The 270,663-nt window shown below is 49.4% G+C and overlaps 2 protein-coding genes across 14 annotated transcripts; both read right to left on the reverse strand.

The window, feature by feature from the left end:
* Positions 1 to 94,969: 94,969 nt before the first annotated feature.
* Positions 94,970 to 112,961, reverse strand: AAR2 (AAR2 splicing factor). 4 transcript variants are annotated; one of them, XM_058562772.1, is made up of 4 exons: positions 112,919 to 112,961; positions 109,436 to 110,244; positions 106,212 to 106,441; positions 94,970 to 96,507 (listed from the first exon to the last, which is right to left on the reverse strand). In XM_058562772.1, exons 2-4 carry the CDS (start codon positions 110,190 to 110,192, stop codon positions 96,340 to 96,342), a joined length of 1,155 nt encoding a protein of 384 aa, XP_058418755.1. In that variant the 5' UTR covers positions 110,193 to 110,244; positions 112,919 to 112,961; the 3' UTR covers positions 94,970 to 96,339. The 4 variants fall into 4 exon arrangements, with proteins under 4 accessions (XP_058418755.1, XP_058418754.1, XP_058418756.1 ...); XM_058562771.1 differs by lacking the exon at positions 112,919 to 112,961 and adding an exon at positions 112,691 to 112,912; XM_058562773.1 differs by lacking the exon at positions 112,919 to 112,961 and adding an exon at positions 112,600 to 112,678.
* Positions 112,962 to 118,632: 5,671 nt separating this feature from the next.
* On the reverse strand, positions 118,633 to 219,630 carry EPB41L1 (erythrocyte membrane protein band 4.1 like 1). Of its 10 annotated transcripts, none has more exons than XM_058562777.1 (21): positions 219,581 to 219,630; positions 170,071 to 170,261; positions 168,941 to 169,105; positions 166,829 to 166,933; positions 166,181 to 166,223; positions 162,552 to 162,627; positions 159,580 to 159,798; positions 156,903 to 156,990; positions 156,132 to 156,284; positions 154,766 to 154,863; positions 154,312 to 154,487; positions 151,452 to 151,600; positions 147,929 to 148,111; positions 136,756 to 137,166; positions 134,792 to 134,896; positions 133,059 to 133,142; positions 128,447 to 128,533; positions 127,542 to 127,625; positions 125,458 to 125,538; positions 125,008 to 125,124; positions 118,633 to 119,629 (listed from the first exon to the last, which is right to left on the reverse strand). In XM_058562777.1, exons 2-21 carry the CDS (start codon positions 170,245 to 170,247, stop codon positions 119,621 to 119,623), a joined length of 2,610 nt encoding a protein of 869 aa, XP_058418760.1. In that variant the 5' UTR covers positions 170,248 to 170,261; positions 219,581 to 219,630; the 3' UTR covers positions 118,633 to 119,620. The 10 variants fall into 10 exon arrangements, with proteins under 10 accessions (XP_058418760.1, XP_058418764.1, XP_058418763.1 ...); XM_058562781.1 differs by lacking the exon at positions 219,581 to 219,630 and adding an exon at positions 185,155 to 185,341 and having other exon boundaries at positions 133,059 to 133,139; positions 151,452 to 151,597; XM_058562780.1 differs by lacking the exon at positions 219,581 to 219,630 and adding an exon at positions 185,155 to 185,341 and having other exon boundaries at positions 151,452 to 151,597.
* Positions 219,631 to 270,663: the final 51,033 nt, after the last annotated feature.

Consider the following 270,663-nt stretch of genomic DNA (forward strand, 5'->3'; position numbering starts at 1 on the left):
TTCCCTGGATGGCAGCAGCTGGGAAAGGGGCTGGAATCCACAGTCCTGAGTTCAAATCCCAACTCAGCCCCTCACTCACTAAGAGGCACTGGGCAGACAGCTGCCCCATTCTCAGCCTCAGTTTCCCCACTTGTCAAATGAGAATGAGTGCCTCCTCCGAGAGCTACTGTGAGCCAGGTGGCTCTCTCTACCCACCTCTCCCGAACAGGTGCCACGGTTCCTGCTTGGATCTTTACATCAGCAGGAACCAGGCCCTCCTGGGAGAAGAAAAAGCCCCTCCATTCCACCCCCCCCCAGGAGCCTCTTGTTGCCTTGGAGGCCTCGGTGGAAACCCCTGCTTTCTGCCCTCTCATTCTACAGGTAGAGAAACTAAGACACAGGAAACCGAGCTGACCTGGGGGCCCAGAATCCAAGTGGCTGGGCTGGGATCTGAGCTCAGCGTTTCCACCTCTCAGGCCTGGGAGGGGAGGTACAGGGTCAATTCAAAGCAGGAATATGGAGAACGGGGCAGTCTACGGTGGGGAGGTTCCCCTTTCTCTCCTGGTCACCCTGGAAAGCCCTCACAACCTCTGAGCTCCCAGGATCCGCACCTACCCCTTGCCAGGCCCGCAACAGGCATGCCCTCATTTCCTCCTCAACACAGCCCTATGATGCTGTTGCTATTTTTCAAAGGGAGAAACCAAGGCTCAGAGAGCTTCAGTAATTACCCACGGGTGCACACCGAGCAGGAGGCAGGGCATTCGACTCTGAGACCCAGCACTTAACCCCAATGCCACCCTGTCTCCCCCAGTGGGAAAATCACCAACTGAGAAAAACAGGCATAACCATCTGGACGAAAAGTATTTAAGTAGCAAGAAAAGAAAATACCAAACTCCAAAAAATTCTGAATTAGTGGACACAAATTCTTAAAGATGCATAAAAGATTTCAAGATGCACCATGGGGTGTGCAAATTGCCAGTGCATGAAAATCCAGTGCTTGAGAGGATGCGTTTCCGACCACATTGTCACTTTTAACCAAAATCAGCCAGAGCCCAAAGCTGAAGGAAAAGAGGCGACAGCAGAGGGAGGCGTCCTGTGCAGGGCAGTGGGGCAGGGGCCCTGATCTGAGGGTCCCATGACCCACCTTGGAGCCCCTCCACTTCCTTGCTGAGGAACCAGAGGAAGTCTCCTCCCCGAGTCCCCCCTTTACAACAGGTGGGAGAAGCACACAGGACAGTCTCTCAGGTCCCTGCCAGCTCTGATCGTGTTTAAGATTCTGGGATTTCCAACGTGGATGAACCTCGAGAACATCATGTTAAGTGAAAAGGCCAGTCACAAAAGATCACAGAGCGTATGATTTCACTTATACGAAATGTCCAGAACAGGTAACTGTGCAGGGACAGAAAGCAGATTAGCAGTTGCCATTGGGGGATTGGGCAGGGGTGACAGCTAAGGGATTCGTGGTTTCTTTTTGGGATAATGAAAATGTTCTAAAATGGGCCATGGTGATGGATGCACAACTCTGTGAATATACTAAAAACCACTGAATTGTACACTTTAAATGGGTGAATTGTATGGTATGTGAATTCTATCTCAATAAAGCTGTTCCAACAATCAACAATCGCACACTAAAAAAAGAGATTCTGCAATTTCCAAATGGGCAGCCGTCCTCTGGGAGCCTGTGATCCCCTCGGGGTTCCTCCACTATGGCCGGGAAACCAGGGAGTTTTTTCCCAAGAAGCCCCCCATGCTCCCACAGATCTTCTATCCCAGAGGTCTTTGCACTTCACATTCACCTCCTCCAGGAAGCCCTCCCTGACCTCCCAGCTAGGTCAGGTCCTGGTTACTGGCTCCTAGGGCTCCTTTTGTTTTCCCCTCTACCACTTATCATGCTGATGTGAGGAAATCATTTCATTGATCATCAGTTGACACTGCCTCCTCCAACAGACTGAGAGCTCCACGAGGGCAGGGCCATTGTCAGTGGTCATCATTTTCAACACTTAGCACACCACCTGGCACATAGCAGGTGCTCCAGAAGTGTTTGCTGATTGAATGAATGAATCAAAACTCCAAACCCTATGATGCACACTTGGCTTCTGGTCCTGGCTCTGCCACGTTCCGGCCTCATGATCCTGGGCAGGTCACAAAACCTCCGAGAGCCTCAGCGCCTACCTCAGAGAGTAGCCAGGGGGTTAAGAGATAATGGACGTGGAAAGTACTTTATGAAGTGGTTCCTCCCACAGCTGCCCCATCTTGGTGGACAGAACCCTCTCCCTGCAGCTGCGCAGGCCCAAGCCCTGGAGTCATCCTTGACGCCTCTCTCTCCCTCACGCTCCACATCCAAGCCAACGCAGCTCCTCCAGGACCCACCTTCACACACATCCAGAAGCCGGTGCTGCACCTGCACTGCCACCACCACTGTGGAATGAGCCATCGTCATCTCTTGTCTGGATTATTCATGTCCTCTCTTGTCGCCCAGATGTCCGTGAGCCTTACCCCTTCACCTCCTTCAGATCTTTGCTGAGACCTGACCTTGGCAATGACAGGCAGTTCAGCATTCTGGTTAATTAAGACTCTTAACTGAAGAGCGTGGGCTCGAGCTAAAAATCCAGGCTCTGCCATTTACATAGCTGAGTGACCTTGGGCCAGTTTCTTAACTTCTCTGTGACTCAGTTGCTCATTGCTAAAATGGGAGTAATTACAGCACCTTCCTCATCAGGCTTGTGTGAGGCTTAAATGAATTCAGTGAGCACAACCTCCATGTCTGCTGATATCATTACTCCCCACACTCTACCTCGCATTCCCGGTGCCTCTCTCTCCCTGTTTCATTGTTCTCGCTGGCACGTATCACTATATAATAGGATACGTAAATGAGTAATTTATCCTGATTATCGCCTGTCCCTCCCACAAACACGTCGGCCCCACGAGGCAGAGTTTTGTCCATTCAGTTTATTGCCAGATCCCCAGTGCCCAGCATCGCACCTGGCACGTGGAGGTGCTCAGAGAATACTCTACTCGACAAATATTTTCAATGCTAAATACACAGTTATTGACTAATTGTCACAAGCTCTGGCTTTCCCCTCCTTCCCTGACACAGACATTCCTCTCTCCAGCCCAGCCTGTCCCTCGGAGATCCCAGTCCCCATAGCCAAATTCCTGCCCGCAGCTCTGCCCTGTGGACCCTCACACTCTGCGTGTCCAGGGCCCAGTGCGTGACCTTCCCCGGAGGCCTTGTGCTCCTGCAGCTCTATCTAACCTCGTACCTGGAACCAGCTCACCCTCTCCGGCAACCAAGAAGCCAGGAGGATCCTATGCCCTGTCCTCCTTCTCCCTCGCCCCCTCGTACATAAAACCCAAGACCATGTCCCACTTTGTCAAACCTCCTAAACATCTCTCAAATCCCCTTCTCTTTATCCCCAGAGTCATCCCCCTGTCCGGGCGCTTTCTCGATTCTCGATTTCTCGTTCAGACTGCTGCACCAGGCTGCGCCCTGGGCGCCCTGCAGCCTCCCTCGGTCCATCTTTTGTGTAGCAGATGGGAGGGTCTTTTCAAAACACACGTGGAGCAAACGAAGGCCTCATTCGGCAAGCCTGAAAAGTCAAAATCCTCGTTGATTCAAAAAACAAACCAACCAGGGCTGTTCAGAAGAATTCGACTCAAGGCTCCTCAAACAATGAACAACCTCCCCAACCTGGCCACCCCAGGCCCAGGTAAAATGGTATTATTTGTTGTACGAAAATATAATTTCCAAAATGGATTTACACAGAATCTTTTAGTTCAATAAATATTTGTGGAGTTGAACTGAAATGGAAAAATAGTTTTAGAAAATAGCATTTACGGAGTTCCCTCCTGCACTGGGGGCTTTTCATACTCCCACATCTCGTTTACTCCTCTCAGCAAGCCAGGCAGGTGGCAATGACTCCAGTTTTCAGATGAGGCGACTGAGGCCCAGAGAGGGGAGGTGACTTGTCCAAAGTAACACAGCTCCCAGATTCTCCCAGAGTCCTCCCAGGCCCTGAAAGCTGTGGCCACAGGGTGCCAGCTGGGGCAGAGAGGCTGGCGTGCTGGCTGGGGCAGGGAAAAGGAGTTGCCCCTCCTGTTCTCCAGCTGACTGCTGCAGGTTCCGGAGCCCTCAGAGCACATGCACATTGCTCACTCATTTCCTGCTCCCCACCTCTGCCTGTGCGGTTTCCTTGCTCAGGGTAACCGCTCCCTGAGCTGGCCAAAACCCTGCCGTCCTTCACAGCCCACCCCCAGCACTGTGTCTCCCGCCTACTCCCCCTTGACACTGGCTGCCCCAAACAGACACCCCACCTGCAGCGAGTGATGGACGTGCCCGAGGTGGCAGTGCCTGCCCGCCTTGTGCTGGGGCCCTCCTGGCTCTTCTACCTCAGGGACCGTGACTCCTCCACCTCCTCTGACGGCTGGGCCTCCAGCCCTCTGCCCTGAGGCCACACTGACTTCCCAATTCTCTTGGTGCAGCCCAGCCTCACCCCTGAACCCAACGGAGGCTCATCTCCCCAGCTGCCTCCCAGACTTTCCCTTCTTAGGCCCCTCCCGCCCCCACATCCAAAATGGACCCCATCACCTTCTCCTCCAAACCTCTTCTTCCCTCCTAACACGGTGATCCTCCCAAGTCCCCAAGCTAGAAACTTGGGCATCACTCTGGACCCCTCCCTGCCCCTCAGCCCTCCCGAAGCCCTGCTGATTCTACCCTGAAATGTCTCTCAGACCAGGGCTTCTCTCCATGCCCACCACCCTGTGCTCAGTTCAGGCCCCCACCCCTTCAGGGCATTTGGGCACAAGCCACCCATCCACCCACACACCCATCCACATCACCCACACACCATCCACCCCATCCAGTTTCCCAACCATTCACCAACCATCTACTTGCCCCTTGACTCATCATCCCTCCATCTACTCACTCATCCACCCACCAATCCACCACCCACAATTTACCGAGGCCTCCAATGCTCCAAGCCACGGGCTGGACGTTATGACACCAAAACGACTTAGGCCCAGCCCTTGGTCTCAAGATGCTCATGCCAGAACTGGGTCTTGAAGAGTGAAGAGGAATCTGTGGAGGGTGGAGGGTGGTGGGGAGGGCATCTAGGTCGAGGGATAAACAAGGGCACAGACATAGGAAGGAGACACCTGGGGTGTCTGAGGAACTTGACCAGACAGGTAGGGAGCAACAGAGGTGAAGGTGGAAGGGTGACTGAGGCCGGCTCCACAGGGGCCTTCAGGACCAGGTAAGGAGTTTGGACTTTATCCAAAGCACAGACTCTGGAGTTGGACAGCCGGGGTCAGACCCCAGCTCCACCACCTCACGGCTGTGTGACCTTGAACAAATGAACTCAGTATTCCCCGTCTGTAAAGTGGGAATAATAATATATCTATTACAAAGGGCTGTGTGAGGACTAAATGAACTAATGCATACACATATTATGTCTTAGCACAGTGCCTGGTTTATAGAAAATGCTCAGTAAATACAGCTGCTATTAGTGCTCATATTATTACTAGTTAATATCCTCCTGTCAGCTGGTGGACAGCAGCGAGTTTTACATAGAGGAAGTGCATGCTAACCTGGCCTGCAAAGCTGCCTCTTCCGCAGCTAAGGGCTCTGGAGTGAGCTTCAATGCCCCTGCCCGGAATTTCCCAGGCCCTGGCCAGCCCCAGCCCCACCAGCTCCAGCCTTGCCCTCTCCTACCATCTGGCCCCAGGCAGTCACACCCACAGGTCACTGCCCCAGACCAGCCCCAGTGCCCGGATGAGCTCCAGCATGCCCTGCCCCTAGTTCTGAGGAGCGTGGCCAGCTGAGCTCCATGAGCTTTCTGGCACATGCAGCCTGTTCACCCTCTCTACAGCTCTAGGGCCACCGCTCTGTTAACAACAGCAGCTCTTGCACAGAGCACTGAGAAGCCCTTTACCCAGCTTTCTCCTCTGACCCTCACAGCCCTGCACAGGTGCACCGTCGCCTACTCTGCACATGAGGAGATGGACGTTCCTGTGCCTCAGGCTGCACAGCAAGTAAACGGCTAAGCAGGCATGTGAACTCTGGCTGGTGAGACTCCAGAGCTCCTGCTCTCTCCCCTTAATCTCGGAAGCCCTCCAAGTTATCAGGGCCCAAGATAACACATGGACATGAATTTTCAAGGTACTGAAGAATGCTGTCCAGTAGAACTCGCTGCAACGCTGGAAATGCTCTGATCTGCACCGTCCAATAGCAGCCACGAGCCACGGCTACTGGGCACCCGAAATGTGATGAGTGCAACTAGAGAAAGGAATTTTTAATTTAACTGAATTTAAATAGCCACATGTGCCTCGTGGCTGCCCTGTTATGTAGCACAAGACCAGACAGCTCTTCGCATTCTCAACCCCGAGACTGGCCGCTCACACTTCTTGAGCCACAAGGCACAAACATTTTGTCATTTCGTTAAAAAGATTCCTACCGTGTACCACCTGGTCCCGGCTTCTATAAACTGAGGCCACCCAGCACCCCCAAGTTAACTGCTTCTCTACAACTCAAGGTCATTCAAGAACCTAGCTGCCAAACTCCTGCTCCGGGCCAGGCACTGAGCCAGATGTGGAAGACTGACGCTTGTCCCTGCACCCAAGGGGCTCAGTCTGGTGGGGGGACATGTACATTAGGGTCCGTGACAGAGTGGATGGGTGCAAGAACGAGGTTTATACACAGTCTGGGGAGCCATGAGGACAGGGTGACTAACTCAGCCGGGGGAGTCAGAGGGCTGCATAGAGAAGGGAACATTGACATGGTGGGACCGCACTTAACAGTTTGCAAGGCACGTTCATGTCCATTGTCTCATTTGCGCCTCACATTAGCCCTGTGAGGGAGCTTGGGCCTGGCTTGGATTCTGGTTTTCTGCGCCCTGGATTCACATCAGCACGCACTTCTGGAACAAGCACCGAGTGTGGCCACAGCTCTAAGCCCTGGAATGTAGAAGCCATGACCCCCATGGTGGGTGAGGGCAGAGCTGGCTTGGACTCTCAGGCCAGCGCTCCCCTGGTCCTGCACAGCTGCTTCTCAGGAAGGTTCACCCAGGACCCAGCCAGCTGGTGCACAAATTTGTTTTTAGCCCAGCACTTGGAAATCAGATGTTCCCGAAATCCTCCAAAGGGCCAGTCTTGTAAATCCCTAAACCTTCTGGGAGCTCTGACAGGATCCAGTGGCCCCCTCACTGGCCATCTGGCCCCCTCTTGGCCCGCTCACTTCTGGAGGCCATGAAAGATCTTCATTTTAATGACATTTCCCCATAATCCCTTCCTTTTTATTCTGTGCTCTCAGAGCCACCTGCTCTCACCTGCCTCACGTTTCCTTCCTCTGAGTCTGTCTCCCAGCTCAGGGTTGGTTCATTTTGTCCTTCTTGGGAGGCGTTTCTCTGCACCTCCTGAAGGCACTCCAGCCCGGAGGCCCAGGCAGCTCCAGTCCTTCCACCCACCTTGCTAACTCTGAGTCCGGATGGTCCCTCATTCAAAGCCTGGTCTGGCCAGAGCCCCTCAAATCCCTCCCGGTGGCTTTGGAGCAGAAGGCAGGGAACACTGTGCCCCACAAACAAACACGTCTTGAGCCCCTACTCTGTGCACGGCCCCAAGCCGAGGGCAAGGAGGTGCATGAGTCAGTCGGGATGGCAAACATGTAAACAGATACGGCGGTCCAAGATGACGCGAGCTGCCCCGGAAGGAGGCCCAGGGGCCCATGGGAGCCCTGCCCAGCCTGGGGAATTAGAGAAATATTAAAAAGGAGGTGAGCCTCTGGCCGGGCCCTGGAGGATGCACCGGAGTCCACGGGGTGGACACAGTGGGGAAGGGTGTTGGAGGCAGGAAGAGGAGGACAAAGCTGCCATGTTTGTGGAACATCGAGGAATTCGGCACAGGTGGGGAGCTGGTCTGTGCGCTCTGGGGAAGATGGGGAGGAGGGGAGACAGGGCTGGAAACGCAGGTGGGGGCTCGATCATGGGGGTCCAGCAATGCCAGTCCAGGGACTGTGGCCTTTGCCCGGGATCAATGGGGAGCCCAAGGGCTTAGTCAAGTTTGGGGGAGAAAGATCCCCCAGCAGCTCCGTGGGGCAGCCCAGAGGTAGTGGGGTGATCCAGGCAAGAGCTGACATGGTCTACTCGGGGCAGGGGCTCTGGGGGGGGATGGCAGGCTGATTCAGGAGATATTTAGACTATAAAAATCAGTCAGACTTGGGGCTGATCAGATGAGGAGGATGAGGCAGAGGAGGAGTCAGGGATGACTCCCAGGTTTCTGCCCTGACTGGGGGATACACTGAACACTAACCTTTTGGCTATAAGAGGGCTTGGCAAACTTTTTCTTAAAGGGGCGATGGTAAATATTTTAGGCTTGTGGGCCATTCAGTGCTCCAAAGCAGCCACAGACGATACGTAAATAAATGGGCATGGCTGTGTTCCAACAAGATATTTTTTACAAAAACAGGCTGGCTATGGCCATAGTTTGCTGACCCCTCAGCTATAAACAACAATAACAACAACAACAACAAAAGCCATCTCAAGCTGGCTTTAACAATAAAGTGAATTGATTAACCCATACAATTGAAAAAATCCAAAATTTTGTGGACTTCAGGCACAGTTCAATCAGGGTTTTAACTCTGTTTCGCTGACGTTTTCCCAACTCAATCCTTCACCATGTGTCAGCTCCATCCTAAGGCTGGCTTCCCTCATGCACACAAAATGGCTGCAGCTGTTCCAGACAATTCACACCATCAGGGGCATGAGGAAGGACTACTCTTCCAGTCAAAGCCTTAAGAGTCACTGTGATTGGACTGGCTTATGTCACATGCTCATCAATCATTGTGCCTGGGGGATGGAACACACTGATTGGCTTAGCCTGGGTCACGTGCTTTATCCCTGAGTGGGGGAGGTAGAGTCAGCTTCCCTGGAAGCACATGGCTCCCCAATGAAAATCAGGGTCTGGTGGGATGGTGGGAAAAAGAGAGGAATGCAAGAAAAACAAAAGCATATGTCCCCATAAAGACTTGTATGTGAATGTTCACAGCAGCATTAGTCATAAAAGCCAATAATCCAAATGCCCATCAACCAGTGAACAGATAAACAAAATGTCATATATCCATAAAACGGAATATTACTCAGCACTAAAAAGGAATGAAGGACTGATACATGCAACAACCAAGATGAACATCAACAACAGTACGCTGAGCAGAAGAAGCTAGATACAAAAATTACATACTATATGTTTCCATTTACGTGAACTTTCTAAAAAAGGCAACACTGTAGAGACAGAAAGCGGATCAATGGTTGCCTGGAGTCTGGGACGGGAGTGGGTACTGACTGCAAATGCGCACAAGGAAACCTTTGGATTGTGGCGATGGCTGCACACTCTGCAAATTTATTAAAACTCACTGAAATGAACACTTAAAATAAGAGAAATTTATGGTCTGCAAACCATACCTCAATAAAGCTCTTTAAGGCTGATGGAGGGCAAAGGGGATGCTGGGGCACAGCCACCAGGGTCCACGCAGAAGACGATGGTGCCCCCCCCAGTCAGGGGACAGAGTGGCAGGAGCAGCCCTGAGGCAAAGGCGGAGGTCACTTTGGACATGCCGAGCGGGAGGTGCTTCGGGACATCGGGAGTGCCGTCCAGGAGAGCTCCGGGGAAGGCCAGCGATGGAGCTGGGGGTCTGGGGATTGTGGGTGTTCAGAGGGACACTGAAGCGCTGGCAGTTAATGAGTCCGTGGAGAGGGCATGGCCTAAGAACAGAAGGCAGCAGGGACAGAGCCCTGAGAAACAGAAACATTTAGGGGACAGCCAGGAAGAGAAGCTGGCAAAGGTCCGAGACGGAGCAGCCGCAGAGGCGGGGGGCTGTCAGGGGTCCAGCGTGCTGTGGAGGGGGCAGTCAGGGGTCTGCGCCGCTGCCCAGAGCCTGGGGGAGGTGAGGACGGAGACGTGGTCACCAGGTGAATCACAGGGGGTCCTGGTGGTCTTGGTGAGAACAACGACCATGGAGGGATGGACGTGATCTGGCCACAGGGGGTGAGGAATAAATGGAGTCGAGGAGCATAATCAACACCAGGGGAAGCTCAGCTGGGAGGGGAGGAGGGAGCCGGGTAACTGGGGGCAGTGCAGAAACACACAGCAAAGCAACAGGTTCAGGAGCACACAGACGCAGTGGGTACGGTCTACACTCTTGACAGGTGTAGCTGGGAAGAGGAGGAGACACAGCCGTGTAGGGGCGGACGCAGCACTCCAAGCTCCATCACACTCCTGGAATCCGGCGGGACACCGTGCCACACCCCAGGGAGCCGCTATGCACACTGGGGAGAGACCCTCCTGCTGGGGCTGGCTCCCCACCCGCCTGGGCCAGTGTCCACTGACCAGGATGGGGGCTGCATCTCAAGGTCCTAGCACCCAGGCCAGGCTGGGAACGGAGGAGGTGGCAGTGAATAGAGCAGAGGATGGCTCTGTCTCCCAGGCATTGGCGTTCTGGCCTTTTCTCCAGACCCTCTGAGATAAAGAAATTCTATGTGTGCTTTGTGTGATTTCTTTGTGTGAAATATCAGGTAGGAATGCTCTCAGTAATACCTTCACTTAAGCTCTGGGCATCTCCCCCTCCCTCTGGATAACCCTGATGCCCGTCAGCCCCAGGCATGAGACTGGCACCTGTCAAGGGCCTCCTATTGGTCCAATTCTACAGACAGAGTCCAGTTTGTTCCTCCCCACAGCCCTGACAGGTTGTCATCATTACATCCATCTGGCTGACAAACAGACTGAGACTCAGAGAGGTTAAGTGGCTCACCCAAGTTCACACAGCAAGTGAGTGGCAGAAGTGGGTTTGGCACCCAGCTCAGCTTGCCTCAAGAGCTTGCTCCCTTTTCTCCACTAACACTTGACAAAGGGAGTAGAACACCAAAAAGGAAGGCAGGTGGGTGGGAATGGGGAGGACAGAGTTCTGAATGGCAAAGTGGTGGACCCAGGTTTGAGCCCCAGCTCCCGTGACCAGGGCAAGTCACTCCCCCACAAAAGGCCTCAGTTTCCCCAGGTGCACAATGAGCTCTCAGGCCCCTGTGGCTTCCACACGCTGAGTTCTGTGACCAGGTGCCTACTAGAGATGCTTCTGCCCTCTCTGGTGGAGACAAAAACCGTCCCTGGAAAGGTCAGCAGCAGAGAACGGCCATGGTGTGGGGGAGAAGGCAGAGGGGCCTCCTCTATCGCGCTGGCCCTGGAGGAGCTGCACCCGGGAAACACAGCAAACCAGCCCAGATGCTGGCTCAGCCACTTTGCTGGGACGAAGGCCCAGCCTGAGGTCACTGTGCCTGCCGCAGGAGCCGCCCCCTTCTCAGTCATCCCCGCAGGACCTGTCATGGGGCGGGGAGGGGGAGGGTGGCCTCTGCACAAGTCCCTCCTCTTTCTTAGCATGGCTGCCGAGTCTGCAAAGCCCTCCAGGAAAGCAGCTTTTTGGCCAGCTTTCTCCTCACCCCCAGCTCTGAGCTCACCACGACCCTGCCTACCACTCCTTCCCATCTTCCACAACTGCAGGCCCCCTGGAGCCTCACGGTTACCCCAGCACCTCCATGGGAGACACCAAAGGACAGCCCATCCGAGTTAGAGTCAAGATCTTACAAAAGGAATTGAAGGCCCAGAGAGGATAGGAGCCAGAGCAAAGCCGCATGGCGGACACGGGGAGCCAGCACGGAACCTCGGCTTTCTGACTACCCAGCTCATTTCTGTGGCCCCTTCCAATAGTTTTTATGACAGAAAAGGCTTTATTCTTCTTTATGTCTTTGTGTTATGTTTAGAACTGAGACCCACATCCTGATTTTCAGTTCACCAGACAGACACATTTCCAGTCACCCAAACATTGTTCCCTAAAGTGACCATGAGGGACTCTGCCAACGCAGGTGACCTCTTCCAGCCTCATGGCTTTTAACACCAACTCCTCTCTCCTTGTCTTTCTCTCTCCCCTCCTCCTCTCTCCCTCCTTCCCAGTCTCTCTCTCCCCACAGTCAATCCATCAGGAAATCTTGTCCCTGCCTTCACAACACCTCCAGAATCCCACCAGCCCTCGCTACCTCCACCTCTGCCACCAGGTCCCAGCCACCACCATCTCTCCCCTGGACTTGAGCAATAGCCTCTTCATGGCCTCCCTGCCTCCACTCTTGACCCCTTCAGCCTGGTCTCCACACAGCAGCCAGAGGGTCCTGTTAAGATATAAGTCTCAGCTCAAAGCCCTCGGTGGCTCTCACGTCTCAGAGTGAGAGCCGAAGCCCTTGCCTCAGCTTACAGGGCCCTACATGTCTGGCCTCCAGGTGCCCTTCTGACCTCGCCTCCCCCCACTCTCCCCATCAAGCCCTCTGTTCCCGCCACAAAGGGTTCCCAGCTGTTCTTCCGTCACAACCCACTCCTGCCCCAGGCCCTCTGCACTTGCTGTTTCCGCAACCAGGGGACTCTTCCCTGGATATCCACATGGCTCCTGCACCCCTCATTTCCTTGTGGTCTCTGTCAAATGTCACCTCCTCAGAGAGGCCATCCTGGACCTGGACCCAGGCCCCCCGTCTAACCCTGCCCTCACTCTCTATCCCTTTGTCCTGCTTTATAGCCTGTACGGCCACCTGACCGTGCAGTACTTCATCCCTACTGGCTGGCGTAGATGACCTATCCATAAAGTAAGCCTGGGAGGGAAGACGCTGTCTCTTTTCCCTACTCCTGTATCCACAGCCCCCAGCCCATCGCCTGAGACATAGTCGGTGCTCAATATCTGTTGCGCAAACGAAAGAATGAGACCCAGCACCTGCCCTGCTGTCTGGTAGGGCGTCTGCCATCTACAGCGGAATTACAACGACACGCCAGGTCCTGCCGACCGCGGAGTGGGCACAAAGAGAGGAGCAATCCCAGAGGCAGCAGCAAGTGCTGCTTGCTCCTCTGTGCCAGGCAATCGGGTCCCGCGGCTCTGAGAACTCTCTTCTCTCATCTCCACTTCACAGAGGGGAAACAGAAAGCTCCGAGGGGTGAAGTGACTCACCTGAGGTCACACAGCCAGCGCGTGTTAGCCCCCTCCCCAAATCTAGCTTCCCTGGCTTGGCATCTGACCCCTTAGGCCTTCAGGGCTCCTGAGTTAGGGGCTCATGGTGCTGCCAGGTGACAGGCAGGCTAGGGTCACCCTGGTGGCAGGGACAGTGCCCCCCACTCAAAACCAGCCTGTGGGGGCAGCAAAGGCCTCATGCCCAAAGAGGGACGAGTCAGGCAGTGAGTGACTGTAGCCCCCTCTGGCCTCTGCAAAGGGGAGACAGAGCCCCCCACCACATTGCCAGCTGCTGCCAGGAAGCACTCAGTGATCACCTACTGTGTGCAGAGGCCTGTGCTGATGTCCCCACTCCCTCCACATCTGCTGGCACAGTGGGGAGCCCCTTGTCAGCCATCGTGGCATCTGACTCTCCCCACTGAAATAACAGGTGAGTGATATCAGGCCCATTTTACAGACCAGGAAAGTGAGGCATATGTTTTTATCAAGCACCTGTAAATCCAGCTATCTGAGGAAGCTGAATCCTGAGTCTCGGGAGGGTCAGGATGGGGCAGGTGCTGGGCATGGGGAGAGAATGTCCCCAGGGCCAGGAGGATGGATGAGATTGCAGGAGGCCACCCCGCTGCCCCGCCCAGGAGGGCCAGCCCTCACCACGACCCAGGCATTGCTCCCACCTCCCACAGCCCCCTGAGGTACTCATACTACCTCGTTTGTGCCCCCACATCCAGGAGCGGACTGTCTTTCCAGCACACGAGAAACTGGTGCCAAGAGTGGGTTGGGGCCAGCCAGGTCCAAGGTCAAGCTGAGTGAGGAGGTCGAACCAGGCTTGGCACATGCCAGCTTCCTGCCTCCCTGTGCAGATTGTGTTCCTGTCCCCAGGCACCTCCTCCAGAGACAAGTCTGGGGAAATCAAGCGGACACCCGGGACCCACAGGCTGAAAATGTGGCAACTGTAAGATGCCGGTGCACTCGCTCGCTTGGGAGCCCGTGGGGATGAGGGGCTGACGTGAGCACCGCTGTGCCCAATGGGGCTGCTCCTCCAGGGGCAGGAAAGTGGGGTTGGGGTGAGGAAGACATTGGTGCAGGGAAGGCAGCCCAGCTCCTGGGGATGCTGGGGATACTGCTTTCCCAGAATTACCCCTGGAGAATTTAACTTTCCAAGAAATAGCTATTATTTATTGATGCGATGACCATATACTTTATCGTCCAAACCAAGATACTTATAAGGTTGAAAGGTAAGCTGTTAATAATTACTTCAGAACTGACCTGGGAAAATTGTGACATGGGCACATTTTTTATGGAACGCCCACTGTGTGCCAGGATGAACGCTGGACACTTCACACCATCATCACTTTTTATCCTCACAATGACCCACGAAAAGGTGCTGCAGCTGTCCTGGCCTCCTCCCTGGCCCTCCATCAAGCTTGAGTTTCCACCGCTGGAGTCCCTGCCTTGGGCTAAGGTACAGAAAACTCTTGTTACAAGACACAGACCCCCATCCCCAGGACCTCATCCCCACCATAATCAATCCATTTTGGCCACTGTGACTTCACGTGGACTCATTTCGTGGGAACAGATCTTAAGGTCAGGGGATGGATGAGCTTAAAGAGAAGAGAGGTGGGTGGAAAGAACTGGGGCTGGGGAGGGGGTAAGTGGGGTCAGGGGTGGAACAGATGGATCCTAAGACCTTCGAGTGATGGAAGGAAAACAGAAGAAGGAAGTAAAGGGGGTTGTACGTAGCATTCGAGGACCTTGACAATCCAGAGAAACCCCACCTCCTTCTCCGAATATATCATCTACTAGCTCATTCCCACACCGCACAACAGGCACAACCTGTTTTTCCTGCCTCCACCACTTTGTGCGTGCTGCTCCCCCATCCGTGATGCCATCTGCCAATTTCAGCTGGGCAACATCCTCCCCACTATTCAAGGCCTGGTTGAAACACCACCGCCTCCAGGAGGCCTTCTCTGATGCTTCTTCTCTGGGGTTTACCCTTCCCTCCCTTGGGCCCAGCACCTTGCTCAGGCTTCCAGTGCCTGTGGAGCGAGGCCTGAGGTCCTGCTGAGGGTGAACAGGGCTGCCTCATCAGCCCGCCAGCCCCATGGCTGCAGGACAGTTCATCACTGAACCCCTCGAGGCAGCCACGACGGCCTCCCACGACAAGCACGGGGTGCCCATAATGATGCAGACCCTGGACTCTGCCCACAGAGGTTTGGATCCCAGGGGTCTTGAGGGGGCCAGGAATCTGCATTGTCAAGTCTCTCCAAGGGATTCCAATGCCTGCTAAATTTAAGGCCCTCTGACAAGGCAGGTGAGGAATAAATATCCGCTGGAATGAAGAAAATGTATAGAATTGGGAGGTGGCTCCCCTGAAGTCCCGAGGAAAACCCTTATGGTGGGGCTGGCGGGTGGATTCTGCTCATTCATTCACCATTTATCTAGCGCCCACTAACCAGTAACAAAGACAACAGCTGACACTGGTTGCCACTCATCACATGCAAGGCTCAGTGCTCATACCATCTGAGTAAATCTTCAAAACAACTCTATGAAGCGGGTGCCATCATTCTCCCCATCTCATAGATGAAGAAACTGAGGCTCAGAGAGAAGTGACCTGCCTGAGGTCTCATAGCCAGTAAGTGGCAGAGCTGGGATTTGAACCCAGGCCAGCTGGCCCCAGAGTCCACACTTCAACCACTGTGGTGTGTACCAGACCTGGGATATGGGCATGAACAAACGGCCCTGGCCCTAGTTTGTGTGCCAGCAGGGAAGAGACACCACACACACAAACAACACGTACGTACTTTCAAATTATGGCACACGTGAGAAAGGAAAGAAGCAATTCCTCCAGAAGACAACTGCAGGGGGGACCTATTGCAGATCTCCCTGAGGATGGTCCCTTTGCCTCAGCTTTCTCATCTATACTGTATCATGGAGCAGTGGGGCCAGCTGATCCCTGGGACCTTTCCAGCTGGCACATCCCAGGAATCCAGCCTTCCTTTCTTTGGGCCTTGATCTCCCATCTGTACAGAGGGCTGGAGCGAGAAGAGCCAGTGGTGACCCAAGGACCCTTCAAACTCAGCCCCTGGGGTTCCCCAGGCCAAGCCAGCCTGGGGTTCCTGAAGCCAAGGGAGTGCATTCGCCACCCGTTGCCATGGTGACACCAGAGCCTAGAATGGGGGTGTGGTGATGCTGGGACCTGGAAGTAGCGCCGTGGCTCCTCCCCTCCCAGGAGGAAGGGCCTCTGCATCCAGTGGACTCACTGAGCGAGGGGAAGGCGTGGATCCTTGGCTTCGCTGGCTCATTCAGAGCCCTGCTGTCTCCACATGGCGAGAATGAGCTGAAGGGTCCCACCACCCAGGCACAGCTGAGACGCAGTTCCCTCCTCCCCTCAGCCGGGCAGCCACTGAGCGCTGTCCGCGGTGCTGAAACCCCAGCCGGGCTCCGAAGACTGGGTCCCCCCTGGCAAACACTTCCAGGCGCCGGCTGTGCTGGGGGTTGGGAATTCAGGAAGAAGGATCAGTACTGGGAACAGGCAGGGAGCCATGGCCAGTCGGGCTCCACAATTCCCAGCAGTGTGATCTCAGGCCGGCCCTTTGTCTTTCTATGCCTCAGTTCCCTCAACGTAAAATGGGGACAGAACCATATTGACCTCGTGGGTCTGTAATAAGAGTGAATGCCGATGCCGTATGTGGAGCGTGGAGGGGCCCAATGAATTCTAGCTATTACTGTTAAATTGTATACTTGTTATTATTTTGGTAGGCTAACTTGGACTGGGTGCCTGCTGTGTGCCTGGTCTTCCAAGAATTTTACCTGCTTCTACTAACAGAAGGCCTGTAAAGTAAGTACTAAAGTAGGAATAAGAATACAGACAAATATTCTGAGGCTCAGAGAGGTGAAGTTAGTTGCCCAAGATCACCCAGTTAGTGAAGTGGGGAGCAGAGATTCAGACCAGTGAACCTCTGAAATCACTGAATCTATTCCACTCTACTCCCACTGTCCAGATGGGGAAACTACGGATGAGGACCAGAGAGGGACCTGACTTACTACAAGTCTCCAGGAAACCCAGGGTCCCACCTCCCCATGCAGACCTCTTCCCACTGCTCCAAGCCAGGCTCTCCCCCTGCCCTCCCAGCAAGGTGAATAGGACTCTCCACATCCACAGCAGCTGGAACTGCAGGCAGGCGGCTCCCTCTATGGTGATCCCTCTGCTCTGCTGGAGGGTCCTCTGTCAAAGGCAGAAACGTGAAGTGGCCCAGACACAATGTGTGTCAGCTGCAGCCATGGGACAGGGGCCACTCAGTGCCCTCCAGTGCCCTTGCCAGCAGGCATCTGAGTGCCAGGGAGGGGGTGGGGTGCTGGCAGCGCTGCTGGGGCCCCTCCAGCTCTGGCCTGGTTTCCCAGCAGAGGAAGCCCAGACATGCACCCAAGCTGCTCCCGTCCCAAATTTCCTGCTGAGTGGAGTGTGCACACGCATGCATGCACACACACATATAGTTCAAATCCACCCAATGGGGGGCTGCTAGCAGCCTCAAAACCCCAATTTTTCCCCTCGAGAAGGTGCAGCCTTGATCTCTGGCAGGGAATAAGGGGCAAGTGAGGCACTAAATAGTGGTAGAACCCAGAAACCTGGCTTCCTACCCCAGCTCTGCTCCTTCCAAGCTGGGTGACCTTGAGCAAGTCATGAAGTTGGTCTGATGTGGTCTTGCCTCTACGGAATGGGGTTCCTGGGCCCTGGTGTGGGGCATGAAGAGGACCATGGATTGGGACAGGTTTTGAGACATTAGATTTGGTCACTGCCCACAGGGGAGTGAGAGGCTTAAAGCAGAATCCCAGGGACAAATCCTAGCTCCAAGGTTGGGTCCTCCTTGGCTACCTTTACCCCGAAGTCTGCAGCAGCCACCTTCCCAGGCTCCCCATTTTCCCACATGCCCCTCTAATTCTCTTTCACATAGAAGCAGGAGAGGTCTTTGGAAAATGTAAAGCAGAGCTGCTCGTGCACTGGGAAGGGTCAAACCCCTGGCTAGGGCCCACAAGACCCCTGAGGGTCTGATGAGCCATTGCTCCCTTCACCAGCATCACCTCCCCCCCACCTCCCCCTCAGCCCCAGCAGCCATCTGCCTTCCTCACTCTTCCCTGAACGCACCAGCCTCTGTCCCACCTCTGAGCTTATGCCTCTGCTGGTCCCCCCACCTGACTTGCTCTCCTCCAGCATTCACACAACTGGCTCCCTCCATCCTTCAGGGCTTAGCACACGTGTCACCTCCTCTGAGAGGCCTTGTCTAGCCACCCTGAAGTCGAAAGTACCTCCCAGTACTACACACTGGCTCTGGCTTTTGGTTTCTGTTGCCAGTCAGAGGAAGATGCCTCTCTGCTGGCAAATGACAGGGGTACAAATGTGTGTGTCAGGCAGCTTGGGTGTGCCTCTCAGGCTGCAAGTGGCAGAGTAACAAGTCCTGACATTGAGGAATCCCTCTGCTGAGTGGCCCTGGGCATGTCCCCTGCCCTCCGTGGGCCTCAGTATCCCCACCAGGACCATGGGGCAGAGGAGCTAGTCTCTGAGTCCCTTTCAGTTGGCCATGGTTGCCTCCTTCCAGGCCCCGCCCTGCATTGACCCATTTTTCTGAGGCTTCTCCAAGCTCAGACAGTTGCTCCCTGAGGGCCCCAATCCCATAAATCACAGCTGATTCCACTGAGTGGGGCGGCTGCTGGCGCCCAGGCATTTTGTGGCCATTAATCAACATCGGCAGTACCAAGGCTGTCACAAGGCGGCTCTGGCAGGAGCTGGGCCTGGCCTTCAAGGCTGGGGAACCTGCCAGGCTGAGGCCCCCACCCAGCCACCCCCAACTACTCCACCTATCCCCCCACCATTCAGTCAACAAATGCTCCCATTACTCCCCCTGGAGGAACCCCCTCAGTTTCCCAGGTCCTCATAGTATACGAAGAGACAGGAGCCATTCTGCACCCTACTTTATCAAAGAGGAGTCTGAGGCACAGAGAGGGGCAATGGCTTGCCTGAGGTCACAAAGCAAGTGTGTAGAGGCCCCTGGCTCTAAAGCTTCTAGTCTTGGCCCCTCTCACTGGGGAGAGCCCAGCCCAAGGAGAGGATATGGGGGAGCTGAGCCACCACCAAGCTCCATCCAACCCCAGGAAGACCCCAGCTGGCTGCTGCTCTTGTGTTCACAGCCCTCTCCCGACCTCCAGGGTCTGCTCCAGCCTCTAGGGGCTCCTGGGAAATTAAACTTCTCATCCTTGACGCCCCAGGTCCAACAGGCTGCCTCTGTTCCCCTCTTCAATCTGCTCAAAGAAATGAGGAGAAAATCGAATGAGGTGTCCCCGGGGAGCTGAGCCTGTACTGCCAGCCAGCAGGAAGGCGGGAGGCTGTGCCTCCTGCGTGCTGAGGACAATGCCCCAGCAGCATCCGAAAACGCCAGAAGACGGAAGTGGGAGTGGCAGGCCAGCTCTTCCCTCCAATTCTGGGTGGCTATGGGGGAAGCCTGGCCTCCCATCTGTTCACCCAACAATATTTACCAAGCACCTACTGTGTGCACCCATGTGCGTTAGAGTAGCGGGAGTGAAGGGGAGAGCCCAGTGGCCTACGTGAGTGTGCAGGCTCCTGGCAGATCCCCATCAAATCCCGCCCCCTCCCTGCAGGAGCCTCCTGTTTCCTCTTCTCTAAAATGGGAATGACGGAAACTGTGCATCTCGAAGGGTTACCGCAGGATCGAAGGCCTAGGAAGGTGGCTGCATTGTGTCTGGCACACAGGACATGCTCACTAAGTGCCAGGTATGTTTACTGTCTTTGTTGTTCTATGCCAGGTGCTGGGTCAGAGCACTGAACAAGATGGGGGTGGACTCAGCTCACTGAGCTCACCTCCCAGGAGGGTGAGAGATGAAATTGGTAAAACAATTATAAATTGTGTTAAGTGTCCCAAGGGCCTGGGAGAGAAAACCAGGGGACCAAGGCAGGGTCACAGCAGGCCCCTCTGGAAAGGACAGCAAGCTGAGAACCTCGATGGATAAGAACTGGGGAAGTGTTCTGGGCAGAGCGGCCAGCCGAGCAAGCGCCCTGAGGGAGGGAGCAGCTTGGGACAGTGATCAAGGACCTGAAAAGAGCTATAGAGGCAGGGGGACTGAGCAGGGGGTAGTGTGTACCCTCTCTGGGCCTCAGTTTCCCTCTCTATGCCAGGAGGGTGATGGAAGTGTCTCCAGGCTCTCCTCAGAGCCACCAAAGGAGCAGCCGTTTGCTCCAGGAGCCTAGGGGAGCAGTGGGAGGCACTCAGGGAGGCTGGGCCCAAATGACCTTGGCCGTGTCCCCTTCCCCTTCACACCCTAGGGCTGACTCAAAGCTCCAAGTGGTGCCTGACTCACTACTCCGGTGACAGCTAATTATGCCACCCCCTCCGCCTGCTGGGTCTCAGCACCTGCATCTGAGCACTTGCGTCCTGACCCCCGTCCCCCCGCCCCCATCCAGCTCCTGACGGTCCCCTGAGGGGTCAGGCCTAGCAGGGAGGATCCCCTGGGGTCTCATGGGAGGCTGGAGGGAGACCCTGTCTGGGAAGCAGCTTCTTCCCCCTCTTCTCACATTTCTCAGCCCTGCCCCGGCCCCCTCCCCAGGACTCACAGCCAGGGGGCTGGATGGGGGGGCATAACCAACACCTCTGCTCTGGTGTGGCCAAATTTTTGACTACAGGCACCAAAGTGCCCTGAGACCACTGGAGACCCCTGTGTCCAGCGACTCTGGGCATTGGGCTTCCTCCCTGAGCCCCTTACCCCACCATGTGCCCCTGGGAGGGTGAGTCACTGGAGTCCTGCTCAGATGCCTCTGCTCCAGTGAAGCCAGCCACGTGCAGGTGAAGCACAAGATGGGGCCCAGCCCTCAGTGTGTGTGTAAGTGTCCCAGGGACACCCCTCTTCTGTACCATCCCCACTTCCGGAACAGCCGGAATTTCGCAAGAGAGGGAGGGACTGGCAGACAGCCAGAAGGGAGGAGGTGACGTTGGGGATGTGGGGGACCCCTGCCCCACTCCTACTTGGGGCTTCATTCCCAGAAGGAGATGGTGTTGAGAACTTAGGTCTCCTTCTGCCACAGAGGGAAGACACCATCCCCATCATCCCCATCCTTCCCTCCCTTGGTTGATTAGCATATTCATGAGGGCTGTCATGATCATGAATATGCTAATCAGACACCAAGGGCTACTCCAGGTTCCTCTGCCTTCCCTGCTCTAGCCTCCAGCTCTGCCGCTGCCACAGGCTCCCCCACTCAGCCTCATCCCTCCCACTCCCACTCCCCTGGCTCACCGTGGGCCAGCCTCCCAGCCTTTTCCCAGGCCTTCAGACTTGCCCTGCTCCCTCCAGGCTCAGTGCCTTTGCCATACTGTTCTCCTGCCCAGAATGCCCTTCCCTCCCTCGTCACGTGGGTAGCTGTCACTCATGCTTCAGAGCTTAGCTCAAGTGACACTTCCCCAGGGATGACCACCCACCTCCCCCCCGACCTTCCCCCACTAGGTTGGGACCCTCCACTTTATTGCACGGTTGCATTTATTTATTTTTGTGGTCATTTGATGACTGTGTTCCCCTCTGGACTGGCTCCCTGAGAGCAGAGGACAGTCTACACAGGGCCTTGCACACAGGTGGTGCTCAATAAATGTTTACTAAATGAATGATTGGTGGTTTTTACTATTGTTCCAGCAGACTCCCCCCTGCACTCGTGGCTGATTCTCTGCCAGCACCCGGCTCTGAGCAGACAACGCTTCCCACTCATGCCCGGCATGTCACAGGGTTTAAGAAGCTTCCCCCTCGCTCCTCTGACCTTCCTGCTGCCTGGACAGCCGAGGCCCATGAGGCTCAGGGGCATAAGCTGCTGGCCTACACCGTGCGGGCCACGAACAGGGCAGGAACGCAGGCCTGCAGACTCCCAAGTCCCTCCCTCTCGGGGCCTCAGCTTCTTCATTCTCAAACAGGCCAATCTCCATTCCCTGCCGGCCCAGTGATGAGGCTGACGGGAGCCTGGGCAGGGTCAGGGCCTCCGGTGCCCTACAGGGTCACGGGCTCCCCTCACTACCCAGCCCAGGTGACAGGCAACAACCAGCCTGGGCCTTCTTCCACTGGGAGAGGCAGAAAGCGCACAGCGGGGAGACAAGTGGGCCTGACCTGGGGGCCCTCAGAGGGACACAGGGGGGAGGTAAGTCCAAGCTTAAAACATCCTGGGCGTGGAAGCCCCTCCTTCACAGGGGAGGTGTTATCATTACAACTCCTTCCACTGATGCGGCAATCAACCGTTAGGATCGATCCTAGAACCAGGAAATGCCAGCGGAGCCCTGTCCCTACCTCCTGTTGAGGCCCGAACCGCACCCTCCAGCCCCCTGTAGCTGCTGATCCACCCTCCCCATAGGCGTCTCTGTTCTGGGCTGCCTGGCTTAAGCCTCCCTGTTCCTTGGACTTCCCTTCTCTGCTGCCTCAGCTGCTGACGGATGCTTGCTCACTCTTCAAGCCCCAGATCCGGACTGCCTTCTCGGAGCCCACCCCCAGCAGTCTCAGCCCCCTCCACGGCCCATACAGCTGCCCTCCTGTCCCCACACACAGCACGGCGCTGGACATTCAAGTAATGTCACTTGAATGAATTCTTGGGCAAGTGGGCAGTAACCCCTAAAATACTCGGTAGGTTCTAGCTTTGCCCTCAGGGCTGGAACAGGTCTGACCTCCCCTGGGTGTATGCATAATGCTGGGGCTGAATCTGGGCTTTGTCCCTCGGGCAAGTAACAGAATCTTTCTGAGCTTCAGTTTCTAATTTACAAAATGGGTTTAGGTGTCCCTATCCAGAACGGGGAAATGCCGCCGCTGCTGCGCCTCATCCACCTTCTCTCCCCGTTTCCCCAGCTCCCCAGCTCCCTTCCTTTTGTTCCCCCAAGTCCAAAGGCTTCCAGTGGATTAGCCTGGAGGCAGCAGGGGGTGTGGGAACAGCAGGAAGAGGGCAGAGACAGAGACTGGGTGCTGGTGGGGGGCCCGTGTGGGGTCTGCTGGGCTCCAGCAGCCCAGGAAGGGGAAGGGGGTGTTTCGGCAGCAGGCAGAAGCCAAGTGGGACTGATGCCCTGGTGGGACTTGGCCACAGTCAGGTCAGGGCACATCGAGGGAGGAAAAGAAACCCGAGGAGAGGGGAGAGGCTGACGGCAGGGCCTCCCTCGGGGCAGAGCAGGGTCCTCCGGTCACCCTGCTCCGGGGATTGCTGGACCCCAATGTCTCCTCCCCTCAGTCCCACCCACATGCCACATGTGAGGAGAGTCGGCAAGCCAGGAGAGTCACTCAGCCACAACGCCTATTGGTGTAGTGTACCAGCCACCATTCTAGGGACTGGAGAGAGGAGGTGAATAAAACAAATGTGGTTGCTGACTGTGAAGTCGAGTAAGAGGGACAGAAATTCAACAAACAAATGTATAATATGTCAGGGTGTGACCCTTGTCATGACGCAAAATAAAGTAGGATAAGAGGTGGGATGGGGGCTCTTTGAGGAGGTGACATTGGAACTTAGGCCTGAATAAAGTGAGGGAGAAAGCTCTGTAGGTATCTGGGGGCAGAAGTTTCAGGCAGAAGGAACAGCAAGTGCAAAGGCCCTGTGGCAGAAATGTGATATTGATGGAGCTGCCAACATTGGCCAAGGGAGTGAGCATAGTACGAGGTGTCAACAGTTGTCAACTGGGTGACCTTGGGGATGAGAAACTTCAGCTCTGTAGCCTTTGTCTCCTTATCAGTCAAATGGGCACAGAAAGATGTCATAGGCGGTTATGAAGATGAGAATGGAGGAAGTCAGTGGAGGAAATGCCCTATAACACAAGGCAACACACAACAGGTGTTCAATAAATGTGGGCTGGATTGGCATACCCTCCAACGGGAACTGGCGGGGCTGGTGGGGGTGGGGGGGAGCCTGGCCACAGGATGGGAGCAGCTCTTAGAAAAGGCAGTCTTACAAAAGGGCCGCAGTCCTTCCCTCCACAGTATTCATCTCTGTCCTGATCTGCTGGGTCCTGAGGCACCTGAGTTTGCAACCCCTGGGAGTAAATCAGCAATTAAAGGCAGGAGACAGGCCCCCAGGAAGGAAACCTCAGGCAGCTCTGAGAACCCAGGGCCCAGGGAGGAGGTGGGGAAGGCTTCCCAAGGGAGGCGCCTCCACACTTGGGTCTGGAAGGATGTCCAGATGGCAAAGGGGAAGGGAGGCACCACAGACGGGGAGACAGCCTATGCAAAGGTAAAGAGGGGGTCAAGTCTCCTGCATGTTCCTGGACAAGAGGAGGGGGGAGGGAAGGAGAGGGCAGGGAGGTAACAAGGGCAGCGAATGTTCACGAAGCACCCGCCATGGGATCGCACTTGATCCTCACATCCTGGACAGCCACAACAACGGAACCCCCATGTATAGAGTGTTCAGGATGAGCCAGAGCTTGGATCTTCTCTTTATTCCTCTTAACAGCCCTAGGACGCAAGACCTCAGCAGTCCCATTTTACAGATGAGTAAACCGAGACAGTGGAACGTTAAGCAACTTGCCCAAGACCCTGCAGCCAGCGCAAAGACAAGACTCAAACCCAGATGTGTCCCACAGGCTCCCACCACCAGGCCCGCAGCCTCCTGCAGAAGAGGGCACTGGGGAACCACAGAAGGTTTTGAACAGGAAACTAATGTCATGCAACCCGTTCTGGGAAAATCTCCTGGTTGCACCACAAGAGGAGGGCTGAGGCCCCACAGTGGCTGCTGCCATGGTCTCAATGGCAGGACCTCCTCCCTAGTCTCCCTGTGGAAGGGCCACAGACCCCAGAGCAGAACCCCCAGCTCTGAAAGGGGCGGAGTGAGTACTCAGCAAGGCCTCCTCCTACCCACCCCAGGGGCCCAGGCGCCAGCTCCAACTTGCAGCTTTAATTAAAAGGCCTTTTCAAACCATTAGCAGCAATAATAATAAAACCCCAAATAGGAACAATAAAACAGTACGACTGTTGGAGAATTAAAATGGGCACCTGGCATTCCGCCACCCCCAGGGGGCAATTTGGGGCTCAGGCAGGAGGCAGGATTTTCACCTCCAATAGACACGCCAGTCCCAGACACTGGCTGGGCGGGGCAGGCTTCGGGGAAAGGGACCACCCTGCGTCAGGGACCCAGCCACCTCCAGGCCACTTTGGGGATCCTTACAAGGATGGCTTTGGCTGCGTGTCCCAGCCGTTGTCCCCCGTCTCCAGGGCTCAGCCAGATCTCCCTTCTCTCCCTTCACTCCAGCCCAGCACAAAAGCCAGTGGGCTCTGCCTCTAAAATCTAATTGGCCCCTCGCCTCCACGACCCCAGCCCCTGTCCTGACTGGGTCCACTTTCCTCTCCCCTGAAAACCGCAGCAGCCTCCTACATGGGGGTCTCCATGTTCATCTAGGCCCCTGCAAACTGCTCTCAAACCAAATCCCGCCTCCACTGCCACCCCTCTCAGATCCCACCAATGGCTCCCCACCTCATCTGGCACGCTCCCCTCCCCCTGGCCCTCGGGTGACACCTCCCTCTCATTTGTTCCCTGAGTGAGCCCAGACTTTTCTCCACCTCAGGGCCTTTGCACAGCCTGCCTGGGAGACCCTGCAGCCCACACCTCCCTGATCGGCTCTCCTTCACCGGGTAGGGAGGGATAACACCTTCCAAAAATCCTCCAATACTTGCTCCCCAGGACCCTTCCATCACTCTTCTTCACATTGTAGCTTTTTTGTCAATTTCTTGTCTGTCCACTCTCTGCCTCTCATATGACAGCCCTGTGAGGGCAGGGACCGAGTCTGGCTTGTTCACGGCTGTGCCCCTAGCACTGTGCCTGGCATACAGTAAGTGCTCAGTCAATACTTGCTGAACGATCCAGCAACCATGACCTCCCTGCAGTCCAAGGAGCCACTGCTCCCCAAATATCTGGTCATCCCTGTGGGTAGATGGGGCGGTGGGACGGTGACTTTCAGTCTCTCTGGGTTTCCAGCTCCCAAGGCCGCTACAGGCAGGTCCCATGAGACCTCCAAGCCTTTGCCCTCACTCCATAATGGCAAGGACCTGGGAAAATAGTCTCTAAGATTTCAGATCTAGGTTTTCACCCACTTGGCAAATGCCTGTCGGTGCTTCCTTGGTGCCAGTCCTGAGCTGGGTACACAGGATCCGCGGCTTGGGACCCATTCTTGGGCGGCTTCCAGCCCAGCAGGGGAGATCCGGCCAGGGAGACCTGTGCTACAAAGCGCCGTGTGATGGGCAGGCAGAGGCGGAAGCCATCTGGGGGATAAACCACATGGCCACACACTCATTCGAATCCTCACCCCACTGCTCACCTTGGGCAAGTGACCTCATCCCTCTGAGCCTCAGTTTCCTCAGGAACATGTGGGATAATCCTGCCTCATGGGACCACAAGGAATCAAAGCCATAACCTGGGTAAACAGAGCAGAGCGCCCAAAGCATTGTTTGTGCACTGGTGGGGGGCTTTTGGTGAGGGAAGATGGACAAGGGCTCTGAGAGAGAGAGGCAGGTGTGACTGCCTGGAGGAATCAGGGAAGGCTTCTGAGAGGAGGTGACACTGGAACTAAGCCTTGAATAATGAACAGAGTCCAGGAGGCATGAGGGGAAAGCACGTGCAGAGGGTGGAGGGGGAGCTGGGGGAGCAGAGAGCAGACACTCCCTGCGGCCACAGCACTAGAGAAGCTTGACTATGAGGGTCTGGGATGCCACGCCCAGGAGGGGGTGGCGCTCACCTGGAAAGACACCAGCCTGCAGAGTGTTTTTTTAAAACCCCTTTATTAACTCCTTATTATGAAAAATTTCAAACACACAAAGGCAAGGAGAAGAGCTGCCTTTACACGGAGCATTTTAAATAGGGTGAGTAGGCTGCCTGACGCCGGTGCCCTCTCTGAACTCCGTGCCCTGCTCTCTGTGACTCTAAAGTGACACCAGATGGCCTGGGAGGTCGCTGAAAGGCCAGCAGCTCTGAAGCCCCCCCACCTTCTCCAAGCAACCGGGCAGAGTCGGAACCAACCCTGTTCAGTCGTCAGAGCTAGAGGTTGCCACTTTCTTTTACTAACTAGTAAAAAAAAGAAAAAGAAATCAAGTCTTTCTCCAGCCAGACTACATTTCCTGCATCTGAGAGGGTGAGAATTTGCTCTTGGAAGGAAAGAAAGAGTCTCCTGTCTGGAGCTTCCTCTTTGAAGCTCCATGAATATACATGGTGGCTGGCAGAGAGGGTTCTTTGAGATGCTAACAAGCTGCCTTACCTTGGGGAATTGAGGTCATCGGCTTTGAGGGGGCCGTGACTGGTGGGGGCCTGGGGTGCGACAGGAGGTGCTAGAGAGACAGGGGCCCCGGGAGGCCCAGTTCTGACCTTGGGCAATCCCTTTCCCCTCTGAGCCTCCCTTTTCTCACCTGTGAAGTGGGGACACTCCCTCCTGGGGCTGCCAGGGACAGAAGATCATGCAAAGTGATGCACCCAACATGGCACCTGGTACACAGCAGGCACCCAATACTTGCTGGTGCTTATTTCACAGAACCCCAGGACTGGGAGGGACTGTAGTGGAGAAAGATGGGTTTGGCAAACCATAGGACCTGGGTTCAAATCCTTGCTCTGCTTGCCACCAGCTCTGTACCCTTGGGCAAGAAACATCACATCTTCGTGCCTCAGTTTCCTCATTGTAAAATGGGAAGACTTCTGTTTACCTGTCATGGTGCTGTGAGGATGAAATGAGCTAAGAAATACGCAGACCTCTCATCAAAACTAATACACAAAGGAACTCTTAGTCTTTGAAGTTCCTGATCACGTCAGCTTTGGCCCCTCCCTGTAGCCGAGGCCTGGGTGGGTGGAGGCCTGGGTGGAAAGGAGGTGGTGGGGGAGGCACAGTCAGAGCAGGGGAAAGGCTGCAGGCTGTCAAGAGACAGGCCTTGAACATCAGCCTGTTTCTCAGAGAAGATGAGGCTCAAAGGCTGGAAGGAGATGAGCCCTTTGCCCTGCGCAGCCCGTGGTCTGTGCCTCAGCCCCAAGCCTCTCAGGCCAGTCTCCGCCTCACAGCACCCCTTCTCCAGATGAAAAGTCTCATGAAATGCAAATCTGATCACATCACCTCCTCACTCCAAGTTCTCCAACGACTCTGGCTTGACTCAGGGAAAAGCCCAAGTCCTTCCTACATCTCCCACTACTCGCCCCCAGCTCTTTTCCAGCCACAGCTAAACACAGCAGGCATGGTCTCTTCGGCACAGAGTAGGTGGTCGTTAAACATCGGTGAGTGACCGTGAGTAAATAAGTAAACAGAAGCCAAGGGACTCTGCTGCCAGAGAAAGCCCCTTCTCCAACCCCTCTGCCCAGGACAGAGCGAGCGCCCGGCAGAGGCTGGGCAGGCAGGGGCCCAGCAGGCTGGGTGACCTCTGCCCCGCTCCTAATGCTGCCCAGACTGCAGGTCTAATTGCTACAAAGCTGGAGCAAAGTGAGTTAACGAGGCGGATTAATGTTCCCATGTTGTTCCTGTTCCCTCAGCAGCCGCAGAGGAGCTGGAGGAGGGGCAGCTGGGGCTTCGGGGGACAAGCCTTTGGGTGGCTGGGGCATCTGACCCCACACCAGCCTGGCCACATGGCTTCTCCCACTCTCTTTGCTCCCTGACACCCTGGGTCATCCACAAAGGGAAGAGAACAAACACTAGGTGCCTTTGGTGTGTGGGCGTTGGACATGGGGATCCATTTATTCTTCACAAGAATAATTGTGCCCCCACAATTATTGGGGCAATTATGGGGGAAATTACTGCCGCCACTGGTGAGAGGGGGTATCTGAGGCCCAGAGAGCCAGGGTGGCTGCCCAAGGGCCCCCAGCTGAGCTGAGCTGAGCTGTCTCTCTCACGTCATGCCCCAGCTTGTGAGGGAGATGGAGTGCCGCTCCAGTCCCCTCTCCTTACCACCTGCATTGGAGGCAATGATGGATGACTATAATAATAATAATAGAATAATAATCACAGTGACAATAGCTAACATTGACTGTCCACTGGGCACCGTGCTAAAAACTAAAAAGTCACTGAAGCCTCAACAACCCTATGAAGTAGATTCTATTACATGCCCATTTTACAGATGAGGAAACTGAGGTGAGGAAACAGATGAGGCAGAGAGAGGTGAAGGGGCTTGGCTGAAGTCACACGGTGAGTAAGTGGGTCTGGCCCTAGAATCTATATTCTCCACCACCTCCCTCCTCGGCCTCAGGGGTGGGGGACTGGCCCTTCTCCAACCCTGTGGCCCCCACCTCTGGCCCTGCCCATCGGGTTCCTCATAGTCTTCAAAGGTTGGCTCTGGAAGAATGACACACATTGTGTTTTAATTGTCATCAGTTTTTTCTTATTACAAAAGCAACATATATTCACTGTAGAAAACTGGAAGAAATAAAAAGGCATTTGGAAAATAAAATTATTCCTCTCTCAGAGACGACTACTTCCGATATTCTGGTGCATGTCCTTCTAGGCTTTATTTTCCAGATATAGTCATTATCAAAACATCCCCCAAAAGCACAGGACTTGCTCTGTGCTTGGCCCTGTGCTGAGGATCTCCCACACATTATCTCATTTCACCCTCACTACAACCAGACAATAATATAGAGATTAAAATTCCTATTGTACAGATAAGCAAACAGAGGTTCAGAGAGGTAAAGTAACTTGTTCAAGGCCACACAGCTGGTCACTGGTACAGCCAGGTTCAAACTCACATCTTCTGGCTTCCATAATCTGCACTGTTTTCTTATGATAACTTCCTGGAGCTGGAATTGCCAGGTCAAGCATATGCAAAACTCTAAGCTTTATGATAATTCTGTACCAACTTGCCCTCAAGAAGGGGGGTCCCAATTTACACCCTTGCCAATAGAGTCTAGGAAGGCCTATTTCCCCATATTCTTGTCCATGCTGAACTTTATTTTTTAAAAACTTGCCAATTTGATATACAAACAAGACATACCACTACTGTTTCTGATTTCTTTAATTTCACCGTGTGTCTTTAGCCTCTGTGTGGATCTGGGGTCTGACTGGCCAGGGCCTGCTGCCCCATGCCTCAGTACAGAAGGTACCTAGTAGCTGAATCATCAAGTTAAGAGTCATACTCAGCCACCTGACACCCCGGCCACCCTGTCACTGTGTACTTTGACCTCAGAAGCAAGTCTCACCTGGGAAACAGAATGTCCTGGAATGCAGGTATCCCTCAGCCGAACTGACAGATAAAAAACTGAGTCAGGAGTGGCCTCCACCAAGCCTCTGGCCCTGATACTTCCTCCCTGTCCCTGAGTCTTACTCTGCTGTGTGAAAAATTATAAACTTTCAGATTCAAGAAATTCAATGAATCCCAGGACAAGAAACATAAAGAAAACTACAACAAGGTAAATCATAACCAAATTATTCAAAACCAGTGACAAAGAGAAAATCTTAAAAGCAGTCAGCTATAAAAGAAAAAAAAGACGTTCTATACTGAGAACAAAGATAAGAATGACAGCAGATTTCTTGTCAACAACAATGCTAGCCAGAAGAAAACAACACCTTTAAAGTACTGAAAGAAAAAAAATCTGTCAACTTTGAATTCTATGTCCAGCAAAAATAACTTTCAAAAATGAAGGTTAAAATAAAGACTTATTCAGACATAGAAAAGTTGAAAGAATTCATCACCAGCAGATCCACACTACATGAAATGTTAAAGTCTTCCAGGCTAAAAGAAAATGACATCAGAGAGAAATACAGATCTACAAAATGGAATGAAGATCACTTGAAATGGTAACAACATGAGTAAATATATAGGATTATTTTTCTCATCATTTAAATCTTTTTAAAAGATAACTGACTACTTTGACAAAAATAATAACAATGTAGTATTGTGTTTATAACATATATAAAGAGTAAAATGCATAATAATAATAGCACAAAAAAATATTTTTATACTATACACGAAGTGATACAATATCACTTGAAAGTAGACTGTGATAAGTTAAAGATGTATACTATAAACTACACAGCAATCACTAAAATAACAAAACAGATATAGCTAATAATCAACAAGGGAGAAACAGAATCATAAAAACATTTCATTAATCCTAAAGAAGGCAGAAAAAGAGGAAAAAGGGAACAAAAAACATACAGGATGAATAGAAAACAAATAGCAAGATAAAAGATTTAAACCTAACCATATTAACAATCACATTAAATGTAAATGGTCTACATACCCCAACTAAAAGACAAATACAATATATTTCTTATTCAAATCTTCTGTATTTATATTTATTTTCTACTGATTTGTTGTATCAATTAGTGAGGGAGTGGTATAGAAATCTCTAACTATAATGGGGGATTTGTCTACGACTCCTTGCATTTCCACCACTTTTTGCTTCACGTATTTTGAAGCTTTGTTATTAAAAGCATAAGTATTTAGGATTATTATTCCTCTTGAGGAATTGACCTCTTTATCATTATGAAATGTCTTTCTTTACCCCCTGAAACATAATTTTTCTTTTTCTTTTTTTTAATACTTTTATTTTATTCATTTATTTTTTCCCCCAAAGCCCCAGTAGATAGTTGTATGTCATAGTTGCACATCCTTCTAGTTGCTGTATGTGGGACGCGGCCTCAGCATGGCCGGAGAAGCGGTGCGTCGGTGCGCGCCCGGGATCCGAACGTGGGCTGCCAGCAGTGGAGCGCGAGCACCTAACCTCTAAGCCACGGGGCCGGCCCTATAATTTTTCTGATGTTAATATAGCCCTCCAGTTTTCTTTTGATTACTGTTACAACGGTCCATATTTTTCTATCCTTTTACTTTTAACCATTTGTGTTTTATATTTGAAGTGCATTTCTTACAGGCAGCAATGTTCATAGCAGCATTATTTATAATAGTAAAAAAGTGGATATAACACAAATGTCCATAAATTGATAAGCAGATAAAATGTGGTATATCCATACAATGGAATACCATTCGGCAATAAAAGGGAATGAAGTACTGTTACAGGCTACAACTTGTATGAATCTTGAAAACATTATGCTAAGTGAAAAAAGCCAGTCACAAAAGGCCATATATTATATGATTCCACTTATATGAAATGTCCAGAATATGCAAATCTATGAGACAGAAAGTAGATTAGTGGTTGCTAGGGCTGAGGGTAGGGGAATGGGTAGGGGGAAAAGGGGAGTGGCTGCTAATAAGTATGGAATTTCTTTTGGGGGTGATGAAAATGTTCTAAAATTGATGTGGCGATGGTTGTATACTTCTGTGTACAATGGTATTAAAAACCACTGATTTGCACACTTTAAATAGGTGAATTGTATGGTATGTAAATTATATCTCAATAAAGCTGTGATTTTTTTTTTAAAGGGATAACAAAGGAGTATTATGAACAACTTTATGCCAATAAATTTGAGAACTTAGATGAAATGGGCAAATTCCTTGAAGATACAAATTATCAAAGCTCATGCAAGAAGATAAAGATAACCTGAATAGTCCTATATTTATTAAAGAAATTGAATTTGTAGATAAAACTTTCCCACAAAGAAAACTCATGGCTCAGACGGCTTCACTGGTGATTCTACCAAACATTTGGAAGAAATACTACTAATTCTACACAAACTTTTGTAAAATATTGAAGAGAAGGAAATACTTCCCACTTCATTTTATGAGGCCTTGATACCAAAACCAGACAAATTCAATGCATAAATGAAAACTACAGATCCCTCATCAACAGAGATGTCAAAGTCCTAAACAAAATTTTAGCGAATCTAATTTGGCAATATATTAAAAGGCCAAATGGGGCTCATCCTAGGAATGCAGGGTGAGTTTAACATTTGAAAATCCATCAATGTAATTAACCACATGAACAGACAAAGAGAGTAAAACCATGTGATCCTCTCAAAAGACACAGAAAAAGCGTCTGACAAAATCCAACATCCATTCCAATTTTAAAAATTCTCAGCAAACTAAGACTAGAAGGGAACGTCCTCAACTAGATAATGGCATCTACAAAGACCCCACAGCTAACATCATACTCAACGGTGAAAGACTGAAAGCTTTCCCTCTAAGATCAGGAGCAAGACAAGGATGCCCACTCGGGACACTTCCATTCAACATTACGTCAGAGGTTCCAGCCAGCACAATTAGGCAAGAAAATGAAACGAGAGGCATCCAGGTTGGAAAGAAAGAAATAAAACTATCTTTATTTGCAGATGACATGCTTACCTATAGAGAAAATCCAATAGACTCCACACACAAAAAAAGCTATTATAACTAATAAGTAAGTTGACTACAGTGCAGGATACAAGATCAATGCACGAAAATCAATTTTCTTTCTATATACTAACCACAAATAATCAGAAACTAAAATTTTAAAATACCATTTATAATAGCATCAAAAATATGAAATACTTATGAAAAAATATGACAAAAGATGTGAAAGACCTAGATATGTAAAACTAAATTACTGCTGAGATAAGTTTTTAAAAAGTACCTAAATAAATTGAGATACCTTGCTCATGGGTCAGAAGACTCAATGTTATTAAGACGTTCATTCTCCCCAAATTGATCTATATATTCAAATCAATCTCAACCAAAATCTCAACAGACATTTTTGTAGAAATTGATAAGCTGATTCTAAAATTCACGTGGAAATGCAAAGGACCTACAAGAGCCAAAATGACTTTGAAAAAGAAGAGCAAAGTTGGAGGGCCTGATCTCAAAATAGTGTGATACTGGTATAAAGACAGACAAACAGATTAATGGAACAGAAGAGAGAGTCCAGAAATAGACCCACACACATATATGAACCACTGATTTTTGACAAAGGAACAGACAATGCAGTAGAGCCAGGAGAGTTTTTTCCACAAATGGTGCTGGGATGAACAGATATTTATAAGCAAAAAGTGAAATTTAACCCACACCTCACAATACAAAAATTAACTCAAATGGATCATAGTTCTGAACGTGAAACCTAAAACTATAAAACTTCAAGAAGAAAACATAGATTTAACCTTTATGATCTTGGGTTAGGTCAAGATTTCTTAGATATGACCTCACCAAACACAATCCATAAAAGAACAAATTGATAAATTGGACTTCATCAAAATTAAAAATGCCTGTGCTTTGAAAGACACTCTTGAGGAAAGGAAAAGACAATCCACAGACTGAAGAAAAATATTTTCTTCATATATTCTTTATAGGACTTGTATCCAGAATACAAGGTCAGGAAACCACACCACCTGTCTGTTGGTTGTCATGCTGTGGCGGCTGCATGTGGCTGTGACGCTGAAAGCTATGCCACCGGTATTTCAAATACCAGCAGAGTCGCCCATAGTGGACAGGTTTCAGCGGAGCTTCCAGACTAAGACAGACTAGGAAGAAGGACCACTACTTCCAAAAAAATTGGCCATGAAAACCCTATGAATAGCAGCTGAGCATTGTCTGATACAGCGCCGGAAGGTGAGAGGATGGTGCAAAAACCAGGCAGGGTTCCACTCTGCTGTACACAGGGTCACTAGAAGTTGGAATTGACTTGATGGCACTTAACAACAAATACAGAATACAAAAAGAGCCCTCAAAACTCGTTAATAAGAATACAAACGACCCAATTTTAAAATGGGCAAAAGATCTGAACAGATACTTGACCAGAAAAGATAGACAGATGGCGAATAAGCATATGAAAAGATGCTCAACATCACTGGTCATTAAGGAATTGCAAATTAGGAACACAATGAGATGTCACACCTATTAACATGCTTAAAATTAGAAAGACTGACTATGCCAAGTGTAGGTGAGGATGTGCAGGAACTGGAACCTTCATACGCTGCTGGTGGGAATTTAAAATGGTACATCCACGGGGCTGGCCCGGTGGAGGAGTGGTCGGGTTCAGTGCGCTCCACTTCAGCAGCCCAGGTTTGCGGTTTTGAATCCTGGGCGCAGACCTACACTTGTCAGCCATGCTGTGGCAGCAACCCACATATAAAGTGGAGGAAGACTGACACAGATGTTAGCTCAGGGCTAATCTTCCTCAGCAAAAAAAGAAAAAAAAATTGGTATGTCCACTTTGGAAAACACTTTGGCAGTTTCTTAAAAAGTTAAACATACACCTATCATATTGTCCAGTCATTCCTCCCCTAGGTATTTACCAAAGAGAAGTGAAAGCACGTGTTCATACAAAGACTTGTACACACACATTCATAGAAGCTTTATTTGTAATAGTTCCAAACAGGAAACAAACCCAAATGTCCATCAATAAGTAAATGAATAAATAAATTGTGGCATAGCCATACAATGAAATACTAGTCAGCAATAAAAAAGAATGAACTACTGGTTACATGCTACAACATCGATGAATTTCCAAATAATTATGCTGAATGAAAGAAGCCAAACAAAACGAGTACGTATGATTCCATTTATATAGAATTCTAGGAAATACAAATGAATGCTTGTATTCAGTCCAAACCCAAATCCAAAGGCATGCTGGGGATGGGGGGGCAAGGGCAGAGTGGGAGGGTGGGAAGGGGTGGAAGATGAGCAAAAAGAACAAGAAGGGGGATTACCAAGGACCACGACGAAACTCTTGTGAGTGATGGATATGTTCACTATCTTGATTGTGGTGATGGTTTCACAGGTGCATACAATTGTCAAAACTTATCAATTTGAACACTTTAAATATGTGTGATTTACTGTATTTCAATTATACCTCAGTGGAAGTTGTCTTTTAAAAAAGGAAAATAAACCAAAGTTATATCGGAAAAGAAAAAACGATTAAACTAGAATACCTTGACTGGTTCTTTCAACTTAGAGGTTCTAAAATTCTTTGAGTCTTGAAATGTAAAGTCTCATCTGTCCAAAGATCCATAATCGTTTATTTCCAGAATGTAAACACACCTCATTCTGTCACTTGAAGATAACTGTACTGAGATTCTGAGATGCATTGGTACCAAGATGCTATAATTCTAAATCATTTCTCCTAAAATGTCATGCCCATAATCTGAGATCCCATGATTCCATCACTTTATCAATTTCGTTTTGTTTTTTTTTTTCTCCAAACACAATGCCTCCTATTCCATCATCAAAATTTAAATCGCCTTCCACTTTAGGGGCCACTATAAATTAAGAGAAGTTTTAATATGGGGATATGCTTCCACTGTAAGTGTGAGCAGGAAGGGAGGGAAAAGAATTGAAACATAAAAGTGTTCCTGGAGTGTCATCCCCACCATGGAAAAGAAAAACATCCCCAGAGAAAACACCAGTAAGAAAGCTCTCCAACCCTGCAGCAGACACCTCTAGAGATTTTTGTTTTTGTCTTTTTCCTTTTTAATTTTTTTATATTTTAATTTTATTTTTATTTATTTTCAAATTCATAAACTTTCTTTTCAGAGCAATTTTAGGTTTACAGAAAACTTGAGCAGAAAACAGAGTTCCCATATATCCCTTCTCCTGCCCTCTCACAGTGTCCCCCATTATTAACCTCTTACATGAGTGTGGTACACTTGTTACAACTGATGAACCAATACTGATACGTTATTATTAAGTCAAGTCCATAGTTCACACTAGGCTTCACTCTTTGTGTGATACAGTTCTACGGGTTTTTAACAAATGCGTAATGTCATGGAGCCACCATTTCAGCATCATACAGAAGTCGCACTGCCCTAAAATCCTCTGTGCTCCACCTACTCATCCTTGCCGTCCCCTTCCCCCCCCGGATCCCTGGCAACCACTGATCTTTTTATTGTCTCTATAGTTTTATCTTTTCCAGAATGTCATACAGTTGGAATCAGACAGTATGTAATCTTTTCAGACTGGCTTCTTTCACTTAGTAATTGTGTTTAAAGCTCCTCCATGTCTTTTTGCAGCTGGGTAGCTCATTTCTTTTTATCGTTGAATAATATTGAATTAAATGGATGTACCTCAATTGGTTATCCATTCATCTGTTGAAGGACATCTTGGTTGCTTCAGTTATTTTATTTTTAAATGTTTGTTTTATTGCTTTATCTTTGCTTTTTGTTTGTTTGTTTGTTTGTTTTTGTGAGGAAGATCAGCCCTGAGCTAACGTCCATGCCAATCCTCCTCTTTTTGCTGAGGAAGACCGCCCTAAGCTAACATCTATTGCCAATCCTCCCCCTTTTTTCCGCTTTTTCTCCCCAAGGCCCCAGCAGATAGTTGTATGTCACAGCTGCACATCCTTCTAGTTGCTGGATGTGGGACGTGGCCTAGCATGACCAGACAAGTGGTGCGTCGGTGCCCGCCCAGGATCCGAACCCGGGCCACCAGCAGCAGAGCGTGTGCACTTAACCACTAAGCTACGGGGCCAGGCCCTATCTTTGTTTTTTAATTTTTTTAAAAATCATGTAAATGTTGGCAATAACCTAAATGTCCATCATTTGAGAGTCAGTTCGAGGTGGTCTGACTGCAGAGCAGAGTTCCCTGCAGCCACTAGAAATGATCTGTAGCCAGCGTGATGGTGAGGATTTGGAGCAACTGGAACGCTCAGACTCTGCTGGTGGGAACCTAAATTGGTACAACCACTTTGCAAGACTGTTTGGCAGTATCTACTAAAGCTGAACATGTTCATCTTCTGTGACCCAGAAACTCCACTCCTGGGTATATACCCAACAGAAATAACTTTATAAGTTCCCCAAAAGACATGTATGAGAAAGTCCACAGCAGCACTATCCATATAGTCAAAACCTGAAAATAATCTAAACATCTATCAACAATGGGATGCATAAAGTATGAAATACTCATTCAGTGGGATACCACGCAGTGGTGTTAAAGAATGAATGACCAAACCACACAATGACATGGATGAATCTCACAGATGAAATGATGAGCAAAAGAAGTCAGATACAAAAAAAACATCCTGCATGATCCCATTTACATGAAGGTCTAGAACAGGCAAAACAAAGCTATGATTTTAGAAGTCAGAATATTGGTTACCTCTAGGGGTGAGGGATGGGGATACTGCGAAGGGCATGACAGAGAGCCTCTGAGGGAGCTGGAAATATCCTATATCTTGATCTGAGTGGTGGTTACAGGTATGATATATATATATGACATATGAGATATGTATACATATCCATATATACACACAAATCAAGCTATACTATACACTTAAGATTAGTGCACTCTACAACACATATGTTACACCTCAATACAAACATTTTAAATATAATAACCAAGGGGTATAGACAAAGAGGAATAATATGACCCTATTTATGCAAAATCATCTACACATATGCACTTTATCTAGAGACGCCTTCAAAATTATACAAGCTATGATTTACGAGCACTTTCTGTATGCCAAGTGCTGTCCTAAGCACTTTGTTACATCATTTCATCCTCACAACAGTCTAATGAGGTAGAGACCATTACTGGCCCCTCTATACAGATGAGAAGCCTGAGGCAGAGAGGTTAGGTAACCTGTTTGAAGTCAACCAGCTAAGTGGCGTAGTTAGATCTGAACCCAGGCCTTGTGGCATTAGAGCCCATGCTGTTATGTAAATCCCCAAACCCTGCCCACAGCCCATGAGGCCCCACATGGTCTGGTCCTTGCCACCCGCCTCACGCTTCACTTCATCCTCCCTCCTCACCCCAACACTCCAGCCTCCCCATCTTCCTTTCTCTTCCCTGAGAACACCACAGCCTTCACATCACAGGGTTTGTTGTTCCCTCCACCAGAAATGATTTTCCCCAGCTCCTCTTTGCTAGGGCAACATCTCCTCACCCGTTAGGTCTCAGCCAAAGTGTCACCTCCTCCAGGCAGCCTTCTGGACCCTCAGCCTGGGCTGAGACCTCTCCTTTGCACCTATGGTTCCCACGACCCTCCCCTGTGGGCCTCATCACTATTTTTACCTGCTTTTTGAGTCCCTAAGAGCGAGAGAGTGTCTGCTTCACTCAGAGCCCCTCTGCCCACCACAGGGCCTGGCAGGAGTGAGCACTCAACAAATATTTGATGAATGAATGAATGGATGGATGAGTGAATGAAGGGCAGGTCAACTTGGAGTGACATCCAGAAGGCGGACATCAAAATGTTAATGATGGTCACCACAGGAAGGCAGATTCCAGGGAATTTTTACACTCATTTTTGTACTTTGGGGTTTATCTGGCTGGACAGTGTTCCGGTGGGCAGGGATCATTTCAGAACCCCTCAGCATTTCCCTCTCCTGGGGGACCCGTCTGCCCCGTCCCTGCCCCCTGCACACATTCTTCCCGCTCTGCCTGCAGCCCCAGTGGGCAGTGTATTAATAAACGGAGAGAGAAGGTCACCCAGCTCATGAGCACTGAGCCGTCCTTGACTCGGGTGCAGATGAAATGCGCTGAGGCGGGGGGAGCCGCTTCACCAAGCGCTGAGCACGTGTGAGCTATTTCTGATTCCCACCCGGCTGGGCACAGCGCATCTGCCCTACGAGCTGAGCCAGCCTGGCAGGCAGTGGGTGGAACCACGGACCAGCCGCCCTGCCATGCTCACACCAGGCCCGGCCACTGCCCTGCTGAAAACTCTCCCACAGCTCTCCAGTGTCAGGGATGGGGGCGGGCAGGGGACAAGACCCTCAGGCTGGTGCTCAAGGCTCAGTGAGATCCTGTCCCTGCCCACCTTCCTGCTCTGCACTCTCCCAGGGGCAGCCAGGTCCTCACTCAACTCCTGGCCTTTGCACATGCTGTTCCCTCTGCCAGGAATGCCTGCTGGGCCTCCAGCTGCCGGCTGACGCCCACTTAGGCTGCAGGTCTCAGCTCAGACTCCCTCCTCCAAGAATCCTCCCTGATCATGGCCCCAGCTGGGTGTCCCTTGTCCTAGGGCTTTCTGCCATCACAGCAGGTATCTTGAGGTTGTCTTAGTGGCCTGTGAGTCCTCTCTTGGCCACCGTGAGGGCTCTCATTGGTCATCTCCGTGTCCCCAGCATCCAGCAAGGGCCTGGCCCACAGCAGACACGAGTCTGTGTTTGCTGACTGACTACACAAGGGGGAAAGTGCTCTGAGTGCTGAGAGGGCAGAGGAGGACTGAGAGTCTCAGAGGGAGTCGGGGGCAGGTGAGCTGGAGGGGAGCAAATGATTTGAGTTTGGCTGTGACTTGGAGGCCAAGGGTCAGAGAGAGGTGGCCACAGGGGACCGGGAGGTGGAGAGGAAGACCTGTCCACAGTCAGCAGAAGCCGGGCCCCCTGTCTGACAGGCGTGCCCTCATCCGGCCAGTAGCCCCCGGAGCTCCAAGGCAGCCCAGACTCCAGGTTCCAGGTGTGGCTGTTCACAGGCCCTGCCGCCCCCGGCCCCGAGGGTGCAGCGGATGTGGAATCTGTACAGAACGGCGCATTCTGTCTAAATATATCTGTCCCCAGCGCAGGACACGCAGGGAGGCAGTGGGGGGCGTGAGGCAGGCCTGCGGTGCTGGGGGAACCTTTCCAGGAGTACTCGCCAACAGGCCCACAGCCTCCTCCCTGGCAGAGGGAATCCATCCTGGGGCCCAGGGGCAGGGGTGGGCCTGGGTGGGCCCCTTCAAGCAGGGTTCCCACTGCCTGACCTCACACTGAAAAGGTGCCGCCTTGAATGTGGGCCACCCACAAACCAGGCCAGCAGCGGAGGGAAGGGACACAGAGGCAGGCCTGGGAGAGGGGGACACAGAGGTGAGGACTGGAGGAGGGGGACATAGAGGCGGGGAATGGGGGAGGGCGATGCAGAGGCGGGGACTGGGGGAGGGAGACACAGAGGTGAGGACTAGAGGAGGGGGACACAGAGGCAGGGACTGGTGGAGGGGGACACAGAGGCAAGGACTGGGGGAGGGGGACACAGAGGTAGGGACTGGGGGAGGGGGACACAGAGGTGAAGACTGGGGGAGGGGGACACAGAGTGGGCCTGGGGAGCGGGGACTCCTCCTGGGGGAGTGAGAGTCCAGGCTCTCCTCACTACTTTGCAACAAAGACACAGAGAGGGAGGCAACTCCAACAGGGTCACACAGGAGCGTGGAGGTAGTGAGAGGTGGAGGACCCAAGCATCCCGGCTCCTAGGCCTCCTGGGCACCCTGAGGCCTAGAATTCCTAGAATTCTCTTCAGCTTCTTGAGGCTCTTCCAAGGATCCTTCAAAGTGGGACAGCAGAAAGAGCACTAGATTCAGAGTCCAGAGGCCTGTGATTCAGTCTCATCTCCACGACAGAGGTCCTCAGGCAAGTCATCTCTGGGCCTCAGTTCCCCCATCCATAAAATGGGGATAACACGTCTCCCTCTGTGTGCAAGCGCTCTGCATACAGGGGTGCTTACTCCTTGACCCTTTCCCCCAGGCTGGTCTCACTGGGAGGCCCAGGCTGACCCGTGAGTTGGTCTGGACTGGAGTGTGGGGAGGGAGCGCTAGAGGGCTCCAGTGTGTGTAGGGGGTCACAAAAGAACACAACATCATTGGCTGCTTTTTCTTGAGCACCTACTATGTGCCGGGCCCTGTCCTAGGTACCTGAACACACAGACCTTACTTCACCCTCACACCAAGCCTCCAAGGCAGGCAGTGACACTGTTATCCCACAGGGGACAGATGGGGAAACTGAGGCTCAGAGAGATTTTCCTGCTCAAGGTCACACAGCTGGTGAGCAGAGCCGGGACATAAACTCGGGCCAACTCTCGGTGGGCTCACTTCCTCACGTGGGTGGACAAGCTTGCTGGTCGCTACCCCAGGGAGGCCCAGCCTGCAGCTCCAAAAAGCCTTCCTAGGGTCCTCGGGACTAAGGCAGTCACCACCTTCCCACTCAGTTTTGCTCTTCCAATTAAAAACAAAACCAGGAAGAAACCTGTTCATTAAAACAGCTGGACATAAATACTCGCTGCTATTAACGGCTCATTTTTAAACAGGCACTAAGGCCCCGCACAGCGGGAGCCGCCCTCCCCGCCCTTGCCCGCTCCCCCCCAGGCAGGACGGTGCAGCGGCTAAGGGCCTGGGCCCTGAGGATGGCCAGTCTGGGGTCAAATCCCAGCTCCACCAGCTGCCAGCTGGGTCACCTTCTGAGTGTCACCCTCCCTCTCCGTGCCTTGTTTCCCTACCTGCGAGGGGACAGCGACCCCTCCTACCCAGAGTCACGGGCGTACTGGAGAGACGGCTGCTGTCAAGTTCTGGCCCAGGCCCCACCACAAACAGCCAGCGACACTCCTGCTAAACCTACTGATGACGAGTCTATACCGGATTCCCTCAAAGCAGCTCCTGGAGAGAGACTGCGTGAGTGAGAGAGACAATAAGTGTTTATTACTGTTTTCAGCCACTAAGTTTTGGGGTAATTTGTTACACAGTGACAAAATTACACAGTGACAGATAACTAACGCAGAAGTGAGCCTCGAGATAGGGCAGAAGAGGCAAGAGAGCAGCCAGGAGCTGGTTCCAGAGGGCGCGATTTCCTGAGCTCCCGGGCTGGGCAGGCCGGGGGCTCCTTCCTCTCACGGCCCACCATCTGTCCAGAGGTGCCTCCCTCGCCACCTCAGCCTTCCCTGTGGGCTGCTCCTTATAACTGTTCACAGACAGAAGAATGGATCTGAAATAACTCATCTAACCCCAGAGCCTACTACACGCCAGCACAAAGCTAAAGTCTTTGACATTCACTTGTCGTTAAATTCTCACGGCGGCCCTTTGGAGGTGAATATTATTATCCCCAGTGCCTAGAAAAACGTCTGCATGTAGTAGATATTCGTATAGTTAGTGTAGACTAGGCTGCAGCAAGAAACAGACCCCAAAATTTCAGGGTTTAAAGAACAAGAAATATATTCCTTTCAAACAGGTGGGCTTCTCCCCAGGTTGGCAAAAGTAGCCCTGGTGGGCACAAGCTAAAACAGGGCAACCAACCAGCCAACTGCCCCTTGCTCAGCCTCTGGGCACCCCCACAGCACCCCAGATGGGCCCATGCAGCCATCTCACCCACTCCCGGGGCTGGGGGAGGTCGAGGAGTGAGGGGCCACAACGGGACACACAGGCTGGGCTCTTGTCTGAGGCACCTGCCATGTGACCCGGCCCCTCTGTGGAAGAGGAGGCTGGGGCACAGGCTGTACTCCAGCCACCCAGCTCAACAGTGCTCAGCTGACATTCATAAGCTGTGCACCCACTATGTGCCCCAGGCTAGGCACTACTGGTGGCACCAAGAGGCATCAGCCTGGCACCTGCCTGATGGGGGAGGCAGGCACATAAGTGATCTCACAGTGCACAGGCCTCTGGAGTGCGGACAGGATTGACCCACATGGGACAGGAGGGTAGGTCTCTCGGAAAGGCAAGGCCTGAGCTGAGGGGTAAATAACAAATAAGAGTTACTAAGCAAAGACTTGGGGGAAGGGTTTTCTGGGCAGAGGGAACAGTAAATGCAGAGACTGGGGGCCAAAGGATGCGGTGTGCTCTGGGAGTCCCAAGTTATTCTGCGGAGCTGCAGGGGACAGCGTGATGGGGACAGGAGGGGGCTGCCAGAGTACACAGAGGCAGGTGACAGAGGCACTGACTGCTGAGGGCTCTGGGCCATGACGGGCGTAAGGGGCTGGCTGTGGTTCTGGATCAATCATTTTGCCTGCATGCAGAGGGTACACGGGCAGTGGACCCAGGAGGGGCCTGGGACAGTCATCTCGGCCACAGGCCATGAAGGCTGGAGCCAAAAGATGCTTGAGAAGGGGACATGGGGTGGGGAAGGAGCCCAACTTCTGCTTTGAGCTGAACCCCCAGACCCACCCCAAGGACTCCAGGCATGAGGCTGCCTCCCTGCCGGCCTCCAGGAACGGCCTTGCCATTTATCAAACCCAGCCTGGCAAATGGTTCCTGGAGGCCTCAGGGCTGCTGGCCGTTGCCCCCCCTGCCCACCACTGCCCCGCTCCAGGCTGCCCACTGCCTTTGCCCCTTCCCTGTCCAGCATCAGCAGAGAGTGGCGACACACTGGGTCAGCAGTGGCGACCATTGGCTCTGGCCTCGGCCTCAGCAGGAGGGCTGGTGGCCAACACTCCGTGCCAGTGCCGGGAAGACCTGGGGCGTGGCCGGCCAGGAGAGCACTGTGGGTCTGCCCTGTGCTAGAACCTTCTGTGGCTCCCCAGTTTCTTTCAGCAGGAATCACTCATGCGGGGGGAGGCTGAGAAGCTGGGAAGAGGAGGCCCAGCTCCACGCTGACCTGCTGCAGGACCTCAGGCAAGTTGCTCAAATGTCCTGAGTTAGACTCAGTGATGGTCAAGGGCTCTGCTAGCAACACAAGGGCAGACCCTCCAGGAACCCCTCAGCGACTCAATCCACATCCAGCCAAGTTTCCAGCCCTGCCTGAGCAGGCTGCTTCACCTCTCTGAGCCTCAGTTTCCTCATATGTCAGCAGTCTACCCTGGGGCCCACCAGGCCCTGATTCCTCCTCACACCAAGCTCTTCCTTACTCTCTCCAGGCTTTAGACCTTCACGCTCCCCATGCTGCCCCACCACAGGGCCTTTGCACCAGCTGTTCCACCCAGTTACGTCCTTCTCATTCTCAGGTCTCACCTGACCCCTTGGGCTAGATCAGCTCTCCCTCTACTTCTCTGTGGAGCAACACCTGTCCCTGATGTGAGCTTACATTCATCTGGGAGGTTGTGTCACGACTGCTGGCTTCCTAAGAGGACTATGGGCTCCACAGGGCAGGAACCAGGAGCTTGGTTCACTGATATACGCCCAGCACCTGCTCTGGGCACAGAGCACGTACTTATCACATGTTTGTTGAATGAATACTTAGAAGAAGAAAGATGTAGGGAAAGTTAGTCCAGAGGGATGATAATATCTACCTCCCAGAGTTGAGAGGATCTGACAATATAGAAAAAGCCTGGCCTGAGTGGAGGCAATGTCACACACAGATACACACACATACCACACACACCACATACACAAACCAAACACACCACATACACATACCACACACACATACACCACACACATTACATACACATACCACACACACCACGTACACAAACCACACACATACACACACACATACCACACAAAATGTACACACTCCCCTACACACACATGGACAGGGGTAGGAAAGGGCCCCAGGGCGGCCTGACCTCCCTGTCCACGCCTGCACTCTCCCAGAGGCCCTGGTGAACCAGAAATACGAGGGTCAGATGCAGAGACAGGCAGAGGGCCTGGCCTCATGGTGAGCCAAGACCCCCAGGCTGCCCAGAGCCACCCAGCCTCTGCCCTGCCCCCGCTGGTCCTGGAAGGCCTCGCACACGCCCAGGCCTCCAGGAATCTCTCACACTCCAAAGGTGGCAGGTCCCCTGCAGGAGAGGCATGAGATGCTGACACCTCCCTGCCTGCTGTCACACCTCCACTTCAAGGACAGGAGCAGCGAGGAGGCTCAGAAAATTCCCAGCAGGGACAAGTGGAGGCCCAGAGATGGGCCGGGGCAGCCCCAACTCCCTCACCCCACACCTGCTGCACAAACGGGGCAACTGAGACCCAGAGAGGGCATGGGGAAGCTCACAGTCACCCTATTGGCCTCGTGCCTGGGGCCTGCCTTCTCACTTGGATGCGTGAGTCACACGGACCTGGGTTCAAATCCTCACTCTCCCACCCACCAGCTGTACAGCCTCAGTTTCCTTGGAGGTAAGATGGGGATGATCACAGCACCTTGCCCCCTCCACTGTGGGGCACACACACGGAGAACACCCCCTCCACTGTGGGCACACACACGGAGAACACCCCCTCCACTGTGGGGCACACACACGGAGAACGCCCCCTCCACTGTGGGGCACACACACGGAGAACGCACCCTCCACTGTGGGGCACACACACGGGAGAACACCCCCTCCACTGTGGGGCACACACACGGAGAACGCCCCCTCCACTGTGGGGCACACACACGGAGAACGCACCCTCCACTGTGGGGCGCACACACGGAGAACGCCCCCTCCACTATGGGCACACACATGGAGAACGCCCCCTCCACTGTGGGGCACACACATGGAGAACACAGGTGGCAGAGGACCCTTGAGCTATCTCTAATGCAGTGTCTTTGGACTACAGCCCTATTCCCTACAAACAGCAGGCCCAATCCAGCCAGGAGCTCCTCTTGAGTCATAGGTGACCCCCTAAGAACCATCACTGCAAAGCTGTTCAGTCAGCCTCAGAATCCCCAAGCCTACCCCTCACAGTACACACTGCCCAGAAAAGGCAGGCAACCATGCCAGGGACACACAGCAAGGCCCTGGCATACTGAGACTCCTGAGCCTCCCACCCCCCCAAGTGGATCTGGCAGAGCCGAGGAGGTGCCAGGGCTTGGCGGCAGCCGGGGGAGGGAGGGAGGCAGGCAGGCAGCTGGGGGTGGTGGGAAGAACCTTTTTTTCCCCTGTCTTTAGCAAACCCGGATCCCCGTTTCCAAGCTGCGCTCCAGAGCCCTCGGTTGCTGCGTCACCGCACGCAGTCAGCTCACAGTGGGCGGAAGGAAAGGCTCCCTCCTTCTGGCAGGGGCTGGGGACAGGGAGAGGTGGCAAGCCAGGCAGAGGGTCAGGGGTGAGGACAGCGAGGGCTCCCGGAGACCTCCCAGAGGGAAGCCCAGCTCATTTCAGCCTGGAGTCACAGAGAGCTGAGCTGGGAGAGCCTCAGGGACCTACCTCAGCACCCCAACAAACAGATGGAGACCACGAGGCCCAGAGAGGTGCTAGGACTCAGTCAGGGACACACAGCAGCAAACCAGCTCACCACTCCTACCCCAACCCTCATCTTCTGGCAGCTGCAAAGCCATAGCCTCCTGAACGCACATCTGTCACCTCAGGCTCATCTGTCACCGCAGAAAGAAAAATACCTGAATCCAGAGGTCCCCCAGCCTCGGCACCTGGGGGCACAGAGACCACCACACACACAATCACAAGCACCTCCTCGGGGCATGATTCTGAGCCCCTGTCGTGGGCACAGTGCTAGGTACACAGCAGGCGCTCAATAAGCAGTCCTGTGCTTCATTTACACGCCCGGATGCCTGCTCCATTTCTATATTATCAAAGAAAGAACTCGCCCATGTCATGTATTTTCTAGGATGACCCCCTCACGCATCAGATGTCACTTTAGCCATTTTTGCAGCAAACTCCTAGAGAAACATCACCTGCGCAGGACTTCTCCCATGAAAGGACACACATGCCACATTTGCTCTGCTGCCTTCTCAGGAGCGTCTGTGCCCCTGCAACTGGACCCTGGGGGCTACATGTATGGGTGTGGGGGGGTCTGCCCCTTCACTGGACGGTTGCAGGAACCACACATTTTGTCTTCCCTCTGTTCTGCAGTCACGGTCACTTCTCAGCACCCATGTCACCTCCCAGACACCCCTAGAAGCCTGAGAGATGGGCCGCCCACCAAAACCGTGATAGTGAAGAGGAGAGGAGCTGGGAGAGGCCACGTCTCTCTGCTGACTAAAGGCCGCGTGGTCCACCTGGGAGGCAAGGCGCTGCCAAGTGGCCACTGCCACCCTGGGCACTCCTGAGGTCACTCTCTCAGACCAGGCTGACCTCCGCCTCCAGCGTGTGTCCAGGTTCCCCCAGCCAGGACTGGGGCCACCACATTTGATTCCCACTGCCTAATGCCCACCCTCCACCCTCACCCACCACTTCTGTGGAACAAACAGGAACTTCAGAATCTCCAGGACACGGGGCCGAGACCAGACTGCAAACTCTAACGACTTGGATTCATAGCCTGGCACTACCACTTCATCAGCTGCGAGCGCTTGAACAACTTACTATGGCTCTCTGTGCCTCAGTTTCCTCATCTGTAAAACGAGGATAATAATAATAGGCTGTGATGGGACTAAAGGAGAGGCCAGATTTAAGGTGCTCAGAGCTGGTGCTTACTAGATAGAGAAGCCAGCACTGTGCCTGGCTCCTGGGAGAAGTCAGTGACGCTTTGTAGAAGGAATGGATGTTAGCCAATGATACTGTTGTTATTATTATTATCATCAACATCAGCAGGGATCCCCAAGCCTGGTTTTGCAACCAGCCCTGGTAAAGGGTGTAGCAAAATTCTCCAAACAAAATTTGCTTCCATTCATTTTGGGTTTTTGAAAAGGCCACGTCAGACAGCTCGGCGGGGAGGAGGCGGCGTTGCGAAACCCAGTACGGAGGGATCCAGGGCCCCACTCCTCGGCTCAGGAAATGATGCGCGATCAGTGAGCAAGAGGGCTGCCGCGCAGGCACCCCCAGGGCCCAGGAGCAGGAGGCTCCTGGCTGTGGGTTCACCCCTACCTTCTGAGTGACCTTGGGCAGCCACCCAACCGCCTGGAGCCTCAGTTTCCTCATCTGTCAAATGGAGACAATATCCCTTTTCATTCCTTCCCCTGGGTAGCTGGAAGATGTGGGGATTAAATGTGTTCTGCAGAGGCAGATTGTTGCACACACCCTAAGGACCTCAGTCCTGGCCTGGAGCAACCACCAGGAGACACGGGGCGGGCGGGGGGGGGGCAGGGGTAGGAGCAGAATAGGCCCCCCGAACAGTAGGTCACAACAAAAGAAAGTCCAGTCATATGAGTCTTAAATGGCACCCCCACAAGAATCAGACAAAGTGGGGAGTGGGCTTGTCTTTGGTCCAACACAGAAAGCCTCTCCTCAGCGACAGCCTTTCCCAAAGAGGGTGCAGTGAGAGTCTGCATAACGGGGCACTTCGCCCCATCCGAGCCAGCCCCTGCACTCCCTTAACCAACAGCGTTGTCTGTTAGAAGAAACTGCTGAGCCCCATCAGCCCCCTGTGGACCCCTAGCTCAGCGCTAACACACGCTGCCCTCTAAAGCCTGTAGAGTAAACCAAGCCCCATCCTGTGACAGCCCCCCACAGGCCCAAAGAAGAGGCAGCGGCCTCAACGACTCCCTTCCTGGGCTGCCAGGATCACAGACTCCAGACTGTGGGAAGCTGGAAGGTCCCTCTGAAATCACCAGGTCCAAGTTTATCGAGGGAGCCCAGACAGGGGACATGCCTCATCCAAGGGCACACAGCAAGGCAGCAACAGGGCTCCTGGCACAGATTGGGCACCCACCATGATGGCACACTGCCCACCCCATGACCAGCCTCCTTGGAGCCCATTCAGGAGGCCACCTCTTCCTATAAGGACACGGACCCACACCATCCCCAAGCCCGCCCAGCACTTGGCTGCCTCCCTGCCCTTATCCATGAGGTTCTCTCAGCCAGCAGAGCCCTTCTCTGCCATTCTCCATCTACCCAAATCCCTCTAATCCTCCAAAATCCACTCCAGATCTAGTGCATGTCCTCCAGGAAGCACATCTCACAGGTCCAAACTAGAGGCCCCTTCCCAGCACTCAGACAGCACCAGCCCCATCACTAGAGCGGCCTGGCAGGATGATCGCAGTTTACAGAGCAGGGCCCCAAGGGTCTGGCTCTGTGTCCCCACACCTGGCACAGGGCTGGGCACTGAGCAGGCCTCGGGAAGCACAGGTGGCCCAAAGAAGGAATGGAGGACTAGGAAATGGCAGGCGAACAAGCTGGTGACCTAGTGAATCAGAGAAGGGACGAACAAGTAAACAGGGGATGATGTGAGCAAATGAACTCATGCAGGAATAAATGCCCAACCAGATGGGCACAGACACCTCCTGAAGATGCAGGGGCCTGCCCACAGGTGGCCCTTCACCCTCTTGCAGAGCCTCTGGGGTCCCACAGATACACTGGGATTTTAGAGGCCACAGGCCTATAACTCCCACCAAGTCCAGCCAGATGGGTCTGGGTTTGCAGACCAGCTGGAGGCCAGGAACCCATAGGGACGGTCATTTTAGCAACTGGGCCTGGCCAAGGGGCCCACCCCGCCCTACCACCCAGCCCTTGACTCAGAATGGCCCAGACCATGCTCATCCATTCATTCAGCCAAAAGAAACGGACTGAGGGCCCAGGACAAGCCAAGACCTGTCTTCAGCACTAGGGAAGGGCATGAAGAGGGCAGGCGTGACCCTGCCGCTCCCCACACCAACCACACCAAGAGGCATCTACTAATAATGAAGATGACAGAGGCAGCGAATGTCGAGGCCCACGGGGCTGTGAAGGTGGTGACAGGGACACAACCTGGCCTGGGCATCAGGGAAGGCTTTTTTCTGGAAGTGATGCCTAAGTTGAGACCTGGACGATGAGTAGTAGTTAAGTAGGCAAATGCAGGGAGAGGCAGGCAGGATGTTCAGGCAGAGGAACCAGCAGGTGCAAAGACCCTGAGACTGGAGGGAACGTGGCCTGTTCCAGAAACTGAAAGCAGGCCAGGGGAACTGCAGCCAAAGAGGGAGGGGAAGGAGTACAAGATGTGACTAGAGAGGTAGCTAGTTGGGGGAGGAGGCTGGGCTTCATTCTGGGAACTGTGGGGATTCACTGAGTACCTACCGTGTGCTTTAAAAAAAAAAATCTGCACTAAAGATTTTATTAATTCTCATTTCAGAATGTTTAAATGGAAGTGTTTAAATGCACTGCAGTCAGATAAAGCTATTTTTAATGAATTTTTCAATGAATAAATCTATCAGTCAATCACAGATACATGGGAGGGTAGAGACCACCTGCTCCCTGTCACAAAGAATGCCCAACACAATTCCTCAGAGGCCCCCAGTCATGTAGAAACGCTAGCATTTATGAAGCCAGTGGCCCATAAACTGCACAAGAACCTAACGAGATGCCAGTGGGTGCCCCTGGTACATCCAATACGTCACTGAGTCTTCCGAAAGCTCTGAAGTACACAATCCATCCTCAGTTCCCAAGTGCTGCACAGTCTCTCTTCAAAAACACCAACTCGGCTGCCAGCAGCCTCCTGCCCAGGGCACAGCCCTCAGACCTGCGGCTCCATCTCAAGGCTGGCACCAGCCAGATGCTGCCCTGGGTCCCACGTAACTCAGCCATCAGGCTTGCCCTACCCTACACTTTCTCTCCAGTCTGGGCCCTGTGCCCCGTCCCCAGTGCCCAGCATAGACTGTCCCCCCCACACAACAGGGGCTTCTCGAGGATGAGGACCACATCAGGCCATCACATGTCCCCAGCACCCAGCAAAGGCCTAGCCAGGCCTCTGATGGATGAACGAGGGGAGGTGCCATGGACACCACATACAGGCACACTCGCAGAAGTTGAGAGGCTGTCTCTCCGCTCCAGGAGAACCCAGACGCCCTGGTGCACCCCAGCCACAGTGCAGGCACACGCACACACGCCTGTCCCACGTGCACAGCCAGTGTCTCCAGGAGCTGCTGGGAACACACTCGGCATCTGCCACTGACTGGCCGCCAAGAGCCGGCTCCCGGGCCTGGTGGTGGCTCCCAACACTCCAGCCACCAATTGGCCACCCAGCTCTGCAGCCCCACCCAGCCCTGCTGCCCACAGGAGTCTGGCTCAGGCCTCTCAGGCCACCTTGGGACCAGGCAGCCCACAGTCCCCTCTGTGGGACAGAAACTGGCCTCCTCCAACAGCCACTCTCTGAGATGGTCCTGTACAACCTCATTCCACCACCTCCAGCCTGGCAGAAAACACAGCCCCCTCCCACAAGTGAAGGCACAGAGGCAGGGAGATCCAGGACCCCCAGGGGGGAACTGGGCTGGGAGGGGAGGTGCAATGGGGGTAGAGGCAGGTCAGCCCCGCCTCCCCTGGGGCTGGGGACTGCAGCTCCCTCCCCCTCCATCATTTCCACTTCCAGGCAGGTGGGGGTGCAGGAATCTTCCCCCCATTAGCGCTCCCCTCCAAGCTTGAGGCTTCCCATCCTCAGGGCATCTCCTCCACTCCCTTACCCCTACTCCCACAACTGGCCTTTGCCAACCCATAACCCCTTCCCCCATTTCATTTTTTCCCCACAACATCAACAGTCTTTGGCAGCCCCTCTGCAACACAGGCAGCGCGGAGGAAGAAGGGGAGAGGGAGAGGGATGAAGGCACAGAGGAATGGAAGGATGGAGGGGGATCAGAGGCGGTAGGTTCGATCAAAACAGGCCAGGGGCCATCACATGTCCAGGTAGCACATGCCCCCTCCCAGCAGGCCCAGCACATCTGGACCCAGATGGTCTCTCCGGCCACCTGGTCCACATGCCACCCGCTCTGAACGCGAACCCCTTTCACCGTGGGGCGCCGCACGTGGGGGCCTCCCGTAGCCATGTGAGCGCCCCCCCAGCCCAGGTGCCCGGGTCAGTCGGGCCCCTCCCGGTATGCAAACAGAGAGGCGGGCGCTATGCAGCGCGGGGCGGGGGGGGGGGGGGGGGGTTGCCCCCGCCCCCTCCCCAGATGCCAGATCTGGGGAAAGAGCTCGGGAACGGGGGAGCCGGCTGGGCAGGCTCCCGGGGCTACTGAGCGGGATGGAGGCAGCGGGGTTGAAAGCCGGAATGCCCCGGCCGGCTGGCAGAGCCCTCTCTCTCCTTAGCTCCAAAGCCGGTGGGCAAGGGAAGGGTCTACCTGACCCCCTGGCTGCCCTGCGGATTGAGGGCCAGAGGAGGGGCTTCCCAGCTTTGACAGCCCCTTGACATGGGGGAGTCCGCGGGGAAAGAGCCGGAATGGGGGGTCCGGCCCATAACAGAGGGTTCCGGGCCCCAGCGCCGCCGCCCCCCAGGTTGAGGGTCCGGGAAGACCCAGATTGGAGGATCCCACCCAGAGAAGGGGGCTTCCCAGCCACAGAGCCGCCCCCTCGGACTGGGGGCTCCGAAAAGAGAACTGGCAGGGGGAGGGGGCTTTTCTGCGCCAGCGCCGCCCCTCGTTTCGGGGAGGTCTGTCCCGGAGAGGACCCGGATTGGGGGGGTCTTCCCGAGGGACGGGGCGCACCGGCCCGGGAAGGGGGGCCGGGGCCACCGCGCGCCACCCCCGCGCCCTCACCTGCGCCCGGCGCCTCGGCCGCCTCCGGCCCGCTCGGCCGCTGCGCTGCGCCGCCGCCGCCGCTCGGGTCCGCACGCAGGTCCGCCCGCCTAGGCCCCGGCCCCGGCCCCGGCCCGCGGGCGCCCCATGCCTCTCCTCCGGCCGGCGCGGCGCCCCAGATGCGGCTGCGGGAGGAGGAGCCGCGCGGCCCCGGCTCCCAGAGAGCGGCGAGGAGGGGGCGGGGGGCGGGGAGATGCGCGCGGGGGAGGGGGCCGCGCGGCTGCGCCCAAAACCAGGCGCGGATCCGGCCGCCGGCCTGGGGCTGGGGGGGTTGAGGGGCGCGCCGTTTCCAGCGCCCACCCCCACCCACGCCCCCGCAACCCGCGGGGTTGGGGAGGGTCTCCGCGGCCAGCGACGCTCGGTCGTGAGCCGGAAGGGCGCTTAGAGATCCGCGGTCGGCCGCCCAGAGAGAGCAGGCTACTGGCACAAAGTCACACAGCGCGGGCTGCGGTAGCGCGGGAACCTGGAACCTGAGGGTACAGAGCGGGTCAGCAGGAACCTATGTTGACAAGCGCCGGCCCCGTGGAGGAGGGAAACTGAGGCCCACATAGGACGAAACTGGCCCGGGTCACACTGTGCGAGTCAGAAGGCCCCTGAGATTCGAACTTGGGGCTCTTGCCTCTGAGACCGTGTGCCCCCTCCTGGTGACCTGTTTCCTGCTGAACCCTCTCCCAGATGCCTTCTTGCCTATGGCAGCACAGGGGTTAAAAACAATCCCTGGAGTCGATGGACCTGGGCTGAAGTACCCATCCTACTTCTCCTGGGGCTCTGTGATCATAGACAAGAGACTGCCCCTTCGGAGCCCCTGGTGCCACCTGTAAAATGGGCACAACATAGTATAGTATCTGCAACTCTGGTTGAGGAACCAAAGAGATAATGGATGTAAGCTCCTTGCTGATGCCTGGCATTCAGTAGGTGTCAAATGAATGTGCTCACCCTCCCTGGCTCCCATATCTCCCCAAAATGCCAGTTGAATGCAAATAGAGTCAGAACAGTGTTAAAGGGCGGCACTCAAGATTCCTCACAGCCTTTTTCCAGCCTTATCCACCACCTGCCCACCGTACCCACACACCCATCCCCATGTCAGAAACGTCTGTTCCAGTGCTTCTCTGCCTTTCCCTGTGCCTGCCATGCCTTCCCACCATCTCTACTCAACAAACCCCTGTTCCTCCATCAAGGCCCAGAGCAATCAGTTGCATACCCCATAATTTAAAATTCAGGAGATTCTGCATTTAAAAAATTCTGAATTGCTGATTTCGCTTGAAAAAAGTGAGATGTCACCCCACTGGGCCTCCTCTCCTACATGGCAACAGTCAGCTGGGCTGAGTGGGGGCTGCCCCTGTCAGGACGTATCTTAAAAAAGAGAGAGAGAAACTCATAGAGTTGGAGAGACAGAGAGAAATGGGAAGGGGTGAGGACAAGCATGCTCCCTTTGGGAAAGGGTGGTCCAACACAAGCACAGCCTGGAGTGAGCAGGGCTCTGAAGGGAGCAGAAGTTGGGGGACTATGGGATGTTTACCTGACCTAGCCCAGGAGGGAACCGATGTTGTGGGGAAAAGTCTGTGGCACCTTGGGTGTCAGATTTTCTCCCAACTGCTGCCATCAGCCCACGGGGCTCAGATGGTGGGGGGTGGGGAGGTGGTGGGTGGGGGAGTGCAGAGCTGTGGGCCTCAGGAAGGACACTGGAAGAGGACAGAATGACTGAAATCAGAAAATTTCCTAGTGGAGAGAGTCCACTGGCAGCAGGTAAACTCCAGCCCTGGGTAATGACCAGTTCTGGTCATGACTAGGTCTGAGTAGTGACTACATCTAGCTAATAATGAGAATTGGCTTGTGTCCAACCAGGCAATGTCCAGATCTGTCAAGACCAGATCTGGGGATGCCTGGCCCAGCACCATTCTCCAGGTCAGTCAGGCATCTAGTCAGCCTGGGCCAGCCCCTCAGGCAAATGGAGAGGGGGGAACCTCCCAGGGCCGCTGCAGCCAGGGAGGGTTGGCCTCCCTCTCCTCACCCCACCCCACTCGCCGAACTTTCTCTCTCCTCAACAGCCCTTCCGTCTGACCCCTCCTCCCCATCGCTCTGCCTCTGCATCTCCAACTGGACCACTGCTCCAGCCTCCTCCCAGGGCTCCTGCTCCAGTCTCTCCTTTTCCAATCCATCCTCCACATCAGTCCCAGAGAGATCTTTCTATAACACAGACCTGTGTCCCTCCTCTGCTCAGAGCCCTGCATTGGCTCCCTAGCACTTGCGGAGAAAGTTTGAACTGCTTAGCCTGGTATTCAAAGCCCTTGCACCCTCTCCTAATTCAACTCTAGTCAAATCCCGGGACTTGAGTACAGGCTCTGCCGTTTCTCTTGAAGACAAGCTGTTTCACACCTCAGCCTGTGCGGGCTCTTCTATCCAGAATGCCTCTTTCTCCATTGAGTACTCACCTTTCAACTCAAATGTCACCTTCCCTGACTTCTACGTCCCACTCCCCATTCCCAGTTTGTTACCTCCAAATACTTAATTTTTTTTCCCCTTGGTATTATCAAGCATTTAGCTATTTGTTTTTTCTTCAGCTTTATTGAGGTATAATCGACAAATGAGAAATGATCACCACAATCGAGTTCATTAACATATCCATCACCTCACATAGTTACCTTTTTTTTTTGTGGTGAGAACACTTAAGATTTACCCTCTTAGCAAATTTCAAGTATACAGTACAGTGTTGTAAACTATAGACTCCCCAAGTGCTTTATGATGACAAAGACACTCTACGTCTCAAACACCTTATAGCAGATGCTTTCGGCGCCCACCTTGGATTCCAGCCGCTGCTGTTGGACAGCTCCCAGACACTGGCTCCCTGCAGGCACCCACCAGGTCTCTCCACTTTTCTGCCTGACAGCGCTGTTTTCAGAAGTCACAAGAGCTTGCTCTGCTGAGCACAGGACACCTTGGAAGTGCAGGGGAGTTAACGCCCTCAGGAGCAAACTTCTTCCTTTAGGGAGACGTTCTGAGGCATGTTCTCCTGGGTTCCGCAGAAGGTCCCCAGCAGGATGGAGTCCCAGTGGCCGCTCGCTCGTGCACATTTTGCTGACTTTCTCTCCTCCCCTGTCTCAGTCTCCACACTGTCTCCCTCCTGCTTCCCAGCATCACCTCCCAAATAAATTAGCTGCACTCAGGTCCTGTCTCAGGGACTGCTTTTGGGGGAACCCAAACTAAGACACACCTGTTGGCTTCCATCTCTCCCATAAGACTGGAGATAGCTCCTTGAGGCCCAGGGCCACAGTCATTCACCTTGAGTTGTGGTGTCTGGCAGTCTGGGTCCGCGTCCTGACTGTGCTGTGTGCATCTGTGTGACGTTGGCCAGGTCACCTCCTTGTACCCATAGGCTCAGCCAAAATAAGTAGGGGGTTCCCAGACTGTTAATGAAATATATCCTGGGGCGAAGGAGGGAGCTATGTAGGACTCTTCCCTTTCCTTCTCCTTTCCTGTATTTTCCAAAGTGTCCAAGTGTTCATATATTCCTTTGCTTTGTTTTCACAGTGTGGAAGGAATGTGGGCTCTGGAGTGAGCAGGCCTGGGTTTAATATGCACCCTGTCACAAACTGGCTGTGACTGGGCAAGTCACCCAACCTCACCGGCCTCAGTTTCCACATCTGGAAAATGGACACAAGCGTGAATACCTACTTCACAGGGTGGTTGTGACTTTTACAAACTCTTTGTAAGCCACGAAGTGAATTGTAAGCCTGAGTTGTTGTCATCCCCGGGGCTGGCATCAGGCCTGGCATGGAGGAGGTGCCTGGGAAATATTTGGAGAACAAAAATGAATGAAGCTAGTAGTGGAAACCCCAGTGTGTTCCTTATCTCATTCATTCACGCATTGTTCACTGACACCCACTTGGGCCAAGCCCTGTGCTGGGCACTAGGGATGCAGAGTTGCAGGATGAACATCTCTGGCCTCAGGAGGCTTGCTGTCTTTGGGGAAGACCCAAGAAAACCCACCATTCCCCAGGGGCCCGAAATGAGTGTCAGGGGAAGTATAGGAAGGCTTCTGGGAAGAGGTGACACGCGAGCTGTACAACACTTAGCCTGATGAGCAAGGGAGAGCAGAGAGGACATTCCAGCATGAAAAGGTCAGTGTGCACAAAGACCTGGAGGCCAGATTGGGCCCATGCAAGCCACTACGGCAGCTCGTTGGGGCTCAAGCCTCAAGAGTTCAAAGGTGAAGCCAGAAAGGTCAGCAGGAGCTGGATCATGATGACCTTGAGGTCCTCCGAGGAGTCAGGATTTTCAACTGAAGGCGATGGGGATCTATGGAAAATGAGGACAAGACTGGGAAAGAACCTTTGACTTTCTCTGTGAACCAGGGCAACTCATTTTGCCTCTTAGAACCTCGGTTTGGTTTCCTCGTCTGTACAAGGGTGGCAACAGTATCACAACAGGGTGTTCTGAGGAGGACTTCAGAGGAGGTGTGCTCGCTGCCTGGCAGAGGAAGGCGCTCAGTGGACATGAACTGAATGAATGAGCGAGCGAGCAAGTGGGTGAATGAACTTCTGCAAGCTCAGGAGCACCCTGGTACCTTGGCTCACGCTCATCTAAGCCTGGAACTCAGCCCCTCCCCTAATCCTACCTTCTCCTTGCCCCGCCCCTTGCAATAGGGCCTCCTACCCACCTACAAGTCAACAGGCTGGAGGACGGGGACTTTTCTAGGGTCATTGAGTCAAAAGTACAGCTAGGTCCAGCGCTCTGTCCCTGCTCTGTGAGGCCAGAAATGTTTTTTCTCTTGCTCTCAATATAGATTTTCCTCCAGGCCCCATCCTAGTGCTTTCTGGGATGGGGAGGCACTTGGGTTCCATTGCCTCCTTAAAGGACCAGAGCTGCCTGCCTCTGCCTCCCAGATGCCCGAGCCACCATCTGCTCCCACCGGAGCCTTCAGCTCTTTTCTTAAAATAATTCCTCCGTTTCCTTGGAGACATCTCTCACATAGGAGAAAGGAAGGGAGGAAGGGAGGGAGGGAGGAGGACAGGTTGGGTCTCATTTCCTGACTACCTACTGTGTGTCAGGCTTGACCCCCATAACACCCCTTTGGCCTGTGGATCCCCCCTGCCCCTATTTAGATGAGGAACTGAGGCTTGGAGACCTGCGGTCATGTGCCCCATATCTCAGAGTAAGTAAGAGCAGAGTCAGGATTTGAACCCAGGTCTGTAGGACTCAAAAGCTAAAGCCTGTGTGACATGAGGGGGAGGTGCATTTGGGGCACTGCCCATCCCCTAAGTTGCTCTCCCTTACTTGATCAATTCAGAAAACACTTATGGGCACCTGTTGTATGTCGGCCCTGGGCCAGGCACGGGGTAGGGGGAGTGTCTCACGCAGGAATAGGACAAAGTCTTCTCCCTTGAAGTCGAGTGTGGGGGGAGTGGGAGGGGCAGAGGGACAGATAAAAAGCAGCCACTGGCCCATCTGTTTCCTGCGCATACACCAGAGTCTTCAGAGGGGCCATCAGCTGATCCTCCTAATACCCCAGCTGGTAGGATTTAGGAGTCCTATTTTTCAGAGAGGAAACTGAGGCCCAAAGAATTAAATTCACTTACCCAAGGATACACAGGGAGCAAGTGGTAGAACCAGGATAAAGTCTCAGATTATGCTAAAATCACAGAAAACGACTTGCTGGAATCGCCCCAGAGACCTACATAAAGTGCTGCTGTGGGGTGTGAGAGGGAGGGGTGCCTGGGAGCCCAAGGACCCTCCGGGGGGCGGGGTGAGAAATGAAAGGATGTGGACAGATGGGTCCATCCCCTTCCTGGCCTCAGCCCTCTCGAGCCAGCTCTGAGGTTGACATCACCAGGGTATCTGACACCACCACCCCAAGCAGAGAGACAATCGAATCCCACCTGCCTTAGCATCTAGTGAATCCCACTCAAAGCATCTCATAGACATGCCTCACCCAGAGGACGTCTGCTCAACCCTAAGCCTTGTGTCCTCTGGTTGACCCTACTCAAGCAGCCCATCGAGTTGACCGCACAAGTCCAAATCTTGGGTTTAGAGGCAACTCTCACCTCTAATGGCTAAGCCTAGGAGAGGAGAGCCTATTTCCAAAGATTTCTGGCAGAAGTGGGATCACCATCATATCAAAATGCCTGTGTGCTGTGCATGCATAGATTACGCCCTGCCTTTTATTCTCCCACTCTGCAGTGTGGGTCTTACCACAGGGGCTGTGGCAACCCCACAGAAGGCAGGGAAAGAGGGGAGGGAATGCTAGGTAGAGGGACTGGCATGAACAAAAGGAAGGAAACACAGGGGATTCAGGTAGAAACAAACAGCCGAGTGTAGGTGCGTGAGGAGAGCTGAGGCTAGAGCAGAGGTTTGATCACCTTGAGTGCCAGGCGAACAGCTCAGCCTCTATCTGGGAGGCAAAGGGGCGCTATCGTGGAGTTGAGAGCACAGGGAGACACGATCCCACATTGTTTAATGGTGGCCACTGTGGAGGGTGGCTGTCAAGAGAGTATGAGACGCGAAGCAGGGAGGCCAGTGAGGAGGCCGCTGTGGCTGTCCAGGGGAGAGATGGTGGGCCTGGACTAGGGTGGAGCTGTGGAAAGGGAGATGAAGGGAAGAGTTGGGAGAGAAGTCAAAGAGGCAGAACCAAGAGCTGTTGCTGATGGATCCTGATGTGGAGCGAGGGAAGAGGAAGAGGCTGGTGGGGCTGCCCTTGAGATGACAGGTCTGGACAAAGGGCAAAGGGGAGGGAGGCCCACCTGGGGACTGGAATCATCTGAGGTATCTATGGGACACATGGTGCCGCTCCTCCTGTGGGCTTCCTGTTTTACAATTTACAAAGAGTTGTCAATCCACAGACTCCCTGGAACCTCCCAACAACACTGCGAGGTCAACACCATTTTTCTCAGGGAGAAAACTCAAGGCTCAGAGAGTGGCGGTGACTGATCCAAGCGTTCACTGAGTGGGTGATGGAGGTGGGTATTCTGCCCTCAGGACCAAGGCTTTTCTCCTGCACCCAAGGAGCCTCCCCGTCATCCCAAGACTTGTAAGAAGATGTCCAGGAATATGGGCAGTTAGGGGAGAGGCTGGGGCTGGAGACAGAGGGATTGAAGGCACAGAGTGGACAAAGTCATTCACAGAGAGAGCATCAAGAGAGACAAGAAAGTCACTTGGGCAGAATCTCGAGAATCAGCAACCTTCAAGAATTGATTAGAAGAAGCTGAAAGGATGTGAGCAAAGAAGCAGAAGGAAAACCAAGAGAGTTCTGTGCGACAGAGCTGGGGAAGACCATGCTTCCAGAAGGAGAAAGTGGCCAACAGTGTTATAAAATGAAGACTATTTTTCCTGCTCTGCCCACACCTGGGGACTGGGGCAGTGCTCCAAGGAGACAATGAGTGTGCTTCAAAACTGTAGAGTGCTGGACTCAGGCCAAGCTGGTCCTCGCTCTGCCACTACCTTTCCAGGTGACCTTGGACAAATCTCTTTCCCTCTCTAGACCCCTGTTTCTCCCTCTGTCCAACAAGAGGGCTCTAGCTTCTGGAAGCATTCCTTTATTCATTCAATTAATTCAAGAAATATTTACTGAGAACCTGCTATGTGCCAGACACTGTCCTAGGAATTTGCGAGCCTTCAGTAAACAAAACAGATAAAGATCTGGCCCTCCTAGAGCTTACGTCTACCAAAGGAAACTGGTCAATAAGAAAAAAAACATAATTAATAAGTAAATGATACAGTTTATTACGTGGTTATAAGTTCTATGAAAAAAAGAAGAAAAAAGTAGATCAGGGTAAGAGGAGGAGAGAGTGCAAGAGTTGGTGCAGATTATTAATTTTAAATAGGGTAATCAGGTAGTACTCACTGAGATGGTAATATTTGAGGAAAAGAGTGGAGACATGACTTCCCTGCAGATATCTGGGGGAAAAGCATTCCAGATGGAGGGAACAACCAGTGCAAAGGCCCTAAGGTGAGAGATACTAAAGTATTCCCACTACAAAACATCTAAAAATGCTAGATTTAAAAAAATTATATGGAAATGGATAAGTCTTAAAGAAAGTAGAGAAATCCTCTCATGCCAGAAACAAAGAAGGAACACGAGACCAAGGAGATAAACCTACACTGAAGCTGGGGATGCCATGCAGACATCCACAGCTCAGGTAACAAAAATCTTATGGCCCATGTAGTGCAGATAGCCAAATGAGTTAGAGATCATCCTGCATAAATTATGGGCTCAGGAAGGGCAACACCACTGAAGAGAGAGTGAATTAAAAAAAAATCCTGCCTCACAGAGGCAGGTAGCAGAGAAAATTGTCTGTCTCCACCTGGGGTCTGGTGAGATTAAAGAAAAATCTCCCCTGAGAAGGTGTGGACATTGACGGGCCCTCATAAAGGTTTTAGGCCTGAATTTTAAGTATTGGAATTTTAAGTGGACTCCAAAGTTAACAGAGCCAAAAGTTGGTTCTTTGAAAAGAGATCAAGAGAAAGGGAGAGAGAGAGAGGTAACACAAATTAGATTACACAAGTTACCAATATCAGGAATGAAGAAAGGACATCACTACAGATGCTGCAGACATTTAAAAGGTAAAAAGATGGGCCGGCCCCGTGGCTTAGCGGTTAAGTGCGCGCGCTCCGCTACTGGCAGCCCGGGTTTGGATCCCGGGATCGCACTGATACACCGCTTCTCCGTCCATGCTGAGGCCACGTCCCACATACAGCAACTAGAAGGATGTGCAGCTATGACAGACGGCTATCTACTGGGGCTTTGGGGGAAAAATAAATAAACAAAATCTTAAAAAGTAAATAAATAAAATAAAAGGTAAAAAGAGAATATTATAAACACGTTTATGCCAAAAATCGGATAATTTCATTGAAATGGACAAATACCTTAGAAAATGTTACTTATCAAAACACACACAAGAAGAAATAAAAGTTTTGATTAGTCCTATATCTATTAAAGAAATTGAATCTGTAGGCTGGCTGGGTGGCTTAGTGGTTACGTTCACCTGCTCTGCTTCAGTGGCCCGAGGTTCGTGCGTTCGGATCCTGCGTGCGGACCTACACACTGCTTATCAAGCCGTGTTGTGGCAGGCATCCGACATACAAAATAGAGGAAGATTGGCATGGATGTTAGCTCAGGGCTAGTTTTCCTCACCAAAAGGAAAAAAAAGAAAGAAATTGAATCTGTAATTTAAAACCTTCCCTCAAAGAAAACTCTAAGCCCAGACGATCTCCCTGGTGAATTCTTCCAAACATTTAGAGAATAAAAAACATAAATCTTACAATTCTACAAATTCTTCTAGAGAATAGAAAAAAGAGGGAATATTTCTTGACTTGGTTTATGATTTCAGCCTAAATTTGTTACCAAATTCTGAGAAGGACATTGCAAGAAAGGAAAATTATAAGCCAATATATCCATGAATGTAGATGCAAAAATACTAAACAAAATATTGACATAACAAATCTAGTGGTATACAAAAAGCATTACACATCATGACCAAATGTGATTTATTCCACAAATGCAAAGTTGGTTTGACATTCAAAAATCTATCAATATAATTCACCACTTTAACGGATTTTTTTTTAAATTTTATTTATTTTTTTCCCCCAAAGCCCCAGTAGATAGTTGTATGTCATAGTTGCACATCCTTCTCGTTGCTGTATGTGGGACGCAGCCTCAGCACGGCCGGAGAAGTGGTGCGTCGGTGCGCGCCCGGGATCCGAACCTGGGCTGCCAGCAGCGGAGCGCACGCACTTAACCGCTAAGCCACGGGGCCGGCCCTAATGGATTTTTTTTTAATGATCATCTCAAAAGATGTGGAAAATATATTTGATAAAATTCAACACCCATTCATAATAAAAACTCTTGGCAAACTAGGAATAGAAGGCATCTTCATTAATCCTTTACACCTACAAAACTCTACAGCTAACATCACTTACTGGTGAAAATTTGAAGGCTTTTCATTTTAGATTAACTGTCCATTATCACCATTGTTATTCAACATCACAGGCTAGCCAGTGCAATAAGGCAGGAAAAAAATGTACAATTTTGGAAGAGAAGAAACAAAAAATATCATTATTCACAGGTGACATATTGTGCATGTGGAAAATCCAAAAGAATCCTCAAACTATTAGAATTAATAAGTGAATTTAGCAAGGTATCTGTATACAAAGTCAATATTCAAAAATTAATTATATTTACATATATGAACAGCAAACAATTAAAAGCAAAATTTGAATAAACAATACCATTTACAATAGCACCCAAATCTATCAAATACCAAGGAATAACTCTAATGAAAGATGTGTGCAAGATTTCTACAATGAAAATAACAAAACTTTGCAGAGAGAAATTAAGACCTTAACAAATGGAGAGGTATACTATGGTTCATGGATTGGAAGACTCACTGTTGGAGGGATGTTACTTCTCCCCACATGGATCTATAGATCTCAATCCCAATCAAAATCCTCTCAAGGTTTTTATAAGCTCATTCTAAAATTTATATAAAAATTCAAAAGCATTTCAATTGTAGAAACTATATTGAAGAAGAATAAACCTATGGGACTAACATTACTAGATTTCAGGGTATATTGAAAACTATAGTTTGGAGGACTAGTATCTAGAATATATAAAGAACTCTCAAACTCAACAGTAAAAAAAATCCAACTAGAAAATGGACAGAAGACACAATTAGATGTTTTACCAAAGAAGACATGTAGATGGCAAATAAGCACATGAGAAGATGTTCAACATTATTTGCCATTAAAGAAATGCAAATTAAAACCACAATGAGGTATGACTACGCACTTATCCAGAATGGCTAAAGTAAAAAGTAGTGACAACACCAAATGCTGGCAAGGATGCAGAGAAACTGGAGGACTCATACATTGCTGATGGAAATGTAAAATGGTATGGCTTCTCTGGAAAACAGTTTGACAATATTTTATAAAACTAAACAGGAACTCCTGGAACTAATAAGAGATTATAGCAAAATTGCAAGATACGAGGTTAGTATACAAAAGGCAATTGCTTTCCTATACATCAGCAATGAGCAAGCGGAATTTGAAATTAAAAAACACAGTATTATTTACATTAGTATCCCCAAAAATGAAATACTTAGGTATAAATCTAAAAAATATGTATAAGATCTATATGAGGAAAACTATAAAACTCTGACGAAATGAAATCAAAGAACTAAATAAATGGAGCGATATTCCATGTTCATGGATAGGAAGACTCAATATTATCAAGCTGTCAGTTCTTCCCAATCTGATCTATAGATTTAACACCATCAAAATCAAAATCCCAGCAAGTTATTTTGTGGATATTGACAAACTAATTCTAAAGTTTACATGGAGAGGCAAAAGACCCAGCATAGCCAATTCAATATTGAAGAAAAAGAACGAAGTCAGAAGACTGACACTACCCAACTTCAAGACTTACTACAAAGCTACAGTAATCAAGACAATGTGGTATTGGCAAAAGAATAGACAAATAGATCCATGGAACAGAATTGAGAAATGGACCCACATAAATATAGTCAACCAATCTTTGACAATGGAGCAAAAACAGTCTTTTCAACAAATGGTGCTGGAACAGCTGGACATCCACATAGAAAAAAAAATGAATCTAGACACAGACTTTACACCCTTCACAAAAATTAATTCATGGGGCCGGCCCCGTGGCTTAGCGGTTAAGTGCACACGCTCCCCTACTGGTGGCCCGGGTTCAGATCCCGGGCACGCACCAATGCACTGCTTGTCCCGCCATGCTGAGGCAGCGTCCCACATACAGCAACTAGAAAGATGTGCAACTATGACATACAACTATCTACTGGGGCTTTGGGGAGAAAAAGGGGAAAAAAGGAGGAGGATTGGCAATAGATGTTAGCTCGGGGCCGGTCTTCCTCAGCAAAAAGAGGAGGATTGGCATGGATGTTAGCTCAGGGCTGACCTTCCTCACCAAAAAAAAAAAAAAAAATTTAATTCAAAGTGGATCATAGACGTAAATGTAAAATGAAAAACTATAAAACTCCTAAAAGACAACATAGGAGAAAACCTGTATGACCTTGGGTGTGGTGACGACTTCTTAAATACAACACCAAAGGCACGATCTATGAAAGAAATAATTGATAAGCTAGATTTCATTAACATAAAAAGCTTTTGCTCTGTGAAAGACAATGTCAAGAGAATGAAAAGACAAGACACAGATTGGGAGAAAATATTTGCAAAAGACATATCTGACAAATATACATATCCAAAATATACAAAGATCTCTTAAAACTAGACAATAAGAAAACTAACAATCCAATTAAAAAATGGGCCCACCAGCTGGGAGAAAATATTTGCAAAACATACATCTGACAAGGGGTTGATCTCCATAATATATAAAGAACACACACAACTGAACAACAAAAAAACAAACAACCCAACCAAAAAATGGGCAGAGGAAATGAACAGACACTTCTCCAAAGAAGATATACAGATGGCCAATAGGCACATGAAAAGATGTTCAACATCACTAATCATCAAGGAAATGCAAATCAAAACAACACTAAGATATCACCTCACGCCCGTTAGAATGGCTATAATCACCAAGACAAAAAACAACAAATGTTGGAGAGGATGTGGAGAAACAGGAACTCGCATACACAGCTGGTGGGAATGCAAACTGGTGCAGCCTCTATGGAAAACGGTATGGAGATTCCTCAAAGAATTAAAAATAGAGATGCCCTATGATCCATCTATCCCACTTCTGGGAATCTATCCAACAAACATGAAATCAACAATCCAAAGAGGCTTATGCACCCCTATGTTCATTGCAGCATTATTCACCATAGCCAAGACGTGGAAGCAACCTAAGTGTCCCTCGACTGACGATTGGATCAAGAAAATACAATGGAATACCACTCAGCCATAAAAAAAGACAAAATTGTCCCATTTGCAACAACATGGATGGGCCTGGAGGGTATTATGTTAAGTGAAGTAAGCCAGAAAAAGAAAGACAAACACTGTACAACCCAAAATTTCACAATGTTAAAAACTATTGAAACATCAATAATAAAAAAAAAATGGGCAAAAGATCTGAACAGACACCTCACCAAAGATGATAAACAGATGGCAAGTAAGCATATGAAAAGATGTTCAACATCATATGTCATTAGGAAGTTGCTAATTAAAACAACAAGATACCACTACACACCTATTAGAACGGCCAAAATCCAAGACATTGAAAACACCAAATGCTGGCGAAGATGTGGAGCAACAGGAACTCTCGTTCACTGCTGGTGGGGATGCAAAATGGCACAGCCAGTTTGGAAGACAGTTTCTTACTAAACTAAACATACTCTCACCATATAATCTAGCAATTGTGCTTCTTGGTAGTTACCCAAATGAGTTGAAAACTTAGGTCAACACAAAAACCTGCACACTAACGTCTATAGCTGCTTTATTCATAACTGCCAAAACTTGGAAGCAACCAAAATGTCCTTCAGTAGGTAAATGGATAGATAAACTGTGGTACACCCAGACAATGGAATATTATTCTGTGCAAAAAACAAATAAGTTATCAAGCCATGAAAAGATATGGAGGAAACTTAAATGCATAAGTGAAAGAAGCCAATCTGAAAAGGCTTCATACTGTGTAGTTCCAACTATGTGACATTCTGAAAAAGGCAAAACTATGGAGACAGCAAAAGGATCAGTGGTTGCCAGAGGCTAGGGGGGAGGGAGGGATGAATAGGCAAAGCACAGAGGATTTTTACAACAGTGAAACTACTCTATATGACACTATAACGGTGGATGCATATCATTATACATTTATCCAAACCATTAGAATGTACAACACCAAGAGCAAATCCTAGCGTAAACTATGGACTTTAGGTGATAATGATGTGTTAATGTAGATTCACAGATTATAACAAATGTACCACTCTGGTGGGGGATTTTGATAGTGGGGGAATCTGTGCAAATGTGGGGGCAGGGGGTATATGGGAATGCTCTGTACTTTCTACTCAGTTTTGCTGTGAATCTAAAACTGCTGTAAAAAATACAGTCTCTATATAAAAAAACCTAAACACGCTATTACCATACAACCCAGAAATTGCACTCTTGGGCATTGATCCAAGAGAAATAGAAACTTAACGTTCACACAAAAACCTATGTGTGAATTTTTCATAGCAATTTTATTAATAATAGCTGGAAACTGGAAACAACTCAGATATCCTTCACTGGGTGAATGGTTAAACAAACTGGTGCATCCATACCATGGAATACTATTCTGTAATAAAAAGGAAGAAACTATTGATGCTGTAACATCTTGGGTGAATCTCAAGGGAATTTATGCTGAGAAGAAAGAAGCCAATCCTAAAAGGTTACATACTATTGGATTTCATTCATATAACATCTTTGAAATGACAAAATTATAGAAATGGAGAACAGATTAGTGATTGCTAGGGGTTAGGGATGAGTGGTGTGGTGAGGAGAGAATGTGGGAGGGAGGTGGGTATGGCTGAAAAAGGGAAACACAGGAGATTCTTGTGGTTCTGTATCTTGACTGTGGTGGTGGACACGTGAACCTACCCATGTGATAAAATTGTATAGAACTGAGTACACACACACACAAATGAGTACAAGTAAAACTGGGGAATTCTGAATAAGATCTGTAGATTGTATCCATATCAATATCCTCATTGAGATATTGTACTATAGTTTTGCAAGATGTTATCACAGGGAGAAACTGAGTAAAGAACACACAGGATCTTTCTGTATTATTTCTTAGAACTGTATGGGAATCCACAATTATCTTAAAAGTTTAATTATTTCACAATATATACAAATATCGAATCATTGTTGTACACCTGAAACTAATATAATTTTATGTGTTAATTACATCTCAATTTTAAAAAGTGAATAAAAAAATAAGCTATAGTAATAAGACAGTGTGGCATCAGTGCACAGACAGACAAATAGGTTAGGAGTACAGAATAGAGTCCAAAAACAGATCACACATATATGATCACCTGGCTAACAAGGTGCCCCTGCAATGCAGTGGGCGAAAGGACATATATTTTTCAATAAAAACATATTTACGAAAAAGAATATTTATTTTGTATTTTTCTATTTTCAATAAGTAGTTCTGTCAAAACTGGATATCCATATGAAAAAGAAAAAAGAATTTTGACTCTTACCTCACACCATATACAAAAATTAATTCAACGTGGAGGGTTACAAATCTAGATGTGGAAACTAAAACAATAAAAGTTCCAGAAGAAAATATGGATAAATATCTTCATTTCTCAAAGATTTCTTAAAAGATATAAGAAACACCAATGATTTTTTTTAAATGATAAATTAGACTTCATTAAAATTGAACTCTTCATTTAGGAGAGGTCAAAGACAAGCCTCAGACTGGGAGAAGGTATGTTTTTAATACATGTATTCAACTACAGGCTCATATCCAGAACATACAAAGATTCTATGAATCTATAAGAAAAAGACAGACAGGGGCTGGCCCCGTGGCTTAGCGATTAAGTGTGTGCACTCTGCTACTGGCGGCCCGGGTTCATGCACCGACACACCACTTGTCTGGCCATGCTGAGGCCGCGTCCCACATACAGCAACTAGAAGGATGTGCAGTTATGACATACAACTGTCTACTGGGGCTTTGGGGAGAAAAAGGGAAAAAAAGGGAGGAGAATTGGCAATAGATGTTAGCTCAGAGCCGGTCTTCCTCAGCAAAAAGAGGAGGATTAGCATGGATGTTAGCTCAGGGCTGATCTTCCTCACACACACACACAAAAAAAGACAGACAATCCAATTTAAAAAATATGCATCAGAACAGTGTAATGATGAGGGCCTGATAAGAGGCGCCACTGGCCTGCTCATGCCTCAAAGGCTCAGCCGCCATCCCCACCCCACCACCTCCTGGACAGGAGGGCTCCCCTTGGACTGGGCAGCACAGGACGTGAGCTCCGTCACAGTTTCCACCACCTTTCAGAGAGAAGAGATGGATCTAAATCAGGGTGCCCAGAGGCTCCAGAGGAAGACCAAGACTGAAGAAACCGGGTCTGAGAGAGCACATAATGGTGGATTTCAAACTTTTGTCAGAATTGCGGGAGGCCTGCGATGGGGTGTTTCTCAGGTAGGCATAGGATTTCCTGAGGAGGGGATTGGCCTTGGGTTTCAGCGCCATTGACCAAGCATCTATCCTAACCTGCCACTGCAGGCACACACTATCAAGGTGGAAAGATGGGGAAACACCCCGGGCACCAAGTGTGGGCAATGTTAAGTCCTCTTGTTGCCACTACAAACTGTCCTGCCAACACTCACCAACGCTGACTGATTCGAGATACTCGATGCAGTCTGGAGTCCCAGGTATGAGGAAGCCCCCAGCAGGCAGCTTGGAGATGGTCCCCGGGAATTCCACTTTTTGTAACCTCAGTTTTCATGATCAGATGAGGAAACTGAGGCACAGAGGGATTTAACGTGACTTGCCCAAAATCAAAGAAAAAGTAAGTCGTGGAGCCAAGATTCTAACCTAAGCAGCCTGACTCCAGAACCTTCTGTGGGAAGAGCTATGTGATCTCTGGGTTCACTAGCTCCAGCAGTCATGTTTTGAAAGACTATTCCACAGCAGTGCTAAAATAGAAATAAAGTAAAGGCGACAATTAGAGGAATATTCCTTGAATTTTTAGCTGTAGACTTCTAGAACTAGAAGGGACCTTGGAGGTCAGCTCAAAATCATTGTTTGCTGCTGTGCACACAAGTTCAAGAGGATTTACTGACGTGCCCCAACAGCATCAGCAGACCTGTGAACAGTGGACTAGAAGTAGATACAGATCCACGATCCTTTACATGCAATGTGAAAATCCAAAGAGCTCTGTAAACTGAAAGTTCTTCTTTTACAGTTAATTGGTGGTTGACTCATTTGCAGGCAAAATTCTGACCTCAACTGATATGAGCCTGTTTTAAACCAATTAGTGTGAATGTTTACGTATTTTGCTGCAGAAATATCAATTAGTTTCGTTAGAGGGGCACCCCAGACTCAGTGGTGTCCCAGAGCTGATCCATGCTGGCTCACAGGGTCTGTTTGTTAAATATTCAGGAATTTGTGAGCCATTCAGTTGGTAGCTCGAAACTGGCCATGGTTGGAGTATTTACACCACAGAAATCAGAAAATGCTACAAATCAGGCTTTTTTTTAATTTCAAAGAGCCGGTTTACCAACACACCACTGCCCGACACTCTGCTGGAGGTGTTAGGTTCATGTGGAATATGCACCATTTTACTTTTCCAGTGAATTCCAATTAATTCTAAGCTCAAAAAAAGGGGGCAACAGATTTGTACATGTATCAAATAGGGTATCAATATAGCCAATAAACATAAAAGGTGTTCTACATTATTAATCATCAGGAAAATACAAATTAAATCCACAATGAAATACCACTACATCCCCACCAGAATGGCAAAAATTAAAAATACAAAATGCCAAGTGCTGGTGAGGATGCAGAGCACTTAGAACTCTCATATGTGGCTTGTGGGAGAGTAAATTGGCACAACCATTTTGGAAAACTGTTTGGCAGTACCAACTAAAGCCAAACATCCATATATTCCATCACCCAATAATTTTGCTCCTGGGTATTTATCCAATAAAAACAAGTGCTTATGTTTACCAAAAGTAATATATAAGAATGTTCATAGCAGCTTCATTCATAATAGCACCAAACTGGAAACAACCCAAATGTCCATAAACAGGAGAATGGATAAATAAACTGTGGTATACTCAAAGAACAGAATACTACACAAATTATTGCCACAGACAATAACATGAATGAATCACATAAATACTACATCAAGATAAGGAATCCTGCATTATTCCATTTGTATAAAGTTTCACAACTAATCAGTGATAATACGAATTAGAATAGTGTTTCCCTCTAAAGTCTTGTGGACATTACTTTTTATAGGAAATAGATCAATTTTTGAGCTATTTTTGTGCACTCCCAAGTGCTCAATAGAAGCAAAATCAAATCCTCCATGAAAGAAAACCCCCTCCTCCGAGCCTTCAGTGATCCCACAGACACAGTCCACCCAACAATTAAAAAAATTAAAAGCATTCAAGAAACATGCCACCCCTAGCAAGACAGAAGAAATGGCAAACAACAAAATCAGATCCTCAAAGATTTCAGATATTTGTCTTATAGGATTGAAAATATAAAATAAATATGCTTAATGTGTTTAGAGAAAGAAAAGAGGAAGTTGAAAACATGAATAAGGAGCAAGAGACTCTCCAAAAAGAACAAACAGATTTGAAAGAGAACAAAGTCAAACTTCCAGAAGTGAACAATATAACTGGAATTTTAAAACCCCTAGAAAAGTTAAACAGCAGATTAGCCTCAGATGAAGAAAAAAATATGACCTGGAATCTGAATAAATTATCCAGAGCACAGCAGAGAGAGAAGAGGGAGACGGAGAGGGAAGAAGGAAAATATGAGATTGAGACGGTATAACAAATGTCTACTTAGAGGTCCAAGAAAAGAAAATAGAGAGAAGGAGGGAGAGGGAGATTTGAAGAATTTTCCAGACCTGATGAAAGACATGAGTCCTCAGATTCATGAGTCACAATAAACCCAGGATAAATGTAAACAAACAAACAAACAAACAAACAGCCTAGATGGACCATAGTCAAACTGCAGACCACCAAAGACAAGGAGAAGATCTTAACAACTATGTGGCCAATGAGGAGCCCTTTCCAGCACCAGGGTGGCTTCATAGGACCCAGAACCTAAACCCTCCAGCTGACCCCTGAGGGGAGTCATTTGTCACTTTGACTTAGAACACTTGTAAGGCAGTATATTGGAGCTCTCAAACCCAAAGTGGGAAATGTGCCCAATAACTGGGCCCTCACCTGACAGGAAAAGGGATTCACTCAGTTCACTCTCTAGGGCTGTTTATTACGAAACCTTTCCTGTGGCAGCCACACCTTCTGAAACTCACTGGAAACTGGGTGGGGCTCAGCCTCCCCCCCGGTCTCCCTGCTTCCAGACTCTTCCTCTCCTGTCCATTCTTTTTTTTTTTAATTTTTTGTTTATTGCAGTAACATTGGTTTACAACATTGTAAAAATTTCAGGTGTACATCACTACACCTCCACTTCTGCACAGATTACATCATGTTCACCACCAAAACACCAACTACAACCCATCACCACACACATGTTCCTGTCCATTCTTCATGCAGGAGCCAGAGTGATCTATTCAAAACAAAACTCTGACCCTTATACTCCTCTGCCTACCCTCTTCCATGCCCCCCATCCCACCTGCAGAATAAAGTCCAAGCTCCCTCAGCTGGTACTCAAGGCACTTGGGATTCAGCCCCCAATGACTTCTCCAGAGTCATCTCCCTCCGTTCCTGTCTATCCACCCTAAACATAGAGTAGGTGGGTAGGTACATGGATGGATGAAGGGATGATTGGATGAATGGATAAAGGATAGATGGATGGATGGATGGATGGATGGATGGATGGATGGATGGATGGATTGATGAATGGATGGATGAATGGATGTGTGGATGGATGGGTGGATGGATGGATGGACGGATGGATGGATGGGAGGGTGGCTGGACTGACGGAGGGGTGGTAAATAAACAAATAAAATAATGTCTATTTCTCTGTGTCAGCTCAATCTCTGCATTACTACTTCCAGCCTTGTTGTCTGGACCTCAGAAGTCAACATTAATCCAAGCTGTTAGTTCTCTGGCCCACTCAGACTATCCCCCATTCTAGCATTCACAATGCTAGCTCTACCTCCACTCAGGGCAGCTGCTCATCCAACTGGTCTAATAGTTTTGACAGCCAACACTCACCTACCGCCTTCAGTAGCAAATTATGTTCATAGCAAATTATGTTTGCAGCAAATTCTGTGGCAAAGATGGCCACAACAAGGTCTCCAATTCCACATGCTGTCCCACTGAGAGGTGATGTCCGTGTTCCCTCTCCCTGAATTTGGGTGGGCTTATGATTATTGCAGAAGTGGTGCAAGTCTATGTGACTTCCAAGGTTTGGTCATAAAAGGCGATACAACTTCCATTTGGCCCTCTTGGGATGCTTGCTCTTAGAACCCAGCTGCCATGCTGCGAGGAAGCCCAATCTAGTCCAGGGAGAGACGGCATAGAAAGGCCACATGTGGTTGTTCTGGTTGACAGCCCACTGAGGTCCCAGCTGACAGCCAGTATCAACTGCCAGATGTGTGAGTGAAGATACTCCAGATAGATTCCAGCCTCCAGCTGCTGAGTCACCCCTAGCTATCGAGTCTTCCCAGAGGAGGCCCCAGACATCATGAAGCACACGTCCCCGCTGTGTCCTGTCTAAATTCTTGACCTACAGAGTCTGTGAGGATAATAAAATGGTTAGTTTGTGCCACTAGGCTTTAGGGTGGTTTGTTTTGCAGTAATAGTAACTGGAACATCCTCTCCCCACCAGCCAGATCCTGCCTTGGCTATCCTTGGGGAGATGAGGGGGAGGGTCTGAGCCCTGGGCTGCACTGAATCCTGTGTCAGTTGCATCTGAGACCCAGTGGGCACAGAAGCGGGCCTCTACTAAGCTCTCCTTCCCTGACTTTTCAGGGTGGAATGAGGTCAGCGTCCAGGTGTCCCGGATTCCCCACAGACGGGGGTCAAGACCAGGCTGGGGCCCCTGCTGATGAGGCAGGGCCTCGGAGCAGGAGCTGGACCCCAGCAAAAGCTTGTTCTGGCTCCATCTGAGACTGGCCTGGTTTGCTTCCAGGTTTTGTTCTTTTTAAAACTGGTTCACTCAGTGGGTATTTAAGACAAAAACCACAGACCTTGGTCTGATTTGAGGGGAAAAAATAGTATTGGGGGCTGGGAATCAGACAGATCTAGGCTGAATCCCAGCTCTGCTATTTACCAGCCATGTGGTCTTGTAAGTTACATCGCCTCTCTGGGCCTCTTCTGTGTAGTGGGGATAACAATAGCTGCCATCTTGTGGGTTTGTTGTGAGAAGATGTGGCATGAACTATGGAAAGCACCCTATTCAGTGCCTGGCACACAGTAGAAGCTCAATAACTGTCAGTTACCTTTCCTCATTTCTGAGTGGTGTATGGCTGTAACCCATCTCCCTTCCATCCACAGGGCCTAACACAGTGCCTTGTATACCCTAAGTGCTCAATAAATGTATCTTAAAAGAATGGATGAATTTCTTGAAGTCCTCTCAGCTCATCTCTAACCCTATCCACATGTTGACACATCTCTCTTCCCCAATAGACACTGACCTCCCCAGGGGCAAGGACGCTCGCTCTTATTCACCTTTTTTATCCTTTTGTATCCTTAGCATACAGTAGGTGCTTAATCGGTGACTACTAAGACAAATCAAGTGTCTCCCTGGTTCAGTACAGAGTCCTCAGTCCAGGATCTTCGTCGGGCTCCTGATGAGGGTTTGAGGCGAAGCTGCCACGATGCAGAGCTCTCTGCTGCCTGGCTTTCCGTTCACCATCAGCTTCTATTTACCAGAACCATCTGCTTCCCCACCTAGAGCCACGGCCCCCACCTATTGGTCATCACAGCCCACACGATGGGATGTAGTGCACTCCCAAGGGGATCCACAGGCCTTTGACACCTCTCAAAAACGTTCGTAGATCAGGAAAGCACACACAATTTAGGCTGGGTTCCCCCAAATGCAGATCCTGGACCGGGATCGGGGTGCAATAGTTTAGTTGGGGTGAGAGGAATGATCCAGGAAAGGGAAGAAAGCCAAGAACAGTGCTAACACTCGAGTTACCACTGTGGATGACTCCCACTGGGGGCGAGGAAGTCTTTCTCCAGCACCCACCTTGGTTGAGGGTGGCTCCTGGGGCGTGAAGCCCCGCCACAGTGCGGTATTCACACGAGCATTTGTGTCGCGGGTGAGTGACCGTTAACAGACATCAGTTACTCATGGCTTGAGGTACAGGTGAGAGGCTCAGATTCTGGGAGCTCCAGGTAACTCTGTTCCTTTATCTTCCACTCAAGAATGCAGTGAGGGGGTGACACCATTACGGGGTAACTTTCAGTCCGCTCAGATTGATCATATGTAAAGTAAATCATCTGGAGAATCTAGGACTTTAAATTATTTGTGTAACAAACCTCAGATCCCAACGGAGAGGGTGGAAACCACTGCCCCACAGGACAGAGATAATAATCACCCCAACACGCCCTCTGAGTCCCCAAAGGCAGATTCCCTTAGATCAGACCTGCTTTAGGTGGGCTGCAGGCTCCAGCCCCTCCAATCTCTCTGCAAGTCCCAAGTCCCCAGATGACCAGAGGAAGGGGGTCTTTCAGGGCTCCCCCAGGCTGTGGCTCGCTGGGTAGCCCAGAGGTTTCTGCAGCTGTCACCAGATGTCCCCTCCAGAAGCCAGGTCTCCTCCAATCTGCTCCCTTACCTCTCAGCAGCCACCTGTGGATTGAGACTCCTTGCATATTTCTAGACTTTTCCTGAACCCATCTCAGGAAGGACCAGCTCTGAATAGCAGACTTGGGACACAGTGATAACAACAAAGACAACAATAACAATAACAACAATACTTGTCTCCTTGAATCCTTTTTAGAACAGGTCAGAAGATAGAGAAAATGCTTTTTGATATTTATTTAGCCATTTTGTAGCTTACCAAATGCTATCTCAGATATAATTTACTAAACACTCCCAAGTGCCAATGCTGGGGTCACAGTGATGAACAAGATGGACAGAGTCCCTGTCCTCATGGAGCCCACGTTCTAGTGAGAAAGATGGACAGGAAACAAGCAATGACAGAAAAGTGCGATGAGAGGTAGTAGCATTTAATGAGCACTAGCTAAGCGACAACCGCGCGAGATTCTTTGCCTGGACTGCCTCATTCAGTCCTTACAACAATACTTGGAAGTGACAGTGTTTTGTCCTCAGTATACAGATGAAGAAACTGAGGAACAGAGAGGGTAAGCAATCTGCCTGAGTCCACACAGCTGGCAAGAGGAACATCTGGAAATTCCAGACCCAAGACTTTCTGATTCCAAACCCGTGTACTTAACCAGGTTATCTCACCCCTTTGCTCTATGCACCTCAGTTTCTCTATCTGTAAAATAGGAGCAAATAATAGTACTCCTCTTATGGCATTGTCATGATTAACCAAGATACTGATGGAACACTCTGTAAATGGCCAAGCGTGAGTGGCCAGTTTTCTTATCCTGGCTGAAGCTCCGGCCTCCTGTGCCTGTCCCTCGCCCCTGATGGCTGCCTGTGCATGGCCGGGGCTGCAGCCGCCTGGTAGGGCTCTTGGTTTGCAGAGAAATCACTGTTCACCCTCACCGGCTCTCTAATGACAACACGGCTTCATGGTGTCTGTGCTGATTTCATTATCGATTAACAAAGAGAGCCGGGGTGGGAGCGCTCCTCTTTTCTCCAGCGAGCTGGAACATGACCCCTGCGTGCACACATGCGTGTGAGGGACAGAGGGGAGCTCCCTCTGGCTCCCTGCCTCAGGGGACGGCTGAAGTAAGTCGGGACCCCTCTACCTGGTTTTCCCAGCCTTCGTCTGGCCAACACCTCCCAAGCCGAGTTCCCACCGCCATGCCTTTGCCGACCCTTAGACATCAAATGTCCTTCTCATTCCATCCTCCTTACAGCCACATTTTCAAGGTTCAGCCCAAATGCCACCTCCTGCAGGAGGCCTTCCCTGATGCCCCAGCTGGGATGACTTCCTCCTCTCCTGAACTTCCACAGAAGTTGATCCGGCCTTATCTGAAGGCCCTGACCACTCCCTACCCTGAGCTCACCTCCCCATGGAGCAAGATCTCCTTGAGGACAAGTGTGTCCCCAGAGCCCAGCATGGGACAGGCATCAGTAAACTGACAGAATGAGTCAGTGAATGGAGTGAATCCACATAGAAATTCCCATGGGCCAGAAGAACCTGGAGTCAAGAGCCCAGCCCTGCCGGCCCCTGGCAGGGCTCACACTCCAGGTGACCCCCGTGGCCCTTCCTCCGAGGCTGGCCGGCTCCCCTGGGGCTCTCCTGCTCGGGGGAGCTCCTCTCAGCAGGCAGGCACAGGCCACATCCTTCGCCTGTCAGAACAGACCTATGCACCATCCCTCGGCCTTATTTCTCCCCCAGGAGCCAGCCCAGAGGAAACACTTCTCAGCAGTGACTCTAACGATGACAGTGACACGCGCTGATCTCTCACATCCCCACTGTGATCATTACCTGTGTTATCTCACAGTCCCTGCAGTGCCACTGCTGGTCCCTTTTGCAGATAAGTAAATTGAGAGTGAAAGGACTTCGTTAGCAATGGCGGAGAAGGATTTAAACCCAGCTTGGCTCCAGAGCCTGCACCCAGTGACACCCCACACGTGCTGTACCCTACCACCTGCCTGATTCCAGCCAGGGCCCTTGACCCCTGACCCTGGGTCACCCTTGCCACGGGATCCGTGGACCCGGGCGGCTGCCCGTGGAGCCTGGCATCCTCTCATCCTCTCAGGTGGCATGAATGAACCAGCTCATGAATATGCAGCCAGCCCTGAGCACTGAGCGCTCTTGGCTAAATCTGGTCACAATGCGCGATAAATTAAGCGGCGGGATAAATGCATTAAAAATGACGGTGGGAGGAACACGCTGTTCAGGGACGGGTCTGGGGAGGGGGGAGAGGAGCAGTGGGAGAAGCTCTGCCAGGCGCTGCCAGCCGCTCCCAAACAGCCCCAAATGAAGTTCCCTTCCGTGGGGGAGGACCCTCCCCCCATCTCCAGCCTCCCCTGGTTCCTATGGAAACACAGAGCCAGTTTAGGAGGGAAATGCCTGGCGATGAGTGAAATGGGGAGGGACTAAGAATAGCAGCTGGGGCTAGGGCAGGTGTCCATGGGGTCTCTTTCCTGACGTGGGATGAAGGGGAGGGCCTAGAGCAGCCCAGCACCCCCTTGGGCCCCTGGCAGCATCCAGAGAGGGGGTGTGGGGAGAGAACCACATTGGGCCAGACCCAGGGTCAAATACTGGTGGCGTCCTTGGGTAATAGGTATAATACTAACAGCAGCTAAAGCACTTTGTGCCACAAAGCATGTGTGCAGGGCCTCACCCAGAAGGAAAGCACTACGATACCTCTCTTTCACAGGTGGGGAACGTGAAGCTCAGAGGTGTGAAGTGACTTCTCCAGCATGACACAGGTGGGACTGGACCAGCAGCCTGGCTCCAAGTCTCTCTCTTAACTGCACCACAGGCCTGTTATGGTCCCACTCCATCACAGCAGCACCTCTCCACAGGGCACATCTTGTTCATTCACCAGAGAAGATTTATTGAGCAGCTACTATGTTGCAAGTACCTATTGCAGGCCTTGGGGGTGCAGCGGGGAGCAGGACAGACAAGTTGCTGACTTCAGGGAGCATACCCCTATTGGATGGAGATGGATGGCTTATAAACATCCTCTCTCTCGCCCAGACAGGGAGCAGGTTCCAGGGTCCAGGCCAGAGAAAGAAAGGTTTGGGGAAGCCCAGGACAGAGTTGAGGGCTTCGGCAAACTCAGATGATATAAAGCCTGATGAGAGTTTGGCTCCATGTGACAAGCACGGGCTCTAAATCCGGCTCTGCCACCTGCTGGCTGTGAGATCTTGGGCCAGTTCTGTCACCTCTCTGTTCCTCACTTTCTCCATCTATAAAGTGGGGATGACAATGGCGCATAACTCTTGTGACTAGTGAGGTTCTACATTTAAACACTCAGGATGGTGCAGGCATGTATTGAGTGCTCTTACGTGTTAGCTATTGGTATTTTATTATTTGACCATTGAGGCAAGAGCCCTGCTCTAACCATGCCCCCACCCCAAGCGGAAGGGCCCAAGGGGGTGCTTCTGTCCTTTCTCCAGGCCCCTTGGATTTCAGTCTCCCAGAAGCCGTCCCCCTGGGTGAAAGGGAGGTGGCCCACAGGCTCACAGGTCATTGCCCACCCTGCCTCCCACAAGCAGGCTTGGGCACGGGTGAGTGTTTTCGAGGGAAGCACACCATGGCCCACCCACCCCTCCTAAGAGCCCCAGCACAGAGTGGGGACAGAAAGACAGGAAAGAGGCCCCTGAGAAGTGAACCCCACTTGAATCAAGTGGCAAAAAGAGACCTAGTTGGGGCAGAGGCACTGAGCAGAGTAACTGCTCAAAGATATGTCTCCCTGCCCGGAGTGTCGGAGCACGAGCTTCTATGCTCCACTGTGTTCTCACTGGGCAGTGCTAACGTTCTGACTCATCGCACAACACGGATTGGCTCCACTGTGCTCGAGAGGGGATTAATAAACACAGGGATTCAGTGAGGAGCAAGAAGTAAAGGGGACAGAGACGCCTGAGCCTGACGCGGCCTCCTCATCTCCAGCCGGTGTCCAGCTCTGCTTGGCTTCCTCATGGTTGAACGCACCTGCCGTGCCTTCCAGAGTCAGGGTGGTCCCTGACCTCTGCCAGCTCAGAGGGCCGACTTGTGAGATCAGGAATGAGAGGGCCCTTGGAAAACTGCAAAAGGCTGTGTAATCCCAAGGGATGATCTGGAGCTGCCTGAAAACTGGCTCTCCCAGCTTGAAGGCCTGATGCAACCGCTTCTGAGCTGACTGCTGGGAAGGTCTTTGTTTAGACCCTTACGCTGGTCAATCAAGAAGCCTAGATGGCATGGCCTCCTCTCTTGGGTGGCTGCCTTCCCTCCTCTCCTTTCTCCTCCTTCCTCCTTCCTTCTCCCCTTCTCCCCCTCTCCCTTTCCCTTCCTTCTTCCCCGCCCCTTCTTTCTCCCTCTGTTTCTGGTTAGCTCTAAGCTGGCCTTTTTCTCAGATGGCTCTTTCCTCTCCCAAGTCTGAACAGAATGAGACCCCAGAGAACAGAGCAGTGCCACGATGGATGGAGAGGCCCTGGATGAAGAGAGACAGCCCCAGGCAAGCCTGGCCGCCAGCACCCCAGGGAGCTCCAGGCAGGCCTTCCCCTCCCTCTTAGGGCTTATTCTTCCCCACTGCCCAGTGCTGTCTCCTGCCCTTCCTGCTCCAAGTGCCTCGGTTATGCAATGTCACCTGCCTTCTGCATTGGTCACCTCCATTCTCCCCTCTGCCCAGGCTGACCCTCTGCCTGCGGTGGAGCTCAGCCCCTTCGTGCACCTCTCAGGCCTGCAGCCAGGGCTCACCATGCCCTGCAAGGCCGGCGGCTCACACTTGCCCTGTGGTCTCTAAGCCCCAACCGCCCTGGCAATATCTTGGCTAGATCTTTCCCTTCCTCAGAACAATGACGTCTTTGGCAACACGTCATTTTTGTTCTCTAGCTGTCCATGGTCTCAGGCGAGTGGGGATTTGGAAGCACAGGGAGGGTGCAGGACCTGTCCGGGATATTCAGGAAGAGGGCTTGGGAGAGCCAGCAGGAACTGGCTTGTGAGCTCAGGACCTCCGTGAGCCTAGTTTTGAACCTGGCTTCCTGGGAGGAGCTGGAAGCACAGATGAGCCTTCCTGAGCAAATCCCTCTTCAGGGCCTAAACTTTTCTCTAAGCAATCGGACTGTAAAGCAGGAGACGCAGCATAAGCTCCCTGCCTGGTCTACAGACTGCGGGTCCATCCCCACAGACACCAGCGGAGCTTGGTTGAGCCTCTGTGCCAGCCTGGTGTCTAGACTTACGGTCAGAAATGATACAATATCAACAACAGAAAGCCCCTCAACCCAGCAATTCCACTACTATCGAGCCTAAGAATGGACGTGGACATGAAGCAAAGATGCTTCTCAAAGCATGTTCATTACAAAACTGTTCATACTTGAAGCAAAATCAGAAATCTGTTCCCCAACCACAGGAGAGTGGATGTGCCCAGGGACACACATACAGCGAAATACTACGTGGCTGATAAAAGTGATGCTGTGAAAGTAAATTTACTGACATGAACAAATAGTCAAAATTTTACAAAACAGCACATACAGTGGAATCTCATTATATGTGTAAGTGTGTATATTCACACACACAACACACACAAATGCATACATGAAATAGCCTTGGTGTTTTACAGCGAAATTCTTAACTGTGTCTCGGTGGTAAGAATTATGGGAACTTACAGAGTTTTTTCCTCATCTGTATTTTCTAATTTTTCTTTATTACATATTCATTGTAGAAAGAGAGAATAGAGTTCTAATTTTGCATTTATCATTTTTTAAAAAGTGTAAACCCTTTGACCAGTAATTCCGATTCCAGGAGGCTGACCTAAGGAAATAATTAGGATGAGCACAAAGATTTACCCACACGGATAAATGAGGCGTTGTCTGTCATAGGGGAAAAAGAGACACAAGCTACGATTTTCAGCAACAGGGATTGGTGGGATAAAGCATGCTGTAGTCACATGCAGGATCCACGCAGCCACTAAAAATCGTGTTGTAGAAGTGCAATTGTGGACTAGGACAGATGTTTATGAATATATGATTGGAAGAAAAAAACAGGTTTTAGAACATAATGTACTGAATCAGCCCCTTTCTATAATATGTGCTTGGTCCAAAGTCTGGAAGGCTAAAACATTCAGATGTTAATGGTAGTTTCATTTAGAGGGTGATTGTTTCATTGATTACAGGTGATCTTAATTTTCTTTACACTTTCCTGATGATTTTACGATAAATATGTATTATTACATAACTGTAAAAATTAATTTTTTAAGAAGGAAAAATAAATAACCTATTCCAAGAAGGAGGCAGTGAGAGGTGGGAGCCAGACCCCAACTGCCCCCCCAGGGCAGGTGGGGGCCGAAGCACCTGGGGAGACGACTGGGATTGGGGGCAGCCAGCCCTGCGCACAGGAGACTCCCCGTGCCTGCGCCAGTTGAGGAAACGGCTCCCCCCGAGGCCTGCTCTCTGCCATTCACCCTCTGGAATTAGCTTGCAGAGACCGTTTTAGGAAGCCCGTGGGCGGCTGGAAGCAGCTTGCAAGCAGAGCTGGAGGCCGGCTGAGAACTGCAGAGAGTGAGTGCCCATAGGAAGACAAGGCAGAAAATAAAGGGAAGCCAGCACCTGTTCTCACTTTTCTCTTTGGTTTGATTTTTAAAAAACAGTTCTCTGGAAAATCCTCGCTTTGGTCCAACTGTTTCCTCCTCCATTTTCCCCCATCTCCTCCAGGTATCCGTAGAGGGGCCAAGTCTAAGCCTGTGAGGCCAGGGCTAGCGTTCTGGTCTCAACACTTCCACTAACTCGCTGTGCAATCTTGTACCAGTCGCTCACCCTCTCTGGGCATCAGTTTCCTCTTCTGTCAAATTGGACTGGAATGGACTCAACGTTTTCTTCTTACTCTGAGGCTCTATGTTTCTGGGATTCCATCTCACGAGAGAGGCAGCTGAACCAGATGTCTCCAAGGCCTCTTAACAGCTCCGGGATTCTGAAATTTGTGCTTTGAGATCCTTGAGAACCTAAAATATGCTGGCAAGAGCCTCTGAATTTTGCAGTCCATGGTTCTCGAATGCAGTGGTATGGAATTGCTAAGATTCTAGTTCAGGTTCTAGCGGAGGGGCTGCTCGCTGTTCAATATCAAAGACTGTATCTAGGGACGTCCCGCCCCTGCCCCCCAGGCTGAGCCCAGGTTGGGGGTCATCCTTACCAGCCTGGGCACCAGTACTCACAGTCTTGGGCCCCTGCAAGTGAGACACGTGGGTTCAGACCCCAGGTAGCCTCCTGAGGTAGACGTGGAAGTGATAGCTCACGAATATCTTGCACTCACCGTGTGCCAGGCTGCAACAAGTGAGTGGCCATTTGTCACCTGAGCCCCTGCCCCGAGCTAAACAGTCTCCGTTTACTCAACCCCTACCATGTGCCAGGCCCGGGGGCTACAGAGACTATTGGATTGAAGACAGACTGTCTTTATGCCCACTTTCCAGACAAGGAAGCTGAGGCCCAGAGTGCAGTGACTTGCCAGGGTCACAGAGCTAGAAGGTGGCAGAGCTGAAACCTGAACCTAGAGCAGCTGACTTGAGAGCCCTGCTGAACTCCACCGCCCCCCTGCAGACCCCAGCCCTACTGACCCCCAACGGGCAGGGTCCACCGTGGGGAGAGGCAGGAAATGGCTGCCATACAATCAGGGCTTCCAGAGCAAGGACCCAGGGCACACACCCCGCTTTGCCCACCTTCCCCAGCCGGGCGGCTGATCGGAGCTTCACAAGCGGGTGGGGCCGGTGTTCATGCCTGCGTGCACGTGGGTGTCTGTGTGGCTCCGGGAGAGTGTGTCTCTGTGTCTCTACGTGGGTGTCCCTCTGCATGACGTGTGTGCGCGTCTGATGTGTGTGAGCGGTTTGGATGTGGGCGCCGCTGTGTCTGTCCCGGAGCGTGTGAGAGAGAAGACAGATGAGTGTGAGCTCTGTGGAGCCCATGAGAGGGAAGCAGGGTGCGGGAGAGTTCCGGCGCCTGCTCCCTCCTGCCCACCTTGTAGGGTTGGGGGTACAGGCCTTCAGGGTTCCATGGCCTTTGGCCCCTCAAAATCTGCCTCCCCCCGCCCCTGGTATCCCTGCATTTTACCATGTTGAACCCAGAGCCCCCAGCTTCCACACAGTTGCTTTCCCTGGCTCCTACACCCACCACCCAGCACCATTGCGGGAACCTCTAGGGCCAGATTAGGGTCTTGCAGCAGCCTTGGCCTCGATCCATGGAAGACCAGTGAAGCCCCTGCAAAAAGCAGCTGTGTTCTCGGGTGCCTGGTCCTGAGCCCAGCTGTATGTTCATGAACAACTTGCCTTCAGCCTCTGGACTCCCCTTCCCTCTGCCCTGAATCGGGTCTGCTAATGCCTGAGTCTGTCTTAGGGAGTGGCTTGGGGAGAAAGTCCTAGAAAAAAGATTTGTGGTCTAAGAACTGAAAGGGAACTTCACAGTCACTTAGTGAAGCTACTCTCCTGGTGGATGTCTGTGTTAGCCCCATTAAGCTGCCTAGGTTTTTAATTTTATTTATTTATTTTATTTTCCCCCCCAAAGCCCCAGTAGATAGTTGTACGTCACAGCTGCACATCCTTCTAGTTGCTGTATGTGGGACGCGGCCTCAGCGTGGCCGGAGAAGCAATGCGTCGGTCCGCATCCGGGATCCGAACCCGGGCCTCCAGCAGCGGAGCGCGCGCACTTAACCGCTAAGCCACGGGGCCGGCCCTAGCTGCCTAGGTTTTATTTGCATACCTCTGGGAATGGAGAACTCACTACTTTCAAAGAGCTCATTCCATTCTGGGCAGCTTTGACTGTAAGTTCTCCCTCACACGAGGTTGTAGAGCTGCCTCCCGTAGCTTCACCACACTGGTCTCAGCCCTGCCCTCTGGGGCCCATGAGGCTCAACCTCAATCGTTCCTGCTGAGGTGGGGTGGAGTTGGTACCTGGCCTTGTGGGGACCCTCAGGTTGAGAGGCTGTTTCTGAGGCTGAGTGAAGGGTTGAGAACCCTCAAAGACACGCCAAGCTGAACAGACACCGAGAGGCCTAGGTATAGTCATTCTGCTGGGGTCGATCTCATGGCTGGGGACATGAGAGTCCCCAAGTCCTCCTAGGCCCAGGATGTGGGGTGAGGCCGCTAATGCCTGAGGGAAGCTTGGGGTTGCTGGCCTGGCTGGGCCCGGGTCAGGGTCTTGGGGATAGCTCTGGGCTCTGGGGAGACTGGGGAGCCGCAGCCTGGTGAGAAGGGTGTGCGTTCATAGTGAACAGATGACGGGGAGGGGGTGTCCTCCAAGCACAAGACTGCCACCAGGATGATGGATGACGTATGCAGGGAGCCTGGCACAGAAGGGCTTGACGAGCACTGCTGTTAGGATATTATTCATCCATCCACTCACTCAGTCACTCACTCTCCTGCTCTGTGCAGGCCCAGGGCTGAGGGCTGGGGACCCAGAGATGAAGCAGGCGCCCCCCCCCACCTCCGACTCCCACCCCCCAGCCCCTGCCCTGGGAGGAGCAGGCAAGAGGGGGGACAGACACAGTTCTGGCACGTCACTGTAACTCGGTGCATGCCCAGCACACAGGTCCTGGCTCCAGATGAGCACACAGGAGGGGCTGCAAGTATCTTTGGCTTAGTCCTCGGCTCCTGGAGGTGGGGAGCATGTAGCCCCTACTCTTCAGGGACAGGGTGCTGTGGTTTCACAGAGCCAATACCGCTGTTCTACAGATGGACAACTGGGTCCCAGGGAAGCTAAAGGAGTTGTCCAAGGGGTTCCAGCAGAGTCAAGACTCCCACCATGCTCGCAGAGCTGTGGCTTCCCACTGGGGAACACAGGAGAGCTGTTCCGGCCCTGCCCGCAGCTCTGGAGCTTGGGGCAGGTAGATGAGGCCGCAGGGACACCTGCCCTCCCCACATTGGGGGAGCAGCCTCATTCCCACAAAGCCCACCCTCCAGGCCGGACACAGGACAGCTGGGGTGCCGGCCCTGACATGAACATGCTTAGATAAAGCCTTTGCTCTCTCTGGGCCTGTCTCCCCACCACTCTGAGACGAGGGTGCTGGAACTGGATCAGGAAAGATAAACAGGTTTTCTCTCATGTGCCAGCCTCCCATGGTTGGCCAAGGCTGCCTGGGGCACGGCACTGAGAAGGAAGGGGCATCACGATCAATTCGTCACATCTCTCCAGGGTGAGGGACTGGAGGCATGAAACACGTCACGCCTCTTTCTGAGGAGCAGCCAGGGCAACGTCCGCTGTGACCCAGCACTGCCCCCAGAGGCCACCGAGCCCAGCTGACTGCAATCTAAAGCCCACCTTCAGTTACACAGCCCTGCTGCCTGGCCAGCGTCACCCTCCCCTCTAATCTCTTCCGACAGATGACCAAGCTTGTGTTCCGTTGGACCGAATAAGAGTGAAGAGTCTGAATGGAGGCTTGGAGGACCGCACTGAGGGAAGAGCATGAATGAGGCCTTTCCCCGCCTCCCTGGTTCTCGGCTGTGGCCTGGACAGAGGGGAAAAGCAGGTGAGCACTGTCCTACAGGTGCCAGTCACTTTTCACACTCCGTACTTTGTTCGCTCTTCACTCTTATCCTGAGAGGTAGCTACTACCCCCATTTTACAGATGAGGAAACTGAGTCTCAGGTTCGGTGACTTCCCTAATATTATCATTATCCTGGGCAAGGCTGGGAGTCTGTCATATTCCTGAATCCAGGTGTTTCCTCTTCCTAGCCAAATGGCCATCAGCCAGGTAATATGGTAAGAGGACCACATCTGTGGCTCAGAAAGACCTCAGATCTAGTGCTGGCAGCTCTTTCACTGAGTTACTGTGGGATTTGACCATTTATACAGCCTCACTTGGTCTCCATTTCCTGACTTGTAAAACTGGATAGTAAGTCTCCATCTGCTCTGCTCTCTCGGCACCCCCACGCCACTCCCCCCCTGCCCTGCTCTGGTGCCTGCTTTTGAGACCACTAAAGAAGGAATGAGTGTGGGGGCAAGGTAGGGGCAGGATCCAACAACATCCTGCCTCTACTCGGGGCGGGTCAGTTCTCTTGCCAGGGGATGGACAGAGACCCCATTAGATCATCATCCTCCAGCCACATGAGAGTAGCGTAAAGCAGAAAAGTTGCACTCCATTGGTTTGCAAATGTGCTTTTGGTTGACTTGCACAGTGTTGTTTTAAAAAAATCTGAATTTGTTGCCAACATTTAAAAATAGAGAAGTTTCACATAAAAATCCAGATTTCTGGCTTCTCTTGAAAAACTGAAAGCTCTGACAAGTCTGCCTTGAATTGGCCGCCTTGGGCTGGAGCTGGGAGGCAGAGGCATGCTCTCTGTCCACTCAGCCACGTGGCCTGCCTGACCCCTGCTGGCACCCGAGTTTGCCTCCCCTGGTGCCAGGGGTCAGACCTTAGGCTCTGAAGTCAGGCCAGCCGGAGTTAGTCCAAGCAGATGGTTCGATCTTAGTGTGACCATCAGAAAGTTCCCTAAATTCTCTGGGCCTATTTCCTCACTGGTAAATCTGATTCCCACAGTATCTCCTTCATGTGGATGCTGCAAGATGTCAAAGAGCAAATGTATGTGATGCTATGGCTATGGTTTACCTGCTGCCTGGCACATCACGAGCGCTCAGTAAACAGCGGCCGTGGTCTTGACCACCATCCTCTCCTGACAGAGGCTGAGAAGTCAGGAGCAGCAGCAACAGCAGCACTCGATGTCGCCCCACCCAGGCTCTGGCCCATCCTGGAGCTCTCTCTCGGCTACACAGGCTCCTGGGGCGGTGGCAGTCCTGTTTGGGTGATATCCAAAGACAACAGATCAATAGCCACTCAGCGATCCAACGCCATCACTGAGGCCCAAGGCACAGTCCAGGCGGCTAGCCAGTGAGTTCAAGCTCTTTCTCCCTTTGGGCAGGAAACAACTCACCATGTGACCTTGGACATGTTCTTTCTCCCTCCCAGGATCTCGGTTTCACTAACTGCAGGATGAGCCTGTGGTCTCTAAGGCTCCTCTTAACTCTGACATCTTAGGAGTTTTGCAGATGGGCAGGCAGTGAAGGCCAACCTCACAACGCAGGAATGAACTAGGATTCTTTGGGCTGCAAGAGCAGAAACCTGTCGCAAAGGGGCTTAAAGAAAAAAGTATTGTATTTGTCTTTCTGTGCCTGGCTTATTCCACTCAGTACAATGTTCTCAAGGTTCATCTATGTTGTCACATATTGCAGAATTTCCTTCTTTTTTAAAGCTGAATAATATTCCATTTTATGTATTGATAAATAAATGAAAAGCAATAGGATATAGTGGAGGATATGAGGAAGACATTTGGTTTAAAACTAGTTTGGTCTGATCTTGTTTTTCCAAAAGGGCCTGATGCGGCCTGTTGAGCGTGCATTATACATCTGCTTTAAATATTTACTATGTCCCAAAGACAAGAATGATGCCCTTAAAGATAGGGATGTAACTTCCCCCATATCAGCATTTCCTTTAGGATAAGCATCTTTCCCTAAACTAAGGGTTAATTGTTGACCTGCTTGCGACCTTGTAACCACCCACATTGTGACCACCGACCTGCTGTGTTCACCGATCTGCTGTGCCAGCAAAGCAATCTCATAACTACTGTAAAAGGGACATTCCTATCATCTGTGATGTGTGCTCTGTTCCAAGATGGTATATAACCACTCTGTACACCCTACTTCCTTGGTGCCCTTCCTTCCTTGGGGAAGGAAGGCCCCGGGCTAGTTCTCAGATCTCGCTCATAACAAACTCACCCCAATTTTGATTTATGGACTGATTGTGGATTATTTGTGTTGCCAGTATATATCACATTTTTATTTATCTATTCATCTGTTGATGGACATTTAGGTTATTTCCACATTTTGACTATTGTGAATAGTATGAGGTATCCAAAATAGTCAAATTCATAGAATCAAAGAATGGAATGGTAGTTGCCAGGGAATGGGGGAGGGGCAAATGAGAAGTTACTAATCAACGGACACAAAGTTTCAGTTAAGCAAGATAAATAAGTTCTATAGATCTATTGTACTGATAGTCAACACAGATCTCATATTAAATGTTCTTATCTCAATAAAGTAAAATCTAAAAAATAAAAAAAAGATATTGTCGTGGCTCACACAGGAGGAAGCCTGGGGATTGTGGGCTGTAGGGAGGGCTGGATCCAGGTGATCCAGTGATATTGTTGGCTCTGTTCACTCTCATCTCTCAGCTCAGCTTCCTTCTGTGTTGGCCTCATCCTCACCTCTGGTGTAAGGGATTTCTTTTGATGGGGATGATAAGCCCTATTAGTCCAACTGACAGTCCTCTAGCGCCATAACTCCAAAAGCAGGTGGTGTCCTTCTGCACCTCCTAGAGGAAGCATGCCAAGGAAGATGCCAACTGGCCTAGCTGGAGTCTTGTGTCTATCCCTGTGTGTGGAAGGAGAGGGTGAGGTACTGTGATTGGTATTCCTACCAAGGATGACATGGAGTAGAAAAAGTCTTCCTCAAAGCAAAGGAGGCCTGACATCACAAAGGAGGTGAACAGAAATGGGTTGTGCCGTCTATAATAACAGCAACCACCAGCCATTCTAAGGGCCTGGAGTGCAGGGACAGAGGCTTCTCAGAGAGAGAGGGAGAATCTTCCAATCAAGAAAGCATTTATGCACTTGGCCCACGCTTGGAGCAAGGTGGTACAGAACCATGACAAATGATGCTGGCCCCTGAGAAGCAACAAGAAAAGCACTCCACACCACAAACTGAGATTCCAGGGCCAGCCAGGAGTGTAGTTCTGGCTGTCAATGTGGTCAGGGGATCAGGAGGGCTCGTGAGAAGCCCTTGGTGGCTGAGGAAAGGACAAGGATGGAGGCATGATGTGGTGCATTAGAACTTAAAATCTGAAAAGGAAAAATCCAGAACAGATGTGAGGCACGAAAGGTAGGAGTAGGGATGGATTAAGTGGGGCTGAGGAAACATGGTTTTGGCTGTGGCAAAATACAAAACAAAAAAACAATAAGACTGGGGCTGGATCTGTGGCATAGTGGTTAAGTTCTCGTGCTCCACTTCAGTGGCCCAGGGTTCACAGGTTTGGATCCGAGGGGTGGACCTACACACTGTTTGTCAAGCCATGCTGTGGCAGGCATCCCACATATAGAGGAAGATGGGCACAGATGTTAGCCCAGGGTGAATCTTCCTCAACAAAAAGAGGAGGATTGGCAACAGGTGTTAGCCCAGGGCTAATCTTCCTCACCAAAAAAAAAAAAAAAGAAAAAAGAAAAGAAAAAGACTAACACTGGGAGAGACTAGAACAAAATATAGGTTAATATATATTTCATCTTGATGTGAGAACGGACTTTTAAGCATTAAAGCAATGGGAAAAAATCAAATCAAAAAGAGCACGCTCAACATATTGACACGACACAAAAAGTAAAGCATACATTTCAAAACATAAAAAGGCAAATTGGATGGATTATTTCTAATATTAGGATATATTATGATAAGGTAAATGCATATTTAAAAAAAAAACCATGAAGATCCAACAGAGGGGGCCGGCCCCGTGGCTTAGCGGTCAAGTGCGCACGCTCCGCTACTGGCAGCCCGGGGCTCGGATCCCGGGCGCGCACCATCGCACCGCTTGTCCGGTCGTGCTGAGGCCACGTCCCACATAGAGCAACTAGAAGGATGTGCAGCTGTGACATACAACTATCTACTGGGGCTTTGGGGAGAAAAGGGGGAAAAAAAAAAGAGGAGGATTGGCAATAGATGTTAGCTCAGGGCTGATCTTTCTCACCAAAAAAAAAAAAAAGATCCAACAGAAAAATGAGCAGAGGACATAAATGGACAATTTCCAAAAGGGAAATGAACAATGGTGTAGCCTTCTTCATTCAAAATGTGCCACGGAGAACTCCCCAACGCCCTACATCCCCTTCTCTACCTTCAGGCTGCTACACTTGGCATAAAACAACTTATTGATCCACAGAGCGGGTAGCCAAGGCCAAGGCCTTCCCAGAGGATGTCTGGGCATTAAATGAGCCCCTCACAGTCCCCACATCTGGCAGCATCTTTCTCTAAAGCCAAAGCCTTTTACAAACTCAACAGAAATTCTGGTAGGACAGGGTGGGCGAGTCCTCCAGCAGGTGCATCCCAGACTGAGCTGCCCCTCAGTAGCCCCACTGGCCCATAAGGGACAAAAGCAGCCTCTTTCTGGATCAGATGCTGCTCCCCCTCCTCCACACCCAGGTGCCACCTCACCCAAGCCTGGTCAGTCCAGTGCACCCACAGGCCAGATACAGACACAAAGGATCTGGGCAGAAACATTAGCAAGCTGTCGTGAACCAAGAGGCCAATGAACTGCCCACCACCCTTGTAAGTGGCTGACACTGCCAGTTGTCAGGCTGGCAGCCTCGGATCCACTGGTAATTATCACAGATTATATAACTGTCCTTATTAAGGAACGCTGCGTGGTGGCAGGGCAGTGCTGGACTCTGACAGGGGCTTGAATTCGGGCTCTGAGACTCACTAGCCTGAGCCTCACCGCTCTGAGCCTCAGTTTCCCCATCTGTACCATGAGGAAAGATAAGATCTTCCTTGGACACCTGGTGCTCCACCTGAATAAGGTCAGGAAAGGACTCAACACAGTGCCCAGCAGCGAGGAGAGGCCCCCACTACATACTAGCTCATACTAATCACCTTGAAGCCCACGAAAACTCTGTGGCAGAAACAGGTGCATGTGATTCTTGATCAGGACAAATTAGTATCAACAGAGGCTCCACATGCCCTCAACGCTCTGTTAGTCATGGGAACACCTGAACATCAAGTGGGGCCCTCATCATCACCTTTGGCAGCAAGAACACCCACACGGGTGCTGGTGGGGCCACCACAGCCTATCAGGGGCTCTGACTCACTTACCACTTCTCAACTGAGATGTCTTGTGTACCCGCCTCCATCCCGCTGCCCAGAATTCCTGTGACAGCACTCCTTCATCATTGCCCCACCTACCCAAACGTACCACAGCCATTGGGAACAGGAAGGGCTGACAGATCCCAGGATGGGACAGTAGAGAGGGGACTCCTGTTTGGGGTGGCGGGACCCAACGTCTCAGTATTCTGTCCAGATTCTGAGACTTCAGAGGTGTAGGGGTTATCAGGCTAGAAGGGCCCTTGAAAGACATCCAGTCCATCCCTCATCTGAGTCTTGAATACAGCCCCAGCGTGCACACCTCATACTGCTCTGATCCAAACTACCCACATCTCTGACCTGGAGGATTGCACTAACCTCCTCACTGGTCTCCCTGCTTCCACCCGTCCCCGTGCAGTCTACGTCCAACACAGAAGCTTGTGATCCAGTTAAAACAGAAGTCAGATCACATCACTCTTCTGCTTAAAACCCTCGACTCGGTCCCCATTTCACTGAATAAAATGCAAAGTTCTTACAACAGCCCCTAAGCCCCAGACAATCTGATCTCTCTGTAACCTCCCCGATTTCCTCTCCTACGACTCTCCCCTTCAACTCCACCTCCACCATACTGACCCTCCCCTCCAACACACCAGACATGCTGCTGCCCCAGGGCCTTTGCATTCATTGTTTATTCTGCCTGGAACACTCTTCCCCCAGATACCCATATGGCTCACTTGCTCACCTCCTTCAAATCTTTGCTCAAATGCATTTAAATTGCAACATCTCCCTTCACCCCACCAGGACTCTCAATTTCCCTTATCCTGCTCTATTTTTTTCCAGAGCATTTCTCACAACTACCACACTCTATAATCTACTTATTATGCTTATTTTCTGCTCCAACTAGAACGTGCGCTCACGGGGCAGGCTCTCAGAAAGCATTGGTTGGACGGAGAAGGAGCGAGCTGAGCTCTGCCTCTGTGTAGCGTCTCCTGTGGGTCCCAGCTCTGCACTCAGAAGGATGCGAAGACTTCCTTCAAGACCACTCTCGCAGCCTCTTGCTCTTTGGTGAAGGTCCTGCATTTTTCTCCAACTGCTTCTCCCGTGCCAGCTCCCTCTCCTCAAGATGTAACTCCATCTGTCGGCATCCCCCTGGAAGTGTAGAGTCCAGACTCGAGCCAGGTAAAAATGTGTGGAGGTGGACAGAGCGAAAATGCAGAAATTTGGGGAGGGAAGAAGCAAGACCAAGTTCCCAGGAAGAGAGCCTTGTGGAGTTTCTTTTGCACAGGCCTCCTGACATTGGACCACTCCACTGGGGAGCCCCCTACTTCTCCTACCTTCCTCACACCAAGCATTTTAACTGACAGCCCCACAAGCCTCCAGATCCCTATTTCCCAGAGAAATGTAAGCAGTCTGCTCAGGTGAGCACCAGTTCCAGGACACAGGACAGAGGGCCTGGTGGGTGGGTGTGGGGCTGGACACCGGATTAAAGATGATGTGCACCCCTCCCGCCCAGCAGGGAGCTGCTGACGTGATTTCTGGCTCTCATCCCACCATCTCAGCAGGGAGGCCAATCCACAGCAGGAGCCCAGGGCTGGGGGGAGAATGAGCCAGCACCAGAGTCCTTGAATACTCTGGAGATAGAAGGATCTAAAAGGGTTTCTAATGAAAACAAAGCCTGCCTAGGCCAGATGTGGTGAACTCTGAGGTGAGGAATTGCCGTGGTCAGCAGGGGACTGAAGAGAAGAGTGGTTCTGTGCAATCACAGGACCACACCACCCCCAGGATTAGCAGGTAGTTCATGTGAGCATCCCCACCTGGTTCTGCTTTAAATCTGGTAGACGTGACTCAGTGATGGCCTTTCCCACGGCATTCAATCTGCACTTCCAGCGCCTTTTCCAGCAGGGGATGGCGTCTCACTCAAGCCAAAGTCTGATTAGTTGGAGAGACGGACATGTCACAGCGCCCTGGGAATATTAAATAATATTTACAAGGGGATGACTGACGTTAGGAAAATAATTACCGATGGTAAGAGGCAATCAGGGGCGGGGAACTCCTCCACTGATCAAGTGGTGAGAAATTAGATGGAACGGGGCTCAGGGCAGTGAGGGTTTGTCACGGGGACAGTGGGGGGGTTTGGAAAGTCGCTACCTCTGCTGATTCTGTTAATAGGATAAAGCAGCCTTGCAAATAAGAGCCAGACCTCAGGAGGCCTGCATTTGAGGTGATTTTAAAATCAGGCCAGGTCCTGCCAATAGCTTCACTTTTAGATGTGTTAGAACTGGAAGGGAGCTTAGAGATTAGCAACGCCACTGGTTCTCAGTTTGGAAGGTTTCTGCCTTCCAAAAATACTGCAAGTATTAAGTAATAATTAATTTGTTTTCACATTTTTTATTCATCAGAGTAATAGAGGACTGCCAGCTGGGACAAGCAGGAAAAGACATAAGAGTCGATGTTACTCCAGCACCGAACAAGAGGCCTCATGTTTTTTTTTAATCAGCCCAGCCATATTACCCTGTGTAAATGTAGTTTCCCTTTTGAAAACATTTAAAATAACACAAGGGTCCACTTTCAAATACCTGAGGGATCCTGGAGAATCTACATCAGAAACCCCAAATCCAAGCAAACTCTCTTACTTTACACATCAGCACACTGAGGCCCAGGGAACATAATTGGCTTGCCCAAGGTCACACAGCTGGCTGTCAACAAGGCCAAGGCTAGATCTGGGGAAGCAGGGACAGTGGAAGGCTGTCCTGGACATGCAAGGGCAGGGAAGGAGTAAACCACAGTAGTGAATGCAGGGGCTGAGTGTGGGCTATGGACACCAGCAGGTGGGGGCTTGATTCCTGTCCTCAATTCTTACTAGCTGTGTGACCCTGGCAAAATGAGTGAAGCTCTCTGAGCCCATTTTCATATCAGTAAAATGGGGACAATAGTAGCACTTACCACATATTGTTGTGAGGATTAAATGAAGCAACAGAACAGAGCACTTAGTAAATAGTAGCTACCTTTCCCTAATCCTCATTTGTGTACATGGTGGCAGTGGGGTCTGTGTAGAAAATGAGACCAAAAGCTTGGAGAAGAGGGTCACAAAATCCAACTTGCAGGTGCTGCCCTGACAATGCCAGTGGGACACAAATCCTGTCCCAATGGAGATCTAGGCACTAATCAAAATGCTGTTACTTCTAGGTAGTGTAACTCAAAACTGAGGGTGACACAGAATCCAGACCCTGTGCAGGTTCACTGCCTCTGAATCCCTGCCAGCTGGGACCAGGGAATCTGCACTTTAAAAAATTCTTGTGATATAATTTACATACCATAGAACTCACCATTTTAAAGTGTACACTTTCACCTTCAGTGGTTTTTAGCATGTTCATAAGGTTGTGCAACCATCACCACTATTCCAGAACCTTTTCATCACCCCAAAAAGAAGCCCCATACCCATCAGCAGTCATTCTCCACTCCCCACTCTCCCATCCCCTGGCAACCACTAATCTCTGTCTCTACAGATTTGCCTATTCTAGACAATTCATATGAATGGAATCATACAACATGTGGTCTTTGTGTCTGGCTTCTTTCACTTAACACACAACGTTTTAAAGGTTCGTTCATGTTGTAGCATGGATCAGGACTTCATTCCTTTGCAATATTCACTTTTAACAAGTTCCTCGGGTAGTTGTGAAGAGTGGACTTTGCAGAGGAAAAGAATAGCAAATTCCCACAAGGTGAAACCTGTGGTTATGATAAAGAGACAGGCCTCAATTGTTCCTTCAGGTGTGCCTGTCTCATAAGCCCCACTGGTAAAGGGAGGCAATGCTGGCCGCTTGCCTCCTCCAGAGACCGCAGAGGTTGGGCAGGGTCTCCTGGCGCTCAGCAGGGAGATGTGCGCCTGTGGACTGGGGCTGGGCTGCTCTGGGAATTGGGCAGATTAACCACCAGAGACTCACACAAGGGGATTTAGTCTCAACTCAAAGACTTTTTTTTTAAAATAATTTTATTTATTTATTTATTTCCCCAAAGCCCCAGTAGATAGTCATATGTCACAGTTGCAACATCCTTCTAGTTGCTGCACGTGGGACGCGGCCTCAGCATGGCCAGAGAAGCGGTGCGTTGGTGAGCGCCCGGGATCCGAACCTGGGCTGCCAGCAGCAGAGCACACGCACTTAACCGCTAAGCCACAGGGCCGGCCCTCAACTCAAAGACTTTAATGTACATTATGCTCTTGGAAAATATCTCCAAGGAAACAAGTGGAACCACAAGTCTTAACCAGCAGGGATTCTCATTCAGAAACCTGGTGTGAGCCACAGCCTTGGAAAAGACCAGTGCAGGGACTCTGATCGTAGTACAGCAGTTTGAGGTCAGGGTGGCAGGGCCTGTGTGCATGATGGGCACACCCTCAGGACTCTCAGAAAACTGGAGCATCATTACTCTGGGGGCTGACAGCTCCACAGCAAGACTGGGAAGATCTAGGCTGATCAGGTCTTCTCCAGAGCTCTACAGAAGAGGCACAGAACTTCAACAGGGCCAAAGATGCCTGCCCAGAGCAAGAACCTTTCTCTTTGTGGTTGAATCTCCAGGTCATCAGAAACAGTCATGGTGGCTCTGGTGAGGAATGGGGCCATACGGGAGGGTTGCCAAGCCCAACTTCTGGGTAGGAAGTCTTAGAATAAGATAGGTGGGAGGGGTGTGGCACCAGCAAGGCCCCTGAGGTCAAGGGCCACAACCATCTTGGAAGATTTCCAACTGGGACCTCTGGACATGAGAATGGGACTTAGATGGAGAAAGCAAAAGCAGACTACTCGTCACTCAACCCAAATGTCTTCTGTGGTACGTTCTCCCCGGTCTGGGGCTCCTAAACGGTCACATGCCCATATTTCTGTGATGTATGACCACTCAACAAGGGGCAGGCAGAAATTCTCAGTCATCGCCCTGTTACCCTCTGTTTAACTTCAAAAAGTCACTAACTGACATCTCAGACCCCTAAGCAGTCCAGGGTTTCTTGTTTTCTACCTATCCTATGGAATAAGCAATCGGCCCTCTTGGGCTTTTGGTTCAATTTCTTCTCATTCAGAAGGAAGTAGGTTGTTGCTGACTTCTGTAGGAGCCCACCTAGAATTCAGTCAGGTTAGCACCAAGGCCAGGCTGCTAGAGAACCCACAAATGTGTCTTTAGGATGAGTACAGCCTCTCTGACACTGAAGGAACTTTATTTATTGGTGAAGGAGGGAATTCCGGCTCCATCTTTGCAGAACCTGGTGGCACCGATGCCCCAGCAGGTCCCAGTAGGAAGGGGTAAATGGAGAGGCCAGGACTGCAGCCATGTGGGAAGGGGCCTCGCTTGGCTGAGAGCATTCCCAGTTAGCCAGTCTCCACACCCTCAGGGAGCTCCACCACCACTGGGGCACAGTCCTCAGGCTCCGCCGCAAAGTCCCACCGGAACTTCTTGGTTAGGTGAGCTTGGAACTTTTCAGCCTTCTGCCGCAGGGTGGCATCCACGGCAACGCTGCAGGCGGAGGAAAAGAAAACCTACAGAGAACAGAGCATAAGTCACTCCTGAGAACACAGAGGGGGCTGGGAAAGCTGTGGAAATTTCCTCATGGTGCTCAGCTCTCTGGGGCAGGTGGATTAGCTGCTGCTGGCATGGGCACAGGATACCTGCTATGTTCCCCCCAAACCAAGAAAGAAGGTCCACATCCAGCTGAGAAGCTGGGGCAGGACTAGAACGGAAAGTTACTATCTTGGGCAGAGATGCCCCATTGAGAATAAGGCCAGTGGGGCCATCACTCTGGCTCTGCCCCCTGGGGGATCTACTGGGCACCTGGGCAGTAACTCAGAGGTAGTAGCTACGCCAGGTCGTACTAAGAAAGGCTTGGGGGGCTTATAAGCCTCTGGATCCCAAGAAGTCCCAGGCCCTAAAGTCAATGTGGCTGAATTGCTGCTCTAATCTAAATGGGCCAGAATGTCAGTTTGAGGCTTCTATTCCCCCTAAAAGCTGTCTTTGAGGTTCTTTTTTTAAAATTATGGTAATACATACGTAATATAAAATCTACCATTTTAACCATTTTTTACATTATTATTTTAAAAATTATTTAAAATTTTACAATTTTAAAAATTGTGTTAAATATACATAACAGAATATTTATCATTTTAACCATTTTTAAGTGTACAATTCAGTGGCATTAAGTACATTCACATTGTTGCACAACCATTGTCACTTTCTATCTCCAGAACTTTTTCATCTTCCCCAACTGAAACTCTGTTCTCATTAAACAGTAACTCCCGGGCCGGCCCCGTGGCTTAGCGGTTAGGCGTGTGCACTCCGCTGCTGGTGGCCCGGGTTTGGATCCCGGGCGCGCACCGACGCACCGCTTCTCCGGCCATGCTGAGGCCGCGTCCCACGTACAGCAACTAGAAGGATGTGCAGCTATGACATACAACTATCTACTGGGGCTTTGGGGGGAAAAAATAAATAAATAAAAAAAATTAAACAGTAACTCCCCGTTCCCCCTCCCCCACCCTCGGGCAGCCACCATTCTACCTTCCGTCTCTATGAAGTTGACTGCTCTAGGCACCTCATGTAAGTGGAGTCTATACAGTACCTGTCCTTTTGAGTCTGGCTTATTTCACTTACCATAATGTCCTCAAGGTTCAGCCATGTTGTGGCATGTGTCAGAATTTCCTTCTTTTTAATGAATAACATTCCATTGTATGGAGAGACCACATTTTGTTTTCCATTCATCTGTCAATGGCCATTTGGATTGTTTCTACCACTAGGCTATTACAAATAATGCTGCTATGAACATGGGTGTAAAAATCTCTCTTAGTATTCCTGCTTTTAATTCTTTCGGGTATATACCCAGAGTGGAATTCTTGGATCACATGGTAATTCTATGGTTAACATTTTGAGGAAGTGCCAGACTGTTTTCCACAGTGGTGGCTGTGCCATTTTACATTCCCACCAGCAATCAACAAGGATTTCAATTTCTCCAAATCCTCACCAACATCTGTTATTTTCTATTTTTTTGGTAATAGCCATACTAATGGGTATGAAGTGGTATCCCATTGTGGTTTTTCTCCCCCAGTTTTATTGAGATATAATTCACATACATCACTGTATAAGTTTAAGGTATACAGCATAATGGTTTGATATACATATATTGTGAAATGATCACTGTAGTCTGATTTGCCTTTCCCTAATGATTAGTGATGTTTAGCATCTTTTCATGTGCTTACTGGCCATTTTTATATATTCTTTGGAGAAAGGTCTATTCAAGTCCTTTGTAAATCAAATTGTTGTTGTTGAGTTATCAGAGTTCTTTATATATTCTGGATATTAACCACTTGTTTTGATGTTCTTTTTAATTCAGTTTCATCTAATATAAACATGCACAGAGGGGCAGAACAACAACTTTCTCTACATCTGAAACTCCATTCCAGATTGTTCTGGATCCCAACTCCTTCTAAGAATAACAGCAAACCCTTTACTCCTCACACTATTTTATTGTTTTCTAAGAAGTTTCACAGAGTATCCCAATGGATCCTCACAAACCTCCGGGAAGACAATACAATGCCTATTTTATGGAAATGAAGGCTGAGAGGAGTTAAATGACTGGATCAAAACTATTCAGAAAGGAAGGAGTGGTTTTTCCCCAACTACTCGTTGGCTCCCCGCAGGACCACCCCAGACACAGAAGCATGAGGGTGGAAGAAGCTCTTGGATCCACACCACCCTCATGCCATAGCTGGCCCACAGACCACCATGGAAGGAATCTGGGCTCTGGGGGCCTTGACCTGACAAAGGCAACAGTCATACTCTGCAGCTGATTCCAGGGACAACACCCATCCCACCTGCTTCTCCACTGTTTTTCCATTAGTGGGAGGAGTGACACTCATTTTCAGTGATCTTTGGTGCCATTTTGCTGTAGTGGTAGCAGGGACAGAAGTGACTGAGGGGCACAGGGAGGTTACAGAATTTGGTTTCATTAACTTGGGAATCAACTAACTACAGGAGCAGGAAGCACAGCCACAACAAAATACCAGATCAATAACTAATTAGAGGAGCTATGTGAGCTTGGTGACAAGGGCCGGGGAAGCCAGCGGCCAGTCTGTAGGCAGCTAATGGAGCTTGCCCTGGAGTGCCGAACGCAGTGCTGGCTGAACTCTGGGGAGGGGCCTGGAACGGGGAGCAGACAAGCCTTGTTTCAAATAGCCTTAGCTCCAGAGACCCTGCACACCCATGAGTCTGTCCCCCGAGGTCCTAGGGAGCCTGCTGGCTGAATTAGCAAAGCCTCTTCCTGTTCCCCCTCCTTACACAGTAGATTGTACTACTCTCTACAAAGCCCCTCCTCTCCAGCCACACTGAGCAGCTGCCCAAGATGCTCTGCTGCCTCTTCTGTGCCTCTATGCACACATGCTTTTCCCTTTGCTTACAACACCCTTCTACCCCCTGCTTTCTCTTCCTTCACCTAGCTAATTTCTACTCGTGACTCAGGCTCAGCTCAGACATCACCTCCTTTAGGATGTCTTCCCAGACCACGGACAGAACAGGTGCTCCTCTCTGCTCCCCCAGCTTCTAGGGTGATCTCGATCATAGCCTCAATCTCAGTTAGGTAAAAGTCCATTTACTGTTGAGCTCTCCCAAGAGACGAGGAGTAATCCAAAGCAGTGACTCTTTTTCACATCTGCATTCCACACTCCTGGCACAGAGTCTGACATATAAAAAGGATGCATTAGATGTTTAATGATCAAAAGAATGAAGATTCTATGAAAATCCATTTTTGGTTCACTTTTGCACAGTGCCTGGCACCAAATAATTGCTCAATAATTATGTGATGGTGCTGGAGAGAATAAGGGACTCATCCTGGGGAGGATGACTTATTTACCAGGCCCCCGAATGCCACCGGCTCACAAGCCATCTCCTTGCGACTTGCCTCTTAAAAAAGCCCAAAGTGAAAGAACTGCTCTAACCCCTGTTCCTAGCACTGTGCCTGAGCTTCCCTTATGGCATTTCTCACACTGTGCCCGCATCACAGTAGGGATCGAGTCCTAAGTATCAAAGTGTCCCAAACAGCATATCACCCAGGGCCTGGCATAGAGTTAGGGCCCACAGGATGCTCACTGAATGGATATAATGAGCCATAGGGATCGCCCTGCATTTGGCAATGGCCAGCAGTGAGAGGTTGGAACAGGCTGGGCTCATGCTCATCATTCATCCTTCCCACCCACCTTCTCAAACACTGCCTGGGAGTAAGATCAACTAGAGGCAGGTACAACAGAAGCCTTCGGTCTGAAAAATAAGGCTTCTAATTTGAAAAGTGCTTTGTCCTTTTTAAGGAACCTGTCAATCTCTTCCTTACTGCAAACCCAGGAGGTGGGAGGACAGGAAATTACTATTCCCATTGTACAGATGAGGATGGTGATAAATGCTGAGCAAGCGATAAACTTCGAGCAAGATCCAGTCCAAGTAGGGAAATCTCAATCCTTTTTCCCTACCAAGACCTTCTTTTTGTCTTGACACAGCCTTAATACACCCTTGATATTTTCAGCATTGTCCTGTGGGACAGCCAAGGGACAGTGCTTCTGGAACTGTCCCCTCTGCAGGCCTCCAGGACCCAGGGCACAGCCCAGGTTGACTTTTTGAAAAAATCAATTTCATTGAGGTATAATTTACATATAATTAAATTCACTCATTTTAAATGTTCGTTTTGACAAACGTATACACCCATGCAATCACTATATGATATAATCAAGATAGATATACGTTTACAGTTTTTTCTTTTGGTATACAGTTCTATGAGTATGAAGGCCCTTATACCATCACAGTCAGGATACTGAACAGTTCCATCACTCCAAAAAACTCTCTTGTACTGCCCCTCAGTGATCAAACCTTTCTCTTATCCCTAGCCCCTGGCACCCACTGACGTATTTTTGTCCCTATAGTTTACAAACTTGATATTTTAAAAACACACAATTCAGAAGAGGAAATGTTGAGACACTATCTAGTTTTCAAGCAACAATTTCCTTTGATTCTCTTGTTTTTTGATTAATTTTATGCCTCCTTCAGAAAACTTAGTAATGATCTGGTTATTTTATTTACTAAAGTGAAATCAAGTACATACTTTTTAACATTACTGAGAAATGAATCATCTTAATACCAGAAGATTAATCCTGGATATTTTAAAAATACTTTTGAAATAGGCTAATAACCTTTCACAGACAACCGTATTTATCTAAAACTAAAAGCACACCCATTGGGTATTTTTCTTCAAATGTAAAAAAAGGTATTAATACTTTTATCATTAAGTCTGCATATTCTAAAATTGTAAATTACTTTAGTCAGAAACGTGAAAGTTTTCTTTTAATCCCAAGTTAAATAAATTGAGTTCAGTCAGGTCACCTTGAGAAATTCAAAATATCAAGGTAGGTAGCTGAGTCACCTCTTATCCTATTTTTTGGCTAGACCAAAAAGATGAAATTTCCTAATTTTTTCAATTCCCAAATGATTATTCAACTTAGAATGAAACTAGCCAGAAGTAGAACATTTTATTTCCACCTGCAGAAGAAGAAAGTGGTGTTAAAAGTAAGACTATCACTTCACAATGATTACCAGGAAGGTAAAAAGGAGCAGGAATCATGTCTTCTGAGGTCAGTTTCAAGAATTTGGGATGTTTCATCTGGGGCTCTAATCATATATGGGAGCCCACCACAGAATCAGAGCTCAGCATTGCCATTCACTAGATCTGGTGATCTTGGGCAAAATTTGTGACCTCTCTGTTTGTGTTTCTTCATCTATAAAATGGGATTATATACTTAACATCTAGCATTGTTGTGAGGGCTAGATGAAATAATGTAAAGTAAGCGTGGAAAAGTGATAGCTGATGGCAGGATGTATAGGAATAGGGAGGTGAAATTTATCATAGCTGGTGTTACAATAAAAATACTATAGACATCACTGTCAGAGCCAACGTTTTCCCTCGAGAGTTGAAGATGGACACTGGCATTCAGAATGCTGGCAAGAAAGCATACACGGCCTATTGTGACTAAAAGTATTAAAAAAACAGGTCATGTGACTATATGCCTAAATGCTATGCAATCAGCAATAAGAATCTTTATTTTCTACATAACTCACTTTCTAACATACTATTAAATTCAGATTATCCTTTCATTGGTTTTAAACAAATTATGGTGACTCAAGTTGCCTTAAATAAAAGAAAAAACTGTATCTATTTTTGTAAAACAAGTAATTTTTATTCAAGCTAAATCCATGGGATTTGTAAAAACCAGAGGCATCTATTCAAAAGGGCCTTTAATGGCAGAGGCCATTGCGTGGCTAATTTCACACAAGCTAATGTGGCTGTCTTTAAGTGCTTACACATACAAATACCAGTCCCTCTCCATGGGTAGTAGCCATTTAAGCTCCTAAGTAAGAAAGCCAGTTCCACTTACTTGACTACCCGGGGGAGAGCAGGTGGCTGGCTGAGGAAGGCTTTCATGGGCTGATTCATTCACTCACAAACACCCTGAGTGAGTGCCTCTGTGTGGGGGGACTGGATTCTCAGCGCCAAGATGGCATCAATGTAATACCCCATTAAAAAAAAAAAGTTTCGTAATAGCCTTTTCCACATTGTGCCTATTGAAATCTCAGTCATCATTCAAGCTCATGGTCAACTGGCCCCCTTTGCAAAAAGCCATTCCTGATCCTCTATCCCCTCAAATCTCAACCCCAGTGTGAATTAACCAATCCCTCCCTGGTGCTCCTAATGCCCTTTGATCAGACTTCACTGTTTACACCTATCATATTCATGTCGTCTATTTTTGTTGCCACAGGAATTATGACTCCACCTGATAACATAAAGCAAGATAAGTGCTAGGCCTCGACTAAGGGGTGAAAATAACCAGATGAAGAAAAAACTGGTTTTGGGTAAAAGCTCATGGCTCAGTGGGGAAGTCAGGCAAATAATATATAAACTTCAGCAAGCACAGCCTGTGCAATACGATAGTGACAAGCACAAAGTAGGCTAATAGTACTGAAAGGAGAGAGATCAAGGATGGCTTCACGGAGAGGAATGCTTGAGGGCACCTTGTAGGATGAACAAATACATACCAGGCAGAGGAAAATCAGGTTCAGTCAAGAAGGCATGAAACATGGGTATAAAGTTTTAGTCATGCCAGATGATAAGTTCTAGACATCTGCTGTGCTTATAGTTAACAATACTGTGCTGTACACTAAAAAATTAATTAAGAGGGTAGATCTTATATTATGTGTTTTTTACCACAATTGAAAAAAAAAAAAGGCGGCGGTACGAAACAGCACAGCATGTCTGGGAATGTGCAAGGATACCGCTCTTGTTGGAGTTGCCGGGGGAAAGCAGGGAGAGGAAGGAGAAGCTGGAGAACAGGTCAGGACCAGATCAGAATGGACCTTGTGACCTGTTTGGGCTTTTCACTTTCCAGGCAATGAGGAGGTGCAGAGAAATCGGATCAGAGCTGCATTTTAGAGCAGCAACTCAGGTGGCAGCGTGGGAGACAGATGGACTGAAGGGTAAGCCTGGAAGCTGACAAACTCTGATGCAGTGTAGATGAGACCAAAAGGCCCAGGTTAGGGGAACGGTACCAGGGGGCAGGATTGCCTTCTAAAACACTGACCACTATCCAGAGTCATTTGGTTAATTCATTTGTTTACTTTCCCACCAAAATATAAACTCCAAGTCAGGGACTCTGTCTGTCTTGCTCACAGCTATATTTCCAGACCTAGAACAGAGCCTTGTATACAGCAGGTACTCAGCAAATATCTGCTAAATCAATGAACAAACCCCCTGAGGGCAAGAACCCTGGCTAACTCATATGTATGTGTTCCTCAATACTTTCAGGAGAATGCTGTGTATAAAGAAAGGATGCTCAAAAATATGTGCTAATATAATTTTTTTAAAGGCACGTGTCCTAGATTTTTCCAAATTATGACACCAAATTTTCTTGGTGAAAAAGTCCAAAGATAGAATTCTTCCAACCATCAGCTTTGCATATATACCTGGGCACCTAGCAATCCAGCTGGGCCCTTTTTGCTTTGAAAATCATTGCTGGCAACAAAGCTTCAGCCATTAGAGCTCAGCTGTTGGTTGTGCAGACAATGATCGGGACAGCCAACTACACAGTGTGGCTCGCCTCTGTCTGTGTGACAGAATTAACACACATCACAAAGGTAGCACATATTCCCGTGGGCCAGAGCCACTGCCAGAGGCAAGATAGCAGGCTGATGCCTCCTACTGCTCGGCAACCCACAACCCAGTAACTGTGGGGTGGATTTCCCCTGCAGAGGAAGGATAAAGGGATTTAATTTCTCTGTTATATCAAGAGCAAATAAAAGGGCAGTTTTATAACTCTTCTGAAGTGGAATACACCAGGCTCAAGCCATCAGCTTGACTGACTCATCCGCATGGTCTGCACAAGTCCTCCAACTGCCAGAGTTTGTTTGTTTGTTTGTTTTTTTGTGAGGAAGACCAGCCCTGAGCTAACATCTATTGCCTCCTTTTTTGTTTTTCCTGCTTTTTCTCCCCAAAGCCCCAGTAGATAGTTGTATGTCATAGTTGCACATCCCTCTAGTTGCTGTATGTGGGACTCCGCCCCAGCATGGCTGGAGCAGCGGTGCGTCAGTGCGCGCCCGGGATCCGAACCCGGGCCGCCAGTAGCAGAGCGTGCGCACTTAACCACTAAGCCACGGGGCCGGCCCCCAACTGCCAGAGTTTTAAGTCAGCTGACTGCTCACAGGGACTCTTCCAACAGTTTGTTGGTTTTATTTATTTATTTATTTATTTTTGCAAGGAAGATCAGCCTTGAGCTAACATCTGCCAATCCTCCTCTTTTTGCTGACGAAGACTGGCCCTGGGCTAACATCCGTGCCCATCTTCCTCCACTTTATATGGGACGCCACAGCAGCATGGCCTGACAAGCAGTGCGTCAGTGCGCACCCGGGACTTGAACTGGCGAACCCCGGGCAGCCACAGCGGAGCGCGCGCACTTAACCGCTTGCGCCACCGGGCCAGGCCCCAGTTTGTTGGTTTTAGAAAAGTGTTCTGTACCTCTGAGAAACAGGCCCCTGATGGTATCTCCACAAACATCAAACAAGAATCTTTTAGGGGGATTTATATCATATTCAGTACATAGAGGCGTAAGCATAGGCCCTAAACCAAGACTCAGGCCTGGGTACAAATCCTGACCCTGACTCTGCCACTTACCAGCTGTGTGACCTCACGCAAATAACTTAACCTTTCTGACTCTCAGTGTCCGCATTTGTAAAATGGGAATAATCTTTCTGCCTTATAGCGCTCCAGAGATTACATGAGGGAACCCATATAGTGTGCCTAACACCCAAAAGGCATTTAATGAATGTTCATGCCTTCCCTTACCCTGGATGGGAGTGGGAGGTTAGTGACTAGCAACCTTGTAAGGAGCAGGCCTTGTGGGGGTCTCAGGCCTTGTGGGGGTCTCAGGCCTTGTGGGGGTCTCACACACAGAGAGAAGAAAGCAGCTCATGGAACAGAAAGTACGGAAACTGACAGCTTGCAGCTTCTGCCTTTTCTATACTTGAGAAAGTTACAAAACGTGAGTGACAGAGACTGTCCCAAGAACATAAGGAAGCTAATCTATTTGCAAAGGGAGGAAATAGCACAGGATGAAGATTCTAAGTTGTTTGAAGCTTCTTCCCTAATTACCACTTCATAATGAAAATTTAATTGCCAAGTTAAAAGCAAATTTCACTTTTTCTGTCAGAATCTAAGCAGAAACTGGCACATTTTGTTTGAACAGGAAATCAAAGTTACTTTAATGCTTAAATGAGATCTAAGGAGCTGCAGATGTTTCCCTGGGAATAACAAGCTTCAAAACTCTGTCCGACTGGGTTGCAGCAACTGACGGCTACAAGGAGAAAGAAACTGTTCTGAGCTGAGTAACTCAAAGAGGTGGAGCTGATTCAAATTCCTAGTACCCCAGGGCTAGGCACTCTGGGGGCGAGGCAGGGAGAAGGTGGTACAGACAGAGGGTCTCTGGCATCAAGGAACTTACAACTCAGTAGGAGACAGAGAACCAGGAAACAGCCCAAGATTAGGAAACTGAAATTAAGAAAACTTTGGCTCATGAAAGAATAACAAGACAGAAAGGTGACCCTCCTCAGGGTGCTTTCACACACCTTGGCCTTAATTCTGACCCAGATAGGTGTCAGCCAAAAGACTGCTCACCTGTAAGGTGCTGGTGAGGAAGTTGTTCTGGGAGACAATGTCCACAAAGAAGTCAGCAGGGATCTCGCTGAGCTGGTGGTACAGGATGGAGATGAGGTTGATGTAGAGGGTGTGGTGCTTCACCATGGCTTCTTCTGACCGGCACAGGAGGTTCAGGAGCTGCTTCCAGTGCTCAAATGCCTCGTACACATTCCCCAGCAGGAAGCATACAAAGGCAAACTGGAGTTCACCTGAAAGGTGCAGAGAGGAGAAATGAGCCTGAGAGAGACGAGTACCAGCTGACTGTACAAGGCCATCAATTCCACTGGACCTCAGCAATGGGTGGCCTTTTATCCTCGTCACTCCTGCAGAGCCTAGCACGGGGTTCTGCACCTAGCAGATGCTCAGTAAGTTTGCTGAAGTGTTATAAACTCAAGCCACGGGAAACCACATTTTGGTTTTGGATTTCTGCAAAATCAGACTGTAGAGAAGAGAGGTACACCTAGTATTTGCCTGGCTGTAAAAAGTTTACAAAATGTGACCAATGGACATCATGCCATGTGGATCCCAAATCTGGCTGCCCATCAGAATTACTAGCAGAGCTTGTTAAAAATAAAGCTGCTAAAGCCTCACCCCCAGAGATCCTGGTTGAGGACAGATGATCTGTAGCTCTAACAAGCTCCCCGGGTGATTCTGATGCAGAGTCTGCTCCAGGGTCAGGGGAATGCTGCATTACTCCATGTAATCCTCAGCCCAACTGCACAGAGTAGTCAGGGAAGGTGGTATTTGCCTCATTTTATAGATGAGGTCAAGGGACTTGGCCAAGGTCTCATATCTAAGGCTTGGCAACGTGAAGAATGGAAAGATAAAACATTTCCTATTGGGTGGGAAAAGTTCTAAAGCCTCCCAGAACAGGAAAATTCACGAGTACTTCTTCCAGGGTTGCTTGCCAGCCAAATTATTTTTGTTTGTTTAACCACAGGGCTCTGTGATTTAACTCTATGAGGAGCTTGGTGGCTAAGAGCATGGGCTCTGGAGCCAAACTGCCTAAGTTCAAATCTCAGCTTCACTGCGTCATAGCCGTGTGACCTTGGGCAAGTTACTTAATCTGCTTACGTCTCAATTTCCTTATTTGAGGGCTGTAGTGGAGATTAAATGAGTCAATATAGAACATGTAAAGATTTAGAATGCCTGGCACAATGCAGCACTCAAAAAAAGTTAGTTATTGTTATTCCCATATTTCCACTGATGCCTATCTCAAACAAAGAGAGCTAATGATCCAGGAGCCTTTGTCCTGGAGCACGCAACTGGGTCTCTGGTTGCCAGGATATACTGTTGCTGATCAGAGACATTCTCTCTGGCTTCAAATTTAGTGAGGGCATCTGTGGTATACTTACTAGTGGGCCATGAAAAGAACAGATACACTCAACACCAAATACTCCTTTAAATGTATGGTGTTTGATCTCTGTCACCTCCAGAGAATCTGGAAAAACAAGATTCCTGTCCCCAGGCCTGTGGAACGAGGTGTGATTTATGTGAATAGTTACCTGGTCTAGATATTTTGGATGTTTGACCAATATTTTCAAAATATAGTCAGATTTTCTTTGTATGATAGAGGTTAATGATTTGCTTCTTCAGTTGGCTTTACCTGGTTAGTTTGTGAAAACATAAGCTTATTCTCTGAATTTAGGGCATTTATTTAAATTCATGCATTTCTGGCCTAGTCTAAAATTAAATTATGAGATCAGAAATAATTTCAAAGAGCTGTCATGAAGACACAAAGTTATCCCTTGCAACAGACCTTTTCACAAGATTACTTTGAAGAACTGAAATGTTTAAGAGGTAGAAAGCAGGATTTCTATTCATTTTTAAGCTAGAATTTCAAGTGTTACTTATTAAATGAAAATACTGTGTGATGCATTAAGATGCACCCATTAAAATGTCCCTTTTTATCAGCTGAGCTAATGATATAGGAAGCCCTATATTCAAATTTCTCACTGATCTTCCAATAGAAAAATATGCAAACACCTGGACAATTTTTAAAAGAAAAAATAAAATAGCTGCTAAAGATGTGATGAATGTTTGCTGTCACTAGTAATCAAAGAAATATAAACTGAAACCAGATGCCATTCTCCAACCATCCAGTTGGAAGAGGTCTTTGCTAAATCACTATGTCAAAGGTGATGGGCAACAGCCTCCCACCAGCTGGCAAGGATGCACAACCTTCTCCTGGCAACACGCACACTCTGATCCAACAATGTCAATCCTAAATGTATGCAGAAGTACATACAAGGATGTTCATTAGACAACACTTACAAAAGGGAAGATGGCAACATCTTAGAGTTCCATTGACAGAGGGCTGGTTCAATAACTATGAAACATAAGCAGCCACTAAAGAGGAGCAGCCGTTTCAGTGACATGGAAAAATGTCTGTATTAAAGCAGATTACAAAATAATATATTGTAATCCTGTTTTTGTAAAAAAGATATATACACACAAACACATATGACTGAATTAAAAAAAAGCATAAAGGAAATACATAGAAATATAATAGAGAAAATACTGAAATGAAATACATACATACATACATATATAAAAGATGGAAAGTAAATACACCAAAATGCAAAAAATGGTTATTTCTAGGTGGGGGGAATTGAAATGAATTTTATTTTTTGCTTTCTTCTATGATGAACATATATTATTTTTGTAATAAAGGGGAAAAACAATGATAAAAACTTTAGCAATTAAAAAAAAATCACCATCCTGGTCTAAGCCAGTAGTGAGACCAACACCTTGAGAGAGTTGGGAACAAACCAAGGAGGCACTGGGAGGCCTGGGAACCAGGAGCCCTGGGCCACTTAGTTGCCTCCCTCTTCCCTCGGCCACTTAGTTGGCCAAATCCTTTCCCTCTATGGACCTCAGTCTGTAAAATGGCAGGCTGGGCCACATGAGTGGTTCCCAAACACAGGATTGTCTGCATTAGGTTCACCTAGGGTGCTTGTTTATTAGATAGATAGACAGACAGACAGGTAAACTGCTGGGGCGCCACCCTAGATCTCCTGAATCAGTCTCCAGGGGTAAGGTCTGGGCACCTGTTTCTTTAACAAGTGGATTGGGCAAGACTGCCTCCTAGCCAGGTTTAGGAACCACTGGACCAGATAACCGAAGATGTACGCCCTACTCTAAAGCTGCCTCCTATTTACCCCTCCCTTGGCCCATTCCCTAAGAGCCTTATTCCTCCTCACCAAGCACATCCTGGGGGTTGCTGGGGAACTGCTTGCTGAGCACAGTCTCCAGGGCATAGCTGAGATCCATGCTGTGCCTGGTTATCTCTGCCGGCGTGGCACCTGCCGGGAACATCTGTGTGGGCAGCTCTGAGAAGCGGATCTCTGTTCCGGCTCTGGGCTTCATCTCAGGCAGCCGCGCCAGGCCCTCCTGGTAACTTTTGCACTCAGTGCCGCAGCGGGGTAGATTCTGCCCCACCCGATCCTTGGTGTGCTTCATGGAGAGCACGGGCAGCACCTCTGAGAAGGCACAGATCTGCCGGCTTTCAGGCTGCAGCTTCTCCATTGTGGCCTCACTGATGAAGTTGGTGAGTGAAATCCACTTCTTGAGCGTGGCATATGGGTAAGGTCCCAGGAACTGGTCCAGCTCCTGGAGGTTGGCCCTCATGGCCTCCACCTCAGCCTCTGGGGCTGGGGATAGGTCTACCTCTTCCCGGACTGCATTCCAGCGCAGGACCATCAGCCCCCGCTGCTGCAGGCTAAGGAAGAAACCCATACGAGGGCCCACCTCCCTGGGATTGGCCTTGTCCACAGAGCTGTAGTGGAGGAAGTGGATGCCTGGTGGGATCATTTTCACGCCCCGGAACTTCGGCCCCACCTCCCAGGAGTTGTAGTCAATGCCAAACTCTGTCCCCTTGGGCATATTCAGGATGACCACAGTGGCCCCTTCAAAGAAAAGGCGCTTGGCAAGCTCAGGATCCATCTGCATGGCAGCCATGGGACCAGTGGCGGGTGACCTTTTGGAGAACTTTTCTTGACTTCCAAAACAGCTGAAAAAGAAATAAATCAGAGTTAATCAGAACTTGGGGAAGGATGTTTCACTGGCTGAGCATTCTCTATACGCCAGATATTGAATTAGACTCCTGACATAATTATCTCCCTTAATCCTCACCACAACCTTGCATCTGTTTCACAGATAAGGAAACTGAGACTCAAAGAAAAGAGGATTTTTGTGTTTTGGTTTAATGGGCACGAACACTCACTTCATAGCTAAAAAGACATCAGTTAAAGAAGTGACATGCTCAAGGTCACAGAAGGACCCAAATTAGAACCTGAGTACCTGGCCCTCCAGGCCAGTGTTCTTTCCACTGTCCACGCAGGATCTACTCTCAGATCTCTCTCTCACAACAGAGGAAGAAGGTGGAGAAAGCCTGGATGATCCATTCTAAACCATAACTCTGCCTAAAACCTATTGCTGGAGAGTCCCAGAAGAGCTGAGAAAGATGATTCAATCAAGCACACACCCAGTTTCTCACAAGCCTCAGGCAAAGCCCAGAAATAGACAGAAGGTAGAAAGTGGGTGCTTTCTACTTAAAATTCACAAAAGGTTTGGGCAGTGGAGAGCTATTCAACTACAACACCCTCTTTATTCTATTACTTATAAAAAAGCTAAAGTCTAGGAAGTGAAACGACTTCCGAAAGGGCCCACAGTCAGTGGCAGTTTTGGTCCACTCGCCCAGAAGGGATTCAGGTGGCGTGGCTGGCCTAGGATCAGTATTTGGAAGAGAAAGAGCTTAGAACACCTATTTTATCTACTTCTGAACTACCCATGAGGACATACTGATAAAACTTCTGTAGGCAGGCAGACACTGTCTCTGTGTATTTATAAGAATACTTCCAACATGAACTAATTTAAACCAATTATCTAACCTTCTAGTCCCAAGACACCTACCTATTCAATTCAACAAATAATCACTGAGTGCCTGCACTGTGCCAGGATCCTTGCCGGGCACTAAAAGAAACATCCAGAGTAAGACAGTCACTGCCCTCCAGGCACTTCCAGTCTAACCAGACATACTAACAAGACCCCAAATTTCACAAACAGAAGAACCAGCTGCCTGTTTAATTCTTTTTTACTCTTTTTATGCTAAACAAAAGTGAAGAAAGGAAGACCAATCCTTTTCCAAAAATGTTAAGGGCATATTTTATCATCTTAACCCAAAAACCACTACAAATGACTCTCACTCTAAATCAGAATTTTGTCTTTTCAAACTGCAAGTCACAACTCGTTCATGGGTTAAGAAATCAATTTAGAGGGTCTCAACCAGCAATAATTTTTTTAAATGAAAAGAACAGAATTATAAAAAATCAGAGTACACCATGAATAGTAAAGATAAGTATTGTTTTCTGAAGCTTTGTGTGTTTGTACATATCCTTGGTCAAGATGTAAAATTTGTTACTGTAGGTCACAGTGAAAAAAGTCTGAAAGCCACTGCTCTAAATAATTTATATCATCATCTTCCTACTTCCAACTCTGAATTCAGAATGTACTTAATAAATATTTGCTAAATGAACAGCTATTGCATTTAGAATAACTGCTCATCAATTAGCTATTTTCTCTTGCAGCATCTGTGTGCTACTCCTCGATAATGACATTCCTTTCATTCTAATTCCACCAGCCTATAATTCTCTTCAGTGTATCTTCAGCAGCTGGCACGTGGCCTGGCACAGAGAAGATGCTCTGGAATGCAGAAAGTCACATTCCTCCACCTCTGTCCACCACCTCCTTAATCCAAGCTACCATATCCCTCAGCCAGAGAGTGCTTGCCCCCTCCAATCCCTTCTCCAAGAGCCAAAGTTACCTTTTCAAAGTGCCAATCTAAGCATGTCACCACCCGCACCTATTACCCTCTGAGTGGCTTCCCATGTGGCTCTTGGAAAACCGAAATTCTTCCCACGACCTACAAGGCCTATGTGGTCTGTCCCCTGGCCACTCCTCCAGCCTGTCTCATACAGTGCTCCCCCCCAATAATCGCTCTGTTGCAGCCACACTGGCCTCTTCCCCACCCTCAAACAGGAGGCTCTGGATAGAAAACTCTTCCCTCCTCTCTGCGTCAAATCATTTTTCCGATCTCAGCTCAACATTCACTTCCTCAGTAAAGCTCCTTTGACCTGAGGCTGGCTCAAGCCTCCTGTGACGCACTCTCAGGGCGCCTTGCACCTTCCACTGCACTCAGCACGGCTGCGATTTTCCGTATGTTTAATAGAGGGCTGTCACCTCCACGAGAACTGAGTCTTTTGTATCTCCAGCACATATTAGACGCTTGATAAACATTTCTATAATAAAAGCATGACATCCATCTTGTAGATGAGAAACAAAGGCTCGGCTCGTCGAAAGACCTTACCCGAAGTTACAGAGAGTAGGACAAAACCAGGGCGGGCGGAGCCAAGGTCTCCAGCCCCCAAGTTCTACAGTTAGGAGGAAAGCGCAGTTACCCCGGGTGCCCCTGGAAGTCCCGGCGACGGTCCGTGGTGACGGTTTCTCAGGAGAACGGCCTGCAGACACCAGGGTCCCAGCACCGGCCCACAGACCGGGAGGAGGCCGTCCCGGCGAGGTGCCCCAGCTCAGAGGCACTCCGTAATCCCGAAGCAGAAAGAGGGGTGGCCGCGCCACACAGACAACGAAAGAAGAGGAGTTAAAAGTTGACAGGAGGCAGCACTCACCGACTTCGGTCTTCCCCACGCTCAGGTTCCGCGGAAGCGCACCGGAAGTTCTACCGCTTAGGCGCCGGACCGGAGCCACGAGGAAAGCAGCCCGGCAGAGTTCTCGGTCGCGGAAGGAACGGTCCGCGCCTGCAGGTTCCGCCCCATCAAATGTTGCCTTTTGCTACTTTTAGTTATTCGTTTTAGTTCCTGAACCGTGGAAAACAACTTTCATCAAATGATGCATTTTATATCCCCCTCCAGAAACACATCCACCAGCAGTGGTTCTTTGGTTTCAATCAGTCATGGTCACTGAAGCCAGGGTCAAGGTCATGGCTGCCCAGTAGCCACAGTCAGACCCTCAGTCATGGTCCTGGTCAGCCAGTCTCTGTCGGAGTGACGGTATCACAGCTGGCCTGTTATCATCCGGTCCTGGCTCAGCCCTAGGGGAGAGTCTCTGAAACCCAGCCCCCAGCCCAGAGAGAACCAGACTCAGCAGCAGTAGTCACCACATTGGTCCCTCCAGCCATAATCACAGGGTCCTCTGGCAGCCCAGACCTAGTATACTATCTCAGTCAGGCTACAAATGCACCCGGAGGGAGGAAAGTCTATCTTGTTCTCCACTGTTTCCCTGGAACCTAGCACAAAGCCAGGCACAAAGGCTCAGCTCAGTGTATATATTATGCATTTAATTAATGACAGTAATTTGGTATCAATAAATGGCTTCTATTTTTGGGCCTAGCCCTGTGCTGGGTGGTTGTATTAGTCAGGGTTCAACCAAAGAAGCAGAGCCAACAGGAGATATATAGGACATTTATTGCAAGGAATTGGCTTACGTGATTGTGAGTGCTGGCTAGGTAAATCCAAAATCCATAGGGCAGGCCACTGGTATATGATTTTTAATCCTTACACTAACCCTCATAAGTAGGCATTAGTATTCCCAACCTACAGAAGAGAAAACTGAGGTTCAGTGAGGTTACACAGGCAGAGAGTGGTGGAGTTGGAATGCAAACCAAGGTCTGACTGGCTGTTCTTGCCCCTGTGCTGCTGCTCCTTAGCTTGTCTGTCACATTTCCTCAGTGACAGCTGGACACGCCAATCTGTCTCTGTCAAAATTCATCACTTAGTGGGTTACAGACTAGACTGAGCCCTGCAGTCATGGTTAATCACAGTGAGCTGCTGCAGGATTAACCAGAGATGGCCTCCATTAGTCACAGTCATGCGTGTCAGTCTCAGCCTGTTGTGTCAGTTCCATTTCCTGCATGAAGCTCAGCTCCCTCTCCGCCCCTCCCCATTCTTAGGCGCTGAGCTCTGTGGTCTGGTTTCAGAACTCTGTGTTCCAGCTGGGCTCACCATCTTCTCAGAGACTCTAGGGCACTAAACTAGGGACTACAGCACAGAAGCTATAGATAGTGGCCCAGGAACCCTACCCTGTGGGTGGAATGTCCATCCAGATTAGGTTTCTCAACCTTGGTACTATTGACATTTGAGGCCTGGTAATGCTTTGTTGTAGGGGGCTGCCCTGTGCATTGTAGGATGTTTAGCAGCATTCCTGGCCTCTACCTGCTAAATGCCAGTAGCACCTCTCAGTTGAGACAACCAAAAATGTCTCCAGACATTGCTAAATGTTCCCTGGGGGACAAAATCCTCCAGTTGAGAACCACTGATCTAGATGAACCAGCCCTAGGTTATTCCCAAACAGCTCAAAGGCTGACCCTGTATTTACGGGAGATGGAGATACAGATCCAGGGTGTGTGGGTACCCAATGTAAGGAAACCTACAGGGAAAATTCAAGGAAGGATCACAAAGCTCCAGGAAGCAATTGCCTCTGACAATGGACAGGAGTCTGGAGTGGGTTGAAGAATGGCTTTTCACTGCACAGCATTTTGTATCATTTAATGAATTAACTTTAAAAAGAAAAGACATAGTATTTGAAATTATAGGGAAACGCTCAGGATTTAAGTTTAAAAAAGTATTTAGAATGATACATACTAGGTGACTTCACCTCTGAAAAAATACACATATGTAGAAAAAGAATGGAAGAAAATGCACCACATTATTAGCAGTGGTTCTCACATGTAAGATTTTGGGCAATAAAGAAAGGTGGTCTAGGGGCCAGCCCTGTGGCTTAGCGGTTAAGTGCACGCGCTCCGCTACTGGCGGCCCAGGTTCGCATCCCGGGCGCGCACCGACGCACCGCTTCTCCAGCCATGCTGAGGCCGCGTCCCACATACAGCAACTGGAAGGATGTGCAGCTATGACATACAACTATCTACTGGGGCTTTGGGGGAAAAAAAAGAGGAGGATTGGCAATAGATGTTAGCTCAGAGCTGGTCTTCCTCAGCAAACAGAGGAGGATTAGCATGGATGTTAGCTCAGGGCTAATCTTCCTCACAAAAAAAATTAAGAAAAAAAAAAGAAAGGTGGTCTAAGGTGAGTTGCTTAGTAGAATAAAAAGGAAAGTGTAGTACACACACCTCAGGTAGTCCAAGGGATGAGCTTAAGTTTTACGTAGATTATGGGTTTTTAATTTTAATATTTTTGCATTTATTTTTATGAAGACCTCCTTTCTTTGGCAAGTGACACTAGTTTTCCATTTGTGGAAGGTAGTTTCCTTTTTAAATAGTTTGTTTTACGGAGAGTCAATTTAAAGAAAAATGATAAGTCAATAATGGGACAGGTGGCATGCACAGGGATATGGCAACATATGTGAAGGTGGTAGGCAAAGGCTGAAGTTGGGGATTGCTGTATACATTAGCCACCAGGCTCCCATGGAGGGGCTGTAGGAAGACACCCCAATGTAGGTGCTCTCCTTTCAGGAAGAGGGATCATGTTGTTCCTCCACACACGAAGCTCCTCTGTGTGGGGCTTGCAGGCTCACTGTTCCTTCTGCCTAGAATGCTCTCACCCAAGTTCTCCATCTTACTGGATCTTTCTCTGCATCAGCTCAAAAATCACCTCCTCGAGGAGGCCATAAGCCGCCACCTAATTTAAAGTGGTCTCCTTGGTGACCATGCCCTCCCCCTGTGCCTTTCCTTTCTGGTGCTGATCACATGGAATTACCTCTGACTGCCTGCTTGTTTTGTTGTCTGTTTCCTCCATTAGCCTGTAAGTTCAGGGAAGGACTTTGTCTTATTTGCTGTTGTACCTGCAAAGCCTAACGCAAGACGTGGACCACACCGGGAGCTGCAAATATTTGTTGAATAAAAGTGTTCTAGGGTGGGATCTCTCCACCCCAGTTTTAGCTCTTCTCACAATGCAAACTTGTACTGGTAGCCAAGGTCAGAGAAAGAAGCCAAGGCGGTTTGTGGTTCAGCATCAAACACATTTATTTCACTTTTATTGAGTATACAAGAACAGAGAGCACACGCATACAGCACGGAGCACTGAGGTGGGGGAGCGTGGGGACCAGACAGGAGAGAGGGGGGTGAGTAAAAAGGAACAGGACAGCATCGCAGTTGGTTGGTAAGGTGCTTTTGAAAAAAAAATTATTTAGAGTGATGTTGCTCATGCAATTTCAGACCAGTCTTGGAATGTGCTTGCAGGATTCAAAAACTGAAACAGGTCCTGGCACTTCCTGTACCCTCAGATGGAAAAGATCCCGAGAAAGCAAAATGAGAGAAAACGAAGATCTGCAGGATGGCAGAGTGGAAAAAGACCCTGGAGAGCATCCGGTTTATCCTGTTCATTTTGCAGGTGGGGAAACGGAGGCCCAAAAGGGGTACGGGACTAGCCTAATGTCATATGGTGTGTTAGGGGCTGAGCCAGGATGGCCACCCAGAATTCCTGACTGCCCTCCAGGAATTTTTCCACTATGCTACATGGTCTCCTGGGTGGAGAGGCGGCACAGAAAGGATGAGAAATGTAAAAAGGAAAAGTAGGTTGAAGACAGATAAGACAAACATCTATATTCTCTATGAAGAGGAGTATGGGGAGGAAACAGTGCCCTAGATTTCAGTTGCAGCTCCCCTCCTCCCTGGTGGCACTGCCTGCCTCTCCGTGGAAGGAAGGTCAGAGCACCCGTGGGATGGAGAGCTGCACAAATCCTGCCCCACAAGCTAAGCCTGGCCACTGCATCCCTGCCCTGAGGCCACATAACCAGGGTCTGTAGGCAGGTGCAGAACTCAGAACAAATATTCTCTCTCTGAAGTGTGTCCAGTGTGCTCAGGATGTCTGGTTCCTGCAAAGACAGGGGTGCCTGAGACAAATTTTGGGGGGGCCAGAGAGGTTGGATCCACTTCAGCTCTTGGCCCAGAAAGAATGGGAGCTCTCAAGTGAAGAAGGGCAGGAAGGAGGTTTTGTGGCTTCTCTACCAGGACTGTAAAAGGAGCCCGGTGCATGGAAAGTGTGCTGTGGCACTCAGCGGGAGTTGGAGTGGGCTGCCAGCCTGCTCCAGGGAGGATGTGGCTGACTGTGCCACAGGGCTCTCTCTGCCCGCTCTCCATCCCATTTTGCACACAGAGGCAAACACTCTTCTGGTTTCCTGTCCTGCCTCAGGTCAGCCAGCTAAGCAGCTAAGCATATATGTGACGGGGTAACTGATATGCAAACCAGGACCCTCTGGAAGGCATCCCTGGGCAATGTCCGATACACTGGAGAGAATAAGGAAATGCTCTCAGAGGGGCCAGTTGTGACAAGAGATGTAAGGCTGGCTCAGGGAGCTTCCCTGGTCCCTCCCCTCCCCTCCCCCTCTCTCCAGCTCAAGAATGGTGACTGCCACAAGTGGGTACCCAATAAATATCTGTTGAATGAATTTATGGCCTGCTTTAGAAGCAGGACTGGGCAAGTGAGATGGGACTGAGAAATTGAAGTGCAGCGGGGCCATCCTCCCTTAGAAAAGGACTCATCGAGCTCAGGGAAGCAGCTTGTGGCAGGAAAGCCTGGGAAAGCCCATGTGTGCCAGAGGTCAATGCCAAGCTTTTGCCAGGGTCTTCTCCAAGGGCTTCTGTGGTCTCCAGGCAATTTCTGGGACTCCGAGGGCACAGGCATAGAGCTCGGATGCTGACTGAAGGGGAGGTCTCCAAAGCTAGGGTCTTACACATAGATGGAGACTGAGCAACACCACCTTTCACCCTCAGCTTGTTCTGGGGCAGGCAAAGCCTTTGGGAACACAGTTCTGACCTATCAGGGCCTGCCCTGTGTTCATGGTCTCTACCACGGCTACTTTGGCCCAGGAAGAAGAGAATGATTCAGACAGAATATGGGAAGTAAAGGATAAGACTAAGCTGGGCATCTTCAGACAGCCAAGTTAAAGCTACCATCCTCTGCGGCAGCCAGGGGCGTCACATCCCTTTGGATAGGGAGTTAGCTGTCACAATACAGTCAGGGAAAGGCAAAACGTGGCAAAAAAAGAGACTGCTAAAAATGAGGCAAACCCCCTAGGGAGGAAGGGGGACGGAGCCAGGGGACTTCTGCAGCAGAATCCTAACTCTGGACCCCATGCCTGAGCACAGACCAGGCCCTGGTTGCTACTGCCCAGGGGGAGAAGGCATCTTGGACTACATCTGTGTTGCTTCCTTCTTGCCAAACCCCTGCCTCTGCATTTGGGATCCCCGCCCCTCCCCACCAATCAATCAATTACAAACACCACACATTGTATTACTACACTGAACCATCAGCTCCTACTGTGAGCCACCCACAGCCAGAGTCCAGGTCTCCTTGGCTGGGCTGGTTCAGTGAGATCTAGGAACCTTGGGATACATCAATCACAGTCAGATAATTATAATTTTAAAATGTCAGCGTCATACTTACCAGCACTGTTTATTTTAATATTTGTTTCCTGTTATATGTAATATACATAACTTAAAAGCACATCCATACAAATCTCCTACAAGCTGCACCTTCATAATGAGAACCATAAACATACAATGTCTACTTCCCTTCCTGTGGCTTGGTTTTCTGTTCTCGTTTTCTTTTCTTTTTCTCGTTTCAAATGAGAGTCATCTGCAGTGGCCCTCAGGAGGGCCAGGACACAGAGGGTGAGGGGCATGGGGTGGGGGAGAGGGAAGAGGGAGCTGAGACAGAAAATGACAAGACATGTGAGAATGAGGGGGAGGGGAGGTGGAAGAAAGGAAGGTGGATTTTGCAGCCCAGTGTCAAGACCCAAAAAATAATAATCCAGTGTTCCTCCTCCTCCTTTCCAAGTGGGGAATTTTCTTTCTTTCTCGGAACGGTTGATGGTGTGTGTCTTAACTGCTGCGACTTCTCTTGCTTTGCTGCAAAAGTGTTTTCCTTTGCATTCGAGTGGGCAACAGACGCTGGAGAAGAACAAATGGAATGCTCATCCAACTAAATGCAATGTGCAGAACCAGGGTCGTAATTGTACTTCTACAATCATTGTGGTCCGGCTTGCTCTAGTTGTTCTGCAGGGCTTTGAAGGGGGGAGCAAAGGATTATTGTCATTATAATTTTTTTTCCTGAAAAATCCCACCAATTCTTCAATTTGTCTGCAAAGGAAATGTAGGTGTTCAGATGTTGGTTGTTGCCGTCGGCCAAATGCTCGGCCAGCCCCAGCAGCGGTGCAAGGACGCGGTGTTTCGTGTATATATATCTATATCTCTATATATCTCTATATATATGCTTTTCCTTTCCCAGTCTCTCATCAGTGACAGTATGTCGCAGCTGGGACGTCGGTGTTGAGTCGGAGAATTCAGAATGAAGGCCCCTTCTTAACGGTTCTCTGGCTTGGGTTGGACCAGAAACGCCAGCAGCTCTTCACAGAGGTCAGGATTCCTGCAGCCAGAGGCATGGGGGGGCGAGGACACAAAGGAAGGTGGAGGACAAGAAAAGTTAGTCACTTTTTGTCACTCATCTTTAAATACATGCAGGAGGTGGTTTTAGGTACTTTTACTGTGTGCCCTTTATTAGGGCTCAGGAAGACAGAGTGACTTGTCCCAGGCCACACAGCTTATACGTGGCACCTAAGAACTGAACCCACATCTGTCTGACTGCAAAGCCTGTGTACGTTTGCTTGTTTATTTCCAAGGAGGTGATATCTTTTACTTTGGCCTGAAAATTTGTCCAAGTTTCCTTTTAATACTGAATAGCTAAGATCACACTTGTTTCACTTTTTCTTTCTGTCTTCTCTCAGTTCTAAGAGATGTTTAGTCATGATGGCAGATGTTCTTTTTTGTTTGTTTGTTTTTCCTTCTGATCTCCATGAGCCTGCTGCGTCCTGGGGATTAAACCCTAGAGAGCAGTATTTAAATAAAGAAACTCCGGTTTGACTCCAGAATGTAGTGGTTAAGGGTGTGGGCTTTGCAACCAGGCTGCTTGAGTTCAAATCCCATTCCGCGGCCTCCTAGCTCAGTAATCTTGAGGGAGTTTCCTAACTCTTTAGACCTCAGTTGCTCCCCCTGTAAAATGGGTCCTGCCTCATGCAGTTACAGGGAGGACTCAAAACAAGGGTCAACATATAGTAAGTGCTGAATAAATACTGGCAGTTATTTTTATTACTATGGTGTTGTGAATTTAACCACGCACTATTCTGATCTCATTGAGGGCAGGAGCTGTCTTTCCAGTGCCCAACACTGTTCCTGGCACAGAGCAACTACCCCAAACCATTTAACAGGTGGAATATCATTCCTGCCCTTTACCATTCACATAGGGTCAAGTGCTAATAGAGTCGTAGAAACTCGATCCTTCTTGGCTTATTTGATAGATGGGAAAACTGAGGCCAGAAGCTTCAGCGACTTAGCAAATTGGCGGCAGAAACAAGACTAGAACCCAAGGCTGCTGCTTTGGAACAGAGCAATTATTTTTTTTCCCATTTAATTAAATTTTTGAAGGTAAGCTCTGGGAAGCTGGTGAGTGCTGCCCTCTTGCTGCCAGTGTTTGGGAGACAGATCCTGTCTGAAGGAGGCAGGCCAGTGGGAGAAGATGGAGCAGAAGCCACACATCTGGCCTGCAAGTTGCAGGGAGAGAAGAGAAAAGACTCTGTGTGAGATGGGCATGCTCACAGCAAGAATTTTAAGGAGGAAAAACTTCCATAAGGAAGGCCAAGAGTCAGCTGGAGCAGGGACAGACGTTTCTGGAGGATTCAGGGAGGGAAGCGAAGATGAAGGCCAGCAAGATGGACACCCACGTGGAAACAGGGCCTTGCGCACCAGGCTGGTGTGGTGGAAGTTTACGGGCTGACTTACTCAGGGCTCTCATCAATTTCTAAACACGGCAAAACCTTGAAAGACAAAGAAGCAGGTCCACACTGCTGAGCACCTTCTGTGCGCATGACACCACCCCGGTACATCACTTCTACGGCCTGAAGGTTTGTGTCCCCCCAGAATTCACAGGCTGAGGCCCTAATCCTCAAGGTGATGGTATTTGGAGCTGGGGCCTTTACGAGGTGCTCATAAATGGAATTAGTGCCCTTATAAGAAGAGATATGAGAGAGATTATCTCTCTCTCTGCCCTCTGCCATGTCAGGACATGTAGAGAAGATGGCTGTCTGCAAACCAGAGAGGGGGTCTCCCCAGGAACCCAAGGGGCTGGCACCTTGATCTTGGACTTCCCAGCCCCCATAACTGTGAGAAATAAACGTATGTTGTTTAAGCCACCCAGACTATGATATTCTGTTATAGCAGCCCGACTAAGACACTCACAGATGTTGTTTAATTATTATAGCAGCTCCAATTTATAGATTAACTCCATTTTGTAGATGAGGAAACTGAGGCCCAGGGAGGTTCCTCTGGCCACACTGCTAGCAAGAAGTTTCTGGCTCCAAAGGCTGAATGTGTTCTTTCTACTCAATTTTGCTACTTTTGAGGATTTTTTATAGTGGCAGGCTACGCTTTAGGTGCCAGCCCTATAGGTCAATGTAAACAGATTCTGGGTGTGTGGGATGACTTCAAAAGCCTATAGACGCTTCAGAAGTACCAGGGACATCTGAACAATACTGTATTATAATTTAACCTTCTCGGTTTATGATAGCAGAGGCCAGCGTGCAGCATTTTGTGAGCCTACTTTGAGTTAATAGTAATAATAGTCATAACTAACTTTATTGAGCACTCGCTATGTGCCAGGTACTGTGCTGACTGCTGTATACATATGATCGCAATGATGCTATGACATAGAGACTATGAAAGTCAGTGTGTGAGGAGGTTAAGACCAGGGGCAGCTTTGGAGTCTGACAGATGAGGTTTGACTCTCTAATCAATCCAGCATGTTCCCGGCTCCATGACTGTGAGCAAGTCACCTAATGTCTCAGAGCCTCAGTTTCCTCATCTGTAAAATGAATGAGCAGATCACAGTACTTATGCCGAGTGCACAGCCTGGTGCTGGCAACAGCATAATTATGGTCCCTTCCATCACTTACAGCAATTGTTATTACTGTGAGTGTCATCGCCATCTGGCTGATGAGGAAACGTGTCTAAGAAGGTTAAGTAACTTACTCAAAGTCACACAGCTAATAACAGGCAAGGCTGAGCTTTGAACCCAGGTCTGTGGGACCCCAGAGCTCTTCCTGGGGGGACCAAAACGCGTCCATCCATTAAACCAACATTTTTCAAGTACTTTAAAAAGGAATTTTCTAGTTCAGAGAAGACTTCTCTCCCAGAATTAGTGAGTCTGACTATATTAAAAGTCAGAGGTGGTTACTACTTGGCAATAACTAATGGTAAAGTATGTGGGCAGAAAAGCAAGGGAGAAACTTCTGTCTCTCCAGGGCAGCATAAACAAGGTGACCTTTACAAAAGGATCTGAGAGAGAGAGAGGGGCACAGTGGTACATGGAACAATGGCATCAGAGAAAGAATGAGGAGGGAATGAGACAGCAAAGGGAGCAGTGAGGTGGGCAGACGCGAAAGACTACATGGTAGAGAGGTGGGCAGGATGTGGAGGCTGGGGTGAGAGCTGTGAGTGGCCAGGGAGAACGGGAAGGCAGAAGCCTGGGGGTCTGGCTGCGAATGCCCCGGGAAAGACGAGGAGGAGGGAGACAGGGAATGGAGAAGATATGAGAAGCTCACGACAGACACTCTAGCAAAGCAAATGAGCAGCCAGGGGACTATAACTGGAAGGGGGCTTGCCCCATCTCTTCACTTTGCAAATGAGGAAACTGAGTTCCCACGAGGGAAGAAACTGACCCATGGTCACACAGCCGGTCAGTAGAATGGCTGGACTGGAGCCAGGTCCCAATTCCCAGCACAGAGTTCTTTGCATCAGTGGCTCCTGCAACTGGCTGCACACAGACTTCCTAAGGACCATGGTATAAATAAAGATTCCCAGGTCCTGGCCTAGCACTTCTAAACCAGACTTTATGGCAATGGTTCTCTAGTATCTGCACTCCCCTGGTGATACTGCCAGCTCAGCACCAGCTTGAGTGACCTACGCTCTACCACTCTGACATCTGGGGGACAAAAAGCAAGAATAACTGGACAACTGAGGAGACAGGAGTGACAATCTGCACGAAAGGCTGGCAAGTAGGCCCACCCGTGACCAGCTTGCACTTCTAGGCCAGCACTGTCCAATAGAAATAGGATGCGAGCCACGTATGGAGTTAAAAATTTTCTAGATGACAGATCTTTTAGATAATATTTTCTAAATTTACTAGGTATTTCTAGTTTTCTAAAATTTTCTAGATAGAAATTTTTAACTTGTAAATTAAAACTCTCAAGTTTTAATTTACATTAAAAACAGTAAAAGATATAGGTGAAATTAATTTTAATAATATATTTTACTTAAGCCAATAGATCAAACATTATCCTTTCCACATATAATCAATATAAACATTATTGAGATATTTTACATTCTTTTCTTCATATCAAATCTTCAAAATCTTGCACATATTTTACTCTTAAACACATCTCATTTTGGACTAGCCAATTTCAATGCTCAATAGCCATGTGTGGCCAGGACTCCTACACTGTACAGCACAGAGAAAACATTTCCATCATTGCAGAAAGTTCTGTTGGCAGCACTGGTCTAGACCAGGCGTTGGCAGCCTTTCAAAGTGTCAGGAAAATGTTTTGGTGCTTTTTCTTCTGACATGACGGGAGTGGTAATCAAAGGAAGAGAAAGAGACATCTTGTACCTTTCTAGAAGACACTGGTTTCATTCAGCAGGGAAGAGGGCAAAAGGAAGACCTGCTGTTGGTGGGGTCTTTGAGATGGATTTTTTTTTAATGATAGTGTAACATGTAAACATTGTAAAGTGCACAAATCTAAGCGTAGAGCTTGACACATTTTTACGTATGTATACACTCATGTAACCCATGCAGTTTAGGGTGCTGACATTTCCAGCACCCCAGAAGGTTCCCTTCTGACTCTTCCCTGTCAAGGCCACATCCCAGGAGTAACCAATATTCTGACTTTTATCATCATTGATTAGTTTTGCCCGTTTTTGAACTTCCAATGAATGGACTCACATTGTGTGTACTTTTTGTGTCTGACATTTCACTCAACTCAATGTCAGTGAGATTTTGTTTTATAACTCTGATAAAATTCATAAATTTACAGAGGGGCCAGAAGAACCCCTCCCCAATTTAGGCTGATGAAAGGCCTATCTGCTGCTGTACCATCTCATTCCTCTTATTCACCAAGGCACTAATCGCCCATAAGGAAAGAGGAAAATACTGAGGCCCTTAAGATTCTGGCCCCAGGTGGCCTGAGAAGGGTTTGCAATCTAGCAAGACAGATGGGATCAAGGGCTCTGGTCATCATCGCCCTCCTTGGTAACATCCAGTGACCTGTGATGAAGACAGAGACTCAGGGACAGGAACGTGGCACTACGCCTGGTAGGACTTTTTCTGACTTCTAGCTTACAGGCAAGGCCAATGAGGTTATGCTTGCTTCCATCTGCCCCACCTCAGTACCCACTGTCAATCCTCTCTCCTCTTTTCTTACCACTTCTAGATTCACTTTTCTGGGTCTGGGGCTTGAAACCCAAAGAAGCCAAGGCACCAGTCTCCCTTCCCCTCCCCACTCTGATACACTGAATCTAGGGGAGTTACCTCTCTCCTTTGAGCCACAAAACCAGGAATATGGTGGGGGGGTAGGGGGGTGTCAATGCTGCACTAGGGACCAAGCCACTTGATGGGTTCTCAGATGGAAACGACCCTCAGAGGATCTTGCCACTGTTTCCCTCCTCCCTCTCATGGCTGCTGAGTCTCAGAAGGCTTACCTGTGGCTTCTTGTCCCTCTCCTCTGGGGATGGGTCTGTTTCTCTGTATACGACAGCTTTGGTTACCAGCATGTCAGGATGCTGCAGTTTGGCCTCCTTGATGGCCAAAGCCAGGGCCTGGTGGAAAAGAACAGCAAAGTGAGGAACCATAGATATCGAATAGGGGAGAGCCCATGGAGACCAACAAGCCCCTCAGTGCACAGCTGGGGAAACGGAGGCCCAGAGAGGGGCAGTGGTCAAATAGTTAAAGGGAGAGACTAGAGCTCAGGTCTTCTGGCTCCTTCTGGCTCCCATTCAATGCCCTTTCCCTGGGGGCTCCTTGTCTGGACAGGGTCAGCAGGAAGTGGACATCATATCTGCCCACAAGGGCAGCTGTCCACAGATAACCCAATATGGGAAGGATTAGGGACTGGGCAGTGCCACTGGGAACAAAGTTCCCTATCCCCGTACCTGGTCTTGATCAACATCTTCGTCCCCAGTAATGATGATTCGCTTCTCGATCCTCGTCTCAGAAAACCCTCCTTTCACAGTCTGCAGAGGGAGAGGGAAGTGAGGTCAGCCTTGGGGCCTGCTGGGGCAGCAGCCACGACAGGGGACCTATCCAAAGTATCCCTCAAGGGCAAGGCTGGAATCAGCAGTCACCTTCTCTCCTGGCTCTCTCAGCTTTTTCCTTTTCTGGTTTTGGGACTTCAGACTGCACATCTTGCCTGTCTGCCACCACTCCCTCAACTACCAGCCTGCCCTCTCTAGGTCTTCTAAGTCCAGCTCAAATACTGTCTCCCTGACCCTGGAGATCCTTCTGCCCTCCTGCCTCGGTACTCCCGGAACACCAAGTCCGTACCTCTCAGGCTTCTTGTCTCTCTGCCCTGTGCTGACCTTGTGTGTGACCTGGCCTGGCTCACTAGGCTGGAGCTCTTGAGGGCAGAGGCTGTCTTTTGTTCATTTCTGGGTCCCCTCCTCCCCCACTCCCCTGTCCAACCTGACCAGGGCAGGTGCTAAATGCGGATTTGTTGAATGAACACATGAATGAAATGTGAATGGTGACAAGGTCCTACCTTAAATGACTTCAAACAAGAGAAAATTGCATTGACGACACTATAACCTCCACTGTTCCCTGAAGGGGCGGAGTTTGGGTGCAAGTTTAGAAGCAAAAGATGGGGCAGGACCTAATTGCGTGGCATATTGAAGGCGGGTGGTGCTGAGGGAAGTCCCTGCTGGAGTCAGAAGGGGACAGAAAGAAGAGGGGGGCTCCCAGTTGGCAGCACCAGGAGGGACTTTGCAAGGAAGAGTTATCTGACCTGTATGTGGTAGGGTATGTGATGGAAAATCTTCCCATAAAGCTTTCAGTGAAGCCAACGTTGCTCACTAACGCTTTGGGTGAGTGGGGGCTTTCTGGGGAATGTGCAGAGGTGCTGAGTCCTGCATAGGAGCAGGCAGGACTGGGACAGCTCGTGTGCATAAAGGGGCAGTGCTGCCTACCAGACTTCTCCTTTGATGGCTCTGCAGAACCCCCAACTCAACCCGGCTCCCTGGCCTCTCTCCTCCAGGCCACCATCCCTGGCCTGGGCTCCCTCCTGCGTTCTTCCAGGCCACTCAGCCTGTCAGCCTTCTGTCCTCATTGGCTGAGTCCCAGCTGACATGCCAGGAATGCCTCCTTTCTTTGGCCCTGCCTCTTCCTGCCCAGCTCTGACTCTCACCCTGGTCCAGCCCTCCCTCCCTAGCCTCTCCATAACTCTCTCTCTCCTTTCTCCCATCTACCTGCACAACCTGGTGGACCTAATCTCCTCTCCTTAACCCCTTTTCACTGGGCCACTCCCCAGTTAAAAATCCTTGACAGCTTTCCAATGGCTCTCAGACTCAGGCCCTCCACTGTCACATTTGTCCTGGGATTTGTCTTATATGTCTCTATTCTGCTTCCCCTACCCCTATTCCAACCTAATTTCCCACAGTTACGTCCCCTGCATGCGGCTGCTTGCTGACAGAGACTGCTTCTCCTGTTTCCCACAACGTGCATTGCTTATGGTCCCTCCAGCGGCCCCTAGCATAGAGGCAAGCATAAGGCTGACGCTCACTAACACTCGCTCAGTGAATGAATAAGCAAACACACACAGTTTCCGCTCCCACCTTCTGAGTTGCTTAGAACGTCTGCATCTGTCTTCTCCTCTCTCACGAGTCCTATCTGGCTTTCCAAGACCCTGCACAAACCCCACTTTTCCAGAAGACTCCTCCTCACTCTTTTAGCCTTCCTTACATTGCCCCCCACTAAATCTCTCTAGCAAATTAAGGTCTATAAGGCACAAACATCATGAATCACAATTACTTCCTAGGAGATGGTTCCCCCAGCCTGGCTGTCAATGTTGAAGGGCAGGGTCCATGCCTAGGACAACCTGCAGCACAGAGCAAAGCACACAGAACTCCAGAAATTGGGAACACCACAGGTCTTCTCTGTCTGTGTCACAAGGCAGAGCAATGGCAATGACCTTCTCCAGCCCTGCAGCCAGGCTGGGAGCATAGGGTGCCCTGCTGCTACTCACTTTGGTAACATGGGTGGTGGTGGAGGTGGAGAGGGTTTCCGCGGTGGCGCTGTAGGAGCTGGTGAGGACATCTTTCCCGATGATCTGCAGAATATAACCACCCCCCACCCCGGGGGGTCAGGTGAGGACACCGGGCTCTGCAGGGTCGGGGTGAAGGTGGGGTAAACCAAGGGACGAGTAGGGATCCCGTGAAGGCGAAGTTTGGAAGCCAAGATGCTTTGAACCACTGAGTCTAAGAATTCAGGAATACTGGAATCTTCAGAATGCTAGACCCATGAAATTCTCAAACCTTAGAATCTAAGATTTCTAGAACCTGAGATTCCTGAGGCCCAGAATCCTAACAAGACTCTAGAGTTTAAGAATTATGGCATCTTAGAAGAATGAACAGAGGATCCAAGGTGGAAACAGAGCCCTCCCGATTCCCTACCCTATCAGAGCCAGGAACACATTCTCTCCAGGGCTGGATGATGAGAACGACAAATGTGGAGAATGTGAGAGCTGCAAGAAACCTCACAGCAACAGACTCAGGCTCATGGGGCAGCCACCGACAGAGCCAGGTCCAGAATCCAAGCCTCTGGACTCCTAGTCCATTGCTTCTCCTGGTCAGTGAGGAGAGCAGATGCAAAAGAGCTGTCACATCACAGGCGCCACCAAGGGGAGGGGCCACTTCACCTCCACACTGCCAATGCCTTGCTTGTGTGTTGAGGGGGCTGGAGGGCAATGGACAAGACTCTGCTGGGCACCAGGGAGCCCTGTGGGCATCTGAAAATGATGCAGTTTCCTGGTGCTGCACTTAAAAGGGCAGCCTTCTGGGCTCTATGCTGCACTTCCTGTTGGCCACCTGTGGACCCATGTCCACATCTCAGCGTAGAGTCCCCTAGCCTGAGCTGGCCCTGCCCACTTACCGGAGAAAGAGAACGGATTTCCGTGGCCACCGTCTGTGGGCCTGGGATCATGGCAGCTGCCCCCTTCCCGGACTTGAGACTGTTCTCCTGGGGAAACAACAGTGCTCAGATGGCCAGGTCTCAGGTGGGCGGGCCTCCAGGATGGCCACAGCACGTAGCCATGGAGCTCTCATGGCCACAAGGTCGAGTAGTGATATTAGAAGCAGAGAGCTGAAGGCATCATTCAGTTCAGTCTCCTCTCATTTTTCACTCACTCACTTCGCTCACTCACATATTTACTTCTTCACACACTCACTCATTCAACAAACATTTACCAAGGACCTGGCCTTAGGGACACTGTGGTGAACAAGACACAGTATTGCTCTCTGGAAGCAATAACAAAGGAGTTGAGACATTCAGGTTCTCATCCTGGCCCTGGCATGTTCTAGCCACATGACCTGGGGCAGACCCACTTCCACTCTATGGGCCTCATGGATTCACCTATGGAAAGGGACCTCTGCAATGCAGGTTCATTAATGGTAATAAATGTCCCACTCTGGTGGGGGATGTTGATATTAGGGGGAGGCTATGTGTGTGCAGGGGTAGGGGGTATACAGGAAATCTCTGAACCTTCCTCTCAATTTTGCTGTGAATCTAAAACTGCTCTAAAAAAATAAAGTCTCAAAAAAATTTTTTTAAAAAAGGGGACCCCTCCCCCACTCCCACAGAGACTTTATGAGGCTAACAAAGGATAAAGGGCTTTGCAAATGGATATCTGTAGGATAAATACAGGAGTATAGGCTGGCTATTAATAACATCATAATAACTACTGTTTTCTGAGCACTTGCTATGTGCTAGGTTTTATGCTAAGGATGCATTATCTCATTTAATCCTCAGAACAACTGCAGGAAATCCTTCTGATATTCCTCTTTTACAGTTGAGAAATTAAGGGGCTTGTTCAAGTGCCCCAGAAAGTCAGTGACAGAGCCTGGATTTAGATCCATGTCCGTGAGACTCCAAGTCCAACATGCTCTTGCAATACAACTCTGCCCTTGGGATTCTTACCCCTAAGCCAGCTCTCCTGGTCCTACCTTGGATTCTAACTGCTAGATATTCCTGGAATTGGCCCAGGACTTAACTGGCCCACATCTGGGAAGGGGCCGGCTGCTTGCCTCTACCTCCCACTTTCTGCACCATCTCAGGGCTCAGCCTAGTCTGTCAGGGGCCCAAAGCTGTGCCCATTCTGCAGCTCCCCAGTGGGCTGAACCCCAGTCCTGGTCTGTGAGTGATACTAGATCTGGACCTCTGCCTGCCAGGGGATGGGTGAGGATAGAAACCCTCTGCCTTGCCCCCGCCTTCCCCCGATGCCTGCCTCCAGCTAAGGCTGTCAGCGACCTGGTTACCTGGCACTCCATCCACAAGGCACTTTCTCAGATGGAATCCCAGAATGTGGCCCAGCAGCAGGCCTTGAAAGGACAGCTTTCCGGGCCCAATGCTTTCTTTCTTCCAGCTTAGGAAATGGCCACCAGCCCCTTGAATCCTACTGTCACTCCAGGCCATTCTCCCCTGAGGCCTCTTCCTCTCCCACTGCTTCCTCTTTCCCAGGCAAAGCCTCACCTCCACCTTCACACTGAAAACAGAGGCCACTAATGGGGACACTGGTCGTTCAGAACAAGGTGCCATCTGCTCCACCTGCCTCTGCTGTATCTTCTGCCAGTCCTCTCTCCTGCCTCAAGGAGGAGCGGCTCCTCTCCCGACCAAGGCAACGCCACCATCTCCACTCTGGACCCTTCCTCCCATGTACTCAGGCTCTCCTCTCTCGCTACCCTCTCTCTGGGCCACCTTAGACACTCAAGGCTTCTGCTGCCTCATCAAGGCAACTGTCTTCTTTATCTGTAGCCCAGATCTTTTCTGAACCCTAAACCTTTAAAACCACCGTCTCCTGGCATTTTCCCCTGGAAATGTCTCACAGGTACCTCAGACACATCAGATCCAAAATGGAATTCACAGCCTCTTCCTGCCCCTGACACACACCTGCCACTAAGGAGCACTCTCCTCCAGTGCTCTCCGTTTACATCAGTGCTTCTCAGACTTGGGGGGGCGTCACCTGGAGGCTTGTGAAATCACAGACTGCTGGGCCCCATCCCAGAGTTTCTGAGTCAATAGGTCTTTGGTGGGACCCAGAATCTGTCTTTCTAACAGGTTCCCAGGACCACACTTGGACAATGGCTGGGCTAGTGAGCAGCGTCACCAGCCCATCTTTCCCTCTGTCACCTGGACATTCTATCAATGACCAAATCCTGCACTTTCCTCCCTCCAGGCATCCCTTAACCCTGTCTCCCTCTTCAGCATCCACCTCCTCGGACTCTGGCCCTGCCTCAGCCCCTAAACTAGTTCTCCCAGTAGCATGTCGGTCTCCTTCAGGGTTGGATTCACAGTGCCTGGCACACTACTTCACACAGCGTGGGTGTTCAATAAATATTTGCCAAAGGAAGGAAGGAGGGAGGGAAGGAGGGAAGGAGAGAGGGAAGGAATTTTTGCTCCAGTCAAGTTCCACACAGGTTGCTAGAGTAATCTTTCTAAAATACATGTTACTATATTTGATGACATCATGCCCCTACTTAAAAAATTCAAGTGATGCCCCATTGTCTCTAGGATGAAGTTTGAACTTCATACATGACATCTGAGGCCCTTCAAGTCCTGGCCCAGCCTTCCTTTCCAGCCTCTTCTCCCCCTGCTCCTCCACACACTTGACATCTCGCTTCACTGACAACTTGCCTTTCCCCAAATGCTGTGCTCCTTCACATCCTTGCCTTTGCACCTGCTGTTTCCACTGCCTAGAATGCCTTCTCTCGTGACTGCACCTAAATTTATCCTTCAAGCACAGCTCAGCTGTCACTGCCTAGGTAAAGCCTTCCCTGGCTCCTCCTGGCAGGGGGGTCACCCCATAGTCTCCTCCCTGTGCTCCCAAGGAGAGCATGATTACACTCTTCCACGAAGGCAGGAAAAAATAACAGCAGCTCACATTTACAGACCCCTTACTATGTGCCAGGCCCTCCTCTAAGGGCTTTGCATAAATTACCTTAGTTCATCCTAACATCAACCCTTTGAGGGATGTGCTATTATTGTCCCCTCACCCCATTTTACAGGTGGAAATTGAGGCTTGGAGAGGTTTGGGTAACTTGCCCAGGGTCATCTAGCCAGGAAGTGGGAGAGCTGGGCCTTGTTCACCACTGTGTGCCCAGGACCTAAACAATTAAATGTGCCCGTGATTATTATTTGGATGAATGAATTCTAGCAGGCAGTATACTTTCTTCAACTCTGTATCCCCATACTGGGCAGATAGTAAAGACTAACAAATCTGTTTTGGAACAAACGAATGGATGGATGGATGGATGGATGGATAAATGAATGACAAAACTGCCTACTCACCACAGTATGAATTTAAATTTAGCCCTATAAGCATCCTGATGTCACGTCGTAAAGGGTTGAGGGGAGAGGAGGAACTGATCGACCAGGGAAAAGTGTGTGAGCTGGTAACTGGTTTGGGTTTATTTATCTTAAAATCTCTGTTTACTCAAAACCTAGGTGCTGGGTAGTCTAAATTAATGTAATTCTCTTCCTATGTGTACATCAGGGGTTTGGCAAGAGAAAGCATTTGAAAACAACTTCCCAACAGCTCAAGACAGATTCTTCCTGGGCACTGACGTGTGCCCCTGCCCCAGCCCTAGCCCCAACCCCAGCCCCACGTGGCAGCCGGTGTTCACAATAGTCAGGATGAGGGAGCAGAGCAGAGTGGTCGAAGTGGACAGTGGGGCTTCTGGAGTCAGAATGCCTGGGTTTGACCTGGCACTTGTTGCTTGTGTGACCTTGGGGAAGTCACTTTACCTCTCTGAACTTCAGCTTCCTCATCTGTAAAAGGTAGAGGAAAAAAGAGCATCCACCTCACAGTTTCTGTGAGGACCCAATGAGATCATCCATTTAAAGTTCTCAGTACATTGCCTGGCACCGAAACCTGTGTGCCAAATGCTATCTGCTCTGGGCCATCCTTAAAGGATCTGTTGTTACTGGACTCTCTCAAGAACCTGTGAACCAGGCAGAATGGAGATTATTCCCATTTTACAGATGAGGACACTTGAGGCCAAGGACCTTCCTCCATGGGTCAGACAGCAAATAGGCAGCAGAACCACAGGGTCCCCTGGGAGATTGTCCAAAATCCTGAGCTTCCAACTCAGGTTCACCGCACGCCATCTACTGACCAAGGCAAGGAAATGGCCCCAGACACGAGAAAATTATGGGTCTTCAGGAAGGACTGTCAGGCACAATCCTCATGTGTTGTCAGTAACCAAATAATACCATCCCCCCTCCACCCCTGCTGTGGCTGAGATGGTCCAGATAACTGAGACTCAGAGATTCCACCTCTCACATTATTTAATTTGGAAAACTGAGGTCTGATTGGATGTCCTGTGACAACTATGATATCAGATAATAAAAGTTTAACTGTATGTCCCCGCCTGATGCAGGGAGGGCAGATGAGGACTTCCTGAAGCAGCTGGTGACGTTAACTTGTTATCTGGCCATTTCAGGGGGCGAGGGGCTGGTCAGAGAGGGAAGCCTCCTGAGTCCTACTTACCATGGTGGTTGATATGGTCTCTGTGGTGATGGAGGGAGTAGATGTCATGAACTCCTTCCCCACTGGGGCAGTGCCATCAACCTGCTGGCCAGAGGAGGAGTCGTTAGAGAGAAATAGAGAGAGAGAGAGCAAGCCAGATACACCTGCAGCTTCTGTCACCTGAGCCTATGACATTCCCAGTTACAGACAGGCTGTGTAAGAACATGCACTTTTGGGGGGGGGTGGTGTCCACACACAGACCGAATTACAGAGGGGCCTCAGGTCCTCCACTTCATTTCGACAGTCTTATTTGACAAAGGAAAAATAATCCCAGACAACTGAACAAATTCTGTCCAAACTTCAGCGCATGTATTCTTTGACCTAGCAATGCCACAGCTAGGAAAGCACCGTTTGGATATAAACTTTGAAAACTTCGCCAAGAAGTATGAAACAAGAAAGTTTACTGCAGCACTCATCATTAACCGCAAAAGACAAAGACAATCACAGGTCCATGACTGGGAAACAGCAAGATAAATTAGGATCCACCTGCCAAGTGGGACTAAGAAGAGTAAGGTTGGTCCTTATATGTCAACAAGGAGTGATTTCCAAGATAATTATTTCAAAAAGGTGAGATGTAAAAGAGAACCATCTCTTTTGTGTAAAATTTTCAAATATCTAGAAACATAAGTATACATGATGGTATACGCATAAAAATTTCTTTTCTGTTTGAATTTCATAACTTGAACATTTTTTTGTTGTTTTGTTTTGATGTGAATAAGGATTACAGGGCTCTGGGATTTCAGGCTATTTTTAGTTTTCTTTATACTTCTCTGTACGAAAACAAAACACATGTTATTAAAACAAAACAGGCCAGAGAGGGAAAGCAGGTGACTGAGGTCACACAGCTCATCAGAACTTAAGAGTCTTGACCACTGTGCTAACAGCCTCATAAGCCCCTATAAATATTATAAAAGTGGGAGAAAAAAATTCTGGAAACGACAGAGTTGCTCATGTTGTGTTGGTTTATGTCTTACTTTAGTTCTTGAGACAAAGACTGGTCTCTAGGGCAAAAGCCCCAGGACTACAGCTCTTCTGGCCAGGAATAATCAAGACAGCATTTGTCAGACCCACAATCTCAACTTGCAAAGTTTAAAAACCACTAAAGGAACTCAGGGAATGCACTATATGTAGTGCACCCGTGTCTATTTATGACAGCTTTCTCCAGGGTATGAAGTATGTTTCATCTTGCTAAGACAAATGATTTTAATCTTTTTTTCACCTTGTTCATTTTGCCAATCTGTGGTGGAACCCCCATGCATAAAAAAATGATCCAGTGTGAGCCATTCTGACTAAAGCTGGATTGGAATCTCTCCCTTGTCTCTCCTGAAGCAGCCTGTGGGATACCTCAAGAAACCTCTCCAACTCCTTCAAGCAATCTGAAAGCCATGATCTAATCCACTAGCCACTAGTCCTAATAACACTCTCAGAAGGATGGGGGAGACAGGATCATCCCCATTTTATAGATGGGGAAATGGAGGCTTTAAGAGGTGTGGTCTGCCCAGGACAGGAGCCAGTTCCACCGCCCACTCCCAGAGCTCAAGGAGGACAACGAAGCTCAGAAGAGCATCAGGGTTAAATGGGGGCTCCGGGGGAGCAAAGTGGCAAGCGTTGGCCAAGGGGCTTGGCCATGGTGGAGACCTCACCCTCAAATGCCCAATACCTATGCTCAGGGTACACTGGAAGGCACAGGTTACCTGGGTAGTGTCCACAGTGGTGACTCTGGTCTGCAGTACAGCCTCCGGCTCGATCTTCTTCCTGATGGCGAGGCTGCTGACAGTCATGGTTTCTGTTTTCACAGGCTGTAGGGAAATGAGGGAGAACGCTCCATAAACCAAGCTCCAGCAAGACTCCTGCTCACAGGCAACTGTGGTGTAGGGTCAGAGAGTTACCTCCCACCCCTGCAGATGGCCAAGTCTGGAAGGGTATGCAGGTCAGGGCAAAAGAGGCACGGTGAGATGTTACAGACAAACAGCCCGAGGGGGGAGCCAGAACTACCCGCAGCACCCAGACGGGCCTGCCCATGACTCTGCAACCATAGAACATCATGGTGGCTATGTGCTGTCTTTTAGGATACCATTAAAAAACATCTACTATTCAATTAATATGCTCTGTGCCGGGCCCCACACTAAGTATTTTCCTTACGTACATAATGTCACTAAATCCTGAATGACTTCAATGGTTATGCCACCACCTCCCAGCTGCTCCATTTGGACTGTTCTTTAAAGAAAGAGTCATACACCTAGCAGCCTACAGCGGCCGGGCAGAAGATATAAATGAGTGAGGTGGGCTTGCTGGGGACTGAGGTGAACTGCAGAGCACATGGGGTTCCACTCAGGTTTGGCCAACGTGGCCATGGCCTCTGAGTGACTGGATCATCTGACTTTTTTTAATGATATAAAGAAAATCCCTGGGTTTTATATTCAACGCCCTGATTTTTAAATCAAGGTCAAAGAAAACATATCTGCTAGCCAGATCTGGCCTGGGGCTACCAGTTTACAACCTCTAAAGTCTTCAGTTAAATGATCCGTTTCTTCTGAGTCCTCCATCGACCCTAGTTCATGGCTATACACACAGCGAGTATTAACATATGTGAGCTGAATGAATGAATGAAAGCTAGCTTGTCATCTGGTTGGGGGGGGATTCTTATCGATGGCTGTAACCCGGAGATCTAGCTATTCATTCAATTAATCATCTATTAGTGCCTGGTATGTGCAGGCTTAGAGAAGCTGCCACCTGGTGGGAGAGCAGACCTGTCAGCTACTAACCTGACTGCTTGGGATAATGCTGGGAGCAGAGCATTGCAGAGAAAGGGGACTATAGAGGGAGCAATACTTCTACCTGGGGTGGTCAGGAAGGTGTTTGCCAGGGAAGTGATATCTGAACTTAGTCCTGGAACATGACAAGTTTGCAAGGAAAGAAAGGGAGGAAAAACATTCTACCCAGAGGGTACAGCACAGAGAGAAAGCCCAGAGTGGATGAGCTCCTATTTCAATGCCTGGAACATGGGGGAAGGGAGAGTGTGGTAGGAGGGAGGCTGGGGCTGGGAGAGATGAGGGAGCAAAGAGATAAAGTGAACAAAGATCCTCTGATGGGAGGACACAAAGCAGAAAGGCCCAGACACAGTCTATCCCTGTGTCCCCCTCAGTGACGACATTTCCTCTTCTCTAGCAGTTTCCACTGCTACCTCAAGACCCCAGGGCCAGACAGATTTAGACTGCTGCCCCTTCCCCAGGAACCCCAGGCCCCAGGGAGAGGAGCCTGGGCCAGGATCAGGAAAAACCATCTGACTTGCAGACCAGGCCACAGGAGCCCCCGTGAGTCCATAAGCACATGCTCTCTGCAGGTGCCATGCAACACAGGCAGGGAGAGGAGGAGTCGAGTAAGATCAGACTGCCGGTCATCGCTTGACCTCAGGCAAGCGTTGGGGTCACAGGGTTAAAACGCCAAGGAGTGCATGTTAGGGGTAAACTGAGATGGTAAACATGCGGGCACAGAACCATGCTGTTCTGCAGAGGGGCAGTCATGCAACACGAAACCAAGCTTCAGGTTGAGGGACTCTGGGCTGCAGGCTGGCGGCTCAGTCTTCTCACAGACGGCCCAGGGCCCCCTGAACATGCAGTGCCCAGTGGGCCCGGGTCTTGACGATGCTCCACTGTACCTCAAACTGGGGCATATCCAGGGCGGAGCAGGCCCCTCGATCCGGGCTGTCCTCGATGCCCCCAGACTCGTCATCCTGGCTGGGGTCCCCCTTGTTGAGATCCCGGGAGAACACCAGGCCCTCGGTTTCCGAGTCGCTTTTGTCTCGGTCGAGCTCAGGCAGGCTGCGGGAGAAGTCTTCGAAGGCGCTGCCATGGTAGTCGCCAATGACCGTGAAGTCGACCTCAGCCTCCAGGCTGGATGTGGAGCTGACCGTGATGCTGGAGCACTTGCGCTCAATGGCCAGGTGGTTGTCCTTCAGGAACACCGCGTCCCTCTCCTGGTCCTGGTCCTCATCTCCTGTGTCACTTTCTGGGGCCTTGGGACGTGGCGGTTTGACTTTCTCCTCCGAGCCCTCCCTCAGCCCTGCTCTCTATGGCCAGATAAAATCAAAGGAACGGGGTGCGGGGAGAGAGAGAGAGAAAGAGAGAGAAATCAAGGTGGTGAATGACAGAAGAAATCTTGGGGCCACGTCAACGTCCCAAGTGGAAGAACAGGTCAGAAAATGAAAGACACCCCAGAAAGGTTCCTCGACATCATGACAAGCTTAAAAAAAACGAAAACTTCTCAAGAGTGGGGATGCTCCTTTCCCAGGGTCTCCTACTGATGGCAAAAGCAAGTACAAAGCAAACATCCTGCCAGTCGGTCCTGGACAGGAGGCCCCATCCAAGGTCTGGATCTGGGAACTTATCAGAAGCAGCACTGTGCGCAAGGCAGGGATAGGAGCCCGGACCCCAGGCCCATCCGTGCAGGCCAACATCGAGAGACAGAAACCAAGGAGGGAGACCCAGCGATCAGGGAAACCCAGGAGGGGGAGGCAGAGAGGCTGGAGCCAAGAGCTTTGAGGAACAAAGAGGAAGCCAACATGGTTTTGTCAATTCCACTGAGTATCCGTGGGAGGGGTTGGTATCATCTAGAAGGAGGAACAATATGGGGTAATTCCTGGGAGCTGGGTGCTACATCAGTTCAACCCTGAGCTCCATGAGTGGGCCGGCGGGCAGGCCACAGAGTGGAGGTTCTGGTCCCATCAGTGTAATTGACAACAGCGGGCCAAGGAAATGCTGGAGGGGAGCCAGCAACTCTTGTCCGACATACATACCTCTCAACTGGCCTGTCAGGGATTAAACACCACACGCACATTTTTGGCTGTTTCACGACATTCTTTTTTAAGACCAATCTAACACCCACCAAATATTTTTAAAGTAGTTGGCTTCTGAGATTCAATGCACTTAGAGATTCACTTGCTAAACGAGCCTCCGTTTAGCCCGTTTCTGGAAGGTTGAGAGGTGTGAGGACACATTCCAGACAAGCCAGAGTTGAGCTGCCACAGGAGGTACTGCCAGAGCAGGTGGGAATCTAAGGCAGCGATGCACCCTGGCCAGGCGAAGATGACCGGGTCATCAGGGCACCGAGGGGCTGCAGAGACCTGAGGGCCCAAGGGGCTGGCGAATCTCAGGTGCCCTCCCTTTCCAGGGGGGTTTGCTGCTAAGCCGGTGACGCGCTTCTCTTCCCTGACCGCATCTCCGGATTTGTTCTGGATTAGAGAAGATAGTTAGTCTTAAGGAGGCAGAAGGAACTTGGCACCGGGATCGAGAGGGAACCAGAAGTAAAGGATGGAAACCTCTGGACTGTCAGCTTTCCCAAGGCAGGAGAACCAGGGAAGGGAAAGGATGAAAGAAGATTGTTGAACAAGCCAAGCAAAACAGGTAGGAACCCAGCAGGTGGGGGCAGCAAGGCAAAGCAAGTATGTAGTCTGCTGGCAGTGGTGCCACCTTCTCCACTGGGCTGTGACCCTCTGGGCACCAGGTCACACCAAAAGCCAAGGGTCTTTGTGGCTAAGCTAACACGGGCCAAGCAGATGAACCTGTCATTCCGCCTGGGCTACACTCAGGCCCGTTTAGGGAAAAGAACTCATAGGGATGGACAAGCAGCCTCTGATTGCAATAATGACGAGGGGCCACTGAAACATGCTTCTAAAGAGCTACGCAGCATGCGGTCAGCTCCCCCGGCTGGGGGCAGCAGTGGGGGTGGGGGCTCACGTGGCCAGTTCCCCCAGTAACTTCCTCCAGTGTAGTTTCGCAGCCTGAATCGGGGGACACGAGCTGGAGTTCCATGCCTCCTTCCTGGGGGGATGTGGCAGGAATGCCCTCCCTGAAGTGTCTGGTCGCCAGCTGCATCAGTGAGGAATGTGTGGCTTTGGGGCCAGCAAAGTCCCCCAGGGGCTGGAGTTGGACGAAGCCCAGGTCTAAGAGCTTATTCCGCTGCTGCTCCACCTGACCTGTGGAGGCCTCTGAGGACAACTCGTTTGGAAGAGCCCTTGTTTCACCTTGACTCACTCGGCGAGTTTCAGCTCCGTGGGTCTCAAAGATCCGAATTTTGTTGGCCACTGAGGTCTTGCTAATATCTTCCAGGGAGCCCTCTTGCGCCCCAGCCTGGAAAGAGGTCATCTCCTTTTGCTTTCCTGAAGGGAACACCAATCCCAGGGGTATGGCCCCCTCAACTTCTTCAGGGACAACTCTGGGCTTTCTGCTGGCAATGGGAGGCACCCTGCGCTCACCTCTGTCCAGGGTCACAAATAGCCCTACTTGGTCCTTGGGCTCCGGGCTCCTTCTAGGAGGATGGGCCTGTTTGAGAAACACAGGGGACTGTTCTCCAAAAGGATCCCCGAGCTGTGAAGGCTCTCCTGACTCACGAGGGGCTGGGCTTGGAGAAGCTTCCTCTGGAGCTGCCTGAGCCTGAAAGGGACCAGGGGAGGCTGGGAGGGGGGTGATCACCTCCATCTGAAGAAACACTGAGGCCTTGCCGCCCTCCGTCACAGGTTCTCCCATTTGGGTGTGAACTGGTCCCCTGTCTTTGGGCAGGAAGTTGCCTCTGTCTGGTTTAGATGGCTTCCTGACATCATTAGGAGAGATGGCCCATGGCAGGGCACAGGCTGGGAGGTCAGGGCTCACGTCCCCTCCTGTGTGAGGTGAGTGGTTCTTCCATCCTGCTGGGGGACTTTTTTCAGCGTTTCCTGTCAAATCTCCACTCTTGGGGGCCTCTTCCTCTGTGGCTACAGTGGATGCTGGGTGAGTGAACTCTCCTTCCACCCCCCACCCAGCTTCTTCCCAGGCCTCAGCAAACATCTGCCCTGGAGAAGTTTCCTTACTGAGCTGCTCAACAGAGGTCTCTAGGTCATCCGGTCTTCCATGGTTCCTGGGAGGACCCGCCCCTTCCTCTGAGGAAGCTGAGTGGACTTCACCCTCTTCATCAGTGTTCCTGCAGGAAACTGCAGCAGAGCCCCGCGGGCCTGAGGAGTTTAGCTCAGAGCTCTCTTGGAGCTTCTCCAAGCGCTCTGGCCTGGTCTTATCTTGAGGAGAGGCATCCACATGCTCTTCTCTCTCCTCCAGTGGTGGAGGGAGGGCTTGGTCTTCAGAATCTTTCTCTCCATAGTTGAAATAGAAGCTCCTCTCTGCAAAGGAAGTATCGGTTTCATCACTTGAGTCGGCTCTGGCTTCCACATGGGCTGGGTCCAGCAGAAACGACTGCAGTCCTCCCTTGTCAGAGCTTGGAGAGAGGCCATCCACCTCTGCTGGCCTGGTCCCCGGGGCAGGGGGTCTTCCACCAGCCTGGAACTCCTCCAGCTCCTTTCTCAGCTCCGCCTGGCCCTCTTGCTGACCACCTGAGACCTGGCGCTTCCTGATGGTTGCCCCAGTGCCCACCTGGAACTGGGAGCTCTCAAGGAGCTTTTCTGCCAGTGTACAGCCTACAGCCAGAGAAGCCCCTCCTGGGCCTTCCCTGACCCAGGGGCCTTCCTCCCACATGGACTCAAAGTCTTCAGGGCTCGCGATCATTCTTCCTTGTGGCTGGCTGTCTGCTCTTCCAGCTCCCACCATTTCTTCTGTGGCCACTTCAACTTTGAACTTGTCCACCAGAACGTCTACCTTGGAGAGTCTGCCATCAGCAAGGATATCTGTGTGGCCTGCCTCCCTTTCGTCCTGCTGCGTGGTAGTCACTTTTAGGAGACTGAGTTCTTCTGGCCTAGCGTACTTTCTTTCTATAAATACCCAATGCTCTGAACCCTGTGTTTCAATTGGAGCAAGAAGAGTTAACATGAAATATCAGGCACCTGAAGAATGGGTCACTTTTTCACTCTTCAAGGGACCAATCTACCACTGAAAGGTCACCACGTCCCCAGAACCGGCAGGGGAGAGGAAGGCATGACAGTGCTAGTCAGCCTCACCAGGGCTACTTTTCCCATCAAGGCACCCAGCAATTATTTACTCCCCTCAACCACCACCCCAACTTGGTGAAACGGATTGGGGTCTTATGCCCTCCCCGTGTTAACCATGGGGAAATGGAGATCCATAGATGGGCAAGGCTCTTCCTCTTCCTCTTCTGATATAACCACCACTGGCAGAGGGGAAAGTAGCTTAGGTCACATGGAATCTTTGAACATTAGAGCCAAAAGAACTCCTAAGACATCCTCCAGTCCAATCTCCTCATTGTGCAAGTGGGTAAACTGAGGCCTGAAAGAAGGTCAGTGACTTACTCAAGGTCACTATTAGCTGATGGTAGAGTCAGAAAAAGACTGCCTCATTTTTGATGCCTGAGCTCCTTGCTGACTTATCTCACAACCTGTGGAATATGGGTCCCAACTGCAATCTAATGTCAAGTTGAGGGGAAGTGAGTTAAGTTCCACAGGCCACAGCCTGAAATGTGACCTTTCTGCAAGAGCTTCTGGGAAGGAAAGAGATTAGAACGAAAAATACCAAATGGCTAGGTCCAGAGGTTAGCGCCAGTCACCACAATGGCTTAAACAGCTTGCCCTTTGTGGGGTTCATTCCCAAAGAAACAGATACCCATGCCTATCGTTGGAGAATTCTAACAAAATCCATGGAAAGAGTAGAAAAGGACTGACCAGAACACATCATGGAAGGAAAAGATCTAAAGATCTCAGTGTCACCATGGGTCAAAAGCACCAAACAGTGTAGCACTGTCGAAGTGTTGACAGAACAGCCCTCTACCTCCCTCAAGAGTCCTTCGAACAATGCTAAGGAGGGAATGATGGACCCCTAGAACCATTAAAAAAGCAAGAAGGCCATTGGGATTTTAATCTTCTCGCAGCCACAGAATACTTGCTCCACATGAAATCTTCATGAAAGTCCAGTATGTAATACAAATACAGGGCTGCCCTGTTGAAGTTGGAGGCCTGGGCTGCCCTAGTGCTCTGAGGTACCTCCCCTCTTTGAAATCACTGCTCTGAATCAAGCTTCTCATGGTACAGATGTGGAAACTGAGGCCTAGACAAGGTCAGCACCATGCTCAAGGTCAGAGAGTGAGGTAGTGGCAAAGGCAGGCCTAGAACCCGGTCTCTGACTCCAAGTTCTGTGCAGTGCCTCCACAGTAAGACGTGCTCCCAACAACTGGAGGGGGAAGGTTTATATGACCTTGGGCTCCATGTCAGGTTACAATTTGGTGAGGAGTCTGTCAGATCCCATAAGACCCGAAGGATTCTGAAGGATCAAGGGAGCATTGTAAACTCTCTTTCTTCCACTCCATTTTAGCAAAATCCCCATGATTGTCAGCGAATCAAACTGTATTAAGGGACTCTTGCCAACAGGAAAGAGAGATAAAAGGAAGGGGAAGGCCCAGACAAAGTCTGGCATAGGTTTTTGACATTCTACTTCAGGTTGTTAAGCCTTCAGGACAATAGCACTGATCCATCTCCGAGAGAAGTGCTTTGAGAGACTACAGAAGCCATGTCTCTTTTCTCTTCTACTTCGGAAGCAGGAGCCTTTAGCTGCTCCCATTTCAGGATGTACTGACATCATCAGCCTGTCAATCATGGCCCAAGATGGTCAATGAGACCCATTCTGGAACATTCCTGCTCCAAGTCTAACTAAAAACTAGCTTCTAGAAACTAGAAATTAGGCTGAGTGGGGTGGAAGCTGGCACAATGTAGAAAGGAAGATTCTGCAGGAAGAAAAAGGGAAATGTACTTATATTTAGTTACTATGTGCCGGGCAATGTCAGCCTTTTGTCTAGGGCCTTAAATTTAATCCAAATGCTCCACAGGAGCAGGTATTGTTACTCTTATTTCACAAGGGGAAACTGAGGCTCCCAGAGGGGAAGTGACTTGCACAGATCACGGAGTGAACAGTGAGGGAAGAGGAGGCTTAGCTTCTAACAAGCGAAAATCCCAAGGAGAAAAAAAGACTGAACCAGGAAGAGAAAAACCTCACTGGCACCAAGGCTCTGGTGGAGCCGCACAGTCCCAGGGCTTGGTCTGAAAGTGTTCTGACCTGATTACAGGATGGGGTAAGCCGGGGTGGCCCTGCCGCCATTCTTTCCACTGAGCCTGCTCAGAACGCCCCCTGCTATCAACTGGAGGCACTGCAGCAAGACAGGCCACGAAACAGAAGGGGAGCAGAAGCAGAGCCAGTTCTGTTTCCACACAAGGAGAAAATCTCCAGCCAGGCAGTTCTGCTCATTCCAAGGTGTTCAGGCCTCACCTGTAGCTCTGGGTCACATTTTGGGCCCTGCTCTTTACAGGAGACTCCCAGAGGAAGGATTCCAGGACGAGGAGCCCTCTAGAAAGCTTGCCCTGGGAGAAACTGTTGAAGAAAGTGGGAGTATTGGGGGGAGAAGAGGTTCTCAACTCTCAAGGGCCATCCTGGAGGAGGATGCAGAGCAGATCTACGGGCGGCAGGGGGCAGAGCGAGGCCCACAGGCAAGTGATTCAAAAGGGCAGATTTTCATGCAATATGAAAACTTCCCAATGGATGACTGAAGACAAAATGGTCTGCTACTAAGAATAGCAAGAGCCCCCTCTGTGGAAAGGGCTGGACTGACAATTTTCAGGAATGCTGATGAAGGGTGCATGTTGCCCCCGCACCCCCAGTTACGGGCACCTTTGCTCTAGGAGCATCTCTGTGCTCCAGGGCATCACTATTTCTCTACCCCTGGGATGCTGTTGACTCCTGTCCAACTTCTCTCAAGAGAGAGTGCTGGTAGTTCTGTTTTTATTTTTACATTGAGGAAAAATTCAGACCAGAACTGTGATGATTTATGTTTTACCACTTAGGTAGCTGACTCATGTCTCTTTTACAGTTCCAGCATGTTTTCAGCAGCTACCAAATTTTTCTCCAGGACTTGAGGAAAGGTATATGCCCTCACACACCATATGCCAAAAGAGGAGGGTCAGAATCAGGGAGAAGGAAGTTTTGCCCAGATGATCGGTCAGTACCTTCCAATCCTGACAGTCTATGATGTGCTGGCTGAGAGGGAGGATGCAGTCCCCCACTCCCTGGGCCTGGATTCCACACTTGGCAGCCACACAGGGGCACAGGAAGTTCCAAGAGCCCTCCACCTGCGGCCATCCTGGGCACAGAAGTAACGCCCTCCTCATTTAGAACACTTGCCTGAGCAAGATCTCTACAACCCCAAGGATACTCCTTGGAGCAAGACACCCACTTTTGCCTGCCTGGAGATCTCGACAGACCCACACCCCAAGGGAAGTTTAGAGAAGATGGAGGCAGGGGATGGAAAGGACACCACCTCCTAACTAGCCACTGCTAGACCTTACTCAGGCTTCTGAACAGAGATAAGACCTCAGGGCAGAAGGCATTTAGGTGCCATGAACCCCGATCCTGAGCTTAGAAGTCAGAGCCTGCCTTTGGAGTCGCCTGCCTCAGCAGGACCTAAGAGGAGGAGATCCTTTCAGCCTCCTCTTTGAAGCCAGAGGTGACTCGGGTTGTTCTGTCTTCCCTGAATGGTTTCAGTCCTGTCTTTCCTGAGAAAAAAATGGATGAGGGAGGGGCCAGCCCTTTATGGATCCCTGGGATGGGGACAATCACTTGTCATAGCATGGGGACAACAAGGGCTACCCACTGCTCCCAATTGTATGGGAGAATCTGGTCCACCCCCCGCACCCCAGAGAAAGGGTTTTCTTAAGACCATTAGGGTAGTTCTGGGTGGGCGGGGAGGTGACGACAGTAACCTCAGGAGATGCTGCGAGGCTTTTCTGAGTGAACACTTCCAAGCCTGTGGCCGTCCCAGGCTCAGGTGCCAAGTCCTGCTGAGAGGTGTCCTGGGTCCTCTGGGACTGCAGGGGAGGCCCAGGGCAGGAGGAAAGGGGAACAGGGAGGAAGGGAAGGAGAGAAAGAGACAGGAAGAGAGGGAGAGAGAGAAAGCAGGAGACACACACACACACACACACACACACACACACACACACACACAGAGTCCGTAAGTAGCCTGGCTTTGTAAATCCCACATCCTTAGGGTTTGTGGATTAGGTCAGGAAGGAGCCACGCTGTGGGAGCCGTGGGGTGAGACAGAAAGGAACTGCCCATGGAGCCATTTAGGGGCAGGAGGCCTAGGGTCAGTGTTGCCAGCACGGTGCTTTGGGCCTTTCCTCATCGCCTGCCTGCTCTCATTTAAGAGCTGTTAGAGCCATACCACTTGGCCTCGATCCCAAGTCTTCCCTGGGACTCTTTGGTTTAGGTGATGGTTCAATCCTTCAGTTTGGGTCTTAGCCCCTTTTAAAAAGTTATCTTTGAAACGGAAACCTGGGTTTGGCAAATGGGAACTCTTCTTTGTAGTTTGGGGTCCCTATTTTGGTGTAGGTTCCCACAGATTTCCCCTTGGCCCAGATGAGGCCCAATAAAGTATGAGGAAGCTATTGGGAACTCTGGATGACACACCCCTGCAGGATATCCCCCCCCCGAGCCCATATTTGGATCAGGGATGTCTAGTCACCATCAGCGATGGCCCTGTGACTGCTCAGCATTTTCCAGTTTATAAAGTGCTTTTACATCCATCATTTCATTCAACCTTCCCATCAACCCTATGGAGTGGCAATTTTGGTTCCTGTTTAGATGGACTGACTAGGCAGTGAGCTCAGAGAGGTGAGGTCACTCACCAAGGAGCCAGTCCAGTCCTTGACTACAGCTCCTCCCCATGAACCAAATCTTCAGTGGGGCCTGTAAGCCAGTTAAACGGTTCATCGCTCCAAGGTGAGCTCCTGGGCCAGACTCCTTTCCAGCAGTGGACTACACTTCTCTGGGCAGCGGTGGTGGGTTGGGAGTGGAACAGACTCCACCTTTTAAGGAGGACCCATCTTGTAGCAGTTCCACCTATCACCAGCAGGTGGGGCACCCCCTCAAGCCAGGCTGCTCTGGGCCACCCCAATGCACTAGAGTCCTGCTCTCCAGGGCTCATCCTGCCTTTCTCTGCTAGAGTATAACCCTGCTAGAGTAGAAGCCTCTGCATCTCACCTCACCCACTTCAGGACTGAATAGAGGCCACTCCAGTCAAATCTCTCTCTAGGGCAGGAGGAGGGGGCATGTAACTGGATCACTGGACCAGCCCCCGTGGCCCAGTCCATGGGCTTCAGGGTCTTGATTGTACCACGGTGACCACAGAAGCCCTCAGTGGATGCAGAGATTAGCCCTCCTTCCATGGCACCAGCCTTAAAGGCCCCCAAAGCATCCCTAACTTTGTGAATCACTAGTCAGGGAGCTACCATATCAGCCTCACTGGATGAGGCCTTCTGTTATCCAACATGTCAAGGCCACAGGAGTGCTGATTCAATCAAATGCTCATTTATTAGATCATGGCTGCATCACCAAATTTCAAAGCATTAGAAGGCAGTAGACACACAGTTGACTCTATTCTGGTCTTCATGTGATTTGGTCTTGCTCCCAGGCAGCTGTGATTTAATAGCAAATACCATAGCCTGGGACACATGGAAATCAGATTCTGGCCCCTCTTCTATCAGCGATGACACTGAACAAGCCCTTTCCCCTTTCTGGGCCTCATATGTAAAATGATGACCTTGAACCAAGTGGGTTTTGAGGGTCCTTCCAACTTTAAAAGGATTCTAGGGGGCCAGCCCGGTGGTGTAGCAGTTAAGTCTGCGTGTTCCGCTTTGGCGGCCTAGGGTTCGCAGGTTTGGATCCCAGGCGCGGACCTACTCACTGCTCATTAAGCCATGCTGAGGTGGCATCCCCCGTAGAAGAGCTACAACTCTACAACTATGATCTACAACTATGTACTGAGGCTTTGGGGAGAAAAAAAGAAAAAGAGGAAGATTGGCAACAGATGTTAGCTCAGGGCCAATCTTCCTCAAAAAAAAAAAAAAAAGGATTCTGATTTGAAGTTAACCTTCTTTGTGCGAGTCCCAGAACTCTCAAAATGAAACACTAAGCAACTCATATTGAGCACCTAGGTACTCTGCTGCCTTCTCCATGCTTTATCTCATTGGATCCTCACAAGAAGTAGGTACTTTTATTATCTCTACCTAACGGAAGCTCAGAGAAGTTAACAACAAGCTCAGAGTCATCCAGCTAGCAGAATTCAAATTCAGATGGTGTAAGTCTAGACCCCAGTTGGGTTTGAGCCCAGTAAGCAGCAGCGCTAGAGAGAAAACACCTAAGTATAAATGGGGGTAAATATAGCCAAGACTTTGCGGTGCTAAAAATAGTAGCTTGGAATTATAAATATAGGAATTCTCAAGAGCCTATCTTTATCTCTTTTTCAATTGAGAAAACAGCCCATGCTTTCCACTCTGAAAGGCGGGTCATGTGGGATCCTTTGCTGAAGCAACAGGAGCAGCTCTGATTTTCTTGGAGGATCTGCTCCCTTCTAGCGGGCTCTGAGGAGCCTTCCAGGAGGGAACACTTCTCTATCTGCGTTTTCACAATATGCATGAAAGGGTCTGGTTACTGGATAGAACTACCGGGATTCTTAAAGTTTAGTGTGCATGAGAATCGCCTAGGAAACTTGTTTAAAATGCTGATTCCAGGGCTCTACCTCCAAATATTCTGATTCAGTAGGTCTGATGTGGGGCCCTAGAACCTGTATTTCCAACAAGCTCCTTTTCCCCATTATACTCTGGCTGATGGAAGGGGAATAAACCAAGTTACTGTGAGTCTTTTGAGTTTTTCAAGGTGGTCCCTGGGGTCCAGGATTCCAAGATTTGGTGTATTTGTCTTCCTCAGCCTAACCCACCACCCTCTGCCCACCATCACCTTATGCAGCCATTGGGGGGAAGTATACAGGTGTGGAGGATGAGGGTAAGTCAGTACATAGCAACCTTCCCCACCCTCTTGACCCAAGGCCCCTATTTAGGAGTTCAGGGTGAGACTTACCTCATTGGCTTTCTCAGGGGTGCCCTTGGGAGAGGGGGAGGCAGGCGAGGAGGGCAGCCTGCGCTCCCGCTCCCAATCTCGATCCCGGTGGATCAGTTTGCTGTTGGGTTCCTTCAGGGTCCTCTTGAGCTCGTTGATGCTGGCCTGGTGCTTCAGCAAGACGTCCTCTGGCTTGTCTAAGAACTAGGGGTGGATGGAGAGGCAGCCGGGCGTTAGAGGAACAGCTCTGAGATGGGATGCAGGGCACGCTGAAGATGGCAATGGTCACCATTGCTGCCCTTCATCAGCAAGCTTATTCCCACCCATGACCCCATCTCACCCTCACAGCACCCTCACAGCACCCCACGAGCCAGGCAGGGCAGGGATAATTAGCCCCAACAGGTGCACAAAGCACTTAAGGATTAAACAGAGGAGCAAAAAGCTCTTAAGATTAATGAGAGTAGACTTCTGGTCACCACCGCCTTTTCTTCTCCCCTGCCTGGCTCCCAGCCTCGGAACACCCAAGTCAACCCAAATCTCACAGGTCTGGGTGAGCTCCCTTTGGTGCTGTGAGCCTGGTCTTAGTCAGGCATGGACGTGACTTCCCTCTGCTCACAACCAAGGCACAGTAAGAACTCACCAACCCTCTTCACTGGGCTGCTCCTGGATCCTGGTCCCTCCCCGTGGCCAAGACTTGGACTATGTGCTTAGCAGAATCCCCAGTCTAGGCCCCTCCTAGCCCAACACGTGCAATTGCTCAGCCCCTGTGGGGACCTGGAGTGCAGAGATTCCTAAGGCCAGGGACATCCAGAGAAACAGGCCCTGCTCCTACACTCGGGACCAGGGGCCAAGAAAAGATTGGGTTCAGCATTCTCTGCTCTGAGCCACTACCTTTCCCAACTACCCAGGACCTTCCAGATACCCTGCGGGTACCGACTCCTCAAGAACAGACAGGGTGAGATACGGTCAGATAGAGAAACTAGGATGCTGTGGGGTATTCAGGAGGATTAGGAGAATTAGAGACCAGGAAGAAGAGAGGTGAGTCCCAACGCTGGGCACCAAAACTGAGCCGGGCACGCTGGAGTCGTGGGTGTGTCCCCATTAAACTGCCAAGTCTGAGCTCGGGCCAGAGCAGCACAACAGAGTAATGTGCCCCTAGGTCAAGTGAGGTCCAGCCTGTGCACAGGAGCCGGCAGTGACCTGCCAAAGCTGCTTGTCTGTCTCCTTCAGGGGACAGCATGTAGGCTGGCAGCCAAAGGACCCTTATCTGCAAGGCTGTTTGAGGATTCATATGAACTCAATTCAGGGCAAGAAACGGACAATCTCAGCTTATTACAAAGTCAGATCAGGTGATTCTGAAGGAACTACCTAGAAGGTAAGCTTGCCCTTGGACAAGGCTAGAATCTTCCCCTGGGCTCATCTCTGGTATCCGAGGATCTCCTGTGATTGATTGACTCCTAAGTCACCTCAGGAAGAAAACTGATGCTACTGAGGCTTCTGCTTTCCCTCCAAACATCTGTCTGTGCCTCTGGCATTCCTTCCTGAACTAAGCTGCCTCAGGACAATGTCTGTCTGGGAGATCAAACCTGACAGAGTTTGCATGAGGGATGGGTCTGGGCTGCAATGGACCCAAGATGTGGTCTGTGACCTTCCATCCTATCACCCTGGCTCTGTGGGCATCCAGTATTCCCAGAGGTTAGAGGGTGCAGGGCAACCCTGAGATCCTTAGAGAAACCTAGTCCAAACGTCTTGCCGTGCAGATGGGGGCCTACGGCCTGATGGGACTTTCCCAAGACCCTCAAAGAGTCAGTGGCAGAATTGGGGCTGAAACCCAGATCACGGGAATCCAATGCCAGGCCCTTCTTATGCCCCAGCCTCTGGCCCTTTCCCTCAGGCCCAATAACAAATCCACTTCTCTTGCAGTTAAGGTTCACGTGAAAAGTTGGAGACTGTGTGAAAGAAAGGAGAAGTGGTTCACACAGGAGGAGTAAGCTGAGGGAAGCCACGACAGGAGGAGGGAGAGGAGAAGGAGGAGGAGAAAAAGAGCGGGGGCTTTCCTGGCTGAGCTGGAGCAGCAGCAGGCCCCACTGGAGGGAGCTGCGGCTGAAGCCTGAGAAGAGGCAGAGGTGCCGAAGCTCCTCCCTCCCCACCCCACCCCCACACCACATCTGCTTGCCAACAGATACAAAAAAAGACTTGAGGTGAGGACACAGGGGACACAGATGAGGGGCAGGTATGACCAAACAGTGGTGTGGGGAGGAGATGAGTCTAAGGGTTTGGGTTGGGGGAGGAGAGGAGCTCAAAGAAAGCACGGAATGACGTGGAAGAGCTGGGGGACACAGGGGTGATGGTCAGCAGGGGCAAGGGACAAGTATATGGTGGCCTGGAGAGGCAGAGTGTGAAGCTGGGTAGAGAGAGGGAGGGGGAAGCACAGCTAGAGGTGGAATCGGCTGAAGAGATGAGCTTAACAAGGGGGTATGGGGGTGGCTGGGGGAGGAGGATGGCCGGGGAGCAGAGGCCAAGTTGAAGCAGAGATGGTGCTGGGATATGAGCCTGGGACGGACTGTGGGATGGTGACAAATGAGCTGGGGATTTGAACGTCTGGGTAGGTAGGGACAGGTCCCATGCAGTACCTCCTGCTTGTGTCTCGGCGTGGTTTCCTGCTCCGGCTAGGGGGACGTGGAAGGAGGAAAAGGAACCAGCAGGGTCAGTAGAGCAAATAGATTAGAGATACCGCGACTGGCCTGGTCCAGCAGTGGCCCAGAGTGCTCTCACGCCAGCAGCAGAGACCAGGGAAGCTGGGTGGGCCACCCACGGGGTAGTGAGGTAGTGAGAAGATGCAAGGCACGAAGCAGGGAGCCCGAGGAAGGTAGAGAAGTGGGTGGGAGGCAAAGTGTGCAGTCACACTCAGCAGGTAAGGGTTCTGGGTATTCGTGCTTCCTGCGGTCAGCACATGTGTTCAGGGGCCTGTGCTCCCAAGATGGGACTGCATGATGGAAACACACTATACCCGTGTGTGCACATGCCTGTGCACATGCATGATGTTTGCAAGTCTGAGCATAGCCCTGTGGGTGAGGGGTATACATCTGTGAGTGAGTGTGTGCAAGTCTGAGGCCGTGCGTGCCTGTGAGTGGGTGCCCAGGCAGGTGGGATGCAGGAGGGGATGCACTTCAACCTCACCCTTGTCAGGGCCCACAGTGGCATCCTACCTCTCAGGGGAGGAAGGGGGCTGTGCAGATCCAGATCATAGTCAAAGAGGCAAATTAGGCGCAGGCAAGAGGAGGCCGGAGTCCCCTTGGGGACAGAGCACCCCTCCAGGAAAGCAGGGCAAAAGGAGGGGAAGGGTACAGGGTGGGCAGCATACTCCCCACCCAGGGATGTCCAGGTATTAAGCATGGCCCAAGGGCAAGGCCCTGTCCATGGTGCACCCCATAGCAAGGGTGCCTGCCCACAGCTGGGGGCACCTGAAGGCCAAGGCCAAGGCTAGACCCAGGATCAGTCTCCTGATCCCAGGTGAGAGGGTACGAGAAAGCCAGGCTCCTACCTTTAGCTCCTTGATCTTGGTGGGGGTCCTGACTTCTCCCTCCTCGGCCTCTGACCGTCGCCCCCCAGACTCGCCATCCTCCTCTCGCTTGTCACCATCAGGTCCTGCATCGTGGTTCTCACTGACCGAGGCTGGGCGGGAGAACTCTGCTGAAGTGAGAAGAGATGGCCGGGCGGCCATGTGAGACATCTCCCACGTGCATGGACAGGGAGCCAGCCCCGCCACCTGCCCAATCATGCCTGCAGTGAAGTGGAGTGGACACTTCCACACTCCCAACATGTGGGGGATAAGAAGCCAGTATCCAGAGGAGTGAAGCAGCCTCCCCAGGTTACACGGTGAGCGAGATGCAGAGCTGCCCCCCCGGACCCTTCCTGATTTCTACAGCACTAGAGCCTGGTTCAAATCTCAAATCTCTCTATTCTTGGCTGTGTGACCTTGGTTAAGTTACACAACCCCTCTGGGTCTCAGTTCCTCATCTATAAATAGCATCTACCGTAGACAACTGAGAGGAGAAACAAACAAGCTAATGTGTGTAAGTATTTAGAAGAGTGGCTGGCACAGAGTGAGTCAGTTCAATCAATGTTGGCCCACAAATGTTGATGGTTTTGTTGTAGCGGTTGTGGCAGAATACTCACTTGACCTCATTATTTAGCAAAACCCAGATATTGTGAGATTAGCTTTTACTATTGAAAGCTAAAGTCCTGAGGTTTGCAAATAATTTAGCTTCTTTATAAATTAGGGAAAATTCAAAGGGATCCCTGCAATAACATCTTTCTCACTCACTGGCATTCCAAAGTACTTTTCCGCATAAGAAAGAAAGGGGTAGAATTACAGACTTGACACCAGGCACTGGGCCTAACCCAGACTATGCCCTGGGATTGTGTCCTGGTGGAAAAAATGGCTGGAAAACACAGAATTAAAATGACCAGAGCACAGATTATCTTTGGGATTGGCCTATATTAAAAAGAGAACAATTATCCCTTCTATTCAAATATATTCACTCTGCAATTTATGCACATTATTTCATTCGATCCACAAATACTCTGTGTTGATGGTTAGAATGGAAATTACTCTCCTCATTGTACAGAGAATAAATTGGGACTCCCTGAGGGGAAAGGTCCCACTAGTGACCTTTCAATGAATCAGGACAAGGACCTCGGCCTCCTGACTTAGAGTCCGGGCTTCCGGCCCTCCCTTGATGAGCCTCACCAGCCTGGGCCAGTCTTTGCCTCCTGCACAATCTGGGCTTCATTTAGTCCCTGGCACAGTAATGGAAGCTGCAGGGGAGGACAGAGGGACAGTACAGGCCCTCCTTCCCTTTTGCATAAATCTTAGCTCTCAGCCTTGTGTCCACTCAAGGAGAATAAGGAGCTTCTCCAGCCCAAAAAGGACCCTTGCAAAACTGCATGTCCTCCAAACATGGTCAGGGAGTCCTGGGACAAGTCTTACCCTCATACTACAGGAAAACTATCAGACTCCCCTAATCACCTGGAAAACTTCTAGGTATCTTTCAAAACCCTGCCCAGGTGTTGCCTTCTCTGCAAAGCCCATTCTGCCCCTCCTAGATAGAGTTAATCCCTCTCTCCGCAAGGCTGCTCTGTATTCTGTACATACTTCTCCCACTGCTTGAATCACACTGAATGCTTACAAACTATTCTACGAGCACCTGAAAGGAAAGGGCCATACTTATTCTAACACTCCAAAAACATTTGTTGAGTGGAACTAACCTGCCTAGAGGCCTGCCCCAATGTGTTCCGGGAGGATCCACTGTTCCCCCACCCCAATCCCCACCTCCTACCTTTAAGCTGCCCTCTATAAACCTAAAAGCAATAATAATTTATTATTGCTACAATAAACACTAATTTATTATTGGGTATAATTTATTAAGGTCCTACTACGTGCCAGAACTATTTTGGGTATTGTAGGGGCATTATCTCGTTTAGCTCTCCCTATAACAAAGTGAAGTAGGTATTATATATTTTGCAGAAGAAGAAATGGGCACAGGAGAGTTAAGCTGCTCAAGGCCTCCCATCCTTTCCTTCAGATATTTATGGACCACCTCCTGTGTCCACAGAGCAGCTGGTGAGTGTCAAGGCTGAGATTTGAACTCAGACTGCCCGACTGAATCTCCCCAGTGCCCATGTGGCTTCCGAACCTCTCCTACAAACTCTAGTGTACCTATCCTGGGGAGAGTCCTGGGCCCCAAGGGGTATGATTTAGTAGTTCTGGGACAGGGCCTGGGAATCTGCATGTTTAACAAGCTTACAGGTGATTCTGATGCAGGTGGCTGCAGACCACATTTTGAGAAGCCCTGGTGTGCCTGATACAGGACAATGTAGACACAATTCTCATTGATATTAAGGGCATCTACCAGCCCAACAGAAATGGCAGTGGAGAGTCCCATGTGGTTAGATGTCAATCAGTTCAATGGAACCAAAAGAATGACCGGGGACAACCCCTCAGCTTCTAGTCAGGCAAGGCATCACCAGCTCCACACTGCAGTCACAATACAGCATTCTCCTGGTATGATGACAACCTGTGAATCACTAAGCACCTTTGGCAGGGGCCCAGAAAACCATATGGTTGAACACGGGACCCCAAAAGGCCATGACTCAGAGAAGTCGGGGGAAGTCCAGAGAGTGGCAATGTCACATCCCAGTGGGAGTGATGCCATAGGTTGGGCTAACCCACCAAGAGCTGCAAGAGTTGCCCAGGTACAGCAGTGCTCTCAGGCCACCATGCCTGGTGCAAATCAACTTGTGATGTGTCTACCACCTTCACCACTCATTCTGCAGAACCAGGCATGCCCCCCTTTCCCTCTAAACACCACTCTTTCCCCCACCTCCAATTTGGGGCTTACCTCCATCAAGGCTACGGGACATGGTGTACCGTTTGCTGGAGGAACGCTCAAAGAAGGGTGCAGGTCGGTCGATGAGGGCGCTGGCCTGGCGGGTCTGTGCCTGGGTCCTCCCACTATACCGGAACTTGGAGCCCATCACCAGGAAGCCTTTCGGTGGGGGCTCAGGGGACACCAGCCTGCAGTGGAGGGATGGAGGTGAAGAGAGGGCATTAGATCTCCATCGCCAGGCCCAAGGCTGGACCACAGCTGGTCTTTCACCCCATTGTCCCACCAGCCACGACAACTCTAAGTACTCCAGAAGGGGAGAGACTTAGGAAAAGGTGCGGGGGGGCTTTCCTAGAGTCCCTACTAGCTCCTCTTCCTGTTCTCCTCGCTCACAAAACACAGACATTGCCCATATACACTCACAGCCTCTGCCTCATCCTTGGTTACCCCACCCCAGGGTCAGGCTCACCGGAAGAATGTGTGGTGCTCGATGCACACCTTCCACAGTCTCTTGGCTGACCGGTGGTTTGGGAGTTTAAAGCCAATCGTGCTCTCAAACTGCTCATACTGCAAAACCAAGAAGGGTGGGTTAGAAGCAAGGCTTGGGCCCACTCTTGCTGTCAGTCCACCCTTTCTGAACCTCTTAGGCATGTGTGACTCTGGCTTGATCATTCATTTAATCAATAAGGTGAATAATAAGGTGAATTGAGTCCTTACTCTGTGACAGGTCTGGTGCAAAGCAACAGAGACACCATAGTGAGTGAGAAAGAAGATTCTCGGGTGGGGGGAACTCTGATAATAAATAAGTGAACAAGATCATTTCAGATATGGATAAGGATACAGAGGGAATGGACAGAGATGTGTGATGTGACAGAGAATAACTGGGCAGGCGCGGAGGTCGGGTGCTATTTTAGAAAGAGTGATGAGGGAATGCCCTCTATGCCCTCTAAACAGGTGGTCTCTGAAGAGAGATCTGGAGGATGGGGAAGGAACCAGCCATGTGAGAAGGCAGAGAAGAGAATTTCAGGTAGAGAAACCATCAAAAGCAAAGGGCTGAGGGCAGGAAAGAACTTGCTTATCCAAGGATCTGAGAGAAGGTCAAAGGGAATGGGGCACATGGATGTGGGGCGGTGGGGCAGAGATCTGTGGGACAGGTGGCCACAGGCAGAGTTTGGACTTCAGCCCAAGAGCTAAAGGGAACTCTTGAAAGGCGTTAAGTGAGGAGTAGGAGGGAGGGGTGGGTTTGACATGATCTGATGGGAGGGACTTTTAAGCTCACTTTAGCAGCTATGAATAAAATTGCCTGGAGGGACAAGGGAGGCAGGGAGACCAGTGAAAAGGACATTGTAGAGATGTAGGGGAGAGATGTGGCTGTTGGTGGCTGGTGAAGTGGAGAAGGACAAAGCAGATGGGTTTGCAATTTATTCTAGAAGTAGAAACAAATGGACTTTTTGATGGATGAGATGTGGAGGTTGGACATGCACATGTTTGTGTGTAAGGAGCTGTGTATCTTAGTATGTGTAAATACTTGAGTACTACATGTAAGCAAATACATGGACATGGACATGTATTCATTGATCTGTGTAACCTGAATCTATGTGGTTATCTTTACATGTGTGCTCTCGTGTGTATGTGTGTGGGTCTGTGTGCAGGCACATACCTAAGGTGTGAAGTCTATGTACCGAGCCCTAGCAGAAGATGACTCTCTCCCTACTCAGCACCCCAGCACCCCCATTCAGGTATCCTGGGTAGGAAAAGACCCAGGCCCAGCTACCAGGGTCCTCTCTATTTGAATCAGTTACAGTGAGGAGGAGGCATTCCCAAAGCAGGCTCACCTCCCCAGGCCGGATCTTGATATAAAAGTTACTCCTCTTGTAGGAGATCTTGAGAATCTTGGGCCAGGCGAAGCGGTTGATTCTCAGCCGGTCTCGGTAGATGAGTAGGCCATTGGCACAGACTCCTAACATGATGTCGATGCCCTCAGAGTCCTGCATGAGAAGGGACCATGGAATGGCAAGCATGGGGTCCTCGCCTGGAGGTAGCCTGCCACCCACCCAGACACCCCTCCCTGAGCTCTGCTTGTAATGAGCCCTCAGGAGCAGGGTTAGAGCCTCCATGCTGGAGTCCCCTGACCAATCTTGCACATAGTCATTCACTCATTCACTCATTCATTCTGTCATTTATTCACCCAGTCACTTGTTTGATCATTTTCTCTGTCAATCACTCAATCATTCATTCACCCAGCAAACACTTAGCGGTACACATTCAGTGCCAGACTGTGTGCTACGTGCTCAGTGCCAGACCGTGTGCTATGTGCTAAGGATACAGAAATAAACTAAGGCCTATGTCTTTCCCTAATGATGCTCCCAATCTAGTGGTGGCACAAACATGTTCATAAATAAATATAATACTAGGAGAAAATGATAAAGATCATGGGAAAGTAAAGGGTTATGGAACTTCGAAGAATGAGAACTGAGAACAGAAATGGCTTCAGGTTGGAGGGAACACAGGGTCTAGCACACTAAACCCTCTGAAAGGATCTGCTAGTGCATCAGGGGCACCCCCCCTCCCCCAGACACTAGGGGGACCCTGGGACCTGGCAGTACCTTGGCATGGTGCAGGTCTACTCCGTACATGGAAAGCTTCTTGGCATTCTCTAGGAAGTGGATTTCTGCTTCTCCTGGGGTCATGCCCCTAAGGGAAAGAAAGCAATCACACATGGCCATGGGAAAGGCCCAGACTTGAGTCCTGCTGGCTGAAGGTGGCCGTGGTCAGAACCTCTGATTCTAGGAAGGCAAACGTTCTGGAGTGGGCGTGTGGCTGGGCCTCACCCAGTCCCTGCCCTCTGCTCTCAGTGCAGGATGGTGCACACCAAGACCCCACTTCAGTCCACCGAACCCCCGTTCCTGCTGAAGCTCAGGTCCAGTCTTGTTTCCTCCAGGAAGTATTCAAGGGCTGAGCTGGAAGTCAGGATTTTTGCCTCATTCTGCCACTGAGTTAAATGTGAGCCATAAATTCTGCTTCTCCATGACTGGGAAACCATTGTGAAAGGCATCGTTCATTATAATCACCCAGGAGCTCCTAAATTATTACCCACATAAGATATTTCTCTCAGAATTTTGCATCAGAAACCACTTAATCTCCCCTGCGGAACAGGTGCACTCTCTCCTTTCTGCAAAGAAGAGTTACGTAATTCATCAAGTTCCTTCTTTGCTTTGGCTGCCAGGAAACTGTACATTTTACACTTCATCACAGCTAACATTTATTGAGCACTACATGCTGGTTACTGTTCCAAGCACTTTACATGTATGAACTCACTGAATCCTCATAACAATTCTATAAGGTAGGGTATTATCATTATTCCCATTTTGTAGATGAGGAAACTGTGGCAGAGAGAGGTTGAATAACTTTCCTAAGGTCACAGAGCTATTAAGTAGCCAAGTCAGGATTTAAATCCAGACAATGCGGCTCCAGAGTTTGTGCTCCTTCTCAACCACTTCAATTACATCTGTCTCATATCCTCCGGGCCTCAGTTTCCTCTGCCTTGTCTACCTCAATGAGCTATTGTGTGGGATACCTGGATACTAGATGTCAATGTGCTTTAAGTCAAAAAAGATGTAAAAGCTAAAGAGATGGCCATTAGTATTTCTCCAGCCCAGAATGATCCGAACTTCTTTCCCTGAATTATTATGACTATTGCACATTGCTAACACATCTTGGTACCTACAACAGGGATGACAAAGAGATGGCAGGCAGGCCATCACTCCCTATTCCTAAGCCCCGGCAGACACTGCTAACCATTTGTATGGCTTCTGTATCCTACTCAAGACAAGACGACAGCAGCCATTACTAACCAGAGTTGGTGTGAGAGTCTCTGAAAGACACCTTTGCCACCCTGGACCTAGCATTCCATCACATCCTAGAAAGCTTTCTTCCCCATGTACACAATCCCTCCACATCTGGCCCTAGGCCTCCTCCCCAGATGCAGCCCCCAGGACACAACCCTTCTCATTCCCTCTATCCTCATTAGCAATGAGGTAATATCACCAGACCCCTTCCCATCTGCACAGCACTTTACAGTTTATAATGCACTTTCACATCATTTATCACATTAGGTTCCCATAACAACCCTGGACTTAGAGCCCAAAGCACTTCCAGCTTGAAAGGACTCTAGAGACCATTTAGTTCCAGGGGTTCCTCCCAGGGAGTGGTATCACCCTCACAGAGGGCATTTTGGAAATGGGAGGGGGGTGCATTTTGGTTGTTACAGTGACTGAAGGGTTGTTGTGGGCATTTACTGCCTGGAGCCCAGGGATGCCAAACATCCTGCACGATGACTTCTCCTACCCCAAATATCAATAGTTGAGAAACACTGATAAGCTAAGTTCATACATATATAGTCATATAGTCACGCATATCCTAAATAGGGATACGTTCTGAGAAATGTGTCCTTAGGCGATTGTCACTGTGTGAACATCATAAAGTATACTTACAGAAACCTAGATGGTATAGCCTACTACACGCCTAATCTTATGGGACCACCATCACATGTTAAGTCCGTCATTGACCGAAATGTCATTATGTGGTGCATGACTGCACAGGTGAAAAATGGGGCTGACAGGTTCAATAGCCAGCCCACAATCACACATCTGGTTAGTTATCTTATAACTCCTGGAACAAGGTGCTTTCCACTGCACAATCAACTGGTCAACTCCTCAAAGCACAGAGAGCACAATAATAGCTGACATGGGGTGTGTCTTTAATACGTGGCATTTAGTCCTCCCAACCCACAAGGCAGTTTTTATTAGCGCCCACATTGAACAGATGAGGAAACTAAAGCACAGGGAAGAGAAATGACCTGTCTGAGATCCCGTGGTTAGACAGTGGCAGAGCTAGAATGTGAACCTAGACAGTCCGGCTTTAGAGTGCAAACTTTTGAACTTTATGCCAAGATCAAGACATCAGGACACTTACCCAGGGACACACAATCATTATTAATATCTCCAGTTGGCAGATAACAGACTGATTCCCAGAGGCCAAGGACAGGGAATTATCACATCCATATAGAAGCTTAAGAACCTGAGGTCCCCAAGAGGTCATTTCAGGTCACTCAGCTAGTTACTCTCATTCCCACTTCATGAGATGATTTGCCCTCAGATGCACCTCAAGTTAGGGGCAGAGCCAGGTGGGGAACTTACAGCACAGCAAGTGGAGGCCTAGAGAGGAAGGTTCTAGCCAATTGGCTGAGGAGCCAGGGAAGGTCCTGGGCGGAGACCCTCTCACCTGTACGTCTTGTGCAGCTCCATGATCCTCTCCTCCAGCTCCCGGGTCTGGTTGGGGGCGAAGCGGAGCTCGCTGACATAGTTGCCCACATGCTCTTCGGCATCATAGTCGCCCAGCTCAGCCTGCACGGCGTAGGAGCCCAGCAGGGCATGCGTGACGAAGGAGCAGGGCAGCCGGCCTGTGATGATGTCCGCCCGCAGCTGCAGGCACAGGTAGTATCTGGAGACAGGGGAGAGCGGGCATGGGTACGGGGCCCCACTCCCTCCCCAGATGCCCCCAAGCACAGCTGCTCACCGAGCCACCAGAACCAAACTGATCAACACTTAGCTCGGTAGAAAAGGGATGATCCTAGACACTGGCATTTCACGTATTGATAATTTGAGTGTGTCCTATGAGATGGTTCTGCACCATTTCACATGACTTGAAACATTTTTGTTCATTTCTAAGTTTGAGAGATTTTTCCTACTGTGGGAGCATTTTCAAGCTAAATAGCACTGCTTCGCTGGTTTGGCCATTTTTTCTTCCCTCCCCAAAGCCCCAGTACATAGTTGTATATTCTAGCTATAGGTCCTTCTAGTTCTTCTATGTGAGCTGCTGCCACAGCATGGCTACAGACAGATGAGTGGTGTGGTTCTGTGCCTAGGAACCAAACCCAGGCTGCCAAAGCAGAGCACGCCGAACTTTAACCACTAGGCTATCAGGGCTGGCTCTGGCCATTTTTTGAAGATGTCATATATTTTTAATTATACAGTTAATATATTCCTACTGTGGAAAAAATGTAAACTTTAGAGGTGACTCTAACTTGCCTCTTGATGTCCATTCTTGGTCCTAATCCTCTCCCCTGGAGGTCACCCCTGTTATCCGTGTGGTGTTCTAGACCTTTTTCCTCTATGGACATGCAGGAATGCAAGTGGTTCTGATTCACGGGTGTTTTGAACATGCCAGTGCTATCAAATGCTACATCTGATGCTACGGCTGCTCTTTCACACGCAGCTATGTGCCTTAGAGCCCTTCCCAGGTCAGCCCATGCAACTCGACCTCATTCATTTTAACTTCTGCGCCGTATCCCACAGCCCGGACGGACCTGTTGGCCAATGTTTCATCAAAACTTTTTTATCTCGCCTCCAGCTCTAAGTGAATTGTCCAAAAACAAATTGGTTTAAAATAAACATTTCCAACCACTAGGCCATGATTTTTTGTAACTCTTATGCACACTTCAATGATTTTACAATTTTTAGAACCATTTTAAACCATTTTTTATTGCTTTTTCATTTATTGCATGTTAAAAAAAATGTTTCATTTCATTCTCAGCCAGCAATGCCTCCTTGCCCATTGTGTGACGTTTCACCATTTTTTTCAATTGCCTACTTCTTTTCCTCTTAAGTGGTTTTTACTTAGTGTAATTTTTACTGCTCCATGACATTATTTTGCAGTCTGAACTGAAGCTCTGGCCAAAAGTACACGCAGCCTCACTGTGTGCTCGAGGCCAAAGCAGAGGTTCAGAGTCAGCAGCAGCTCAAACACCACGGGCGCCAAGCGTGGGCTTGTGGGCATTTTGTTCAAGTCTAAAAATTCGGAAATCACTGCCAAACTCTCTGACCAATATTTCGTTTCAATGAATTTGTCGTTTTGACCAGTTTATTTTGGGCCTAAATGTTTTTGACTAAATCAGCTGCTACTACCAGCCCATCCCCTGGTGTCATCCATGTTGGGCAGGGCTAACTTCCCTCCTGGTGTCCCTGGAAGCCCAATGCCCAGGGACAGGCACAAAGAGGAGAGGCACCAGTGGGCAAGACCAGAGGGAGGGGGCTGAGCTGGTCTAAAGCTCTCAGCCCTCTTGGGAATGGAGTCCAGACCCTGCTGCTGAATCTTGGCCCCAAACCGACCTCAGGGCTTAGAGCAGGGCTAATGAGGCCAAGGCCTAGGGCCTGATCTATTGCAGGAACATCTGTCTTATCTCCCAAGGCCAGAGTCGGCATTTTGACCTTGGCCCGTTGCCTGGCAAACAGGCAGCCAACATTAAGGAGGGACCCAGTGGGAGAGAGAGGCTGGCTTAGTTGCCCCTCTCCTGCTGCAGGAATAACTCCAAGCCCACATCTTATTGTTGGTGGGCTTGTAGGGCCCAGCACGTGGATGACACAACCGAAAGAATCAAGAAGTGAGACTATTTCTTTGGAAGGGGCATAGATAAAGACAAAGGCCTCTCCCTGTTCTGGTTTCAGAGACAGGATGAGCCCCATAGAAGCTCTGATCCTGAAGGATGCTTTGCACCCCCATCCAATCTTCAAGGCACGTTATCCACTGGCCCTGAGGCACAATGAGACTGCACATACAATCCATGTTCACCCTTGCAGCCCGGGCTTGCCTCCATGGGGGGTCACATGCCTCACTGGACGCCCCCATACCTGACATGTGCACAGAGCAGCACGCAGGACCAGACTCCCACGTGCAAAGGCATCTGCGCCCCACTCCTTCCTTATCCCCAAAGTGGAAAACTGGCAGCCCACCCAGCACATCAGCTTTTAGATGTGTTTGGCCTGTCCCACCCAGAGATGGCCCATACTATGTTTCTAAAAAGTTTGAATTAGTTGCCAACATTTAAAAACTGGTTTTTACTCTCAAATCTCTAGCTTCACTTCAACAACCAGGCCCAATTCCCACAGAGCAGTGATTGCCCAAGCTGAACAGTAACTATTTTAGATGGCGTCTGTCCTCTGCATTCACATTGGTCCCCAATGCTGCCTGTGACACTTCCCCCTCTGAAGTCAAGGGTCAGCTGCCATTGGCCACTGTGTTTGTATCACTTTCTCTTGCACTGAGTCAGCTTCCTTTGTTGATGCCATCTGCCTGGCCTCAGTAGACATCTGACTTTGCAACTGTCATCATACATGATCCAGTGTCTCCCAGGACCAGGTGCCCTCATTCTTAGCCACATGGCCAGCATGCCTTCCCCTTCTCTCCACAGCCCTCACCTTGTAATGTCTTCGGTCAGCTGAGCAGGGTCAGGAGGGTAGAACTTGACTGTGAAGGCAAAATTCCAGGGGCTGCCTGAGAGGAGAAGATGGGGGAAATATCAAAGAGGCCCTATCACCCGAGTGGGTGGCCCAGATGCACCATCCTATGGGAAATTTTTAAAAATCTTTTCATATCTATAATCTCAGGACAATCCAATCAGGGGGTCTGGAACATTATTCCCACTTGACAGCTGAGGAGACTGAGGCCCAGGTTAAGAGACTTGTAAACTAGCAGTGGGAAGGAAGGTAGAAAGAAAGAAAACCAATGGTGCATGCTAGGCACACCGTTAATTACTTTACAAACATCGCTTCATTAAACCTCGCAACAACCCTATGAGTAAGTCCTATGATTATCCCTATTTTGCAAACGAGGACACTGAGGCCCAGGCAGTAAAGTGGCCAGCCCAAGGTCACCCAGCTAGGAAGTGGCGATGCTGGGGTTCAGACCCAGCCACCTGGCTCCAGAGCCCATGCTCCCTCCTCTACACCAAAGTCTACGCCACAGGATGTTAACGGGAAGAAAACAAGTCTAGAAAGTACCATGTTGAACAAGTTTCCTAACTTTGGACTTCTCAGAGCCCTCACTCTGCCAATGTAACCTGCAAGTATCTAAAGGAGACATGCATTCAAGTGTTTCCAAAACTTATTTGACTTGCTGTATCCATTTTTCATAGGGCATTCTGCCAGATTAATGATCCTCAGAACACACTTCGGAAAATTCTGTCCTATATCATGTTGACTCCATCTCAGATGACAGAACTGGATTATAAATAAGACCTAAAAGGCAAATATGATGGACTAAAAGTAACAAAGGACATTTCACAGGGATAAATATTAACCTCCACATTTGGATATGAAAAATCAGTGGTACACATATAGAGGAAGGTAGAGAGAAATAAAGGCTGAGGTTTTAGGTGGAAATAAGCTCTGCAAACGAAGAGAAGGGATGCCCACTTAAGAAAGGGAGAGAGGTGGGAGGAGGGGGAAGGCAGAAAAGAGAGAGAGGAGGCCTTGATGAAAGGCTACAATCCAGAAGAACGGTCAGACCACCCCTGGGACATTTCGGGCTCCATGCTCTAGAAAGGCCTCTGACAAAGTCAGAAAGCGAGACCCTTCCATGGTCATGAAGGGCTGGAGGCCATGCCATCACTACCATCCTTGTCCCTGTGGTCATCACTATCTTCACTATATAGCTGTCACGTCTCCAACACTTACTAAGCACCAATCACTTGGCTTGCTAATAACTTTATGTGCATGTATAGGAATTTAATCCTCATAATGATCCTGAGGTTGACTTTCCTTTTTGTTTTTGGTGAGGAAGATTCACCCTGAGCTACCATCTATGCCAATATTCCTCTATTTTGTATGTTGGTCTCCACATGAGTGGTGGCCACTGACAAGTGGTATAGGTCCATGCCTGGGAACTGAACCCAGGCCACCGAAGTGGAGTGTGCTGAACTTAACCACTAGGCCACGGGGCCAGCCCCTTGACTTTCCTTTTTATAGATGAAGAATCTGGGAGGTTAAGTCACTCTCCCTGGGGCACTCAGTGGTAGGGAACAGGGATCTAAACTCTGGTCATCTGAACCCAGAGCCTAGGCTCCTGACCACAGGTGACTCCTTGGAAAAAGCAGCCTCAAAGGGAAACAACCTCAGTCTCAGGAATAATAATAGAAGTGCTAATAAAAAATAGTAATAAAGGCTAATACATCTGGCTGCTGCTGTGTGCAGGCACCATTCCAGGTGTTGTCCACATAAGAACTCATTTAATCCTCACAACAACCCCACAGTAAGTACTATCATTACCCCCACTTTACAGATGAGGAGACAAGCACAGAACAACTAAATTACACAAGAAGTAGTGATGGATTCAGGATTCAAATCCAGGCAGTCTGGCTCCAGTGTCTGTCTGGTTAAAAGAACCATCACACCAGACTGCCTCAGGGAAGCACCTACTATATGCCAGGTACATACACGCCTCATTTAACTGTCACCACCACCTTGTGAGGCAGGAATCACTACTCCACTGGCTAAGGAGAAGTAGAAGCCCAGAGAGGTGGAGGAATTGCCCCCGCTCCCCAGTGATGGGCACTAAGATTTGGGAGGAAATATACCCAATTCTGAAGCCTAGGATACAAGGACTTGTGGTGCCACCTTCAGAATGCTGAGGGCTTGTAACGAACAAAGAAAGGGGGCAAAAAATTGCACCACGGGGACCCCAGAAGGCAGAAGTAGCATGAACAGGTGGGAGTTACAGGCGTAGGGATGGTGACTGCAGCTCTACTGAAGGAGGCAGGACTGCTCCTCGATGACGTAAGGCGGCCACAAAGAGTGACTGTTCACCACACCTGGGCTGTGCTGGCTGGGGCTGTGGGGATGGGGGACTGACCCCCTGCCCTGGGGAGGGATGCTGAGGACCGATGATTCTGTTGGCCGCTTCTCTTTTCCAAGCTCCTGGTCCTTCTCAAACACTGCATACTCAGCCACTTGTATGTGTTCCAATTCTTTCAGGCATGAGAGGCAGACCTCCCAGCTGGGCTGGGACTCCTGGGGACAGACAGCCTGAAGCCCAGGCCTAGGACCCTGTTGGCCCCAGAGGAGCATGCTCTGTCTGTATGCCTGCCTCTTTGCCTCCAACTGACAGGAGCCTACAGGAAGAATTCCTCGAGCCCCCTCCTGCAGAATCAGCTGGCATTCCTGGGCCCAGCTGCCTGCTGTCATGGCAACAGGCTCCCTACAGCTTTCCAGCCTGGGGACCAGGGAGCCCAAGCACAGCCAAGGGGGAGGAGCCCTCAGTGGAGGCATCTCTGCCTCTAGGCTCCAGGTCTCCGCCTACTGCATGCCCCCTGGCCAAGGCCACCTACCTCCCCCTTCTGCCATTTGAAGGCTGCCCCACCCCTCCCAACATGCCTTTTCTCTCTGGGCCAGAAAGGACAGGTTGTTGGCCTGCTCATCTGTTTTAGTCCCAGGTCTTGAAGAGAATATAGGATGGTGTTGGGAGGCCAGGGCTCAAGACCTGGCTCAGCCAATACCTTGCTCTGTGACCTTGGGTAAATAACTGCCTCTCCCTGGGCCTCAGTCACCCATCATTAAACACAGAAGACGGTCAAGATCAGAGACAGGCCTAGCTTTCCCAACACATTAACTCTTAGTTGGCAGTGGCCTCTGGAGGGCTGTGTGGGCAAGGATTCTGAGCTGAGCCAAGGGTCACTGATCACTGAAGCCTATGCCAGCCCTGGACAGGAGGGTGGCTGTTTTCAGGCCATCAGTTTGTCCCCTTGTCATAGATGACTCTGCAGGTCCCTTCGAGGGCTGACATCCTGAATGCGTCTGTGATTCCTCTGCTAACCTGCTGTGTGACTCTAGACAGTCATTTCTCTTGTGCCAACCTCAGGCTCCTCATCTACAATACAAGGGTAAACAGTAATTCCCACCCTGCCTTCCCCAAGATCTACCAAGTGGGGCAAATGAACTCATGGGTCTGAATGCACTTCCCAAAGTCGTTGGAAATAGCACAACTGGGGCCCTTGTGGCCTGGAGGCCCCGCCCACCCTTCCATCACATTCCTATCATGGCAGGCCACTCACTCCGGATCTGCTTCTTGATTTCCTTGGAGGGGTCCAGCCAATTCTGCAAGAGAAGATAGAGTTCTTTAGAGGGAAGAAGGAGGAGAGGACCCGATAGGGCTAGGAGAGAGAAGCATCCTGAAATGCCCTTCAACAGCCCCTGGCAGGGAACACCCTTCTCTGGCTGAGCTGTCTGGGCCCTTTTCCTCGGGACTGGGAGGTGAGGGAATGAGGCCTGGATTCACCACAGGGCTTGGGACCCAAGGCCCTGGGGCTGGCACTGCCCTGAGGCAGCACAGAGAGCAGGTGATGCAGCTGCGGTGAGACTGGTGGGAAGGAGGAGACTCAGCCAGGAGCCTCCCAAGGGTAGGGTAGAGGCACTGGAGTGAGCGCCTCAGTCCCCCCAGGAAGCCATGCCATGGCTCTCCAGATACCCATCTGGGGGTGACTTGCAGATCCCTAACAAAGGACTGGGTTGGGGGGGTGGAGACAGAGAACCAAGGACGGATAGCACTGGCTGAACCTCGGGGACATGCAAACAGAAGGTGCCTAATGAAGATCTGAGGACTGATGGAAGCTGCAGGATGCAGCCAGGACTATGGGGGCCTAAGGGAAGAGGTGTCCCCCACAGCGGGCCTTCCTGCCAGCCCTGCCTCCCAGCCCAGGTACCTTCTGGCTGTCGGCATCACAGAAGGTCAGGCCAAAGTAGTCCTTCTCCAGGAGGTTGAGGTGTTCACAGACCAGGTCAAACAGCACCTGGCCTCGGCCATGTTTCTGAAGAGGAGAGCAGAGCTGCTGTGACGCTGGACACACCTTGGGGTGGGGCGGGGAGATATCCCAGGCTCCACCAGGACAACTTGAAAACCCCCAAGGGCCTTCCAGAGTCTGGAGAGGATGTCAGCACTCCTGCCACCCACCTGGCTCTGCTCTCTGAGTCCTAAGGGATCCTGGGGTGACACTAACGCCCAACTCATCAATTGCCTTCTTGCAAGCCCTGGTGGGGTCCTCCAAGACCTCAGACCTCCCTGGCGGGAGTGGGGGTGGGGGAGTGACTGATTTCTCCTTCCTCTATGGCGATTAAGAGAAAGAGGCTAACTTGAACCCAAGCAGCAGAAAACCAAGTCTAATCTTTGGGTGTGAGAGGAAGAGAAGAGCTACCTAAAATATGAGAGAAGTGGGCAGAGGAGAAGGGGAGGGCCTGGGACTCAGGGTTCCAAAGTAACTTTCCTTCCTGCCCCACCCCTTACACTAAGTCTGAGTGAAATCCAGGCAGCCAGCCTGGAATGCCCCCACTCCACCCATGCAGCAACTGAGGTTTTACGGGGCCTAAAACCTCAGTTGGTTTATGGGCTCATGGGGCCTAACTCAGCCTCAGCTGGAAGCAGTACTGTTCGAGCCACCTTCCCCTCTCATACAACAACCATTCCCAACATTCCCATACAACAAGCCATGGTACCTCTCTGAACACCATCTGGGCCTGAGGATTCAGAAGGACAAAGCCCAGAACCTGCTGGGTACCCCAAACCCACAGGTGTGAAGATGAGCACCAATAAAGGATCACAAGGCAGGGGGAGTGTGAAGTAGTCATTACCCAAAGGGGCAGGGGCCTCCAGACAGAGGGTGAGGTCCCTGCAGGTCTGGCGAGGTCACCAGGAATGGGACCAGGCCTGACTGAGGAGAACAATTTTGGGAAGCCAAAGGATTCCTGAACCTGGAGGAGTCCTTCAGAGAGAGCGGACCTAGCCTCAGCCAAACCCTCTACACTCTTCTAGGGTGGGCTGAAACAGCATCTTGGGGCCAGTGTAGGTAGGAGAGAAGGGGTAGATGATGCCCCTCTCTTTTGCCCAGGAGTAGGCAAGGTGTTCACCCTGAAACCCTTCTTATATAGAAATAAACATTTAAAAAAAAAACCAAACCTTTAAAGAAGTGGGACCCAGTCTCCCAGGGCTCAAAAGCAAGTCACATCCCTTAAGACCAGGGCAGGGGGAAGAAACAGAGGTGGCTCTTGTAACCATCAGCAGTAAGGCCACCCTCTGGACTCTTCCATACACGTGGAGAGGGCCAGGAATGGTGCCGAGACTGGGGTAGAACCCCTAAGGGAGCGAGTGAGAGTTTAGAATTGGGGTGGGAATCCTAGCCTATACAGGAAAGGAAGACGCTAAATGTGGGGCCAGCAGGGCTGACCCCAGAGAGGAGGTGTCTGTCCTGCCACCCACTGTGGAACAGGACCATGCCACAGGGTTTCTACACGGCCTGGGTGAGAGAGTCCTTCCAATGGGCTGCCTCCCTATGCCTGGGGGACACCCTTACCATGGAAGGGTGACCAAGTGACCAGTTCGTCCTGGTGCCCTGGACAGGGGAGTTCACAAGGGAGGATGCCTCTCTCCACCCAACAAATACATAAAAATGATTCTAGTTGAAACATCAGTGTCTGCTGGGTGAGATCGAAGAGCACAGTTCCTAGGCCTACCGGGCTACAGATCAGCCCTTAGGTGGTGGCTCCTTACCAAGGTACAGCCACCCTGAGAAACCTTTTCCTGGCACCAGCCCTGTACCTTGTCTAATTCTATTTGCAAACACAACAGCCCTCTCCGGGCCTCAGTGCCACCATCTGTACAAAGGAGGGCTGGCCAGGTCATCTCTCTGGGATGCTATGGTCAATCCAGGACTCCACGAAGAATGGATACCCTCCAGCTTGGCCCAGGTTGAGTGCACACAGAAGCCTGCCCTCTCTGAGGCCAGCCAGCCAGGACGGGGGCATATGCTGCTGGGTGCCCCTACCTCCACCTCACACTCATACTCTGAGGCATCGAGCAGAGTAACTCGGCAGACGGCACTCTTGTATTTCTTGGCAATCTTCTGGGGCGATTTCTGGGCCTTGCTGGGCGTGGTCCTCTCTGACAGGCCATCGGCCTCACCGTAGTCCTTCTCCTCCATGTCTAGGCTCTGTAGGGCCAACCAAGGGAAGAGTTTGGTCAGTGAGCTTGAAACCATAGCCTTTCATCCAAATGAGATGCAATAAGGAGGCAGTTAGGGCTAAGATGGACCCCAAAATGAGAGCCACTGCCCTCCAAGACCCCCGTGGTGACCAGGGTCTACGGTGGGTGTGTATAGGAGGAAAGCCAGAGCTTCTCTGTGCAATGGGGTGGTTCATGTGAGGGGTCCACTGCTTTCCCACAGGCTCCTGCTGCCATGGGCAGCCTCTGCAGGTGGAAGCATCCCACAAAACCAAACCTGGTGGCTAGAGCTGTCCTGTCTCCCTAGAATACTGCATGCGTTATCAGGGCATCCATCTGGTCTCCTCCTTTTCGGTCTGTCACTGGATCTAGCACGAGGCTGGGAACTTGTGGACTGATCTAATGGAGGGAAGAGAGGTCAGCCCCTGTCCACTAGTCCTAACTCTGCCACTGACACCCTCAATGACCCTGGCCAAGTCCCTGCCCTCTGTGGACCTGTGTGAATTAAGGGACATGTGAATTCAATGGCTAGATGATTCTCCAAATCCCTTGTCTCTTTAGAGTGATGAATTTTGCTCTGGGGTCACACTGGGCTTGCTAAGCTAGCATGGACAGGCTCAGAAAGTAGGAAAATAAGGTTGAAAGAACACGGGTTTTCGAAATCAGATCTATATCTGACTTGTACTTCTGTCACATTCTAGCAACGTGACTTTGGATAACTCACTTCAACCTGCTGGGCCTCCATTTCTCCAAGTGTAAAATGGTGAAATTAACAGTTATCCTCTCAGATTTGGGAGAATTAAATATAAAAATGAACACAATGCCCCCAGCACACTGCTCGGCAGGTACCGGGTCAGTAATAAATCTCAGCTTTCTTCTTTCTTCCCTCCTAAGAACTGGCCCTGCAGGACTGGCTGGGCAGGAAGAGGGATGCCCACGCTCTCAGGCACACACCTGTTCAGCAGGCCGAGTGTCCTGCTGGGGCAGATGCTTCTCATTGGAGTTGGCCTCAGGGTGGCTGTGGCCTGCGGGAGTCACAGGGGTGGTCGCAGTGGCAGCGGCCTCAGGCTGCTGCGGAGCCTCCTCCTGAGCCTTCTTCACCTCAGAATCAGGGCCTGTCTCTGTTGTCATGGTGACCAGCACGCCTGCATTGGCATGAAGGAGAGCACGCACGTGACAGGGGAGAGGGGCAGCAATGGTGTGACAGAACAGAGCAAGGGGGTCAGGAAACACATGCGGAGAGAGACAGATGGAGACATGGACAAAGGGCCACAGAGAAAAGGAGGGAGGGAGGGAGGGAGAGACAGAGGAAGTGGGGATGGGGAGAGAGTCATGAGAAGTGAGGGGTTAGTGGTGGCAGCCGAGGTCACAGGCCCCCTCCCACCCTTGTGTCCATAGAGCTCCTCAGAGACTCCAATCTCTTGGCCCAGGTCTGGAATCAGGCCCTTCTCAGGGACAATGAGAGTCTCCCCAGGGAGGCTCACTCTGCCAAGAGCACAAGGGACAGTCAGTGACCACCTCCAGGCAGGCCCTCGGCCAGGCTGTCACTCCAGCACAGCACGTGGCACACAGTAGCCTCTCAATGAACGTTGGATAAACTGAACTCAACCAAAAGAGTGCCAGGCTCCAGGCCCTCTCAGCACTGGTTTTGGGCAAGGCTCTCCATGTCCCAAGCCTTAATAATTCCTGCCCCGCTGACTTCACAGGGATGTTGTCAGGATGGATCCAGAGGGAAAAGACAGGAAGGCACTCTTAAAAAATGCATAGCTCTGATGACGTAAAAGTCAGGAGAATTGGGCTCAGGCCCTGGGTCTGCCACATATGGGGCAGTCACTTCATCTCACTAGGACTCATCCAAAAAGCAAAAGACTTAGAGAAATTATGTCTGGGACAGGCTATTCTTATCGTTTTCCCCTTGGAGCAGGAAATGAGATTTCAGAGAATCAAGGACCTATTGCCCAGCTATTCTGCTGAAATAAGTAAACTGCAAAGAGAGAAAAGAAGAGAGAATGGCATGGTCCCATTTTATATTAAAAAAAATAAAACAATAACCTCAATAACACATCTCTGTGTTTGTGCACACATGGTAAAAGATCTGAAAGGGTACGCACCAAACTGTTAAGAGAGGTTAATAATTCAGAAGTGGATAAAGGAAAAGGAGAGCTCCACGGGGTAAGATGGGGAACTTCATTTTTTACTTTATACACTTTGGAATTACTTGTATTTTAAATACACATATATATTTTTTAACCTACAAGTTGGGTTTTTTTAAGAGTGCAAAAGCAGACATTTCTGACCTTAATCAGTGGATCCTCAAAAAAAAGGTTTGGAGCTAAAACCCGGAGAACAGGAAAATGGGCAGGAACCCTAACCCCTGAATCTAGAGCCTTCCTCCAGATCCATCATATTAAATGAGAAAGATCCAGACTAGACCTGGCAGGTCCCTCCCTGACCCCATGCACCTTGGGAGGCCTCCGATGGGCAGACTGACAGACAGACACCGGATCCACCTAGGCTATGCACATGCTCCAAGCCCCTGCCCACACTCCCTTTTTATTCTTCAGTTTCCCTCCCTGCATTCCAGTGGGTACCAGCCTGGCCCAAAGCAAAGGGCACTGGAAAGAAAGTCAGGGATGCCCCACTCAGCCACATGAGAGCTCTAGGGCCCCAGACAGGTCATGAGCATCCTCAATCTCCAGAGTGGATAATGAGTGGAATGCTTTGTAAGCTGGAGCCAGTAGCACAAGTGAGAGAGTTTGCTGTTACTGATGCTGCTGTTTAGAAGTAAGACGAGGAGGAAGGGAAGGCCTTGGTCCACACTGCCTCATCCCCACTCAGAAATGCTTGCCACTCACGTCATTACCCTGGGCTTTACGGGTTAACTTAAAGCCGTAGTTAAATAAAGGTTCTCTGTCGCTTAAGAGACACTAAGTGCCGACTCTGGGCCCGGACACAAAGCAACAAGAGCTGCTCCGGGGGAGCTCACAGCCTCGTGGACTCAAACTGAGACTTGTCTGCCTGGCTCTGGATCTCTTCTAAGCCTGCACTGGAGGATATCAGCCATTATGTTAGACAAGGCCTATAGGGAAGAATCCTTAAAATGAATGCCTACTTAATTTTGCTTCAAAAAAAAAAAAGAATCCACAGACTAATCTGTATGTTTTCTGCTGTGAGAAGCAGAATCCACATGACCCTCACAGGCCCAGGAAGCCCAGAGGCTCTGGCGCATCTACTCCTCCCCTCGGCTTCAGTCTGGTTTCAGCCCATAATCTCTGAACCTTCCCCACGCCTGTGTCTTCTTGGAAACAGCCTGGAGAGTAATCTTAAATAAATATCACAGTCTTCTGCTGCCAGGGTCTCCAGCAGAGCCTGCTGGCGGTGAATGCCTGGTGCTAGCAGAACCACAGATGAGAGGAGCTGAAGTCTTCTGAGATGATTCAATCTCTTCTTTCACAGGTGAGACTCGGGGAGCAAAAGAGACTTGAGCAACAGTCATTTCCTCAGACAGGTTTTCCCTGGTCCCTCCCACCCATTCTCCTTCCCATCCAGCCTCCTGACTCCCCAGATCCCAGCTCTGGGGCCATTATTCTTTCCACTGCACTTTGCTGCCTCAAGCAAACCTCCACAGAATCTCCTAGAAGGAGAAAGCACTCAGGCCCAGGCTGGAAGCCAAGGAGGTGGCATGGGTCACCAGTGAACCCCATGGTCAGGGGCTGGTTAGATAAATGATGGCTCATCTACTCTAGAGAGTAAAAAAAGATGATATAAAAAATCATGGAAAATATCTGAGTGAAAAAGCATGATATACAAAAGTTTGTATAGACTGATCTTATTTTGATGAAGACACACAGATATAGAAAATTCAGCAAAGTATTAACTATGATCGATTCGAGATGGCGGGAGTACAGATTATTTTTCTTCTATTTGTTGAACTGCAGTTCTCAATTTTTCTACTATACTTGGAGATTTCTTGAATGAGTAAAAAAAATTAGAAGTTAAAAAATAAATTTTTCCAAGGCACACGGCTTGTTATGACAGGATGAGAAAGAGATAAATAAAATCTGTTTAAACTTAAAAAAAATTTTTATGAATTAAAAAGAAAAATAACATTACTTTTTAAACCCATGATGAGATCCTTCTTTATTTCACAAGTCCAGAGATAACGGTGTGGTTCTCTCACTGGGCCACAAAAAGCGATCCAAGAAACTGGCCTTGGCTTCTGCCACACTCAGTCACAGGGACACAGTTCTGCCCAGGTCCAGGTCAGCATGGACTGAGGAAGCCCGCTGGGCAGCCAGACTGGCCGGGCACCGTAGGAGACCTGAGGGGGGCATGTGCTGGTTCCTGTGGAGCTCACTCCAACATGGGAGGATGACGCTCACACAGGAAATAGTTAAACACTGGGCAGCATGTGACTCAGATTTGCCAGTGTACATTTCAGCCTCTAGAAGAGTCTGGGGACCCGGCGATTGGGAACATGGCTTGGAGGGCCCAAAGAAGGCTTAGAGGGTAGAGAGCAGACGAGGAGATGGAGTAGGTTTTGGGAACAGTGAGAATCTAGACAGGAGATGGCAGGGAGGGCATTTGGGCTGAGTCAGCACATGGCCAAACGCCCAGAGATGGGAACAAGCAGGGCTATGCAGAGGACAGACAGGAGGCCTTGACATCCTGACACCCCGGAACGAGAAGCCTATGAAGGTGAGGATGGACAGGGTGGGGCTGTGGAGAAGTGAAGGAGCCAGGAGTGATGCAGAGTCAGAGTGAGAGTCAGAGTGTCATTCTGCTGGAAAGGGCAAGACTCCAGTCAGTGAGCACTGCTGGGGGCCAGGCCCAGGGTCAGGGACTTCACATACTGTCATCTCACGGACCCCTCAGAGGGCAGCAGGGCCAGAGGCAGACCTAGCTCAGGCAGACTTAGACTCAAAGCCCGGGTCATCACTAGCTTGCTCTGTGACCTGGGCAAATGACTTCACTTCCCTGAGCCTCAAGTGGCCTCATCTATAAAACGGAGCTTCTCCTCCCTCCCTCTCAGGGTAGTGATGCAGATTCAGAAAAATAATGTAGACAGAGCATTTAGCATGGTATGCACCCAATAAAACAACCCTGAGAGGGTCTACAATTACAAGCAGGAATAGGAAGCCGTAGTGGGGAGTGGTCTGAGAATCAGGAGTTCAGAAGTGCTGCCCAGAACGGATGGAGAAAGAGATGTTCTAAGAGACAGAGGCCAGCAAGGCCAGACTGATGACACTAACATATGAAAACCCAAATGCACAGGATTAGAAAAGAGAAAGGTCAGCCAGAGAAGTAAATGCTGACGGTGCCCACGCCAGCCTTGTCTGGAGGAGAGGGGCCCTGTGAGGCCCAGCACGCTCGCCTGACCAGGTCCAGGGCTAGCCCAGCAGGCTGTCAGTATCTGATGCTCATCAACATTGCAACCACCGCTGGGTCCCCTGGCTCACCCTACAGGAGCACTAAGCAGCCTTCACACGCTGTGGCTTTCCATATGGGTGGCCTGCCGGGAGAGAGTGCAATATCCACTTGGCCTGTAGTTGTACCACTCATTAAAAATGAATCAACTGGTTTATACATCAGGCCCTTCAACCAGGGTTAGGATGAATCAGCATCTCTGAATCCAGTAACCTGGATTTGTTCTTTTTCTCCATCCCCACAGCCACTGCCCAGGTCCAAGCCACTCGCAACTCATGCCTGTGTGGCTGCCCCAGCCTCCTCTATGGACTCTCTGTGGCCACTTGGACCCTCCCAGGGTTTATTCTCCACAGATCAGCCACAGGGATCTTTTCAAAACTCCAGTTGGATGCCCTCTTTAAAACCTCCAGTGACTTTCCATTAAAATAAAACACAAACTCCTTATCAAAGCTACAGGTCCCTGCATATGGCCTCTGCATCAGCTCCTACCACTGCCCGTCCCCTACTGCCACCATTGCTGTGAGCCTGTCACACTGGCTTTCTGTCTGCTCCTCAACCACACCAGGCTTGCCCCTGCTTGGGGCTTTGCCGTTAATGGTCCCTCTGTGTGGACAGTGGGCTCATCCCGTTTCTTGGCATGGCAGTTCTCACCCTTCAGATCTCAAGCTATGTGCTCCTTGACCACTCTGTCTAAGGTGGGTCCCTCCCATTATTTTTTTGTTACAGTATGCTGGTTTTTTGTTTTTGTGTTACTTCGTTTTTGCCATTTTAACCATTTTTAAGTGTAACAATTCAGAAGCATTAATTATATTCACAATGTTATACCACAATCACCACTATCTATTTCCAAAATTTTTCATCACCTCAAACAGAAACTCTACCCACTAAACAAGTATGCTGGGGTTTGGGGTTTTTTTCATAGTAACTATCACAAATGAAAAACATTTATTTATTGATTTACTTATTTGTTTCTATCCCTCCTCTAGAATATAAAATCCATAACAACAGAACTTTATCTGTCTCATTTGCCATTATCCCCAGGGCTTAGCGCAGCTCTTGATAAATAACAACAAAGCCAACATTTATAGAGTTTTCTATTTTCCAGGCACTGATCTAAGCACTTTATATCAATTAACTCATTTAATCTTCATAATAACCTATAATAGGTACTCTTATTATCTCCATTTTACAAAAGAAGAAACTGAAGCACTGAGAAGATAAGTAACTTGCCCAAGATCATACAGTTAGTAAATGGCAGTGCCAGAATTCAAACCCACGGGGTCTGGTGTCAGCTGGATAGGCAGATGGATAAACGGACAAAAATGTGGGTGATGGGTGGGTGGAACACCAAGGAGACAATTTTTAAGTCTACTCAACTAAGGACCGGAGACCTGGGCTGCATTTACCTTGGGAGCTTTTCTGGCTATCAGCCAGCTAGCCTCTCCCGATGACTTACCAGACCTTAAGCATCTGACTTTCCAACCAAACTCCTGATATTATCACCCTGATTTTACTAATGAGGACACACAGGCCCCAAAGAGGCATACTGATTTGCCCAAGGTCATAAAGCTGTGCCAAGTCTCTCTGACTCCAAAGTCCGTTCCAGTACACAGCATTTCAGCAGCCTCCAGGGGTTCATCCTGAACTAATTTCTCCCAAGGGTGAGGATGGCTGAGGAAAAACTTTCCAAGATTGAAAAGCAAATACACTGGCAATAGCTGAACTCAGAATCACGACTGGTTTCTTATTTTTTGTGTGTGTGAAGAAGATCAGCCCTGAGCCAACATCCGACGCCAATCCTCCTCTTTTTGCTGAGGAAGACTGGCACTGGGCTAACACCCGTGCTCATCTTCCTCTACTTTATGTGGGACGCCACCACAGCACGGCTTGACAAGTGGTGCGTCGGTGCCCGCTCAGGATCCGAACCTGTGAACCTCGGGCCACCGCAGCGGAGCGCACACACGTAACCGCTGCGCCACCAGGCCGGCCCCCACGACCAGTTTCTTATTTCAGTTCTGCCACTTCCTATCTGCTGGGCCTTGGGCAAGTCACTTCCCCTTTCTGAGCATCAGTTTCCTTATTTGTCAAACAGGGATGAGAGCCCCTCTTCTCCCACTTCAGAGCAGGGCCATGCAGATAAAGGATGTTACAGAGAACAAGAGGACTTTGAAATACACTAGGTAAAGTCATGTTAACTACAAAGGAGAGTATATTACAGATGTTTATGACATGTATACCAAAAGCATGTCTTTGCTTACATATGCATAGCAGTGGAACAACATGAGGGCACATACAGCCACGTGTGTTCATGGTCATGAACAACTACTCCCTAGCCAGTAAGGCTCTCCTCTAAATCTTGGATACTGATGACTTTTGCCCAAGCACTCTCAGGGAATCTGAACCAGGTAGGAACTAATGGTAGGAAGGGTGGAGAGAGAGACAGAAATGGACAGGGTGTGGGAGACACCAAAACACCAAGAGAATGCCAGGCACAAAGTGAGATTCTCCTGTTCTGAAAGATGTTTTCAAAAATCACATTTGCCAAGATAACTCCTCTCTTTTTGGGAAGTCAGAGGGCACATCTCCCCCATCCCCCTACAACCATGCCCCTGGGCTGTCAGTCTTCATCTGCACCCCCAGATCCATGCCCTGCTCAAAGACATGGGAGGGTGACCCCTTGGACTGTCCCTTGAGCTCCCCTGCCTGCTGACTTCCGGTTGGGTTTGGCCAAGGGGAGGCGCTGACAGGAGGTGAGAGGATGGAAGGAGAGAGAGGTTGGGGTATAGCTTCCCAAATTCCCTCCCTGTGGTTCTGGCAGTAGCTGAGCCCCTCTGTGACAGCTCCTTGCATGGGCCCAGCCACCACTAAATTCCAGTAACACCATTCCCTCCCTCTGCTCATTCAGGCCAAAGGGAGGTTCTGTCATTCTGTCACTGTTAGGTTGTGGGTACCCCTAGTGGGTTCCTTTAACCCTTTATAACACCTCTTCAGCTGAAGCATCTGAGGAGAATTCTGTTTTCTGCCAGAATATGACTGATATACCTCCTGATGCTAAATAGATATATGAATCAGAAAGGGAGGGGAGGAGAAGTTGGGAAGAGGTAGTATGGTCTAGTGGTTAAGGATAAAATGGGAGACAAGGAGACCTTGAACAAGTCCCTTAACCTCTCTGTGCCTCAGTGTCTTCATCTGTAAAATCATGATAATCTTGCCCACTTCACAGGTTTACTGTGAAAATTAAATCAGATCATGCCCACAAAGCACTTAACACGTCAAAACCCACAGTTAGTGCTCAAGAAATATTAGATATTCTCATCTTCAGTATTAAGTCTAAAGGCTGAAATGTTAACAATAGCATTCTCTTAGAGAAGGAATTACAGGCTTTTTTTTTTTTGACTTTATAGGTGGTTCTCTGTTTCACAATTTTTCTACTATGAACATGTATTACTTCTGAATCAGAAAAGAAAAAGAAAAGAATTAAAAGAAAAACAGGGAGAGAAAGTCTATTAAGATTTATTCTTCCCCTCTGGAGATGATGTTACTTCCCACTGGGATTTCCCAAGAACAAAACGTTCACTTCCTCGAGTGACAATCTCTGGGTGGACGTGAATGAAATGCCTGCTTGCGATGAGGGAGGAGGGGTGCAGGCTGAGAGAGCTGCCTCTGGGGACCCGGGCCACCCTCCCAGTCAGGCGGAGAGCCCCTGATGGAGGCAGAGGGGGTGAAACAGGAGCTGGGCCCACAGTCGTCCTTATTGCTGCTCAGGTCCGTACACGGCAGCGGGAGACGGCAATTTGTCAGAGGCTTGCAGTACCCATGGGCACCGCATTAAATAAAACCAAGCAACGTGAAGAGGCCGCCACCATCAGCAATGGCTTATTGCCCAAGGGTTTCACGTGCCACCACAGAGCCACAGACTGATGTGCAGTTGTGGGCTGGGGACCACATGACATGCCCAGACCTGCAGAGTAACGGCATCAGAAAGGAGAAATGCCTTCCGCTTGGACCACATTGATGACTGCGGAGGCAGACGGAGATCTCCCTGTAGCGGGGCATCCTCTGAGAGCCGGGCAATAAGCTGGCTGTCTTCTGGGCTTTGTCTAATTTGAGCTACACAAGGGCCACACAGAGTAGGTGGGCTTACCCCAGGCTGGCTTGGCTGGCCAAGGTCACACAGCTAGTCAGTTGAGTAGAGCTAAGACTAGGACACAGGTCTGCTGGCTCATGGTGCCGTGCTCTTCCCCCTCAATCCTGCTACATCCCACGACCTCCAACTTGCTGTCACCATGTAACCAAAGCTACTGTTGCTCTGGATGTAGAAATAATAACAGCAGTATCAACCCCTCCCACGAGCAGGGCGCTTTACAATTTAAAGGATCCTTTCATAATCATCATTTTGCTTGGAGCTTACTGATCAGTGGTTGGTGAGAGGGAGTGTGGAACAGCAGTTATGAATACGGCCTTTGGACCAGAGGTTGAATCCTAGCTCCACTGGCCTGGGAACCTTGGGCAAGTTATTTAACCTCTCTGAGAGCCAGTTTGAGCAAGTAAAATGACAAGAACACCCCCGACTCCTCAAAGGCATTTAGTGAGAATTAAATGAGAGAATGCACGTGAAGCTCACTCTGGCACCATATTTGCCATATAGTAGACACTCAGTAAGTAGTAGCAACGGCTCTCATCACTAAGGCTGTCACAACCACACAGATGGACAAACTGAGGTCCAGAGAAGGTAAAGAACTTGCCCAAGAACATGCAGGGGGTAAACAGCAGCCTGGCCCAGGCAGCAGCTTACAGCATCCAAAGAGAATTTGAAAATTTCACAGGTGAGCTCCATACTGGGTGAGTGAAAGAAGGGGTTTCCCTAGGACATCCCCACCCTTTGAGGGTGACAGAGACAGGGGCTCCTCCCAGCAGGCCAGCCCTCGGTGTCCTTGCCCCCTGAGGCTTCGCTGAGAAGGGAGGAGACGAGGAGAAAGAAGGGAGAAGCAGCAGACCTTCCTGGGCAACTCACATGGTCTCACAGCTTCTTACTCTTTCTCGCACTTGATTTTCTTTAACTGTTTAAACACTATTAGAATTCATCGTCAGCATTATTTAAATTAGAGTAAAATTAGAAACGACTTTAAATGTCCATCAGTAGGGGGCTGGCCAAATTAACCAGGATTTATCCATTAAAAGATGAATTACAAAAGTATTACATACCTATTGTGAAAATTTTTGAGATGGATTTTATAAATACTGCCACGGAAAGATGTCAATATATAGTTAAATGAAAAAATGCAAGTTGTAAAACAATAATGCAATTTATGGTCCCATTCTGGTTTGTATGCTTATGTAGGCATAGAAAATATCCAAAATATCCTGGAAGGACATGCACCACACTATTACCATTGGCTACTTCTACAGAGAAGAATTTTGGTTGGGGAGCCAAGAAGAGAATACACTTCTGAATTATTAGGATTTTTCACATATTTCTTTTGTAATTAAAGCTAAAGAAAAAATAAATATAATATTAAAAAAAGATGTGTTGTGGTCAGTCGTACTTGCTTCCCATAGCACCTGCTGTAACTCCATCTCCGCTTGTTCTCTTCCAATCTGTGTCTACGCTCATACCTAATTTTACACCACTTTAATCTGAGTGTTCATAAGTTTATGGGGTTTTTTTCCACATAACATTAATTGTATCAGAAATATTTCCACATTACTATATCATCATCATCACAGCTAAAATTCACAGGTGTTTTACTACGTGCTAGCTACTATGCTAAGAGTTTTACACGCCTTAAATCATTTAGTCTTGACGACAACCCTAAAAGCAGGTACCTGGACTATCCACATTGCAGCTGGGGAAACTGAGGCTTAAAAAGATTAATTTCCAAGGCCTGGCAGCTAGGAAGGACAGAAAGTAGACTTAAGCCTTGGTCCGTGTGCGTCCCAAGTCCTCGCTGGGAACCTCTCTGCCCTGCTCCCCTCACAGATAACTGAGTAGTAAGAAGAACACGGTAAGCACGGATGAGGAGCCAGATCCTGGGTCTTACTACTTGCATGACCTTGGACAAGTCACTTCCCCTCTGATCTTCCCCTCACTCAACCAATTCTCTCACCAGACAAGCGTTTGCAAATCATGGAGCTACATGTTGAGGATAGAACAATGAATAAAACGTGAACTCTGAATCTCCCTCCAGGAGATTAGAACTCAGCCTGAATCTCCTCATACACAGGAAGGATCTAACTCCTGTCCCACCTCTGTCACAGGGACATGAAATGAAATGAAATGAAATGAATAAAAGATGCAAAAGAGCTTTGCAAGTGCACAGCTCCATACGCTGCAAGGATAAGTATTTCTGTGGCTGTTCACGGCTGTGTATTATTTTATCCACTGGATGTTCCAAAACGTTCTCAATCATCTTCCTATTGTCAGGCACTTAGTCCCAATTTGCTGCTATTATAGAAGAAGCTCTGATGGGGATTCATCCAAAGGAAATTATTCAAAAGAAAAAAAAAGCCAGATGCACAAAGATGCTGCGCAACCTTTGGAATGACTGAAGGGAGACGAGTCTTTCATCTTAAACTCCTGAGGCCTCAAACCAGATTCGTGACCCCTGTAGCCTTCCCCACTCCAAGCTGCTCCTCCCCCAACCAGCTGAGCAACCCACCACCCCAGGGGACATCTTAGTGCAACTTCAACGTTCCTTGCCCCAGCCCTCCAAGACCACAGGGCTGATGTTTTTCCTGCAAGGCTGCAGTCCACCCCCTCCTTGTGGTTCTTACAGTTGCCAAAGGGACCTTCCCAAACACAGTTCTGTCATGCCCCAGTACACGCCCCATGCAGACCAAACACCTGCAAAACTTACCAGAGCCTCCAGGCTCCTGTCAAGTGGAAACACCTGAGGCTGACATTTAAGAGAGACGGAAGGAGGAGAGAGGTAATGTTTACTGAGTTCCTGTGACGTGCCAGCACTGCGCTAGGTCCTTTACATAACAACCACCATAACTTGGTCTCTGTGAGATAGGTGTGTTGTGTTTATCTCATTTTACAGATAAGGAAACTGAGGCTCAGACCAGCTAAGTGATGTGCCCCAGGGCATGTGGCTAGTACACAGCAGAGCTGTGATTAGAGTTTAGGTCTGCTGGATTCCAGAGCTTTGCCAAAAACCCAAACACGAGCTGACTTTCTGAGTCACCTCCCAGCGCCCCCAGCCCCCTGCACCATCTGCTCCATGCACACCAGACCACCTGCTCTTCTTCAAAAGCATCCCTATTTCCTTCCTCTCTGCCCCAGGGGAGTGGGTACCCCTGCCCCCCAGCTATCAAAATTCCTCTTGGCCTTTGATGCCCAGCGCAAAGGCCCCAATCCCCTGATCACCAAAATAGGAATCCACGCTTAGCAGATGCCAACAGCTAACCCTCTACCTTCCCTGCGTTGCCTCCGTGCCTCCCAGCTGGACTGCCGGCCCTTGAGGGGTATGTTTCCTCAGAGGTCACACAGGGCCTGGCAGGCAGGAGGTACTCCGGGAATATTTTTCAAATTGAACAAAACTGAGTATGACTCTGAAAAGGAACTGTAGGCTGCCTGGCATGGCCATCAGGAACGTGGCTCTGACCCACGCTGCCTGGATTTGAATCCTGGCTCCCCACGACCTAGCTTTGTGACCTTGAGCAACTGTCTTTCCCTCTCTAAGCCTCAGTTCCCTCAATCTGTAACACGGGAAGAAGAAGAATTCCCACCTCACAGGGTTTTGTGACGATTGCATGAGTTGTACAGGTAAGCCCTTAAAACAGCACCTGGTATATAATAAGTGCTCAATAAATGTCAGTTGTTACTATTGTTATCCACAAGCCTCCCACCCACAAAGGAAGCAGTGCCAACCTGCTCCCACCCCCACTCATCAGCCCAGGCTCAGGTCCCCTCCCTACAGGGCCTCCTCTTCACAGTCCCAGCTGGAGCCCCTGCATTCCCACTCTTCTGCTTTCTGTCATTAGGGTCCCATCAAATGTGGCAGGGGGCGAGTATCAGGGCCATCTAGTCTTAGAGCCAACCAGTCTTCCCTGCTAGCCAATGCTGGCAGGGAGTCCAGAGCATTCCCACTTCTAGGGAATCCTGCCAGGAAGCAGAAGGCCAAGGCCGACCCCTCTCTCAGGGCTCCCAGCCAGTACCGCTCTGCCCCTACCCCTCAGGACAACAGGAGCACTCGGGCCACAGAACCACCCTTGCCTCACCAGACCCAACACACAGACCTCTCTACCTGGACCAGCCCAGTCATCTGGTTCTGCTGGACACCAACCTGGTACTCCCATCACTGCCCCAGGTATAATGTCACGGTAGAGAGAGGGGATGTGGACTCAGAGAGCCCCACACTTCCCAGTTGTGTAACCTCAGGCAGGTGCTACAACCTCTCGGAGCCTCAGCTTCTCATCTGTAAAAAGTGGATAATAATAGCACCTGCCTGACAGGGTCGCTGTGAGATAATGCAAAGCACTTATCACCCCAGTGCATGGCATACAGTAAGTGCTCAATCAATGCCATCACTCTGATTGTGTAATCATTGGTATTACTCCAGGTAGAGATTATTATCCCCTTTTAATAAATGAGGACACAGAAACCCAGAGAGGCCCACAGCAAAATCCACACTGGAGCTAACACAGAGGCACTTCCCATCTCGGCAGGTCTAGTCAGGAGACCCTCTCCACTGCCCCCAGAGGCTCAGGCCCAGAACATCCCTGGGCATCCAGCATCCTCTTGGCTCTGTATACTCCCAAGAGGGTCCACAGCTACCAGCTGCCCGCTGCCTCAGCCCTGGCCCATTATCTGTGAGGCTGCCTGGCCTTTCCTCCTCACCTTTTGGGGGCAAGGGCTGGGAGGCAAATGTAAGGCCCCTCCTGAGGGGTAGCCTCAGGCTCCAGGCTATAATGCTCAGCCCCTGTCAGAGTCCTGTGTATGGAACATCCACAGCAACAGGGAAGCAGACATTTGGGCTGCAAGAATCCCATACCAAGAGACAGAAACCTACATGAGTGCTGGCTCTACAACTCAGCTGCTATGTGACCTTGGACAAGTCATTCTTCCTCTCTAGGCCTCATTTAGCCTTTCAATACTTACTGAGTGAGGACGACAGGATCAATCATTGTTCTCATGCAGGTTCTGTGGAAGCAACCCTCCATGAAGCTCACAGAGCTGGGCACAGAGAACCGCCACGTGGCCCAGGAAGGGTTTTAATAGGAATAACGCCCCTTGCACTTATCTTCTCCAGGACTGCCTTGAGGTGCCCCTCAAGGGACCATGCTCTGCACACCACAAAATACTGTGCATGGGGTCACTGGTCAGGCATGACCTCAGGCTGGCCAGCAGAAGCTAGCTTCATCCCCGCACCGAACTGGCAGAGCCTTCCTGGGCCACAGTGGCTGAGAGAGGAGGCTGGCACAGGCTGCCTCTGCTGCAAGCTCCATCTGGAGGAATGGGTGGGCAGGCGGGCCACACAGCAGCCTCTATTCTCCACACCCTTGCCCAGGACAGGCAGCATCAAGTCTTCCAGGAGCTTCTGAGGGCACCATTCCCAACCCCAGCTCTCAACCTGGCCCAACTGCTGCTGATTCTGGAAGACTCTAAATGCTGGGAAGTGGGGGAGAAATGGAGCAGCTGGACCCCACATGGCCCCAGAGAGGTCCCAAATCCAGCCTTCTTACACTCCCACCTTTGGGTGCAGAGGAGGTGATATGCACATCCAGAAGTGAAGGTGGGAACACGTGGTAGTGTCTCTCTCCCACCAATGCGTCCTCAGAGCTCCGGGGGGAAAAGGAAGGGCCATGGCTGGCAGCTAAGAAGGACACTGGTATCCTAAGAATTCCCTCCTAGTCTTTGTCCAGCCCCTCAAGATCCCCACAGACCACCCCAGGCCATAGCTCTACCAGGCAGCGGCCTCAGCACCCGGTAAGTACCCTGGTAGTCACTTGACCCCCTATGCCTGTCCTCTTGAGCTCTTGGACATCTCCAAGCGTGAAGGTGCCAGACACAACTGGGACCTGCAAGTCCTCTCCCTCTAATCAGTGGGGGCAGCCTCTGGCCAGGACAACACCAGGCCAGAACCAAAGAGGTCCTAGGGCTAAGGTCCATTGCCGCAGCTTTGAGAGACTTGGAAGGGAGGTGGGATACCAAGTGAGCCCAGAGTGGGGAAAGGTCTGTAACCAGAGGGTGAGGGTGAGGGCAGGAGCCCCGCAGCATCCCAGCTTCCAGCCAAGAGACTGTCCTGCAGCATCTGAAGCCTGGACAGAGAGATCCAGAGAGCCCCCAGCCTCCTTGGAGGCAGCAGGAGTGGTCTCAGAGAACAGAGTGGACCAGCCCAGGGAGCCCAGCACCCAGCAACCCTTCCTCCCTAAGGCAAGCACCAGCCCACCGCCTGACCACCTCTGTCTCCAGGCCTTGGGGAGGCTGCCGACCTGGGGGGTAGGGAGGAACACCAAGGACCTCCTCCACACTGGCCAGGGGGCCAACAGCCTGCAAACTCAGTACCTCCCGGTCTCAACCCCAGTCCTCCCCTAGAGCTGGGGGATGGGTCTACATGTACCAAGCCCCCAGCCCGCCGCGCCACCTGATCACCCCCACATGCCTACCTGGGCCTGAGGGTCCCCATCTCGAGCAGGCTTGGCGGGGGGCGCCCCCTCGGCTCCTGCGGCCAGCAGGCCGCGGGGCGGGGCGGGCGCGCGGGGCCGCGGCGGGCTCTGCGGAGCAGCCTGTTCCAAGACACCCCCGCCCGCTGATGGATGCCGACTGCAGCAGCGGCGGCGGCGGCGGCTCGGCGTGCGCCGGGGGCTGGGCACCGTGCCCACAGCCCCGGGCCTGGCGCCCGACGCGCGGCCAGCCCCCGCCCCCGCCCCCGCCCGGCCTCCGCGCCCAGCCCAGGGGCGGCCGCCGCGCGCCTGCCTGCTCCCTCGCGGCAGCCCTGCCCCTGCCTCCGCCTCCTCTCTGCCTGTCTCCCTCTCCCTCTCCCTCTTTCCTCTCTCAAGCTCCCAGGCCACCTCCTCCCAGGCACTGCCACAGCGGCAGTTCCCGGACCACTGCGGGACTGTGCATCAGGAGACTCTCGCGCCTCGTCTGCCCCAACCCCGGCCCGGGCCAGCCAAGGCCCTCCTCCTGGGCCACCCCCTCTTGGGTGCTCACCAGGGAGAGAGGGAGGGGGAGGGGAAAAGAAGTGGGGAGGATCTCTGACTCAGAAGGGGTGACTCAGCCTCAGTGGGCCTCCCACTACCAGCCCACCGAGCTCGTACCCTCACCTCCCCAACAGCACAGCAGGGCAGAATCTCCCTGGGACTCAGGGCTCCTTCCCCATTAGGGAGGAGGTATGTGCAGATGTCTCCTGGGATCCTGTGTGTCTCTGAGTGTATGTATTTGTACACTTGTCCATATGTGCTTTAGTGACAATGACCATAAGTGTAACAGTGAGGACTGGGCCCATGTACAGATGTGTTTCTCTTCTGGAAGTGTATGAGCACATGCTGGGTGTGCAACCAGGCTCCAGGAAGGTGGAAGGTGGGAGGTGGGAGGTGGAGGGTGGGGGGTGGGGGGTGGGGAGCATGGGGCCTGTGGCACCGAGGTCATTGCTCAAAACTAAGCCAAGCCCTCTTCCTCCCCTCCAGCACTAACTCAAAAGGTTGGTCCCGACCATCGCACCTCCACCTCACTTGATCAGCAAGCAAGAACCTCCAACGGCAGAGGACTCTGGGAGGCAGAGGGCCTGGGCTCCAGTCCAGCTCTGCCAGGGGTCGGCCAGTACATTTGGGAGAGTTGCTCTCCTGCTCTGGGCCTCAGTTTGGGAACAGTGAAAGAAAGGGTTGGACATCCTATTTCTAGGGGTCTCGGTTTGTGGAGAAGGCCTGGAGAAGATGGTGGGTAACCCACAATATGATCTCCAGAGACTTCTGCCTAAAGATTTCTGCTCCACGTTTGCAGTCCACATGACCCCTATTCCCTAACCCCCCTCAGGCATACACATCTATTCGTTCATTCTTCAAATAATTCGTGAGTACAAACTATGTGCCAGCCACTATTTTAGGCACCACAGAATCCACCACACTGGAAACCAGAGAGGCCCAAAGCTGGGAAGCAGCACAGATGTGAGCTGAGCCATCCGTCCCCCCATGCTGCAGTTCCCTCAGTATCACCCTCACCTGTGTCCACCTCTACTCCCAGTATCTATCTCTACTCCCACACTCCAGGGACAGGCCACTCCCCCCTCCACTCCTCCCTCCCAAGGTGGCTGCTCCATCACGGTGACCTTCCACCCTAGGTCCTAGTACCAACCCTAGGGCCTCCACGGAACGAGGGGATACCCTCTCCCCAGCATCCCTCAGAGAACCCAAGATAGCCAGTGTCCCTTCTCCCCACTCCCAAACAAAGCCTTCTCTTCTCCAACTTAAACACGAGGGACTCCTTCACCAGATGTTCCCAAGACACAGCTTCCGGTCCCTTCACTCTCCCTGCTACCCACTAGGCTCAGGAGTGGTCAGACAGCAGAGAGCAGAAGGAAGCCACTCCTCCTAGTCCCAGAGAACACGTCCTCCCTCCAGACAGGAGACAGGAAGATGGACAAATCAGCTCAGAGCCTATTCGCAGAAGGACCAGAGTCCTGCTGGGCAGATTTCCTTACAGGTTTCTTCCTTTGCTTTTGGATTTTTCATTCCCCAGCCTTCCAAATTCAGCTCCTCTCAGGAACTCCCCAGGCCCTGAGGGGCATGGCCTTGGGCAAGTCACTTTGCCACTCCGAATGCTCAGTTTGAGTTCAGTTCACTACACATTTATTCAAATGAATGAGTAAAAGGATCAGCAAAACTTAGGAGTTACACCAGATGAACTGATTGTTTCTCATGCACGTCTGCTAAGAGATTCTTGCCTTCCAGTATTTTTATTCCAAATTGACTCAGCCTCTTCTGCTCATGAGCCTTCCCAACCCTGGGCTCCTGTGTGCAGAACAGAGCTGCATGGCAAAGCCCTCTGTTCCTCCTACTTCAACTCTCCTTCCCTGGACCCTCCTCCCCAGGCAGGAGCCCTCCCCTTTCCTTCCCTGGGGCAGGGCCACTTTCCCACCGTCCTCAGCTAGATGGAGACTTTGACTTTCCCAGAAAAATCCAGGCTACATTCCAAAGACCAAGGCAGGACATTCCCAGACATCATTCTGGATTTATACCCAGAGGGCTCAATTCCCTTCAAGTCAGTGGGACCACATAGAAAATTGGGCTTCTTCTACTATTATCATTATTTCTGTTTCTATTATTATTATTATTGAATAACATTTCTATTAGCACTTTCTGGTTTGCAAAGTACTTTCGTGTGCGATCTTCACAGCATCTTGTGAGATAATGTCATCCCCCATTTTATAAATAGGCAGACTGAGGCCAGAGTGGTGATAACTTGTCCATGGTTTCACTCCCACAGTAACACTGGCTCTCTGGACCAGACACTTTCCACTTTACCCTGTGATAACCTTTTCCAGAGAAATCTGGTTAGGGGCACTCTGAAGAACACACAGCGCCTTACAGGCATCAGTTGAAATTACTTCTCCAATTACTTGGAAACCTTCATTCCCTAGGCAGGGAAACTGAGGCACAGGGACAGGACTCAACCCAGGGCCATATCTCATGAAAGCCCCTTGGAGAAATGCTAGGAGGCCAGCATGAAATGCTCTTCACGCAATGAAGAGAGCCTCTTCAGTTCCCTTCGTTCTGAATTCTGCTTCCAGCCCTGGCTCCACCGCTTCTTCCTGTGTTACTTAGGCAGATTATTTGACCTCTCTGAGCCTCCATTTTCTCACCTACCAAATGGGAGAAATTCTTCCTACCCTACTGTTACTGGGTTGCTGTGATGGGAGGTCAGCAAACGCTGGCAGAAAAGAAGGGACAGTACCCCTCATCCCCTTTCTGGTCTGCCTAGGAGGTAGGAGAAATTCTTTTCTCTTAAATTTTAACTGGAGAGAACTTGATGGTGTAAAAGTGCCAGGATACAGGAAAGCCAGAAGGACGGAGGTGATTCGCTCCATTGGCTGGGAAGGCAAAGTGCAGGGTGTCAGCCACAGTCCCACAAGGCCACTGGTGGGGCAGAGACTAAACCAAACACTTCAGGCAGGGCCCCTCCCAGCCCCCTTTTATCTTTTGAAGGAGAAAACCAAGGACCTGAGCAAAGCAGCGACCTGCCAAGGTCACCCCAGATAGTCAGTGGTCTTTGCCAAGGTCACTCCAGGTAGTCAGTGGTCTGATGACTCCCAGCCACCAGGGGCCCCTTGATTCCTGGGTGGGCAGAGTGGGGTGGCAAGCACTCCTAGCCCAGGGCAAGCAGTGATGTTCACAGTGAGCCAGGCCCTGGGCACTGGGGAAGGCGAGAGGAAGCGGGTAGTCTCTGTCCTTGAATTCACAATCAGTCCAGTGGAGGAGAATGGCACATAAACCAGCATGTCAGAGGGTACTGTGAGATGAATCACCACCATTTTCTGAGCACTTTCTCTGTGCCTGGCACTAGACACACTTTCATTGGTTTAATCCTTATAGCAATTCTCCAGCATTAAAATTATTAAATCCTTTAGCAGCTGAAGTAATTGAGGCTCAGAGGGGTTAACAATTTCCCAAAGGTTGCTCAGCAAATAAATAGCAGGGCCAGGCTGTGACTGCCGGGTCTGTCTCATGCCAGTCCCTGAGCTTCAACCCCTGTGCCCTTCTCCTTGCTTCTAGAACTGTGCTGACCACTATGGTAGCCACTAGCCACATGTGACTACTGAGTACTCAAAATGTGGCTCATGCAAATTGAGATCTGCTATAAGTATAAAGGTCACACTAGATTTTGAAGTTTTAAAACAATAAAAAAGAATGTAATATATCTCATTAATAATTTTTGAATTTAAACAATATTTTGGATGTATTGAGTTAAATAAAATATATCGTTAGAATAATTTCATGTTTCTTTTTTTTTCATGTGGCTACTAGAAAATCTAAAATTACATATGTGGCTCATGTGTGTGGCTCACATTGTATTTCTTTTGGTCAGCATAGGTTTAGATATTCTGAGGTCCTAACCCAACCCATGGGGCTCAGAAAATGCTTCCTGGACGAGGGGACACCTAAACTGAACTAGGATAAAGGCAAGGTCATGGGAGGAGGGTATTCCAGGGCAAGAGAGCCACAGAGCATCTGGTTCTAGCCGCAGAGGGCGGCCCCTGGGTGATCTGAGCTGCAGCCCCAGGCAGCTGAGAGCTGGGCCAGCCTCTGGAGGAAGCTACCAGAGCCAAACTTTCCAGAGCAGCGTGACCCACAGGCCTGGGAAGTTTTGCCTGACAAAGCTGTTCTCACTGATCCTTGGCGCTCTCTGGAAGGCACTGCAGGGCAGCTGTGTCCGGGTGTAGGGAGCAGGCAGGGTGGACAGGAGGCAACACCCACCTGGCAGAGACCTCTCCCCTCCAGCTGCCCCCACCCCCTCTCCTTCAGTCTCCTCCAGGAAGCCTCCTGAAGCACTGCAGTCCCCAGGGACCTTCCAGCCCAGACCGTGAGAATCACACACTCCTGCGTTAGGTCATATTCTAGTGTGGAATGGTGACAAAGCTGCACAGCGGGTCACACAGTACTAAGTGCTTTTCCATATCTATGGTGGTGGTGTTGAAGAGCCTGAGGGTAACAGTTACCTCTGGGGAGGGGCTAGAGGCAGGGATGGGGGACAGTCATTAATTAGTACAGAAGCTGCGTGATCTTGGGCAAGGCCTTTACCTCTCTGAGCCTCAGTTCCCACCTCTATAGAATGGGGATAATATCAGCACCACCTCTTAGAGCTCTGAGGAGGATGACATGAGAGAATACCCACAAAGGGCTTAGCGTGCCTTGCGGTTCCCTCAGTCTCTCCAAAGCCTCCAAAGGTTGCCTCCCCTCCAGGCAGTTCACCCTCCCTGCCTCCTCCACACATGTTCCACCCAGCCTGTCCCTCCTCTGGCCTGCTGGACCATACATCTCTTGTCTCCACTTCTGAATATGGGGCTCAGTTGTCATGAGGCTCTCTGGCTTCTCCAACAAGATGGCAGTTTCTCAAAGATAGGAACCCTGCCTTCCCCTCTCCACCTCTCCTCCTCCCCCTCCCCTTCTGTACCCACAACCAGCAGCCCCAACTCCACTTCCTGCCCAGGTCCGGGCTCACAGCCCACTCCAGTTGCTTGGATATTTGGCCACCATCTTTGGCCAAAAACAATGTGGGTCTGGATGACTGTGCTCATATTGGTCTCCCCTTAGCAAATCTCGAGAAGCTGGTCCCAGTCTGCTTCCTCAGTGGAGGAACCTTCAGTGGACCCCCCATTCTCTGATAAAGCAAGTCAAACACCTCAGCCTGACACTTCAGATTGTCCACAGCCTGGTCTCGCCTGGTCTCACCTGGCTGGTAAGCCTCATCCTCAGGCTCCATGTGGGGAGCTCTGTCAAACTGGATGGTTCCCGGCCCCCAGGGCACAGCTGCACAGCACGGCCCTGCCTCTCTGCTTTAGCACATGTTCTTTCCTCTGCCTGGAAGACCCTCTTTCCTTGCGCCATGGTCACTCTTCCAGCCATCCTCCAGGAAGTCCTTCCTGATCCCCTCCTCTTTGCAATAACCCCTCCTAGCTAGAAGGAACCTCTTGGCCTCTCCCCTCCCTCCTGCTCTCTGCCCTCCAGCCCTGGGGTGTGTGAATTGCCCAGCTCAGTGCCCAGTTCAAAATATGTGCATAATGTTTGTCCCTTGGGACACATCTGCACTCCCAGAGCCAGAGGCCAGGGAGCAAGCCGGGGTTAGGAGTTCACCCAGGATGCCAGCACACTCCTGAAGCTGAGTTCTGCTGACCCTAACTCCACCTCAGCTACATTTCTTAATGGTTCCCTACGCATCGGCTGCCCCTGGGGAATCAGCCCTCCCTTAGGAGGTCTGGGAGCCACACTCCTGGGGCCTGAACACGGAAGATCTGGCCACTTTCCCACTGAATACAGATGTCCACCCAGCCTCCCATCAGGTGCCTGAAGTGTCAGCTGAGGTTTGCATCATCGTAGCATCATGAATTCCTTGCAGTCAGAAGAGACCTTGGAGAGTATCATTCAGAGGCCGGGAGCAGTGAGAGGCTACGGGAGAAAAGCTGCAGGTGTATGTCTGTGGTCCCGTGTGCCAGCAGACACTGCAGCAACAGCATCAATCGGCACCATCATCACAGAGAGCATTTGAGACCCCACTACGTGCTGGCGCTGTGCCTAGCAATTTGCATACATTTTCAGTTTTTAATTTCTTACTACTCTGTGAGACAGAGATTATATATTCCACCTTGATTTTACAGAGGAGGAAACAAGCTCAGAGCAGTTAAGTCACTAGTCCAAGGTCACATTGCTAGTGGGTAGGGAGGCCAGGATTCAATCCCAGAAATGCCTGGCTCCAGAGCCTGTGTTTTTCCATCATTAATCCTGCATACATTTGGTTTAACAGAAATTTACTGTGCAGATGCCGGCCATGTTTTAGTTCTTGTCTGGGGGTAGTTACATAAGTATCGTTAAACTTATGATCTATGTACTTTTCTGCATTTTATACTATAGCTTCAATAAAGTTTTATTTTTAAAAAATGTTTTTGTCCTAGAGATGAATATATGCTAGAGAGTTTTGAGATGTGAAATACTCCTAGTATTAGAGTCTGAAGCTAAAAAGCTGTTTTTCTTTTTTTTTCCATGTCAACTGTCTTTCCATTTCAGCTGGGACTATTCTGAAGACCTCGTAAACCCTCCACCCAGGCCCAGCAGAATTTCACCTGCTGTCCATTGCTCAGACCACAAACATTTTCTTGTATTCACATTCCCAGCCCAGGTGCCACCCAGCCAACGCTCTGCCTCCAGAAGTTGGTACTGCTCTGCAGTTTTTGTAACCCTCTCCTCATCCACCCATCTGCAGGGACCAGACGGACAGACCAGCCACTGCATCACTGGTTAATCCGTAACTTCACGAGGCGGCCAGGCAGTGATGTCTGGATGTTCCCGTCTCCTTGCAGCAGGCCAGGCTGGGCAGAGAAGCCACCTGTGTGTATAAACACAGCCTTCTGCTTAGGCGGGTCCTGCTGGACTCCCCTCACCAACGGGGCCCTCTGTGGCTTTTATCTTCCTGCCCAAAATAACCATTGGCTTCGATGGTTCTCTGGGCATAAATCAGAATCTCGTGAGAGCCTGTGAGCAGCTTGAGGACAGGAAGGGCACGTTATCCATCTCTGCTTCCCCAATGCACCAGGGCAAATGTTTGTGGGATTTAGCAAACTCCTCTGTGTGCCTGGAGGGACCTGTGCTAGGGAGCGAGGGCTTGGTAGAAAGCAATCGTGCTCTCTGAAAGCTCAGAGTTTGGGAAAAGAAAGACAACACTGGCAGAAGCCAACTGCAATAGAAGGCAAAAAGTATTAAAGATTGTAAGAAAAGGATGAAGTATTTTGGGAGTTCAGAGGAGGAAGAGATTAGAGGGGAGCAGCTGTCGAAGAAGGTTTTTAGGCAGAGGTAGCACTTGGGTTGAGCATTAAAGGCAGAGCAAGACAGTCTAGACAGAGGATATAGCATAAAACAAGGCATGAGGTTGGGAAGTACAGAGCAGACTCAGGAACCTGGCCTCGAATGGTCCAGAGCCTAGGATGCTGAGGGCTGAGGTTAGGGCTGGAAAGGCATATGCTGTCAATGGAGCCTCAAATGGCATACCAAGTGGTTTCCCGCACTGCTTAGCAGCTAGCTGCATGTGACTATTTAAATTTAAATTAATTAAAATTGAAAAAAATGTGAAATTCATAGCCATGTGTGGCTAGATACCATATTGGACAGTGCAGATGTAGAACATTTCCATCACTGCAGAGAGTTCTACTGGACAGCACTGGCACACATAGCAGAGAATCCAGAAAACTAAGCAGAGGCATGACATGACCCAAGCTGAGCTTTAGGAAGATTAATTTGTCCCTGGTAAAGAATAGGTGACAAAAAGGTAGGAGAGGTCTGGAAGCAGGGTAAGGCATTGCAACAATCCAGGCAAGATCACTAACAACTTCTCTTCCTTCTGTTCATCTCTTCCTATCAGTAAGCAGGGAAGCAGAGAGCAATGGTTCTCAAAGTGTGGTCCTACAGCATCATCATCTGGGAACTCCTCAGTGTGCAAATCCTCAGGCCCCACCCCAGACCTACTGAATCAGAAACTGGGGGGTTCAGAGCAGCAACCTGTGCGTTTATCAGCCCTCTCATGATTCTGATAAAATGGCATGCTCACGTGTAAGATTCGCCAGCATAGAGGCTAGGAGCCCCACGCTGCTTCAAAAACGACTCTACACTCTGGAGTCAGATGACATGGCTTCATATCCTGGCTCAGCCCTTTACTAGCTGTGCTTAATCTCTTTGTGCCTCAGTTTCCTTATAATAACCCTATGAAGTTACTATAAGGTTTAACCTTATGTGGTTATTATAAGGACTAAAGGAGTTAATACATGTACTTTTCTTAGAAGAGTGCTTGGCATATGGTAAGTGCTCAATGAATGCTAATTATCATTGTTAATCCTTGTGTACCACTTCATCTAAACTCCTATGGTACAAAGTTGAATTCCTCCCATATACAATGGACCATGCTGTGGCGGTGGCTCACGCAGAAGAACTAGAAAGACTTACAGCTGGAATATACAACTATGTACTGGGGCTTTGGGGAGGAAAAAAGAAAAAAAGAGGAAGATTGACAGCAGATGTTAGTTCAGGGCAAATCTTGCCCAGCAAAAAAAAAAGAAATCTGGATTTTGATCTTGGCTATGAGATCTTGGACAGTCATTTTCTTCGGATTCAATTGCCTCACTATAAAGTGAGGGGTTGGACTAGTTTGGTTCTTAACCTTTGATAGGTCATGGTTTCCTTTGAAAATATGATGAAAACTGCAGAGCTTCCCCCCAGAAAAATGCACATGGGCAGACGTCCAGACACATACATACCTTATTATAATTTCAGGGATCAAAAGACCTCATGAAGCCCATGCATAGGTCACCCCCTGGGTCTACGGACACTTGGTTAAGAAACCATGGTTAGATGGTCTTTAATCATCCATTATAAGAAGTCAGCTGTATTTGTATCGAATTTAAAGGCACTCTATGTTAAAAATTTCACCAAAAAGATGAGATTTGAAATGGGTTTTCGTAGGATTCAATTGTTGATGGGCTAAATGCTATGCCTCCCTCCCAGAGCCTGCCCTCTACCCTGTCATATTGCCTCTGCAGTCTCCCTCCCCTTCTTGCTCCCCCTCATTCAGCAGGGAGTGAGCACATGGTCCTGAAAGACACACCTGCCCTCACCTGCTGTCTCTGCCACTTCCCAAAGAATAGACAGATTGTCCCCAGACACGAGAGAGTAGAAGAGGAGGAGCTTGGCCTGCCTCTCATTCCACCATCCCAAATATCTGGCTCAAATGCCAACCACTAAAGAGGCTCCCAGATGCCACCCCCCACCCCCAACACACACACACACACACAAAATACCCACACACATGCCTTCCCTTGCATAGCCACAGCCAAGGGACTGCACCTCCAGACACTTGGAGGTGCGGTCACTTGGAACAGGCAAGAGTTATTTCAGAGGCCAAGTGACAGGACAGTGAGAGCAGTTCCACTCTGTCAGAGCTACTGCTGCCGCCACCGGCTCTGATGAATCACAACCCACTACGTGAACGTACACGTCTGTTAGCACGGCCAGAGAGGCTGCATGGCCTTCTAGAACGAATGTCTTGGATTGGTGACCACATTGATCACACCAGGCTGAGCCCAGGATCACACCAGGGGCAAGACCACTTTGTCTGAGTCAGTGCAGCCGACCTAGACCAATAGTCCAGCACCACCCAGCACAGCATCCTCTGACCAGTACAGACCAGACCAGCCTGCGCCAGACCACCAGGCCACCCAGGGGCCTCTCTCTGCAAAAATCCTTTTAGAGTGGCCATTGATGCCTCTCACCCTCCTCAGTCCATCTGAGTAAGCCTCCTACCTCCCATACCACTGTAGTCTGGTTATTAAGGCAATGAGCATCCCATAAATCAGGTAGTTTGGACAGTATCAACGTAGCCATCAACTGGTTTCATCTTTCTGGAGGGCACTCTGGAAAAGTGCATAATAAGCCTTAAAAGTGTGCACACCTTTTAACCCAGAAATTCCTCTTTTACGAATTTATCCTGTGGGAACAATGGATAGGCACAAAGATGTAGCTATAAGAACATTTGTCTGTTGTACACAAGAGTCTTGTCTTGTATGCCAGAGTGAAGTGGAAAATTGGAATTAATATAAATGTCCAAAAATAGTGGCTACATTATATAAATAGCGATGCATACATATCTTGAAGTATTATGCCGTTGTTAAAACATAATGTCGTGGATCTATGTGATTCTATATAATAAAACTCATAACCTAATACAGAATTTTAAAAAGCAGGTGCAAAATAGTATAGGTAACATATGATCCAACTTCTATAAAATATGTGTGTGTGCGCACGCACAGAAAAAAGAAAACTGGTAGGAAATACACAAAAAATAGTGTTCCCAGAGATTGTTCTATGACAGTGGAACTATTTCTTTTGTGCTTGTTTGGGTTTCGTTTGGTTTCGTTGCTTATTTTCTGGTGTGTATATGGGTGTGGACGTATATTATTTATATAAGAAAAGCAACAAGAAAGGCCTGTTACCTTCCCCTTGCTCACAGTTTCTGGCCTGAACCATTCAAAGCCCTTCTTGGAATCTCATCAGAGATTTCAGCCACCACTCTCATTGAGTCTCCCTCTGGCTTTGAAATTTGCTACCCTCCTCAGATGCCACCTGGAGTTTCATTAATTGGGGGCCCATGCAGCCATTCCCCACAGTCCCCTGACACAGGCCTTCACAGTAAAAGCCCCCTTCTCCAGGGCCTCCTGTCCAGGAATCTCATCCAGACTGAGAGTCCAATCCCCTCATTTTATAGTAAGGGAAATAATAATTACTATAATAAAGAGAAGAGTGGTAATGAACACCCACATTGATACTTTGTCTTCCTGTTTATAGAGCACTTTATTATACACATTTCACTTAACCCTCACAATGAGGCAGGCATTATTATACTTATCGTACAGATAAGGAAACTGAGCTGAGGCTTGGCAAGTACAGCAACACAACACTTGCCAAAGGTCACTCAGTGAGTCAGGATTCAAACGCAGGTCTGACTTGGACAGATAAGTAGTTAAGTGGAAGAACTGAACAGGTTATCCTGACCCCGTGTTCTAAAGAGCCATCTTCTACAGAGCCCGTCCTCCTAGCTGAGCTCACAGCTGCTACACCACCATCCCCTGCCCAGAACCCCACAAAAGCCCATCTGGGGCCGCATGTCCTGCATCTCCGCACCAGCCCATCATTCCCTCCCAGCTCTGGCAACGGGTCCTTGCTGCCTCCTTGGGTCTCCTAGCAACGAGACATCCTGCAGCACTACTTTCTCCACCTCTCAGCTCTTCCAGCTCAGGCCTGTCTCACGGAGCGGGGAGGGGGAGGCAGCCAGCAGGCTCCTCTCATGGGGTTATAGCACCCACATGTGGTGGTGGGAGGGAGGGGAGGAGATGAAATCGGCCTGCATGGCCCCCACTCTGGGCCTGCTCCCAGCTCCACATTTGGGGCACTGGCTTTGGCTGCACTATCCTTTTCTTGAGCTTCTATCTGCTGACTGGGACAAAAAAAGAAGCTGAATCTTAGGGCTTGAATTCTAGTCAATTCTAATTTACTTTTGCATTTTTGAAATATATGGAATCTTCCCACCAGAATATTAATATTAAAAAATAGCAATAATAAAAGCACTAGCAACAAAACAGCCACTTTATCTTTATTCAGTGCTCACCTGAGAAGCAGGACCTAGTGTCTCCATCTTACAGATGAGGAAACTGAGACATAACTTACCTAAAGACACCTGGCGAACGAATGGCAGCACAAGGATTTGAACGAGTGTGTCTGACACCAAAGTGTATGCTCTGACCACTGCACCACACTGCATCTCTTCAAAATCATCTGGTCCTACCCCCTTACCACATAGATGCGGAAGCTCAGACCCAGAGACGGGAAAGGATTTGTAATCAGCCAGCATTTATTTATTTACTGAGCAACTACTATGGGGCGATGCACTGAGCTGTGAATGATAAAAAAGTTTAAACCTGAATATTGTTGGATAGATGGGCTGTGACCATATATTGATAACTGGCAAAACTGAGCAGTGAGTTCATGGAAGTTCACTATACTATTCTCTCTACTTTTCTGCATGTTTGAAATTTTCCATAAAAAAAAAGTTAGAATAAAGAAAAAAGGATGACAGAAAGACAGTTGATGAGCATGTAAATTTTAAGTCTGGCTTGAACTTACAAAATCAGTAACATCACTCACACTTAGAGATATTTTGCTCTGACAGTTTGGAAGGTCAGGAAAAGGCAAGTGTACTGGAACCCACTTAGCAGTCTTTCTTTCTCCATCTTTCTATAAAATTTTCTGCTTGTGTTGTTGCTAGGAAACCGGCGAGCCAGGAGAATCCCAGTCTGGCTGGCTGGGCCCTCTCCCTTCCCACACTACCACGCTGAGGGGTACACTGCCCCTGCCCCCAGGGAGCTGATCACATCAGGCAACCTCTCTGTGGATCCACAAGCCACAGGACGCAGAATGAGATCCCCTCAGTCGCTGGGAGAGAGGCAGCTATAAATTCAGAGAACTACGATTAGAAAGCAAATTACAGGCCTCTCTCTCTGTAGGTTTCCAACTCACGAAAACTTCCTAGCAGTCAGAGGGCCTTTGCTCAAAGTTGTTCCAAGTTTCCAGAGAGGGTGAACACGGTTTCCAGAGAGGGCGAACACACACAAGGCGGGAGAGAGAATGACAATGAGAGCATGAAGGAGAGAAAAACAATCCAACAGAGGCAGAAAATTTGATAGACAAGCGGAGAAAGAGAGGCCACTGGGGGGCAGTACAGCATAACGGTCAAGGACTTGGGCAGCAGGTCAGAGCTCTAATCTCTGCTCTAATGTTTTCTAGATGGGAGACTTGGAGCAAATAACTTCACCTATCTGAGCCTTTATTTTCTCAGCTGCAAACTGGGGGTAATTCTCCTACGATATAGAGTGGATGTAGGGATTGAATGAGGCAGTATATGTCAAGTGCTTAACCCAGTGCCTGGCACACAGTAAGCACACAATAAATGGTGGCTTAAAAAAAAGTGTTAACCATATGATCCAATTCCACGTCTGGGTATATACCCAAAAGAAGTGAAAACAGGGTCTTAAAGAGATATTTGTACATCCATGTTCATAGCATTATTCACAATAGCCAAGAGGTAGAAGCAATACAAGCGTCCAACGACGGATGAACAGATAAACAAAATGTGGTATATACATACAATGGAATAGTATTCAATCTTAAAAAGGAAGAAAATTCTGACACACGCTACAACATAGATGAATCTTGAGGACATACGTGAAATAAGCCTGTCACAAAAGGACAAATACTGTATGATTCCACTTATATGAGTTATCTAGAGTAGTCAAATTCATAGAGACAGAAAGTAGAACCGTGGTTACCAGGGGCTGGGAGGAGAGGGGAATGGAAAGTTATTGTTTAATGGGTATAGAATTTCAGTTTTACAAGACAAAAAATCTCTGGAGATGGATGTGGTGATGGTTGCACAATAATGTGAATCCACTTAACGCTACTGAACTTAAAAATAGTTAGGATGGGTGGACCAGCTGGGGGTGTAGGGGTTAAGTTCGCATGCTCTGCTTCAGCAGCCCGGGGTTCGCAGGTTTGGATCCCGGGCGAGGACCTACACACTGCTCATCAAGCCATGCTGAGGTGGCGTCCCACATACAAAATAGAGGAAAACTGGTAACAGGTGTTAGCTCAGGGCCAATCTTCCTCACATACACACACACAAAAGTTAGGATGGTAAATTTCATGTTTTGTATACTTTACCATTATAAAAATTTTTTTAATTAAAAAAAAGTGTCAGACACATTGGTCATAAAGGAATCTTTTTGGATGACATGCCTACCCAGATTAAGGAAACTAAAGGAAAAATAAGCAAGTGGGACTTTATCAGATTAAAGAGCTTCTCTACAAGACAAACGAAACCAGAATCAAGATGAACAGACAACCCACCAGCTGGGAGAAAATATCTGCAAAACAGATATCTGACAAGGGGTTAATCTCCATAATATATAAAGAACTCACACAACTGAACAACAAAAAAACAAACAACCCGATCAAAAAATGGGCAGAGGAAATGAACAGACACTTCTCCAAAGAAGATATATAGATGGCCAATAGGCACATGAAAAGATGTTCAACATCACTAATCATCAGGGAAATGCAAATCAAAACAACACTAAGATATCACCTCATGCCCGTTAGAATGGCTATAATCACCAAGACAAAAAACAACAAATGTTGGAGAGGATGTGGAGAAACAGGAACCCTCATACACAGCTAGTGGGAATGCAAACTGGTGCAGCCTCTATGGAAAATGGTATGGAGAGTCCTCAAAGAATTAAAAATAGAAATACCCTAGGATCCAGCTATCCCATTACTGGGAATCTATCCAATGAACCTGAAATTAATGATCCAAAAAGGCTTATGCTCCCCTATGTTCATTGCAGCATTATTCACTATAGCCAAGAAGTGGAAGCAACCTAAATGTCCCTTGACTGATGATTGGATCAAGAAGATGTGGTGTATATATATATACAATGGAATACTACTCAGCCATAAAAAAGACAAAATTGTCCCATTTGCAACAACATGGATGGGCCTGGAGGGTATTATGTTAAGTGAAATAAACCAGAAAGAGAAAGACAAACACTGCATGATCTCACTCATATGTGGAAGATAAACCAACACATAGACAGAGAAAACTGTATTGTGGTTACCAGGGGCAATGGGGGTGGGAGGTGGGCATGAGGGGTGAAGGGAGACATGTATATGGTGATGGACAAACAAAAATGTACAACCCAAAATTTCACAATGTTATAAACTATTAAAATATCAATTAAAAAAAAAAAGTGTCTGACAGAAAACCAAAAAAGAGAGTAAAAGACTAAGAGATGAAGCTAGAGAATAGGAAGAACTGGAAAAGGGAGGCCATAGTAAGACGGAAATGGAAGGATCCAAAGGGGAGACACACACTGCGCACGCACACCCTTTCAAAGGCATCGAGCGCAAATGGAGGAAATTTTCAGCAGGGATTTGCATTTCCAGGGCGCTCAGGGCCTGTTCTCTACCCTCAGTTCTGCCCCCACTGAGGAGCTGTTCTGATAATTTCTGAAGCGCAGGCCTGTGGAAGAATCTGGCCTCACTCCTCTTCCCTTCCCAGAATCCTCAGGGAAACAGGGAAGGATCAAATTCCAGAAGGCGGTGCAGGAAGGAACAACAGGTAGAGATGGCAACTTCCAGGTGGCAGAGCAGCATGTGCAAAGGCCCTGAGGGGGGTGTGGGGAACACTGTGTGGGGAACACTCCAGGTTGGCAGAAGCCTCGGGTATGTAGAGGGAAGTGGGAAAGAGAGAGTGGGGCAAATGGTGAAAGGCCTTTATTGACCACCTACCATATACTGGACACTGTCCCACATCATGATCTCAGCAATCTTTAAAGTATTCCTAACAGGCAGGTATTAATATACCCATTTTATGGAGAAAGAAATGAAAATTCAGATAAAGTGACTTGTCAAAGGAAACAGATGGTAAACAGCGAGTAGGGATTCAAAAACCAGCTGACTCAGCCCATGGGATATCAGTACGTAAGGCCAAGGACATGGGCTCTGGAGTCAAGAATCTCAAATCTCACTCTATCCCTCACTAGCTGTGTGATCTGGAGAAAATCACTTAACCTTCTGAGTGTCAGTTCCCTCATCTGTTAAGTGGGAATGACCATAGCACCTACGTCCTATGGTTTTAAGAGAATTAAATGTAATATTGCAAGAAAAGTGCATTGCATGCAGTAATGCTAAGAAACATTAAGTGGTTTTTATTATTCATCGTGCTTAGGCCTCTAGGCACCCCACACAGCCCCCCAGAGACAGAGCTGCAGCCATTGCTTGTCCCTGGCTGAGTCCAGTGCAGTCTCTGGAGCAAGAGGCCAGACCCAGACCCCTGAGAGAACTAGGAGTCCAGGCTGGGCAATAACCTTGCAGGAGCAGCAGGAACATCCTGGAAATGACCTCCTCCGCTCTCTGTTCTCTATTCCATGACCTGGGAAAGTTGTTATGCAGACGCTCAGCAGGAAGCAGTCTAAGTAGTCTCCGTTCTCACAGGGTGAACAAAATGCAAACACCAGGGCTGCCAATTCACCTACCCACTGGCCTCCACCACCGGCTGACTCCCGCTCCACAGCACCTTCCAGGACCAGGTCACCTACAATCGCAGAGTATCAACACCAGGAGACCATCTAATTCACCCCTCATCATACAGATGGGAACACTGAGGCCTGGAGATAAGTGGGGACCTGCTTAAGGTCACACTGTGAGCAGTGGCAAAGCTAAAACACAGCCCTGGGCCACCCAACTCTGTGGTCTACTGGAGTTTCCGATTGCTTTTGCCATCTCTGTTTTTTGTTGTATCAAATTTAAGTTTACATATTCAAATTTCAAGAGGTTTAGTCACTCCTACAAGCCTAATTCTGGGAGGATGGCCTTATGGAAGAGAACTTTGAGGACAGACAGACCTGGGTTCAAATCTCAGCTCTACCAGTTCCTAACTGAATGGCCCTTCACTTATTTATATATTAGAAGAAGGCAATGGAGGGCAGCAGCTAACAGCATAGGTTACGGTCCTAGCTCTGACACTTCCTGGCGGGCGAGTCACTTTACCAATCACTGCTTCAGTTTCCTCTTATGTAAAGCCTGCCTCACATAGTCATTTCAGTATAGAATGAGAAAAATATAAATAAAGAATCTGGTACAATGCTTGCTATGGAGTAAGCACTCAATAAATAATGTCTATTGTTAGTACTATTATGTTTAATGCTGTGATTGGAGCACGTTGCCAGCAGGTAGCAAGAAGTTACCTCAGTCTCAGAGCTCTTGCTCTCTCAGCTCCTCTCATGGAATCATGGAGTGTTACAGCTGGCAAGGGCCCCATTTTACAGACAACAGAATAGAGACCCAGAGGGAAATGATTTGCTCAAGGTCGTGGAGCAAGTTAATGAGAGAGCTGAACTAGAACCCAGATCTCTTGACTCCTACTGACTTAATTCCACAAGCACAAGCTCTTACTCTCCAGGCAGCTATGTTCTTGCTTGGATATGGGGGGAAAGGAGGATGGACTTTCAGACTCCAAATACCACAGTGTAGTTGGCTTCAGCCAGAACAGAACTAGAGCAACCTTGCCATCATGGAAGGCCCAGGCCAGAAGCAGGGCGGGGCTCTGTGCTGGCAGACCAGGCCAGCTGGGCCAGCAGCCAAAGTGGCACCATAGGCGCAGCTCGGGGCCCTCTCATCAGCTACATAATAAAGTAATTACGGGATTAGGGATAAAATTAGTCACTTGTGTAATTATTTTGCTTAGAACAAGAACAGAAAGGGCCTTTCTAAAGAGTTGTTCCTTGGCCCCTCCCAAGAGTGTTGCTGCAGAGATGCAGATGAGTGAATACACACACAAACACATATACACATGGCAGTGATGGTGGTGGACAGACAGGCCTGCTTGGCTTCCTGTGGCAATGACTCACAGCGGGGCCCATACCAACTAAGTCTTAACCCAAAAGACCAGGAGCTACTTCCTCTGATGTTTGCCTCATGGAACACCTTTGTCACAGTGTCACAGGGTACACTGCTTCCCCTCAGGGCCCTCCATCACAGAGAATCTGGTAATGCATCTCTTATGCACCTCCCCAACCACAGCATAATTAGATTTGGGTTCCCCTGGCCCTTCCTCCGTCGTGGAGGTTGGTGGTACAATTCCAGCAGTACCTGGTGGTCCACTAATTCAGAGAGACCCCTGGTATTGGCCACTGTGATAGAATAATGGCCCTCCAATGATGTCCATGTCCTAATCCCTAGAATCTGTGAATACGTTACCTCACATGGTAGAAGGGACTTTGCAAGTGTGATTAGGCTAAGAATTTTGAGATAGGGAGATTATTCTGGATTATCCAAGTGGGCCCAATGTAATCACAATGTCCTTATAAGTGAGACAGGGAAGCAAGAGAGTGAGAGTCAGAGAAAGAGATGTGACAACAGAAGCAGAGATTGGAGTGATATCATTGCTAGAAGAGGGCCACAAGCCAAGAACGTAGGCAGCCTCTAGAAGTGGAAAGGGCAAGGTACAATTGTCCCCCGGAGCCTCTAGAAGAAATGCAGCCCTGTCAGCACCTTGATTTTAGCCCCATAAGGCCCACTTTCAGACTTCTGGCCTTGGAACTATAAGGTAATGAATTTGGGTTGCTTAGAGTGAATGACAGGCTTGACAAAGGATGGTCTGGCGCAGCCCCTACACACAGGGAACAGGCTCTTCAGACCTGAGAGGAACCAAAAACAGTTCCTGCCCCTTCACCCTGGACACTGGGGCTTTAAAGTGGCACAGTAGTTGGGCAAGATTTACTAAGTGCCTGAAAGGCATCCACAGCCTTTGACCCAGAACTCCCCTCCTGGGACCCCACCCTAAGAGATATCATCTGAAATACAGAAAAAGCACTTTATGCCACGTTTATTGCAGTGTTATTCCTAATAGCAAAACCTGGAAACAACCCGAATGTCCATCAACAGGAAAAGGGGTGAACTGATCATGATTTAATGGACTCCTCTGTAACAACACAGAAGGCAGCTTTGCATACACCATCCAGTGAAAAAGGCAGGACAGCACTGAAGATGCTCTAGGGAGGATTATGGCTACATAAGGGGAAAGCAGAGGGAAAAAGTTGGAAGGCAACACGCCAAAATCCCAACAATACCCAGCATTTTTTTCCTCTTCCTGTTTTCCAAAACCTCTGTACTGTGTTATTACTTTCATAATTAAATATATATATATAGTATTATTTAAAAAACAACAATAACTGCAATGGAGCCCTCAGGAACCCACACACTGAGCAGACAAGGAGAGAAGGGGGAACAGGCGAATGAGAGCAGGCCAGAGAGGTGGTGGGAGAGCTGGAAAGAAGGGTGTGGAGTTGTGGAGACCAAGGAAAGAGAAGGAAGTGGGGATCCCTGGGAGGCGCTGGTGACCTGACACTTACCCCTATGCCCCCAACTGCATTCACAAGGCAACCCAGACGCTAAGAAGGCTCTAATCATCAACCCCGACACATTCCCACCAAGGAGTCTCAGAGTGCCCCCACCATGACCAGTGTCCCCAGGAAGAGCATTTCCAGTGCAAACCAGGCACCCAGGAGAAACAATGATGCACCACATCCATGGCCATGCACTCCCATCCCAGTCCAAGGGAAACAGAGGACACCTCACATAGAACAGCCTGGTCAGGATTTGCTCGTATCTTCAGGACAAGGCTCTCCCGGTCCATAACCACTCACCAATTCTACCACCTGTATTCCTACATGGACCCACATTCCACACATGCATACACACACATGCACACACACACACACACACATACACATTCACTTCTTGGGCTCTTCCTCAGCCTCTTTGAGGCATATCCCTTAGATTCTGTGCCTCCTTGATGTAAGCAGACAAGCACGCCCAGAGTCACATCTCGTTCACATGTATGCCCCCCCACACACACACACTGCCAGCCTGCTTTCTTCTCCTGAAAACCCCCTTCCTCCCTCTCTCCACCCACCTCATCACAGACCCCAGACAAACCTGAGCACAGGAGGGAAGGTCCCCCAGCAATTCATGTCCAACTTCACTGTTGCATCCCTGCCTCCACCACACCCATGACCAGCAGTGGCCAAGTCTGGGCTGCTGCTTCTACAGCCCAGAGGTGGAGGGAGGCTGGGTCACAGAGCTAGAAGCTACACCAGCTCTGAAGGCCAATGACCTAAGAAGCCACCTCTGACCCTCCATCTAGTGAGTCAACAAGAAGCAGGGCCGAGTCACTACCAGCTGTCTCCTATTACACCCCCATTCCAAGAAAACTGACATCCCTTCCTTCAGCCCACAGCCCAAACGTAGGGGCCATCCTCCCGGTCAGCCTGTGGTAATGAGTGTGGCTAAGCCAACACAAGGCCAGTACCAATTAGGCCGCCCTCTTTCCGCCAGTGAGCTCAGTCTCATTACTTTGCTCCATTTTCAGCTCATCTGAAAAATCCTCATTTGAGGTCCCTGGAGGATCTTAAAAGTATTATTCAAACATTAGCTCTGACACATAGCCTCCTCCACTCAGACATCACCCGCCCAAGGCAACACTTTTCTCCCTGCTTTTTGGCACTGCCAGGAACGAGCAGCATCTACGGTCTGCCACGTGGCACCACAGGTCTCGCCACCTCAAGCCCTCCCTAAGCTGGACTTTCCCCAGCTCCCTGACTTTTTTAGAGGAGAGACCAGGGAAGGGGACTTGGTGCCTCCTGTATGGCAGGCATGTCATCTTCTTCAACCTTGGCAACAACCTCATGAGGTTGCATTATTCTTCCTGTGTCATAGATGCAGAAACTGAAGCTGAGCAGTCCTGTCAAGGTCACCCAGCCAGGATGTGGCTAAGTTAGGCCTGGAACCCAGGACTGCTGAACTCCTGGGCTCTTCCAACTGCCCCACTCAGCCCACCATGCTCTGTTCTGCACACTGCCCAGCTCTGCCCTCAGTGGAGATGGGGCATCCATCATTTGCTATCCTTGGCTTATTACCCTGAGTCTGGGTCCAGGCGGAAAGGATGAGGCAAGAGGGGCTGCAGGATTTAGGGCTTCTAAGAGAGGCTTCAGAGAACACAACTTCCCTAGGAAAAAACAAAACGAAACAATGCTAAGAGCTGGTTGCAACTCCCTATTCTGCCCTGCATATTACAGGGTCAGAGCCCAATAAGAGGCCAGATGGGAGGTCAAAAAGGAGAAGATGTGGGCTGTGTGGTCAGAGAAGTCAAAGCTGGAAGGACCAGAGAGTTTAACCCAATGCCTTTGTTTTTATAGGTAGGGAAACTGAGGCCCAGAGAGGGGAAGAGACACACCCAAGGCAAAGAGTGAGTCTGTGGCTGTGCCAGGATTCAAATGATGGTCTTCTGACTCTTAGGTTAGCTCTGCTGGACCTAGAAGAACAAAGGGCCTGGAGAAGATGCTGCCTGGGATAAACGAATGAGTGAACGAACAAGGGGACTCATCACCTCTAGAGCTGAGGGGGTGGAGCACAGAAACAATGCGGTGCTTCCATGGGGACTCCAGCCTCGATCTAGTCTCTCAACCCCTGGAAGATGTAGGCAGGAGGGAGGTCCTTCTATTCACCAAAGCTCAAGCTCCACCAGGAGCCAATCATGGCCCTAGAAGGAGGCAGAAACTGTGGTTCCCCTGGCAACGCAGACAAAGGCCTCTCCTGAGCACAGCCATCAGCTGGAAGAGGGATGTGGACTGTATTCATCTCACCCAGATGGGGTTCTCCTCTCCTTTTCTCATAAGGAGGGAACCAACTCAATCCTTCTGGTTTTAGCCACTAACCTCCAGCCATACCTCTGGGCCCATCTCAGATGGGAAGGAGGGGTATGGATGGGCTTCTGAGTTGGGGGCTTAGGACAATAGTTGAGTCCTACCCAGTCTGTGGGGGTCTGTTGTCACCAGGTGCCTCGAGTTGGGATGGGGGCCTCTGTGGATGTACGTCAGTTCATCACACCCACACCCCTCCAAGAGGCAGTGCCGGCTACAGAACCACAGAAGAGCCTGGAGCTGGAACAGAGGCGCCTGGCCCAGGCCCAGCTCTGACATTAATTCATAATTGGACCTGAGCAAGTTTCATCTGCTTTCTCTTGGGGCCTCATTTCCCCCATCTATAAAGCATAAAGTCTAAAGCCTAGGGTTCTCTGGAACAACAGCTCCCAGTCCACACTCACCAAAAACAATAATAAGGAGAGGTGACAAGCAGGAGCTTACCTTATACCACTTTTGAAAGGTAGCCTAGCCCTGGGCCAGAGCCTTGGAATACACAACCTATTCCACTAACTGGAATTGCCTCTTTCTACACACTTTGAGGAGAAGGAAGAAAATCACAAGAAAACTGGTGGACTCTGAAAAACAGCTCCCAAATAAAATCCCCAGCTTTGGCCACCGTTAGGCCAAGCCACCACCCCCTCCCTCATCCAGTCGCTAGCCAGGCAGGGAGGAGGTGTGTACAGTGTCCCCACGGCAGGCTCTCTTGTCACTAGGCGAGGAGTCAATCACTCAGAGATTTTAGAAAGATTTTCCACACTGGGAGTCAGAACAAAAAGACAGGTTTCTCAGGAAGCTTCTCAATTCCCAGAAAAGTCACACTATTGACATCAAAACCCACATGCATTCGCCACGCTTTCAGCTCTATAATCCCGCCGTCAACCTACGGAGAAACCCGGCAGACATCCAGGATGCAGCTGCTTCCCCTCTCCCTCCATCCCCAGCACCCACCAGGCCATGCTCTGTCCACTTTCCCTCTTCACCCACTCTCTGATCTGCTCTCTCTTCTCCACTTTCACATACCAGAGTTTAGGCCCATCACTTCTCACCTGGGCCACACCGACAGCTTGCCCATCAGTCTCTGGGCCTCCAGCCTTGCCCGCCCAACCCATCCTCCCACTGCCAGAAATGGGACCACATCGTTCCCAACCTAATACCCTGCAGTGGCCCTCATTGCCCCACTGATAAAGTTCCAGGTCCTGGCCCAATATACACGTGCTGCAGGATCTGGGCCTGCTTGCTGCTCCACTGTCTTTTCTTGCCATCTCCAACACACACAGCAAACTCCATCACTCCAAAATACCCTCTTGTCATGCCTCTGCACTTTTCTCTTTGCATTGGTGGTTCCCTCTGCCTGGAATGCCCTTTCTGAACCCCCCACTGTGGAATGAAGATAGCGGCTCACATTTACTGAGGGCTCAGCATGTGCCAGGCTCTCTGCTAAGCCCTTTGCACCCACTACTTCATTTATCTTCACCGAGACCCTTTGAGGCAGGTACTAAACGCAGCCTATTTACAGACGAAGAAATGGAATCAGAGACATGAATGAACCCGGCAGAAGTCACATGGTTGATAAGGGGAGAAGCTAGAATAGAAATCCAAGCATCTGACTCTCAGGTAGCCTCAATCCTTTGCCCCCCAGGAACAGCGTAGTGGTAATGTGGAATCAGAAAATACAGCATGCTCCCAACAGCACCCCTTCCTTCCGGGCCTTCCGGAACCACATGCCTCAGAGAGCGCCTCTGGAAAGGGCCCAGCCTGTTCCTCGCTGAGTTTGCCCCCCACCATGCACTCTTCCCAACCACATAGCACAGCATCTCCAAGTACACAAAGTGTCTGAGCCCACACCTCAGAAGCAGAGCTCTATAGTTACATTAGTGGCCCAGCAATGACTTCCAGCCACTTTCAGGAAGTCTAAACTCTTTGGCCGAGCATCAGGGACCACCAGGATCTGGTACTGGCTCATCTTTTCAACCTAAATTGCTCACTGCATCCTCTGCCCCAACACATGCATGTTCTAGCTGCAATTGGCGGGTATTTACCATCCTGCCATGTTGGTTCTCACTAAAGCTGCCATTTACTGAGCACCTACTAAGAACTACATGCTAAGCCAGGCACTCAACTAGCACTCTCGTTTCCCTACAATTCATTCATTCCTTCATTCATCTAACAAATACCTATTGAATTACCTACTATGTGCCATGCAATGTGGAGTCAAGGGTGAACATGACATTAAAAATAAAAGACAAGGGGGCCGGCCCCGTGGCTTAGCGGTTAAGTGCGTGCGCTCCGCTACTGGCGGCCCAGGTTCAGATGCCGGGCGCACACCGATGCACCGCTTCTCTGGCCATGCTGGGGCCACGTCCCACATACAGCAACTAGAAGGATGTGCAACTATGACATACAACTATCTACTGGGGCTTTGGGGTAAAAAAAGTAGGAGAATTCGCAATAGATGTTAGCTCAGAGCCGGTCTTCCTCAGCAAAAAGAGGAGGGTTAGCATGGATGTTAGCTCAGGGCTGATCTTCCTCACACACAAAAAATGATAAAAAATAAATAAATAAATAAAAGACAAGGGGCCAGCCTGGTGGCGTAGTGGTTAAGTGCGTGCCCTCTGCTTCGGCGGCCCGGGGTTCACAGGGTTGGATTCCAGGCGTGCACTGATGCCCTGCTTGTCAAGCCATGCTGTGGCCGCATCCCACATAGGGTAGAGGAAGATGGGCACGGATGTTAGCCCAGGGCCAATCTTCCTCAGAAAAAAGGAGGAGGATTGGCATCGGATGTTAGCTCAGAGCTAATTTTCCTCACAAAAAAAATAAAATAAAAGACAAATTGTTAAAAATTAAGATAAGCATTACCAGTGTAGGGGACAGCAGAGGGCGGTGTCTAATTAAGCTGAGTCATAAGGATAAGGACCCAAGGCTGCAAAGAGCCAGGGAAAGAGAATTCAAAGCAGAAAGAAAAGCACATGTAAAGGTCCTGAGGTGGGAAGAATTTGTTAAATAAACAGAGAGAAGACTCCTATAGCTGAAGTAAATGAATAATGGGGAGATACATGACTGGAGAGGCGGAGGCAGGGACCAGCCCATCAGGGCCCAGCAGGCCATGCTAAGGAGTTTAGACTTTATTCCAAGAGCAGAGGAAAGACACTGAGTGACATGGTCTGATTTGTGTTTTACAAATATCACCCTGGCTGCCACTTGGAAAGCAGACCTGAGAATATAGATAACGTACATAACGTAATACATGTGAAGAAACTAGCATAGCACTGGTTCAATAAACGTTAATTCCCTTCTCCTTCTCTCTCTACCCTGACCCCAGGCTATTCCTTCTTCTGATTTACACATGCCAGAATTTGAATTCTCTGAGGACCTATTATTTGTACTCTTTACTATTAGATGTGTCCAGAGAGAGGGTGCAACTTGCCCAGAGTCACACAGTGGGGCTGCAGCAGTGGTGGAACTTTCCTACCTCCCCTCTTTCCCCTGAACTGGACCCTGGGTTGATCTCAAAGTCAGGAGGAAGAGGAGGCAGTGAGTGCTGAGACCTTCCCCTTGGGTCCTCATTCTCCTCCCACCTCTTCATGGAGATGCTCAGAAAGCCTGGTTCTCAGGCAATTATGGGCTCAGGATGGGGGGCAGGGGAGAATCTAGAGTAAGCCCCACCTCTAGGTATATGCTCTCCTTCTGCTTGAGTCAGATAACAGCAGGCCAGACTATAGAAAGAAAACACTTCTAAAGGAGACTGGATACTTGCTAGGATGTTAGCTGATCCTATCACCATCCCCAGGAAGCAAGCAAGGGTCATGGCCCTCATTTTACCCATTCAGAATGCGAGGCACTCAATGTGCTATGACTTGCCCAGGGATGGAGAGAAAATGGCAGAGCTCTAACTGGAATCATTATACGGGGCTGTTCGAGGATTACTGAGCCCCAAACTCCATTGTATAGCTGAAGACACTGAGGCCCAAGGAGGGAAAGGGACTTGACCACGGTCACACGCTGAGGAAGCAGTGGAGCCAGGACTAGGAGTCTGAGTGACCTCTGCTTTCCAACTCCCCATGCAGCCTCCCTTGAGAAAGATGGGAAAGGAGGAAGAGGCGAGGCTGGGATTGGGGGTGAGAGAGGCAAGGACAGGGCAGTTCCTCAGGCCTGCCCTGCCCTAGCTCCTAGCTGCTCCTGGGTGTGGCAAAACCTGCCAAACCAGTCCCCATGCCAGGGCCAAGTGGCAGAGCCCAGAGCTGCAGGGGTGTAGGTGGCAGGGCCCAGAGCTATAGGGGTGTGGGTAGGCTAGACACCAAGAGCTGGGGGCCAAGGAGGACACAGAGAGGTTCCTCCTCAGCCTGGCCACACAGGCACAGCCCCAGGGCCAGGATAGGCGCTCACAGCTGAACCGTTCCATTACCCAGAATCAGGCACAGCCAGGACTCATCATGCCTCCTATCCCCATCCGTCACAAGGGCCTGTCCTCTGCTTCCTCTCCTCCTCTGGACACTCAGCATGTCAGCTGTCAGTGCCACTAAGGCAAGAGACCCAGGAACTTACCTGGGAAACATGACAGGAGGCAGGGAAACGTGACAAAAATGACACACAGACACTTCTCCCCTCCCAACCACAGCCACCAGGATGAAGTTCGCCACCCTCTGCCTTGTCAGATACACACATGCTCTACCCTTTGCTCCCCTCCCACCTCAGTGACCAAGGTCCAGGAAATAGCTGAGTACAACATGCGATTATGGGGGAGGGGGTCAGAACACCTGTGTTCCCACATAGCTCGGTGACACTCGGTGCAGACTTGGGAAAACCTGCCCTTCTAGGTCTTCAGTTCCACTGCCCTTCCTGTGGAGGGGCTAGGTCAACTCCACAGTTTCAGGGTACCCTGAAGTACCCCGAACTCCAACCCATCCCTCACCACCTCCTGCCCCAAGGAAAACATAAGAGGTTACACCCACCAGTGTGCAGGGCCCCGGCTAGACAGGGCCGGCTCCTGGGTCAGGGGCTGCCTTGCTGGAACCTGTTCCGTCAGCACTAGTGCCAGCAGGGGAAGCCGGGCCCACAGGCCAGCAGGAGGCTTCTCAGGCCAGATTATGGGGGAGCTGATGATCCTGCTGACTTTTTCCTGGTGCTCAGAGCCCAGTTCAGAATCCACTCCCAAGGCCTGCAACATCTAGGAGCCAAGTAGGCAGGAAGGGACCTTGGCATCAGCCTGGGCTCCTGTGAGCATGGGACACGTGGGCCAGACAGGTGCCCCACAAACGTCAGGGACTATTCTCATATCTCAACCACTCCCCTCCTTTGGTAGACAGGGAGGAGGAGGCCCAGAAAGAGGCAGGGACCAGCCCAAGGTCACACAGCTAGGCTGTGGCAGAGGTGAAACCACCGCCCAGGCCTAACTCTCAGCCCAGGGCTTTCAGCACATGGAACCTCCCACAGCAGAGATGCTTTTTTTTTTTTTTTTTTGGAGAGGAAGATTGGCCCTGAGCTAACATCTGTGCCAATCTTCCTCTGTTTTATATGTGGGACGCCTGCCACAGCATGGCTTGATGAGTGGTGCATAGGTCCATGCCCAGGATTCGAACCTGCGAACCCTGAGCTGCCAAAGTGGAGCGCGAGAGCTTAACCACTACACCACAGCGCCGGCCCCAGAGATGTTTTTCCAAATGCGAAATCATGCACCCCACAGAGGAACTAAGAGACACCTTCTTCACCACCCCTTGGGAGCTGCCAGAGACTGGTATGAAGTTCTGCTGCTCAATACCCATCATGTGTGTACCTGCTGTGTGTGCCTCCGTGTCCTAGCACATGGGACAGTGCCTGGTGTATGGCAAGAACTCAGAGAAAACCGGTTGATTAAATCAAGACTCAATGGAGGAATGACTGGAGGCAGAATCCACTTCTAAGCACTGGGATGGGGGAGCAGGAAACAGAAGAGAGAAAAGAAGAGGGCTCAGGACCCTGCCAGGCTATATTGAACATGCAGGGACACTGTTGGCCCAAAGCTTCAGAAATCCTGGGCCCAAAAGTGAGAGACAGGTTTCCCCTAATCACCCTGAAGATGCAGACTTCAAGGCTTGTGTGTGTGTTTCTGTGACTTGGCAAGACCACCAAGCCAGTCACTCTGTCATTTATTCAGTCACTTGCTCACACACTCTCCAAAACTTATGGAGTGAAAATCAGGGTAACAATCATCCCCCACTTTCCTGTCAGTGCTGCCACACCCAGAGGCTGATCCCCACAGCACCTTCCGCCAGGAGTTGAGTTCCCAAAGCTGGAAGACCAGAGCTGAAATCATGGGCAAGCCACTTCTCCTCCCTTAAGACTCTCAACGCCTTGTAAAATGGAGATGGTGACAGCTTCCTGCCTCCCTTAAGTTAAGGAGTGCTTGGAGTGCTCTGAAGGCCACATACGGTGACGGATGTGAACATGCTTCATAAACTGTAAAGTGCCAAACAGATGTAAGAGATTATTAATACCAATAACATTGCCATCACTAGCCAACTGGCCCTCACAGAATCCCAATCTCTAAATGTCGATTATCATCATCATCATGGTTACCAACAACACAGTAACATCTACCAGTTATTAAGCACTCGACTGTGTGCCAGGCACACTGCTACACATTGCCTGAATGCTCTCATTTGGGGTCCACAACCTCTGAAGTGAGAACTATTACTGTCTCCATTTTACAGATGGTAAAACTAAGCCACAGAGAAATGAAGTATCTCATTCAAATTCACATAGTAGGTGATAGAACAGGGGTCTGCACCCAAGTCTGTCTGAGTCTGGAGCTCAGCTCTTTTCAGCTTCATTCCACTGCCAGGGTGGGAGGATGTCACCTTGTCAAAATGACTCCCCATTTGCCAAAGCCTGATGTGGCCCTGAAGTGACACAGTCACTTCACTGACCCTTGCAGTAGTAACTCTCGAGGTGGGTAGCAATGGCTAATTTTGTTGTCCCTGTTTGACAAATGAGGCAACTGAGCCCCCAGGAAAACTTGGCAACCATGGTGGCATCTGGGCCAAACCAGTGTGATGGTTTGGCCCAGATGCCACTTTTCTGGGAAAGCCCATGGTGCCCATAGGAAGAATTTCTCTGGGGCAGAAGTAGAGCAAAATGAAAACACTCAGTGGACACTGTGTTCCGCTTAGTGAAACAAAGTTGTAGATTTTCTGGGAAAGGGGCCCGCCATATCAGTCCAGCCCGAGCCCAAGCCTTTTCCCAGCCTTGCCTCTCCAGCTGCCCTGAATGCAACAATTGTGCTGACCCTGGCCTCAGTTTCCCCCTCTGCTCCCTGGGCAGCAGGCTGAAACACATGCCTCCAACATCCCACAGAGGGATCCTCCCAAAAAATGGCTAATCTCATCCACCTTGTCAAAAGAAAAAGCCCAGCTTATTACGTCAGCCAAGATTGGCAGGAGCAGTAAGTTGGGGCTGGATTGAGGAACCCTCATTGGTGAGTGAAGCTTTATTCTACAAGCCTTAGGAAGGCTGGAAAGGTCTGAACCAGGGACATGACCCCCACATACTGGGCTGGACCAAAGAAGGAGGGCCAGAGGCTGTCCTAATAGCCATCAGCACTGGGCAATGGGAAGAAAGATCAGGATTCCTGGACACTGGCTTCTGTCTTATAGCTCTGCTCTGCTACTCATTAGCTGTGTGACTTTGGATAAGTCACTTACCTTCTCTGAGCTTCAGTTAACCCACCCACAAGATGAGGATGATTACATCCTCCCTGCCTTACCTCTCAGGATTATGGGGGAAATCTGATGAGATGATGAATAGAAAAGCCTTTTGTAGGAAAAACATAAGGGACTTAGATTCCAGTCCAGGTGTGACAAGGTAATAAGGGCCATGGGGATGAAGAACCCCCCAATGAAAGAATTCCCCTGCCTCTCTCCATCTCTTTTCCTCCTACAAAAATACCAGAATCCCTCCGAGAAGGGTCAGAGAAATCCAGGGATCCCAGAGACAACAGTGGTCACAGAAGGAATGCTGGACATCTGGGCCTTGTCTGGGTGACATTCATGAAGCCTAGGCCCCTCAGAGACAGCCCCTCTGGCTCTCAGGTAGGCAGCAAGCCAGGGTAAATGATCTGTATCCAAGCAGGAGAGAGTCAGGGTAGCCAGAGTCAGCATTTTAGAGCCACTGCTAAGGAAGAGGAGTTGGTGGGCAACAGCAGGAGAGGGGAGGGGCAGGTCTCCCTGTGGAGTCTCTCACACTTACATCCATCCCTCCTGCAAGAGACAATGACGCAGCCACCTTTCACGTGACAACTTCACCTGTGTCATTTTCCTCCTCTGAAGAATCTGTGAAATGGAGGCAATAAAGCCTCTGACACACTGTAAGCCCAGTTCAATACATATGACTGCCATTCTTCCATCTTTTGAAACCAAGGAGCCTCCCAGCACTAACATCATACTCTTAACCCAATTTTCACCTGAGTTGTTTGAAAAAAAAAATCCAAAGTCACTTTCAGGACACAGTCCAGGCTCTGAGGGCATTATCCATCTTCTGACGAGGTGGATGAGATTAGCTGCGTGTGCAGGGGGAGGTATGGAAGGGGAGGGGGGTCGTTCCACGGATTAGAGGTGCGTGCTTCAGCCTGCTGCCTGGGGAGAAGATGGGGAATCCTACCCCTCTCCAAGGCTGCTAGAAACCACCCTGGCTCGTTGAGCTTTGTGCCATCTGGAGGAAGGACTGACCCCTGGGCAATGGACCACCAGGAGGAGGTGAAGGAGGGACTGACACCTGTTGGTGCCTGGGTACCCTGTGTCCACCAACCATCTGGGGCCTGCCCTCCTCAGCTCTGGGAGAAAAGGGACAGGAACTGGGCACATGTGGGGAGCTTTACATCTCTGAAGAGAATAGTATGGAAGAAGGGGGCTTCTTCTGTGAAGCCTGAAAGATAGCTGGCCACCCTCCCCTCACCCTACTCCAGCTCTTTAGTTCTGGCCAAATTGAACTATTCTTGCTTCTCCCTTCCATGGCTTTTCTCAGGCAGCTCCCTCCTCCAGGAAGCACATTTTGACTGCTGTGCCCCATGCTCCTCCCTTTCCCTGAGCTCTCTCCTCTGAGTGTCAGCTTCACTTTTCCTGTCCCTCTCCAATGACTATTTGCACTGTTGACTGTGTCACAGCCACACCTGCACACAGTTATTTCCCCTCTGGTGGACACAGGTGATTGTAGTGGTTTCTAGCACAGGCTCTGGAGCTAGGCAGAGCTGAACTCAAACACCAGCTTTGCCGTTTATTAACCATCCGACCATGAGTAAACACTTATCCTCTCTGAGCCTCCATTTCCTCTGGAAAATGGAGGCAATCATAGTACCTACTCCAGAGTTGTTGTTGCAATTAAAAGAGATTAATGCACATTAAGTTTTCGACACAGAGCCTGGCACAAAGTGAGAGCTCATAATGTGACTTAACTGTTATGGTGATCTTTCAGGCAGGTTCAGGATGATTTTTCTTTACATCTCCTAAAATACCTACCACAAAGCCGCACACTGGATGGATGGATTTATATTGAGGCAGACCCGCGTGCAACATAAGGAAGCCCTTTCCAACAGGCAGAGCTGTGTAACCTGGACCTGGGCTGTCTCTGCAGGTTGTGAGCTCCATGTCATGGAGCAGCATGCAAGCAAATGTAGGACAGCCACTTGAACTACCAACCAGAGGCAGCAGACGTAGTGATCAGAGCATGAGCTCTGAAGCCAGACCCCTTGGCCTTGAATCCCAGCCTCTCCACTTATTCAACGTGTGACCTTCACTAGCTGTGTCTCGGCTTCCCCATCTATAAAATGGGGATAGTAATTGTCACGAGGATTAAACGAAATAATACATGTAAAGCAACAAACATGTTCAGCACAGGGAGTGTAATTCAGTAAACACTACCTATTATTATCACTGTTGGTATTTGTAGGCCTACGAGCTGTTCATTCTCCTATAACCTAGGATTCCACTAACATCCTAGTGTGCTCTTGGGGTTCTGTCTGCTCAGCAGCCCTCCACTCTCCCTTCTTCTGGTGACAGCCCCGCCCCTCTATTAGCTACATGTAGGCACATGACCGAGGCCTGGCCACTGAGAATGTCCCTATCCCCCAGCAACAATGATTGAACCAATCAGAGTCCTTCCCTTCGACTGATATATAGATCCTAGCAGAAAAATAGTTCCCTCTTTCTGATTGGGTTGCTAGGCTGGGGCAGTAGATAGCCAGTTCCTAATAAGGGCAAAGAGGAGAAACAAGCAGTGATGGGAGAGAAAATGGAGAGTCCACTTGAATACTGATCCTTTAATCCCATGAACTGCCCCAGGATCCATTGAAGTCCTGTTCTGGTTTAAGCCACCTTGAGTTGAGATTTTGTGACTTGTTTCTAAAAAGCCATGCCCAATCATACAGGCCCTACCCAAGATAAGGTCTGTGCTGGCCATAAGCAGGCAGAAGCCAGTTTTATAACTGCTCCTGTGCTTTCCGACACAATCCCTATCATCTGGGCTGCAAGGGACAGTCTACAAAGCATGTTCTCAAGAATTGTCCGGACTCAGTGGTCTTCAGACATTGCTTCATGGAATCCTGGGACTCTGCAGAGACACCTCCAAAAACATCCATGGAACAAAGGGCAGTAAGGAAGACAGCAAGATTCTGGGTAAACCACTGTGAATTCAACCACAGTTGTGCTGTTAACAAATGCTATATATTGGGATTCCGCTGCCCCAAAAGATTTGAAATACCCTGTTCTAATTGAGACGCAGAAGGGCATTAACTAGTAGCCAGGGCTGATCTGTCCATTCTCATTCCACAGAGGAAGAAACTGAGGCCCAGAAAGGGGAAGTGATGAGGCCAAGGCCACAAAGTCAGTCAGTGTCAGAGCAAGGACTTGAATGCAGGGCTCCAGACTTGCAGGGCAAATGACTTTCACTGCACCAGGCTGCCTGTGAAAATCTATCATCTCACACATTTCCTGTCTCCTCCAGTAAACTGATGGTAATTAATACCTCAAGTCTCATCTTTCTCAGTTCTCATCCCTACAGAGTTGACTGCTTCTGAGCCTGGCTCCTTGGAGGGCTTATGGAAGCTCAAGGAGCTTGTGGAATAAGTATAGGAACCAACCTCTATCTCCCCTTACCACACCCCCCTCCATGCACACATAAACTTAGTTTGCCCAAATGTCAGGGAAAGACTGGCAGGCCTCCTCCCGGGAACTCCTAATCCACCTCCTCTGTCCTGGCTGTGCTGTGGCTGTGGACAGAGGATTCCTTGTTCCCAGTGCTTCCTGCCCAGAGATCTCCGTGGGGCCCATGTGCTGGCAGGAAAGAGCCAAATTGCTCCTTTTAACTGGAACTAAAGCTACCCCCTACCCCCTCCACCCCCAGGAGCAACACACTCCAGTTCTGTTGGGCATTTATTCTACCTGCCCCAGGCTGGCCCAGCCCCACTCCATCCCCCATAGCCCCTGCTCCCTAGACACACACACACACACACACACACACACACACACACACACAGGAAAGTTCCCCTAGGGGTACAGAGGTGCCTCACATCTAATAAAAAATAAAAACCAGAGGATTCTAGAATGACAACATCACAGCCCTGGCAGTTGTGCCTTATTAATAACCCCACAATGACACTTGCATGTTACTTGCAATTTCCCAGTCAGTATAACCTCATTGGCTCGGTTCCCTCTCCATGCCCTCACTCTGCCAGAGTCACAGAACCTCCAAGTTGGAAGAGGGCTTTGACATGCCCCAGGCCAGTGGTTTGCAAAGTGTTTTGCATAGAGCCTAGGAAGGGTTCCGTGTCATTGTCTAGGGGTTGCTGGGGGCTGAGGAATCAGCCAATTCGAGTCCCACAGGCTTACTCTAACTTCAGCACAGCTACAACCTCTTGAGCTGTTTTGTACACTGAGATTCTTTTGGGTTCTTTTGAAAAGGGAATATTCCTGCTGGAAAGTTTGAAAACAACTCGTTTACTCTGACCCCACCTTCCCTCACCGGCTGCCCTGACAATGTATACATGACCCTGAGGCCAAAAGAAAGGAAGGTAGCTGCCCAAGGCCACTCAGTAGTCAGTGGCAGAACCACAATGAAAACGCCCTCTCCTGAATGTAGTCTACAACCTAGGAGTGGTTAAACAAGAGAAAACAAGGGCTGCAGGGTCGGTGGATCCAACTTCCAGGTCCAAGGTCACCCGTCACGAGCCATGGTGGCATGAATAAGCAATACAGGCAAAGCACGTTGTCTGACTCAGAGGTGCAAATGTGCATTTCAGTCCCTACCCCAAAATAAGCCAAAACCAGAGAGGACCCTCAGCACTGCTCCCCGTCCTTTCAAACCCACCAGAAATTTGTGTCCTAGAAAAACCCGTACCCTCCCCTGCAGTAAAATATATTAAAATAGAGGGCTTGAGGGCCTGGAAGACCAATTTGTCCAACCTGAGCAGAAGGAGAATTAGGCTGTGCCTTTGTAACACTCACCCCTCTTCCGTTCACACCAGCTCCCCGGCGGGGGGTGGGGGGGGTGCGGGGAGACGTCAGTCAGGCACCTAGAAGGAGGAAACAGCGTTAGCTCCTCTGAACTGAGATCATGGGCCCAGCATGGAGCCAGAAATGAGAGGCTGGCATTTGACTCTCTGAGGAACCTTAGGGAAGTTGCTGAACCTGTTAAACAGAAAGGCCCCTGTGGGGCGGGCCCCATGGCTTAGCGGTTAAGTGCGCGTGCTCTGCTACCGGCGACCCAGGTTCGGATCCTGGGTCCACACTGACGCACTGCTTGTCAGGCCATGCTGAGGCGGCGTCCCACGTACAGCAACTAGAATGATGTGCAACTATGACATACAACTATCTACTGAGGCTTTGGGGAGAAAAAGGGGGGAAAAAAAGGAGGAGGATTAGCAATAGATGTTGGCTCAGGGCTGATCTTCCTCACCAAAAAAAAAAAAAAGAAAGGTCCCTGTGACTATGCAGAGAGCAAAAGGGAAAGTAACAAATACAAAGCTGAGGCGGCCAGCAGGGGCCAGGCCACGAAGGGCCTTGGAGGCCAAGGTAAAGAGTTCAGTCTTGATTCTAAGAGCAATGGGAAATCATTGATTTGTAGGGTAGAGGATGGACTGGAAAGGGGCAAGAGTAGCTTTAGGTGTACAAGTTAAGAGGTTGTCATGGTTGTCCAGGGGGCATAGGACAAGGGCCCAGACTGGGGCGGTCGCAGTATAGCTTGAAAGAGGTGGATGGATTCAAGAGATACTGGTGTGTGTGTGTGTGTGTGTGTGTGAGGAGGACTAGCCCTGAGGTAACATCCAATGCCCATCCTCCCCTTTTTTCTTGAGGAAGATTGGCCCTGGGCTAACATCCATGCCCATCTTCCGCTACTTTATATGGGACGCCACCACAGCATGGCTTAATAAGCGGTGCGTCGGTGCACGCCTGGGATCTGAACCTGCGAATTCCGGGCCACCACAGCGGAGCACGTGCACTTAACTGCTGCACCACCGGGCTGGCCCCCAGGAGATACTATTTAAGCGGTGATAGACTGAATGCAGAAGGATGGAGAGCAGAGGCCTGCTTATCCCTCAGGCACTTCCTTCCATGTCGGTCCGTGGTCTCCAGCACCCAGAAAAAAAACATGCCCATTGCTCTCTCAACCTGGCCTATCCTTGCCTCAGTCTCCCTACCTGTAAAATAAATGTGGTTGGACTCAGTGGTCCCTAAAGTCCTTTTAGCATTAATATTCTGTTCTGGTCTAATTCACTCAGAGTATTTAAGCCCCTTTTCAATCACCTTTAGGCCCCAACTGCAGGCCTGGCCTAGTACACAATGGGGCAGGATTGTTGGAAGGAGAAGCCTCACGTCCCCCGGACTCACACACTCAGAGCAGTAGCAGGGGATACTTCACATAGAACACAAGAATCAGGCCAATAGGAAGGTCACTGGGTTGGACCAGCAGGAGCAAAAGCTGTATTCCCAAGCGCCTTCTCTCTGCCCCAGGTCTGAAGGCCGGCATGAGCCTCAGCACACTGCTACTGCAGCTGTAACATCAGTCACCCAGCAGCTTGCAATCCACTTCCCCATCCACTGTTTCCTAGCACCCAGGCTAACCCCGGGAGGCAGTGCAGTACAGTGGTTATAAGCCTGGGCTCCGTAGTTACACAGACCTGGTTTGAATTCTGGCTCCACCACTCCCTAGCTTTGTGGCCTGGGGCAAGTCTCTTCACTTCTCTGAGCCTTGGTTTCCTCATTTGGAAAATAGGAGTGAGAAAATTTTCCTCATTTGGAAAATACTGTAATGGTGTCTGCTTCCAGGGCTAACTGGAGGATTAAGTGAGATGACACGTGTGGAGAGCTCAGTAAGCGCCTTATCACAACGATCCAAGAGGTAGCAGCCTCCATTTACAGCTATGGAAACTGAGACCCAGAAAGGTGAAATGATGCACCGAAGACCACTACAGCCAATCAGTGCAGGGGTGAGACCCAGAGCCCAGGTTCTTAACCACCGGGTTGCATACACACCATTTTGGCTCCTGCTTCTCAGATGAGGAAGTTGAGACTAAAAAATTACAAGTGACTTGACCAAGGACACAAAGAGAATTAACGGTGGAAGAGGGATTTGGACCCAGGGCTCCTTGATAAAAAAGCCCATGGTCTCCCCCATGGGCAGCCAGAAAGCAGACGTGTGTGGAGAAGCTTCAGATTTCAGGGCCCTTTAAACCTGGAACAGGGACAAACACAAATCTGGGCAGATGGGGGGTGGGGGGGTGGGGGGCGGTAAGGCTACCTTGAAAGGAAACCAGAAGGAGCTGGTGAAACAAAAGCCTCTTTCTCAGAAGCCCCTCTCGGGACGGGGCAGGAGAGGAGGGGGCTGACAAGCAGGGCTTGTCCAGCTGAGGGCTGGATCTAAACAAACAGAAACAGTTCCAGCTTGGCCACCAACTTGATGAGTGATCCTAGACCACTCACACTCACACATACACATACACACACTCAGTTCTCTGTTTCTTTGACTCAAGAATGAGACGGGTGCTGGCCCAGTGGCGCAAGCGGTTAAGCGCCCACGCTCCGCTGCGGCGGCCCGGGGTTCACCGGTTCGGATCCCGGGCGCACACCAACGCACTGCTTGGCGAGCCATGCTGTGGCGGCGTTCCATATAAAGTGGAGGAAGACGGGCATGGATGTTAGCCCAGGGCCAGTCTTCCTCACCAAAAAGAGGATGATTGGCATGGATGTTAGCTCAGGGCCGATCTTCCTCACACACACAAAAAAAGAATGAGACGGATGTACTGAATGGTGTCGAGATCCCTTCCAGTTTTAGGACGCTAATAATAACCACTCCTCACAAGCTCTGGACTCCTGGTCGGGCCCTGCTGCTACAACCCCAAAAGGTGGGCTCTTAACACTGGCTCCAATATTACCACAGTAGGGCTGGGAAGTCCTGCATTCAGGTTCTGGCTGTATAGCCAGGTCACTTCTCCTCAACAGGCCTTGGCTTCCTCATCTATAAAATGGGCACATATCTTTGTCTCATCACCTACAGAATGGGAAGATCCAAGGAGCTACCTCAAAGGCAAGAAATCTCCTGAGGTCACGAACAAAGTATCCCCCAGGCCCCATCCCAAATCCACCCTCAAGCTCTTTTAACTTCTCTTCCTTTCCCTCTGGCCCATGTCCCCTTGGGACAAATGGAACAAGAGAATCCAAGCAGACGGATGCAACAGTGGTAGCAACAGTCCTCAGGACTAATAGTAGTAGCAACCACCCCCACAGCTAACACCTGACAACACAAGTGCCGGGCACTGTGCTCAGTGCCGCACTTGGATTCTATCTCAGGTAATCCCCTCAATCAACGAGGTAAATCCCACCATTAGTCTGGATTTACCAGTGATAGACTAAGGTTCAGTAAAGTGAAGGGACTTGCCCAAGGTCACACACACAGCAAGTGAGTGGCATGGCCACCCAGATGCAGGCTCCTCATTTGACGTCAGAAGTCTTAATCTTATCCTTGAGGCTATGGGGTTATCCAGGGTCACATTCCACCACGGGGCGTGGCCCAGATCCAGGGGGGCAATGAGTGGGGAACATCTGATCTTCATCCCCCCCAAGCCTCCCCAAATAACCAGTCTTTATGGTCTTGTATTATTATTCAAATATATCCAACTCAATTCTCTGGCTAGGACAGTGCTGTCCTAGCCAGAAATATAATGCAAGCCACATTTAAATTTAAATTAAATTTAAATGTGGCTTACATTTATTTTTAAATAAATGCATTTAATTTAAAATTTCCCATAGCCACACTTTAAAAGTACAAAGGAATAGGTGAAACTAGTTTTAATAATATACTTATTTAACCCAATATATCCATTTCAACATGTAATTGATATAAAAAAATATTATTGAGGTATTTTACATTCTTTTTTTTCGTACTAAGTCTTCTAAATCCGGTGTGTGTCTTAGGTTTAGAGCACATCTCAATTCTGATGCTAAATTTTTATCAGATGTTTAGATTCTCTTAGCCTTTATAATTGAAAAAGTAAATTCACGAATTTAAGTTCCCAAACATATCGTAGAAATTTTTTAAGAACTGAATGGACTATTCTTTCTAAACTTTAAATGAATTCAAATCAAATAAAATTAAAAGTTCAGCTCCTCAGTGACATTAGCCACATTTCAAGAGCTCAACAGCCACAGGTGGCTAGCGACAGTCAAGTCCTAGATGGCAGGGCTGGTGACCTCCAGGGCCCTCCCATGGTAAAGTTGAATGTGAACAGAATGGTATCCATTCGTTCAACAAACCCCTACTGATTCTAATATTAATATCTACCTCTGGTGCCTATTATATTCACAGCGATGGTGACAAAGGGATCAGAGTAATCACTGTTCAGAGGACAACACTGTGGCTCAGAGAGGTGGGCCACTTGCCCAAGGTTACCCAGCTTTGACCCCGGGGCCTATCTGACTTGGAAGCCTGAGCTCTGTCCCTAAAGCGTGACAGGTGCCCAGTCTGGGGCTTGGCCTTCTAGAGGAAGAAATAAGTCTTTGCCACTATTCTCAAGGACCCCTCCTCCCTCAGCCTACTGGCAGAAAATGTCCCAGAACAGGACACAATGAAAAGTGTAAAAGGCAAGGAGAGCAGGAGAAAGGCATGGCATGACCTGCACTGGGTGGGGGTCCTGTGGACACAGCTTAGGCCACTGTGGCGCCATCCCCACACCCCCACCCTACCAAGCAAGAGGCAAACCCAGCAAGTTCCACTGGCTGTCTGCCCTCTGGGTGGGTCCCTGGGGCTGGGCACCATGCCCTCCTCCGCACCTCCCCCAAGAGCACTCCCCCAGAGGTCTTGGACTCAGGCCAGAGCCAGTACTCACCTCCCAGGGTCACCTCAGCTGGAGTCAAGGGAAAGAGTCCAAGAAGCAGCCCGCCCCCTGGAAGGAGGGGAGGAGCAGGCCCTGGAGGCAGATTCCAGAGTAGGGAAAAGGTGGCAGGTACAGGCCAGAAAAACCTGGGTGGCTCTGCCCCCTCTGCTGGGGAGCACAGCTGGCACTCAGCCCCCTCCCACCAGTCCAGCAGGGTGAAACTCTCACCAGCTATTTGGTTTAACAATTAACTCTGATTGGTTTCCACTTCAGCAGGAGGCAGTTCCAGCCAAGTCTCATCTCAGGTAGGGGGACTTGGAAGGGGATAGAAGGGGAAGAGGCCTGCGTGAAAGCAGAAAGGGTGTTTAGTGGACCCCCTCACCTCCACCTTCCCATCCCATCCACCATTGTGGGACAGCTCATGCTAAGCCCAAAGGTCAGGGGCTGTGACCTGGCACACAGTAGGTGCCCAATAAATATTTTTAATTAATGAACAAGGGGGTGAGGTGAAAAGGCCAGATAGACGGGCAGACTGATGGAGGAGATGCGCAGGAAGGCAAAAAGGGGCTTGCCCTGGGCTGGGCATCCCCCTGACCTCACTGAGACCAAGCTGGGCTAAGCACTGGGACAGCAGCCACCCAGGACATGCAAGGAACGTGGCTTTGAAGTCCCCCACCCCTGGCTCTACTCTTCCTAGCTGTGACCTTTGGAGCCCTCATTTCTCCCCCGATAAAATGGGGGTGATACCACTAAGGTATCATGCACAGGGCTATACAGGGCCAGGCCCGTAGATGCAGGGATGCTCTGTGCTCTTGTAATACAGTCCCGTCTCTTGCTGCTTGGCAACAGCCTCCTCTTCTCAGGCCACCCCCTGAATTCCCCCACATCCCGATATTCCCCTAGCTCCCACCTATGTGGCCCTTTTTCCTTTCCAGGAAGGAAAGCCTGGAATGATGACGGCTCCAGCCCACTCATATCCCACTCACCTGGGATCACACACACACCTTGGCAACAGATTGCTCCCAATCTGACATGTGCTTGTCAGTTACACCCCTCCTCGGGTTCTCTGGCCCCCTCCTCGCCCTCTTCCCCCAACCCCTAATACAGGCCAAGGTCCACGGCCCACAAGGGCTGGCACTGAACTCACTGTGGCCAGTTCACTCAGTGTTCTTGGATGGAGGCTCCTTCTCTGGGCCTCTGCTTCATATCTGTGTAATGTGGGGGTCAGGGGGGTAGACCAAGAGAGAGCTTCTCCTGCTGGCCAGCTCTAATATTTAGAGATTCTGACATTCCTGGGATCAATTTACGCTTTAACTTCAGACAGACCAGAGTTCAGATTTCGACCTTGGCCAGGTAAACAGGTGGCCCTGTTATGGGACAGACTCCAACGTGAGCCTGCAGAGGCCTGGGACTGCAGCCCACCCCTGACCATTCTCAGCTCAAGCCTGGGCAGAGGGACAAAGGCCCTCCGTGCTCACTGGTTCCCACTACCTCTACCATCAAGTCCTAACTTTTCTGCCCCACCCTTCCAGTCTTCTTTCTCCTGTTCTCAGTAGTGGCATCACGAGACACCACTCCCCCAAATTCTTCTTGGCAAAACAAAGCTTGAAGCTCCCCCCCCATCTGCAGTGCTGACCCTAAGCCCCTCCTACATGGAGATTCTGGAGCTGGCTCTGCTTTCACTCTGCTCTTTCCTGCATCCTTCCTGCAACTCTCCAAGTATGTGCCCCACTTACCCATCTCCAGCCTGGAGCTCCTCTCCTTTACCTTCACAAGGAGCATCTGTCTCTCTGCCTCCCATTGCCCTCTCCTGCTTCATGCCCATCCAGCTCAAATGTCAACCCCGCATGGAGTCTACACCGATCACTCACTGCTCAGCTCACTCAGGGACGTCTTTGCCAGACACTGCTCCTCGTAGTAGAGACTTTCTACCCCTACTTGACCTTAAGACCCTGCAGACCATGGAACTCCTGCAATGATTTTTCTCTGTCTCTGACACTCGCCCCCCAGCACAGTGCTCAGAACACAGTAGGTATCTGCTGAAACAACGATAATAACCATTAACTGAAAAAGAATGAATTATGATTGTTTATTGACCATTTATTCTTTACAATGCTCTGATCTCAGCTTTTTACATATATCATTTCAGTTAATCTCCCAAGCCTCTAATAGACTCTCATCCCTATCCTTTTGTTTTAAGCTGGGGAAACTGAGGCTCAGAGAGGTGAAGTGACTTGCCCAAGGTCACACAGCTGGGAAATGGCAGAGTCAAGACTGGAATTTAAGTTCTTACCCACTGCCCTACTTGGCCTCCCTCCAATCCACAAACAAAGGAAGGGATATGTGAGAAGTTGTGGCCTGCCAGTGACGGGGTCACGGGGGCTCCAGAGAAACCAGCCTAGTCCAGGGCCAAAGGCAAATTCTTTTTTTTTTTTTTTTTTTTTTTATTTTATTTATTTATTTTTTTCCCCCACAGCCCCAGTAGATAGTTGTATGTCACAGCTGCACATCCTTCTAGTTGCTGTATGTGGGACGTGGCCTCAGCATGGCCAAAGAAGCAGTGTGTCAGTGTGCGCCCGGGATCCGAACCCGGGCCGCCAGCAGCGGAGCGCACGCACTTAACCGCTAAGCCACAGGGCCCCAAAGGCAAATTCTGAAAATGAAACTTAATAACCTTCTATTAAGCACCTGCTCTGTGAAAAACCCTATGCTAGGTGCTGGGGAGCAAAGACTGATACATGAGACATCCTAGTGCTCACAATCCAGCGACGGAGACAAGCCATGTTCCAAGATAAAGCTAAGACCAAGCAGAACTTGTCCCTAGAGGGGAACAGATAAGGTGCTAAGGGAATGCAGAGGAGGGGAGACAAATTCTCATCGTGGGGGTGGGGATAGGAGCACTCACAAGGCTTTGTGGGACAGAGGTTGGCATCTGAGCTGAGCCTTGAAAAGGCAGACAGGATTTCAATAGTGACTGGGGAAGGGGGCGTGGCATTCCTGGTAGGAAGGAACTCAGGGAGCTGGGGCAAAGGCATAGGTAAGCAGTGGACGAGTCCCAGGAGCCCCAGGAAACATATTCTCCAAGCCCCTCTCCTTGGCATTGCCCCTAGGTGTCCGGCCCTGAAGAGAGGCCACCTTGAGCATCCCCAGACTCACAGGCACCTGGTTCATTTATGATGAGTGGGCATGGAAAGAGAGAAAGGACTGAGCACCTAGGAGGGTGAGAGGCTAGAATCCAGGCTCTGTAGGCAATCGCTGAAGGGAGGGAGTGGTCACCAGAGGGGAGTAAAGCTGAGGAGGCAGCAAGGAAAAGGGAAAAGAATGTGAACTGGGTTCTGGCCTCCAGAATCACAGATCAGAGCTACACAGGACCTTGGGCTTATCCTATCCAACCTCCATTTCACAGCTGGAAAAACTGAGTCCCGGACAGGGGGAGGGACTGGTCCACAGTCTCTCAGCATCTTCACTCAAAACCAGCAATGTGCTGAGAGGTGGGAGAGATCTGCCTTGGATGCCTGACTCTGTCATCAGCTCCCTGGTGCCCCTTCTCCAGTCCCCAGGCTCCCACTCTACAAAACATCCCTGAAGACAGCGGTTCTAAACTTTGATGGATCGTGACTCGAAGACTCAGATGGTGCCTATGGATCCTCTCCCGAGGACAAGGTACTCTCAAAATTGTGCATGCTGTTTCAAAGGTTCATGAACATCTGAGACCAGCATTCTCCAAAGGCAATCTGAGAACCCTCTGTGTCCCAGTCACCTCAACAGGGAGCCTGTTAAAACAGGCTGATTCCAGGGCACCACCACAGATCCCACGCTCTCATGGAGCATCTGAGCTTGAATCTCTGGGGTGAGCCCTGGAAGATAGAGTCTTTTAGCAAGCTTCCCTTTCCTGCTCTTGGGGGAGCAAAGTTTGAGAAGCTCTGTCTTAGGGAACCCTTAGAGGTGGGGGAGGGATGGGGTGCTAAGCTGCTCTCCTTTTAGCTGTTTCACATATTAAATTTCCGCTTCCTTGCCTATGAAGAGAGGGCACTGTGGCTAGAAGTTGTAAACCACTGCTCATTAATCAAGGTCCCTTCTGGTTGAGCCACCTGCTCAAGCTGACCATGGTCACGGGGTGGGTGGGTGGAGGCCCAGCAAGCCGACTGCAGCTGCTCGGATTCTGAAGTGACACTCGAGATCAGCAGCCCTGCCTGGGAAGGAGTCTGGACTCTTGGGCTGAACTTGGGGTAAGAGGAGGTTTCCTATCAACTCCAGCCTAAAGGCTCCATTCCTCTCTCCAGACTGTCGCACTCTGGCCCTTGACCAGCTCTGGCTTCCTTCCTTTTCCTTTCTTGTACAAGCGTACTCCTGAACCCAGGTCTCTTGGCTCCAGCCTCTGCCTCCCTCCCCTCCACCCATCACTGAGCCTGGCAGAGGATCTCCAAGCCCCCAAGCACCCATCTAAGAAGATGAAACTATCACTCTTTGCGGATGATAAGTTTATTTAACTGGAAGACTCAAGATAATCAATGGAAAACTAAGGTGGCCAGTGACAAAACAATATCTGGGAAAAAAGCCACATGCCTTCAGACCTGCCCTGTCACTCGTCCCTGATGCAGGTCTCTCCCACAAGTGGGCAGTGCCTAGAACCAGATCAGCTCAGAGCCTTGGCCAGCTCGGGGCTAACACTGTAGGAAGGCCAGTCTCTGAGAGAGTGACAGCCCAGGCCTGGGAGGCAGGAGACCTGGATTAGAGACCCTGCTCTCTGAGCCAAGAATTTGTTCTCCGAATTTGAGCAAGTGTGTGACCCTCTGTGGACCCCTAAATGTTCTCAAAGGCCCATCCAGAGCAGTATAGAAAAGACTGAAGAGAACCCCTGGGCTTTGGATAGATCTAAACTTAAATCCCAGCTGTGTCACTTGCTGGCTGAGGATGGGGTGGGCCTTGGGCAAGTTATTTGGCCTCCTTTAATAAAATGGGGATTGTAATCTCTGCCTAGCAGGGTAGTTGCAAGAATTAAAAGACATAGGCGTATAAGGCGCTTAGCACGGGGCCTGGCACATGGTGAGCCAATAAGGTACACAGTTGTCAGTCACCGCAGGGAGGTCTGATGAGGAAGACTCCAGGCTTTCTAATTCTTAGGTGGCCCCAAGCAACCCCAAACCACCCACTGAACTGGGTCTGGAAGCTTTACCTTTAAGACCTTTAATCTGGAGAGAAGATGGGGAGAGGGAGGAGGGAAAGGCAGGAGAAGGGAGGGGAGAAAACTGAGAAAAGGAAGGAGGATAGCAATCAAGGGGTGAGAAGGGGCCTGACTCCCCTAGCTTGGGGGAAGGAAGATGACTTCAGGGAAACTGCCAAGACAGGATACGCCTTCTCTCTTTTCCAGAGCCTTCCCTAGGCCCACCAAGGCAAGACTTAGAGGGACACAGCCTGCTGAGAAGCACCGCCCTGGCTGTCAATAGAGACACTGAAGCCTTGGGTTACCTCCAGGTTCTGACTCCCCACACTGCTGCTGCCTGCCCATGGTGGCCTCCTCCCACTGGAGCAGGCAGAGATGGCCAGAGCCAGGCTGAGAACAAAACAACCTGCCCATTTAGCCTGCGGAGGCACTGCCCGCTCACTCAGGAATCAGGGACCCACCCCCTTGCTTGGGATTCTGATCTTGACTCAGCAAGACTCTTCTCTGCTGGGTCCCCACTTCCGGGCCCTGTGCAGAGCCCTCTCCAGGCTTCTATCTGCCCCAGGCTCCCGCTTCTGGGGCTAAAGTTGCAACTAGGGAAAAAGCACCATTCAGACTGTAAACAGGAGACACAAACAAGGTGTTCCAATTGCCACTGACCAGCTGTGCAACCTTCGGGTTATCACTTCTCTCAGAGCATGTTTCCCTCCTCTGGCTAATGAGGGCAATAGAGGGCAAGGACCATCTCTAAGGCTCTCCCAACTCTGACAGCAGCTACGCTTCCTAGGATACTTCTGAGCACAAAGGGGCAAAAAGGACATGCCTCAGGAGAAGAGTGGGCTAGGCTGGGCTCTGCTGAGAATGCAGTGGATGTGGCAATGGCCAACGGTTATTATGAAGATGACGATTATAATTAAAAATCACAGCAACAAACTCTTAAGCAATTTACAAAGAGCTTTCTCATTATCCCCTGGGATTCACAATCTAGTGAGGTGGATAGAGCTGATGATGATTATTCACATTTGGCAGATGAGGAAAGTGAAACAAGATAAAAGTGACTTTTCCCAGCTCCTAAGTGCTAAGAAGGACGAGCCAAAGAGGAAATAATAATCACTGGGTGCCTGCTGTGCCGTCTAACTAGGCTTGCTCATATCTATTATCTTAACCAAGTCTCACCACCACAAAACAGCATTGTGGGTTCTACTGCCCCCATTTCACAGAAGAGGAAACTGAGGCTGAGAAAAAGTAACTACCCTAAGGCTCATCACCATTCCATTGCAAAGCCTGCATTTGGACCTGGGCTTGTGGGACTCTAAGCCCTGCGCTCTTTTCCATCTTCCTGTATGTACTGAGTTGAATAGTGTCCCCCCAAATTCTTATCTACCCAGAACCTCAGAATGTGACCTTATTTGGAAATAGAGTCTTTGCAGATGTAATTAGTTAAAATAAAATGAGGTCATACTGGATTAGGGTGGGTCCTAAATCCAATATGACTGGTGTCCTTATAAGAAGAGGAGAGGACATGGAGACACACAGGGACAAAGGGGAGAAAGCCAGGTGATGACAGAGGAAGATGCAGCTGCACGCCAAGGAACACCAGGGATTGCTGGCAACCACCAGAAGCTAGGAGAGAGGCATGGAACAGCCTCCCCCCTCAGAGCCTCCAGAGGGAACCAACCTTGCCAACACCTTGATTTCTGACTTCTAGCTCCAGAACTGTGAGAGAATTAATTTCTGCTTTTTTTTTTTTTTTTTTTTTTTGTGAGGAGATCAGCCCTGAGCTAACATCCGCCAATCCTCCTCTTTTTTTTTGCTGAGGAAGACGGCCCTGGGCTAACATCGGTGCCCATCTTCCTCCACTTTATATGGGACGCCGCCACAGCATGGCCCACCAAGCAGTGCGTCGGTGCGCGCCCGGGATCCGAACCAGCGATCCCCGGGCCGCCGCAGCGGAGCGCGCGCACCCAACCGCTTGCGCCACCGGGCCGGCCCCTTAATTTCTGCTTTTTTAAGCCACCCAGATTGTGGTACTTCATTAAGCAGCCCTAGGAAATTAATATATTGTGCGTCCATTGAGTAGCAGACCCGAGACTCTTAAATTCCAATTTTCAGATTTCCACTCATTAGACAGCCTTGGAGGTTAAAGAGGGCCTAGGGGCCCACGAGAATTCATTCTCATCTCTCCTTCACCTCAGCAGCCCAGGCTGGCCTGAAGTCCATCAACTGTGTTTCTTCCATGTTCTAGGTCTCTATCTGCCCCACTGGGCCCTTCCATCACGCAAACAAGCACCCTCTGAGCCCAGTCTCAATCCTCCCCCTCCGCTCAGACCATCCCCTACCACCATCTGGAGAGCTGTATTTTTGAAATGCAAATCTGATCCTTCCTGGTTGGCTTAATCCTCTTCCCTAGCTCCCTACCACCTGTAGGACTTGGTCAAGATCTTCAGCCTGTGCCAGATCTGGGCCCAGCCTCTCAGGCTTATCTCCAGCCACTTGCCCCACCTGTCCCCACCACTCGCCACCTTCTGCTCCAACCACATGGAACTATTTGGAGTTCCCCTAACAAGCCACGATGCCTTTGCACATGCTGCTTCAACTACCTGAAAGATAAAATCCAGCCCGAATGCTATCATTCTCCTCCCTGAAGCCTTTTCCTCCGTGAACAGCCACACCCTGGCACCTTGTACACTGTACATCTTTGCATATCTGCTCCCACACCCAGCCTGTGAACACTGTTGTATTCATTTCTGTTTCTGTAGGCTTAGGGCCTGGCACAAAGGCATTCAAGAATGTTGAATTGAATCGTGGAGTAGCCATAATATGGAGTAGCCATAATAGTAATAATTGCTAACATTTACCAAATGTTTACTATGTGCTCAGCACTGTGCAAAGCATAACATGTATGTTACCTCATTTTATTCTCAAAGCAACCCTATGAGAACAGATTGGTGGTCACCAGAGGGGAGGGGACGGGGTGAGGGCCAAAGGGGTAAAGGGGCACATATGTATGGTGACGGATAGAAACCAGACTGTTGGTGGTGAACACGATGTAGTCTATACAGAAGCCGAAATATAATGATGTACATCTGAAATTTACATAATGTTATAAACCAATGTGACCTCAATTTAAAAAAAACCTATGAGACAGACTATTATCAATCCTGTTTTACAGGCAAGGAAATGAACAGATAAAGTCTCTTGCCGAAATCCACCCAACTGCTATGTGGTAAAGTCCGAACGACCCTAGAGCCAGTGCTAGTAACCAAGATTAGGCACACTATCCATCCCAATAGCCTCATTTTCAGAAGAAGAAACAAGCAAAAAAGGAAAAGTGACTTGTCTACAGTCATGTAACAAGGCATGGACCCAGATCTTTAGATTCCTTATTCAATGCCCTTTCTCTTCTCATTCTTGCAGGATTCTGATCCAAGAGGACACAGAAAACAAGCTAGGCTGTGTCTCCTGAAGGGTTCTCCTGCCTCCCCCAGAGCAGAGCCCAGGCACACAGTGCGGGGTCAAATCTATGGCCAGTAGCAGGAAATCTACAGTCCTGCTCGTTTTGGTCAATGACGGACTTCATATGCTACGGTGGTCCCATAAGATTAGTACCATACAGCCTAGGTGTATAGTAGGCTATATCACCTAGGTTTGTGTAAGTACACTCCGTGATGTTTACACAACGACAAAATCACCTAACAGTGTATTTCTCAGAAGATGTCCTCATTATTAAGCAACTCGTGACTGTAGTACTTCAAAAAAATCTGAGGTCTGCTTAGATATTATAATGTCAGGGCCTGAGAGGACACTCTGGTATCAGTTAGTGCCATCTTCCATTTTATAAAGTCATCCATTCAACGAATTTACTGAACACCAATCATAAGCCAGGCACTATGTGGGGGCACTAGGAAGACTGATAAGCAAGTTCCTACCCAGATGGTATTTGCAATCCAGTGAGGGGAGACAGACAAACAACTAACAAGTTCATGTGTAATTACAAACTCGCAGAAGCGCTATGAAACACAGGGAGCTGTAGAAACACATAACAGGAAAAACTGACTTATCCTAGGGAGTTGGCAAAGGCCTCCGCTGAGAAAGTGACTCTTGAGCTGAAATCTGAAGAACGGGAGTTAACCACGATAAGAAGCAGGGGAAGAGTGTGCTAGACAGAGGGAACGGTATGTGCAAAATCCCAGAGGCAAAAGCACTCATGGTGCCTGGATGAACCGAAAGCAAGCCAGAGTGGCTGGTTTCCAGAGCCGGGCAGGGACTCAGTCCTGCAAGTCTTATAGGTCACGATAAGGAGTGGAGAAACTGAGCAGAGCAGGGAAACCCCTTGCTCAGAACCTGACCCAGAGCAGACACCGTAAACGAGTCATTGTATTATTCAGTGAAGGAGTGACTTATCCAAGATCACAAGGAAGACCTGCAACTTGAAACCAGAACCTCTACCTGCCAGGCTAGGGCTGCAGGCTACTTCAGGTATGTGTGTGGGAGGGGGCAGGGGATGCTTTCCAGATGTTTCAACCTACAGGAGGTTCCCGTTCCCTGTCTACACCTCTCTTGAGCTCTAGAATGCACCAGAAGCATGTGTGTTTGTTAAAACATAGACTGCTGGGCCCCACTCCCAGAGTCATTGATTCAGTAGGTCTAGCTGAAGCCCCAAGAATTTGCATTTCTAACAACATCCCAGGTGACCCTGCTGCTGCTGGTGGGGTGGCCATACTTTGAGAGCCACTGCTCTAGACTAGAGTATATGGCGGCTAGGTGGAGTGATGAGTGGGGACCACAGCTAGCTAGGATCCTTGGGGGCTAGAAGGATGGATTTCTAAATCTGGGTAACACTGAGCAAAGGAAGGGGCCTCAAAGTCCCAGAATCCAGCCCACTAGCTACTTGGCCAGGGAAACTGAGGCTTAGGGAGTTTAGACTCTCCCACAAGAGAGGCTCAAGAAAAATGTGTTGAGGGAACAGGTAAATACATAAAAGGATTTGACCAAAGTCAAAAGGAGACCCTGGACCAGACTCCAGGGCTCCTGAGCTCCAGATGAGAGCCTTTCCTGTCCCGGGAAAGGGATTTGGGGAAGGGGACAGCAACCTCAGCTTCCCCCAGCTTCTGCTGCCTTCAGCAGGGAAACATTTTAAGAATTGCTGAAATCTGCTGTTGGCCCCCAAGCCTATCACCCATCCTCTCTCCTTTCTTTCACGCTCCCAGCTTCCTCTCTTTACACTCCAAATCTTGTGCACTTTATCCTGGCAAGCCCAGCAGCAGAGGGGGAGGTGAAGTCACAGGGAAGAACTGGAAGTGGAGGAAGAATTCTTGCACTTGGATATCCTCCTTCCAGAACGATTCCTTCCTCCTATAAGAGTCTCAGTTTTTCTTTATCCTTGTATCCAGTCTAACTCCAATCTATCTCTATTTCAATAGCATCTGAAACACACCAAGTCAGGGGCTAAATTTCCAAACCACCTTTTCACCTAGTTTTTCTAAAACAGAGTGGCACTGGACAGAATTTTTCTATCCTATTCCAGTTGGCAGCAAAATGACACATCTCTTGCAAACCCACATGCACAGATTCACTAATATACAAACAGCTGTATATACATAAAAATAAATAAACCAGAACTTATAAAACCACATACATCAAGAGATACATTATACACTGTTCATTGATAAAACATACCTATGCACCCAAATGCACAATACACAGAGATCACACATATGCACACAGACTACAGATCTAGAAATGCATGCACTGCACCAATACATGGGGAAAGGGGTACAGACACACCCAGAGACAGCTCTCAAAGTAGAGATCTCCTGAGGGGGGATTCCTGGGGGGGGGGGTTGAGGAGCTGGCCCTTTAAGAGAGTGGCTCTCCCTCCTCCTTTCAGTGCACCTAAGGTGCGGCTCTACCGACCTACCGACCCACCCGGGGCTGGCAGGGGTGAGGGTGAGAGTGCGGCTGACCTGGCCAGGCCGGGTCTGGCTCTGGGAGACGGTCCCCGCGCCGAGACAGGAAATGGATCTCTGAATCGACTGGGTCACTGTCGCCACCGCCACCACGCTACACCCACACTCATACCCACACCCACACCCACACACCAGAGCTTCAGGCAGGACACGCCCTCCGCTCCAGCTCGGCCCAGGACGGGCTCCGCTGTCAGCCCTGCTCCCTCTGGCCCCCAGGGTGTGGCCGCCCACCTGCCAGCAGGGAGTCTCCGCCCAGGGACGCTCCCCCCACCGCGGCCACCCACTGCCCGGGCCAGGTGCCCCGCTCCCGGCGATGTTAGCGCCTCGGCCGCCGCCCCCACCCCTTCCTCCCGGCAGTGCGGAAACAAAGCCGCGCACACTCACACGGGGGCTACATGGGGCTACGCGGGTTCACACCCGCCTCACACGGGCACACACGGGGAGTCACACTGGCGCTCACACAGCGACAAACACACACGCACACACCGCCACAGGCTCCAGCCACAAGCGAAGCCCCTGGCACATACCCTCGTCCAGATGTACACACACTCAGCTACACGTTCGGACACACCCTCTTATAGACACATTCACGGATAGACACACGCAGACACACACACCCTCACCCAGACACGCACACCACCCAGTCCAGACACGCGAAGAAATAGCACACACCCTCATACACACACACAGATGCACACCCGGCGCACACGCACGCGCGCACACACCGAGCATCCACTTGCACAGGCCCACGGGCACACGCGCGCTCACACTCAACACACACTCGGAGACGTGGACCCCGACACACATACCCAATACTGAAACGCACGGACCAAGGCCCGGGGCTCCTGGCTCGGCCCCCGCCCGGTGGTGTCCCCCCCCCCGCCCCGGAGCCTGCCCATCGGCCTGTCAGTGCTCGAGGATGGGGGACCGAGCCCGGAGTCCTCGGTGATTTTACACACACACACACACACACACACACACATGAGCTCAGACGCGGCAGGGTCCCTGGGGCCCGGAGGCGGGCGGCTAACCTGGCGGCGCGGCTTCCGGGCAGTGTCTGTCCTCGGTCGGTGCGTCCGGCCGCCCGGGCGGGCTCCGAGGCGCGCTCGAGCTGCGCAGAAATGCCCCGCTCGCTCGCTCGCTCGCTGCCTCTCTCCCTCCCGCAGCGCGCAAGCCCCCTCCCCGCCCGCCCCCCACGCCCGGTCTCCCCCCCTCCGCCCCGCCCCGGCCGGCTCCCCCCGAGGAGGCGGCGGCGATCCCGGCCGCCCCGGCAGCCACTGGCGAGCGAGCGAGCAGCGGCGGCGAGCCGCGAACAGCCGGGAGAGCGCTGCCGCCGCGGGAGCCGCCGGAGCCGGGGCCGCGCGTCGGGAGGAGACGCGCCGGCCTCGGGGGAGGGAAAGGGCGGGGAGCGGGGGGCTGAGCCCCGCGAGCCAGCCTGGCGCTCGGGCCCCGCGCCCGGCGCCTACCTGAGCCGCCCCGGAGCTCAAAGGCCGGGAGGGAGTGCGGGGCGAGGGAGAGGAGACCCCACCCCGGGCCTCCTCGCCTTCCCGGTCCCAGCCCGGTGGGCTCGGGCCTCGCCCCCGCCTCCTCTCGGGTCCCCGCCAGCGCCGACCTCGGTTTTCCCTGGCTCAGACGCCTCGGCTCTCGGCCCGGTGCCCCGGGCTAACCCCGCGGCCCGGCGCCCAGCTCGCCGGCCTCCTCTACCTCAGTCCGGACCTGGCCGACGCCCACCCGCCTCCCCGCCGCCCTCCCATTGTTCCCGCGGCCAGAGCTCGCGGAAGATCGCGCCGCGCGTTGCAGCCCCCTCTCAGGTAGCAATACCTCTGGGCCCCCTGGGGGCTGTCCCCTGGCTCTGGGACCCCGACGCCCACCTTCCACAGGCGCGGGCGCGCTCAAAGTAAAAAGCTTTTCTAAATTAGGGTTATAACCACTACAACCCTTATAGGTGCTCCTTCGGATCCTACTTTGAGGATAGACTGAGACTCGGGGAGGGAGGAAGGGACCCAAGTTCAGCAAGCCCAGGATCGCAGCGGGGAGAAGGTGGGGCACCGATTAGGTGTCCCCATTCCACAGATGAAGAAACTGAGGGAATTCCTGCCCCAGGGTTCCTGGGACAGGGACAGGCCCTCCAGAAGTGCAGGGAATAATGAGCCTGGCCTCCTTTCTTAGACACTAAATAAAGCCCAGAGACGTGGGGGAAGAAGCCAGAAGGCAAGACATATGCAAAGGCCTCTAAATGCGAGAGTTTTCACCTACTGTGTCTCACTTCCCCCTTAACACGGTCCTATGTGGAGCTGTGATTATCCCCATTTTGCAGATGAGAAGCTTGTCCTAGGTCTCTCCGCCAGGTGGCACAGAGCCAAGATAAAGCCCACCCGTTTTTCAAGTTCTTCGCTGGGGTCCTCCCTACAGTATAAGACACTAAGTGCCAAATGAGCAGCTGAGAACACAGGAAATCAAGGAGGGAAGGCCTAGTCTGGGCCTGGAAGGACTTCGATAAACGAATAGAGGACAGAACTGAGGGCGCTGAGTCCTCAAAGCAGGACTGAGCATGGCTTGTCCAGGGGGAAAAATGATAATTAATAATGAGAACTAATGTGTTTAGAGCACGAACTATATTCTAGGCACTGTTCTAAGAGCTTTATTTGCACTAACTCATTTAATCTCGCAATAACACTGTGGGAAAGAGGTTATTCTTATCCCCACTTTATATATTAGGAAATTGAAACATAAAGACTTTACACAGCTTGTAAAGTGTCAGAGCCGGGATCCAAACCCAGGAAGCTGATTCCCAAGCCTGTACTTTAACTCCCACAGGCCAGACAGAAGCAGTCCTGAATGCGGGGCAAAGGCATTTGAACTACTGGAGCACCCACTACAGCAGGACTCTTTACTTGCTGTCTTCTGTCTCCCTGTGTGTAGCTGGTGCCCAGCACACAGGGCCTCGTATATAGGCCTAATTTGTTAAACTACTGCGTGACTGCTGCATGAGGCTGCAGCACCGAGGGCCACATGCAGGGCTCGGTTGCAGCCCTCTCTGCTCTGCTGGGCATTTTTATCAGTGGGTTTAGATGAAGCAGAGGAAGGCATGAAATGCTAATCAAATCTACAGCTGTCATGAAGTTGGGAGGGACAGCAAACACTCCGGAAACCAAATTAGTTTCCAAAAGATCTCAGCAGCCTTGGGGCTGAGCTAGAACTAACAAGATGAGGTGCCACACCGAATAAATGGAAACTCTTGCCCTTCGGTCCAAACCAGAGCAGTCCCATAGACCTTGCTGTGATGATGGAAGTGTCCTGAACCTGCATTTTCTGATACAGTAGTCACTAGCCACTAAGGCTGTTGAGCACTTGAAATGTGGTACAACTGAGAAGTTAAATTTTCATTTCATTTTATTTTAAGTACTTTGAATGTAAATTGCCACATGGGGCTAGTGGCTGCCATGTTGGACAGTGCAGTTCCAAATGACCAAGTGCCCAAAATATGGGATAGAAATAATCTAGATTAAGAGCAGTTTCGGTGAAAATGACTTAAAGGTTTGAGTTGACCTCGAGCTCAACAATGTAACGTGGCTGCAAAAAAGAAAGGAAGGAAGGGAGGGAGGGAAGGAGGAAAGGAAAAAAGGAAGGAAGAGAGGAAAAAGTGAAACATTATATACTGTATCAAGAAAAACCAGAGGTTAGAACTCTGTGTTCTAACCACTATCAGAACCACTCTGGTGAGCCTCTGTTAGAGGCTGTGTGCTGCCCTGGGCAGATCACAGCTGGACCACAGGGCTCAGCTCTGGGCCCCCCATTCTGAGGGGGACACTGCCTCACTGGAGCGAGTCTAGAGGAGAAGACCAGAACACTGAGGACCTGGATGCCATGTTGCGTGGGGAATGATTTAAACAGCCTGGAGAAGGGAAAGCACAAGGGGGATATAGTGGCTGTCTCCAAACATCTGAAGAGCTGTCATACAGAAAATTTGTTTCTTATTGTTTAGGTCTAATAAACAAAACAAAAAACTCTGCACTCCTAAGCCACACTCTGAGGGAGGGATCCATGTCTAATTCCTCTTTCAGTCCCCCTCAGCATCTAGTCCACCCGGGACCTGGCCCATATTAAACATTGACTACACATTTGCTGACGAATGGATGTGAAAGAATTCCACTCAGCTCCAGTGGGTGGACATCCAGGAGCACAATTTCAGCTTCCTATAAACAACTCTCTAACAGTCCAAGCTATCCAGAATGGAATGAACCACCTTGGAGGGATGAGCTTCCCACCAATAAATGTATTCAAAGAAAGACTGGGTCTTCATCTGGATGCTGAACCAGGAACTAGACGGTCCTTCTAGTTGAAAAATGGGCATGTTTCATTAGGAGAGGAAAGATAGGATCAAGGCCGTGCTTCCAGACAATTATCTGGCTGAATGTATAGAACAAATTGCTGTGGAGGGACCAGAGGCAGGGAGGAGCAGTTAGGAACCACTGCAGTGGTCAAGCAGATAAGAGAATAGGCTGGGTGGCAGTGGGAATGAAAAAGCGAAGGACAGGTATGTCGTGACAGGAGCACTGGCACTGGGCTGGGAGTCAGGAGCTACAGGTTCTAGTCCTGCTTCTGCCGTTAACTTATTTGTGGTCTCGGATAAATCCCTTCTCTTCTCTGGATTTCAGTTTCCCCATCTGTGAAATGCAGAATAATCTCCAAGTCCCTTCTAAATCTGGATTCTGTTTATGGGAGAGAGATTATGAAGGATAACTGGGATGATGTATTAGATAGCCTTTATAAGCTTCAAAGTAACACTATTATTGGTCTCATTACTATTGTCATTATTATTACAAAGGCAGCTTCCTCAGGACTTGGTTACTAGATTGGTAGAAAGGGACAAGGAGGCAATGGACTGCATCTGTAGGGGTGGGAGTAGGGGACAAGGGCCTCTGATCTTTTTGGAGGGTCAGCTAACCCCTCTACCCCTCCTCCGAGATCCGTGAAGACAAACAGTGTTCTGTGTGCTGTCACCTCATGAACTGCTTCCTCATTCCTTTGAGCCACACCTCATACTTGGCTAAAGGAAGCAACCAGATCTAGGAAAAATTCCCCCCCCATTTTAATATTCACAAATGACACCTGGTGTGATCCTTTCCTTAAATAATAAGTATCATCACTGCATATAGAAACAGCAAATATTGCTGAGCACTATGTGCTATGTACTTTACTTACATAATTGTCTCACCCTGGGAGGTAGCTATTATTATTATCCCCATTTTATAGACGAGGACATCATGGCTTATGATGAGATGCAATTTTCCCACAGTCACATACCTTTTGAGGGGGATTCCAATACAAGTCTGTGTGCTTTCAAGGCTGCATTCCCCAGGCTTCCAGCATTTTACCATGTGTTCATGCAACAACTTAGGGAGGAGGAGAAGATGAGTATTGTCTCCAGATGACAGCTGGGGAAACTGAAGCTCAGAGAGGTTAAATTAAATCACTTGGACAAGTTAGTAAAGTGCAGTTCAGTGCTCTTTCTGGTTCTCTGTTCTTCTCCTGTGACCCAGCAGTGCTTTCCTCCTTCGCCTGCAGCTTCCAGGGCCTCCCCAGTCCTCCGAGGTCTGATGCCCAGCCCACTCACGAGCAAGACTTTTACTTGTCCTTTGCCTGGGCCGGGGGAAGGGAAGGATTCTGAAAGGCAAAAGTTAATTCCCACCTCCTCCCCTACCACCTCCAGCACCCACACCCCAGCCCAGGGCCTTGAGGTGCTAAGGGCTTACAGAGTGAGGCAGTCATGCAGAGCTGACCTGCCAGTCACCCGAGCACAGGGTGCTAAGCTTAATTTAGAGGGGTGGAAAAGTAGGCCAAGTGTTCTCATCCCCAGGAGCAGGGCCCAACTGCAACTCATGCCCCCCTACTCATCCTATCTCAAAATACCACAAACATTTAGGGAATACTGTGCAAGGTTTGGGGGGCAGAGGGGACACATGACAAATAAGAGTGTGTCCCCACCCTTTAGAGGGGATAAGACAGTGAGTACAAAGTAATATATACTTATAAAGAGTGATGGGGACACGTGGTGATTAAATCCGAGGAGAGAAGTTCACGAAGGAGTGGAGATGGGAGTGGAGTCTTAAAGAGTGAGTTGAACATGCAGAAGCAATAGAGGGGCACCCTAGGCTGCAGGAATGCACACCCAGAAACCCTAAAGCTTAAGTATATTTGCACTCCATCTGGCAGGCAATAGGGAGCCATGTACTATGGCTTTGGAGAAAGACTGACTGAGTTTGAATCCTGGCTCTGTCCCTTCTCAGCTATTTGACCTTGGGCAAGTTACTTAACCTCTGTGGTAGAGATATTATTATTCTCTATTATTTGCTCTCCCTCTTCCCAGTAAGATTATACATTCTAGCTAGTTGCCATGTGACTTGATGACCCTCCAGAGGAAGGAGTGACACTTCTGCAGCCTAGTGTCAGGCCTGACCACATGACTTACTTTGGCCAATGAAATTTGAGCCGGAGAGATATATGCCAGTTCTTAGCAGAAACTTGAAGAGCCATTGCATGTTTCAGTCTAACATCATACTCTTTTATCTCTGCCACTGGAATGGTGTGTCATGGTTAGGGGCTGTGCCTTCAGCCTGGATCCTGGAGTGAGAAGACGCATAGAGCAGAGCTGCAGCCAACCCACAGCTGTCCCACAGCTATTGATGTGTAACATGAGGGAGAGCACTTTGTTGTTATAAGCCACTGAGATTTGGGAATTGTTTGTTATCACATCATAACTTAGCATAATTTAGTCATTTCAGTAATACCTACTTCATAGAACTGTTGTGGGATTAAATAAGATTGTCTCATGAAAAACGTATGACCTTCATCAGGGATTTGCATTATAAAATGATCACTCTGCCCACACATATGTGGAAATTTGATATATGACAGAAATGACAATGGCAAAAAAAAATGTAGTAGGTTGAATAGTGTCCCCCCCAAAAAATTCGTGTCTACCTAGAACCATAGAACATGACCTTATTTGGACATGGGGTCTTTGCAGATGTAATTAGTGAAGGATCTCAAGATGAACTCATCCTGGACTTAGAGTGGACCCTACATCCGATGACTGGTGTCCATGTAAGAAAAGGAGAAGAGACACAGAGACATAGAGAAGAAGGTGATGTGAAGATGGAGGCAGAGACTAGACTGATGTGTCTACAAGCCGAGAACACCAAGGATTGCTGACGACCACCAGAAGCCAGGAGAGAGGCATGGGATGTTTTCTCTCTGAGTCTCCAGAAGGAACCTATTCTGCCAACATCTTGATTTTGGACTTCTGGCCTCCTGAACTGTGCAAGAATAAACTTCTGTTGTTTTAAGCCACCTGGTTGGGGTGATTTGTTATGACAGCCCTAGGAAATTAATACAGATGGATTACTTTAAAAATGATACTGAACAATTGGTTATTCATTTGGAAATGAATACCTCATAGCATACACAAAAATAACTTGCAGTTGGATTAAAGACCTAAATTCAAAAAGCAAAACTTTAAAATCTTTAGAAGTAACTAAAGAAGATCATCTTTAGGCCCTTAGGGTATGGAAGGATTCCTCTAACAAGACACAAAAATCACAAATTGTACTAGTCTGGGTTCTCCAGAGAAACTGAACCAATAAGATCATATCTGTATCTATGTCAATATCTATATCTATATCAATAAATCCATAGATAGATTTATTATAAGGAATTGGCTCACATAGCTATGGAAGCTGAGAAGTTCCAAGATCTGCAGTTGGCAAGCTGGAGACCCAGGAGAGCCAAAGGTGTAAGTGCCAGTCCAAGTCTGAGTCTGCAGGTGGGAGAAGACCAATGTGATGTCCCAGCTGGAAGACAGTCAGGCAGAGAGAGCAAATTCTCCTTTACTCTGTTTTTTTTTGTTCCATTCAGGCCTCCAATGGACTGAATGAGGCCCGCTCGCATTGGGGAGGGCAATTTGCTTTACTCAGTCTACCAATTCAAATGTTAATCTCATCCAGAAACACTCTCACAAACACACCTAGAATAATGTTTAAACAAATATCTGGGCACTCCACGGCCCAGTCAGACTGATGCATAAAATTAACCATTACACAAATTAAAAAATGAAAAGAACTGATATAGTCAATTACATTAAATGTAGAACTTCTGTGCATCAAAAAATGCCATAAAGACAGGGAAAAGACAAGACACTCACTGAGAGAAAATTCTCTGCAATGCTTTTGGCTGACAAAGTATGAGAATTCAAAATATACACAGAATTCACAACAATCTATATTGGAAAAATGGACAAAGAATATGAACAAGAAATTCACAGAAGAAATATGAATGGCCAATAAACATACGAAAATGCTCCACCTCACTAGTAATTAGGGAAACACAAATTAAAATTGCAGTTCAGTTTGGCAAAGAAAATGTCTTACAATACCAAGTATTGGTGAAGATATAGGAAACTGGACTCCCTCATTCCCTGACTGTGGAACTGTAACTTGGCATACCTTTTAGAGAGACCTGTGGCTGTAATAACAAATTACCACAAACTTGGTGGCTTAAAACTACACACATTTGTTCTCTTGCATTTCTGTGGGCCTGAAATCCTAAATTAGCATCATTGGGCCATGCTTCCCCAGAGGCTGTGGGGGACAATCTGTCCCTTGCCTCTTCCAGCTTCTGGCAGCTGTTGGCCTTCCTTGGCTTGTGACTGCATCACTCTGATCTCTGCCTCCATGGGCACATTTCCTTCTCCTCTTCTGTGATAGTGAAATCTCTTTCTGTCTCCCTTTTATAAGGATTGCATTTAGGGCCCACCCTCATAATCCAGGATAATCTCTGCATCTCAAAATCCTTAATTTAATCAATCTGCAAAAATTAACAGATTCCAGAAATTAGGACCTGATATCTTGGGGAGAGGGGAAGGCACTATAGATTGGATAAAATACTGATAGTTATTTGTACTCTAATGTCCTTAGCAGTATTACTCACAATAGGCAAAAGGTGGAAACAACCTGAGTGTCCATCAACAGATGAATGGGTAAACAACATGTGGTATATCCATACGATGGAATATCATTCAGCCCTAAGAAGGAATGAAATTCTGATACAGGCTACAATATGATGAATCTTGAAAATGTTGCGCTAAGTGAAAAAAACAGATACAAAAGGATAAACATTGTATGATTCCACTTATATAAGGTCTCTAGAATAGGCAAATTAATAGAGACAAAAAGTAGACCAGAGGTTACCAGGGACTGGGAGGGAGGTTGTTACTGTTTAATGGGTACAGAATTTCTGTTTGGGATGATGAAAACGTTCTGGAAATAGTAGTGCTGGTTACACAACGTTGTGAACGTACTTAATGCCACTGAATTGTACACCTAAAAATGGTGTAAATTTTGTTATGGATATTTTGCCACGATCAAAATAACAATTTATATTCCTAAAAAAAAGTAAGCAGAGTAAAAGAAATGGATAATTGTATTTCTTTCTTAGCTTAGCCAAGAACAATTATGACCAATTTCCTTCAGATATTCCAGGATTGCTGAATTTGTTTAGGATTCGCCTACAATCCTCCCACATATTCCTGATCACGTTGAGTATGGTACACTAACTGTTCACATCTTTGGCAGAGCAAAGAGCAAATGATGGACAAATGTTCTTAGGGAAAAAATGGAGAAGTCAAAATATCCTTTTATAGACAAGTTTAGAACTCATATAGGATTTATGAGGCTTAGAGCAGAGGAGGGACATTAGTTCTCTGCTTCTAATATGGACAGAATCAGCAGATATTGCAGCAGGAGAGACTTAGATTAGATATCAGGAATCCTCTCACCACTGTAGAATGAGAGGATTGAATTAGTAATTTCTAAGACCCCTCCAGCTCTGAGTACATAGCTCTGTTACTAAAAAATGAATAGGAATTCACATTTGCCCAGTGCCCGTGGCCTGTGTGGTACTGCTCCAAGTGCTTTTTAGCATTAGCTTATTCAACCTTCACAACAACTCTATGTGGTTGGTATTACGACCCCTATTTTCAGACAAAGAAATAAGGGCTCAGATAACTTACATAACTTATTCAAAGTCCCAGAGCTAGGAGGTAGCACAGCTGAGAACCAAGGCCAGGGATGTCTGACTCCAGAGTCGTATGCTCCCTACTAGGCCATGCTATGGAGTCTTCCTTTGTTGAGATATTTGGGGCAAAGAGAGAGCTTACTCTGGGCTACAGGCCTGAGCCACACCCTGCTCAAAAGCAGGAGCCTGAAGCCACCTCTTAAGATCCCTTGGAGCTGCTTTTCCCGTGGTTATGTCTGGGGGAGGCTGAGACTGCCACTATCCAGAAGTTTGGCTAGAAACTCCCACCAATCTTCAAAGATTGAACACTTTACAAGAACATGCTGGAGTAATTTTCCATCAGTGCCTGGTCTTCCGGCCTCCAGTCCATTCTCTACCTCAGTGGCCTGATTAATTCTCCCAAAGCACCGCTCCAACAAAGGCCCTCTGCAGCTCAAGAGACAAATCCAAACTCCTTAGCGTGGTATTTGAGGCCCTCTGTGGTGCCTCTCTATTTCTATTCCCAACTCCTACCAATCTTACACAGATCTCTACCCTACCCACTGCTCCCTGTATGTGCCTCACCTTTTTCCACTATAGTGGACTGTGACAGCCACATTTGTTTCTAATTTCCCTTCTCTGATAATAACCCCCCGCCCTCTTTTCTTTGGAGAATTCTTTGCTCTTCATCTGTACACAGAACCCTGTATCCTCCCATGGGATCTATCTTCCTGGCCACATAGATTAACTCAAAGTTGGGTATGTGACCTAAGCTGACCCCATTACAATCTTCTCTGGGACTTTCCTACTCTAGGTAGCAGGGAGAGCTGTCTCTCTTTCCTCTGATCTCCCATAACTGTTATCTGGACCTCCGCTTGTACTATGGTTATTCTTATATTCTCTGTGAGACTGTGTCAGCCCCTGCTTTCTCCAAGTGTTCTGCTTTTTTTCCAAGTGCTCAATTTTGCCAGGCATTTCCTGACTGCCTGTTACGTGCAGACATTCTGTTATGCTCTGGGGATATGGAGTGGGATAAGTCCCTTGTTGAATGGATGGATGAATGAAAATGCTCCTCTAGGCCTCACCCGGCTTATCACAGGGGATTTGAGCAGCAGAAAATAGTAGACATAAAGTCCAAATTTGTTAGCCTGGCATTTAAGACCTTCTACAACCGGGTTCTAATTTTGTCTCCCCTACACACACTCTTACCTCCAGCCAAACTGAACTGTTTGCTGTCCTAGAATACCCTGAGATGTCCCCAACTGTGTGTGTTTGTCCAGGCTGTGGCCTTCTCCCACAGTCTCTCTTCCTGTTTTTCTCTTTCATTCATACTTTCCTCCTTCCCCATCTCATTTTACCATCACTTTTTCCTCCTCTCCCTTCTACTCTCTTTCGCCATCTCCCTTTCCCTTTTCCTTCCTCTTAGCTCTCCCTAAGCTATCTTTCTTTTGACACTTCCCTCCATCCCACCCTTACCTCTTAATTTTCCTCTCTCTTTTATTTCCTGAGCTCCTTCCTGCTCTGTGAGCAGTCCCTTCCCACTGAGAGCAAAATGTGGGAAAAGACAAACCTAAATCAAACAGCTTCTAGATCTCATCACAGGAAGTCCTCAAAGTGGGATGGAAAGGAGAGGGGGAAAAACGGAGGGGGGAGGGGATGCTGGAGGCAGAGAAGGGGCTGCCTAGCGACCGCTGGTGAAGGAACGGAGAGCATTGCGTCAGTTATCCACCTCCAACCCACCCCCAGCTCTTCCCTTTCCTCCCTGTGATTGCAGAATTATGAAAAATCAGAACTGCAAAAATCCTTCTCATTCATCTACTCTGCCTCTGTAATTTTGCAGCTGGGAAAGTGAGACACAGCTAGGGAAACACAGGCACAGAAAAGGGAAGCAACTAGCTAATGTCATCCAGCAAGTCAGTGGCTCAAGAGGAACTGGAGTCCTAGGCTTCCTCCCCCTCAGATCAGTGAGCGCCCTTTCACCTACACCTCACTACCTTCCTTCCTTTGGTCACTAGTCCCACCCCCTGATTCCTACCCAACCAGGCTTGGTATTACATCTAAGGATTTCCAATCTCCCCCCTCCCTCCAAGTGAGTGTAGGGTCCATGAAATAGGGGCAGAAGGGACAAACCACATCAGCAGGTCCAGCCCTAAATCCTAGGGGTGTATTTGGTGGTGGCAAGGTTGTTGAAAGTGTCAAACTGGCCTGTAGGGGGACCAGTCTCCTCTTTGGAGAGCTTCATTATAAGCAGCCTCTATTGAGTTAAGGGACACTCTTTCAGCAGGACATCCTGGCAGGACCCCTCCTCACCCTCCCAGCCTAGCTGGCTGCCTGGAGGTCCTACCTCACTCCACGAGCTGCCCGCCAGTCCTGGACTTAAAACAGAGGCCACCCAGGCTCAGGATGGTCCACCACTACCCGTGGAAGCTCCGGAGGCGGGAGGAGGGAAGGGTTTCCAGTGGCTCCACTTTCAGTCCTGCTCCTCTGCTCCACAAAGGGCTACTGTCTGAGCACAGAGGGACCCTGGAGGGAGGCCTCCCAAGGTGCTCAGCAACAGAGCCAGGTTTCAGCACGCTGGGCCTCCAGGCCAAGTAAACATCAGGGTAGGAATAGGCCCAGCAGTTCCTGCAGACAGGCTCCTGGCTCTAGGCAGGCTCAATGGCATCCTCACCCAGGGCTTCCCCGAGACAATAAGGAGAGCCAAGTTCATTTGCCCAATTTTCTCCAGAAATGGAGAGTCAGGATGAGGAACTGGCTCTATCCTAGCCCACTTTCCATCGCTCAAGGAGCAGAGAACCATCCTATTCTCCTAAGAGGCAGAAGTTTACAGAAATTTTACAAGTTTACAATACAGTTTTACAAGAAATTTTTTTTTTTTTTGTGAGGAAGATTCACCTTGAGCTAACATCTGTACCAATCCTCTATTTTTTGTATGCAGGATGCCGCCACAGCATGGCTGGACAAGCAGTGCTAGGTCCACACCCGGGACCCGAACCCGCGAACTCCAGGCCACCAAAGCGGAGCGTATGAACTTAACCACTACACCACTGGTCTGGCCCCAACAAGAAATGTTTTAATTCATTCAGAGGAAGGAGAGAGCTCTGTGAGCTTGAGTAATCAGGAAAGACTTCCTTGAGGATGTGTGATTTAGGTGTGATTCTGCCTCCATGAGTAGGCAAACTCCATAAATGACCAGGAAGGAGACAGGCATTTCAGACAGAGAGCACAGCACTGACAAGTTGTGGCATCTGGAAAGCAGGAGGATTTGGGGTCAAAGAAGAGACCTATCTGGCTAGGGTAGAGAATTCACATAAGAGAAGGTGGACAATAAGGCTGGAAAGTTTGGTGGGGATTTAAACCACAACTAGTCTTAACAGCCAGGTTGAGGAGTCATTACAGTTTCTGAGCAGAGCAGTGATAGTGTAAAAGTAGAATTTTAGAAAACTTAGTCTTATGATGTTATGAAAGAGACCCTAGATTGAGCCCCAATCATCTGGATAACCTTGGGCTGGTTATATGCTGTCTCTGGGGCTTGGTTTCTTCACCTTTAGAATAGAAGTGTTACACCAGAGAATCTTGAAGCCCCTTTCCATCTCAAAAATGCAAGGATTCACTGATAGGGCAACATGGACCACATAGAACGTAGGGAGGAGAGGAGAGGCTGTGGCCACACGGATATCTCTGGGCTGCCTTTCTGCAATGACTCATCTGCTTAGAGCTGTGGAATGACCGTCACCCTCACCATGGCTGCTGCCAGGCACTATGCTAAGTATTCCCCCCTTTTTTTTAAATTTCATTTTTGTGAATCGGAAATGCATACACATACTGCAAATTTTAAGTCATAAAAATATACATTTATGGTAAAAATAAGTTTCCCTCCTTCTCCTATTTCCTGCCACTAATTTCTTTTCCCACCAGTTAGCCAGTTTCCTGAGTATCCTTTCAGAGATAACCTACGCATATATAAAGATGCTACATTCTTTTTCTTTACACAAATAGAAGCATTCTAGACACACTGTTCTGCTCCTTGTTTTTTCACTTGGAAATTCTTGAGATCTTTTCATATGAGTATAAAAAGAGCTGCCTCATTCTTTGTATGGCAGGACCATGATTTATTAAACCAGTCCTCTACGGATAGATATATAGGGTATTTCTTTTCTACTATAAACAATGCTCCAATGAGCATTTGTTCATATATCCTGAACATATATCATTCAGCATATGCTGGACTAAGTCCACAGCATACATTCCTAGAACTGTGATTATGTGCTAAGCTCTTTGTATGATATAATACAACAATACTTCAAACCGATCGTAATGATACTGATTATGCAAATAAGAAAATCGAGGCACAGAAACATTCATTGACTTGCTCAAAGTCATACAGCTCTTAAGTAGTAGAGTTGAGATTCCAATATGACACCAGAGCCAACACACTCAATCATGCCAGTGGTGGTTCTCAAACTTTAGCACATAACAACATCACCTAGAGGTGATCTTGTTAAAACATAGATTCCTGTGCCCTACCATAAGAGTTTCTGATTCAGTTCATCTATGGTAGGGCCCAAGAATTTGCATTTCTAAGAAGTTCCCAGGTGATTACGCTTTGAGAACCACTGCACCCTACTAGCTCTCCCAACTTCAGCTGAGGAGGCTGTCCAAAAACAAAGCAGTTGGTACTCATCACCTGGCCCTGACAGGACCAGAGTTGAGAGGCACAGGAAAGGCTTCCTGGAGCCCATAAATCTAAGCTTCAGGAGGGCAAGGTGAGAACTCAGCACAGTGGCTGGCACACGGTACTCAATACATACTTCTTGAATGAATGAATAAATAAATGAGGTACAAGTGCTCTCTGCAACTTGCTGCTGCCTCTTTTCCCAGCCCCCGGGAGCCCCTGCCCTAGGGAAGCCCCATTGCCCACAGTGACTGAGATCCAACTTCATGTTGTGAGAGACTGCTATGGACTGAATGTTTGTGTCCCCCCAAAATTCATATGTTGAACACCTAACCCCCAATGTGATGGTATTCGGAGGTGGAGCCTTTGGGATGTAATTAGGTTTAGAGGAGGTTCTGAGGGTAGAGCCGCTATGATGGGATTGGTGGCCTTACAAGAAGAGGAAGAGACTAGAGCTCTGTCTTTCTCCACCATGTGAGGACACAGCAAGAAGGCGGCTCTCTGCAGGCCAGGAAAGGGGCTTACCAAGAACCAAATCAGCCTGCACCTTGATCTTGGACTTTCTAACCTCCAAAACTATGAGAAATAAATGTCTGTTGTTTAAGCCTCCCAGTCTATGGTATTTGGTTATAGCAGCCCAAGCTGACTAAGACAGAGCCCTTGGGAACAGAGCTGTTTATTTCCTCCCATTCCGCCCTTGGCTTATAATGAAATCAATGAGGCAGCCAGGCCTCTGTTATTAATGGAAAGACAGTATCTCAGAATGCTAGAGCTCGACTGAGATAAGCTAGTCCAATGCTCTCATTTATAATTACTAATAGCAATAGCTATAATTCACAGCACACCCATGCAATTGACATGCTTACCTTTTTTTTAATTCCCTCTAATCTAATTCCCTGTATTTCCTTTCCTCTCATTCTGGTACATAGTCTCTCTTTCCATTTCATGCGCTTAATGTAGCTGGTACACACACACACACACACACACTCATAAACTATGGGAGAGATTTAAATTCAGGAGGAGATCTGAGGTCTGTGGGATGCCCCTTCTGCAGAGCAGCAAGGCACTGACGGAGATATCCCACAAACATGGAGTGACATAGTTTTCAGGGTCATGCACTGTTGTCCTGAGGCACCTACATACCCGCCCAACTCCTCAAGGTGCTGACTTTGTTACCGAATTAGCTCCCTGAGCTCAGGGGCCTTGAGGACCCTCGCAGGCTCTTCTGGCTGCTCCCCACCTGACCTCGAGTCCTTGTCCTGCTGCCTACCTCACCCACAGGCCCCTGTCCTGGGCTCTCTTCCCTGTTAGTGTCCTTGCTTTGGACCCCCCAAGGCCCAGACTTGTAGCTGAAGATGTCCAAGTCCAGGTCCCTGGACAAGCAAAACCTTAGAAGCCATCTGTTGGGCAGCTGGAGTGAAAGAGGCCATTAGTCGGGGAGAAAATTTCAGGGCCAAGTCAGCCAGATTCAGTTGGTCAGCTGCACTTCAGGCAGGCAATCTGATGCAACCAACAGTTACTGAATGCAGAGGAGATCACCATCACGGCAGTCAGGCAGTGGCAGGTGTAGTCAGACACAGGCACTATAGGTCAAGCTGAGTCAGACAGGTGGTCAAGCAGGGATGGTCAGGCAGACTCAGTCATTCAGAAACCCAGTCCCTGAGATAGTTAGACTCAGATGGTCACGCAGAACCAGCCAGCCACGCCAACTCAGCCATAGAGTCTGGCAGATGTAGTCAGGACACACATCAGGCTGGCCCTTCCAACCTTTCAGCTGCCCGGGCAGGTGGACCCCACCAGGCACAGAGGCTGTAGTGAGGCCGGCTCAGCCAGGCTAGTCAGCAAGTCTCCAGAAGCCAGCCGGATTCTGTCAGCCAAGCAGTCAGGGGACTCAGGCAGATGTGCTCAGGCCCAGGCGTAGTCAGAATCAGCCGGTCAGTCTCAGTGACCTTAGCCCATTCAGCAGAGATGTGGTCCAGTGGTTGGCACAGAGGAATCAGTCAGTAAACCGGTCAGTCAGACACAGTTGGTCAGTCAGATACAGCTCGTTGACCACAGATGGAGTCTGGCCAGTCAGATGCAGTTAGATCGACTCAGTCAGATACGTCCTGTCAGGCCCAGATGCCATCGGCCAGCTACCGTCAGTCAGTCAACTGTGGTCAGGCAGGCAGATCACGCGGTCTTGGTCCGTCAGACACCCATGAAATCTGTGTTCAGTCAGACACAGCCAGACAGACTCGGATTAGCAGGCAACGATGGCGCCTGTGATCAGTCAGACACAGTCGGTCGGTCAGATGCAGCCTGTCAGGCACTGGAGGAATCAAGTCACAGCGCCACAGTTGCTGCGAAAACCCGGGACTGAGGCCCGGGACCCCGTTCTGGGCGGAGCCTTGATTGGGGGCGGGGCCTCGGCCTAGGCCGGAGGCTCGTGCCGGGGGTGGGCCATACTTCTGGGCGGGGCCTGGATCTTGGCCTGGGCCCCCGGCCAGCGCCGCCTCTCCCCTCCCGGCAGCCTCTGGGCGTTGCCACGGCTGCTGAGGATCTGACCCCGGTCGCTCCTTCCCTGACCCGGGGCTCCCCGCGCCTGCGGAGTGAGGTCCCAGCTCTGTAGTGGAGCGGCCAGAGGGTTCCGCGCGCCGAGCTCCGCACAGCAGCAGAGTGCCCGCTGGGGGCTCGGCGCTTTTGTCATCCAGTTGTACACATGGGAGTGATTGAGAGACTGGGAATGACTCACGTCAGGCTACACAGCTACACAGTGACAGAGACCCAGAACCTCCGGATCCCGTGCTCCTCGCCACAACCCTGCACTGCTCCCCAGGGAGAATCAAATTTCTCTAGGCAGAGGCGGCGTATCAAGAAGAGAGAATAGCCCATGCAGTGATGTGTTTCGGGTTCTCTGAGCTTAATAACGACTAGGGTGAACACACCTTATACCAAGCACTGTAACAACAGCTTCACGTACAGTAATTCACTTGAACCTCACAATTTTCCTTTGAAGTTCTCTGATGATTTCCTTTTTACATATGAGGAAACCGAAGCACAGAAGTGTTTGGTGACCTGACCAGGGTCAGGGGGCTGTGAGGTTGGGGAACCAGGATTGGAAGCCAGGCAGTCTAACTCCTGACACTGGCTCCTGGGCCCTCAACACACCCTCTGGCCCTCGCCTTGTGACCTCCAGCATGAATCCCCTTCAGGGCCTCCCTGGTCTGCTTCAGGACATCCAGCCCTATGCTGAGGGTCCTGCAGCATGAGGGTCCTGTCTGAGTCTCTGCTTCAAGGACTCAGAATAAGGAGCTATCAAAACCAGGAACATGGCCAAAGTGGTGGACAAACTATGGGTCTGTCTCACAGAGTTCTGAGAAGGGGAAGCCTGTGAGATCAGAGAAGCCAGGGCCAAGAGGCCACTGAAAGCTGTTGCTAGGGAACCCCATGAGCATGGCTTCACCACTTCAAGTCCAAAGATCTTTGATCAAATTCCAGCAATGTGAGCCAGGAGTTAGAAACACATCATGGGTCATAAACTCAAATGCCTACGGGGGCCAGAAAGGTAACGAAAGTCATGAAAACAAGTCAAGTGACCAGACTGGCAAACTCGCCCCATCTAAAGGGGGCACTGCCTCTCAGCTCCTGCCCGTTGTGTTCTCAGACACCTCTAGTCTTCTAGTTGGGTGACGTTGGCTAAGTCAGTTAACATCGAGTCTCAGTTGCTCCATCCACATAATGGGAAGGAAAATTTGGCTTTATCTCACAGGGAGGAATTTTATGGAGATCAAACGTGTTTTCGTATGTAGAAAATATTTTGTGAGCTGTAACATACTCTGTAAAGTGGAGGGAGAGCGAAGAGGAGGTTGACTGAACATTGGTGTACATCTGCTACACAGTGTACAAGTTCCGACAGCATTCCTCTGTCTGGGGGGTGTAATGTCCCTCTGGTACAGAAGATGAGAATGCCCTTCAAGGAGTGTGCTGACTTACCCAAGATTACAAGCTTGTGTGTGATGGAGCCAGATTTAGAATTTAGGTCTGTCTGACTTTTAAGATCACTCTTTTGCACCAATTGTTTTGCAAAGTGTGGCTTGGGTCCCACTAGTCTCACAAAGATAATTTCAGGTGGAACCCAGATGAACATTTTTTAAATAGTTATATAGTTTTTGTTATTTTCCATTTTAGAGGAGGCTTATTGATACTACAGAGTCCTAAATTTCACACAGCCAGGCTGTAGTAGGCTGAATAATTGCCACCTAAAGATACAGAGACCTAATGCCTGGAACCTGTAGATGTTGCCTTATCTGGGCAAAGGATCTTTGCAGATGTGATTAAGTTAAGGATGTTGAGAGGAGGAGATCATCCAACATTATCCGAGTGAGCACTAAATGTCATCACAAATATTCTTACGAGAGGCAGAGGAAGATTAGACAGACACACAGAGAGCAGGAGGAGGCAGAGATTGGAATGATGCGGCCACAAGCCAAGGAATGCCAGCAGCCACCAGAAGTTGTAAGAGGCACAGAGGGATTCTTCCTTAGAGTCTCTGGAGGGAGCATGGCCCTCCCAACACCTTGATTTCAGCAAGTAAAACTAATGTTGAACTTCTGGCCTCTAGAACCATGAGAGAATAAATTTCTGTTGTTTTAAGCTACCAGTTTTGAGGTAATTTGTGACAGCAGCCACAGGAAACAAATACACAGGATTACATGACTTCAAAATTCATGCTCCGAACCACTAGTACACATAACCCCCCCTCTTTTTTTTTTTTCTGTGAGGAAGATCAGCCCTGAGCTAACATCCGATGCCAATCCTCTTTCTTTTGCGGAGGAAGATTGGCCCTGGGCTAACTTCCGTGCCCATCTTCCTCTACTTTATATGGGACACTGCCACAGCATGACTTGACAAGCGGTGCATGGGTGCGCGCCCAAGATCTGCGAACCCCGGGCCACCAAAGTGGAGTTCGCGCAGTTAACCGCTACACCACCGGGCCGGCACCCCCCTCGTTTTTTAAAATAAACTTATTTTTAAATAATTTTATATTTACAGAAAATAAATGTAAATCTTTCATTTACAGAATACAAAGATTTCCCATGATAAAGAATTCCCGTATACCCCTCCCCCAGTTTCCCATACTGTTAACATCTTACATGACTATCGTGCATTTGTCACAACTAGGAAACCAACCTTGATAACTTCCTATTAACTAAACTCTTCACTTTATTTGGATTTCATTAGCTTTTCCACTAACATCCATTTTCTGTTCCAGGGTCCCATCTAGATATTGCATTACATTTAGTCATCATGTCTTCTTCATCTCCTCTGGCCTGGGACAGTTTCTCAGACTTTCCTTGTTTGTCACGGCCTTGACAGTTTTGAGGAGTACTGGTCAGATATTTTATAAAATGTCCCTCAATTTGGGTTTCTCTGATGTTTTTTTCATGGTTAGACTGGGGTTATGGGTTTTGGTGAAGGATACCACAAAGGTAAAGTGCCCCTCTGGTGACATAATGTCAAAGGTACATGTTATCAACATGACTTGATCACCTTGAGTAGCTGGCCAAGGTCGTGTTTACTAAATTTCTCCCCTGTGAAGTTACTGGTTTTTCCTCTCTTTCTGCTCTTTGGAGGTAAGTCACTAAATGCACCCCACACTCAAAGGGGGAATTAAGCTCCATATCCTAGAGGGGATAAATTATTCAGAATTTTTCTACAAGGAAGATTTTTCTCCTCTTCCGTTGGTTTATTTATTTATTTAATCATTTACTTATACCAGTATGGACTCACAGGTATTTAGTTTACACTTTGGGCTAGAATCCAGTACTATGTTATTTCTTTTGTTGCTCAAATTGTTCTTACTTTGGTCATCGGGAGCTCTTTCAGGTTGTCTCTTGTGTCCCTTTGACACCAATTGTTTTGCATCTTGGTTGCACCAAGATGATTTCAAGTGGAACTCAGATGAACATTGTTTTTGGTGAGGAAGATTGGCCCTGAGCTAACATCTGTTGCCAGTCTTCCTCTTTTGGCTTGAGGAAGATGGGCCCTGAGCTAACATCTGTGCCAATCTTCCTCTATTTTGTATGCGGGTCGCTGCCACAGCATAGCTTGATGAGTGGTGTGGGTCCATGCCTGGATCCGAACCCATAAACCCAGGCTGCTGAAGCAGAACGCACCTAACTTAACCACTACGCCACTGGGCCAGCCCTCAGATGAACATTTGTTTAAGAGTTGTATATTTAATACATGTTAGGAAAACAAACTAGCAGGTCAAATTGGTGATTTCACAAATACTGCTGAGGACAAGGCTAATGTAGTGATGGTTGTGCGAAGTGAGTCAATTCACAGAGAGGTATTAAGTGAAAACTGCTATTGCTGGTACATAGGTATGGAGGAAGTCATTAAGCTGATTAGGGAATGATTCAAATTTGAGAAACTCTACTTGGGCAAAACAAAGTCCCGTATTCAAGCAATGATGATAAGGGTTATGAGCAGCCTCTCTGGGACACACCTACACACAATCCATTTCCAGGGCCAACCAGTCCCGCTTCAGTGCAGATGCATGCTGACGTTGATAACGGTGGAACTGTGCGTGCCCAGGCCCCGGAGGGACGGATGTTACACTGTGTTTGTTTCTCAACCAGCTGCGTAGGTGGCTTGCAGCTCAGCACCATTTCTGCTAATGAGCTTTGAGCCTTTGGCCTAACAAATGCGATCTGTGTCACAGGCCTGACATGTGATGTTTCCCAAGAAGTGCTAGGGAGGCTCGCCATTTTTATTTTTTTTTCCTTGTCTCATCCTTGGTCAGAAGCAGGCAGAAAGACACGGCAGAGTCAGCAGTCAGACTGGGTGCACATCGGGCTCAGAGTCTTGTCTCGGGTCTCTGGACCAGCTCCCCAGCCGCACTGAAGATGTTCAGAATTGAATTAGAGCATTTAGCTAGCCCTACTCTGCACAATCCTGAGCCCTGACCCAGGCCCTGAATCTTCCTCCCGGCTGAGCAGTGACACCCCAGAATCTCTGGCCTGATCTGAAATAGAAAGCACTTCAAGAAAGAAGTCTTTGGAGCCAGTCCCATGGTGTAGCGGTTAAGTGTGTGTGCTCCGTGGGTTCAGATCCAGGGCGCGCACCCAAGCACCTCTTGTCAGGCCATGCTGTGGCAGTGTCCCATATACAGTGGAGGAAGATGGGCACGGATGTTAGCCCAGGGCTAGTCTTCCTCGGCAAAACAAGAGGAGGATTGGCACGGATGCTAATGTTAGCTCAGAGCTGATCTTCCTCACAAAAAAAAAAAAAATGAAGTCTTTTCATTTTCTTGCTTCTAGTCTGAGCTGTGAGTGGCTGCAGGCTGGTGTGTGCTCAGGCCTCTAATCTCTCTATAGTGTCTTCCCAGGGAGCTCTGGAGTCAGATGACCTGGGTTAGGATCCTAGTTCTTCCTGAGAACTAGACAAGTTACAGAGCCTTTCATCTATAAAAGAAAGATAGTAATAGTACCTACTTCACAGAATCACTGTGCAAATTAAATCAGACAATATATGTAAAGTGCTTAGCACAGTGCCTGGCCCATAGTAAGTGCTCAATAAATTTGTTCATTTGTTTAACAATTATTAATGTCTACTGTATGCCAGCCACTGTACCAGATGCTGAGGACATAGGGGAAAACAATAGGAAAAGAAAATCAACTAGTAAATTCATAAGTAAGGTGACGTATATAAAGCTAAGTCCTTTGCACATAAAGACACAGAAATGTTCACTATTATTAATAAAATAATGAGATATTGTGATGAATGAATGAAGGAAATAAGTAGGGTGATGTGATGATAATTGGAAGAAACCTCCTTGAGACAGGGAGGTCAGGAAAGGCTGTCTAAAGAAATAACATTGGAACTGAGACCTATAAGATGCGGACAAACTTAGCCTTGCCAAGAGCCAGGTGAAGCGCCTTCCAGGCAGAGGGAACAGCTGTGTAAAGGTACCGAAGTTAAGAAGAGCTTGGAGAGTGGAGGGTATAGCAAGGAGGCCAGTGTGGCTGGGATGTAATGAGAGAAGGCGGTAGGCCACGGTAAGAAGTTTGGATTTTGTTCAAAGTATGATGAAAAGCCATTGAAGGCTTAAACAAGAGAGTAACAAGATCTTATTTCTGATTAAAAGTTAATTCTGGCTTCTGTAGAGAGAATGGATTAGAAGAGAAGAGTAGTAGAAACAGTCAGAACAATAATTAAGAGGCTATTAGAGTCATCCAGACCAGAGATGTTGCTGGTTTAGACGAGGTTATAGAAGAGCACTGTCCTATGACTTTCTGAGATGGTGGAAATGTTCCATATCTGTCCTCATACAGTAGCTACTAGCCACCTATGGCTCTTGAACACTTGGAGTGTGGCTAGTGCAGCTGAGGAACTGAATTTTTAATTTTATGTCAGTTTAATTAAAATTTAAATAGCCTCATGTAGCTGGTGGCTACTTTATTGGACAGCACAGAAAATTGGCTGTATTTTAAATATATTTAGGAGGAAGACAGGACTTGTGATGGTTGGAGAATGGGGAGTGAGAGCAAGAGTGGAATCAAGGAAGATGCCTAGCTTTTTATTTGGGAACTGGGTAGATGATACTACCATTTACTGATTTGGGGGAAAAACAGGCTCTGGGGAGATATCAAGAGTTTTTTTTTGCACAAGAGGAGTTTAAGATACTGTTGGAACATTAAAGTAGAGATATCAAGTAGAAAGCAGAATGTATACATGTTTGTTATCATCGTCATCTTTAGGTTCCAGGAATACCAGCCCATTGGCTGCTTAGGAGGTGGGGATCTCAGAAAGGGCACCAGGAACTGAGACTTTCCTTCTCCTTGTCTTGGTTAATGTGCCAACAACCCACCTAGCCAGCAAGCCCTAGTGTTTGAAACCCTTGTGTGATCTGTGGCTCCTCCTTCCCCTCCTCTCTCTTCTCTCCAGGTATTGAGCCCAGTGGCTTCTTCGTTTGCAAAGCTAGAAACCCTCACCTCACCTGTTTCCTACTCCTGTAGCCACTCGGTGGCTCAGGCCTTTGTCGTCTCATTGTGAACTAGAGTCCCAGTGCTCAGAGCCCCTGGCCTTCTCACCACTTCTTTCCACCTTCCAGCAGAGGGGTCTTTCTGATTGCGGAATTTTTCTCCTGGGAATCCTGTCTGGGTCTGCATCAAGAGTCTTAAGCCTGGGCCAATCTCTTGATCTTTCTTTACACTTCTAGAATTGTATCCAAAGGGAATCTGAAGCCTCCACAAAGTTTGAAAAGTCACAAGAATGTTCATCACAACATTAATTATAAAAATTAGAAGCATAATTCTATTAGCAATGTTTGACCTTGCTGATAACACTCCCTTGAAACACTTTCTTCATTTACTTCCAGGACACTATACTCTTGCGGCTGTTCTCCTAGCACTCTGGTCACTCCTCAGTCTCTTTTGCTGGTTCCTTCTCAGGATGACAGTGCCTCAGGGCTAAGGCCTCAGATCTCTCTCTCTTTGTTCTCTCTTGTTTTCTCATGCAGCCTCATAGCTTCAAAGACGTCTATATTCTAATGACTCCTAAATGTATATACCCAGCTCAGACTCTCCCCTGAATGCCACACTCATAATCCAACCATCTACTTGACATCGCCACACGAATGTCAAACAGGTATCGCAAACCTCCATATCCAAAACTGAACTCCTGATATTCCCCCAAAACTTGCTCCTCCCATAGTCTCTCCAGTCTCAGTTAATAGCAATTTCCTCCTTCATTTGTTCAGGCCAAAAGCCTTGGAGTCATCCTCGATTCCTCTCTTTCACACTTCACATCTGGTCTATCAGCAAATCCTGCAGGCGCCATCTTATATTTATCCTGAATTCAACCACTTTTTGCCAACTTTGCTGCCATCATCCTGGTACAAGCCACTATCCCATTTTGCCCGGTGGACTGCAAGAGCCTACTAGCAGGTCTCCCTGCTCTTGCCTCTGGCCCCACCCTACTTCAGCTCTTCTCCACGCTGCAGGTCAAAGCCCTCCAGTGGCTTCCATTTCATTCAGAAACAAAACACCAAATTCCTTTTTCCTTCTTTCACACTCCGTGACTTGGTCTAACCTCTACACTCGCGCCTGCCCACTCTGCTCCAGCCTCTTCGCTGTTCCTGGAACAAGCCAGGCGTATGCTTCAGCTTTAGGGCCTGTGCACGGGCTGCTCCCCTCTGCCTGGAAGGTTCTTCTCCCTGACATCCCCACCTATGGCTCATTCCCTCGCCTCCTTCAGACGGCTGCTCAAAAGTCACGTGCCCACCTTCTAAAACATTCCACACTCACACTTCATATTCCCCTTCCCTACTTTTTATTTTTCCATAGCACTTCCGCTCTATGCCTTTTTGTGTGTTTTAAAGATTGTCTGATTTCCCTACTGGAATGTAAATTTCAAGAAGGCAGAAATATTTGTGCGGTTTTTTTTTCTTCTCTGCTGCATTCGCCACTGCTTACGCGGCACGCTGTAGGTGCTCAATAAATAAGTGGTGAAAGAGTGAATGAATGAAAGATTGGGAAGAGCCTCCTTGTCCAACAGCCTGGAAGTGAGGGAAGAGAGAAATACGCATGCCCGGGAAATTTTGAGGCCGGTAACAACTACCCTTGCGAAGGGCAAGCCAGGAGGGCGTCCTGATCCCACGTGACGGCTCCCTCCCCTCCCGCCCCGCCGGAACGTTTCAGTCCCGGAACCTTGGCTCACGGGTCTCGGTGCGAGGGCACTTCCGGTGCCCCTCCTCTCTCGCCCGCGAAGAGAACTGCCAAGTCAGTTCCGGCAGAGAGCGCGGTCAGAAGTGGAGCGCGGTCTTCTGCCCCGGGGCCCTCCAGGCCCTCCGGCCTCGGGCCGTTGGGTGAGCTGGGGGGCCCGGGGACAGGCCGCGGGTTCTGTCCTGCAGAGACCCAGAGCCTTCGCCGCGGCTGCCCGCCGGCCGGGCCCCGACCTGGAAGCGGCAGCGACCCACTCGCCCCACCCCCACCTCGGCGACCTAATGGCGGCGGCCTCTCCGACCCCGGACTCTGCCGACCGCCCGGTCTCCTGGCCCAACCTTGCGGGGCTTCGGCGAAGCCCGCGCCAAGCCGCCGAGGACGCGGTGCTGCTGGGCGTCGGGCGTGGCAGGGCGAGAAGAATGGCGGCCGCTCGAACGCCGAGGAGGGCCGTTAGGGCCCTCGGGGCCCGAGAAGGCGGCTCTGCGTGGACGCAGACTTAGGCCTCGGAGCCGCGCAGATCCGGGACGTGGGGCGACCGCTCTGTCCCAGTTGGACGAGATTTCCCCTCGTCCGGACAACGACGGACAAAGGCCTTCACGGGCCCTGAAGGTGCGCGGAGCCCCGGTCGATAACGGGTGGAGCGGTTAGCGGGCCGTCGGACGGGTGGCCTTCGTTCTATCGGACCTGGACCTCGGGAGATAGAAATGGTAGAAAAACAGACCACGTTTGGCCGATAAGAAGTGACCACCACCGTTTGGGAAGATTTACTGGTCGTTTATGGAAGGCCTGTGTATATAATATGAAAAAGCTGCTCTCAACGTTCCCCTCGACCTTTGAAAAGAAAACTTGTGCCACATCTAGGCGCCCTAGATGTAAAGAGGTTGCCGACGTATGATAAAGTAGAGTTAGAAAATCACACGTCTTGTAAATGCCCGTTTGTTGTTCAAAAAGTCGTAGAAAAGAAATGTCTTCTGGAAATGACTTTTTGAAATGGAATTGTTAGACCGACGTCAGGAGCGACACACGTCCACGTTTGTTCAGTGGGTTAGAGGACATGGAGTGAAAGACCTTGAGGAGGACGAAAAGGTTTTGTGCCAGACCGGTCACATTTAGAAGACGTTTTCATGTTATAACCATTGTTGTGTGTATGCATTTTATTCCTCATTACTGTGTATATAGTTGACGGTGTTAAGTACTTTCTTAAAATATCTAGTCTTTCTAGATGTTCTGAAGTGCCTGATGTATGTTAAAAGTAGAAGTAGTAAGAAGACATTTTGTAAATATCTTTTTGTTAAGATTCATATGAATTATTGTTTCTTTTGGAGGGAATGGCCAGACCACCTCTTTGAATAGTGCACATTGTGTTTGTGCACTGGTTTAAGGGAGGAGAAGGAAGTGCAAAGGGCTCTATGCCAGTGTGTTTATAGTGAGGCAAGATGAACCATTGTCCCTTATGTTCCTGCGTTTTGTTTTACTTTGCTGTGTATATAGTGTATATAATGGACAAATGAGTCCTAATTTACAACATCTAGTCTTTCTAGATGTTCAAGAGGTTGCCAGTGTATGACAAAAATATAGTTAGTAAACAAATACATTTTATACATTTTGTGTTAAAATTCCTAGGAAAGATTGTCTTCTGAAAATCTGAGCATTCTAGCCCACTGGGTTGGTGGAGGAAGGAGAGAGGGGAAGGGTTGGTCTTAGGCTAGAATGTTTATATTTCAAAGACACTTTCAGATTCTGTTACGTGTGTGCAGTTTATTCAAGACTGCTGTGTATATAGTGGACAAATTAAGTCCTTATTTGAAACATCTAGTCCATCTAGATGTTCAGAAGTGCCCAACGTATGTTAAACGTAGAGGTAGTAAAATATCACTTTGTAAATATTTTTTTGCTAAAATTCATGGGAAATATTGCTTTTTGGAAATGAAATTGTTAAACCCTCTCTGAGTAGTGTACTGTCTATACTTGCTCAGTGGTTTGGAGGAGGTGGGAGGGAAAGAATTGCAAATGGTAATATGCTAGTGTGTGTATATTTGGACATTTTCAGACAAAACCATTTTTTGTATGTTTCGTGCATTTTGTTTTGCTGTGTATATAGTGTACATAATGGACAAATGAGTCCTAATTTTGCAACATCTAGTCTCTAGATGATAAAAGAGGTTGCCAGTGTATGACCAAGTAGTTAGTAAAATTAGCACATTTTGTACCCTTTGTTGAAATTCGTAGGAAAGCTTGTCTTCTGTAAATGACTTTTGGATATGAATTTGTTCAACACCTCTAAGGATTACTCGTGCCTGTACTTGTCCACTGGATTGGTGGTGGAGGGGAGGAGGTGAAGGGAGGGAATGGTTCAGGCCAAAATGGTCGTATTTAGAATATACCTCAGATTATAACCATTGCTATGTGTGTGCAATTTTATTTAACCGTGCTGTGTACATAGTGGACAAGTAAGTTCTTATATGAAATATCTAGTCTTTCTAGATATTTAGAAGTGCTTGATGTATTTAAAAGTAGAAGTAAGTAGAATAACACTTCTTGTAAATACCTTTTAAAAACTGTTGGGAAATATTGTCTTTGGAAATGGAATTGTTAAACCACCTCTCTGAGCAGTATACTCTGTACTTGTTCATTGGGTTGAGGGAGGTGGGAGGGAAGAAATTGCAAAAGATGTTGTGCTAGTGTGTACTAGAAAATTTCAGCTTGTCCGTTGCCCTATATGTTATGTGCATTTCATTTAACTTTACTGTATATATTGTGTATATACTGGCCAATGGGTCCTAATTGTATAATATCTAGTCTCTAGATATTAAAGAGGTTGCCAATGTATGACAAAAGTAGAGTTAGTAAACTAACACATTTTGTACACTTTGTGTTAAAATTCATCAAAAGGCCGTCTTCTGAAAAAGACTTTTGGAAATGAAATTGTAAAATCACATCTAAGTGACACACGTGCCATTGGGTTGGTGGTAGAGAGGAGGAGTTGGGAGAAATGAAGAGTTCTAGACTAGAATGTTCCTAAATAGAAGACACTTTCAGATACAACCATTGTTACATGTGTGTGGTTTATTCAACACTACTGTGTATATAGTGGACAAATATAAGTCCTTATTTGAAACATCTAGTCTTTCTAGATGTTTAGAAGTGCACAAAGTATGTTAAAAGTAGAGGTAGTAAACACATTTTGTAGATACCCTTTTGTTAAAATCATATGAAATACTGTCTTTTAGAAATGGAATGATCAAACCACCTCTCTGAGCAGTACACTTTATTATATTTGTGTGGTTTGGGGAGGAAGGAGAAGAAAGTGCAAAGAGCTTTATACTAGTATGTTTATAGTTAGGCAAGATTAACCGTTGTGTCATAAGTCTGCATTTTGTTTTACTTAGCTGTGTAAATAGTGTATATAAAGGACAAACGTCCTAATTTACAACATCTAGTCTTTCTAGATGTTAAAGAGGTTGCCAGTGTATGACAAAAGTAGTTAGAAAACAAATATTGTGTACACTTTGTGTTAATAGGAAAGACTTCTGAAAACAACTTGAGGAAGTGAAATAGTTAAAATTCCCCCTGAGCATTACAAATGCTTATTGTACTTGTCCACTGGCTTGACAGAGATGAGAAGGGGAAGAGTTCTAGGCTAGAATGTTGCTGTTTAGAAGACACTTTGAGATCATAGCCTTTGTGTGCAGTTTATTCAGTGCTACTGTGTATATAATGGACAAACTTAAATCTTTGTTTGAAACATCTAGTCTTTCTAGATGTTTAAAAGTGAATAACCTATGTTAAAAGAAGAGAGTTAAAGTAATACCCTTTAAGTGTTTTTTCAGTTAATTTGTAGGAATGGTTGTGTTTTGGGAATGGGGTTGTTAAACTTGATGTCTTGGAGAATATGCTGACTGTTCACTGGGTGTGGGAGGGGTGGGTAGGGAAGGAAGTGCCCAGAGAAGGGTTCTATGCCCATGAGTCTTTAGACAAGTTCAGACTGTCTAACCATTGTTCTATATTGCATTTTAGTTAATATTGCTGTGTATTAAAGGATAAACAAGTCCTAATGCCCAAACTATATTAAAAGTAGAGGTAGTAAAACTTTTATAAATGCCCTTGTGTTAGTTTTTTGGAATGACTGTCTTCTCGGAGTGTCTTTGTTAATCCACCTCTTGGAGCCAGATGTAGTCCTATACTTAGTCATTGACGTGGTGGAGGAGGGAGAAGAGGAAGGGTGCAGGGAAGGGCTCTTTGCTAGTATCTCCATATCTAGAAGACAGTTTTAAGTAATAACCATAGGTCTATAAGTGCATTTTTGTAAAGTACCTGTGTGTATTGTAGACAGGGTTCATTTTGCAGCATCTAAGCTTTTTAGATGTCTTGAGGTGACAATGTATGATAAAAAGTAGAGCTAATGAATTAACCAATTTGTAAATATCTTTGTTATAATTGATAGAAAAGAAGCATCTTGGACATGGAGTTGTTAAACCATCGCTGAGAAATGTATACATCAGGGACTTGTTCGTTAGGTTGGCAGCAGAGGGGCAAAAGGAAGTATGGGGGAGGGATGTATGCGGATGTGTTTGTATTTACATTTTGATGATAGGCATTGATCTGTGTGCACCTCTTTTGGCTGTACTATAAGAATACATTGTTAAGTAATTCAGTGGAAACATACCTCCTTGCTAATAGTATAGATCCAATATCGAGTTCTCTTAGAAGTGTTATATTTTGTGTACTGTTGCTTTATGTCTCATTTTTAATTGAACATTAAGGGAATGCAGTATTTTAATCATAACGCTGCCAATATCTTTATTTAGAGGCCTGTTGCTATTTTTGTCGCCAAGAAAGGCAGGATTACATTTTTCTTCCAGATTGAGTTGGTGTAGCGTATTCTTGGTTATCAAAATACTCATATAGCTTTGAGACTTTGAAATGGTAAATACTCATGATGTGTGAAAAGCATGATACATAACTGTACAATCTTAATTCCATAAAAATGGATGCTTAGTTGTGTAGATCAACACACAGGACCTAGAAGGACATGTCAAACTGTAAACTGCTTGTGATTATGGATGACTTTGTTCTTTGCTTCTTGTGTTTTTCAGTTTCCTATTATTCACATGTTAACTTTTAAAAAATAAATGTTATTTTGAAAACCTTCCTGAAGTCTCCATTGCTTGTAGAGTAAAGTTAGCATACTTCATAGAGGCAGAGTCTTCACACCCTTCACACTTGGGCTCTGAGGTATCTGAAGTTTCACATCTTACAACGCCTTCATCGGTTAGATGTTAGTTCACCTGAGTGCTCTGCTGTTCTTCAAGGTAACCCCACACTTTGGTGATTCCAACTTTGTTTAAGCTATTCCTTCTGCCTGTAGTGCCCTTTCCAAATTTTTCACTTCGCAGAATCATTTTTTATTGCCCAATTCAAGTTTTAATTTGTACACAGTCTTGCCTATGAGAACCTGACACCCCAGAATTAAAGTGCCAGAACCAAATGTCAGAAGTTATGCCCTTTCCCTTGTAGCCCCTACTTACCTTCTTGTATATGGAACCCACTTGTACCATCATCGTTAGCTGAAAGTCTACTGGATTGAGCTCAGGCTTAAATCATCTCTGCACTACAGGATGCAACACAATGCCTGACACATAGTGGGTGCTTAGGAAATGTATGTTGAATACGAAGGAGACAAAAGCTCAACTTTTTGGAATGACTTGTATAGCATCACTGCTACAGGCGTTGGTTGCATGGTCAGGGTGCTTCCCAGGCTGGAAGTTCATATCACAGCTGACCAAACAGGGTGCAGGTCAGATGCAGCATTATCTACCCCCAAATCAAGCACAGAAAACATTTTTTAATGGCATACCATTGGGGTTCTTACTCAAGACTTGCAGGCAAGACAAGAGACACTGGCCTCCAAACATGGGGAGGTAGCATTTCTAGTGCTTCCCTGGGTGCTGTTGGTATAACCTGGGTGGGCTGGGAGCCAGTGAGGGCAGGTAGAGGAGGCCCTTCCCATTGCTTTCCCAACCCAGGATCAGGCCTGGACCCCATCTCTCCTTTTGATGCCCTTATGAGACAGTTGTTAGCTGACAGATGGGCTTCAAGGAGGCACAAATGCCTCAAATCTTGCCTGGAAGGGGAGAACCAGGTGTCCACCCAGGTCCATGAACTTGGACAACTCATCCCAGGCTGGGACCAGTGTGCAAGCCCCAAAACCACCAGAGCTGGAGATAAAAGCTGAAGTTCACTCCTCTAAGGTGGAGTCACCCATAAACGTCTCCAGGAGGTTAAGGCTCATAAACAGCCAAATGATGAGGTTAGCTCTCAGAAAGGCAGTCCTGGACCCCCAGGGCAAAGCTAACCTTCAGTGGACAGAAGAGGCAAGTGAGGGCCAGAGAGGGGACAGGCCCCACTGGGATCACACCTCATAGCTAGCAATATGTATTGCCAGGGAAAGAGCACTAGACCAGGAGTCAGAGGCCTCAGCTCTCATCTAAGCTCTCTCACTAACTGGAGAACATTGACCAACTGATCCCCTCTGGGCGTCAGTCTTCTCATCTGTAAATGAGGAATTTGTTCTGGCTAGTTGATGAGGTATGCCTCTCCAGATCAGATGCTGGGCCTTTCAAAGCCACAAGTTTCATCAGTGGCAGAGTCATGGCCAGAAGCTTCCAAATAACATTCTCTACAAAAAGGAACCAGGGTCTTTGGAGAAATGGCTAATTCCAGGGCCGCAGCAGGGAAAGTACAAGATCATCCTGTGATACGGTATTGTGGCAGAGAACAAGAAAGTACTCAACGATAGGAACATGTCAAAAGGACAACAGAAGCCAGCTTGAAGTGGCTTCCAGTGGCCAACTCTGTGACGTTTTGTGCTTCAAAATATAGAATAACAACAGATGGAATAAAATAGGAAGCCATAAGTCCAATGCTGATATAAATAAGTGAATAAATGAATGGAAAGTATGATAAGGAAGGGGATCTAAATATCAAATTTCAAAGTATCTCCTCACAAAATACTTATTAAAAGGGAGTAAGACACAATTAACAAAGTGAAAAGGCAAACTATGGAATGGGAGAAAATATTTGTAAATCGTATATCTGATAAGGGGTTAATATCCCAAATATATAAAGAACTCTGACAACTCAACAACAACAAAAAATCAGCCTGATTAAAAAATGGACAAAGGGGGCCAGCCCGGTGGCGCAAGCGGTTAAGTGCGCGCGCTCCGCTGCGGCGGCCCGGGGTTCGCTGGTTCGGATCCCGGGCGCGCACCGACGCACTGCTTGGTAAGCCATGCTGTGGCGGCGTCCCATATAAAGTGGAGGAAGATAGGCACCGATGTTAGCCCAGGGCCGTCTTCCTCAGGAAAAAAAGAGGAGGATTGGCGGATGTTAGCTCAGGGCTGATCTCCTCACAAAAAAAAAAAAAAAAAAAAAAAAATGGACAAAGGAGTTGAATAGACACTTCTCCCAAGATGATATACATATAGCCAACAAGCATATGAAAAGATGTTCAACATCACTAATCATTAGGGAAATACAACCACAATGAGACATCACCTCACATCCTTTAGGATGGCTACTAACAAAAACCAGACAATAACAAGTGTTGACAAGGATGTGGAGAAATTGGAACCCTGTGCATTTGGTGGGATTGTAAAATGGTGCAACCACTGTGGAAAACAGAATGATGGTTTCTCAAAAAATCAAAAGTAGAACTACCATATGATCCAGGAATCCCACTCCTAGATATATATCCCAAAAAATTGAAAGCAGGGTCTCAAAGAGATATTTGCACATCTATGTTCATAGCAGCATTATTCACAAAAGCCAAGAGGTGGAAGTAACCCAAATGTCCATTCACAGATGAATGGATAAACAAAATGTATATACATATAATGGAATATTATTCAGCCTTAAAAAGGAAGGAAATCCTGTCACATGTTACAACATGGATGACCCTTGAGGATATTGTGCTAAGTGAAATAAGCCAATCACAAAAAAACAAATACTTTATGATTCCACTTATATGAGGTACCCAGAGTAGTGAAATTCATAGAGACAGAAAGTAGAATGGTGGTTACCAGGATCTGGAGGGAAGGTGAAAAGGGGAGTTGTTTCATGAGCGCAGAGTTTCAGATTTGCAATATGAAAAAGTTCCGAAGATCTGTTCCACAACAACGTGAATATACTTAACACTACTGATACACCTAAAAATGGTTAACATGGTAGGTTTTATGTTATGTGTTTTTTTTTTTTTTACCACAACATATATAATTTTAAAATAAAAAGGGAATAAGTAACAAGAGTAACTTTACAGTGGAAGCACCATTTTAATCTAATAGTTATCACCAATAATGGGACAAATTGAAATCTCATACCACCTGATAGCATCCAATGAGAAGAATACAGCATCATTTCTGTTGATTTCCTGCCAATGACGTGTAACCTAAATCTAATGATGAGAAAACATCAAACAAACCCAAATCAAAGGACACTCTAGGCACGCACCTATCCACCGCTCATCAAACCATGCTGTGGCGGCGTCCCACATATAAAGTAGAGGAAGATGGGTATAGATGTTAGCCCAGGGCCAAGCTTCCTCAGCAAAAAGAGGAGGATTGGCAACAGATATTAGCTCAGGGCTAATCACAAAACAAAAAAAAACCCAGGACATTCTACAAAATAACTGGCCTATAATCTGGATCAGTGTTAATTTCCTGATTTTGATGGTGCATTGTGGCTATGTAAGAGAATGTCCTTGTTTGAAGGAAATAAACACTAAATTATATGAGTGTGATGATGCATCAGATCCCAAGTTACTCTCAAATGGCTCAGGGGAAAATCTTATGTACTATAACTGCAACTTTTCTGTGAGATGATTTCAAAATTTATAAAATTATACAAAAAAAGAAATGTCCATGATACTCTCTGTTAAGTAAAAAACCAAAATGCATAACACTTCGCTGTCCATTATGGTAGCAACTAACTACATGTAGCTATTTAAATTTAAAATTTCAGTCCTCAGTTACACTAGCCACGTTTCAAGTGCTCGATAGCCATATGTGGCTGGTGGACAACCAGGCATAGAACATTGTCATCATTGCAGAAAATTCTCTTGGACAGTGCTGGTATAGCATAATTTCATTTATTTGGTAAAAATAATAAATACAGAGATGGGTATACGCATGTGAACTTTGGGAAGGTTATGTACCAAATTGTTAATCAGGTTCTCCTTGGGAGATGAAATTAAATGAGTGAAAAAAACACATAACATTAAGTGGAAAATTTTCAATTCTCATATATATCTAAAATTTGGGATTATAAAAGATTAAAATATTTTTAGAATTTTTCAAAGATATATATATATGTGTGTGTGTGTGTGTATACACACACACACACACACACCTACTACCTGTCTGTCTACATTTTTAAAAGCATGTTTTAGGGGCCAGCCCCGTGGCTTAGTGGTTGGGTGCGCGCGCTCTGCTGCTGGAGGCCGGGGTTCGGATCCTGGGTGCGCGCTGACGCACCGCTTCTCTGGCCATGCTGGGGCTGCGTCCCACGTACAGCAGCTGGAAGGATGTGCAGCTATGACATACAACTATCTACTGGGGCTTTGGGGGGAAAAAATAAATAAATAAAAAT

Source organism: Diceros bicornis, chromosome 19 (assembly GCF_020826845.1).
Source record: "Diceros bicornis minor isolate mBicDic1 chromosome 19, mDicBic1.mat.cur, whole genome shotgun sequence".
Lineage (NCBI taxonomy): Eukaryota > Metazoa > Chordata > Mammalia > Perissodactyla > Rhinocerotidae > Diceros > Diceros bicornis.

Bases quoted from the DNA above. Each gene is read 5' to 3' on its own strand.
- AAR2 (XM_058562772.1), bottom strand. From the start codon at position 110,192: ATGGCTGCCATGCAGATGGATCCTGAGCTTGCCAAGCGCCTTTTCTTT. The intron at 106,442-109,435 runs GTGAGGAGGAAT...TGCACCTTTCAG, and splicing joins CAACCCCCAGGATGTGCTTG to GTGAACTCCAGTTTGCCTTT. The intron at 96,508-106,211 runs GTGAGCAGTCTT...TGTTCTCTGTAG, and splicing joins TCCTCACCAGCACCTTACAG to GTTTTCTTTTCCTCCGCCTG.
- EPB41L1 (XM_058562777.1), bottom strand. From the start codon at position 170,247: ATGACAACAGAGACAGGCCCTGATTCTGAGGTGAAGAAGGCTCAGGAG. The intron at 156,991-159,579 runs GTGAGAGGGTCT...TCTTTCCCTTAG, and splicing joins GAGCTGCACAAGACGTACAG to GGGCATGACCCCAGGAGAAG. The intron at 127,626-128,446 runs GTAAGTGGGCAG...TATATTCTGCAG, and splicing joins AAATCCGTTCTCTTTCTCCG to ATCATCGGGAAAGATGTCCT.